This window comes from Lepidochelys kempii, chromosome 1 (assembly GCF_965140285.1).
Source record: "Lepidochelys kempii isolate rLepKem1 chromosome 1, rLepKem1.hap1, whole genome shotgun sequence".
Classification (NCBI taxonomy): Eukaryota; Metazoa; Chordata; order Testudines; family Cheloniidae; genus Lepidochelys; species Lepidochelys kempii.
The window spans coordinates 261,644,791-261,926,937 of record NC_136380.1 but is presented as its reverse complement, the minus strand read 5'-3'; the positions used below and the strand labels follow the sequence as shown (position 1 = coordinate 261,926,937).

General features: G+C 47.4%; 8 protein-coding genes across 21 annotated transcripts; 3 read left to right on the top strand and 5 right to left on the bottom strand.

Annotated features, from left to right (window-relative positions):
* Positions 1-10,466: 10,466 nt before the first annotated feature.
* Positions 10,467-50,233, bottom strand: SREBF2 (sterol regulatory element binding transcription factor 2). Of its 2 annotated transcripts, none has more exons than XM_073327219.1 (19): positions 50,002-50,233; positions 42,097-42,480; positions 40,789-40,970; positions 35,457-35,603; positions 34,293-34,514; positions 32,817-32,931; positions 32,437-32,618; positions 31,347-31,539; positions 30,034-30,215; positions 26,525-26,798; positions 24,816-24,985; positions 23,130-23,298; positions 22,389-22,515; positions 20,352-20,461; positions 19,177-19,309; positions 17,944-18,112; positions 15,923-16,108; positions 14,530-14,641; positions 10,467-13,658 (listed from the first exon to the last, which is right to left on the bottom strand). In XM_073327219.1, exons 1-19 carry the CDS (start codon positions 50,081-50,083, stop codon positions 13,438-13,440), a joined length of 3,360 nt encoding a protein of 1,119 aa, XP_073183320.1. In that variant the 5' UTR covers positions 50,084-50,233; the 3' UTR covers positions 10,467-13,437. The 2 variants fall into 2 exon arrangements, with proteins under 2 accessions (XP_073183320.1, XP_073183321.1); XM_073327220.1 differs by having other exon boundaries at positions 35,463-35,603; positions 50,002-50,231.
* Positions 50,234-57,318: 7,085 nt separating this feature from the next.
* CCDC134 (coiled-coil domain containing 134) lies at positions 57,319-76,768 on the bottom strand. Of its 3 annotated transcripts, none has more exons than XM_073327217.2 (7): positions 76,663-76,768; positions 65,666-65,778; positions 63,421-63,542; positions 62,887-62,971; positions 61,080-61,261; positions 60,766-60,837; positions 57,319-59,720 (listed from the first exon to the last, which is right to left on the bottom strand). In XM_073327217.2, exons 2-7 carry the CDS (start codon positions 65,766-65,768, stop codon positions 59,595-59,597), a joined length of 690 nt encoding a protein of 229 aa, XP_073183318.1. In that variant the 5' UTR covers positions 65,769-65,778; positions 76,663-76,768; the 3' UTR covers positions 57,319-59,594. The 3 variants fall into 3 exon arrangements, with proteins under 3 accessions (XP_073183318.1, XP_078707219.1, XP_073183319.1); XM_078851093.1 differs by having other exon boundaries at positions 57,319-59,438; positions 76,663-76,743; XM_073327218.2 differs by lacking the exon at positions 76,663-76,768 and adding an exon at positions 76,341-76,542.
* A 3,218-nt stretch (positions 76,769-79,986) lies between these two features.
* Positions 79,987-146,284, bottom strand: MEI1 (meiotic double-stranded break formation protein 1). Of its 3 annotated transcripts, XM_073327215.2 has the most exons (30): positions 146,124-146,284; positions 145,486-145,609; positions 139,527-139,577; positions 136,461-136,534; positions 135,701-135,806; positions 130,760-130,963; positions 128,518-128,648; positions 127,865-127,979; positions 124,151-124,267; positions 123,205-123,304; positions 120,042-120,176; positions 119,580-119,694; positions 117,720-117,811; positions 116,384-116,525; positions 114,846-114,957; positions 114,120-114,180; positions 112,001-112,098; positions 111,012-111,186; positions 110,767-110,914; positions 109,978-110,262; positions 106,125-106,290; positions 104,154-104,258; positions 101,177-101,287; positions 100,376-100,557; positions 93,909-93,990; positions 92,669-92,859; positions 92,137-92,218; positions 83,161-83,267; positions 82,281-82,412; positions 79,987-81,851 (listed from the first exon to the last, which is right to left on the bottom strand). In XM_073327215.2, exons 1-30 carry the CDS (start codon positions 146,259-146,261, stop codon positions 81,504-81,506), a joined length of 4,029 nt encoding a protein of 1,342 aa, XP_073183316.2. In that variant the 5' UTR covers positions 146,262-146,284; the 3' UTR covers positions 79,987-81,503. The 3 variants fall into 3 exon arrangements, with proteins under 3 accessions (XP_073183316.2, XP_078707218.1, XP_073183317.2); XM_078851092.1 differs by lacking the exons at positions 114,846-114,957; positions 116,384-116,525; positions 119,580-119,694 and having other exon boundaries at positions 79,987-80,213; positions 81,742-81,851; XM_073327216.2 differs by lacking the exons at positions 79,987-81,851; positions 82,281-82,412; positions 114,846-114,957; positions 116,384-116,525; positions 119,580-119,694 and having other exon boundaries at positions 82,795-83,267.
* Positions 146,285-151,547: 5,263 nt separating this feature from the next.
* On the top strand, positions 151,548-156,507 carry SNU13 (small nuclear ribonucleoprotein 13). Its single transcript, XM_073327214.1, has 3 exons — positions 151,548-151,687; positions 154,142-154,262; positions 155,492-156,507. The coding sequence occupies exons 1-3, from the start codon at positions 151,685-151,687 to the stop codon at positions 155,752-155,754; spliced, it is 387 nt and encodes a 128-aa protein (XP_073183315.1). The 5' UTR covers positions 151,548-151,684; the 3' UTR covers positions 155,755-156,507.
* A 7,831-nt stretch (positions 156,508-164,338) lies between these two features.
* XRCC6 (X-ray repair cross complementing 6) lies at positions 164,339-184,683 on the bottom strand. 5 transcript variants are annotated; one of them, XM_073327209.2, is made up of 13 exons: positions 184,615-184,683; positions 182,622-182,715; positions 181,400-181,515; positions 180,561-180,699; positions 178,334-178,588; positions 176,229-176,412; positions 174,143-174,329; positions 172,436-172,604; positions 169,999-170,160; positions 168,602-168,731; positions 167,125-167,225; positions 166,255-166,368; positions 164,339-164,868 (listed from the first exon to the last, which is right to left on the bottom strand). In XM_073327209.2, exons 2-13 carry the CDS (start codon positions 182,698-182,700, stop codon positions 164,669-164,671), a joined length of 1,836 nt encoding a protein of 611 aa, XP_073183310.2. In that variant the 5' UTR covers positions 182,701-182,715; positions 184,615-184,683; the 3' UTR covers positions 164,339-164,668. The 5 variants fall into 5 exon arrangements, with proteins under 5 accessions (XP_073183310.2, XP_073183314.2, XP_073183311.2 ...); XM_073327213.2 differs by lacking the exon at positions 184,615-184,683 and adding an exon at positions 184,313-184,454; XM_073327210.2 differs by lacking the exon at positions 184,615-184,683 and adding an exon at positions 184,039-184,288.
* Positions 184,684-185,007: 324 nt separating this feature from the next.
* On the top strand, positions 185,008-200,640 carry DESI1 (desumoylating isopeptidase 1). Its single transcript, XM_073327207.2, has 6 exons — positions 185,008-185,381; positions 192,305-192,326; positions 193,335-193,404; positions 194,861-194,970; positions 195,843-195,965; positions 197,473-200,640. The coding sequence occupies exons 1-6, from the start codon at positions 185,291-185,293 to the stop codon at positions 197,564-197,566; spliced, it is 510 nt and encodes a 169-aa protein (XP_073183308.1). The 5' UTR covers positions 185,008-185,290; the 3' UTR covers positions 197,567-200,640.
* Positions 200,641-210,034: 9,394 nt separating this feature from the next.
* Positions 210,035-229,281, top strand: PMM1 (phosphomannomutase 1). 4 transcript variants are annotated; one of them, XM_073327202.2, is made up of 11 exons: positions 210,081-210,170; positions 212,414-212,536; positions 213,665-213,867; positions 214,153-214,270; positions 215,706-215,782; positions 216,082-216,173; positions 216,971-217,070; positions 218,846-218,921; positions 221,955-222,070; positions 222,922-223,001; positions 224,073-229,281. In XM_073327202.2, exons 3-11 carry the CDS (start codon positions 213,811-213,813, stop codon positions 224,176-224,178), a joined length of 822 nt encoding a protein of 273 aa, XP_073183303.1. In that variant the 5' UTR covers positions 210,081-210,170; positions 212,414-212,536; positions 213,665-213,810; the 3' UTR covers positions 224,179-229,281. The 4 variants fall into 4 exon arrangements, with proteins under 4 accessions (XP_073183305.1, XP_073183303.1, XP_073183304.1 ...); XM_073327201.2 differs by having other exon boundaries at positions 210,088-210,170; positions 210,862-212,536; XM_073327203.2 differs by lacking the exon at positions 212,414-212,536.
* A 235-nt stretch (positions 229,282-229,516) lies between these two features.
* CSDC2 (cold shock domain containing C2) lies at positions 229,517-258,568 on the bottom strand. Of its 2 annotated transcripts, none has more exons than XM_073327205.2 (4): positions 258,403-258,568; positions 236,565-236,830; positions 234,781-234,903; positions 229,517-233,871 (listed from the first exon to the last, which is right to left on the bottom strand). In XM_073327205.2, the coding sequence occupies exons 2-4, from the start codon at positions 236,738-236,740 to the stop codon at positions 233,709-233,711; spliced, it is 462 nt and encodes a 153-aa protein (XP_073183306.1). In that variant the 5' UTR covers positions 236,741-236,830; positions 258,403-258,568; the 3' UTR covers positions 229,517-233,708. The 2 variants fall into 2 exon arrangements, with proteins under 2 accessions (XP_073183306.1, XP_073183307.1); XM_073327206.2 differs by lacking the exon at positions 258,403-258,568 and adding an exon at positions 250,304-250,515.
* Between the last annotated feature and the right edge of the window lie 23,579 nt (positions 258,569-282,147).

Genomic DNA, 282,147 nt, shown 5'->3' with positions numbered 1-282,147 from the left:
CTTTCATGGTAGGAGCATTGGAAGTCTTTAGTGGACCTGGGTAGGAAGCTTTTCCCATTCCATCAAAAGCTGGGATATTTTTTGGGGGGAGGGAACTTTTCCACACTGAACCAGGACTAAAAAGTCAAGAGCTCAACCATTTTCCTGAACCAAAAAATAAAAATTGGTTTGGGTCAAAGTGTTTCGGTTTGATCTAATCACTTTTGTTTAGTGGTACTATAATTAGCTTAAATAGATACACAAAGAGGGGCGTGCATAGGGGGTGTGCCCACGCCCACCCTAATGTCGCCAAAAAAAAAAGTGGCTTTGCGCTTTAATTTAATCGCAGGATACACTCTTTTAGTTTTAAAGTATGGATTGTTGGCTTATGCAATAAGCGCTGAATTGCGTAATATGGATGTTGTGGAAATGTATAGAAAGCCCGCGTTCGCTCGCAGCATGCGTCCCCACTACTGCGGCGCCACATTACCGTTGGTCCTCCCCTCCCCCGCCGACTACTATTCTAGAAAATTCTTTGACCTATATAAGTGGCCGGGTCAGGCATGCCCAGTGCAGGGTCTACAGTGTTTGTAATCTTTGTCACGTGTCCTCCACTCAAATAGCATAAGAAGCCCGTGGCTTTATGTTTTAATTCAATCATATGATACCCCCTTTTAATTTTAAAATATGGATCGGTTCGTTGTTGATATAAGAAAAGGAGCAGACAAACTGAATTATAATGAATGTGCTGATGGTAGTGCAAATACCTCGGACTCCTCGGTTAAGAACTTACATGAAGATAATGCCACCACCAGTTCCAATGTGTGCAATAAACTGAGTAATGACCAACAGAAACAGACTTTGTCTCTTAGTTCAGGTCAGTGTAGTTCCTATTCAAAGCCATCAAATATTCCATCTGATGACTTGGTCTGTGATATTCCAAAAAATAGATTAGAACGCCAGTCTCGATTATCTAGAGGTCCTTATCAGCCTAGATTGAGTATGTTTCCTAGAAGTAAAATAGGGAACAAACAAAAGTTTTCAGTCCGATTGGCATGAAGAGTATAGGTGCTTAGAATATAGCCCATCAAAGGACGCAGTATTTTGCTTTTACGGCCGTTTCGTCTCCTTTAATGATGCAGCAAACAAAGGTCACACTGATCCAACATTTACTGATAAGGGATTCAGAAACTGGAAGAGGGCTAACAAATGTTTTAAAAACCACCAACTGTCAAAATCTCATGTGTCAAGCTGTTCTTCATGGTCAAGTTTTAATGAAGGGAAACCTATTGATGTATTGGTGGATGAGGGCAAGCAGGCTTATCTGTCTAAACAAGAAGAACAGTGCCATATCCGAAGTGTAATGGAACGACTGATTGACATTGCTCTGTGTTTGGCGAAAGGTGGGAAAGCATTCAGGGGTTACCATGAAAAAGCTGACCGTTTTGAGAAAGGCTTATTTCTAAATCTTGTCAATATGCTCCAAAAATATGATCCTGTAACGGCAAAGCACGTGCAACAATCTCCTCAAAACGCTACCTACCTGACAGGTTTCAGAGCAGCAGCCGTGTTAGTCTGTATTCGCAAAAAGAAAAGGAGGATTTGTGGCACCTTAGAGACTAACACATTTATTTGAGCGAAACTTTCGTAAGCTACAGCTCACGTCATCGGAAGCAAAGCTCATGCTCAAATAAATGTGTTAGTCTCTAAGGTGCCACAAGTCCTCCTGTTCTTTTTACCTATCTGAGTAATCGCATCCAAAATGATTTAATTGTGGCCTTGCACAACATTGTGCAACAAAAGATTGTGTCTTCACTAAATGGAAAAATGGTCTCAATTGCCAACGACACTACTGACTGTGGACACCATGAACAGATGTCCGTGGTGGTGCGGTATTTTGACAATGAAAAGCATATTCCAGCTGAACATTTTGTGTCTGTTCAGAGACTATTAACAGTTGATGTTCAGTCTATTTTTGACCTGTTAAATGACGTCCTTGGCATTCTTAAAATTGACTGGTCATCAGTGATGTCTGTCTGTCTTTTGATGGCGCATCTACTCAGGGGCGACAGGTTTGTAGAAATTTTGGTGGTGCCCAGAACACTCAGAAACTCCCCACACACACCTGCCTAAGGTTTGGGAGGGAGTTTGGGTCGGGGAGGGGGTCTGGGATTCAAGCGATTGGGGTGCACAAGGGGGTGGGGATGCAGGCTCTGGGCGGGAGTTTGGGTGCAGGGGATGTGAGGGGTCGGGCTCTGGGCTGGAGTTTGGCTGTAGGCTCTGGGCTGGGGCAGGGGTGCAGGCTCTGGAAGGGAATTTGAGTGCAGAAGGGGTGAGAGGTTGGACTCTGGGAGGGAGTTTGGGTGGGGGAGGGGGTCTGGAGTGCAGGCTCGGGGAACAAGTTTGGGTGCTGGGTGCAGGCTGTGGGCAGGGGGTGCAGGAGGCAATGGGTGTGTAGGCTCTGGGATGGAGTTTGGGGACAAAAGTAGGTGCAGGGGAGGGGTGGGAGTGCAAGAGGGAGTTAGGGGGTGGGGGTGTGGGCTTCAGGCTCTGGGAGGGAGTTTGGGGGCGAGAGGGGGTGCAGGAGGAAATTTGGAGGCTGAAGGGTGTGTTTGCAGAGAGGGTATGGGTGCAGGTTCTGGAAGTGGATGGTGGGGGTTCGATGCTTACCTGGGGCATGCACTCCGGCAGCGGCTCCTAGGCGAGGCAGGTTGTGGGGGGTCCTCCTCACGCTGCTGTCTCCAGGCACCGCCCCTGCAGCTTCCCATTGGCCACAGGGGCGTTTGGGGCGGGGGCAACGTGCAGCAGAACAACCCCCTCACACGGGCTGCAAGGACCTGCTGGCAGCCACATGGAACGAGCGTGCAGGAAGCCGCTCAGCCCCGCTGCGCTGCCGGGTGGTGGCAGGAGCCCCTGGGCTGTTTTAAATCACCCAGGGGCGGCAGGTGGGGCCAGGGGAAGTGGGAAACTTTGCTGGAGCCGGGCCCCTGGGACAGGAATATTCCTGGTGCCCGGGCCCCACAGGCCCATAGAACTCGCCGCCCCTACATCTACTATGTCCGGATGTCCTGCGGGAGTTCAAATGAACTGTAAAGAAAGAAACAGTGAAATACTCTATGTACACTGCTATGTGCATTGTTTGAACCTCGTCCTAGAAGCTGCATGCACTGCAAGTAAACAAAACAGAACTGTCTGAATAACACCAAAAAAAATCAGACTCTTTATGCCTTCATGGAGGGGAGTCCTGTGCGACATGCAGTAATGGAGAAGATTTCACAAGAAGTCGGATCCCAGTTGAAGACTTTGAAGTCCCTGTCAAACACAAGATGGGCATGCAGAGGAGAAGCTGTGGCTGCTGTAAAACAAAACTACTCCATCATTTTACAAGCTTTACAAGAGATTATCGAAACTCGCCTTGCTGACACTAAAATAAAAGCCAAGGGTCTTATCCATGAACTAAATTCATTCGAGTTCATCTTTGCACTTCACATGATGCACCCTATTCTCCAGATGGTGGTAAAAGTGAGTAAGGCTCTTCAAGCTCCAGATCTCAACTCATTTACTGCAATGACGGGGGTGAAAAACTTGCGTAACTCTTTGGCTGCGATGAGAAGTGGCCCAGAATATTTTCCAATCTATTTTCAATGACAGTGTGAAAATGTGTGTAGAGAATGATATATCGATTCCTCCAGTTAAGAAGAGAAAAATGTCCACTAGTATTGATGATGCATTTGAGTCCCAGCATCACTTTGATACAAAAGAGGAGCAGGAGAGAATAACTTCATTTTACCCACTCCTAGACTCAGTGATTACCGGCATTGACCAGCGATTTGAACAGGAGACTTGTAAAATTGTGACTGCAATGAGAAAACTGCAGAGCTTAGACATTGGCAGGGACAATAGGAGAATCATTGCCAACAAATTTATGTATCCGATGAAGTGAGCTGTAGCTCACGAAAGCTTATGCTCAAATAAATTGGTTAGTCTCTAAGGTGCCACTAGACTTCCTTTTCTTTTTGCGGATACAGACTAACACGGCTGCTACTCTGAAACCTGCTCCTAAAGGTAGCACTACGAACACCACCAGAGTGGCTTGATTGGCTAAAGGAATCGGATCAGTCTTCCATGTTCCAGGCCTTTTACAAATCTATTCAATGCTTTGCAGTCTTACCTGCTACAAGCTGTTCATGTGAAAGAGTCTTTTCGAAACTAGCACATGTAAAAAACAAAACTAAGAAGTACAATGTCCCAACAGCGCCTCGACTCACTCATGATTTTGTACATTGAACAAGAGTTGGCTTCATCAGTTAATTACAATGATGTGATTGAGGAATTTAAGTCCATAACACCCTGGTGAGCGACGTCTTATTCTCTAGGACAGGAAGATGAAGAAACCTTAATCTGTTTTGGTCAATTTGGGTTCACTCATTATCTGGTTAAAGACAAAGATCATGAAAATTGACTGTATCTTTGTATACGCCTGGTTATCACTACAGCAAAAATTTGCCATTTTGTGTCTCATTTTTTAAGTTTGTATTTTTTTAAGTAAAGTTTAGTTGTTAATTTAAAAAAAATTAAGTTCAGTTCCAGTTTCTTTAGTTTGTTTGATGAATAAAACTAATGTCCTTTATGATTGAGTATTCAATGAATGTTCGCCTTTAAAAAAAATAAATAAAATTCCCTGGGTGCACACCCTCAGGAAATGCACACAAAAAGTAGTTTTTAAAATAGAAAACTGGAACTTTTCATTTCAAAAGAGGTCAAAACTAAACAGGCAGTTCCAAAATGTTTTCCAGTGGAGAAATTCATCAAAACCAGCCCGGTCTAAGAAAGTTGCGATTTCAACAAATCAGGGTCACCTGACCAAAAAAAAAAAAATTGTTGAAAAAAATCCCCTGCTAGCTGTAGTCCTTCCTTTGCAGCGTTCACATGCTATTTCTTTCCTAGACCTCTACTGCCCTCTGGTGGATGCATCCAATGAAGTGAGCTGTACCTCCCAAAAGCTTATGCTCAAATAAATTTGCTAGTCTCTAAGGTGCCACAAGTCCTCCTTTTCTTTTTGTAATTAACTTTGATACTTCCCCCTTGCTGCGTTGGTCTTGTAAGGCGAGCGAGGCTCTTTCAGAGTGGCCCCTTTACCAGTACTCTGTGTTAGGGATGGTCTCTGCTGAACTAATGCCTGGTGGATTATATACGACAGCAGAGAGAAGTACTCTGTGTTGACCAATATATCCAGGGAGATTACTAATGGACCCAGGGAGCTAAGTAGCAAATACCATCATCTCAGCTGCCCTGGAAGCTGCACGGCAGGGCACATGAAAAGCTTCTTCTGACGAGAGTGAGAGGCAACCACATGTGAGGAGGGACAGGGCTTTTCCCAGGGCTGTTGCTGCAGCCAAAGGCTTTAGGAAGAAGAGAGCAAGGGGTGTCCTTGCCTGGTGGAGGCCATGGTGCGGTGTAAGCTGGCTGTAACTGCTCTGTAAGAGATCTGTGCAGCACAAAACCCCACTCTATCCCTTGTTAGTATAGTGGTGAGTATCCCTGCCTACCATGCAAGAGACACGGGTTCAATTCCCAACAGGGAGGATGTCACCTTTTGAATGGTTTCAGAGTGGTAGCCGCGTTAGTCTGTAACAGCAAAAACAATGAGGAGTCCTTGCGGCACCTTTGAGGCTAAAAAATTTATTTGGGCATAAGCTTTTGTGGGCTAAAACCCACTTCATCAGATGCATGGAGTGGAAAATACAGTAGGAAGAGATAGCAGTATATGAAAAGATAGGAGTTGCCTTACCCAGTGTAGGGGTCGAGACAAATCAATTAAAGGCTACCTGCACATCTACCAATGTGATATATGCCATCATGTGCCAGCAATGCTCCTCTGCCATGTACATTGGCCAAACCGGACAGCCTCTATGCAAAAGAATAAATGGACACAAATCAGACGTCAAGAATTGTAACATTCAAAAGTGTTCAGAGAACACTTCAACCTCCCTGGACACTCACTAACAGATTTTAAAATGGCAATTCCTCAACAAAAAAACTTCAAAAACAGACTTCAATGAGAAACTGAAGAACTGGAATTAATTTGCAAACTGGACACTGTCAAATTAGGCCTGAATAAAGACTGCAAGTGGATGAGCCACTACAAGAACTAAAAACCTAATTTCCCCATGCTAATTTGCCCCTACTGTTACTCACACCTTCTTAACTGTTTGAAATGAGCCACCCTGATTACAACTACAAAAGTGATATTTCATCCTGTTGATTATAGCCCACTTTAACTGATTTGTCTCCCCCCCACTGGGTAAGGCAACTCCCATCTTTTCATATATCACCCTACTATATTTTCCACTCCATACATCTGATGAAATGGGTTTTAGCCCATGAAAGCTTATGCCCAAATAAATTTGTTAGTCTATAAGGTGCCACAAGTACGCCTTGTTTTTACCTTTTGAATGGGGAGAATGAAATACCTGGCCAGGCCAACACATTCCTCACCACCTAGTTCTATGGCAACTTCTGTTCACACCTTCCAGTGTTGATTGTCACCTTGGGAGAGACAATTAGCCCACAAGGCCACCGCTGCCTCCTTGCCCTAGCAAAGGCCTCTATAGCGAAAGCCTCTACATTGCCTTCTGCCACTAGGCCCAGCTTCAAGACCTGCACATTGGGGCACGCTTCAGAGTCGCAAAGGGAAGTACTCTGGCCAAGGGCATGAGGACAATCGCCCAGCCTAAGGTGGTGGCAGCTGGTCAAGGGGCGAGGAAGAGAGTAAAGCGGACAGGCAGCAGGCTGGCCTCCTGTCTTTTTTCCTTTTGTTACAATTTTAACTGTGACAGTAATGGGGAGACTTGAGAAATAGCTGTGGTCATAGGTGAGGTCGGCAGCCACCCTGAGAGCAGAGAAAGGAGCAGTTCCCCATCAGCTGCTGTGTCACCTGGCGGCTGCCCAAGATCGTGTAGCGGTCAGTAGTCTGCATTGTGGCCACAGCAACCTGCCTTTGAATGCAAGTTGCAACTTTGCTTTTTCGTGGGGGATCTCCTGACGCACTCCCAGTGGCTCAGCCTGATTGCGTCCATTTGCAAAGAGAGCCAGCAGCTGGTGCCTAGTTTCCGCTTGGTAGAGGAACGTCACTGAAGTAAGTCCATCAGAAAAAGAGTAACGGGGATGAGTAACAGGAAGTTTCGCTGGGTGCTAACATCCGGAAGCAGCGTATTCCATCCTGGAAAGGGCTGAGTTTGGAAAGTCCAGCAACTGTATGTTGAAGGGAAGATTGTTTGGGCCTGAGAAGCTGCGGCCCTCAAGAGGGGCTTCTAAAGCCAAAGGGGACTTGGGTAAGTTTGTGAGTGTGAGTATGAGGAGCATCTGAAGTGTGGAACAGGGAGGGTAGAAAGAAAGGGTTGTCAGAGGAGAAGGTGCTGAGCAGCCTGTGGATGAGAGAGAGGTCCCAGGCAGGTGTGGTGAGAGGAGCTGCCTAGCCCCCACTGGCAGCCTACTGAGAGGCTTTTCCCTGCAGTGGCTTGGGGTCTGGGGAGGGGAGGCACAGCAAGGCCGCTGCTGGCCCAGGACTCCTCTGGCCCTCGGGGGGGCGGAGGGGGGGGAACACGACTCAGGCCTCCGGCCAGCGCTGACCTCCTCTGACCGAGGAGGGAAGTTGCTCGCGACTCGTGGCCCCAGCTGCAGGAGAGGGGCAGGGGTCTTGGGGCTGCAGCTACAAGGGTGGGCAGAAGCGGAAGAGCCAGCTGCTAGCCTCCCCTAAGGGAAGTGCCACTTGCTCCCACATGGCCTTCCTTCCTGTAGCATACCATTATTTACTTTTAGCAAGAAACCTGACTTAGATTGATTTGGTCTCTTGAATATATTTCATAGCAAACCAAAGCGAAGTCCGGCAACTAACTATACAATTTATCAGCATCTGTGTAGGTGAGGGAAGGCTTTGCCTGGGGCTTAAGTTACTAGCAAACGCTTTTGGGATGATTACTCATAGCTAAGTGTAAGTAGCAAAATATTTGTCAAAGCAATCCAGATTACTGGTGTTAGGAAAGAGATGAGCAGCCCTGGTCCTGCCTTGCAGCTGTGAGATTTCAGAGAGGAAGTCCTGAGTTACAAAGCAAGGCCTAGGCTGGAGATCATGTCACCAGAGAAGAGCCTGTGGAGAGCAAACGCTAATTGTTTCTGGGCCTGGCTGCAATTCAGAAACACACCTTTAGTGTGGAGCCTGTCCCACCACCCACACACCACCAGGGCAACTGACGTCAGGCCCAACTCAGGTAAACTCCTGACTGAGCAAGAGCTGGTTTCTGAAGGACAGAGGCACATGGACAGGCTGCACCTGAGGTATGTACACATCGAATCAGTCACCAGCTGCTGTAAAGCTGCAGAGCTAGCAAAGGACTCTAAAGATCCAACCCAAGCTTTCATCCAAAACCGAGACGAGCGCCTTCTTTGATGTTTGAACAACAAAGTGTGAGCTACTGTCCTAACGGCCCTCCCTCACTGACCCCCCACCACCTCATTTCCATTTGCACAGATCCTGAGAGGCCCCACCGCTTGGTGAAATAAGGTTCATGAGGGAGAGGAAACACTGTAGTATCTGCATGTACCAGGGTACAACTATACTATGAGGGTTATGCCACTACCTACTCAGGGAAAGGGCAGCAGGTGCACCATGTTAAGATTGATTGACAAGGGAACTCAGTCAAACATCACATAATGGGCAACTCCAGTCAGCTGCTCATAACTGGTCGAATCTCCCAGCCAGACAAGGGTTAGAGAAGCAATTTCCCAGCAGGTTCTGGAACAGCTAGTTCTAAAGCACCCAAGAGCAGAGGTTACTCTTGAGTGAATTGGTTTACACACAATAGCAGACCCATGGAGGAATAGTCACCACAAAGGCCCACACCCTCAAAAACATTCAGGCTCCTAGCTTTCATTGATTTCACTGGAAGTTAGGAAACTAAATTCCTTTGTGAATCTGGGCCTATTTAATTAAGTGCAACACTCTTAGGGAAGGAATTAGACAAACCATAGCACAGATACAGCTTTAGAAGTTTTTGGTTTTTTTTAAATGTGGAAGCTAGTCAAAAACAAAAAAAGGAAATTAAGACGCCTAGGGTCTGAATAGAGGCTAGGTCAGCAACTCTAACCAAGTCACAGAAGTTAGGCATACCCCTAAACAAACAAGGAAGTAGGAAGGCAAGGAGAATAAAACCAGTATGGCTAAATGGCAAGCTTCAAGAGGTTATTTGAGTCAAACAAGCATCTTTCAGAAAATGGAAATCCATCCCAAGTGAAGCCAATAACGAAACAATGGCAGGTAAAATGGGAATCAGGTGGGTTACAAGAGAATTTTGAAGAATAACCAAGGACATTAAAATGAGAAAAAAGTGTGTGACACATGTGTGTCTGAAGCAGGAAGCCTGGGGATCAATCTGCTTGACTCCCAAAACAAAGGGAGAAATGGAGAGTAAAGCATTCCGTTGCATCAGTCCTCATCACTTACAGGAGATGGGGGAGATGTCTATCCAAAACTGCTCTTCACGTGGTTAAGATGAAGCACTGTCAGAACAAGATATCCAAGGAGAAGCTGGAACAATGGCTAGATTCAAGACCACCAATTCATAAGCTCCAGAGGATACACACTGTATTTAAAGGTTTTTAAGACTGAAGTAGCTGAGTGCAAACAAAAATATCCACTTGTTAAGATCAGCTACTATAGCAAATGCTGTGCCTATCTTAAGCACTGAGCTGATCCTAGGAGTTTCAGACCACCAAGACAACTGGTTGAAAGCTATAATTACAAGTAAAATGAAGACAGATTTACGTGATGGGACAAGCCAGTAGGGCTTTCGAAAATGAAAGTCCAGCCCTCATCAACTAGGATTCTTTGAGCATGTGGACAAAATAGTGGATAAAGGAGAAGGCATTGTTCTAATTTGGATTTTTAAAAGCTTTTAGTCAGAAGCCCTTCACAAGGGTTATAAAAGAAACTAAGAGATCAAATAAAGAGCAGAAATAACAGGGGCTAAGCAAAAGTTTCCCCTATGAGCATGTTAATTCATAATTGTCCATTACAGGGTTTTACACCTATCCCTGAAGCATTTGATGATGACCACTGGCAGAGACAGGATCCTGGACTAGACAGACCACTAGTGCAATCTGGTGCACTGTACTGGCAGGTTCCACAAGAAACAGGAACCCCAAACTATCAAGAAATGCTGCTCTTGCTTTCATTCCTGGTGTGGTGAGCAGTAGGAAGTCCTTCCTGGCAAGACTACCAGCCTAGTTTAGCAGACAAGATGTCTAGAGAAGTACTGGGGCTTGTAGATACTTCTATGAAGTGACTCCCCTTTAAGAACTTTGGTGGTTTGGCCATTTCTAGTCCAGCCCCTTTCACTGCTGAGTTTAAAAGCTATTCAGTCTTACCACTGCCCAAAGGCAGTATGGATTGTGGCAGAGGCTATTAATAAATACACCATACACAGGGGCCAGGTGGTACCACCGGTCTTTATTAGGCAACAGTCGCTCTCTAGCACTGGGACAGGGTACATAACTGGGCACCTCTCAAAGAGAGCAGAAATGGTTCCCTAGAGCCATCACCAGCCATATCTTTTACAGTGAAGTGTCCCACTCCTAATATCAGTTGGATAAATAGACAGTTTTTCACATCATCCATAAACTCCCCCCCCCCCAATAAAAAATATTACAGTATACACGGAAAAAGATGAGGGGATACAGACAGCCAGTCCATAAATAACAGCACACAAACAGGCACAGAGAGGAACCTGACACCCGAAGAAGTGCCACAGGTGTAAAGAATGAACATCATACACGGACCATTTGCACAAGGGCGGCCTGCACTGAGCCTTAAGCTATCAGTACTGCCCTCAACATCTTCTCCGGGTCCATCCCAACTACCCTAGCTAATGCTCCAGCACTGTGTTCTGTTCACCTTCAGATGAAGTGACCAGGGGAGGAGGAGGTTCATCACTTCCCATGAGTGCTCAGTCTCTCTGACTGACTCTACTGGACAAACAGGGATGGGTGTGGAACTCCTCCCCTCCCTAGTACACTACTGTTGCCATTGCAGACCGGTCAGTGGAGGTTTGAATGACATGGAGGATGCCATGGGCAGATACATTCCGAAAAGATTAAAAAGCTTGGGGCTTTAGATCAGGAAGCCTTTATGGGAGTTGTTTGTTTGGAAACCAGAGTCTTAGTTTCATCCTGCCTTGGAGGGGTGGGTGGGCATTAGCCTCTCCACAAACAAGCAGTATCTCTGTCCCATCTGACAAGCCAAGAAGCTGTGGTGCTGAGCCATAAAAAACAGCATCTGTTCTTGGGCCAAACTACCAGGGTACGTGTATCACCACGTGATTGTACTCATGTGGGTTTAACGCAGAAGCAGCCAACACAATCTGCATTAGGACATCTCTCGTACACAGAGATATCAGGAGCCAGAAACCAGAGGTAAGAAAACCACTCCTGAGTGTCCCACTTAGCATGGGCTGCTGACGCCAATGTGAAGCAGGAGTTCTAAGTGAAGCCTTTGAATGCATCCACCCACACGCCGGGAAGAAACAAAGGACATTTTCATTTGAGAAAATTATGACTCTTCCATTAAATGCCCCCCAAAAGGGGTGAGAGAGATGCGGAGGCAGGGGGGAGGCATTTCACTGCAGCCTCCAGAATGCCCTGCAGTTCAATAATGGTGAGTATGGAACCACTGTGAACATGTGGTTTGATGGCAGGCAGAATTACGTCAGTAAGATTTACATCTTAGCAAAGCTGTGGTGGACAATATTCCCACGGGTGTTTACTTCTGTGGCATTTGAAAAACCTTCGCCAGGAACATGCTGCAAAACAGAGGCAGAAGGTCCCACGTGTATTGTAAAAGCCTTTTCTTTGCAGTAACTGAAGCTCCAACAGCAGTTGCTGCAGAAAACCGAATAAATCTAGACAAAAATCTAACAAAAATGTGAGTTCTGCTTCTACAGTGAGACACCATTCTGGGTAACAAAGAGCAACAGGCACCTGCTCGGGATAGGATTGTACCCAGTACCAGTGTCGTTCTAGCTATCCACATACACACAGCACACGCCATGGAGAGAAGCAGCAATGCGTTCCTGCCGAGCGCTAGCTTCCATATCGCAGGTGTGAACAGGAATGATTTCACACAGTCTTTGGATAGAGGTAATGTGAGCGGCGGAGCAAAAGGGAAAACTGGGTCACTCCCCAACCCTACCCCACCCTCTCTCAAAGTCACAGGACTGGGCATTAGTACACCGAGGATCCAGCCAGCTCCAGGATCCTCCAAACCATGGCAGACACCAGGTTTATGTAAGCTCCCTCCCCGGGGGCACATCCTGCCATTCAGACTCGGACTGAGGGGTGTGCAGGTGAAGACACACAAAGGGGCCTGGAGCGGGGGGGAACCACCGGATCTAGGATTTTGAGTAATGAAGTATCAAACCTTCTCTTTTTTAAAACCCATTTTAATCTGTGCCAACAAAGAGGGCCCAGCAGGGACCGTTCTCTCCCTTCGCCTCAGCCCAGGTCTCTGCACATCCTAGGTCACTCACCACATGAGCAGCCCAGAAAAAGGCACCCTTGTGCCCTCAATATGGATGCTGCTGATTTACACTAGAACTTCGCCACCAACAGAAGCAGCTCTGTGACCAGAGAGGGGAGAGGCACACGGGGCGGGGAGTGTGGAGAAGAGAAATCTACTGAAACCGTTCCCTACATTTTGTAAAGACACAGACAGCGCTATAAAAAACTGTATAAAAACCACAGGGAGATTCCTGGGTGGGGTGGGCTGGCCCCAAGCACCACCCCTCCTGAAGAGCTCCCCACAAACACCGAGTCTATAGAAAAAGGCTCCCATAAAAACAGCTTAGTGAGTCCCGCCTTGAAGAGAGTGCTAGTACTCTCCCCTCCCCATTTCCAGCCAGCCTGGAGCAGCCAGCCTGCAGGTAGAGAGTTGCCGGAGATGCTGGTTTTGCCTTGTGTGGGGCGGGGAGGAGGGGTGGCTCCCCTACCCACCCCCGGGGGGTCTGGCAGAGGAGGGAGGGGAGAGCAGCCCCCCGAACACAGGCCCACCCAGCACCAGGAAATGGCACTTTTCTGTCCTCAGGGCTTGCTGACACCCCTCCTCCTGAACCGGCATTGCCTCTCTTACCCCAGTGAGGGGCAAGGGAGTGGGGAAGCTGCTAGCAGCCGCTGGCCTGGTTACACAGACTAGAACAGCACCAGCCAGATTCCAGTCCTGCCAGCAGGCCTAAACACAGCCAATGGCTAGGAAAGCTAACCCTGGGCTAGTCCAGAGCCCTCTCTGGCCCAAGTGATTCCACTTGCATGGCCCTAATCTAGAACGGTCTGCTCTAAAGAGGGAGGATAATGGGGGGAGAGTCCAGTCTGACGGCTCACAAGGCTAGCTTTGGCCACACGTCCCCTGGGCTAGGAGGCAGCGATAGCGGTGCCCCCACTCAGTTTGACAATCATTTGCTGGCAGTCGTTGCAGGAGCGCTTGTCCCCCACTTTCTCCAAAGTGCGGGCTGCTTCTGCCAGCAGGACCGCTCGCTGGCCCGGGGACGAGAGGAAGGAGAGGGGAAGGTGGCGGCAGGCCAGGAGAATCGCCGTGGCTCGCTCTCTCTGTCCTGGCAGAATGTCCAGCTCACCTGTGCAGGAGAAGAAAAACCACTGCAACCAAGCCTTGCATAGCTCTAGCCCACCATAAAACACAGCCTTCTCCGGGCTGGCTGAACAGCCGTGGAGGTCAATACACCACGCCCGAGTATGACAGGATGAAACCTTCGGGGAGTTATTTTAAGGCAGCAAGGTGAGGTGGCCCAAGCTGCAGTTTGGCCAGGATTGCAGCGGTAACACCCTAATCCCAGGGAAAACACTGACTGGATCTATAACCAGGGGCCAGGCCCTCTGTTCCAAATTTAACTTGTGCCAGTATTAGTGACCTCGGCTGTTCACTGTAACCTGAGCAGACATTTGCTTATTAAAAGGATTTTTTTTTTAAGCGGATGGCTTTTCTTTAGGAGATCAGCACTTTAAACTTTACCCTGATCTGTGAATTCTCTGCTTCCTAAGGGCAGCTCATTAGGGTAGTTCACTCCCCTTAAATTCAGCTTAATGATGGTTTTTAAAAAACGTTTTAAGGTTTACCCTGTAACCCGAAGTCCCCAGGACTGGTTTCTGTTGCTAGAATATAGGAGTCTCCAGTGAGATGCCATCTTCTGCTGCAGGTCTGTGTAGGGATCCCAGGCTCTGCTGGGATCTATTTTCCTGAACCAGAGCGCCAAAGCCCCACAAAACCCCAGCAGCTCAGCTATGGACTTCAGGAAGATCTAACATATCCTGCACCCTGCCTCCAACTCCTGCATCGTTCAGCAAGGTCACTGCCAACACACACCATGCTGGGCAGCTCAGTTCCAGACACTAAGCCTTGCCAAATAACCCCCTGCTTGCCGAAGAGCCCACAGCACAAACGAATGCTACAGATCCCCCTCCCAACAGGGAGCCTGTGCCCACGCTGACCTTGTTTGCCGCTCTGGGCGGTGCATCGCCTCAAGCTGTGCTCCAGCAGCTGGTGGGTGCGGGTGGGGCTGGCGCCTGCCATCAAACGCACAGTAGCCTCATGCAGGAACACCTGGGGGGAATAGAGCAGAAGGCAACGACGGGCAGCCTCACGCTGGGACGATCCTACATCCATACTGCCACAACATGGGAGACCGCTCCCAGCTCACAAGCAGGGATACTGTTTCCCCTCCCGCCTCGCCTCTGGAGCTCCCTACTGAGTGGTCCCAAAACGGGGGCAAGAACGGAGTGAGAAGCAAAGCTGTTACATTGCCAGGGTACAGGAGGACAAGGAAGCGGCTGGGTGGAAGAGGGTGGCAGGAGCACATCAGCAACACAGGAACCAGGGCAGAAAATGGAAGAGGTGTGGCCCCAGCCCTAGATTTCCTTATCCCAGAAAATAGGTCTGATGCCCCAGGAACAGAGTTGGCCATGAGAACCAGGATAGTGGGGTTAGCTGTTTAACACACGCTGTTTACACACATTTAGAACTTGAGTGGGTAAAGCTCTGCAGGTTAGACCATAAGGAGTAACCCTGCACAGACAGGGACATGGAGTGGAAAGAGAGGGAGGACCCTGGATGAGACACGAGGGTTTGCCCCATACTTCTCAGCCACTGTTTAGGGCACGGTGAACGGAGTCCCACACTGCACAGAGACTTTTCCCCCACCTGACTCCCCAGTGCCCCAGCCTAAGCAGGAAGATCACAGGGATTAGGTATGAAAGAAACCCCAGGCCTTCACCTCCATCCCTTCCACAAGGCACACGCATCTCCTCAGGACATTACAGGACTGTGTTCACAGGATGCTCCCTGGTGCTTTGGCCAATCAGTGAAAAGCATCCAAATGACGGAACCCAAGTCCTCCATTTATCCACAGAGCAGGTGCAGCATGGACAGACAGGGCAAGGTTCCCTGCCCTACCCCCGGCCAACGGGCCTCAATCCTAACCTGCAGTCACCTCTAGGGATAGGAGGGGCAGTCTTTCATTGGCAATCGCAGCAGTCTATATCACAAAGGAGGCCAATTAACTAATACAGACACCCGCCCATTGGGAACAGGACTGATACTGCCAGCTCCCCACCCAGATGTCGGAGGGAGTGGCTCTCACTCACTAAGTGCCTGGGGAGAGACTGAATGCTGTTGGAGATTGTAAGAACTCCATGCACCGTCTCCAGCCCCTGGGCCATTCTGTCCTATTCTGCACTTCAGATTTACAAACTCAAGTGACGAAGCTTCTTTGGGGCGACTATTTGAAAGTGTACTGCTGTGCAGAGCAGGCTGAAAATGAACAGTGCTTGCTCTATGGGACTGAGGGGAAGGCAAATGGGAATCAGAAAAGAGGCAGGACTTTACCTTGCGATAAGCGGGCCTGAAGCCATGGGCCAGTTTGCGCAAGCTGCTGAGGTCTCGCTGGAAACCCGTCAGCTCAGAGGCCGAGGCATGGTAGGTCTCACCCAGGGCCTGGCTGGAGTTCGCCTGCTTCTGCCACAGCATGGTGCGGAGCGAGAGCAGTAAGTCACAAGTCAGCAGCTGGATCATCTGCAAGGAGCCCCCCCCAAGAGAGGACAGAGAAGGTAAGAAACCCAACAGCGGCCCACTGCAGAGTGGCCAGCATTATCCATAGCTGGGAGCAGCAGTGCCCTCTAGCTGCAGGCAGGCAGAGTGACCAGCCCACCTGAGCAGAACCACTTTGCTGTGCCTAGAGTTATTTTGAAGGGGAATTTAGTGCTGCAGGTGCGCCCAATCAATGGCTCTGGGGACCAAAGTCTGCTCCCTTCATCTCAGAACAGGGACGGTGGGGCAGGCCCTGCCAAGAAGGGACCATTTCTAAAGGGTGAGTGCTGCTGACGTGGGGTTATGGCTCTGAGATGTGGTGCCGGCTCAGCAGGAAGTGGCCGGAGAGCTCCAAACACACTGGAGACCAGCCACCAAAAATCCAAAACAACCTTCAGTCAATACCAAGCTGAGCTGGATTCAAACCACCAGCCTCAAGGCAAAAGGCTGCACATTTGACCAGTCACCTGGAGCCATCCTGCCCCAGAGAGCTAGTGACCCCCAAGGCAGGCTTGGGTAACCAGAGACCCTTAAAGCTAAAGGCTGCAGGACAGTATGCCTAAAGCAAGCAAACACTTGGTGCACCCTCCTTCAGCACACCACAGCCTGCTCCGTATTGTTACATTAAACCACAGAAAGGAAAAGTTGATGAGCACATTTGGCTTGAGCCATTAACCAAATGAAAACGAAGTGCCTTCCACAGCCGCACAGTGACAGGCAGACCCACCTGGAGATGGCTATGGCAGAGCCACCAACCCCACCTCAGAGCTCCATGGTGTCACCCAGGGCGACCCCACCCTTAAACACACACTCTAGGTACACACCAAGAGGGAGTTCCAAATGGAATCAGCAGCACCACAGTCTTCCTTGGCGGTCTTCCCATCCAAGTACTGACCAGGCCCCAGCTTACTGAGATCTACCAAGATCCTCACCGGAGGTACAAAGCTACAGGCCACAGAGAGCTGTACCACATGCAGAAAAGGGAGGCCTTGTCCCCACTCAAGCTCCCCGAATCCCACCCGTTGCTGCTCCCAGGCAGGGGGGATGGGGTGTTAGCCTAGCCATCCTTCGGAGAGCCTACCTGGGCTGCAGAAATGGAGAGTGCCTCTGTACTGCACTGCAGAAACATTGCACAAGTACTGCCCGAACATGCAATGCAACTACAATGCACTACAGCTGCCCCCCAGGAAAACAGAGCGGGCCAGAGCTCAGCATCCCACATGTCCTGCAGGGAAGCTCGAGCTTTGTGGTGCTCTGAAAAGTAAAGATACGAGAGATGCACCGATGCAGAGAAATGGCTTAGTACAGTCTTACTCCTGTTGAGGAGAGGAGCTGACAGTTCAAATGATGTCAAGTGCCCCAAGCCAGACCAGAGTGGATGTAAGCAGTCCCTACTTTACACAGTTATCAGTGACCTCCCCCACAGCAGACCAGAGATGGGGGCTGCTATGGGAACAACTTAATACGGAGAAGTGACTAAGGGAACAAGGAAGGGGTGGCAACAGGCAAGATGACACAGCCAAGCACCAAGCTGTGACCACATGCCCCCAGTACAACAGAGAGCCACCTCCACACCAAGCAGGAGGGGAGGGAAGCTGGATGAGGAGTCCATCTCTCCCCTCTTCTTCAGCCATAAGCATGGGGTACTGGGTGGAGGGAAATCTGCCCCCTTCTGCTCTGCTCCAGGCGGGAGAGGAAGTGTGACGCACCTTGAACTCCTCCACAAGGGGAGACCAGAGCAACGTTCCAGCCTTAGTGAACACTACAGGAATCAGAAAGGAAACACAAGCTAGCAGAGGGCACCCTCCCTGGACCCTTACATTGTTGAGGCCAGTGTTAGACACACCACTGCTCATGTTAAGGCTGTTCCACAGGTGGCTGCTGGCCCTCTCGCAGTGACCAAAGGAGCTCTGCTGCCCATCTGCCTTCCCCGACAGAGAGGCCTGCATGGCTTTGCATACATGGAAGATCGCTTTCACCAGGGCGTTCCTGAAAGACAGAGACAGGGCAACACTTTCAAACAGTGCTGTGTCCAGGCCTTTCCAGCAGCTGTTCTAAAGCACCTTCCAGTTCTAATCAAACAAGACTTTGGCCTCCAGGGACCTTTACTGAACTGACCTTAAGTCCTAAGGGAAAGGAGTTCAGTGGTCTCAGTCTTCTCCCCACCCCAATGGGTTCAGATCACAAAAGACACCACATAGTCCGACATCAGAGGGCTGCCAACCCGGAGAAGCGGCAGGCTGGTATAGAAACACATGCAGCACTGGCATGGGGGGCAGCCCTCACAAAGCCTGTGTCTGTACATGTGACAGTAGCTCTAGGACCACTAAGGGCTTGTCTACACTTACAGCAGAGCAGCTGGGCTGCTGTAGCCTTAGCGAAGACACTATTGACACTGACAGGACAGCTTCTCCCATCGGCGTAGGTGATCCACCTCCCTGCGATGCGGTACCTATCTCGACGGGAGAAGCTCTCCATAGCACTGTCTACACCTGAGCAACGTAGTTATACCAACATACATTTGTAGTGTAGACCAAGCCTGAGTTTCCATATATAGGAGCCTACATGCAGCTGGACGAAGGAGCTTTCATCAGTGATGGGCACTGCTGCTGCTTTCAGTGTTATTAGGAAAGGTTTACATGCTTTCCCCTCACACAGGGCATCAGCCTAGGGAACTTCGAGAGAAAGGCCCCAGATGAGGATAACGTTCACCCACAATTTTGTTTAGATAGCAAGTACAGGGGCGTTACATTGCCACGGGACTTTCCCCAACCCACTGCCCGGAGATCTGTAACACAGGCGCTGATCAACATGACAACGCACACTCCTACATGCTGGATGTTTCCACATCATGCCATTACATCAGCAGGTACTGAAGCAATCTCACAGCATGACACTGCAACCACCTTTGGTTGCAAGCACTAATAGGGTTAGCCCACAGGACAAGCGTCAACATGTGCCTGCCCCACAGAACATCTGCTTTCAATCGGGCCATTGATATATTCATTTCTGGAAAGATTTGGTGGTTTGAAGAAGGTAAAAGGCCCACGCACTCTGACATCTCCAGAGATTTGGGCATGCGCTCCACTTCTGTGAAACGTGACCTCACGCCTGCATCGTCCCCTCTGAGCCAACTGATTGCCATGCCGATTGCCGCTGACCACCATCTGCACACCAAATCAGGGCCTGTGGAAACAGTAAGACAACACTGCAGGCAGGGAAAGCACAAAAAGCGGTGCCAAGATCAGACAAGCAAAAGGATAATGCTTAATATTTCCAGTGCCTTCCACCTTGATGAATCCAGAAGAGCTTTAGGAAATGCATGGACAGAAATTCTTTCACCCAGCACTGAAATGCAGCTGTCTCTAGAACGAAATACTGCAACTTCGACGGCACACAGCAATGCTACACATCAGGCTAGGACAAGAAGTGAAGAACACTGTACTCACTCAAAACTGCAAGGGGAATTTTAGGCCTTCAGAACATAGTCAGCCTAGCCAGACTCTCTCCCTTACTCGAATGAAGGGGCCATGGGCTCTTCAGATGATAAGCTGTCAAGATCTCGGTTTTCCTCTCTCATCCAAAGAGCAGCTTCTCCAGCAGCACATAGAATGCTCATGCACTGGTTCCCGCTGACTGAGAGGAGTTTATTGAGTCACCTAACCTTGCCTTGAAGGTCTCCCATCCAAGTACAGACCAGACCCAACTTTGTTAGGGTAAGGGTGTTTGCTTCCACTAGCCTGACCTATTTCCAGCTTCAGTAACTATCGTTAGCCAATCCTATTCCTGGGGGGCAAGAGGCCTTCCCCTTGTGAGATCAGAGAGTCCTGCCCACTGCACTTCTGTCTGTGTGTTGCACCCCCTTGCCCAGTGTCCGCCTGCTCTTTGACAGCTGGAAGCTCTCTAGGGCAGAAGTGCTCCAACCGGTGTTTGGAAAGTGCCTAACACATTTTGGGCATTGCTGCAACATAAACAGCCACCACAATCCACTCCGTCCACCTGAAGTTACCAGTGGTGTTTCTATTCCATGGAGCTTTCTTCACGTCCTGTCCTGAACTGCCGTACGTGGTATGCTGCTGAATAGCTCTGTCCCACCTCAGAAGGGGCTGCACATCAGCAGAGGCTGATTCCCCTGTAGTTAGTAAACCCCCAAGATGAAGCGTGCTTCAGAAACTGGGCTATCATTCAGAGTCCCAGAGATGGAGAGGCTTTGAACCACAACACTCACCCAGGGCCAACTTCAGGACCGAACTGCTATTGAAAGGTGGAGTCCCGCTTCCCATGGAGTCCACAAAGGAGTTGACTAATTTCAGGTACTCCAAAGCACTAGAGAATTCGCTGGAAGCAGAGGCAAGACAAAGACATTCACTAGGCAGCAAGGCATGAGATGCCACATTTACAGCGTGTCACAATATAATCTGTATGAGTCGCATTTATAAGCGCCACCGACCCACTAGGTTAGTGAGTTAGGGGACAGGTACAAGAGTTCAAGCTCTGAGTAGCGCTGCTTTACTACAAGCAACCTTCCCAGGCCTGGAAGAATATGACTGGGTCAAGAGGAAGCCCTGCTGGGTATGTCTACACTGCAACTGGGCGAGTGCCTCCCCACACGGGTAAACAGACTCATGCTACCTCGAGCAGTGTGGACATCGCAGCTCCAGGGGAGATTGAGGCTAGCCACCCGAGCTCAGACCCAAGGGTTGCACGGGCTTGGATTCAGGTGGCTAACCTGAGTGTTCACCGGCTCTGCATCCGCCACACTTCTTTTTAGTGCACTAGCTCAAGTGAAGCTACCTTGTGTCTGTCTACCCATGCTGAGATGCACCCTCCCAGCCGCAGTGTAGATGGATCCTCAGTCCCCAGGGGGCAGCGTTAGCTAGTGCTTCACTGTCAGCATAATCAGGGCTAGGAGTACACTCCGTACCAGCCCCAAGGTCACAACACACATGTGCTACTTGCTCTTTTAGTCCGTTGATAGGTGGGAAAACACAAACTGTAAAACAGGCTATTTATTATGGGAAGGACTAGTTGGAACGAACAGAGGAGAATTAGTGTGTGTAACAAGTGACGTTTATGGGAAAGCGAACATTCGCTCTAACATTTTAATTAGCACTTTAAATTTTACAGATGCTGTCTGGAAGCTGCCACCCTTCTCTCCAGTATCTGACACCTGCTGACATTAGGTGTGACAGTATCACGAGTCCTTTATAGGCTCCTTTCCATGCGTAGCTTCCAAGGCAATCTGAACTACATTTCAGCAAGTCACAAAAGCTATCAAATGTTCTCGACCTTGGCCAAAGACAACAGCACATGTTGTACTTATCCAGTTCCTTTGGGTCTGTCAGAGGATTTTGGGATGCTGTCCATGGAAAATTTATTAGTGTTAAAGATATCCCTGCCAATTAGAGACCTAGGGCTACCTTCTCACAGCAGGCCACGCACAGTGTAGAACACCTTGCAACCTTTCCACCACATTAACAATAGCAGTGGCTTGTCATACATCGATTTCAATGAGCTGGATCAAGTTGTTTGTCACCCACTGGGACTATACCAGTACTTAGATGTACAAACAAAAATGTAACTAAACCTGCACTATAATAAAAACTATACTTTTTCCTAACTGATCGGGGGGTGGGGAGGGGAGAAGTGCAGTGTCCTCTTGGCTCTCACTCCTCTTTTGTGGGGGGCAGATCACTACACAACTTCAGAGATTTATGAGAGACAATTAGGACTGGTCTAGGACAAGGCATGACCATAGTTCAGTCCCAAACTAGACATGGCTTGGAGTATAAAAAGCAGTTCTTTCCTTTCCCTCCATTTCACTCAGATATGGAGACAGAGACCAACAACAAAGACCGCAGCCGAAGCCTGCTCTGCCCCTCACACATCTATATATCTTGGTTTGGTTTACACTGCTGGTAAATGCAAGCTAACATTTTGTATTTAGCTATCAAGATACTGACAAGCAAATGTTAGGCATGGAGCCAGTGTATGTCACCAGGTCTCCCCCACCACCAAGTGCCTGGGCCCAAAATGGTTACACTTGAATTTGAAGGAGAAATCTTAGCTGTGGTGGGGGAAAGCTTGGCAGGTCCTGAGTTCAAACCCCGCTGATGATCACAGTGGCCCCTATCAGTTTGATTGAAAAGATGTAAGTTAGTCATTGGCCTCAGAGCTCCTAGTAAATTATGAATGCAGCCCTTGATGCCTCAGAGTATTGGGTTCCACTCATCTAGACAGTAATAATCTACGCATTGAAACTTACCAGGGCTCCGGCTCCTCCTCCTCCTGTCCCACAGCCCCTTTCCTGGCCTGAGGCTTCACAAGGGAATCCACAGCTCTCTCCAACAGATTCTCACAGAATGCCTGGTGAACCTGGGCTATGGGATCAGCTGGAAAGAAGAGAACAAGAGTCTTGCTCTTCTCTTATTCACAAACCCAAGCATCTCCAGACACAATAAGACCAGCTGGAGGAAGGAAGCAGACTCCAAGACAGAAACAGCAGGAGCCAGCAAGAGGGATGTTCTTGAGGGACTGGTGCAGGGAACTAAAAGATACCAAAAACTTTTGACATATTCAAAGTAACCCTCCATACCTCCGTTGATTTGTTCATTATTAGTGATCTAGCTCTGCACAGCCAGCCCACAGATCCCAATCAGAAATGCCACTTCACCCGTGCAAAAGAATGGGTAGGATACTGTTCTAAAGAGAAAAGACCATGGTTTTACCCCTCTTAGTCACTCAGCCCCACACCTTGAGGGAATGCTGCTCTGTTATGTGATTGGAGGATAGAGGCAGGACTATGTGTAGAAACAGCACACAACAGGAAACGAAGGGATTAAACTTCGTGTGTGTGTGTGGGGGGGGGGGTGATTTTGCAGGAATTAGAGAATCTTCTGGGATCGGGTACTGCAAGCTGTCCCAGATATTGGAGTGTAGAAAAGAATCCCTGTGCAAGAGGTTGGAAGGTCATGCATTCGAGGGTGTCAGACACAGTGGTGCTTACCTGGGTTCCTCGGGGCACAGTATAGACTCTCCTTTGTAGCAGATTTCACAGTCCAGCTCCGTTCCACAAAAAACCTCTGTCCCAGTGGGTGACACAGCCAGCGCAGGGAGTCGGGAATGGCGCTCCGCTCTGAGCTACACAGGCTCTGGGCCTTATTTAAGAAATAACCCTGGGAAGAAAGGAGAATGGTGCCAAGAAGAAGGAGACACACATGCAAACATCATGCATATGACTCAGTGACAGTAAGCAGGGGCAAGGTTCATTACAGGCCAGCTCAAAGTAATTCCAATTAAGTGGAATTGTTGGGCACCACTGTGAGAATCAAGGTCAGACATACCATGGGGAAAATAGAAGGGTCTAAACTCCAACGAACAAGCAATTGAATCAGCTGACTGTATACAGTATTACTGTACTATAAAAGCATACAGTAACATTTTATGAAAGCAGGTCACACTGGTGATTAATATCATTATGCAATGTGTATATTAACACTATGAAGAATTATGGATACTCGCTGATATTATGCTTTGAAGTCCATGACCAAACAGAGAAATAGGTTAAATACCTGTCTCCAGTGTAATTTAAGTAGTGTGGAATCAAAACAATGGAAGCCCCATTGACATACAAATCAGCAGGGGGATGGGAAGTGCGCAGGAAGGAAGCACAGCAGGAAGCCTTACCGGCTTTTGATAACAGAGACCATGAACATTGGGGGGGTGGGGGGTGGGGCCGCAAAAAGGCATTTGAGTTATCCATCCCTTGGGAATCAAAGGTCTTGAAAACACAGAACATTGGATCCTTCAAGCAAAGGGGTTGAAGTCTTTGGGAATTGAGTTTAGGTGAGAAACCTGCTTAGGTAAGGATCGTAACTTGCTGCAGTTAAGTTTTAGTCTTAGAAGCGTATTTTTACTTTTGTTTGCTTGTAACCCTCTCTCTCTTTGTGCTGTATACTCGGTAACACTTAAACATGTGTCCTTTTGGTAAATAAACTTCAATTTACTTTCACTCTAACCCTTTCCAGTGCACTGACTGAAATAAGAGTGTTTGTCAAACCTCAGTTAAACTCATGAGCTGCAGTGTATTGTCTCGCTAAAGGAGCAACGAACTGAACTTCTGAGTGTGTTCAGTAAAGGGAGAGATGCCTCTGGGGAACTCAGGAGTTGGGGTTCACGGTTATCTGCAAGGCAAGGTTTGGACTGGCAGAGTCCTGAAGAGTCTGCTGGCAAGGCAGACAAGCTGGTGCATCAGGGAGCTGTCTCACAGCTTAGCTGTAGCAAAGCTCTCACTTGCTGAGGCTGAGAGGGGAACATAGTAACTCTCAGTTCTGGGAACCCTAGTAGATTGTCACAGGGAGACGGTTTTGGGGAAATTCGGGACTGGGAGAGTGTTGGGGTCACTCTGCAAAAAGTAACCGGGTGGTAGAAGACAGGGTGTGACCTGCATGCTTGTAGGCTGGCTGTTGTTTCAGGGCTGTGAGCCATGGCAGCATAGCATTGAAGGCACCCAGAGCAGCAAGGCAGGTGGTGACAACCCCTCACTGGTCTGGGTTGAACCCAAAGCATCACAACCACCAACACCTAACTATGCCCCCTTTGGCTAAACAGCAACTGACTGGAGATACGCAGGCCTCCTCTGCTCAGAGCTCTGCTGGGAGGCTCTGTGGGGAGAACAGCGGGACTCACTCACCGCCAAGAAGCCCAGCTTGCCTCCGCAGCGGGTTTTCAGGCCGACAGCAGCAGTCAGGTGGATTTCTGCCATCATGCTGGGTGGGATCTTCTCCTCTGCACACTCAGCCAGATTCACAGCGCACAGGGCCATGTGCAAACCTGAGTAGGCCGAGCTGGATGGAAGCTTACCTGTGCCGGCAAGAGAGACGAATTCACCTCTCCTATACAGTCACCATGCAAAACCGATCCGAGTGCAACTAATACAATTACCATGCATCTCAAAGCCTGCACCGTACATGAACTGGACCATCTTGGCGGAAAAAGTCTATAGTGCCATAGGCATCATGACCCAGAGCTCTGTGTATCCTGCACACGTCATCACTGGACTAGCCAGCTTCCTTCGGGGCCCAGAACTGTACAGCTATTTGAACAGCATGATCAAGAAGGGTGGAGAATTGCTCAGGGTGGTCCAAGGTGGCCTAACTAGCATTAAGGGGATAAAATTGGCAAAGGGCAGCTTAGGCTACACATCAGGATGCGTCAGTGGTTTGTTAGACCGTGAACTATTCTACCAAATGAAGTGGTGAAAGCTCCACTCATCACATAACGATCCCCAAAAGCTCATCAGTGCGTACATACATGTAAACAGAGCTTCAGAAGCGAACCACACCTATTGGCTGATGCAAGCCTGAGAGTGTTGGTGGTGGTCTCTGCTAATCTACTCCTCCCCCCCAATCTCTGATTTTAGGTGGTTCTTCCAGTGATTAGCCTGGTACCAGCTTCCACTTCCCCTGCTTAAACGACATGAGTGAATTTGACCCTCACGGTCCCCGCTAGCAGCAGTGAACACTGACAAGACTCAGGTCCATTCTCAATCTGCTGCTGCATGGGAAAGCTCCGAGCAGCAGCAAAATGGCTCCAAGCCGTCTTTCAGCAGACGCCACGGCATCCGTCCCTGCTGTTCATGTCTGGAAGATTATCTCCACAGCCGTAAGGGCTAGAAACAATGTTTATAATTTCAATGAAAGCTTGGATTCTATAGCAGTTAATGGCAGCCACCTGGGAAAGCCTCTTGCTCCCCAGGGACAAGCTGATTTTTCAAGCCCAATGTACATGGATCACTTACCACGGAAACCTGCCAGGTGGACTACATCAGCTGTGTGACAGCATCCAGTAATGCCACCCGGCAGTTCAGTGGAGGAGAGTCAGAGAAACCCAAGGTTTTATTGAAAAAAACATTAATTTTAGGCTGGCATAACCAATCTGGAATATGCCCAGGGCACCTGCTAAGAGCTTACCCTTGCAAAATGTGCCACGGGGCATTCTGGAGCCCATCCATGGTACAATTACAACTGAGTAGGGCTATCGGGTTACTACGTGGTTAACCCCCCACCCAGTTCGACACACTTCCATTTTGTGGTGTAGACAGGCCCTTATAAGAGTGTTCCATCATGCCAACTAAAGCCCTGGAGGTGCCTTACAGATCACAGCACCCCAGAGGTGACACTATTGCCCCAGGAAAGGTGACGCTTACTGAGCTGTTCTTCTGAATGGCATTGTTCCCTTGTGACATTTCAAGTCAGTCTGTGTGTAACTTGTCCTTTGAGCTAGTAGCAGATTTGGGAAGAGCAGGACAAGGAGCCCTTCCAAGGACCCCATGAGAAGGGTAGCTACGAGCACCCTCACTCTGTCAGGGGAAGACAGTCCCACTTCAACCTCTGCCCTTACCTGTGATGTGGAGCTGATGGAGCTTGTGATATGCCAGAGCTGCATCCCGAGCACTGGTCTTGGCCTCATCCTCAAAGCCAGCAGCAGCCTCTCTTGCTCGCTGTCGCCGTGACGTCCTCTTCAGTAGCCAGCGAACCAGCCCCAGCTTCTGCAGACTGTAGCGGATCACGTTCCAGGACAAGCTGCAGGCCAAGTCCAAGCGGGACGCAGGCAGCGCTCGGCCCAGAACTGACAGGCAGATCTGCAGATTTGATGCAGCTGCTGCAAAATCCCCCTGCAAACGCAATGGTGAATGGTTAAACAGAGATCATTTAAGCTGGTGAATGGGGCTGCACTGACAGTCCTTGAGACCAGAGGGCTCTATTTGCCCCCAGAACACGTACAATCTAAGCAGAGGCAGTGCAAGCTTCTTCCATGCACCTCCACACCCATTTTCACCCCCTTCCCCTCCCAAGCCCTGAAGCTCCACCTCCAGGAACCAGGAGAGTTAAGTCTCCATGGCCCATGTAATCTGACAACTCTCAGCTGAGTGCCAGTGAAAACTCATGGCGATCGGGGGAAGTCCCGGACAACTGGAAAAAGGCTAATGTAGTGCCCATCTTTAAAAAAGGGAAGGAGGAGGATCCTGGGAACTACAGGCCAGTCAGCCTCACCTCAGTCCCTGGAAAAATCATGGAGCAGGTCCTCAAGGAATCAATTCTGAAGCACTTAGAGGAGAGGAAAGTGATCAGGAACAGTCAGCGTGGATTCACCAAGGCCAAGTCATGCTGACTAATCTAATTGCCTTCTAAGACGAGATAACTGGCTGTGGATGAGGGGAAAGCGGTGAACGTGTTGTTCCCTGACTTTACCAAAGCTTTTGACACAGTCTCCCACAGTATTCTTGCCAGCAAGTTAAAGTAGTATGGGCTGAATCTGATGATGAAATCTGATGAGGTTCAACAAGGACAAGTTCAGAGTCCTGCACTTAGGACGGAAAAATCCCATGCACCGCTACAGACTAGGGACCGAATGGCTCGGCAGCAGTTCTGCAGAAAAGGACCTAGGGGTTACAGCGGACGAGAAGCTGGATATGAGTCAACAGTGTGCCCTTGTTGCCAAGAAGGGCAGTGGTATTTTTGGCTGTATAAGTAGGGGCATTGCCAGCAGATCGAGGGATGTGAACGTTCCCCTCTATTCGACATTGGTGAGGCCACTTCTGGAGTACAGTGTCCAGTTTTGGGCCCCACACTACAAAAAGGATGTGGAAAAATTGGAAAGAGTCCAGCAGAGGACAACAAAAATTATTAGGGGACTGGAACACATGAGTTATGAGGAGAGGCTGAGGGAACTGGGATTGTTTAGTCTGCAGAAGAGAAGAATGAGGGGGGATTTGATAGCTGCTTTCAACTACCTGAAAGCGGGTTCCAAAGAGGATGGATGTAGATTGTTCTCAGTGGTAGCAGATGACAGAATAAGGAGTAATGGTCTCAAGTTGCAGTGGGGGAGGTTTAGGTTGGATATTAGGAAAACCTTTTTCACTAGGAGGGTGGTGAAGCACTGGAATGGGTTCCCTAGGGAGGTGGTGGAATCTCCTTCCTTAGAGGTTTTTAAGGTCAGGCTTGACAAAGCCCTGGCTGGGATGATTTAGTTGGGGATTGATCCTGCTTTGAGCAGGGGGTTGGACTAGATGACCATCTGAGGTCCCTTCCAACCCTGATATTCTATGATTCAGTGTAGGGACTTGTCTACACCAAATTTTGTCAGCAAAAGTTATGCCACTTTAATTAAAATTGCTGCTGCATGTCCACACTAGCTCCTTATGTCAGCAGAGTGCATCCACACTAGCAGTTCTAGCATCGAAACAGAGCAGTGCACTGTGGGTAGCTATCCCACTGTGCAACTGGCGACAGCATGCTTTGGGAAGGGTTTGCAATGCCTCATGGGGCAGGTACAGCCTCACATGATGCAGGTTTCTCAATCCCATGGTTCAGGGAGATCCTAGTAGATTGTCAGCTGCTTTTCCAGCTGAGGTATTTGGGGGGGGAGGGAGAGGAGAGTGGTGTGTCTGGGGCAGGGGAGAGAGCAGGCTGACCGACCTATCCTGAGGAAGGGGGAGGGGGACACCCTCACCCGCCGCCGCCCCCCCCCCCACATCAGCCCCCAGCTCTACTCTACTCGGCACAGCAGTTTCTCCTGAAGCAGCCCGTTCTGCTTGCCTGCTTATGGTTCTGTGATCCCCGCAGGGAGCGGCATCCTGAGCAGCTCTGGGAGCTCTCTGTGCTGAGGAATGTCAAAGCAGCACAAGCAGGCCACTGTGTTCCTGCTGCACATCAGAAAAGCAGCATTCCACGTTAATGATTTGATCTTTGACAGCTGAGCATGACAGATACTTCCCAGAGCTTTGACAGGGGCGGGGCGCAAGCCTGCAGGGCAGCAGAGATCAAAACAGTGAGCAGCGCGGTCACGGTTGCATTGTGAGATACTGGTGGACGTCGACAAAACAAACAGCAGTGTCTACACTGATGCTTTGTCACTTTAACTTTGCGGCAATAGGCTTTGTGCCTCTCGTCGAGGTGGTTTTATTTTGTCGGCAAAACAGAATAGTTTTGCTGCCAAAAGTAGCTTTGTAGTATGTACCCCTCCCGTTTTGTCGGCAAAAGGCAGCTTTTGCTGACAAAACTTTGTAGTGTAGCCAAGGCCTAGGCTTTTTGAGGACTCCTGTCCATTACGAATTGAACAGACTAAGTACTCAATGTTAGCACCAGCTGGGATCAATCAGCATATCTCCACCAACTTCAATGCTGATTGACAACAGCTGACGATCTGAGCCCACAGATCTGAACCCACAGATCGAATACCTGGACATGCTGAAGGCTGAAAAAGCAACTGTGAGAAACAGAGAAGCTTGGGGGAGAGGCAGGGTTCAGTTGTGGCAAAAGAGGTGGAAGCACTGAGCCCCCACTATCAAAGACAGCACATTGCTTCAGTGCCAGAGAGCAGTACAGAAAGCTCTCCTGGGGGGCTGGAGGGCAGGGGAACTGTGATGGTCATAAAATAGGGGGCCTTTCGCAACGAGGGTGCAACCACAGGAAAGCTGTTCAGTGGCCTGTGGGCAGCAAGTTGGTGGATTCAGTCTAGTTCTTAATGAGACAAGCGCCTACGCTAAAAATCCCCAAGCAGTGCAGCTGACCCTTTGCTGGCCAAGTACGAGCAGGAATGAAGACTGAACTCCCCTCACTCCCCCAGAGGCTGCCCTGCAAGGCAGGAGTGAGGCAGAGATGCAGGGGCTGTAGATCGGAGGCTTACAGCGCTGCTGTCTGTGCTATACACATTTAGTAGTTTGATGTTTCGCGCAGACTGGTGTCCTTTATCTGGCACCAATTCTCTCCATGTTTTCCACTTCAAACTGCACAGGAAGGTTAACCCTAGAAGTGCTGGCATTCTCCCAAGTGCCAGCCATCGGCACCTCCAAAGGGTTTACTGGGGGAAGGGCAGGATTTGCTCTGTATAGTGAGGGGTTGCTTTACCCTTGCCAAATCCAGGTCAGCCTGCTTGCGATGCCGCCAGAACATTACAGACGAGCGGGAGTGCAGCCGCGTCACCGGCTCCCCATGCACAAGGAGCTTTATAAACACACTCAGGACAATTACACCATTCACCAGCCACAACAGCAAAGTGGGCATCATCCAGCCAAACCAGCCGCCAGCACCTGGCAGAAAAAGAGAAATACAGAGAAGTCAGCCTGGATAGCACAAGTTCAGCAGGCAACAGGTGACAAATCTGTCCAGCCCTATCAACATACCACTGTGACTTCGTTTCACATGTCCTGAATCTTGGGAAGATTTGATTTTCTTCAACTGACTGTAGTTATTGATTTCTCTCCATCTGAACACTGACTCAGATGCTTGCAACATTAAAAAAAATCTCATTTCACAAAGTTAATTTAAAAAAAACTAAACTTCCTCTTGAGGGGAGGACTGCGCAAGTGGCTCTAGTGAAGCACTGGGCATCCCAGGATGCTTGATGCCTGAAAGGGACACAGTATGATATTAATTAAATGCACAAAGGTAAGCTAGTGCAACAAGAAGGCTGCATAGTCAGGGAACTGCAGACGTCCCTACAGGGTTCCTGGTCCTTGTTAAAAGTGTAATTTAACACATCTGTGTAGGCTGTTAAACACACCATAAACCAAACAGTCTGGGAAGCACAGCCAAGTTAATATTGTGCCAGGAGCCATGATTTCTGCATTGATTTTCACAAATGACTTGATTTGTAAATTATGAAAAATGACTAGAGATATAGAAAGTTCACCCTTATGGAAATAGAAAAAAGTGACCTAGTTCAAAACTCCACGACATCTGTCCAACCAGGGTAGCTTGTGGTGATGGACTACAGATAGGTACTTTCTGGTAGCTCACTGGACTGTTTGATTTTACCACTCCTAGTTTTTTTCTAGTAAGTACTAATCATGCCAAAGCACTCACTAGTCTATTCAGGTTTCTGACCTCCCACTTTGCCAGGGTTCTAGCTCACTGCTACAATACTTGGTAAACAAAGGAGGCTTGATGCTCTCTGAAAGTCTGTTTTCAAATGACAGGTTTCAGAGTCGCAGCCGTGTTAGTCTGTATCTGCAAAAAGAACAGGAGGACTTGTGGCACCTTAGAGACTAACAAATTTATTTGAGCATAAGCTTTCGTGAGCTACAGCTAACTTCATCGGATGCATTCAGTGGAAAATGCATCCAATGAAGTGAGCTGTAGCTCACGAAAGCTCATGCTCAAATAAATCTATTAGTCTCTAAGGTGCCACAAGTCCTCCTGTTCTGTTTTCAAATGGTTACCTGACTCGAAGGCCAGCACATTCCTTCCAGAGCCATGGTGTATAGGGCTGTCTGATTCGGGCATCCCTCGGCCCTCCAGGAGGGATGTCAGAGGGTTGAAGGAGAGGCAGAGGAATGTGAGGGCACAGAGAAGTATTCGAGAGCGATCCACCATGCCAAGAGCCACAGGGGGAGAGTCGGGTTCGTCTTTAACCTTTACAAAGGGCAGGGATGGAGAGAAAGAGCAAGAAGAGAAATAACTTTAAACACACTGTAAAACAGCAAGTGTGTGTGTGTGTGTGCGTACACATGTGCATGTGGGGGAGAACATGAGTTTCAACATATTTGACTAATGTCACCAAGAACTCTGGGGCAGCCTTTCCTGGCTCAGTAAGAGGGGCCCCCATCATTTCAGTTTCTTTGATTCCTTATTTTAGGCCAGCACTAAGCTTCCATCAAAGTCACATGCAGCCACCTTGCCCTCCTGCAGATCCTGCATAAGACTCATCTTGGTTGTGATGCCTACAAAATCCTTTTATCGGATAATACCTAGGCAGGTGGTGAGTTAATATTGCAACTACTCATGGGCTTATTGCCTGTAGAAGTTAGGCACATAGCTAGTTTGTGTAAATACATGCTGTTACTATTAACCCATCCTCCCTTCCTTCATCTCCTATTTCATCTATGTCATGTGTCTTGTCTTCAAGACTAAAAGCTCTTTGAGGCAGGGTTTTTTACTACATATATATCTGCACAGAGCTTAGCATGATGCAGCCTGGCTTGGTTGGAACCTGTATGTGCCATTGTAATACAAACAAACAAGAGCGAACATATGGCTCTCCCCCTGAAGTAGAGTCCTTTTAGACGAGAGTCATGTCTTGTCCAGAGAGAGTATCTTGCACCCTTTACAACAATCTGCTTTTCCTCCCACACCATCTCTTGCCCTACAGATCCTCTCCATTCCCTGCAGCCTTATCCTTCAGAGCTCTGTCAGCGCTGCTCCTGAATGACAAGCAGCTCGCACTGTTGAGACTCTCAAGGATCTAAAGTCCTGGCCATGACGTACCCTTGGAGAGGCTAGCTGCCTTGCTCTCCTGTTAACTACCATTACCTTTGCATCATCCAGGAGCGGGCTTCCCGGCTCAGAGTCAATGGAATAGGGGGAGAAGCCCTCCTGAGACCCCGAGTCAGAGGCCGGGGGAGACATCAAGAGAACATTTTGGTTGAAGTCATCCATCTTCAGGTCCACATCGTTGTCCACGAGACTGCTCAGGTCAATGCCCTTCAGCAGCTCTGCAAAGATCAGAGATTCCACTTACTACACACCTCTCGACCACGCCTTGTGCCATGCCCACTCTGCTCAGCTGGCCACAGAGATAGGGGCCAACACTGATCTGATTTCACATGCAATCTTTCATCATTGGTGCAAATGGGCAGGAGGAAGCACATGCTCCTGCTTCCTGGCCCGCTCCTGCCTGACTGACAACTTACTGTTTTTCTGGTTAGCCAGCTTCAGAACCATGTTCTCCTGTCTCAGCTTATGGTTGACCTGCTGTAGGTATTTAATGTAATCAATGGCCTTCCTCAGTACTCCAGATTTGTGCATCTGCATGGAAGCAACACGTACAGAAAGCAGTTTATAAGAGCCCTAAGCAGTGCCACCCTCTTCGCCATGTGATATACAGAGAGAGTCGAAAAATGACCATCCAGTAACACCAACACAGTCACTGAAAATGTCAGCGCTGAGGTCAGGAAAGATTACACTTCGAAAGATGCAGAATGGCTTGCTAACTAGAGCAGGAGTTACTGTGTCTGGGAACCATATGGGTGAACTAACATTTATTGGAAACAAACATTAAAAACAGTTTAAGAACCCCAGAGTAACAGAATTCAAGTCCAGCCTTAACCACAAAAGATACAAGTGCATAGCTAGAAAGTAAAGGGGCTCTTTTTAGGAGGAGCATGCTCTTATGGGTTAACGCTAGGACCATTTCTCACTCTTCCATTGGCTCACTAGGAGATCCTGAGCCAGTCCCATAACTTCTACATGCCTCAGACTTCCTAACCCACCTTCATCTGCAGAGTGAAAATATCTTACCCCTTAGGGGACACTGCTAGGTTTAGCTTGTAAAGCACATGGAGCTGCTCAGACACAAACAGCTATGGAAGCACAGTGTATCACCTGGATTTTCAAAACTCAAGTTTCCCATTTCCCCAGGCAATAGCTGATGACCTCACTAACACCAGAAGCAATGTTAAGAATTGCAGCTCCCTGATCTGCAAGAGTGATGTCAGCAAATAGTGCGAATGAAAGGGCACGACCATGAACTCAGGTCTTGAATGGTGGCAAAGCCTTTCACAGTGCACATTTTGCATTTGAACCAATAGTAGTTCTCACAAACCAAAGCAACAAGGAATCAAATTGCCCAGTTCCATGTAAAAAAATTGTTTTATATTGCTACAAATTTCAGTCCAAAGCTCTTTTGAGACAGTTTATAGGATTCATCTACCCATCAGGGAAACGCAGCCACTTCCAGGAAGCTACTTAATAGCACAGTACATTAAGAAAGGAAGCAAAGAATAACCTATTGAAACTACTGGGGAAAGGTGTAACAATGTAGTTAGCCAGGTTGGAATTTGGCCAGAGAGTTATTTAACACAGCTAACTCTTACAAAGGGCCCAGGGGATCCTTAACCTCCAAGACAGGTTAGGTTATGTGTTTTGTTACCTCAGTTTCCAGCAACATCATGGAACACTGAGCCAGTAGTATTCTTATTCATGGGTTTTCCTTGACAGTCTACTATCCCAATAAAATTATTATTATTAAAACCAACTATTACTAATAGCTTGCACCAGCTAAGGTCTCACCAGCGAAGCAGTCAAGCAGGATTCTTCTTATCTAACATCTGGAGGTGAGGGGGCTGCAGACCACACAAGCTTAATGACAGCAGCTTTCATCTCTTTACCTTGGCATCTGTTCCCATGACCAGGTCCTTCAGCTCAATGATCTTGTCATTTATAGATGACCGGTAGCGCTTCTCAATTATGTTATGGGTCGTCCTCCTCTCTCCTTCTTTGGGCGGTTCCAGCTGCTTGACCCCACCAGGCACCTGTTTGATGGGCATCTTTTCCTGTCCCATCATCATGGGCATCGTGGTCAAAATGGTCCCATTGCTGCCAACCAAGGTCTAAAAAGGCAGCGAACAAACAGCATTACTAGGAACAGCCAAGTTACACACGATATATGTGCCACATTAGAAAAACGAGTCTGAAAAATGAAGTGTGGAACCAGGAAATAAAAGGGTTACAAAGACCAAGGAAATACACCCCCCTCCCCAAGTCGAGGATAAGACACATTAGTAGAGCAATGCCATCGGCCGTGCCAATATTTGTATGGAGAGAAAGTACTTCATTCTCCAGGATTGCTGACCTAAGACTTTTCACCAGTGTTGAGTGACTTTCATTTGAAGATGTGAAAAACAAACCCAGGATCCTGCTGGATCCCAGAATCCTTTGTACTAACCAATGGATCTCCAAAGCTACCTTCATACAATGAGAAATAAAGCTCTTTGAGAATCCCTTTGTGGGAGAAGAGAAAAAACACACAATTCCACCAGCTAACAAGTATGGCCCAAGGCTTCTGTTCCATGAAGCATGCCTGACAGTTCCTGCAATCGCTATTACAGTTAAGTGTCACTGAGGATGCTGTTCACAGAGACATCTGTTTTTGAAATTTACCATGCCATTTGCCTCAACAATATCCAGTAGTAGCAAGTTTCAGAGTGTTCATTAAGGTTTCTTTGAGCTATTTTAAGTTTGCTACCTTGTAATTATGAGTGCTCTCCTGTTCCACTGAGCTTTAAAATGGCAGTAGATTATTTGGTCATGTTCCTCTCCAGCTAATGCAGGAAAAAGGTAAACAGGAGTCTACCCTTGGTCTTTGCTCTCTGGTCAGCAGACACTGCCAAAAATGCACAAACTGCATATGTAGCCTTGGTGGAAGAGAGGCTATTCCTCATCTTGGGCATGACCAGGGTAACACTCCAACTCCCTCCCATTGTCACTCATGGAGAGCACTAACAAACACTTAACAAAAGAGAGAGGCAACAACTTAGAGGAAAGGTTCATACCGGTACCTGCAGTGCCGTTGTCTGAATAGGGGTGGTCAGTGTAGTGAGGGCCGGATTATGAACTGCAGCCATAACTGGATTGCCATCTGCCTTCAAAGTTGTCAAGACAAGAGAATCTGTCTTTATGATCTGAGGCTGGACCAGGACCTAGGGGTTACAGAATATGGGAACACAGCAGGTGAGCATCAGGAAATACATCTCCATCTCCAGTAACCACAAACCTGTCACATAACAGACCTATCCGACTGCATGAAGAGTTGGTAGGTAGCAAAAGCCCGGGGTCTGTAAACCCTATTTCCCTCACCCCACATCACCAGGACTTTCTCCAAACGTCAGAAGTCAACACAAACTCCACAATGAGACAACCTGTACGCAAACCTGGAAGATGGGAAAGGGAGGAACAAGATGGCCACTGGTTTTCAAGTCATGTCAATTTCTATGGGGAAATTAACATGCAAAAGTAAAAGGGTGGGGTAAGTCTCCTCTCTGAGTGGTTGCACCTATAACTGGCTCCCCTGAGAACATACCTGATTTTACTGGGGGGAGCACTCAGTACCTAACAGGGCTAGACAGCCTCTGGCAGCCACCTGGCTTGAACACATCAGTTCTGGTGGTATTACAGACCACCAAGTCAGGAGGATGTGGTGGTGGTGGTGAACAAACAAATATCCAAAACACAAGCCTGATAGTAGTGGAGGTCTTTTCCAACAAATGTCTGAGTAGCTAAAGTAATACAGCAACACACAAAATCTCTAGTAAGTTCCTGGAACGTACTAGAGATAACTTTTTATTTCAGAAAGTGGAGGACATAAGAGGGGCAGCCATTTTAGATTTGATTCTCATCAACAGGGAGGGTTTCATTGTGGAGTTAAAGGTGGAAGGTAATTTGGGTGAAAAGTGATCATGAAATGAGAGATTCATGAGTCTAAGGAAAGGAAGGAATGACCGCAGGAGAACAAGGACAATGGACTTGAAAGAAGCAGATTTTAACGAACTCAGAACTGGTAGGTAAGGTCCCATGGGAAGACAATCTAAAGGAGTTCAAGTGATATGGCAGTTTCTCAAGGAGAGAATGTTAAAGTCACAACTGAAAACTATCCCAATGCAAAGAAAAGATAGGAAGAATAGTGAGAGAGCCCAATACAGCCCACCAGGACCTCTTTAATTACCTGAAAAATCAAAAAGGAATCCTGAAAAAAAAAAAGATGGAAACATGGACAAATTGCTAGGGAAGAGTACAACAAAGAAAGTACAGGCACATAGAGACAAAATCAGAACAGTCAAGGCACAGAATGAATTCCACTAGCAAGGAACATAAAAGGCAGTAAGAAGAGGTTCTTCAGACACAGTAGGAGCAAGAGACAGACAAAGGAAAATGTAGGTCCTCTTCTTAGCAGGGAAGGAGAGCTAATAAGTGGGGACATCAAGAAAGCTGAGAAGTTTAATGCTTATTTTGCTCCAGTCTTCACTAAAAAGTTAATGGTGACCAGATACTCAACATAATACTGACAACAAGGGGGAAGGAATGCAAGCCAAAATAGGGAAAGAACAGGTTCAAGAATATTTAGATAAGTTAGATGTATTCAAGTCAGCAGGGCCTGATGAAATTCACTCTAAGGTCCTTAAGGAACTAGTTGAATCAATTTCTGAACAGTTGCCAGTCATATGCTCCAAGAATTCTTGGAGCATGAGTGAGATCCCAGTGGACTGGAGAAGGGCAAACAGTACCTATCTTTAAAAAGAGGAACTAAGAGGTCTTGGGGAATTATAGACCAGTCAGCCTAACTGATACCTGGCAAGCCCCCAGGAACCCCTGCCCCATCCAACCCCCCACTTTGTCCCCTGACCGCCCCCAGACCCCCCAGCCCCTGCCTCCCCCCCGGCTGCCCCATCCAACCCCCTCTCCTTCCTGACTGCCCCCCCCGGGACCCATGCCCCCACTCCCCACCCTCTGACTGCCCCAACCCCTATCCACGCCCCCAGCTCCTGACTATCCCCCGAACTCCCCTGCCCTCTATCCAACCCCCCCCCCCCACCTCCTTACCACGCTACCTGGAGCGCCAGCGGCTGGTGGCGCAGCTGCACCAGGATAGGCAGCCGCGCAGCACAGAGCACCAGATCAGGCCGGACTCTGCAGCTACGCTGCCCCAGGAGCTCGCAGCCCCGCTGCCCAGAGCATTACACCACTGGCACAGTGAGCTGAGGCTGCAAGGGAGGGGGAGGGGTGAGCCTCCAGGGCCAGGAGCTCAGGGGCCAGGTAGGATGGTCCCGCAGGGCAGATGTGGCCCATGGGCTGTAGTTTGCCCACCTCTGATCTAAAGGATAATGGGTTATACGTATACCCAGCATGGAATTTGTGAAGAACCATGCCATTTGTCAAGAACATGCCAAACCAACCTGATTTCCTTCTTTGACAGGGTTACTGGACTAAGAGATAGGGGAAAGCTGTAGATATGGAATAGCTTGATTTTAGTAAGGCATTTGACACAGTCCAACGTTACATTCTCATGAGCAAACTAGGCAAAATTACTCTAATGTGGGTGCACAATTGGTTGCAAGACTGTACTCAGAGAGTAGTTATCAACCATTTGGTGTCAAAATAAAGAGGTGTACCTAGTGTGGTCCCACAGGGGTCAGTCCTGAGTCCAATACAACTCAATATTTTCATTAATGACTTGTTTAATGGTGTAGAAAGTACACTTATAAAAATCTGCAGATGACACCAAGCTAGGAGTGGCTGCAAGCGCTTTTGGCATACAGGATTAGAATTCAAAACAACCTTGACAAATTAGAGAATTGTTTTGAAATCAACAAGATGAAATTCAATAAAGACAAATGCAAATTACTACACTGAGGAAAGAAAAATCAAACGCACAACTTCAGAATAGGGCATAACTAGCTGAGTGATCGTACTTCTGACAAGGATCTGGACGGTATAATGGATGACAAATGGAAGAGGAGTCAACAATGTGGTGCAATTGTGAAAAAGTCTAATAGCATTTGGTAACTGTTCTGCTCTATTTGGCAGTGGTGAGGTCTCAGCTGGAGTACTGCATCCAGCTCTGGGTGCCATACTTTAAGAAAGATGTGGACAAAGTCCAGAGGAGAGCAACAAAAATGATAAAAGTCTTAGAAAACTTGACCTACGAGGAAAGGTTCAAAAACTGGGCATGTTTAGTCTTGAGAAAAGATGACTGAGGAGATCCTGATAACAGCTTTCAAATAGGTTAAGGGCTGTTATAAAGAGGATGGTGGTCAACTGTTCTCCATGTCCTCTGAAAGTAGGACAAGAAGTAATGGGCTTAATCTGCAGCAAGGGAGATTTACATTAGATACCCTTATAGTTAAAAAGTTTTTCTTAGTAATGAAGCTTTGTAATAGGCTTCCAAGGGAGGCTGTGGAATCCCCATCATTGGAGATTTTTAAGAACAGGTTATACAAACACCTGTCTGGGATGGTCTAGGTGTACGTGGTCCTGCAGGGTGCTAGACTCAATGACCTCTCGAGGTCTCTTCTAGGATTCCATTATTCTCACCTATCGCCTGAGGATTACAATCAGGTTTTACCTCTATCAAGGTTCCTTCCCCACTCTGAACTCTAGGGTACAGATGTGGGGACCTGCATGAAAACCTCCTAAGCTTACTTTAACCTAAGCTGGTAAAAACTTCCCCAAGGTACAAACTATTTTACCCTTTGCTCTTGGACTTCCACTGCCACCACCAAACATTTATCTGGGTTTATTTATTAGGAAAGCGTTGTTTGGAAACATCTTTCCCCCAAAAATCTTCCCAACCCTTGCAGCCCACTTCCTGGGGAAGGTTTGGTAAAAATCCTCACCAATTTGCATAGGTGACCACAAACCCAAACCCTTGAATCTTAAGAACAATGAAAAAGCATTCAGTTTCTGAAAAGGATTTTAATAGAAGTAAAAAGTAAAAAAGAATCACCTCTGAAAATCAGGATGGTAAATACCTTACAGGGTAATTAAATTCAAAACATAAAGAATCCCCTTAGGCAAAACCTTAAGTTACAAAAAGACACAGACAGGAATATCCATTCTATTCAGCACAGCTTAATTTCTCAGCCATTTAAAGAAATCAATCTAACGCATATCTAGCTAGATTACTTACTAAATTCTAAGACTCCATTCCTGTTCTGTCCCCAGCAAAAGCATCACACAGACAGACACAGACCCTTTGTTTTTCCTCCCTCCTCCCAGTATTTTGAAAGTATCTTGTCTCCTCATTGGTCATTTTGGTCAGGTGCCAGCGAGGTTATCCTAGCTTCTTAACCCTTTACAGGTGAAAGGATTTTTCCTCTGGCCAGGAGGGATTTTAAAGGTGTTTACCCTTCCCTTTATATTTATGACAACCTCATTTGGCTGAAATAACCAGTTAACCCAAACTTCACTCAAATTGAAGCCAACAGTAAAGGGTGGTTACCCTTCATCCTAAATATTCTTCTTTGCTTTTCCATTTTTGCAGCTGTTTCACCATTCCTGATCCTGGGTGGGACAAGAAGTGGCATGATACAGTTTTGCTTAACCTCAGTAATCTCTTTCATACAGAGTGTATACCCTACGGTGAAGCACTTCACATAATAGCAAAGGGAGAAAACAGATCCCTTTACTTTTGTGGGTATATTTTCAAAAGATTTGATAGGAGATGAAGTAGCAGAGAAATACAGGAAGATGTTCCATATAGCAGAAGTCCACAGTGGAAAAGGCTCTAATAGCTGCATCGGTGAAATTTTAACAAGAATAGAAGAAGCAGATGTGTTATTGGCAGCCTAACCAGAAGTAGGAAGAATTAGAAATCTACCATAAAAGACTGCTAGCATGAGATTTCCAGTCTGGTTTGGCTGACCAAAGCAACTTAGACACACAGGATAACATAACTATGCAGCCAGACTTTTAGATGTTTAGTCAAACAGAACCTTGTGAAGTTTGCCCAGTGCTACATCTAATCGTGCTATGTGACAGGACAGATATTCCAAGTGGTATGTTCACAATACGGAGCTCCTTTGTCTGGGTTAAATAAAGCAAGATGTTTTTTTGTTTTTTTTGAAACAGAAAGATTTGTTAGAATCACTTTCCACACCCAACAACTCAGGATCCCAGAGTAAGCCCAGCACCAATCAAGCAACTAAGCCTCAGCTAGCCCCATGCGCCACACCCCATCCTTGGATCAGTCAAGCAACCAAGCCTGCTCCTGCACTATCCTCCTCGATGGATCCTGGGGATCCCTAAAGTTCTGCAAATTGTGCCCTCCACACTGCATTTGCTGAGGGCACTAGACACTCCCTTCTTTGTGTATTCCATATTTTTACTTACTGGAACTTGCTGGACCTGAGGAGCAGCTACTGTCTGGACTGTGGCAGGGGTTAGCGTTTGGATGGTGCCATTGGCAGCCTGCGTGAACACCCTCTGAGCCTGCACAGTCTGCACCTGCTGCTGGATGGTCACTGGCTGAACTTGGGAGGACGTCACCAGGCTCTGAACTTGAGGCTGAAGCACTGAAAAGGAGAAAAAGATGTGAGGGATAGCACAGCAGAGAGGCTCTCAGTCTGCAGGTTGTGACACCCAAGAAGTCTGTAAATGGCTTAGTGGGTAACTCATAGCACCTCCATTACCTTGTGAACTTTCACACAATTCCCTTAATGGCACTGGACCTAGCACAACAGAACCTGGGATGCACTGGGACCAGTTGGGAGCAGCTGAATGGCAAGAGCATGGGAGGAAGAGGTTGGGCACCCTTTTGTCTGCTGAACGCTTTAGTTATAACAGAGTCTCTGGCCCGGCCTTCCCTACAATGCTGCCATTAGTACTCCACGTGACTTATCCTTGCATAAGCTCTTAGCACCTGAAATGAAAACAGAATCCAATGCCTATGCAATAGAGAACTATGATGACTGACCTTAATGAGAGCTCATTATTATTTTTATTTTAGCCCCCCGGGGCAGGAGCTTTTTGTTCTGTGTTTGTCCAGCACCTAGCTCGGGGGGTCCTGGTCCATGATTAGGGCTCCCAGGCACTAAGGTCAGATGTGTTCCAATTAAACCTTCTGGGAAGTGCCCCTACTCACCAAAAGCATTACTCTGAGTACCTGAACTCTCATACCACACGTCTTAGTCCCTTATTTTATTGCCCTGGATACAGTCACAGAGGGAAGACAGCTCAACCTTCTAGTGGCAAAACATACTGCCATACGGGAGAGAATGAGAGTTCAGGTCCTGGGTTTATCCTTTGCTCCCACAGCTAGGAGCAGTACAAAAGTAAACTATGACATAATTCCTAAAGCAGCATCTACAAAGCCCCCTAAGAAGCCAATGCAAAGGATTGTGGGGCCACGTTTGAGGTGAGCAAGTGGAGCTGCGTCACAAGTAGATCATATGAAAAGAGTTAGAAACCCATACACTAGAGTTTTCCTGTCTTGCCCATTGAATCTGAGTGAAAGTACACTTCATTTAGATTGAAACTCTTCATGCAATACAAGTGATTTCCCAAAGACCAGGTCATAAATTAGAATTACTGGGCAAACAGCATCCTCTAGAGCCATCATGCCTAAGTTTTCTTTGAAAGGTAGCTCTTTTTCATGACTACAAAATAAAAAATACAGTGTTTTGAGCCCCCAGGCACTACCTTGAAAACTCGTGGCTGCATTCTGGTATATTAGCGGTTGCTGAATGAACCTGGTCTGGGGAGCAGAGCTGAAAGTTGGAGTAATCATCACAGTCTGCTGTTGGAGCTGGGGCTGGAGCTGGGGACGAGGCTGAAGGAGGGGTGCAGATCGCTGAGGGGCAGGTGCTGCTGCCTGGGGCACTTTGACTTGCACAGGCTGGAGTTGGGGAGAGGCAGCGGTGGATGGGAAGGACTGCAGCTGTGCCTGGCTGTATGAGCTCTGCAGTGGATGGTCCAAGGTTCCACCAGCGCTACCTTCACCACTGCTCTGGAAGGTGCCACATAACTGCTCTGAAAACAGATCCGGAAACTCCCCGACCTGGTTGCTGACAAACTGCAGCATCTCTGAAAAGAATAAGAAAACATTTTAAGTGCTATCCTCATACTGCTCCATTCCTCCACCATCATTAGGTCAGGTTCAGAAGCTTATGTGAGCGTGGGAGGGAGGGGACAGAGGTTCAGGGTGATCCAGAACTGCAATAGGAGAGGCTACATGACACAAACACACAGTAGTATTTGCAGACAGCAAGGGGTCACATCTAGAACAGTGGTGGGGAGGAGGTTGCTACAGTCAGGAGTGAGACGCAGAAGAGCTGCATAAGAAGAGTCTGCAACAGCACCTACCCATGCGGAGTCTGACTGCAGCCTGTTCCGCAACTCCCACGCCAATAAGAATTAATAAAGCCATCTCCAAAATGAGCGCAGACATTACAAAAACCCACATTTTAACACAGCAGCCTTCTGAGGCAATCAGATGTGATATAGGAACAAAACAATTGCAGAGCGCCACACAACAGTTACTCTCCCACCAAGCTTTTAGGGGAGCGTAAGGGAATAAATAAGCACCTCAGAAGTGGGGAAATTTGAACAAGAATTAGGCTTAAGTTAAAGTTTAAACCTAAGGGAAAGACAAAAACATAGCGGAACCATCATCCTACAGGGCTTTGGTGAGAGGAAGCAATGCCCACATTTAGTTCTTAGATTTTTTTTTTAAAAGGTGTTTATTTTAAAAATAAACATGCCTCATGATCTCCTGCAATACATATCCCTTATAAACAGGCTAGAGTTTTACAGCAATCATTAAATCTAATGCAAGCATTGATCCATTAACAATGGAAACAAAGAAAAAGACATTAGAAATGAAAGCATCACTGCTCCCTAAAAGGATCTAACCTAGAGATCCTTACATTTTATCCTGCAGAGTGCAACAAGTCCATAAGGCTGCCTTGGTGGCTAGGTAGGGGTGTAGGGGAAAAGAGAGCTCTTCATAAGATGTTGGCTCAGTTTGTACAGACACAGCAGAAGAGCTCTTAATACTCTGCATTTATATAGGACTTCACTCCTCCAAAATGCCACATACATATTAACTAATTAATTTTCACAGCCTCCATGGCAGAAAAGTAAATATTATCCAGCACCTTTGCATCCTCTATGCTTTTTACCATATTAATCTGTCTCACTTCTACCCAATGGGCATATCAGTAAATTGATGGGATAAATCCCCAAGAGTGAGGATAAACTATTTTAAAGAAAAAAAACTGTCAAGTCTGGGAGACCCAAACGGATTCCCCCAGCCTAGTTATACATCAAGAATAAGTTGATGTTACTTCGGCTACAAGAGGTCCAATAATTTACTTTTCATCTGCACATCAGCTATCTGAGGGAAACAGCTACCAGATGGGGCAAAAGACTTATCAAACTAACTGTGGTTTTGGCCAAATGAATGAAGGACATACGTTTTTATGTAGCGTACAATGAACCTGTCACAAAATACTATTGAAGGATGTAGGAAAATGTCAAGAAAATTAAACATTTGTAAATAAGGATAACATCTACATTGGTGCTAACATGGATAAAATGACAAAAGATATTTATCCTCATAAGCTGTCAAACTGATGACCAGCTGGGGTCAGGAATAAAATACCCACCATGCTTATCACTGTAGTCTTACACAACAAGGCTTTTCAGTTTCCTCTGAAAAATCCATCAGCGGCTATTATTGGAGGCAGGAAAGAGGTCTAAATTGGACAAGGTTTTGTTCCGGCATGGTAGTTCCTATTTAGGAGCTGATTTTCAACTGTTTTGTATTAAAGAGCATTTATTCACAATTTCTGAAGTTACTGACTTGGAATCTTAGGAGTTTTTTGTTTACAAATATATTGCTTCATCACAAGTCAAATCCCACTTTTATCAGTAACCAAGTGCTGCCTAAAGTGAATTTGACCAAAAAGTCAAAAACAAAAAAACCCCAAAGGATGAATTTCAGGAAATTTGGCTGCATATGGAACAAAAACATTTTCCAAAAACTATATAGCTTTGCTAGTAGTAGTACAATAAGGAGAATAAAATACAAAGAATTGTAAGAAACACACAGCCAGATGACAACGCTCCCTCCTAAAACTTAATTGCCAAAGCAAAGAAGGAGAGAGGAAACCTGCAAAATAACCACGCAAACCGCATAAGCCAGAAAATAAGATTTCAGGAATATGGAAGGCTGCCAACAGCTAGCAATTAAATGATGAACCTCTTATTTTGCAAAGATTATATATGCCCTTAAGTGTTTGAAAGGAGTGAACCACTAAAGAGGAACAAGACAAGTTACTGCAGAACACAGTTCTAGGCAACCCTGTACCAATAAAATGTCAACAAAATGTTGTGACATTGAGTCCACCTATGATTTAATACCACAATCACATCAGTAAAGAAGCTGAGCTCTTTACCAATTAAACAAATGCAAAGAACTAGTCCAACACTTGAATTATGTTTCTCTCTCCTCCTTGGATGGTGACCAGAATTTTGTTTTTTTAATTAAATAAATACAGGTTTATTTTTAAAAATATATCAGTCAATTTCAAATTTAATTTTAAATAATCTATTCAAATCATTTCTATTAAATACAAAAAATTAACATTAAACATCACCTTTGCTGCCAAGTTTTAAAGAAAGTCAAACCACTGAGCTGGTGGAAATCAGTGGCTAGGCACACAGAACTACAATTTGTTGAAGGAAGAAAGGCTCCTGGGCTTCCCTTCCCTCCCTGATAAGCTTCTCCTTTGCTTTGAACTGAACATAAACATGAGTGCAACCAGAACACTGACTGCAGACTGATTAGAATTTGCCTCTTGCCTCAGTGTCCAAGCTGTAAGTAGCATCCCATGCAGCTCCTCAGGGAGAGCATTATTTATTTATACTCGCATGGAGTAACTCAATCTTCAGTTTTCAGAGTAACAGCCATGTTAGTCTGTATTCGCAAAAAGAAAAGGAGTACTTGTGGCACCTTAGAGACTAACCAATTTATTTGAGCATAAGCTTTCGTGAGCTACAGCTCACTTCATCGGATGCATACCGTGGAAACTGCAGCAGACTTTATATATACACAGAGAATATGAAACAATACCTCCTCCCACCCCACTGTCCTGCTGGTAATAGCTTATCTAAAGTGATCATCAGGTGGGCCATTTCCAGCACAAATCCAGGTTTTCTCACCCTCCACCCCCCCCACACAAATTCACTCTCCTGCTGGTGATAGCCCATCCAAAGTGACAACTCTCTACACAATGTGCATGACAATCAAGTTGGGCTATTTCCTGCACAAATCCAGGTTTTCTCACATCCCCCCCACCCCCATACACACACAAACTCACTCTCCTGCTGGTAATAGCTCATCCAAACTGACCACTCTCCAAGTTTAAATCCAAGTTAAACCAGAACATCGGGGGGGGGGGGGGTAGGAAAAAACAAGAGGACACAGGCTACCTTGCATAATGACTTAGCCACTCCCAGTCTCTATTTAAGCCTAAATTAATAGTATCCAATTTGCAAATGAATTCCAATTCAGCAGTTTCTCGCTGGAGTCTGGATTTGAAGTTTTTTTGTTTTAAGATAGCGACCTTTATAGAATCATAGAATCATAGAATATCAGGGTTGGAAGGGACCCCAGAAGGTCATCTAGTCCAACCCCCCGCTCAAAGCAGGACCAATTCCCAGTTAAATCATCCCAGCCAGGGCTTTGTCAAGCCTGACCTTAAAAACCTCTAAGGAAGGAGATTCTACCACCTCCCTAGGTAACGCATTCCAGTGTTTCACCACCCTCTTAGTGAAAAAGTTTTTCCTAATATCCAATCTAAACCTCCCCCACTGCAACTTGAGACCATTACTCCTCGTTCTGTCATCTGCTACCATTGAGAACAGTCTAGAGCCATCCTCTTTGGAACCCCCTTTCAGGTAGTTGAAAGCAGCTATCAAATCCCCCCTCATTCTTCTCTTCTGCAGGCTAAACAATCCCAGCTCCCTCAGCCTCTCCTCATAACTCATGTGTTCCAGTCCCCTAATCATTTTTGTTGCCCTTCGCTGGACTCTCTCCAATTTATCCACATCCTTCTTGAAGTGTGGGGCCCAAAACTGGACACAGTACTCCAGATGAGGCCTCACCAATGTCGAATAGAGGGGAACGATCACGTCCCTCGATCTGCTCGCTATGCCCCTACTTATACATCCCAAAATGCCATTGGCCTTCTTGGCAACAAGGGCACACTGCTGACTCATATCCAGCTTCTCGTCCACTGTCACCCCTAGGTCCTTTTCTGCAGAACTGCTGCCTAGCCATTCGGTCCCTAGTCTGTAGCTGTGCATTGGGTTCTTCCGTCCTAAGTGCAGGACCCTGCACTTATCCTTATTGAACCTCATCAGATTCCTTTTGGCCCAATCTTCCAATTGGTCTAGGTCCTTCTGTATCCTATCCCTCCCCTCCAGCGTATCTACCACTCCTCCCAGTTTAGTATGTTTATGTTTATGTTTAGACAGTTTATGTCTGTGATTGCGTGACCAGAGAGATTGAAGTGTTCTCCGACTGGTTTATGAATGTTATAATTCTTGACATCTGATTTGTGTCCATTTATTCTTTTACGTAGAGACTGTCCAGTTTGACCAATGTACATGGCAGAGGGGCATTGCTGGCACATGACGGCATATATCACATTGGTGGATGTGCAGGTGAACGAGCCTCTGATAGTGTGGCTGATGTTATTAGGCCCTGTGATGGTGTCCCCTGAATAGATATGTGGACACAGTCACTTGTCACTTTGGATGGGCTATCACCAGCAGGAGAGTGAATTTGTGTGGGGGGGTGGAGGGTGAGAAAACCTGGATTTGTGCTGGAAATGGCCCACCTGATGATCACTTTAGATAAGCTATTACCAGCAGGACAGTGGGGTGGGAGGAGGTATTGTTTCATATTCTCTGTGTATATATAAAGTCTGCTGCAGTTTCCACGTATGCATCCGATGAAGTGAGCTGTAGCTCACGAAAGCTTATGCTCAAATAAATTGGTTAGTCTCTAAGGTGCCACAAGTACTCCTCTTCAATCTTCAGTGTACATCATAACCATTAATTACTGTAATTAAGCCTTACCACAATCTTGTAAGATAAGAATATGACCCTCATTTTACAGACTGGGAAGCAGAGAGAAACAACAACTGATTTGCCCAAGGCTACACTGCAAATTAGTTGCAGTTATTACTCAAGGACATCTGACTCAATCCTGTGTTGCACCCATTAGACACCCACTGCCTCAGCCCCATGCACCCAAGGGCACAACTGGTGAGCAAAGCAAGGAAAGGCAGTTAGCCCAATATCAGGCCAAGTTGGCAAATCTCCACTGTCTTTTGCAGGTCAGTTTTCATTTTCAGCCCCTGGGGAATCAACAAGAGCTGTCTGTCAAGCAGTAAGTAAGTAGCTCATTTGTTGAAGCTTTTTGGTTGCCCCAGGTTGCTGGAAAGTAGATTCCCATCCTCTCCAGCACTGCCCCACCATCTGAGTTCTCTAAAAACATGAAGAGTATAAACAGTAAGGAAGAGGTAGAAATGTTTAGAGTGATCCAAAGAGATGTAACAAGGAGCAACAAGATGAAACTGAACAAAGGGAAAACTTTTCTAACAGTAAGGTACATGATCTGTAGAATAACCTCTCATAGCAACTAGTGGAAGCCAAATCACTTGAGTCATTTGAAACTGACTTTGAAAAAGCCCTGGGGAATATGCTGTTGGAAACAGCCAAGCCTTGACTTCAGCAAGGGTGGTGCTGGGAGAAAAGATGTGATTTAATTGGGCTCTTCCATCTCTAATTTCTTTGATTCTAAGAAAGATATTTGTAATCCCTATTACTGCTGGGTAGTACTGGCAAGAAGCTAAAAACAAGAACTAGAAAAAAGGGACAGGACCTACTAGACCTGGGACAGAGCACCTGTCCCAGAACGAAAGGGCACTATTCTAATATGTTCCATATAGGTTCCTATACCACACTCACCACCCGGGTATCTAAACACCACCCACAGTGAGTCAATCCCTTGAAAAACATTTAAAAGAACAGCGGGTACAAGTTAAACAAGATTGTTCATCAAGTGACAGGACTGCTCCCACACATCAAAGTAGAAGCATTTTTAGATACAGAGTTCCACATTGTAAACTCTTAAATAAGTGACTTAAACTGACAGACTGGTATACATGCTGCTCTGAGAGACATTCTACACACCCATAACACAACAAGGTAGTCAGTAGGGATACAGGAAGAAAGCAAGCAGGCACACCTCTATCCCCTAAGGAAGTCCCCTGACACTAACGGAAAGCAGGTTTCTAGGGTGCAGCTACCATGCTAGCTGAGCTGTAGCTCACGAAAGCTAATGTTCAAATAAATTGGTTAGTCTCTAAGGTGCCACAAGTCCTCCTGTTCTTCATGTCGGCACTGTTTCACATGGAGGCACACAGGTTGCTGCAGGCACATCATGGGAAGACCAATGAATAGGACACACACATTGCATGCCTGCCTGGGGGTGGGATGGGGACAGTTTCACCACACATGACTCATATCTATAACAGGCAGACACTCCTAGGCGGGTACATAAATGTTGTCTAGGCAGGCACATGTATCCAGGACTGCAGGGGTGGCCTCACAATGTACATCATATACATATGATAAGAGGACGTGACATATCTAAAGGAGCAAGTTTTACCACACACCCTGCAAGTCTACTGAATGATTTTGCCCCACTAGATACTGTGCAGGTGATCACAGGCTTGCCACATGTACGTCACACCTATGCTACACATCCCAGAGTGGATGGCCACAGAATGGCCACATGTGCGTTAGTGAACCCCACACATTTCATTCCCCTGCCAGCTACTCTGTGGAGAAAGACACAGGCTTAAGCTGCCACACACATCACTCTCCCCATCAGAGAAAGGGCGGGGGGGGGGGGGCACAAGCTGGCCATACACCCACTACATACCTTAGAAACGAGTGGGCAAAACTTGAAATCACACATGCTGAGGCCACCACCAGAAGCAACCACAGCCCAGTTACACATCAGTACCTCTCTCCACACACATGGTAGTGCCCCTTGGTGTACCCCCCAGGGAGGTGGGCAGAGCCCTGGCATATGTCAGTGCCCCCCCATACACCTACCACATAAGAACATAAGAGATAGCATGCTGGGTCAGACCAATGATCCATCTAGCCCAGTAGCCGGTCTTCTGACAGTGGCCGGTACCAGAGCACCAAGAGACACAGAGAACAAGGCAATTATGGAGTGATCAACCCCTGTTATCCAGTCCCAGCTTCTGGCAATCAGAGGTTTAGGGTCCCCCAATGCATGGGGTTACATCCCTGCCTAATAGCCCTTGATGGACCTATCCTTCATGAACTTATCTAGTTCTTCCTTTTAACCCCCTTACACTTTTGGCCTCCACAACATCCCCTGGCAAGGAGTTCCACAGGTGATTTATGCAGCGTGCGCACCACCTCCAGACACCCCCCTCCCGAGAGGGGCGGGCACAGCCCGGGCTCCCTGCCCTGCGGACTCCCCGCTCTCACCGTCGATGTCTCCCAGCGTGAGCTCGTCCCCCAGCTCCGTCAGGGTCTCCATGGCTTCCATACCCAGCTCGCGGGTCTCCATCCCGGCTCCGCGCACGAGCCCGCCCCCGCCCGGGCACCGCCTCAGCCCAGGTTCCCAGCACCCGCCGCTGCCGCCTCCATCTTGGGCCAGCCCCGCCCCCACCTGCGTGCCAGGCGCCGGGGCCGCGCGCTTCCTCGGTTTGTTGTCAATGAGACCAGGTCTCCTCCGGCCAATCAGCGGGCGAGGCGGCTCGTGGTGTGATTGCACGTCAGCGATCAGCAGCTGCGATTAGCATACGGGGCCGAGCCCTGCCTCCTTTCCAGGTGGAATATTCATGAGGGGGCGGGGACAGAACGCTGATTAGTTATTAGTCCGAAGTAGGATTTAAAGAGACAGGACGAATCTGGGACAAGGATGAAGCGGCCTGGAGGGTAGCGGGTGTGGTGAGGGAGGGGGAACAGTGGGTGTGGTGACGGTGGGGGGGCTGGAGGTGTGGTGACAGGGAGGGGGAGGTGGGCAGCGGGTGTGGTGAGGGAAGGGGAACAGTGGGTGTGGTGACAGGGAGGGGGAGGGGGAACAGTGGGTGTGGTGAGGGAGGGGGAACAGTGGGTGTGGTGACGGTGGGGGGACTGGGGGTGTGGTGACAGGGAGGGGGAGGTGGGCAGCGGGTGTGGTGACGAGGGGGGTGGGCAGTGGGTGTGGTGAGGGAGGGGGAACAGTGGGTGTGGTGACGGTGGGGGGCAGCTGGTGTGGTGACGGGGGGGGGGAGGGAGTGGGAGAGGGACGGGGCACAGCGGGTGTGGTGATGGCGAGGGGGGGTGCGGGTGTGGTGAGGGCGAGGGATGGGGAAGGTGAAGGGGTGGGCGAGGGACGGGGGAATGGCAAGGCAGGCGAGAGGCACAGATGTATTGTCAATCTGAAGCATTCAAAAATCTCAAGTCAGGCCCGCAATATAATGCCAACAGGGTAATTTTGGCCCAGTAACATGCCCTCCTGGCAAGAGGTACCACAGTGCAGCACCAGTAAAGACACAATAGCTTGGCTATGGTTTTTCAGCATGGCTGCTCTTGCCCAGGCTAGGCTAATTCGGGTGCCAATCACCCAAGTTAATGCTGCAGTGAAAACTACCCGAAACGAAGAATAATTCCAGTGCAGTCAGAGGTCGTCTTGTTGCCCATTTACTCGATTTTTATTATGAATCTTGTAATATTTGGTGTTTTACTTACTGCCCCAGATCCTGGAGGCAAGTGATTGTGAGAATTTCAGCTTTCATATAAAAAGGGTAAGTTTCTAGCCCTCCTGGTAGCAGAGAAAATATTGCAAATGTGACTTGAGTGCATAGATGCTGACTCCATGGGTACTCGGGCTGGAGAACCTATGGGGAAAAATAGCGGGTGCTCAGCACCCACCGGCGGCCAATCAGCTCCTCCCCTGCCTCCCGAACAGTGGGGTGCAGGAGACGCTGGAGGGGAGGGGATGGAGCGGGGGCAGGAAAAGGTGGGGGAGGCAGGGGTGGGGCCTTGGGGTTAGAGGTGGAGTCGGGCGGGGCCTGGGGCAGAGCAAAGATCTAGCAACCACTGGGGGAAATGAGGAAGCTGGCGCCTGTGCCTGAGTGCTCCTAAAGACTCAGAAACCAGAAGTCAATTTTAATTATTATTTTTTTAATTCTCATGATTTTAAAGCCAATCTCTGTAATTTTTTGAGACCTGACTCATGATCTTGAATGTCTGGGGCTGGCAATAGTACATTGGAGTTTCACTAGAGTAGAAGAAGAAGAAGATTAGGCCCCCTACCCGGTTAAGGTTAAACCAGTGTCATGCAGCTGCCTGTGCCTCACCTGGTCATGATGCATTCCACACGGGCCTCCCATAGGTCCTGAAATACACATATTCTCTATATAGTTAAAAACCTCTTTCCAGGCTCCTTTACCTCACTGCAGCCTTTGTATTATGAATCACTCCATTCTCCTGGCTCTCCTCCCTAGCTCTCCCTTCTGTCACAGCTCCTCTTCTATCTAATTCAGCGCTTTCATGCTGGATCGTCTTCTTCGCTAAGACCCCTTTTTCTATGGAGTCTAACCACATTCAGTTCACTGCCTCTGATCTTTTCTAATCTGCCTTTTCCCTCATGTTCCCAGGAACACACCCACCACTTAGGCTCTCGCTAAGTCCTGTCGCTTCTTCCTCTTAATTATCACCAGAATCCTCCTTTTCCTTTCTGTTCCCACCATTAAAATCATGGTCAGTTCTTGCCCTTATTGTTCTAACCTTCTCCTCTTCAGCGTGTCCAAAATACCACTAGTAATGTCATCTTTGTCTGCTTCTGCTCCATAGTGATGCCTTCTTTTTCTTGTGGCTTCCTGCCTCAACACATCCAATTCAAGCTCATGTTAATATGCAAGGCCTTATGTAATTCCCCACCTACACCTCTGCTCTCACTTTCCCTTAGCAACTCCCCACCCACCATCTAAACTCTTCCCAGTCCTCTCAGTTTACTGTTCCTTTTTCTGTATTCTCTCCTTCTCCCCGCACAGTTCTATATCCTTCTTTCCTACTATATCCCTGTCGTCATCGTCAGGCATCTCTCCTCCCTCTTCCTCATTAATAATCACCACACTCTCCCCATCCTGAATCGTTGCCTGTGCGTTGTGTTGGTCATAGTTTGAGAGTCAGTTCTGTGGGTAGAAAACATTGATCTAGAAGTAAAGTACTGCATAAGCTTATAGCACTATATGAAGAAAATAGTAACAATAATTAATAGTGAAATAGAGCAGGCATTTAATAGCAGCTTTACACAACAATGCAGGACAAGGAGTGAAGACAATAGCATCCAATTGAAATTGTCAGGAGAGTTTTGATCAGCAGAATGCAACTTCCCAAATAAAATTTAGCCAGACCATTGGGGCTACCACCCCTACTTTTATGGAAAGTGCCATGGGGTCTGTTTAGAGTTCTGATGCTCATTAGAACTTAGAGCCTCTCTGTTTGTGTGCCATCTGAAAGACAACCGCAACACTGCTCTTCTAGCACTATTCTGGGGCACTGGTTTAGAATAGACTCTAAAGGATGACCACCATCAATTACAAATAGTACTTCCTGCAACACCGTGGATTTTCCTGAGAAGTCTCCCATCCAACTACTTTCCAAACCAGACTCAACTCTGCTTAGTATAATATAAGATGTGAGGTTTCAGAGTAACAGCCGTGTTAGTCTGTCTTTGCAAAAAGAAAAGGAGTACTTGTGGCACCTTAGAGACTAACCAATTTATCTGAGCATGAGCTTTCGTGAGCTACAGCTCACTTCATCATACTGTCTACTGCAGTTTCCACAGTATGCATCCGATGAAGTGAGCTGTAGCTCACGAAAGCTCATGCTCAAATTAATTGGTTAGTCTCTAAGGTGCCATAAGATGTGAGGTGATCATACCACCAGGTGGCATAGCCACCCCATTCCCTGTATAGGACACAGCTGAAATTTAACCCTGCAAAACCAGCTGTTAGCACAAGACGTGTGAATGGAGACATTTCCAAAATGAATTCCTACCCATGGATTCTCAGCACTGCAGATGGACCATGTTTGACCAGAGCCAGGAGACAGAAATCTTACCAGGCAAACCTCTTCCGTTGCAGAGTGGAGCAACCAATCTGTAACATGAGTAGCTATGCAAAAATGAGACCCTCTAAGACAAAGGGACTGAATGTTTTTCAAAAGGTAATCCTATATTCAGTCATTTGCAACTGCTCCTTCTCATCTGTCTTCCCAACTCCTCTGCATCGTGTCCCAGGAGGCAAAAAGAACATAAGAACAGCCATACTGGGTCAAACCAAAGGTCCATCTAGCCCAGTATCCTGTCTTCCGGCAGTGGCCAATGCCAGGTGCCCCAGAGGGAATGAACAGGTAATCATCAAAAAAGAAAAGGAGTACTTGTGGCACCTTAGAGACTAACCAATTTATTTGAGCATGAGCTTTCGTGAGCTACAGCTCACTTCCATCCCCTGTCGCCCATTCCCAGCTCCTGGCAAAGAGAGGCTAGGGACACCATTCCTGCCCATCCTGCCTTATAGCCATTGATGAACCTATGCTTCATGAATTTATCTAGTTCTTTTCTGAACCCTGTTATAGTCTTGACCTTCACAACATCCTCCAGCAAGGAGTTCCACAGGTTGACTGTGCGTTGTGTGAAAAAAAAATACTTCCTTTTGTTTTAAACCTGCTGCCTATTAATTTCATTTGGTGACCCCCTAGTTCTTGTGTTATAAGAAGGAGTAAATAACACTTACTTATTTACTTTCTCCACACCAATCATAATTTTATAGACCTCTATCATATCCCCCCTTAGTCTTCTCTTTTCCAAGCTGAAAAGTCCCAGTCTTATTAATCGCTCCTCATATGGCAGATGCTTCATACCACTAATAATTTTTGTTGCCCTTTTCTGAACCTCTTCCAATTCCAATATATCTTTTTTGAGATGGGGTGACCACATCTCACGCAGTATTCAAGATGTGGCCATACCATGGATTTATAAAGAGGCAATACGATATTTTCGATCTTATTTTCTATCCCTTAATGATTCCCAACATTCTGTTTGCTTTTTTGACTGTCGCTGCACATTGAGTGGATGTTTCCACAATGACTCCATAATCTTTCTTGAGTGGTGGTAACTAATTTAGACCCCATCATTTGATATGTATAGTTGGGATTATGTTTTCCAATGTGCATTACTTTGCATTTATCAACACTGAATTTCATCTGCCATTTTGTTGCTGAGTCACCCAGTTTTGTGAGATCCTTTTGTAGCTCTTCGCCATCTGCCTGGGACTTAACTCTCTTGGGTACTTTTGTATCATCTACAAATTTTGTCACCTCACTGTTTACCCCTTTTTCCAGATCATTTATGAATATGGTGAATAGGACTGGTCCCAGTACAGACCCCAGGAGGACACCACTATTTACCTCTCTCCATTCTGAAAACTGACCGTTTATTCCTACCCTTTGTTTCCTATCTTTTAACCAGTTACCAACCCATAAGAGATTGGATTCCAATGAGGGAATTTGTGGAGTGGTGCTCGTGGCATCCTCTGAGCAAACGCATGTTGGTGGAAAGTCAGATACAGAGAATTGGAACGGGCTTCCGCCTCCCCAGCGCTTCCAAGTTTTCTATCAACATGCCACCAGCAGAAGAGGATCACAACTGAACAGCCGAGATTCAAGAACGGAGGGCTGTGCCATTGCTGCTGACTGTTGGTCCTGCTCATTGCTTTGTAGCCTGTATACCTTCTTAGTAAGCAAATACTCTGTCAGGCCTTCCTGTCCCCTTCCATCTCCAACTATGACAGTAGTAGAAGCAAGGAACAGAACTAGCTGGCCATATGCTTGGCTGTTGGAAGAGCTGTCATTCAGAGGACTGGCACACATGAAGCTGTCTGTTGTATCAAATCGTGCATCTTTGCCGCAGTACAGATTTTGGAGGGGGCTGCAAGCGGTGGCCCACCTCACAAGGAGAGTCTTCCTCCATCCCCCTTGCACCCAGGCTCTGAAGGATCTGGCCACCTGTATCCCGCTCAGATGCCAGGAGTGGCTTGAGAGGCAAAGGTAAATTAGCCCAAACTGAAATTTGACCAGGGATTTGTATCCCTGCTTTTGCAAGAGTGTCATCAGATCTTCAGTGACCCCACACACTCAGGTCTCCATTTCATTATCCAGTCAAAAGATGGTGCCTCCAGGAGCACAACCAAAGCACCATGCTGGGACATAAGGTCAGTACCAGGCGTGGGAAGGAGAGCACCACTTCCAGCAGCTGCTTTATTTGCCTTGGTCCCCACCATTGGGGACCTGGATTTCAGAGGTGCTGAGCTCCTGTAGATTCCATTGAATCCGTGCCAGTTGTGGGTATTCAACACCTCTGACAAATCAGGCTAGTAGTGATCAGGCATAGTCTTATTTCACCTGTGGGCTCAGAGGCAATCATAACCCAAGTTGCTACAGCAGCTGGGCACCATCATCAGATACCTTTATAGCCTATCCCCACCCTCGCTATTGTCTCTCATTCACTATAAGATGTCAACTTCTGCTTCCATTCTTCCGGCCTTCATTGTCCACGTGTTTCATTTTCAATCACCTCCTTGCTCTCACCTGTACTGTACGTGGAATGAGAGCCCCATAAACATCTGCAAGGTCACCTCACTGTCCACCTCCAGCTCCCTCTTGGAAACTCTTTTGCTGTGATGCCTACAAAAAACTTGCCAACAGGCTGGTGGTGAGCTGAGAACACTTCCTGTCATGCTGATCAATATTGTCTTGTTTCCTGGTATTCCCCTCCCTCTCTCTCTACCCATCATCTCTTGTCTTATACTTAGACTGTAAGCTCTTTGGGGTAGGGACCATCTTTTTTTCTTCTGTTTGTACAACGCCTAGCACAATGGGGTCCTAGTCCCCAACTCAGGCTCCTGGATGCTATTGCAGGACAAAATAATACCTGAATGTTGGTTCCTGGAGCCCCATCCTTTCTTTGGGAGAGGGAGCAAAGGTATACATACGAGGGAGAAGAGAACAAGGAGAGATGCAAGCAACAAATCTCTCCCCCACTGCATGCGGAGCCAGCAAGGAGCAAGGGTAAGTGCAGGCCCTGTGGGTTGCATGTCTTCCCCACGAGGTCTGATGGTGCAGAACAGGAGATGGGATAGCCATAGGGGATAGACCACTAGTCTGATCCAGCACGGCAGCTGCAAGGGGCCAGATTTTAGAATGTATTTAGTGCTTAAAGATGCAGGCAGTAGACACTAATGGGATTTTCAAAAGCACCTAAGCAGGTTAGGCCCCTGACTTCCACTGAAACCAATGGGAGTTAGGTGACTAGCCTGCTTGGGCATTTTGAAAATCCCACTAGGCCCCTAAATACCTTTGAAAATCTGGCCCTAGATGCCAAGGAAGGTTGGTGGAGTATGGGGAAAGAGTACCATTAAAAAGCTCAAAGCTATAGTACTGCGTATGGAGACCCCCCAGGGGTATTTGTGTCAGTCTGAAGGTGGCAGTTGGTGGTTGTGGGACAGGATTTTTGGAATATAGACACACAGTATATTTTAGAGGAAGATTCATCTTTAAAGTGCTACAGTAACTAATTTAGCAGGTAACCAGATAGGATCAAGGGAACTCTTCCAATTGTATCTCAGCACCAATCCAGCCTCTAAAATATATGAGGTTCTCAACAGCCCCAATACCCATTCCCACCCCAGAGACACCCCCAGGCATGCCACGGTTCAAAACAGCTCCCACTGAAACACTAACAAGGTACAATGGTTTGATTTTAAAAATTCTGATTTATTCAAGAAAAAAAAAAAAGGCTTCCTCTTTCAATGCATGTCCAAGGAACAAAACACATGTAACTGGCTCTTCATTTAAACATGAACAACATTTCCCATCTCTGGCCATGTAAAATAGCCTGAAGGCAGCAAGTCAGACTACAGCGTCCCCCGATAGAGTCCCTTATTCCCCACAGAAGGATAATCCCTCAGCAAGAACAAGCTAGGGGTGTGTGATTTGATCAGCGACTGAAAATACATCAAAAACAAATCTTGAGAGAGTAAATTTCAGTTCTCGTATTCAAGACAGCGAGGGGCTGATAGCGCCAGCTGGAGCCAGGCGAATGCTGCACAAGCTTTGCATGCACAGCTCTGCCAACGGCCATCAATCCCGACCTGCAGCATCCCCCACAGTTCCAGTCGTGAGCCCCTGTGCAGTGAGTACCACTTGATACAAAGCCTCCACACATTTGGCTTCCACGCAAACATCCACTGGGGACTTGGATGAGATCTATCAAATTCATTTAACTGGCAACCAGCTCTGGATCTGGACTAGGACGTTAGTTGCACTGAGCCCAAGCCTGGATCACTAACCTTTACCTTACTGATGACAGTTAAAATGAACATCAGTCAGAAACCACGCTTATTTCTAGTACACTTACAAGAACATGTCTGTATGGAATAGCTGCACATGCAAAAGAGAAGGCTTGTTACTCTGAGCCAGTAAGGCAGCAGGTCAGTAATAGTGCACTCGCAATAACTCTGACTGGACAATTAAATCTACAATCGGTTGCTTGGTCCAATGGAAAGAATCCATTTTGGACAGAACACATGATCATCACCTCTCTTTCTTCCTACTGTTTATGTAGTGGAAGATCATCCTGCCACGGTGATCTAGTAGGTGGGTAGCTTTTCATTTTAACACAGCAAAATAAAGGTCATTAAAAAAATCCACAACCCAAAGCACTAAATGTGAATTTAGTGAGACTGAAAGTGCCCAACTGGCACCCACGGAGTCTGAGGTCCCCTCTTTAGCCCCAAAACAACTACAGTAAAGGTAGTCACAGCATGGGCTTCACATCCCCCCAGCAACGTGCCTCTAATCCGGAGCAAGTGAGATTCTCTAGGGGGAAGGTGGGGAAGAGGAGTTCTGCCTCCATAGCTTATTCAATCCTTGGTCTTTTTGTCGAGGCTCCCACTGAGTGACAGTGGCCATGGTGGTTGTCATGTGGGCACCTGTTTGCCAGGAACTGAGCCGAGACCAGAAACCACAAGTTCAGCTCATGCAAGTCACCGGCATAAGGAGTCTTTTTTTTTTTTGGCAGTTCAAGCTGAGTCTTTACTCCAGAACCTTTGCTGGGAGGCCTTACGGTGACGTTAGACTCTCTGGAGCCTGCTCAGTCTGTCCTGGCATGCACAGCAGCCCCCCCTCCCCAAAAAACCCTTTCCTCCTGCAGCCCTGAAAATGTGGGCTGCCTCCCACTACATAAGTGGGGGTTCACCCGGTTGGCTCTCTCCAATCCAGATCAGCCAATGGTCTGTTTAGATGTTTTAAAATTGTGTTTCTTTAATAAAACAGCCATCTAGAAAGGAGAGATCTGATTTGTGGATGGAGGTTCCAACAATGCAGGATTTGGTATAAGTGGCAGGGGAGGGACTAGCTGGCTAACTGAACCATATAAAAGCACCATCCCCTTTGGAGCCGCTAAGTTACACCGCCTACCCCCCATTTCCAGGGGGAAGGGAGCATGTTTAATACATGATACATTGTATTTCTCCAGTAACTGAAGGTTCCCAAGGCCTGTGGGTATCTGCTCTAACCACACACCCTACCATGCTTTCCCTCTGACCAGTATAATTATGCAGCTCGAAACATAGTCCTGCCCAGTATAACTATGCCCTGTATCCTGCATTGTGGTTCCAGGGGGATGGGTACCACTCTAATCCCTCCCTGCCTCCATGCAGTCTCGTTGTTAGTATCAGGAAAGCCCTACAGTGCATGCACCCAATGGATGTTCTCTGCTGGACCCTCCGTATGCCAATAGCTATGGAGAGCTTTCCCACGGGGGGTTGTATCCAGGATCTGCGTCCAGTCCCTTCTCAGGATTCAATCCAGTCCTTGTCCGATACACCACAGAAAAAAGGAAAACAAAAACCATTAAACAAATTAAAGGTGACCCGCCCGGCCTTCTCCCGAGGCTGCTGAGGGAGTAGGACACTCTGCTTCCAGCCGTGGCATCTCCCGCCAGCAGGGGTCTCAGCAACAAGGCAGCACTATAACTCCGACTGCGAGCGCGAGATGCGGGGCCCCTTGCGGATCTCCTTCCGTTTCTCTTCTTTCTTTCTCCGTTTCTCCTCCTCTCGCAGGGCCTTCTGGAACGTGTCTGCACTGGGGAAAAACTGAAAGCGCAAGGAGGAGCTCAGCTCCTCAGGCTGCACAGGTGGAGACAGGAAAAGCAATCCCAGTGCCTCAGCGGTCTCGGGAAGCCTTACAGTATTAATTCATTAAGCCTTTTAATCCGTAAAGAGGGGAGAGTCTCCACTCCCTTCTGCCAGTTGTAGTCTTACTGATGTCAGTGGAGAAAGCAGGTGATCCAAAGCCCATGGACAGACTCCTGATGACTCCCATGGGCTTTAGATCAGACGCTAAGCAAGAGGCAAATCAGGCCCAATTCATTCTGAGAGGCAGGTACGACTGCCCCCATCTTACCAATAGGGACATTCAGGAATAGAGAGATTAAGCAATTTGCCCAATGCACTCCCATAAGATCAGCGTCCCAACTTTCCTAGCCACGCTGACCGCGGAAGGGGCCCCCAACTCTGAGGCTATGGTGGAGCCAAATGTGGACCATCAGAGAGAAGGGAGAGAGGTGGGTTTGTGAGGGCAGCAGGGCCTGTAGGCAGCAGGGTTGGCTCCTTGCCTTACTGCCACGAGATCATTCTCTGCCAAATGCTATGGAGAGTTTTCCACGGAGGGACGGTGTTGAAAGACCAGGACTCAGCAGTCAAACTGGACACAGCACCAGGCTCCGGGAAGAGCTGTGTCCGACAGGACAGACAGGCCCGAACGCAGCCCTTTGAGGGCAAACGGCAGAGTGCATGGACCTGCCTTTCCCATACTGCCGTCCATCTCACGCATTCAGCAGCAAAAGGAATTCACTCTCTGGAGCTGGAGCATTGAGAGCCTGTAGGGAGGAGTCGCTGGCACTGCTCCATGGGTTGGGAGGGAGGAGAAGGGAAGGGCAGGATCAGACTGCTCATCAAATGGTGCCACCATCATGGACAACACAAATGGCTTGGCGTAAGCTTAGAATCCTCCCCCACCCCAGGCATCAACAGCCCCAAACATTTGGCCTTTCCATTCCCAAACCAGCTGCCTTCAGCACGGGATAAAGGTGGAGGAGGAAACGTGCACAGGGACTGACTCGTAGCTTTGCTATCTTACCTCGGAATGGTCGGTTTTAAAGGGATTCCGGTAACCCGGAGACTTCTCACTAATTCCCAGCTCCTGAGCCATCTGTGGATTAAAAGAAAGTCAGTACTAGAGAGCAGCATCTCTCACCCTACTGCTCCATGCCTTGCCCTACCTCTCTTATTCCTCCCTCTCCCCCAACGCCATCTCTCCCCCTCTCGACTCACTTCTCTCCCCATTTCTCTAGTCCAATAACCGCAGTCATCTCCCCCTCCATTTGGCCTGTCCCCTAGCTCCAGGGGGGCTGGCCATGCCGGGAGTCAAGATGATTAAGCGCAGAGCCATACCAGTCCGAGCACTTGGGAGTGAGGTCCCTGATCGAACACGCCCGTCTGGTTGCAGAAGCTGATGCCCCAGCGGACCAGGTTGTTCCAGTTGGAGTTGCGGTCAAAGTAATGGTGGACGATTTTGGGGAAGCGCAGAACCACGTCTCCAAAGAAAGCCGTGTTCTCCACCACGTGGGAATAGGCTAGGGAGCAGAGTCACAGGGACAGTCAGCAGAGGGTCTTGCTTCACTGCCCACTTCCTACTGCATGTAAGCCAGCAGAGATCGCCTTCCAGCCAAGAAACTCTCAGCGTGGCCCCTACTTGCGTGGCCTGGCCAGGGGGAAAGCCCTCCTCTCAAGTTGCCAGAAAGATTCCATGGCAGTCCCAGTTTAAGTGGTGACATGCAGGATGTGCCCTCAAACACAGCAAGCCTGGGTGACTGGAGGTTTCTAATGGTCTACGTCTGCTCCAGTCAGACATCCCAACGAGTGGGCACTCCGGCTGTGTCTGGCTCAGCAGGGTGCTAATAAGCACAGCACAAGACTGCGCACTTTCCTACTGACAGAGACGAGGGATGGAAGAGCCCCAACAGGCAAGATCTTCTCTGCCCTCCTCAGACCTGGCCAATGCAGGATTATTCCTTACGCTACCAACTCCAGGGGCCTCGTCTAGTCTAGTTTTAAATAACTCAAGTGACGTGGCCTCCAGCACTCGTTCCCCTTGGGAGAGTGCTCTCCTGTATAATAGACCTAGGTGTTAGCAAATGGGTTTTTATACTCAGCCCAACTTTTCTCTTGGTTAATTTCTTGCTTTTAAGTCAGAGTTATAAACCCCGTTGGTTCATTTTCTCTCTTGCTTGCTATTTACAGCCTACAGGTACTATAGAAGGTTTGCATAGTCCCCCCCACTCCCTTTGCCATCATTTAGCCAAATTCTTAGACAATTTAGTCATCCCACAGGGCTGAATTCATCCCTCAGATACCAATCTGTGCATCTCTCTCTGGGTGGGAGTTGTCTGATGGTCTTTGTTTCCTGCATAAGTCAACCCTCCAGCCATCACAGATACTGGCCCATAGGCTGGGGACAGGGTAAAATACAACTCTCCCTAGCCTCCATCCTTGGAGTGATTTTCTCTTCTGAAACCATTACTGGCCAGCAACTGCTTAAAGAGAGGGTAATTGACAGAGGTTCTTGTGTTCCTCTACAATGTAAGGGCTCTCAGTGCTCATGCTTCAGGTCATAAACTAATCATTGGCTGGGGTCAGGAAGAAATTTCTTCCTCCACGTTCTGTATAGCATTGCACAAAGAGTTGCATTATGGGAGGTTTTACACCTCCCTCTGAAGCATTCAGCATTGAAGACAGGATACCAGACGAGGTGGTCCAATCAATTGTTTTGGTCTCCAGTGTCCTCCCTTTTCAGCACACTGGACAGAACCCCAAGTGCTTACTTTTCATCAGCCATGCAGAAGAAACACCCAGATTCTGTTCTGCTTCACAGATCACTGGCAGAGTTCCCTGGCTCCATTCCCATCCTAGGGTCTTCTAGATGCTGGCAACAACAATGCAGGAAGCAGGACAAAGAGCCAAGTCGATGAGAAAGGGTTCCGAACGTGGACTGACCAGGGAGGCGGTAATGGTTTCATAGATTTTTAAGGCCAGCAGGGACCATTAGATCATCTAGTCAAACCTCCTGCACAACACAGGCCATCGAATTTCCCTCATTACCCCTGCACTGAGCCCATTTGAAATGGCAAATGAGAGGGAGAGAGAAGTATGAAAGAGCATTGGAAGCGGAAACTGGGATTAAAAAGAGAGGAAGTCCTACCATCCTTTAGCTTCTCATCCTGAGGGAAGGGCCCATCTGGAGGCACATCCGCGGCTATAAGGACCGCCCGGGAGTCCTCCAGCACCTGAACATTCAGAAAATGAACTCAGTGAATCCATCTGCTTCCCAGATCTCATCTTTCTCCTGCCTGCCCCAGGCATCCTGCCAGCTCCAGCCTCGTCTCACACCCCCTCCTCCTTTTTGCTGCTACAGCAGCTCGGTGGTGCAGTCTGCCCCAACTCTCCCACCCTGTTTTAAAACATAGCCCCGCACTCTTATGCCCATAGTGACCTTGGGTCCAGTTCCCAACCCCACTGCTCACTCTTATCAACCCCCTTCTTCTCCTCCCCCCATTGTCATGTTCCCATGGTGGTGCTCTGGGCTGGGACACACCCTCAGGAACATGGGATAAAGGTAAGTTGTACTGTGAGCCTTCCCTGCTCAGCCATTGGTGGGAGGGCTCCCAAAGAGCACCCAGCAGCACCCAAAGCCCTGGAGGAGGGATGGGGGCGGGAGTTAGTGGGTGACGCTCACTTTGAAGAGTCCCTTGAGCATGATGTCGATGATTTTATATTGTTGGTTCACATCATTGAGCTCAATCAGGTTCTTCAGTGCGTTCATCTGGTCCTTGCGCTTCACCTCAAATAGCTTCTTATCTGCAGCTCTGTCAAGGATCATGCCCACTGCCCAGACTTCACTGCTGGACCAGGTCCTGCCTCCTGATGGCACTGCAGCATCCAACATTGGGGCCTCTGAGGTTATGTCTACACTGCATCTGGCTGGGATCGAGCCTCCCAGCCCGGGCGCACACACTTGTGTTGGCAGGGCTCGCGTTATTGTCCTCAAAATAGCTGGGCAGAACCTCCCCGTCCCCCTAGGCTCGAGAGCCTGAGCTGCAACATCACCGTAGCATCTACGCAGCTATGTTTAGTGCACTAGCATGAGCCCTGCCAGCACACATTTGTGGACCTGGGATGGGAGGTTTGCTCCCAAAGGTAGTGTAGATACACCCTTAGAAACCCCTCACCCTGAAGTCTCCACAGACAGGCCACCTCCCTCTTTCCCAGAGCTGGGCTCGGCCCCACGATCTCATTTTACGGGCTTGTAACAGTTTTTCCCCTCCCACAACTCCAAACTCAAACATTTCCAGCTGAGATGCACTGACCCATGCAGTGCTCCAGAAGAGAGACCACCCAGGCCAGTACAACCAATCAGTTATGGGGCCTCCCTGGTGTCTGAGTGCAGGGTGTAAGTGACTGAGCCTATCCGCTCCAGCGGTTCATAGATGGGAAACAGGAGCAGGCTTTTAACAACCCTGCAACACAGACATCTGCCAACAGTCCCCTTGGGGCATTTAATAAATACTAAGCACTTATATCGAGCTTAACATTTACAACCCACACTGGCAGTCTGGGAACAGCCACTCTGAACTCATGTCAATTCCCAACCTCTCCTGTTATACACTGGGAGGCTTTGAGCATCCTGCAATGCCAATCTGATTAACCCTTCACCAGGGGAGGCTGGCACAGATAGGAAGGATTCATGTCAGCTGCGGATGCCCAGTAAGAATGATAAACACAGAAGAGACATAGACCAGGCTGAGTGAAACCATGTACAAAGCAGCCCCTCGCCAATAGCAGGAGTGTCAGGCAATCACGGTGAGATAGCCCCATGCATTCTTAGTGTAACTTGATTAAAGTTTTAAGCTAAAAGTCACTTCAACTAGGCAACTATTTTTACTGGTTCCTTGAGGGTTCACTTAAAGGACAGCACTCCAGATTGTCACACTCCAGTGTGATTCCCCCAAGTTACGAAGAGAGAAGTAAAGTCCAGGTCCTCAGCTGGTGTATGCTGGCATAGCTCCAGGGAAGTCAATGGAGCAGCACCAAGCTACACCAATGCATGATCTGGCTGAAAAGTTCAGTCACTTTCCCAGCTGAAGAAGCCATCGATCACGACTGCGTGGTGCATGCTGATTGGTACCCGGCTGATCTCTACGACCTGGAAGGAATAGAACTTTTTGGCTTTGATCCCAGACATTTGGGAGATTTTGGATTATTTTTGGAGAATGCATATGGACTAAGACAGGACAAACCCTGACGATTCCTGCAAGAATCTCACTGAGGAATTTGGAAGCAGGGAGAGAAAGCGTATTACAGGTCACTCTGCTTTTCTTCCTGGGGGCACAGGACAGGTCACCACACTGTGGCTCAAACCCTTGCCTAGAATACAATCTGTACCTACTCCATGCCAAGCTGAGAATCTGCCTCTATGCTCACCAATGATAAAAGAATGAAGCGAAATGGGTCTTATATAAGCAAACTACGGAGCCTAGATAAATCCTCCCTACAGAAGAGCAAAGATGTGCCAGCTCAGCAGTTCTGATGCTATCACATAATCAGAGAAAACAGAGTCAGAAAGGAGCCAGAAGGTCATGAAGTTCTTCACCTATCGCCTGGCTAACACAGGATTGGTCTTTGCAATTCCTTTTCTCAGTCCAGCTCTATCTGACTCAGTTAATGGCGTTCCCATCATTGCCCCTGGGGACTGCTCCCCAGTGTGTTAGATCTCACTGTGAGGAAACAGTTCCCAATATTCTGTCTGCATTTTCCTTAGTTCACTTTTACGTCATTGTCCGTAATTATAACCCTGAGGCCCACTCAATAACTCCTCTCCCTCTTCAGTGTTTAATCCTTCTAATACCTGTCAACTGCTCTTGCAGTTCTTCCCCGGCCCGCCCTCACTCACAGCCCAAGTGCAGGCCTGGAGAGAAGGATACAGATTTCCAACCCAGAGTCTATGCTCTGTTTCTCTGGGTCTGAAGAGCTGCCCCTGGACAACATCAGCGTGAAGACAAAGGTGCAGACCCGGAACAGATCCATGTTTGAAGTCCTGGATCAGAACAAAACAACAACAAAGACTTCATGAGCTGGATAAGATGTACAAACCGCCCCACACATCCCAGCGCCACATGCCACACAACCCTTTGACATCCAGGGCCAAAGAGCATCCCCAGGACAGACGCCAGGGGTTCTCGTTGAAGAGGCTCCTTTCCAAACAGTCTTCTATCCATTTCCCTGTCGTCTCCCCACTGCACAACAGGTGCATTAATAGGGGGAGGCAGGGCTGCCACTTCCTCTTATATTTCATCCAATAGTCACTGGCAGAAGCAGGATGGTGGCCAAGATCCATCAGGAGCCTAAGACTGCCCAGCACAAGAGACAGGGATATCAGACTAGATGGGACCAGGCTCTGACCCCCTTCAGCAAATCCGATTATTCCCACTGAAGTCTGAACTCAGTTCAACCTACTCTTCAAACTTGCCTTTAGCAACCATATTCTATGCTACTGCCTAAAATCACTCTCTTACAAACTTCTTCCGAACTTCCAGCCCAAACAGTTCTATATTTCACTGCAGGCTCACTCCCGTTCCTGCCTTGGCATTAGCTCCTTGGGGGTATTATCTATGCAGTCCTGTTAGGATCCTCCCCACTTCATCGCCTGAGCAGGGCTGGGGGGTAGGGAGGCACAACCAACAATTATAATTCAAAGCAGGGGGGACTCAGCTCAAAAAGTTTGAAAACTGCTCAGGGTGCAGGGAGAGGGGTAGCTAGGAGCTGTGCGCAGGCGGGGGGTAGCTCAGAGAGCAGTACAGCTCAGAGCTGTGTGCAGGCAGGGGGTAGCTAGGAGCTGTGTGCAGCGAGGGGTAGCTCAGAGAGCAGTACAGCTCAGAGCTGTGTGGAGGCGGGGGGTAGCTAGGAGCTGTGCGCAGCGAGGGAGGGTGCAGGGAGAGGGGTAGCTAGGAGCTGTGTGCAGGCGGGGGGTAGCTAGGAGCTGTGTGCAGGCGGGGGGTAGCTAGGAGCTGTGTGCAGCGAGGGAGGGTGCAGGGAGAGGGGTAGCTGGAGCTGTGTGCAGGCGGGGGGTAGCTAGGAGCTGTGTGCAGGCGGGGGGTAGCTAGGAGCTGTGCGCAGCGAGGGAGGGTGCAGGGAGAGGAGTAGCTGGAGCTGTGTGCAGGCGGGGGGTAGCTAGGAGCTGTGTGCAGGCGGGGGGTAGCTAGGAGCTGTGCGCAGCGAGGGAGGGTGCAGGGAGAGGGGTAGCTGGAGCTGTGTGCAGGCAGGGGGTAGCTCAGAGAGCAGTACAGCTCAGAGCTGTGTGCAGGCGGGGGGTAGCTAGGAGCTGTGTGCAGCGAGGGAGGGTGCAGGGAGAGGGGTAGCTGGAGCTGTGTGCAGGCAGGGGGTAGCTAGGAGCTGTGCGCAGCGAGGGAGGGTGCAGGGAGAGGAGTAGCTAGGAGCTGTGTGCAGGCGGGGGGTAGCTAGGAGCTGTGCGCAGGCGGGGGGTAGCTAGGAGCTGTGCGCAGGCGGGGGGTAGCTAGGAGCTGTGCGCAGCGAGGGAGGGTGCAGGGAGAGGGGTAGCTGGAGCTGTGTGCAGGCAGGGGGTAGCTAGGAGCTGTGTGCAGGCAGGGGGTAGCTAGGAGCTGTGTGCAGCGAGGGAGGGTGCAGGGAGAGGGGTAGCGGGAGCTGTGTGCTGGGGCGGGCACGCTTTGTTGCAGTTGCTGCTCCCCGAGGGCTCTGCTGGCCCTGGAGCCAGGACCCCCACCCAGGCGGGTCTTACCAGCAGCCCAAGAAGTCAAAGGGGGCTGGGAGCCGAGGAGCAGCCACAACTCAGGTGACCAGCAGCAGCAAGAGATGGGGAATGCTGCAGCTTCCCGCTCCGTGGCACCAGCCAAAGCAGCAGCTGCCCCGCACTACCCAACTCAAGCCTCCAACGTGGCCAGGGGACAGAGAGTAGGGGGACTGCAGGAGAGGAGATGTGTGTGTGTAGGGGACAGGGGGACGGACACTGCCGCACTCTGGATAAGTTTGGAGTGGGGGGTGACGCCCCCCAAGACACACACCCCTTGCAACTCTGCCCATGGTCTTCCGGCTTCAGCCCTACAGGGAGTGCCATGGCTCCTGGCTTCAGCCCCGTGGGGGGCGCCGGGACTTGTGGCTTTAGCCCTTCAGGGGGTGCTGGGGCTCAGTTTAAGACCTGCAGCTCCTGGCTTCAGCCCTGTGGGGGATGCTGGGGCTCATGGCTCCGGGCTTCCTCCCCGCGGCTCCCGGGTTTAGCCTCACAGGGGGCAACAGGACTCCAGGCTTCAGCCATGGCCCCTGCAGCCCCTCTGAAAACAACTTGCGGATGAGCAGGGGGCCACAGACCCCTGGTTGAGAACCACTGCACTAGTGTATGTGATAAGTAAAGACAGGCACTGTAGGAGCTGCGTAACAGAACTTGTTCTGCCTGGGGGATCCAGTCCTTGAACAAGAAAAGAGAACGCCACCATATCAGGTATAAGTGGTCCTGCCTGGAGTGCCAGATTTACAGTAATCCCTCAGGTGGTGAATGAGAGAGACATCAAGGAGGGTCAGAGAGGTCCACATATAAGTAAGCAAGAGCCTTCTCTCCAGGCACAGATTTCTTGGCACATATCAGGATAGCTAAGGCATACAAAGAAAAACAGTCCCTGGTTATTCAGGTGCTGGGATTGAGAGCACTCTCAAGAGTGTATTCTGCTTACCCAAGGGAAAAGAACACGGGTAGGAACATTACTTTTTATTGCAATGTAACAAACACTGCAAGTCAATTCTTTCTGAATAGGTAATTTATCCAACTGAGACGGGGGATCTGCACTGGTAGCTGCAAATCCCAGAACATGAATCATTAGGTAAACCTCTCTCCCTTAGGAGTCGGAGTCCCACCACACCAGACTACCAGGTTTAGAGACACTGAGTGCTGCATGAGGGAGAGTTACAGAGCCGACAAACTGAAGGCTGCAATCAAATACAGGCTTTTTGCTATATTTCCGAGACCTCTATGGCCAAGGGCAGCACTTGCAGGAGTTAAAGTATCAATGTGATCACATCAAGTATTATAAAATGTAAGGTGCTTTCTCCACAAATCCTGAGAATGTCCTGGGCCCTCTCCAATTTAGGAGCTGAGCAAAGGCTGCAAGGAGATATGTTCTGGTCTCAGTGAAAAGTAGATGTACTGCTTTAGGCACAATACTGCGCAACACTCAACAAAGAGACTAGTCCTTGTGAAAAATTTACAATGGAGATCATAGAATGTCAGGGTTGGAAGGGACCTCAGGAGGTCATCTAGTCCAACCCCCTGCTCAAAGCAGGACCAATCCCCAATTTTTGCCCCATATCCCTAAATGGCCCCCTCAAGGATTGAACTCACAACCCTGGGTTTAGCAGGCCAACGCTCAAACCACTGAGCTATGGGCTCAAACAGAGCGTTTGCAGAGCCTCCTGCAAATGAGAGCAAGGGCCAAAGCAGAGCTGGGATAAGTAGACGCAACTTCCACCAAGCCAGAGGCAGCTGCTCAGTCTCTGATTCTCCTTAAAGGTTTTGGATTGGAGGAAAAGGAACAGCCTGTGGACTGAAAGATCATCAGCTGTCATTGGGATCCAGACACCCGTTTGTGTGCAACTCTGTATGTGTCCTTAGCCAACATCCTTGTCTGGTCCCATGTGATGCTACAACCATAAGGAGCAGACTGACCACGGCTGAGATGTCAGAGAGATCTGGGGGGAAAAGGTCTGTGGCAGCTGGAGTCAGCTAGTCAGTCCATTAGGAGCTCCCGGCCCAGACAGTACAGGGAACGACCAGGCTGCCAGCAGCTCTCTGGAAAGGGGATGGGAAGAATTCCTGCCTGGAACTACTCTGTTCTGCTGCCCAACGTGGCTCTGCTGCGCCCTCCTCCTCCTGCTGCTGAGAAGTCTTGGGCAGAGCCTGTGGTGACTGTTTCCTCACAAGGGTCTCCAAAACCACAGACTCCTTTTACGTGGGGCAGAGTCCGAAGAGGCACTGGCTGGCTGAAGGGAGGACAGGGAAGGAGAGAGTGTGCAGCAGCCCCCTCTGGGGCAGGGGAGAGCCATCTGTGCTGAACCAACAGCACTGCCGGGGAGAGATGTAAGCAGATGCAGACATAGGTAACAGAGGAGTTGATGGGGACTGGGAGCAACTCATCAGCTGAGGGGAGAAACAACGCGGGGGAGAGAAGCAGGGAGCCAGAGGCCGAATTGCCCAGCCTCATCACACTGGTCCGGTGAAATAGGAGGCTGCTATGACATTCACGGACCCGGGGCTGAACTTGTCTACATGCCCTCAGCCCCAGGTCGGCTAACAAGCCTGCCAACAGCTGCACTGAGACATGGCTACATTTCATAGCAGGGACCAGCCTGCAGAGAAGCTGACGAAAGCTGGAGCTGCTCACTGCCCTTAACAAGAGTGTGAGCAGTGCTGCCATTGCCAGCAGGCCTTCTTGCTCCTGAACACTCCCAATGGACTTCTGACCTTTAACCCTACTACGTAAAGAATTGTTGTTTAAAGAACACCAGTCCCATAAGTTTGATGGCTTAAGTCTTTGCGTTTCCAGCCTAATAAACCCCATTAAATCTGTCTGAGTGACATATGCACACGTGTCTGTTCTATGCTGGGGAATTTACCGCCCCCCCAATTCTAACAGGTTCTAAAATTGGCTCACTAAATCCGTGTTAAAAGTGGCCAGTTTCACAAAGCTGAAAACTTTGTCATGAGCCAAATCAGCTGAAAGGAAGAATTTAAATCAGAAAAATATGAATGATAATTGGGAATTGTTTAAGTATACTTTACTAGATGCCCCAAAAGCCACAACTGAGGAAGAAGGCCGTATTAGTTTAAAAATCGACCTAGTTTAGAGGGGAAGCAAAGGCAGCTATAAAAAATTTAAAAAATAAGAGATCACAAATGGAAGAAAAAGGAAGTTGAATAGTAATTAATATAAATCAAAAGCTAAGAATTGTAGAAAATTGATAAGGGAAGCAAGGAGAACTCTATGTAGAGTTCAGTACAATAAGGAGTTTTTAAAGTATATTAGGAACAAAAAGAATCCTAATAATGCTATTGGTCCATTCCTAGATAGAACTGGTAGAATTATCAATAACACTACAGAAAAGGCAGAAGTCTTCAATAAATATTTCTGTTCTGTATTTGGGGAAAAAAAGCAGATGATATAATCTCACCATGGTGATAACACTCTTTCCTTTCCACTAGTATCTCAGGAGGATGTTAAACAGCAGGTATTAAAGTTAAACTTTTTTATATCAGCAGGTCTGGATAACTTGCATCCAACAGTTTTAAAAGAGCTGGCTGAGGACCTCACTGGACTGTTAATGTTGATTTTTCCAATAAGGCTTGGAATACTGGGGAAGTTTCAGAAGACTGAAAGAAAGCTAATGTGCCAATATTTTAAAAGGGTAAACAGGATGACCCAAGTAAGGTCTTTCTGACATCGATCCAGGCAAGATAGTGGAGCAGCTGATTCAGGACTCAAAGAATTAAAGGAGGGCAATATTATTAATGACAATCAACACAGATTTATGGAAAATATGTCCTGTCAAACAAACTTGATATATTTTTTGATGAGATTACAAGTTTGGTTGATAAAGGTTCAAATAGTGTTGATATAATATACTTAGACTTTTATAAAGTTTTTGACTTGATACCGTGTGGCATTCTAAAGAAAAACTAGAACAATATAAAATTAACATGGCAAACATTCAATGGATTAAAATCTGGATAATTAATGAGTCTCAAAATATAACTGTAAATGGGGAATCATCAATGAGAAGGTGTGTTTCTAGTAGGGTTTTGCAGAGATCAGTTCTTGGCTCTATGCTATTTAACATTTGTATAAGTGACCTGCAAGAAAACATAAAATCATCACTGACAAATTTGCAGATAACACAAAAATCGAGGGAGTGGTGAATAATGAAGAGGACAGGTCACTGATACAGAGCAATCTGGATTGCTTGGTAAACTGGCCACAAGCAAACAATAAGTATTTTTATATGGCTAAATGTAAATGTACACATCTAGAAACAAAGAATGTAGGCTATAGCGACATGATGGGGGACTTTATCCTAGGAAGCAGTGACTCTGAAAAAGTTTTGGGGATCATGGTGGATAATCAACTGGGTATCACCTCCCAGTATGATGCAGTGGCCAAAAGAGGTAATGCGATCCCAGGATGCATAAACGGGAATCTCGATTTGGAGTAGAATACTGTGTACAGTTTTGGTGTTCACAATTCAAGGAGGATGTTGATAAATTGGAGAGGGTTCTGAGAAGAGCTACGAGAATTGTTAAAGGATTAGAAAACATCTTATATAGTGATAGACTCACTCACAGATAGACTCAATCTATTTATCTTAAGAAAGAGAAGGTTAAGGGATGACTTAAGTGCCATCTATAAGTACCTACATGGGGAAAAAATATTTAATAACAGGCTCTTCTGTCTAACAGAGAAAAGTATAACACAATCCAATGGCTGGAAGCTGAAGTGAGACAAATTCAGGCTGTAAATAAGCTGTAAATTTTTAACAGTGAGAGTAATTAACCATTGGAACAATCTACCAAGATGTGACGGGATAGACCAGGCTGGAGGCCTCATGGTCTTGCCACACTCATCCCAGGTCCTCGAAGCAGGCTAGAGTGCCTGCAGGGGAAGCAGCCAATCAGGGCCCAGGAGGGTCCTATAAAAAGGAGCTACAGAGCAGCCACAGACAGAGTAGTTCCTGGCTAGAGTTGGAGGAGTGTGGATGGCTGAGGGAACTACAGCACAATGGACAGCCCAGTGCTAGTAGGGTCCGGGGAAGCAAGGAAGAGCTCCTGGCTGGCTACTGGTCCTGAGCTTAGAAATGCTCTGAGCTAAGGGTAAGGCATGGGTGAAGGCTGCCCACCCCCTCCCCCTCCCCAGACCACTGGGGAAGGGCCTACAATTGGATATCAGTAAACCACCAGAAGGGGACTGAACTCTCAGGAGGCCCAGCTGAAGACTAGGGACAAAACAGACTAAGAAGGCAAAACCATTACTTCCAGGGAGGTAGCCCTGGGGGTATGGCCTACCCAGAGCTGGGATTGGTTTAAAAAATGTGGATACAGCCAACCAGAGGGGGTGCTCATGACAGGTAGGTGCTGACCCCATTACACAAGGGTTGTGATGGAGTCTTCACCACTGGTCATCTTAAATCAAGATTTTATGCTTTTCTAAAAAATCTGCTCTAGAAATTGTTTTGGAGAATTTTTATGGCCTGTCTTATACATGAGGTCAGACTAGATGATCACCATGGTCCCTTCTGGCCTTGGAATCTATGGAGCTGTATTGTAGACCAGGCTCCAGGTGATCTGGACCATTTGTACTGAGCCACTATCTTCAGCAGGCTCTGAAAATGGTTTAGGCCACCTGTAGCATGATTCACCCTGCAGTTCCAAGGGGCTTTAAAATCACATTAGCTGACCTGCGTTTCAAGACGGTTAGAATTCTGTGGACACGTTTCCCACCCAGACCAGGCCACTGGTTTACAGGGCTTGGGGTGGAAATTTTCAGGTGATGCTCCTTTGTGTTTTGTCTAGGGAAAAAAACTCCCCTTGGAAGCTGGAATCCCTGCCTCAGTCTTCACCATCTTAGGGATCAGATGAGAGGGAGAAATTTGAAATACACATTCCCCACCTCCCACTGAAACAATCTTTGCTGAAGCAGAGCTGTTGCCGCAGCCTCAGGCAGAGAGAAGGTTGGGAAGCAAAGGCCTGTGATGTGGCAGATGGGAAGCAGTTGCCACGAATATTCTCTGCCAGCTCTGTCCAGCAGAAAATCCATTTGTCTGAACTGGACGCTTGAATCTCCCAATTTAGATTGTGTTTAAAAAGCCAGTATGAATAGTCTGGCTTTGTGAATGGTTACCATTTTCAATTCAATTGGGGGGGGGGGAGGGCAGTAAACTTTAAATATTCTCCTGCAGTAACTCAAAATCTAGAGCATCTGGCTAGTGCATGAGAAAAGTCTGTAATCTACCTACATCTTCCAGACTTCTTGTCACCTTGGTATCTGAGCTCCTCACAAGCAGTTAGGGATTTATTCTCACAACAACCCCAGGAGGTAGAGATGTATCATTATCTCCATTTGAATTTAAAACACGCACACACACACACACACACACACAGAGAACTGGGCAGAGAAATTAAGTCACTCGCCCCAGAGAGTCTGTGGCAAAGCAGTGCCTGGAATCGTCAGAAGTCTCTGGCTAGCTCTCTGCTTTAACCACAAGCCTCTTTAGCTAAATGGATCCATTTAGGTGCCTCGTCCGAGCTGAACGAAATGTAAAAAACAAACAGCATCAGTGGTGGAAACAACAAGATATTCCCACTTCTTTACATCTGAACAGCATAAGAGAGCAGGGGGTTGGACTAGATGATCTCCTGAGGTCCCTTCCAACCCTGATATTCTATGATTATTAGTAATGCAGGTATGAAATATTTAAATACAATTACCTCAGTGATCCCTTAAAAATGCAGATTAGATAGATTAAATATTCTGGAGCAGATCATCACATGGTGTTAATTGGCATCACTCCTATTGAAGTCACTGGAGCCACAATGATTTACACCAGCTACGGATCCGATCCCAGCATAATTAATTGTGTTCACTTGAGGGAAATCAGCAGCACCTTAAAAGGCTCATGTGTGGTACGGTTGAACCATAGAGCTTCCCTTTAAGCACTGCGGGATCCAGTCTTTATCACACAGGGTGGTAATAGTGTGGAAATTGGATTAGCTCTCATTGCCCCAGCAGCATTCTGAAAAACCCAACCGTCTGATTGTCATCCACACATCAATTACAGAACAGCAAGCACCACACAAGTAGGACATAATTCTGTCACAATGCAGGCTGTGAAAAATCATAGAATATCAGGGTTGGAAGGGACCTCAGGAGGTCATTTAGTCCAACCCCCTGCTCAAAGCAGGGCCAATCCCCAATGTTTGCCCCAGATCCCTAAATGTCCCCCTCAATGATTGAACTCACAACCCTGGGTTTAGCAGGCCAATGCTCAAACCACTGAGCTATCCCTCCCTTTCTCCCTCCCATCTTGAAAGGTATCTCTGTCCTTTTTAGGGACTGCTTTTTATTGACTAGAACAAGAGCATAAGAGCAGAGGGGGAGGAGGGGAATGAGACCATGATGTGAAATAGGAGAGAGTGCCTTTAGGGAATGCGCATACTCCCTGTAATTGTTGTCCAGCACATAGATGATATGAGGATAGGTGCCCTGTGTGGGTGTGAAGGAGAGATTCAACTACAGAAAATTTCAGTGTTTGACAGCAACAGAGCCTTTTATAAAAGTGACATGCTTCCAACACTGGAAAAAGGGGAAAGAAAATTACCTCTCCTAAGCATGTCAGAGGGATTATCTATTGGGATACATCGAAGAGTAACTGCAGGAAAGATCAAAGTGATTTACAGACATGAATTAAAGCATCACAAACAATCCATGTGAATTCCACCTTTCTATGGAGCATTCAGCAGAGATCATCTGTTGGAGTTGGGGGATGGGGGAGGGCGGGGGGGGGAGGAGATCTGGTGGCCTTTGGTCCCTCAAGTCTTTTTCTTTCACTACTCTACTCCTGAGAGATACCCAGAAGCAGACCTTCAGAGGCGGGTGTATGAGGTCAGAAACAAGCTTCCTCCTTTGTAATAATGCAAAGTCAGAGGCATTATGGAGAGTTTAAGCCTTCCTCTGAAACATCTAGATTTGGCCGCTATCAGAGACACAGGATAATAGATCAGCAAGGTCATTGGGCTGATCCAATATCACAATCTTTTCCATAGTTATAAATAGGACACCATTTTTTGTACACAACATATCAGACTAACATCTAGTCAGAAAATTACCCTCTTAGGCAGAAACAAAACTGTACCAGGTACGGGCCAGACTGCTCAATTAAGTATTGTGAGCAAGGAACTGAAGAACAATGGGGATCTAGGCAGTGCTTAATTTGCGCCAGGGCTGAGCTCCAGTGCCTCTAGGCTTGGCAGTTCATAGACCTGGCACCTCTGGGTTTGCCCTGTCAGTTATGAAAGTAAAAAAATTTCTTGAGCCTTGGCACCTAATTGCTTGAGTCAGAAACCTCTTTCATTTCAAAATTAAGCACTAGGTCTATGCCTAGCTCTGCCTACGACTCATGGCCTGCAGGACCTTGGGTGGGAGGAGGGGAAGAGGCAAGGGGGCACTCAATTTACCTGTGCTGCAGTTTACCTAGCTGTAAAATGGGTATAACAACATAGCTGCCACACCGGGTACTGTGAGGCTGGTTTATGAAGCACTCTGAGATACTTCAATGAAAGATGCTCGAAGCGACATAGAGAAGACCATCTAGCCCAGTTATTTGCTTACATTTGAATAGCTTGATCCCAAAATAGTTCCCTGCACACCACACTTCCTCTTGCATTATCTAGTTTAGTGGGGGGGGGGGGGGGGTATTGCCTTGTGGCCAGCCTGAGTTCGGCTAGCACCACTCGCCAGCCATCCACCCCCTCCTCTCCTTTAACCCCCTCCGTGCCTAGCCATGAAGCACAAGCCAGGGATGACCCACCACGGGAACTTGCGGTGGGTGCCCCCTGCAAGGAACAGGTGGCTTGTGAAGCAGGCGATTTCTGTCGGAGAAGCGCGGCGGGGCTGGCGCAGGAGAGCGGGCGACGGCGGAAAGCCACGTTCCCGCCTCCCCGCCCCTGCCCACGAGAGCGCAACGAGCCCCGCCGGGGCTGGTGCCGCTGCGCCCTGCGGGGCCGGCCGCGGGGCCGCGCCGGCCTCTCGCCCCGCCCCGGCCGGTGCTGAGCAGCCGGCCCCGCGCCCGGCACGTGCGGGCAGCGCTCAGCCCCGCGCTCCCCCGGGACCGGGCTCCGCCGCGATCGCACCTGCCGCCGCCGCCGGGGAGGCTCCAGCCTGCGGGGCCGCCGCCGCCGCTCACTGGCACCGGGCTGCCATGCCGCCGCCGCCGCCGCGCTTCTTCTGCAGCCCCCGGGGGCGGGCTGTGCGGAGACCGGTCCAGCATGCACCGCTCGGCGATGTCACTTCCTGAGCCCGCCGCCGCCGCCGGCCCCGGGAGCCGGGTCGGTGCGGGCCCCGCCGGCCCCCGCTGTCTCTGCACCGCTTGGGCCGAGCAGAACGTGAGCCCAGCCGCCGCCTGGGCTTCAGCCTGGGGGCCACGCCGGCCGCGGGATCCGGGCCGCGCTTGGGCGTCGCGCACACCCAGAGACGGGCCAGATCTCCCGCTTTGAAAAGGATCATCCGGATTATAGGGGCTTTGGTTTATACAGGATCGGTGCTTCATGTGTAATGAAAGCGGGGCTGGGGCTCAAGCAAGTTTTTTACTTTCATACCTGACTGGGCAAACCCAGAGGTGCTTGGGCCCTGAGCTGCAAAGCCTAGAGGTGCCAGGGCTGCCCCAGCACAAATTAAGCCCTGTGTAGGACCCGATTACCCTCCCCTCCCGATTTTTCATACTTGTTGTCTGCTCACCCTAGCACACACATACACGGTAATCTCACCAACACAAACGTGCGATAGGATGCCAGCGCAGCAAGGGCTGCATTTCCGGGGCAGAGGAGTATTTGCTGTATATTCAAAGGTTTCAGAGTAACAGCCGTGTTAGTCTGTATTCACAAAAAGAAAAGGAGGACTTGCGGCACCTTAGAGACTAACCAATTGATTTGAGCATGAGCTTTCGTGAGCTGCAGCTCACTTCATCGGATGCATGTAGCTCACGAAAGCTTATGCTCAAATCAATTGGTTAGTCTCTAAGGTGCCACAAGTCCTCCTTTTCTTTTTTTGTATATTCAAACTGTAAAATCTTTTGGATCCTTCAGGCTGAAAGACCCTGGAAATGTAAAGTGATGACTATGAGGGTTTTTTAAAAACAAAATGTCTTTGAACCATACAGAACAGAGAGTGAAAATGGATCAAAAATAAATGATGACAATGAAAAGAAAGCCTTCAAAATAAAATGTGTAGATTTAAAGTGTTAAATACGCACAGGCAAAAGTCTAACTCAGGCCAGGGCTTGCATATGTGCCTTTGCTCATTCCAGTCTTCCCACTGAGGTCAATAAGACTGCTCATATGGATAAAGTTGGGTCACCTCACCTGCATAAACGTTTGCAGGTTTAAGTCCTTAAAGTGTGAATGCCTGCAGCCATAGCACCAAGTGCTGTGATCCATCGGCTAAGCAGGGCCAGTACTTAGATGGGAGACCTCAAAAAAACATCCACCATGGGGCAACTGTCTGTATTTCCCACTGTTGCATTGGTCCTACTGTTAGCAACGTTGGGAGTCCCACTGTGGATAGGCAGCTATAGGCACTTGTAATACCATGTTATTTAGATCTGTTCCCCTCACCAACGGGCTGCTCAGCACCTTCTTCCTCACACAACCCTTTCTTTCTACCCTTCCACTTCCATAATTCACACGCTCTTCAAAGTCACGCCCTCACAAACTCACCCAAGCTCCCTTTGGCTTTAGAAGCCCCTCTTGAGGGCCGTAGCTTCCCAGGCCCGAACAACCTTCCCTTCAACGCACAGTGGCCAGACGTTCCAAACTCATCCCTTTCCAGGATGGAATACGCTGCTTCCGGACACTGGTGCCCAGGAAAACTTCCTGTTACTCATCCCCGTTACTCTTTTTCTGATGGATTTATCTCATTGACGTTCCTCTACCAAGCGGAAACTAGACACCAGCTGCTGGCTCTCTTTACAAATGGATGCAATCAGGCTAAGCCACTGGGTGTGCGTCAGGAGATTCCCCCACCAAAAAGCAAAGGCATGATTCGGATTCGAAGGCAGCTTGCTGCGGCCACAGTGCAGACTACTGACCACTATACGATCACAGCCAGCCGCTGGGTGACACAGCAGCTGAGTGGGAACTGCTCCCTTCTGCGCTCTCGGGGCGGCCGCTGACCTCACCTATGGCCACAACTATTTCTCAAGTCTCCCCATTACTGTCACAGTTAAAATCGTAACAAAAGGAAAAAAAGACAGGAGGCCAGCCTGCTGCCTGTCCGCTTTTCTCTCTTCCTCGCCCCTTGACCAGTTGCCACTACGTTAGGTTGGGCGATTGTCCTCATGCCCTTGGCCAGAGTATTCCCCTTTGCGACTCTGAAGTGTGCCCTGACATGCAGGTCTTGAAGCTGGGCCCAGTGGTGGAAGGCGATGTGGAGGCTTTCACTAGGGCTGTGGTGGCCTTGCAGGCTAATTATCTCTCTGGAGATGAAAATCCACACTGCGGGGGTGTGTGAAGGGAAGTCGCCATTGAAGGAGATGAGGAATGTGCTGGATGGGCAATGCATCTCTTTCTCCCCATTCAAAAGGACTCTCCCCATCGGGGAATCGAACCCCGGTCTCCCACGTGACTGGTGGGGATACTCACCACTATACTAACGAGCAAAGGGGCAGGGCTGTGCACTGCATGGCTCTGTGGGACATGAGCTATGGCCAGTTGACAGCACACCAGGGGCCCTAGCAGGCAACAACACTGCTTGCTCTCTTCTCCTTCCTAAAGGCTTTGGTTGGCTGCAGCAAGAGGCCTGGGAAACGCCCTCTGCCTCCTTACATCCGGTTGCCCAACACCTGCCTGGGACCTTTCCCTCACCGACAGTTGTGATGGTGTTTGAGGATGAGAAGAGGGCATTTGAATGGGAAAGAAAATGGATGGTAAGCCAACAGAGTTTTTTCAGGAAGAAGCAATTAACATAAAAGCTTTGGCTGTGGTCAGCAGTAGTAGCTGGAGGCTTGTGATGATATGAGTTATGATCCATGACACATTCAGATGCTACCACAGCTTTGGAGAAGAAGTGACTCTTTTATAGACAAGTAGGGAATTGATTTCATGGCATCTACAAGTCTGTCAGGTGGAAGCAAGGGGCTCTGAGAGGAGGCTGTGGAGCCAGAGTTAATGTAAAGGGGTTACCTGTGTCTTTTTATGGCCCAAGTCCCCCCTCTCTACTATAAGCAGAGAGGAGCTGCCATGCTCTGGCTGAGGTAAGCAGCGCTCATCCTCCTTGCTGGTTAGTGTGGTGAGAGCTCCCCCTTCTGTTTCAATCTATTTAACTGCTGCTACAGGCTGAGACACTGCCTCCCCCCACACATACCACCTGGGAAGTGCTGTGGTGTGCTCCCCATGAATGCAAGTCTGACCTGAAGGGCAGGTTTCAACCAAGCCATCTCTAACAAATGAATGGAAAAAAGAGGGAATGCAAGATTTTATTCTGTGATTGCTTTTCAACAACAGTAAACATAACTTTTGAAAACCAGCTACCAACCATTTCTGTTATTGTTTCTCTCTAAGCCACTGTCTGGGAAAAAGGGCAGGAATGGTCTTTCTCCGTACATTTCTTATTTCTCTGCTCCATGTGCTCCCTCCTCTTGTTTCAGTCTGCAATGTGCAAGAGAGACACCGCCACTCCTCCCAGGCATCTGATGTTGATGGCATGAATGGAAAACTAAAGGGAAGGACAAGCCAGGAAAACCCAACTTGCTGTGGTAATTTCCTGTTTGGGCAGTGCTCAACAAATGTTGCTGAGAAGCTACTACACCTGTCCTTTCCCTAAACCTGGATTCTGGCTGTGGGGGAGGGAACAGCTTTCCAGACAATGTTAAACTTAAAAACCTGGCTTTCAACTAGAGGATTCTTGCTCTTCCATACAGTGACCCTCACATTCCTATTCAGATGCATCCCAAATACTTTGTAAAAAACAGTGCAAGGACCTTTGGGCCCCCTAGCATCGGAAGACCAGTTGCAACAGTCCAGAGGCAAGGAATAAGGGAGATGGCTCAGGGCGCTACCCCCTCTACCTGCAAAAAAGACAATTGCAGGGACTCTCATGTGGAATGGGATCAATGTGTGCAGGTTGAGAATTTTTATTCTGGAGCAAACCTCAGCACCCAACATGGGATAATGGTGGAACCACTCTAGCAGGAATCCTGAAGGTGGTGCCAGCCTCCCAGTGGGGACTGATCACTAACCAGACAGGGTTTTACTTAGAAGATGGATCCTTAAGGGGCGACTCCCATGTGATTGTCAAATGCAACAGAGATGCTTCACAGACACTGCACTACAGGTGGCTCACAACAGCATTAGCTTCAGCAGCACTTTGGACAGAACAGAGACAGTATCCGGGGCATTAGCTGGCGGAGACAATGCAGCGTGAAGAAGCCAGGCAGGCTAAAGCAGCTAATTTGAGAGAGAAGTAGCCACTTAATTAGGCATATACTCTAGGCTCCCTCATTTATTTCCCAACCCCCAACAAAGGCAATTTTGGGCTAACTGACCCTTCTGGTTGAGAAGAGCTAGTTGCAATTGCTAGCAGTGCCCATCAACTCTGCTTCTAGCTCAGGCTGAGTGGGGGAGATGCTTGACAATGCCACAAGACATGCCTGCCCTTTTAACAAGGGCTAACAATAATACCTAGTCCTTGCATAACGGTGGTTGTTTTCAAAGTGCTTTACAAGCGTCCAGTTAGCTTCATGTCACCCCTGTGAGGAAGGAAAAATGAGTAGCAGCACAGGTTAACAGATAGAAAAACTGAGGCAGACAGAGAAGTTAAATGAATCACTCGTCCTAGGGAGGAGTCAGTGACGGGGCCATGATCAGATATCCCTGGCTCCCAGTCCTGTGCTCACTCCTCAAGCTGTCTCTGTCAGATAGACAAGCATCGTCCCATCAAGACACTGTTCCCAGCACAGGTAGCGAGGAGCTAGGTATCATTAATCCCTTTTCTGCACAATTAGGATTTTTTTCACCACACGATGCCCCTGGCCAGTTCTTAGCATGAGGGTCTTGGCATCTGCAACAAGTGGAGATGTACTGAATACATTCTTACTCTCATTCAATCTGAGCTGGATGATGGCATGGAGCAAGAGATTAAATATCACCCCTCGCCGAACTGCTGTGCCTTGCTTAGCAATGTCATTTACCAAGGATGTGTGTCTTGCAAAAGGATACACCATGTCCTGTGCGCTTAGATGGGTCCTGGTCCTGGCTGGGAGGCTCTCCAGCAAGGTCTGAATGGTCCCTTCTTGGGCTGGCTCCATCTCACAACTCCCACTCTGAAGCTGAATACCAAAGGAAAGGGATGATTTCCAGACCAAAGGGCAACTAACTGGTTTGTTCCTTCACATCTCCATCCCTTACTTCCCCCACTCCCTCATCCATGGCAAAGATAGATGCTCTTCTTATTACAAAGGGTGAGATTCAATAGGCAGAGGGACTCATAGCAACATAAACAATACAATCTGGGCACTGCTTGAAATGTTTTGCTTTCCCGTTCCACAGTTCCTCCCTGACTGTACCAGATACAAACAGCCAAGCTGATCATCTGCAGGATCCTCCCCATCCCATTACCTTCTACCTCACAGAACCCGACGCGTTTCCGAAGTCTCATAGCAAAAACAGAAGAGATTGTTTGCAGGATCCCCTTCTCATAACCTCTTCCCACATTCCCCCATTTCTCTTTTCCTCCTGGGCCTTGCCAGCACTCTTACCTGAAGCAGAAAGAGGCGTAGAGCCTGGGATGTGGCACCAGGAAGCTCTGCTAACTTGGCTTTTGCTGCCTCTTGGAGTATCTGGCTAATTTCACTTTGAGAAATAATACCGCTGCTCTGATATCTCACAAACTTGACAAAGAGGAAAAAGGGACATTTAATAACAGAAGTCATACGGATTCCAGCAGTGACTCATCTACAGCTACACAAGGAAACTGCACTTAACCAAAGGGGAGATTTCAAATCAATTTAGTTAAACCAATGCAAAAGGCTGTGCAACCACTCTACTTATGGTTTAAATCAGGCTTAATTCAGTTTAGCATTAGTTAATTAAGAATCAGTTGAAGCCAAACCAAAATAAGCCATTCCTAAATGGAAATAAGAGTATCCACACAGGAGTTTGCACTGGTTTAACTAAACCTGTTGAAACATCTGTGCAGGCAAGAGCTCAGCTAGGGAAGGGCAGCGTCTTAGATCATTAGCTGCCATCATCTTTCTTTCAACAATATCTTCACATATATTTGACATGTGAGATCAGTGCTTCAACAATGCAGTAAAGCAAAGAAAACCACATATTCCCTGTTCCTCTTTTGTCTCCCCGCCCCCACGTATGATGGGAATGTTACACAGAGGAAGAACAGGTCAAAATGTATAGGTGACTTCCCTTCTGCACTTCAAGAATATTAGTTTGTTGTCCAATTATGGGCCAAGAATACAGGTACAGACTGAAAGCAATGGAAGTGTGTGAGTTGGGAGGTAAACCTATGATGATGTACTGTCCAATAACTATGTACTATGATGTACTGTCCAATAACTTACACACCTGCATTGCACTAATACACAATCGATTCACAGAACTGTCTATTCCTCCCCTGCTCACCAAAGTCATCAGCCTGAGAATTTCTGGACGAAGGAAGGAGTTCTCGCCACCATCCAGTAGTGTGAAGAGCAGGAATCGATTCCAGGGCTGTGAGATGACATGGAGCACTGGAGGAGCAAGAGAAACTCATCACAGGTGGTTTTAAAAACTGCAGTGGCAGGGTGCTCTTAGCTAAGAGCACTCCTTCATACCAAATCCAAATCCTTCTGTTCTTCCGCGAGACACCAAGCCGCTGGAGACAAAAGTGGTATTTGTTTTATATCCCTTCATCAGGGGAGGGTTTATCAGCTAGGAGGCCAAAGGCTTAGCATCTTCAACCACTACTTTCTGGTTTGGGGCCTCACCCCATGACTTGAGCTCATAGCTAATTCAGACACTACAGTGAAGTACTGGGTGTGGGGGCTGCAGTATCAGATGAGCCAATCATCTGAGATAGTAAACCCAGTTGCCTTCTCCCCATTTCTGGCATTTGTACAAGTGATAATTAAACTGATCTCCTGGGGCACTTTTCAGACAGAGTAGCGGGCTATCCCTAGCCCAGAACGACAAGGGATGCACAGAATTAATCTGTCTTGCATAATTTTGTACTTTCTCGCATAAAAAACATTTTGCCTAAGAAGTGCTGCAGTTCTGCCTTTTGCCCACCAGAGGCTGCTGTGGCACCAGAAGAGACAGCTGTGTCCATGCCAGCTGTACTAGCACCACAGCGGCCTCTGGTGGGCACAAGGCAGAACTGCAGCACTTAGGCAAAATGTATTTTATGGGGGGGAAATACAAAATCCTATGCCCAATTCTGCAGAATTCCCCCAGGGGTAGAGTTCATCACAGGACCCTGCCCGCAGAACTAGGTTTGGACAGAGCAAGGCACACAGGGCTGTTGGGGGGGGGTCACAGACTGGGGTTCAGAATGGCTAGTGGGCAGGACAGAATGGAGCATGGGCTCAGGAGTGTGGGGCTGCAGAGACCCATGGGGATGAGGGGTGTGGGGACAGGGGCAGACGTGCCTGACTGAATGGGAGAGGCTTGGCGTCAGCCAGGGTCTGCATGGAGGAGGCTTCCCAACACCCTAACAATTCCCACCCCCCAAAAGAAAAACCTTTCATCCACACTCAACAGCCTCCAGGTTCACTCCTAGGCTCCTTCCCTCTTCCTCAGTTCCTCCATTACCCCTGACTTCCCCAAGCCTTTGCACTGCTTCTGACAGGTGCAGGAAATACAGTTCTGTATTGTAATTTAAATGAATTACACAATGTTCTGTATTAATATGCCCTGTAAGGAACTGATTTGTCAAAAAAAAAAAAAAAAATTACCAGAATCTTTTTTTTTTTTTGGGTCTGCATTGTTGCAGACACACCTGCGGACAGATATTTTGAAATAAATTACCAAAATAATTGTAACTGGCGTGATTATATTGTGTTATTTTGACAAACAAAATATGCAGATTTTTGCAGAATTTTCAAATAGTGTGTGCAGAATTTTTTTTTTTGGTGCAGAATTCCCCCAGGAGTAGACCCTGTCCACACAAAAGTTTATAATGGTTTAATAAAACTAGTTTAGTTAAATTGACTAAAACCCCTGTGGACACTCCCATTTCAGTTTTGCTTAAGCATCTTCCTAATCTATTTAAGCTAAATAAGCCTGGTTCAGACCAAAAGGAGCATCCACATAGCCTTCTGTATCCACATAGCTAACGTTTTAGCTAAATCAGTTTAAAATCATACCTTAAATCAAACTGGTGCAACTGGGTGTGTAAACAAGCTCAGGGCCTCAGAAAAGCTGTACCCCTTTGGTTGTCTTCCCACCATTTGTAGGTCATTCACCTTCTTACGTTGTAAGCTCTTACACAGGTAGGGAGCATATCTTCCTGTGTATTTCTATAGCACCCGGCACAATGGGACCCCAATCCTAACCTGGGGCTCTGGGCACTACAGCCATAAAAACAGATCCATACTGTTTTCCCCTTTCTTAGAATTCCAAACGAGAATACTCCAAACTCCACAGTTTGTGATACTAGACTGTTGTTAAAATGCTGAAATAGCATGTGATCTGTTTAATATTGAATCAGTGGAACCTCCTACTAATCTGCTCTCTCTTTCTGTTCTACTGGGACTTTTATCAGAGACACACTTGGACTACTGAGTAGCATTCATCTGTAACATCACATTTTCATTTACGAGTTTCCTCCCTGCCAACAATGGCCCTTTTGTTTAGTGCTCATTCATTCTTTGGTGTTCTCTCTCTGGGTATGTTTACACAGCCCACAGAAGCAGAACTAAATCACAGAACTAAAAACTAATGGTAGCTTAATTAATTAATTGCATTTATAATGGGAAAGCAGAATTAAGTCCAGACCAGTAATATATATATACTTGGTGCTTTAATAGGGCAAATTTCACAAAGCACTTATGAGCCAAACCAACTGGGAGGAAGAATTTAAAATGAAAAATGTGAATGATAATTGGGAATCATTTAAGAACACCTTACTATAGATCCCCAAAAAGCCACAATCGAGGAAGAAGCCAGTACTGATTAAAAATGAACCTGGTTTAGAGGGGAAGTTGAAAGCAGCTATAAAAAATAATAAAATATATATATATATATATATAACAAATGGAAAAAGGGGGAACTTGATAGCAATGAATATAAGTCAGAAGTTAGGAACTGCAGAAAATTGATAAGGGAAACAAAGGGACACAAGGAGAAATTTGTAGCCACCAGAGAGAAGGTCAATAAGAAGGAGTTTTTTTAACTATATTAGGAACAAAAAGAATCCTGACAGTGGTATTAAGTACATCAGAAGCATGAAGCCTGCTAAATAACCAGTGGGGCCCCTGGACGATTGAGATTCAAAAGGAACACTTAAAGACAATAAAGTCATCGCAGAGAAACTAAATGAATTCTTTGCTTCAGTCTTCATGGCTGAGGAGGCTAGGGAGATTCCCAAACCTGAGCCGTCTTTCGTAGGTGACAAATCTGAGGAACTGTCACAGATTGAAGTGTCACTAGAGGAGGTTTTGGAATTGAGAAACTTAACAGTAACAAGACACCAGGACCAGATGGCATTCACCCAAGAGTTCTGAAAGAACTCAAATGTGAAATTGTGGAACTATTAACTATGGTTTGTAATCTGTCCTTTAAATCAGCTACTGTACCCAATGACTGGAAGACAGCCAATGTAACACCAGTATTTAAAAAGGGCTCTAGAGGTGATCCCGGCAATTACAGACCGGTAAGTCTAACGTCAGTACCGGGCAAATTAGTTGAAACAATAGTAAAGAATAAAATTGTCAGACACATAGAAGAACATAAATTGTTGGGCAAAAGTCAACATGGTTTCTGTAAAGGGAGATCATGTCTTACTTATCTATTAGAGTTCTCCGAAGGGGTCAAACAAACATGTGGACAAGGGGGATCAAGTGGACATTGTGTACTTAGATTTCCAGAAAGCCTTTGACAAGGTCCCTCACCAAAGGCTCTTACGTAAAATAAGTTGTCATGGGATAAGAGGGAAGATCCTTTCATGGCTTGAGAACTGGTTAAAAGACAGGGAACAAAGGGTAGGAATAAATGGTAAATTTTCAGAATGGAGAGGGGTAACTAGTGGTGTTCCCCAAGGGTCAGTCTCAGGACCAATCCTATTCAACTTATTCATAAATTATCTGGAAGAAGGTGTAAACAGTGAGGTGGCAAAGTTTGCAAACGATACTAAACTGCTCAAGATAGTTAAGACCAAAGCAGACTATGAAGAACTTCAAAAAGATCTCACAAAACTAAGTGATTGGGCCACAAAATGGCAAATGAAATTTAATGCGGATAAATGTAAAGTAATGCACACTGGAAAAAATAACCCCAACTATACATACAATATGATGGGGGCTAATTTAGCTACAACTAATCAGGAGAAAGATCTTGGAGTCATCGTGGATAGTTCTCTGAAGATGTCCACGCAGTGTGCAGCGGCAGTCAAAAAAGCAAACGGGATGTTAGGAATCATTAAAAAAGGATAGAGAATTAGACGGAGAGTATCTTATTGCCCTTATATAAATCCATGGTACACCCACATCTTGAATACTGCGTACAGATGTGGTCCCCTCATCTCAAAAAAGATATACTGGCATTGGAAAAGGTTCAGAAAAGGGTAACTAAAAGAATTAGGAGTTTGGAATGGGTCCCATATGAGGGGAGATTAAAGAGGCTAGGACTTTTCAGCTTGGAAAAGAGGAGACTCAGGAGAATATGATAGAGGCATATAAAATCATGAGTGGTGTGGAGAAAGTGAATAAGGAGAACTTATTTACTTGTTCCCATCATATAAGAACTAGGGGCCACCAAATAAAATTAATGGGCAGCAGGTTTAAAACAAATCAAAGGAAGTTCTTCTTCACCCAGCGCAGAGTCAACCTGTGGAACTCCTTGCCTGAGGAGGTTGTGAAGGCTAGGACTATAACAGGGTTTAAAAGAGAACTGGATAAATCCATGGAGGTTAAGTCCATTCATGACTATTAGCCAGGATGGGTAAGGAATGGTGTCCCTAGCCTCTGTTTGTCAGAGGGTGGAGATGGTTGGCAGGAGAGAGATCACTTGATTTACCTGTTAGGTTCACTCCTCTGGGGCACCTGGCATTGGCCACTGTCGGCAGATGGGATACTGGGCTGGTTGGACCTTTGGCTAACCCAGTATGGCCATTCTTATGTTCTTATTGGTCTATTACTAGATAAAACTGGTGGAATTATCAATAATAATGAAGAAAAGGTGAGGTCTTCAATAAATATATCTGTTCTGTATTTGGGGCAAAAAACAGATGAAATAGTCTCATTAGATAATAACAATCCATTCCACTAGTATCTCAGGAGCATGTTAAACAGAAACTACTAAAGTTGGACATTTTTAAAACACCAGCTTCAGATAACCAGCATCCAAAAGTTTTAAAAGAGCTGGCTGAGAAGTTCGCTGGACCATTAATATTGATTTTCAGTAAGTCTTGGAGTATGGGGAAGTTCCAGAAGACTAGAAGGGTAAACAGAATCACCAGGATAATCGTATGCCAGTAAGCCACATTGATCTCAGGCAAGATAATGGAACAGCTGATATGGGACTTGATTAATAAAGGATTAAGGGAGGGTAATGTAATTAATGCAAATCAACCTTTTTCTTTTTCTGATGAGGTTCTAAGTTTGGTTGATAAAGATCATAGCATTGACATATTATTCTTAGACTTCTTAAAGGCATTTGATTTGGTACCACACAGCATTTTGATTAAAAAACTAGAACAATATAAAATGAATATAACAAGCATTAAATAGATTATAAATGGGCTGTGTGATGGTCTACGCCCCTAGTGTAGGGCAGCATGGCCTAGCAGCCACATTCTATAGCGCAGCCCTTAGGTGCAGGGCAGTGTGGCCTAGCAGCCAGAGTCTATGGAGGTGGGGTGCCCACCAAGGGGTGTGACGGCCCCGGTAGGGAGTCCCGGGCCCACCAGACTCCACTGGGCCCCAACCCAGGGCCCTAACAGTGGTGTAGCAACTTGTCACTGACTTAGCAGGGGGGTCCTACCGAAACATGCTGAGATTTCCCGGGTGGGAGGTACCACTCCGTCACCCTTCCTGGGTCACTTCCTGTGGTTAGCTGGGCCTGTCACCTCCGGCAGCTCCTCCAGTCGCCGGGGTTCAGGAGATCCCAAGGAGGCTCTGATTCCCAGCGTAGTCAGGTGCCGTGACTGGCCCTCCGCAGGAGCTTCCCAGACAGGTCCTTCCCCTGCAGCCTCCAGCCCAGAATGAGCTAGGCTTCCTCCCTTTATACTGCTAGAGCATTTGGAGCATGCCTAGTCCTGCCAGGGAGGTGGGACTTCCTCTGTCAATAATATGGGCCTAACCCTGTCTGGGCTAGTGCGGGGTAAGCAGACCCCGTCACAGGCTGACAGGTCTCAAAATGTAACTGTAAATGGGGAATCATCATCAAGTAGATGTGTTTCCAGCAGGGTTCTGTAGGGATGGTTTCTTGGCCCTAGGCTATTTAATATTTTTATCAATGACCTGGAAGAAAATATAAACTCATCACTGATAAAGTTTGCAGATGACATAAAAACTGGGGGAGTGATAAATAATGAAGAGGACAGGTCACTGATTCAGAGTGATCTGGATTGCTTGGTAAACTGGATGCAAGCAAACCATTTTAATATGGCTAAATGTAAATGTATACATCTAGGAACAAAAAATGTAGGCTACATCGACATGATGCGGGTCTCTATTCTGAGAAGCAGTGACTCTGAAAAAGATTTGGGGGTTGTGGTGGTTAATCACCTGAATGTCAGTTCCCAGTACTGTGGCCAAAAGGGCCAATGTGATTCTTGGATGCTTAAACAGGTGAATCTTGAGTTGGAGTAGAGAGTTTTTTCTATTTGGCACTGCTGCAACTGCTGCTGGAATACTATGTCCAGTTCTGGTGCCCACGATTCAAGAAGGATGTTGATAAATTGGAGAAAGTGCAGAGAAAAGACAAGAGAATGATTAAAGGATTAGAAGACATACCTTATGGTGACAGACTCAAGAAGTTCAATCTGTTTAGTTTAACAAAGAGAAGATTAAGGGGTGACGTGATCATAGTCTGCAACTATCTACATGGGGGAACAAATAGTTAATAATGGGCTCTTCAATCTAGCAGAGAAATGTGTAATATGATCCAATGGCTAGAAGCTGAAGCTAGACAAATTCAGACTGGAAATTAGGTGTAAATTTTTAACAGTGAGGGTAATTAACCATTGGAACAATTTAGCAAGGGTCATGGTCAATTCTCCATCATTGATAATTTGTAAATCAAGATTGGTATTTTTCAAAAATATCTGCTCTAAGAACATCCCCAAAATAATTCCGTGGCCTGGGTTACACAGGAGGTCAGATTAGATGATCACAAAGGTCCCTTTTGCCTTTGGAATCTATGAATGGATCTAAGCAAGCCTCCCAGACATGGGTTAGTGCTCTAAAAATAGTTGTGTAGCCTGCTTTGAAGTTGAGCTTGGGCTCTGAAACCTAGGGACGGCAGTGGGCTTCAGATTCTGAGCTCCAGCCTGAAGCCTAGTGTCTATTTTTAGTGCTGTGGTGCAAGCCCCGCAAGTCGAAGTCTTTAGATTCAGGGGAGACCCTAACAGCCCTTAATGCCCACTGACATAGAGTACATGGTCTCTCATCAGACCCAGCCAACTCACTACACCCAACACTGTCGTCATGATATTTATCCAAAAGATATTGTGTAAGGCATCATATGAAAGCTAGTAACATGCTGGTTATTAATATCACTGTAAAATGCATGCATTAATGTTATATGTGAAGTTATGAATTCTCTCTAACATGATTGAGACCAGACAGCCTATCCTAGGGAAAGGTAATAAATAGGTCTGTCCTAGACAAAGGAATGTGGGTTTACCTCAATTTAGATATTAGCAATAAACAAAGCTATCAAGTTAAACCAATGGGGGTTATCTTGATCCTGAACTCAAGAGACAGAGAATTATGATGGCTCCTGCATCCTACAGAAAGACAGGAGACTGAACCACCAAGAGGCCTTCCTGACTTGTAAGACAAACACGGTCCCCTTGGGGCTACAGCGAACAGAGAGGATTTCATATCCTTCACCTTAGGAAACAAAGGAACCAAGCAATTTGATCATTGCAATGGATCCTGCCAGAAAAAGCTGGAAAGACAACTGTGGGGGAAAGAGACTATCTTGAACAAAGACTGTATCTTGCTAGATTAAGTTTTAGTCTTTTAGATGCCTGTTTTCACTTGTATTTGCTTGTAACCATTTCTACCTTTATCCCTTTTACTTGATATCACTTAACCATAACTTTTGTTTAATAAACTTGTTTTACCTTTACTATAAGCCCATTCAGTGCTGTGGTTGAAGAGAAGATGTTTTTACCTCAGTTAAATTAAGATGTAATGTACTGACCATTCAACAGAGAAGCAAACTTAATATCCTCAGTGAATGCACAGATAGGTGCTGTGCACTGCAGAGAAACATCACTTTGAGGAGCTGGGTGGCTGGAGTTCACTGATCGTTATCCGCTAGGCAAGGTTTGGGCTGGGAGAGCCTTGAGGAGTTTGCTGGTCAGGAAGACAGATTGGTGGGGCAGGGAGCTGACATAATCTAACCTCCAGCAAAGCTCACTTTTGTTGAGGCAGAGAGGTAACACAGTGACTCTCAGCTCTGGGTGTCCCCAGCAGTGTGTTACACCAAGGTCTGAGATTTGCTGCCTTGGGCTCCTCCTTGCTGGGTGGATATACCCTTTGTGACTGATTCGAATGGGTCATGGAGCAGGGAACTTTTCTGTTTCAAGACTGAAGACAGAGCCCACTGCCCTGTATCAGAAGGCTGAAACTAAGGGAAACCTTCTATTCCACTGGCTCAGCTGTAAAAAAAACCTTCTGCATGCCAGCAGAGCGCACTGTGACATGGGGTTCTTGAGTTCAAATTCTGTGTTGAACTCTTGGTCTCTGGGAATACCACCATTATCCCATTTCCCTGTGCCCCTAACCTGGGACCAAAGTGCAACTGGCAACCTACAGGTAAAAGGCTCCATATCCACTCTTGGGCCCCTCAGTCACTTAGCTGTTCTGGCCTCAAGGACTGGAACAAATGCCCTGCAGGTGAAAGGTTCTGAATCCCATTCCCAAGCTATCTAGTCTTTTCAATCATAGCAGACATGAGGATGGGGAACATGATTTTTGTTCTTCTGAAAACCAACCATGGGATGGGTCCGTGACCACAGCAAGGGCTTGATTCTGCAGGGGCCTGGGTATTCTGGCCTCAATCCAACAATGCACTGAAGCATGTGATTAACTTTAGGCACACAGGTAGTTCCTTTGACTTCAATGGGACTATAGCCACAGGCTTGACGTCAGACATGTGCTTGTTGGATCAGGGCCAGCATGCTCAGTAGGACTGAGGCCCAAATGAACAAGGACTGGGCAGGTTTACCGATGCCCTGGTTCTTCCTATGCAGGTACTCCATCAAGACCTCCAGGCAGGCAACAACACTCTGAGACAGCAATAGGTCTTTCTGAAAACACAGAGAAAAGAACAAAGGTGATGGTTGTTGAGAGAGGAAAATTCAAGGGACAGGAGGTGCAAAAGGTGTAGCATAGGCAAATTACACTTTTCATCGTCCTCAGGGTATGCAACGTACAATGCACTTACAAAGCCAGCTCTGCTCTCAGTTACACCATAAAGTCATATGAGGCCAGAATTTGCTTCAGAAATTATAAGACAGAGGAACAGTGTCCCAAGGGAAACAGTGAAAGCATGCTGGTCTGGGCAAAGGCCTAGAGGATATACCGTATATAACAGCCCTGCACTGGCTGTGGTGGGAGAATGTGGTCTAATGCTTCCTTACAGATCAAATTTCTATCATTCTGTAAGGGGTGAAGAAGGGGAGAAATTCCCTTGGGCCATGTTATTTGAGGTGTTTTTCCTCAGACTAATCTGTGTTTAGTTATGTCCGTAAATGTACCTGGACCAGAAGGTTCTGCAGACTGACGACAAGCGAGAGCACCTGCCAAGTGGCCAGTGGATACAGGGAGGCATCATCCTCTGACGACGATGGCTCTATCCTGCTTTGAGCTGTGGGCTGGACTATGAGCACCAGCAGGGCGGAAGAGAAGTTCTGTCTGAGGATGGCTCGCAGGAACTGAAGGATACTGACTGCACACACAACTGCTTGTTATTACAGCACAACATTTCCCTCCCCCACCCCAACCCCATGAAACCAAAACCATTCCGCACCAAGGAACCCAACCCTGCACATGAATGCCCAGAGCAAAGCCTGGCAGAGGAGAGAAGGAAAAGTTGGATGGATTTATTTTCAGGACCCACTAAAGAGAGATTGCACTGGCTAGCGTCTGCAGACATGAATGCCGCTAAATTAAGTCCCCACACATCCTGCCCTGCAGCACCACCTCGGTTGTTATTCCAACTCTTGCTCAGTTTCAAGCCCTGTTACCTAACTCTATGGTGGTTTTAAGAAATGAAAAAATATCCACCAGGGATGAACATCACCAAACTCATTTTACCTTTGCCCCAAGTACCCCAAATCTGTAGTGGACAAACATGGGCGGCACGTGAACTGTCGACTGGGAGAGGCTAGCCCCCAGCCCTGCCCCTTCGACCTGAGGCCCCGCCCCTTCTGCAGCCCCATCCCCCGCAAGAGCCCAGAGCCCCTCCCACCACAGCCGTCAGCCCCTGCCCCAAGCTAGTGCCCTCAGGCCTGGAGAGCCAGGAGGGTGGGCAGCGCAGCCCCGGTCCCCCCAGCCCCGGAGTGCCGGGAGGGCGGGCGGCACAGGGGGAGCTGCAAGGCGGGAAGCAGGAGGAGGGGGTCTGGGGGTGGAGCGTGGCTGGGGCCATGACTGGCTGTCTGCGGAGGCACAGCCTCCCCCAGCCTATGATACCCACCGCCCATGTGGACAAAGATAAATGCACCAAAGGTGCCAGGCTCCCACCTGCATGTTCACCTCCAGTATGTCAGAAGTGAGCTGTAGCTCACGAAAGCTTATGCTCTAATAAATTGGTTAGTCTCTAAGGTGCCACAAGTCCTCCTTTTCTTTTTACTCTTATTTCTGTTCTTTTCGCCTTCCAATAGTCTCAACTTCCCTCCCAACATTCTCTCTATCTACTTTAAACAGCCTTGGAACTAAGCAAGTGCCAGTTATTGTTCCCAGGCAACAGAAACATGACCCTAGACAGCCTCTGCATACCTAAGAGCAGCGCAGGCTTCTTCCTTCTGAGGATGACTGCATTCAGGACCTGTTCTACATCCAGAGAGATCGTCTGGTGAACCTAGGAGAATGAAACACCAGGGGAAAGAAGAATGAATAAAAGCCTACCTCTGGTGTTGAGTCAACAGGTTATCAGGTGGAAGACTGTCCCCTTAATTGCTCTTAATTCTCATAGATTCCAAGGCCAGAAGGGACCATTTTGTTCATCTAGCCTGACCTCCTGCATAACGCAGGCCATAGAACTTCCCCAAAATAATTCCTACAGCAGATCTTTTAGAAAAACAGCCAGTCTTGATTTAAAAATCACCAGTGGAGAATCCACCACAACCCTTGATAAGTGGTTCCAATGGTTAATTACACTCATGGTTAAAAATGTATGCCTTATTTCCAGTCTCAATTTGTCTAGCTTCAACTTCCAGCCACTGGATCATAGAAGACCATTCCCTGATAGACTGAAGAGTCCATTATCAAAATATTTGTTCCCCACAAAGATACCTATAGACTGCAATCACTTCTTTCCCTGCTGTCCTCTGCCTTTCTTTTGCCAATGTCCATAAATGACCATTTGGAAATATGTGACTAGGTAAAGATGACAAGATTTCTGGGGTCAGACTGGGTAAGGAATGACTGGGGCCCAAGCTCCACTTGTTATCCTGCACTCTGCCTGCCTTCCCCAAACAGTTAGTTGTTTCTACTAAAATGATCAGCAGTAAAAGAGACACTGACCAAACCTGTTGCTGGCAGATAAACTGAACTCATTAACACCCCTCAGAGGGCAGTTCACACTTTTCTGCAGGCTCAGGGAGACAGCATGGCATCAGCTCTCATTCACAACAATAAAGGCAAAAAGCTCTGGGCCAGATCTGGCTGCTTTGCGTGACTCCAGCAGTACTGCATGAGCAGCAACGGAACAGCGGAAAGCAGCCAGAGAACAACAGTGGCTCTACCCCTCCCCCCCATTTTAAGGAAAGCTTAAATTCTTCAGAAACTGAGGGGACTTCCAGAGAAATACCACTGAAGTGTCTCACTGCTCAGCCTGATCCCCGAGCCATTCCTAAGTGCCCACCACCTATCCTGCATCCATGGGTACTTTAATTACCTCTGACTGATACTGGAGAGCTCTCTGCGGCAGTACCCGTGTAAGCTGTCATGCCTATCAAGTGCTGTGGAATTTAAGAGATAGGCTTACAAGACAGTAAATGCTCACATCCCAGTGATCAATATGGGCTGGGAAAACCAAACCTGGGTCTCCCAAAAGACACAGCACAGCATTGGCCACTAGGATAAAACAAGCCCTGGAACCTTCACAACATCACAGTCTTGAAGAGTGTGTTCCGGAGGAGAAAGTGTAAGTGAAATGACAAACTGTGACTGATTTGTCTCAGGGTCTCTATTCCTCACCTGCTATCTCATGATGTTAGGTTTGTAAGCCCTGAGAAGCTGAGCCTTTTGCAGGTTACAGATATATCCGATGGACAGGTTAGAAACACATCAATCCTTCTATGGAAAAGTCCAGTGCTGCAAGGGATTACAAGGGGCTACACACCCATCAAGGGGCCCAAAACCTGTGCACCCTTTCCTGGCCATGTAGACTTAGTCCCCAATCCTGCACAAGTTTACACACTTGGGTAACTTCACTGACTATGGCCTGGTCTACGCAACGAGTTTATGTCGGATTTAGCAGCGTTAAATCAAATTGACTCTGCACCCGTCCACACAATGAAGCAATTTTTTTTGACATAAAGGGCTCTTAAAACCGATTTCTGTACTCCTCCCCAACGAGGGGATGAGCGCTGAAATAGACACCGCCATTTCGAATTAGGGTTAGTGTGGATGCAATTCGAAGGTATTGGCCTCTGGGAGCTATCCCACAGTGCACCATTGTGACCGCTCTGGACAGCACTCTGAACTCGGATGCACTGGCCAGGTGTACAGGAAAAGCCCCGGGAACTTTTGAATCTCATTTCCTGTTTGGCCAGGCGAGCTCATCAGCACAGGTGACCATGCAGTCCCAGAATTGAAAAAGAGCTCTAGTATGGACTGAACAGGAGGTACTGGATCTGATCGCTGTATGGGGAGAGGAATCCGTGCTATCAGAACTATATTCCAAAAGACAAAACGCCAAAACATTTCAAAAAATCTCTGAGGCCATGAGGGACAGAGGCTACAGCAGGGACGCAACACAGTGCCACGTGAAACTTAAGGAGCTCAGACAAGCGTACCAGAAAACCAAAGAATCAAACGGACACTCCGGGACAGAGCCCCAGACATGCTGCTTCTACGCTGAGCTGCATGCAATTCTAGGGGGATCCACCACCACTACCCCACCCCTGTCCGTGGACTCCAATGATGGGGTACTCTCCGCCAAGGCAGAGGATTTTGCGAATGAGGAATAGGAGGAGGAGGAGGACGAGCTTGAGGAGAGCACACTGTTCTCCCCGACAGCCAGGATCTTTTTATCATCCTGACTGAAATACCCTCCCAACCCAACCAAGCTGGAGAAGAGACCTCTGGTGAGTGTACTTTTTTAAATATAATACGTTATAAAAGCAAGCGTTTTTTAATGATTAAGTAGTCCTGAGGACTTGGGATGCATTCGTGGTCAGTACAGCTACTGGAAAAGTCTGTTAACGTGTCTGGGGATGGAGCGGAAATCCTCCAGGGACATCTCCATGAAGCTCTCCTGGAGGTACTCTAAAAGCCTTTGCAGAAGTTTTCTGGGGAGAGCAGCCTTATTCCGTCCTCCATGGTAGGACACTTTACCACGCCATGCTAGTAGCAAGTAATCTGGTATCACTGCATGACAAAGCCCAGCAGCATATGGTCCCAGTGTTTGCTGGCATTCAAGCAACATCCGTTCTTTATCTCTCTGTGTTATCCTCAGGAGAGTGATATTGTTCATAGTAACCTGGTTGAAATAGGGGAATTTAATTAAGGCAACATTCAGAGGTGGCCATTCCTACTGGGCTGTTTGCCTGTGGCTGAAAAGAAATCCTCCCCGCAGTTAGCCACATGGTGGGGGGGGAGGGGGACACTGGCGCTGAACTGTTCGCGTTTGGCTAGCAGAGATCTTCCCTGATACCAGCCATGGAGTGGGGTGAAGGGTAAAGCGATCATCCCAGAGAATTGGATGCGGGGGCATTAGTTTGGTTTCTGCTGCTGCACGTTAACAGGACAACCGCAGCACTAAATGGCCAACTCAACGTGCTTTGCTTGGTATGGGAGAGGAGGGCACTGCTGTTATGAAGGTTGCAGAAGCCTAAAGACTATGGCTTACCATGGCCGCCTGCAAGCCGAATTCTGTTGCCCGGCATTGCGTGTGTGATCTCTAACACCAAAGCCACAGGCACTCAATATAAGATGCAAAATGCGACCTTGTACCAAAATCACATGTGCTATGTAATGTGAATAGTGTTGCTCACCGTGAAAGAATATAGCCATTGTTCTGTAAAATGTATCTTTTTTAAATACTTCACTCCCTTTTTTTCCTCCAGCAGCTGCAAATGTTTCAAGCCTCCCTCTTCCGTCCCAAAGACTATCTCAGATAAGGCGGCGAAAAAAACACACGCGCGATGAAATGTTCTCTGAGCTCATGCAGTCGTCTGGCACTGACATTGCTCAGCAGAACGTGTGGAGGGACACAATAGCAGAGTACAGGAAAGCGGCCGATGAAAGTGAGGAGAGGTGGCGGCAGGAAGATCAGAGGAAGAATGATGCAATGCTGGGGCTACTGCGGGATCAAACGGACATGCTCCGGCGTCTGGTGGACGTTCATGAACGGCAGCAGGATCAGAGACTGCTGCTGCAGCCTCTGTTTAACTGCCCCCCCTCCTCCCCAAGTTCCATAGCCTCCTCACCCAGATGCCCAAGAATGCTGGGGGGAGGGGGCGCGCTCCGGGCACCCAACCACTCCACCACAGTGGACAGCCCAAGCAACAGAAGGCTGTCATTCAACAAGTTTTGAAGTGGCTTTTTCCTTCCCTCCTACCTTCCTCCCACACCCCACCCAGACTACCTTGTGAGTTATCTCCCTATTTTTATAATCAATTAATAAAGAATATAAGTTTTTTAAACGATAGTGACTTTATTTCCTTTGCAAGCAAGCTGTGATCGAAGAGGGGAGGGCGGGTGGCCTACAGAGAATTTAGAGGCAACCAAGGGGGCGGGTTTTCATCAAGGAGAAACAAACAGAAGTGTCACACAGTACCCTGGCCAGTCATGAAACTGGTTTTCAAAGCTTCTCTGATGCACAGCGCTTCCTGCTGTGCTCTTCTAATTGCTCTGGTGTCTGGCTGCACGTATTCAGCGGCCAGGCAATTTGCCTCAACCTCCCACCCCGCCATAAACGTCTCCCCCTTATTCTCACAGAGATTGTGGAGCACACAGCAAGCAGCAATAACAGTGGGAATACTGGTTTCACTGAGGTCTGAGTGAGTCAGTAAACTGCGCCAGCAACCCTTTAAATGTCCAAATGCACATTCTACCACCATTCTGCACTTGCTCAGCCTATAGTTGAACAACTCCTTACTACTATCCAGGGTGCCTGTGTAAGGCTTCATGAGCCATCGCATTAAGGGGTAAGCTGGGTCCCCAAGGATAACTATAGGCATTTCAACATTCCCAACAGTTATTTTCTGGTCTGGAAGTAAATCCCATCCTGCAGCCATTTAAACAGACCAGAGTTCCTGAACACGCGAGCGTCATGAACCTTTCCCGGCCATCCCACGCTGATGTTGGTGAAACATTCCTTGTGATCCACCAGTGCTTGCAGCACCATTGAAAAGTACCCCTTGCGGTTTATGTACTGGCTTTTCTGGTGGTCTGGTCCCATGATAGGGATATGGGTTCCGTCTATAGCCCCACCACAGTTAGGGAATCCCATTCCAGCAAAGCCATCCACTATGACCTGCACATTTCCCAGAGTCGCTACCTTTGATAGCAGCAGCTCAATGATTGCGTTGGCTACTTGCAACACAGCAACCCCCACAGTAGATTTGCCCACTCCAAATTGATTACCGACTGACCGGTAGTTGTCTGGCGTTGCAAGCTTCCACAGGGCTATTGCCACTCGCTTGTGAACTGTGAGGGCTGCTCTCATCTTGGTATTCTTGCGCTTCAGGGCAGGGGAACGTAAGTCACAAAGTTCCATGAAAGTGCCCTTACTCATGCAAAAGTTTCGGAGCCACTGGGAATCATCCCAAACTTGCAACACTATGCGGTCCCACCACTCTGTGCTTGTTTCCCAGGCACAGAATCAGCGTTCCACAGCATGAGCCTGCCCCAGTAACACCATGATCTCCAAAATGCCGGGGACTACGGTTTTAAAGAAATCTGTGTTCATGTCCTCATCACCGCACTGCCGTCACCTCCTCGCCTGGTTTTTCAGGTGCTGGTTCTGCATAAACGTGCAAGGTGTTTACAATGGTCATAACTGCTCCGGTGAGCTGAACGGGCTCCATGCTTGCTATGCTATGGCGTCTGCTCGGGCAATCCAGGGAAAAGGGTGCGTAATTATTGTCTGCCGTTGCTTTCACGGAGGGAGGAAGGGTTGACTGACGACATTTACCCATAACCACCCGCAAAAAAATGTTGGTCCCATCAGGCATTGGGAGCTCAGCCCAGAATTCCAATGGGCAGCGGGGACTGCGGGAACTGTGGGATAGCTACCCACAGTGCACCGCTTGGAATGTCGACGCTTGCCACGGTACTGTGGACGCACACCGCTGAATTAATGTGCTTAGTGTGGACGCATGCACTCAACTTTATACAATATGTTCCCAGAAATCGACTTCTGTAAAATCGGAGTACTTTCGTAGTGTAGACATGGCCTATGAGTAGCCCAGCTAACTTCAGTAGGACTACTCACGAGTCAATTTCAGCATTTGCGTAAATGTTTTCAGGATCAGAGCCTAAGTTCACCCCATTGAGGCTTTAACTCCATTTTATCACAAAGGAATGGTATGAGGCACCGGCATATATATTTAGAGGGGAAGGTCACCCCCTTGCATTGGTGTTAGAATATACTCCATTCACAGTTACCTGTAATTCCAATAGAGAGCACCAACAAAATGGTTTATAAATTTACAGAATGGTTGTTAGCCTCCTGAAAAGCACCTTTAAAATGTGTCACTCTCTCACAGAGAGTTTAGCTTTTTGAGAGGAAAGGGGAGTTTGGAGATTTTTCTCCAGGATCACCACCCGTCTCCTGAGCCCTCAAATGGTCTACATCATAGCTAGCCACTGGATAGGATTCCTAGCCCCCTGCCAGGCTGGGACAGCAGGAGACCAGAACTAGGAATCCCCTGAACAGAATAGTGCAGTAACTGCAAGGGCCAGCAGAGTCCAGGCCAATGTGAATCATTTCTGCCTGTGAACAGGGATTTTATTTTAGCATGATGATGTCTGTTCCCTCACAGCTCGAGTTCTGGCTTGACAGCAGTTCTAACCTCAGAGTTGAAACGGTGCTGATGAGCTAAGAGGGAAGCAGTCAGCAGCCAAGCAGAGCAGAGAAGCGCCTCTTCTGATGAAGATAAAGTGGGTCCAGAGCGACAGGGCCACATCCAGGTGAGTTCCAAAACCTTCTGGAGCAACTCCAGCAAAGGCACACTAGAGAGCAGCACAGCCACCACTATGCAGGAGAAAAGGGTACAACAGGCTTCAAGAGTCTGCTGGAATGGCATAGAAGGAATCAGCATGTATGTGACACAAGTGATTTAAGCAAGCCACTACAATCAAGAGGCAACCAAAAAAACCCACAGGGCACAGCTCCTCAGACCAGTGGTCAGTTTAGTCTGGCATTCCACCTTGTGCCACACAGGTGTGATCCCTGATACAGCTAATAGAATAAACAGCATTCAAATAATTTAGTACGGTGGCCATCTTAATTTTTCTCTCTATATTATTATTTAATTGGGGGTAGAGCCTGAAAGCCCCAGTCAGGCATCAGGGCCCCACCGTGCTAGCTAGCTATTGTACGAACGAGTAAAACAAAGCTAGTCCCATGCTCCACAGTGGCCAATATCTGAACCCTGAAGCAAAAAATAAAAACCACACCCCAACCCCATAATGCACCTGGCCAACTGCATAATGCTGTAAATAGAAGGAAAAAACGCCTTCTTGACTTCCACATGGAGGTGATCAGTTGTCACTGATTGCCCTTATTACCTTTGTTAGCCCAGCTACAACCCAATGAGACTAAGTCAGTGAAATCATCCAACCCCACATCATTTGACACAATTCCACTTCACCTCTCTGTTGACTACATGTTGTTGTCTGGTGAAGGCTCCAATATAGGAAGTTCAAGGAAGGCTGCAGCAGCTCAACATCTCCTGGTCTGCATTTCCCACAAAGGTCACTGACTAGAAGACAGAACGCTATATATCAGTACACAGCACCCTCAGAAATATCTGATATAAAGACAATTCTGAGCAGCTCACTACAAGAAAGATGCCATTTAACTGGAGAGAATTCAGATAAGAACAACAAAATGATGGATGGGCTGGAGGGATTGAGGAAAATTAACAAAACTAACAGAATACTTTGGCTAAACAAAGAGTACAAATTAATGCAGCACCCCAGGTGTGCATGGTGCATAGCACATACAGACTGACAGGCCCCTGCAACAAAGAGACTATGTTCTATACTAGACAGACTGCAGCAACGGATAACAACAGCAAAACAAAGGGTTGGGGCAGAGAGCATGGGAGGATGAGGGGCCCAACAGTGATGGACTGGGAGATAAACTGATTGTTACATGTGTATATTGTTTGTTCATAACATCAAACATTTGGGGATGATGTCTAGCAAGAAGGCCTGGGAGGAGGTTAAGGACTGAAAGGCTAAGCATAGAACTGCCATATCAGACCAGCACCATGGTCCATCCAGTCCTGTATTCCGTCTCATAGAAAGGCCAGCACCAGATACTTTAGAGGAAAGTGCAAGAAACACCATGATGAATTGCCTGCCCGTTTATTATTTGTGTTGCAGTACAGCCTGGAGGCTCCAACCCCAGTATGCTAGGTTAGTACAAACATAACAAAAAGACAGTGCCCTACTCAGAAAAGCTGACAGTCTAAAAGGAGATACTTCTTCCTAACCCTGACCTCTTTAGTTAGCTCAGTGGTTCCCAAACTGAGGTTCGTGAATGTTACAGGGGGTTCTCGGGAAAAAATCCCTAAGGGCAGACAGAGCTGTCCATATGGACCCCGGGCAGCCCGGGGCCAGCAGCCCGGAGCCTTGAGCACTTCCAAGAGCTAATTAGATCAAAGCAAGCATATCTATCACAGCAAGGAGATTTAAACTTCAAGACTCCTTATACTAAATAGAAAGGGAGGTGGATATTTTTGCTGTTTTTAAAATTAAATAGGCTGCTAGTGTTGTTTTTAAATTATTATGAAGAACAAGTTTGAGCTTTGTTGTAACGTGCATTGTTTGCCTGGACTGCTCAAGACCTGACTGCTTGTGTAGGAGGAACTCTTGAGTTGGCTTCTTAAATACCTTCATACTGTTTCACATCTGATACTCCTTGATGAAACATAGGAGCCAGAGGCACCAGTACAGGGGGGACGACGAGGGTCATGTGTCGCCCCCATGTCAGCACGCCCCCCTGGCGGATCCCTCCCCTTTTTCCCTGGCAGCCCCCCCAGGCCCCCCACTTTTCCAGCAGTGCCCCCCCAGGCCCTGGGGTGCATATGGGCTTCGCCCCAGCACCGTCTTTTTCTACTGGCACCTCTGATAGGAGCCTTGTCTTATAACAGGTTTAATCAAAAGTGATACAAGCTACAAAAGTGAGATCTTGGAGGAGTGTTGCTGTTTTCATCATGTAACAAAAATACTGTAATGATAAATAATAATGAATAGTGTGAAATAAGCATCTCATAAAAACAAATTTTATATTTCCAAGATCACTGCTTTTATAATTTATGCTGAGGTAAGGGAGAAAATCCTTGGAAATATTAATTTTTAGGAGGGGGTTCACGAGACTTGACATTTTAGTGAAAGGGGTTCGCAGGTTGTTGAAGTTTGGGAACCACTGAGTTAGTTGCTACATGAGAATCTGTGGAATAGTCACAAGGAAAGTAATGGAAGCACCAAAGTGTTGATCTTTCAATGGAATAGCGTCCCCGCACCCCACCCCGGGCGGCGCTATTCTATTGAAAGGATAGCACCTGAAGAACACTGTAAAGAATATCCCTGCATTGGCCATGGTGGGAAATAGGAGAGGAGGGAGCAGATGATCTAGTAACCTCTTTTCCATCTCTCATGTCTATGATAACTGAGAAGCTTGCATGACACGTCCATCTGCTGTCCCCATATTCACAGAGAGGTGAAAGGGTATGTTCCAGCAGCCCAAAGCACATCTTTGAGGCCTGCCATGAAAAGGCCCATCTGATTTCATTTTCCTACACGCATTTTCCCCTTCTCTGCCTTCTCTGCAGAGGGAGAACTGGAATAAACTGAGAAAGGAGGAGGGAGATTTTCTGCTCCTGAGGAATGGAGACAGATACAGAAGTACACAGATGGGTTTCAGAAGGGAAAGAGAGATGTGACATAACTACGTAGGCAAAAAGGAGCAACAGAGGTTCAAAATCTTGTCTGAAGGAGTCTGGAGTAATTTTCATCTGCCTAAAGCCCTGGCTATTGCATTTCCCTCCAGCTACATGTGAAAGCTAAGCACAATACCCAGACTCATTCTCTGGTTCCCTTTGGCTGCTGGACGCTAGAAGTATCCTCCACTGCTATGTTGGAAACCCAGTTCAAACCTCATTCCCAGGACTATGAGTAAGGCAGAGACCATCTGCTCAGCCACTGGTGCGGGACGCCTGCAGGCAATGAATTGCACATCAGCAACCCACTCCAGCCACCTAAGGGGCACCAGTGATGGACTCCATTCTCACCCAGTCCAGTCCCACCCAAAGGGAAAAAACTGTGGCCTTGATGTGAGGTCTCAGGCAACAAAGGTGCTTTAAAGGCAGGAAGCAGAGGAAACACTCTCACAGCTTGAGCCTCATTTATTGTACAGATGCTTTGCACCACACTCTGATGGTGGAAAAGGACCTTTAAGTGACTGTAAATGTGATGTAACTTACTGCCACGGCAGTGTAATGGGACCTGAGCTCCAATAAGAACCAGGCCCTTGGACTCAGTACAGAACTGCTGGGTTAGAGCACCCTGGGGAATGCAGAATCACATCCCAACAGGAAAACAATGGATGCAGAGGCTCACCATGGTGAAGCAGCTTGAAGTCTGTGCTGTCCAGCTCTCTCTCAGCCTCATTCCTCAGCTGCACCAGGAAGAGAAGGCTCAGCAACAGAGGCAGGTGCTTGCTAGCTAAGAAAGGATATGAAGAGTTGGTCAATGCATGCCATCCTCCTGCTGTCTGATAGGTACTGCACATTTTGGAGCTGGGGGGAGGAGGAGTTGTAAACTAACTGCCACAATCTCTGCCATCCCAAACCCCTTGTTCACTCTAGATCAGGGCTGAGCTTCCTTCCCTTCAACAGCTGGGTCCCACCAACACTGTTCTAGATTAGCTAGAGAAGAGCAAAAAGGATGGGATATGGGGTAATACTTCCTCTCCCAGGAGGCCAGAGCCCCTTCAGCACAGAACTTGGGTTTCACTTTCTTAGTGAGCCATTTAAGAGACTCTCTCACCTACATTTTTACAAAAGGGTCCAAAACCCTCTGAGAAGCTGGAAAGCATTTCTTTCCATTCTGATGCTTCTTGTCCCAAATGTTTATCCATCTTAGGTAATTATGTGGCACCTCACACTCTAATGTATTGATCCTCACAACACCCCTGGGATGTAAGGGAGCATTAGTATCTTCATTTTGCAGATGGGAAACTGAGGCACGTGGTGACTGAACAACTTACACAGGATCACAAAGGATGGCTGCGGCAGAGCAGGGAATTGAAGCTGTGTCTCCAGAGCTTCAGTCCTCAATCTTAACCACAAAGCCATCTTTCCTCCCCTGCCTCTACCTGAGCTTCTATCTGCTGGGCAGCACACAGGTGAATAGTTACATATGTGTGTGTGTTTGTACATGTGTCTGAGTGATATATGCAGGATGAATTACCATAGGCTTAGAAAAACTTTTCCAAATGCTGCTCAGGGGATTTTCCTTTTGGGAGGGGAGGTTTAACTGTTTTTTAAAATCCACTTGGGGTTCAGAGAACTTGAGCCCAAAGCCCTCTGGTTATTTATACAAGTTTTCCAGATACACTGCCCCTTCCCCTGACCTGTCACAGACCTTGTCAAAGGGGCCACCTCCAGTGGGAGGCAAGAATTCAAGTCTCCGAGGCTCATTCAGTCGTTGGCTTCCCAGATGAGACTATGAATAAATGGGCCACAGCTAGCATAAACCGCAACACAAGCAGTGCCTGTGATGTTAGGAATACAGGAACTGCAATGGTAGATCAGACCTCAGATCTATCTTGCCTAGTACTCTGTCTCTGACAGTGGCCAGCACCAGATGCTTCAGAGGAAGGTGTAAGAACCCTGACAGTAGGCAGAGGTGGGATAATCTGCACCCATGTTGTTACCTATGCACTAGGAACTGTACTGAGCTCCACCAACTCATGCTGCATAGAGAGCTGAACAGAAAAGAGACAGGAATGACTTTCAGTCACTAGCTACCTGAGGGTGTGTCTACATGGGACATATACTGGCAGAACTCTACAGCTATAGTTATACTGATATAACTTTCTGTGGGTACATTCTTTTACCCCAGAATCAGAATGCCTTTTTAAAATTTAATTCAGACCATTTTCAAAGTGACATAAGCAAACCAGAAAAGGCACTTGGATTCTGGAATAAAAGTGTGTCCACATGGGGAGTTATATCAGTGTAACTATAGTGGTACAGTACTGCCGCTAAATGTCCCCATGTAGACAAGCCCTGTCATTAGGGCCTGGTCTACATTTAAATCTCATGCCAGCAAAGCTATGTCAGGTAGGGGTGTGATTTTTTTGACTAGCATAGCTATGCCAGTACAAGCCCTAATGTATATGCTGTGTATTTCGGGAAATTGGTATAATCCATATCTCCACTTGCAGGGTTTCCTATGTAGGCAAGGCCTAGATTAGAACCAGTAACTCAGAAATCAAAGGCTTTTTATCCTAGATTTAGCCCCTTGAGCTATCCAGTCCTTTCATAAACTTTATCATGTGTGTCCCTAATTACACGTGGGATTCACCTCGTAAAGTGGTGGAGCTGCTCTCCACTAGAAGCTGCTGCAGGATCTGTAGAAACTGACTCCGAAGGAGGTCACAAACAACAACATCCTCGTTTCTTTTCAGAAACATACTCAAGGTCATCAAAACCTTGTGAGCCACTTCTGTGGTGCTCAGGCAGACCAGGTCCTGAAAGGGAAGAAGTGCAGACATTACCTTTCGGTCTTCATTAAGCAGAAGTCATTGTTGTTCACTATCATTATGCTACATTGGTTCCTTGGGAGACACCCTAGTGATGTGGATGTTCAAACTAAGTATGGCCATTAAGCAGAGTGTATTGTATAACATAGGTAGGCTCTCCTCTTTGATAGCCAAACACCTTCTGTAAGTGGGCTGTTAGAATTAATATATTGATATGTGGCTATCAAGTGCATAGGCATAGGAAGTAATACAAGCTGAAGGCCAAGAATTTTAAAAACAAGTGCCTGAAGATAGGCACCCAAATCAGTGGACTGAGTTTCAAGAGTGTTGAGCAGCCTGCCACTCTCATGGGGAACTACTGCTTTGAAAAATCAGGCCACTTATGGTAAGTGCCTAAATATGGATTTATGAGCCTAACTTTAGGTACTTTGTTTTAAAGTTCTTGACCTAGAAGCCTAGCACATATAGAAGCAACATAACTGATAAAAGTGATCAACTATGTGATACATAAACCAAATATTCCTAGAATCACTGAAATTAGAAATGGAAAAGACTTGTATAGATCACCTAGTCCATCCCCGCCCCGAGCATAGTCCTTCCTGGAGTCTCATAGCTAAATTTCCACTAGCTCTGGACAAGATTCAGCACAGCACTTAAGCACGTGCTTTACTTTATGCATGTGCTTCAGTGTTTGTTGAACAGGAAAGGACTTAAGTACGTGCTTAAAGTTAAGCTTATGTTTAAGTGCTTTGGTGAATTGGGACCTATGAAGACTGGGGTAGAAAATACTGAGACTATTATAATGCCATCCTATAAATCAGCAATATTCCCTCACCTGGAATAACAGACTGAGCTCTGGCTGCGGCATCTCAAAAAAGTATAACCAAAACAGAAAGGATTCAGAGAGAGGCCACAAAAATACTCTGAAGGATAGAGAGATTTCCATATGAAGAGAGACTGAAAATATGGGGACTGTTCAGAGAGGAGTACTAGGAGACATTATGGAAGTATAAATGTAATGAATGCTTCAGAGAAGGTAAATTGAGCACTCCTATTTACCCTTGTTTGTAATACAAGAACAGGGGGACATTCAGTAAAGCAGAAAGACAACACATTTAAGAGTGATAAAAGGAAATCCTTCATGCAATTATGTATAATTGCCCTGTAGAACTCACTGCAATGAGATATAAAGATTTGAATTCTATTAAGCAAGGATTAGATATCTATATGGATAATGAGAACATCCACAGTTATATTAACAGGATAAAATATTTCCAAGAGATAGAAACCCTTAGGCTTATATGCATGAGCTGACCACTTATTTCCCAGGGTTAGGAAAAAACTTCCCTTATGAGCAAGTTTTTTCATCATCATCCATTATGGGGTTTCTTGCATCTTCCTGTGAGATACAGGGTACTGATCACCACAAGAAATAGACCAGTGGTCTGACCCAAAAAGTCCTTTGTTCTTAACACAATACAACACTGTTCCTACGAGCTACTGCTTATATTTAGTATTGAATTCACTCCAGGGTGGCCTTCATCTGTACAGGTCAGGAATATAATCAAAAATTGGCAGAATGTCTTCACTGTGTACATTTTTTTCTTTTTTTTACTCAGGAGCTAACGGTCCCAAATGAAGCCACGCACCATCTGTCCTATCTAATCCAGAATTTTAATAAGAACAGCTAAGCAAATAAAACATTTTGGGAAGGATATTCATTTTTGTCTTCCTGTGACAAGTCTTCCATTTTACAAGAGTTTTAACTTGCCCTAACAGATGGTGGTTATTTTTCTCATAAATTTGGTTTATAACTGATGGAATATTTATACCAAGACACTGGACTGTTTGATTAGCTCATCTAAATTCAAACTGATCATGCTGTACCCCTGCAGAGAGGTGAATTGCCAATATCTGTGATTTACTGTAGTTTACTTTAAAACCTGAAACAGAGCTAAATTAATTTCTTTCTGTAGGAGTGCATGGCAAAGAGAAAATGGGAACATAATATCATTCACAAATGATGCAATTTGTTTTTCTTTTACCTGTTTATACCTGTAATATTTAACCTGATTTTAGTTTGCTGAATGAAGGGTTTCAAAATTATTGTGAAAGATAATGGGGTAGATAAGTCATCCTGGGGCATCCCTCCTTTTAATTCACATTGATTTGTCAGCTCATCCTTCACTTTCACTGATTCTCTGGAAATGTCAGTTGCCTGAATACTGTTTCGTATTCTGGAATCTAGTCTCAAATGGTGAAGGATTTCTCTAAGAAATGTCCATTCTGTCTGTTGGCCCTTTCAGGAACTGGAGAGAAAAAAATACTTTGCAACCTCTTAGACCAGGCCAGATGTACCAACACCCCAAGCCCTGTGTATGCTGCCTTGTATGTGCCTATTCATAATAAAACCTACCTTGTTTCTTAATTATTTTGGGAGGCTGTTTATCCAAGAGCATGCTATTACTTTATCTAAAAGCTTAGCCGTTTTAGTAATGAAATAGGTCTCTATTCTGATATATAGTATCCTTATCAGGTTTGGGAAGAAATAACAACACAATTGTTATGCTTCCCTTACAGATTCAGGCCATACAGATTTGCCTGAAGAGATGTTAAATACATTTGCTATGTGAAAAGCTAACTTATCTTAGTCTTATCAAAGAACTCTCCTTTACAGCCACCAAGGGCTTGATACTTTCATAATGACATTGTGTCACTGACTTCAGTGGAGCTACACTGATTTACATCAGCTGAGGATCTGGCTCATTATTCCAACTGCTGGGAGAACCTTGCCTCGTTGATCCCAAAGGCTTCAGATTTCAGTTTTTGTAAGAGCAGCACAGGGTGCTATTTACAGTCCTGGGAATCCTGGGAATAGCACAAAGAAACACTTCCCAGTTAATAAATAGACTCCCTCAGTTCCAGTCTTTACATGCCATTTTGGAAGCTCTTTATTTCTCCCTTTCTTTCCTATCCTATTCTATCCTTAGCCTATCACAGTCCCCACATTAACAGAGCAACTTCTTGCAAAGCTACCACAGAAGAGATTACCAGCTGTGTGCAAGGAGCTCACAGTACGTGTGAAATGAATTTTTTTGTACTGTGTATAAACAAGTGCCAGTTAAGCAGCACCTTTCTGATGGGCTTCACTACCTATCTGGGTTGCTGAAGGCCCTCCAGGCAGGTTGGGCGGGTTGCCCAGGTACAGCCAAAGGCCCACAATCCCATTTTCCATGTCAGGTATGCATGTCTGGTTTGTGACCAGAGCTTAATTTGTGCCAGGGCACAGCCCTGACCCCTCTCCTGTCAGTGGCGGGCTGTGACATTTACAGTAAAGCATGTAATTCCACACTTGTACGCAAGGCATGGCCTTGCACGTACGGTGTGTGCAGAGGGCACTCTGTGAGGAGGACACCATGTTGTTCTGCAAAATGGCCTCCTCCACGCAGCATGACCTTGCCTGAATGGTGCCATTTTGTTCTAGGAACAGTATTATCTCTATTGCTTGAGCCCCAGCACCTCTTTCTTTACAAATCAGACACTGTCTGTGACTGCATATGAACATGTGAGACTGCTCGCTTAAGCCCAGATTCAAAAAAGCACTTATCCATGTGCTTAAGTGCTCTCCTGAATTGGGGCCACAGATGGCAAACTGTCCTTATGAAAGTCACATACCAGCAAAATGAGTAAAACACTGGAATTCTCCTTCAGGATGTGAAGCAAAGTGGTAAAGCTGTTTGGATAATCAGGCAAGCTAGAGGAGAGCCCAGAGACAGCATCTTCAGACTCAATCTGACTGTAGTCTTCCCAGGAAAACCAGAGCTGGAGGATCCGGTGACCGAATTTGCCCACAAGCTCAGAGTAATGCAGGAAAAATTTAAGCAGAAGAGGATGATGAATGTAGACCAAGCTCAGATCTGATGTATTCTCCAGGACCCTCCTTATGGCACACAGTGGACTCTGGCAAGAGTGGAGAGATGGAGAGAGAGATATAACCATTAGATGAAGCTGATGTAATGAGATCCCATTGTGAGAAGTGCAATTATGTGCCCTGTTTATGCAGTCTATCAATATCAATTAAATACAGTCTTGTGAAAGCCTTTGAATCACAAAGTCTAAAAAACTCTTGCAAGCTCTGTTCAGTGTTCTAAACCAGCAAAAGCCAAACGGAAGCATTAGAAAGCCTACTGCCGAGGTTGCTGCTGCTCTCAGGAGACTGAAGCTATGGAATTTATAACAGCATTCACGTGCACTCCCAGGACTACCCATCATGCAAACACCTTCCCACATGTATACAACTTTATTCAATACAATCTGTATCCCGAAGTGTTTGTCACAGTTAAATAACCTGAGAGTATACATGGCGTGAGCTCCCCGAGTCTATTCACTGACCATCACACACAGTCACTTTTCTGGGGTGGAGGGGAGAAGGTAAAAAGTGGTGGTGATGAAATCAGCTTTTACCAAGTCTAAGGCTTCGCCTTTGTCTTGACAGACTGCCAGAAGGTAAAGAACGGCTCTGAAGACATAAGGAGGGGGACAGTCTCCCTGGTCCTGCACTGACAGAAGGAAATTTCTTATGGCTGAAAATAATTCTGCCTCTGGAACAAACCTGCAAACAAGGAAGGGAAATAGTAATGATGACAGGCTGAACCCTCTGGTATCTGTGTACAGTACTGCCCCCTCCTCAATCACACCACTCGGCTCACCTGTCTTCCAGGGCATAGGCACAGTACAAGAGGAGCAGCAGGCAATATTGGTGGCTACGAAGAGCTTCATCTAAACAGAAGGGATCTGGGGTTTCTGACAGGAGGGTGAGGCTTTCAGGCACGTTGCAGTTTAACTGGGGCAGACTCCTCTGCAGGAGCTCAGACATCTCTCGCTCTAGAAACAAAACCAGCATAAGAAGGGCAGGAAGGACTCGGGAATACCAGAGCAAAGGCAGAGAGGTCTGGAGCGAGAGGTGCATAGTTACCCGACCCAAAGTCAGGAATATAAAATCAGGGAGGGATCTGGCTGAGAAATACTGAAGTCCTTCGTTTATCCCCAGAGCAGCTATAGCACAAGCAACAGCAAAGCATGATTCTCTGGTGCAGATCTGCTGTACATGCCTCAACCCTACCAAGTGAGACCATATCTAAAGATGAGAAGGGAGTTCTACTTTCACAGCCCATTCAGTCCTTGGCTCTCTGCTGAGGCCATCAACAGAGATACTAATTAGTGCCAACTGTGTGGTTTTTGTGGTGTAGAAATCTGCACCCACCCAGAACTGGAGTCAGAGACCGACACACTCATTTCACTTAGGGCTTGAAATTATCGGTGCAACTAAATTGGAAAAAAGCACTCTTATTCCAGGAGAATGGGGTCCCCACTGAGAGTTATATCAGGATAACTATCACAGTATCTCTAATATCCTGGCACTGACATGGCTGCAACTGCATGCACATCATGGTATAATTATACCAGCAGTATTGTGGCAGTAAATTTTGCGTGCAGCCAAGCCCCAGAGATTGCTGAAAGAGGGATGGATTTTTAAATGGCTCAAGGCTTGGTTTTGAGTATGGAGTATCTATGTTTAGAAAAGCCCCATTCGCCTCCCTGTCAGACAAGCTAAACCAGCTGAAAAACCTTTAAATCAGGGGCAGACTGGGTCCACCCAATCTGAACCAGATTAAATTGTCTCCTTCATCAAACTTACCCTCCTGGGAAGAGTCCTCCATCTTCTCTGCAGCTGAATGAAGGCTGAGGCACATGCTGTAGAGGAAGCTGGAACAGGCTTGATTCAAAGCAGGGTTACTTGAAGGGAGAACAAAAAGATATTATGAGAATGGAGATCTAGCCTGATGCATCCTCTCCAGGCTCAGGATTCCTTGTGTTTATTTGACAGGAGAGCATCAACCTAAGGGCAACAACTAACTGCACACAACATCTCCTCTGTCAAGACATGACACCCAGAGCTTGGGGCTCCAGGAGACACAGGGGAACCTCACACATTTCGGGATGAATAGCAAACTGCAGTGAAGAGCTATCAGAGCAGTGGCATTCCAGGGGTTAACACTGAAGAGTGGCAAAAAAATTACCTAAAAGGGTGAGAATAACACAATCCCAGGCACTTCCCTCCCTGGCTGTGAGGACTTCTCACGAAGACCCCTATAGCACAGGACCATCACAGAGCCCAGTGTTTCATGGGCCGCCTGCCCATCTATTCCCAGTCGCAGACCACCTCCCTGCCCAATCGCAATCACAAAACATCCCCATTTTAACTATCACACCTGCTCACATGGACAAGTGATACTAGGATCATAGCAGAAGTATTTTTAGCTACTCTTGTAATGAGATGTAGCAGCTGGATACAAGGAGAGCCAATACCACGCAACTAGCCTGCTTGCTGCAGACTATTAGCAAGTGCTCCATAAGTAGAACCCTACAAATCTGCGATATCCGCTTTATATCCACAGATATCAGTGGACCATGCTTGCGGATCGGATACGGATACAAATTTTGTATCGGTGCAGGCACAGACGACTTGTGCCTCTGGATACTGGGGGAGAGGGCACATGAGGAGGACACATGACTAAAGGGGAGGACACATGACTGCCCCATGTGCCTCTTCTGTCCAGCGACTGCCTGCACCCAGCCCGGGGCCGCCATGCTCTCCCCGCCCCACTAGAATTACCTGGCAGGGGGAACAGGTAGGGGGCTCTGTCCTTCTTCCACTCTACTTCCCCTCAACGTTCAACCGCTCTCCCTGACAGCTGGACCTCGGCGGGGAGCAGGAGGGAGCCACTTCTCATGCTGGCTGAAGTTGGCCACTCTGGGTTGCCTACTCTGTGCTGCGCAGCAGCTGCCTGAGAGAGAGTCTGGCTGGGGTGGTGGCCTGCCCTGCCCCACCCCTCTGCTCCCCATCCAAGCCGGCTGCTGGGAGCAGGGGCTGAGCGAGCCAGAGTCCCTCCTCCTCCCCAGCAAGTTTCCAGCTCACTCGGCCCCTGTCCCTAGCAGCTGGGCCCAGGCAGGGAGCAGAGGGAGCGGGGAGGACAGTCACCCAAGCCAGGCTCTCTCTCAGACAGCCGCTGCGCTGCCAGAGCAGCGACCTGGAGCAGCTGGTGTGAGAAGTAGTTGATCCCGCCCCTTCCGTTCCACACCTGAGCCTAGTTGCTAGGGACAGGGGCTAAGCGTTCCAGGGGGCAAATGCAGTGAGAGTAGGGAGCCCCTCTCCTTCCCCACTCCCCGGCAGGCCACAGAGAAATATGGGGGGAGGGGGGCACTTGACCCCACACATCCCCCTATGTGTCGCCTATGCAAGCAGGGCTCTATCCATAAGCTTTCAAGCTCTGCTTGAAATGACCCAGCATAATGTATTTTGTTAGCGTTCTTACCCTCCCCATCCCGTCTAATCAGTGAACCAGTATTTCTACAGATGGTATGTTCTGTTCCTGGAATGCCAGAGCTCCAGTGAGATGGAACCTGCTGTAACTTCTCCTCTCCGTGGCATCCAGTGTCATCACTCCATCACAGCAGCACCATTCTACTGAATCTGAACAGCATGTTCCTTACTGGGCATCTTTTAAACCAGTTCTGGAGAAGTTTGTAGTTCACTTTGCCACTACATGATCAGTTTCCCATCCCACCTCCATCAATCTCATTTTTCCTTTCCAATTACTATTTAGGTCTTTCAACTGATGAAGGAAAATGGTGCTGGCCTAACTGAGCAGAGGGTATTTCAGATACATTCACATTTAATTCTGCTGCAAGAATAGGACATTTCCTCTTTTCTCAAATGGAAACTCTTGGTTTGGTTTCAATATAGAGGACAGTACCTTTGTCCAGTGCAGAATTTGGCCTTCAGCTCCAGTGCCAGTCGAATGAAAGAAGAGGATGCTAGAGAGAAGGCAGAGTAGGAGAGAAGATAAACACATCATGAGAGCACAGAACGCAGGCAGGACCCCATGTCACGAACAACCATCCATGGCTTTTCAAAGCAACAGCTGGCAAACAACACAGGTCACCCCAGACAGAATGCATCTGCCAGGCTCATTCTCTTTTAGGTTCCATGGGCAAATTATTTTTCCAGATTTTGGAGAGAAGAGTGGGTCACTGGGTCTACAGGCTCAGAAGAGTTAAGCACTGCCAGATGTACTAGCTCAGGGTGAGAGTGAATTCCTCTTCATCTCTGATCGAGAAGGCAGTAAAGAAAACAGACAATATAGAGGAAATAAAACACTTTGTCTGATCTCCTGACTCCAAAAGTAGCCAATTCTGGAGGCTTCAGAGGAAAAGTACAAAGCTCCCATAACGGACCTAACTGAAGTGCTATGCTATGGGGTAAACTCCTTCCAGCACCCAGCAGATCTTGTTTTTAATCCTGGGTTTTATCCTAGTTAACATAAGTGCAGATACTAGTCTTACTCAAATAAATGGCTCTATGTGAAATCTTGCTAAGCTCTTTTTTTCAATCATATCCAGCAGCAGCAAGTTCCCTGGGTTAATCAGGTTATTCACTGTGTAAAGAAGCACAGTGAATACAATGTCAGAATTCTGCATACCCAGCTTCCTAGAGAATTTCTCTTGCATGCTCGGCACAACAGCAAACAGAGTGCTGAGGGCGGATATGAAAACCTCCATCAGAGCTGGGCTGGAAGTCCTTTCTGAGTGCTTCTGTGGGGAGAGGAAATGGTCAGCAAGCAAATGCCATATCCCTTTGTGCACAGGCACTGACTTTCATTATTCCAGATGGGTGCTCCACTCCTGCTTTGCACCATCCCCACTCCGTCCCTTCTCCAGTGCCCCACCCTTGCTCTACCTCTTCCCCTAAGGCCCCACCCTCACTCCGCCTCTTCCCACCCACACTCCATCCCCTCCTCCGAGCACCTCCTGCCAGTCACTGAACAGCTCATCAGCAGGGCCGGCCGAACAGCTGTGGTTGGTGGGTGCTGAGCACCTGCTATTTTTTTCTATAGGTGCTCCAGCCCCAGAGCACCTATGGAGTCAGCGCCCATGCCTTTGTGATGAGAAACATGCAAGCACACACCGGAGGAATCAGTGATCTTCCAGTGAGTCTCATATGGTTACAAAGCCAGGCAAATGCGACTGAAGTCAAACAGCCCTTGTTCCAACAAGACGGCTGACAGCAAGTATCCTACCTCAGACGGTGGCCTATGCCAGGTGTTTCAGAGACAGATTTAATAACTTCCCCCTCTGAACAATTGTTCCTAACTGTGCAAGACTCTACACCAAGGAGAAAAAATCTTCCTGGTTGCAGTTGTTATGCCCTGAAGCATCAGACTGATATTGTCATTTTTACTCTACACAGAATCACAGTAAATGGTATTCCTGTTCAGATACTGAGGCCTCAATTCTCCAAAGCACTTAAGCATGTGCTTTGATATCAATAGGACTTAAGCATGTGCTTAAGCACTTTGCTGAATAGAGACGGAAATAAGCACTAAAGTGCTTTGCTCATTATTGCCCTAAGTCTGTAGGGGGTGTAGTGATAGATTTGTAAGAAACAAAGTACAAAGCTATGTGCACCTGCTCCTTCTTTTACCTTTATTCTTTGCCTTTTGGAGCTATGTGCTTCAATAATGCCCTGTGGCTCCAAGTTCCACAGGTTAATCAATATACTGCATAAGCCTATATGAAAAGGAACTTGCAAGTTCTGTTGCTTGCCAGGCTAGTGGCAGGCCTTGAGAGAGGAGAAGAGGGACAGTAGTTCATACATACATCACCTCCAGCAGTGGCAAAACCTGTCATTTATTATATAATTTAGGTGGGATGCTATTTCAGAGACTTCATGGTCTGGAGACATTTGCTGTCCTCTCTATGGAGTGCAGGCAGGGCTTTGAGTTCGTACACACTCCCTCTAGACTTCTCTCTTCCGTTTCCCATAAGCCAAATAATTTGAGGATTGCTCAGCGTGAGACAGAATATGCCACAACTACACTTGTATGAGCTTGATGCACTGGTTTATCCCTAATTCTCCTCTTTCCCACACAAATTCTTCTCAACAATCTCCCATAAGCATCTCCACTGCTTGGGTGCCCCTTATGCCTGAGGGACAGTGTGGGTTCTGAACTAACCCTACCAGGACTACGGGGATGCAAAGGCTGTCGCAAATCCTCAGCAGAAACTCAGAGTAGCTGCCCAGAGTATTCTCGCTCTCCAAGCCAGGAGCAGTGAAAGCGTTCTCCTGAGCCAAGGGGTCGCTTTGACATTCCACAGCTAACCTAAAAACATACACATGGACTTCAGAGAATGCACTCTCCTGCTCTCTGCAGAACCTACAGTGTGTTACACCTCTAGAACCTGACGGAGCCCAGAGCACATCACATGCTGTATGTACAGGGATCAGTCAATGAAATGAGCTGTCTCGAGTCAAACCTGACAGCCATTTTAAGCCAGTGACACTACACAATAGTATCACAAGAGGGGAAAGAATTAAATGAAATTCCTGCTGCAGTGAAAGGAGACAATATTGTTTGGTTAAATGTACTTAGCCAGTTTGGAATTTGGCCTGAACACCAAGGCTAACGCCTCAAATCTTATAAAAATGCCGTAGGGTATTTAATGATCATGAGTGGCCATGAACCCAGTTTTGCATCTCATCCACAAAACAGTATTATATAAGCATAGCACCCCCTAACACTGTACCAAGGCATTGTTTCAGCACCTACTAAAACGAGGGGACTGGAAATGGAATACAGTCTTCCACTAGTTCAAGTTTAGCCACCAAATTTGGTTAGTGACCAGAAGTTATTTTCTAATAGCTGTTCAGGGAATGAGCTGGTGGGTGTTAGGCAAGTTTCTAATGGGACTGGTTTGCGTCACAAAACCATCAAAACTGGTACTGGGTCCTCCTTCTTTTGGAATGTCAGTGAAGCCACCAAGGATTAAATAGGCCACAGGAGATTCTTCTCTCACTCTTAGAAGTGAGTCCCTCCACATCTGGGCAGAGTCATCATGAGGGGGACTGTACTTTGCAACTTCCTGTGGTTTACGTGTTATGTGGCTAAACAGACAACTTGAATCTCCAGTTTCAAGAGCACCACATTGACCAATACATTTAATTTAAAAAAATCGTCTCTAGCCTCTGGCCAGCAGGTCCAGCAGCTGGATCGCAGATGCATGGGGAGAACTCCACTGACTGGATACATCCACTCTAGTGGCTTGAAGGGCACAGAGAATGATTCCTCTAAGTAGTTCAGTCTGCTCTAGCATCTGGCTAACAACTGGCAGACTCACCAAAGAGCAGCCCTTCCACAAGTTGTGCTGACAGACCATATACTGTACTTTCACCTCATGCTGAAGAGAGACTGTAAGGAATGTTAGCTGGGCACAGGGTGTGTGTGTGGGAGGGGGAAACTCGCTCACCAATGGACTAGACAGAGTCAGAACCAACAGAAATCCCCTTATCTCCTCACCTACAAGCATTTCTGAAGCCTTCCACAGTGCTGAGCAGGAACTGCCCCTGTCGCAAAACCGCTTTGTTCTGAGTGCTGTGCCCCGGGTGACTCTGAGAGATTGAGGAGAGAAGATCACTCCGTTAAAGGACAGAAGCAGGGACATGTTCTCAAGAGCTTGTGTTTATATGTGAAACAAATTAACGTTCTCCCCCAAAACCATCTAACCAACCAGGGGTGGGATAGGGGAAAAAACCTGTAGCTAAACTCATTTCATCCACAGATGGGTTCCTTTCTGTTCAATATTATTACCCATCTGCACATCCCTCATCAAGATTAGAGATGGAACAGGTCTATTAGATAATACCTTGCCCATTGCACAATGCAATATATTGCCAAGGGTCTGTCTGGTCCAGTTTTAAATGGCTCAGGTAATGAGGCTTCCACCACTGCTCTGGGCAGACTATTCAGCTTTAATTTTCTCTTAATTCAGTTTCATCTCATTACCTCTTGGACAACCCTGAACAATTCCTCTTCCTCCTCAGTGTTTACATCATGCAAGTTGCTTGTAGATTGTTATATCCCTCCTTAGACCCCAATCCTGCAGCTGACTGAATGGGCAGACCCCAGCTCCCACAGAGTCCCATGACTTCAATGTGGCTTCAAGGGACCACAGGAGTCTGCCTGCATCTCCCTAATTGTAGGACCAGGGTGTTAGTCATTTGGTGAGCAAGGACATACATGGCTCTTTTAATCTTTCTTCATAAGTCAAACCCACCAGCTCCTTAATCATCTGAGTTGTTCTTCTCTGAATTCCCTCCAAATGGACAACATTTAAGAACAGTTACAGATTGATGCCTGAGCAGTCTGAGAACTGCATGTCCATGAGCCCCTTTCCCATTTGATGCTGAAACAACTTCCACCTTATAATAAGCATTTTCTGCTTTCCCTGAGTCAAAAGAAGTCAACACCTGGTTTCTTTTCCACAGCCCAGTTCCCCCTCTATTAGAGATTCACTAGTGCTAATGGAGCTCATAGCTCATGAAAAGCAAATAGACTGACATCTAAGGTCTAACCAAGCAGCATGAAACAACTTCATAGTCCCCCATCAGATAAGACAAAAACAACAGATGCTACATTACTCAGACCATGCACAATTCTTTTAGAGAAAATTCAGCACCTACCTGCACAACCCTACGTTTCAGCCAGGTGCTCCTTCCATTACAGACACACCTGTGACATAAACCCATGTGCATATAGATCTAAAACAAGGGTTCTTAACCTTTGTGCTTGTGTTCAGCCACCTGTAATTGCTCCTCCTCCTCAAATACACCTCTGGATCTTTGCCCAATTCCACTTCATGAGAAGAGGACCAGATTTGCAATCCAAATGATTGCTGGTAGCTCTCTTGGTGAGAGGGGGGTCACAGCCCAAGGAATGTGACCCCCTGAGTTTAAGTCAGAGTGAGGAACATCACCAGTTATAAACATGAAAGAGGAAGCACGCTGTGAAGGAGCCTGAAGGTGGGGAGCTTGAACTCTCTTGGAGCTGAGGACACCACATGAAGGGAGTAAACTCAGCCCTGACGGAAGGAATCCTTGCACCACTTCTTAGCAAACCTCCCCACATTTCCATTGATCTGGCAGAAGCAAGAATGGCCTCCAAAGGGACCCATACCCAGCCTGCCTCAACTAGAGAGGAACTGAGACCTTTCCAGAGGAGGAGGAATAAAGAGAAACTGCAGGGATCCCTAAGGGCTACCCACCACCCATGGAAAAAGGGGGAAGTATGAGTTTATGCGGCATCTATATGCCCAGCTATATACAAAGGCCATCATCCGCCACCCCTGTTGAGGAGCAGCAGTGGTCCTCCCTGACTTACTGCAGACCTCCTGTTAATGGGTGGCAGTGAGAGGTCAGCGCACCGCTTCAGCATAGTCTCAATCAGTCTCTGCAACTCTACATACTGCACTGGGGGACAGCTCAAGTGGTCCTTCCTGTGGAGACGGGGAGAAAGAAGGACAGCAGCTGGGAGTTGGAAGAAGCCTCTGAACTTTCCCCATTGGAGACAGAACTCCCTAGAAGATCACATGTCGTGGCAAGATCAGCATGAAGAAAGACTTGATGGACAATAGCACACCTTCACCAACTCGCTCCAGCCAAAACCTGGTGCAGCCACATTATACAGAATCAAAGCCTTCAGCCTGTAACTGGGTTGAAGGCAACTGTGATGGATTTGGACAGACAGGAGTAGATCTGAAGAGGCCAATATGGATAAGACAGATGTGTCACATCCAAAATACATCTCTCCTGAAAGAAGCCTATCAGACCCCTTCCTGCTTACCTCATAATAGCTGCCACCGCTTTCACAGCCTCTGCTGCTACCTCCAGCACCGGACATTTTACTGCCTCCACAAGAACACCAATGGCATCTTTACACATGGCTAGATTTGTGAATAACTTGATTTCCACTGGCTGCCTGAGAAGGGGAAACAAGGAGCAAATGAGTAAAGCTTTGTGACAACCCCTGCTTGAAAAGAGAGTATCGAAAAATAAGACCATCTTGGTGTTTATTCCCCAAAAGACGCTAAGTCTTGCAGCTTCAGGCCATGCTACCAGATGTCACACAGCAAAGTCCTAGCATTGTACTGAGATAGTGACTCTCCATGGGTTTCATGTAGTCTCCAGGCAAAACATTCATGCTGTCTATGAGTCTGTTATGGCTGGATCCCAGCACCACTCATGACAGGCAAATTAGTTCCTGGGCGATGCTCTGGAACTGCTCCCTACGAAGCCAGTCAGGACTTTGGTGAAGTCTCCTTTCTGTGAGCAGACTGTCTTCAGGGCAAGAAGCTCACATGGCTTCCATGTTCCTGGGTCTGACCTTGGAGCATTCAGCATCCTCTGCCCCTCCGTGCGCTTCCCACAGCGAGTCCACCCAGGCGGGGTCCTGGGGAAGCCAGAGGGTCCTGCACCCCAACTTTGCAGTCAGACGTGACTCTTAGCCAGCCAGTAAAACAGAGGTTTATTAGATGACAGGAACATGGTCTAAAACAGAGCTTGTAGGTACAGGGAACAGGACCCCTCAGCTGGGTCCATTTTGGGGGGCAGTGAGCCAGACAACCACATCTGTACTTCACGTCCCCAGCCAGCCCAAACTGACTCACTCTCCAGCAGTCTCCCCCAGCTTCCCCCCCCCCCCGCCACTCCTCCTTCAGTCTTTGTCTCTTTCCGGGGCCAGGAGGTCACCTGATCTTTTTGTTCTCCAACACCTTCAGTTGGCACCTTTGCAGAGGAGAGGGGCCCAGGCCATCAGTTGCCAGGAGACAGGGGGTCAGCCATTCTCTGTGCGGCCCCTCTAGGTATCTGCAACAATCACACACCCTTATCCCACCACCTAGATACTTAAGAACTGCATAGGGGAAACTGAGGCACCCACACAGTATTCAGAGAAAACATCAAGAACATTCCCACTTCGTCACATCAAATAAATGTCAGAAGATTTGGAGAAAAACCTAAGTATGTGATTGGATCAGCAAACACTGGTCTGAAAACTTCAGGACAAACAGCCTCCCTACAAGAGAAAGAACTCACCTCCCTAGGATTTCACACCATGCTCAACACTCTGGTACCTGAATGCCTACCTGAACACAGACATTTCTAAATAAGGAAACAAATACCCTGCTTCCAGAGAGGCTGGAAATGCCATGAAAAGAGCTTCTCTTGCAGTATTGTGGCACTTCTAATGCCGAATGGGGCCAGGAAGCATGGATGATGCCATGAACTTGAAAAGTAATCTTGAAAAGAGCACCACATTGACCAATATATTTAATTTAAAAATATCACCTCTAGCCATCAGGCCAGCAGTCCAGCAGCTGGATCGCAAAGGCATGGGGAGAACTACACTGACTGGATACATCCCCTTTTTAAGCCTCAGAAAAGGTTCTGGTTCTTGAAAAATGAGAGCTTTGGTGACTTGACCTTCTCATTGCAGAACACATTAGAACTTTCAGTGCCACAGCGTTCAGCCCTCAGGGGCCTTTACCAATGGGGAAAGGCCAGGAGTAAGCGTGACTGAGTGCAGTAGCAGTATTTGGTCACTCAGTGAAGAAAGGATTAAATCCAGCTCAGCACCCCACCCCTATCCCATGCACGGGTGCTTCAGGCAAGAACTGAAAGAATAGCTGGAACAGCTGCTTGGGAGACAGGGTAAGGAGAATGCTGTTGGGAAGGATGGTCTCCATGCATCAAACCCCACCTTCTTCTGTTTACTTTCTTATTTTGTTAATTAACTTTACTTTCTTGTTTGAAACACGAATCCTTGAGAAACGCTTCCCTACTGGGGGCAGAAACATCACTGCAGTAGGGTACTTTATGATGTAATCTTGTATTGGAGGAAAGGTCTAAATGGCAGCATCTCTGTTTGGGTCCCAAACTCTGCCTGCTGCTCCTCCTGTGCTGACTCTCCTGCAAGTCACCTGACCCTTTCAAAAAGCAAATAGATTCCTAAGGGAGGGATTCCTGTATTCAGCCACCCCTTTGGCCAGTGACTGTGGTGGTTTGGGGGAGAGGAGGTGTTACTGCAATGCAGCAACCCTCAGTTAGAGAGCAAGCAGAAGGGGAAAAATTAGAGGATCATTGATGGGATCCCTTTCCCCAGCACAAAACAGATCATCTGAAAGAAACACTGTACTTCAAAGCACAGCAAAGAACACCACATACTAAAAATGCCATGAGCTTGGCAAGATGCAGTATTATCCTCTCTTCCATTTGCAACGATTAATGCAGAGATGTGTGCTTTGAGCAAGAACTTTTCTCTTCCCATGTCCTGGTTTCTCTCCTTCTGACGGACCCTGCTCCCGCCACCACCATCCTGTGCCAACAGCATCACATTATTTTTTATTGCTACAGAAATGACTGTAATGTCACGCCGCAGAAATCCAGCTTGGGGAACGGAGTGAAAAAGAAAAAGGATGAGATACTGGGGTGATGGAAAGGCAAAGAAATAAAGGGGGGTGGGGTAAAAACAGACACTACATGAATTCTCCTATTTTGCAGAAAAGAAGAGTGATGGGAAACAAATTTGTATTTCAGCCTAATGTTTCTTTTCTGTGTAAAATTTAACCCAGGTGACAGGTGTCGGACTGAAAGCCCTGGAGGCTGTGTTCTCCATTTAGCCGTAGAGCAGCACAAGCCGTGCAGAGCTGCTCGCATACACTGACCCAATCCCCTGGCTCCCCCCTCCTCTTCCCCACCAACGTGCCTCTGTCCTACCCTGGAAATGTTCTGCCCAAGGCGGAGAGGACTGCTTACTCAGTCCGCTGCTGACACTGCGACGGGAGCTACTGAGGGGCAGTTGTTTTGGTAGGTGGTGCACGAGATGTGGCTGAGTCAGTTTTATCTGAAACTTGCTCTCGGGCCCTTCTTTGGTGAACAGGTGCTCTCCCTTGCCTTCGCAATGTCCTCCAACTCAGTGACGTGTGAGCGAGCGTGAGTGAGTCCCTTACCGTTTCAGTATTTCAGTGAACAGCAAGAGTCCCTGCTTGTGCAGCTCCACATTATTCAGCTGCAGGATCTCTTTCAGGCTCCTCACCACAGACTCGATGCCTGCAGAGGGGCATGCATTCACAAGATGTCATCAGGGAGATTTTAACACACCCGCCAAAAGCCCAAGAAGAGTTATGATGGGGGTGGGAGATGAGTTTTCAAAGGGGGACGGGGGTTGGAGGATCTGCTGACCTTGGCAGGACTTAGGCAATGGCAGCAAAAAGTTCCCCATACACTCTGCTCTCTGCCAACATGCATCAGCTTCCGCTTGTAAAGGCCACCTACATTTGAGCTGGAAGGCATGATTCCCAGCTCACGCAGACATACCTGCACTAGCTCTGCTTGAGCTAGCACCTAAAACCAGTAGCGTAGCTGTGGTGGCCCAGATGGCTGCTTGGGGTTGCTACCCCAAGTACAATGCCACCTAATCCTCTGGGTTCACACTCAGCTGGCTACCCCAAGCCACCACCTCTGCCAGTGCAGACACGGTGCTATTTTTAGGTGCTGACTCAAGCAGAGCTAGGGTGGGTACATCTACACAAGCCAGGAATCATGTTCCCAGCTCAAATATAGACACACCCTAATGGTGAATTCAGCTTCTGTCTTCCTATGTCCTTGGCCTCTTCTAGAGACTGCCACCAAGACATCAGTTAATGTCAACAGTGCTGGTGGCTTCTGCAATGTGAACATGTGCCCATCAGGAACTGGACTCAGGCACCATAAACCTATGTCATGGAAGTCTCCAGACAAGCATCATATGGGAATAATCTTCAGTTACTACCAACTTGGGGCCTGACTGGGACCAGTGACTTTGCAGTAAAAGGCTCTGAAATCCCAACCCCATCTTCAGTGTCCGTGTGATATTACTCTAGCAATTTTGACAGGCTAGGAAAGACTGGGACCTACCATAGACTGTGTGACACTTGGAAAAGAAAAGCCGCTCCTCAGTTAGGAGCAACAGGCAGCAATAAACCGACCAGAGGAGAATTTCACTGGTGCAGGAGAGACGCTCAAACAGGAATTCTGCAAACAAACAAAAAAATCCATCGTAGTAAAACAGCATCTCCGCCATGCATGGCACAACTGCCCCTAGTGTAAGGGAAAGGGGGCCAGGGAGAACGACAGGGGCTTTAACTGGGAGCAACGTCTTCTTTTTTCCACCCTACTGCCATACTAATTTAACAGTAACACTCAGTAATAGTCCCTAGGGAAGAGGAGACAACCACCCACCACCTCTGGATGGTGTCCAGCAGCACTGATGAGTCCTGAAGGAAAAAGGGATTCCAGCTCTGCTCAGCCAAAGTGAGGATTACTGTGGAATAGGACTCTTAAAGGAGGTAGGGAGAATGCAGAGGAAAATGATGGTACATTATCATAGAATCATAGAATAACAGAGTTGGAAGGGACCTCTGGAGGCCATCTAGTCCAACCCCCTGCCCAGAGCAGGACCAATCCCAACTAAATCATCCCAGCCAGGGCTTTGTCAAGCCTGACCTTAAAAACTTCTAAGGAAGGGGATTCCACCACCTCCCTAGATAACGCATTCCAGTGTTTCACCACCCTCCTAGTGAAAATTTTTTTCCTAATATCCAACCTAAACCTCCCCCACTGCAACTTGAGACCATTACTCCTTGTCCTGTCATCTGCTATCACTGAGAATAGTCTAGATCTATCCTCTTTGGATCCACCTTTCAGGTAGTTAAAAGCAGCTATCAAATCCCCCCTCATTCTTCTCTTCCGTAGACTAAACAATCCCAGTTCCCTCAGCCTCTCCTCATAACTCATGTGTTCCAGTCCTCTAATCATTTTTGTTGCCCTTCGCTGGACTCTCTCCAATTTTTCCACATCCTTCTTGTAGTGTGGGGCCCAAAACTGGACACAGTACTCCAGATGAGACCTCACCAATGTCAAATAGAGGGGAACGATCACATCCCTCGATCTGCTGGCAATGCCCCTACTTATACACCCCAAAATGCCATTGGCCTTGTTGGCAACAAGGGCACACTGTCGACTCATATCCAGCTTCTCGTCCACTGTCACCCCTAGGTCCTTCTCTGCAGAACTGCTGCCTAGCCATTCGGTCCCTAATCTGTAGCGGTGCATTGGATTCTTCCGTCCTAAGTGCAGGACTCTGCACTTGTCCTTGTTGAACCTCATCATATTTCTTTTGGCCCAATCCTCCAATTTGTCTAGGTCCCTCTGTATCCTATCCCTACCCTCCAGCGTATCTACCACTCCTCCCAGTTTAGTATCATCCGCAAACTTGCTGAGGGTGCAATCCACACCATCCTCCAGATCATTAATAAAGATATTGAACAAAACCGGCCCCAGGACCGACCCTTGGGGCACTCTGCTAGATACCGGCTGCCAACTAGACATGGAGCCATTGATCACTACCTGTTGAGCCCGACAATCTAGCCAATTTTCTACCCACCTTGTAGTGCATCCATCTAACCCATACTTCTTTAACTTGCTGACAAGAATACTGTGGGAGACAGTGTCAAAAGCTTTGCTAAAGTAGAGGAATAACACGTCCATTGCTTTCCCTTCATCCACAGAACCAGTTATCTCATCATAGAAGGCAATTAGATCAGTCAGGCATGACTTTCCCTTGGTGAATCCATGCTGACTATTCCTGATCACTTTCCTCTCATCTAAGTGCTTCAGAATTGATTTCTTGAGGACATGCTCCATGATTTTTCAGGGGACTGAGGTGAGGCTGACCGGCCTGTAGTTCCCAGGATCATCCTTCTTCCCTTTTTTAAAGATGGGCACTACATTAGCCTTTTTCCAATCTTCTGGGACTTCCCCCGATCGCCATGAGTTTTCAAAGATAATGGCCAATGGCTCTGCAATCACATCCACCAATTCCTTTAGCACTCTCGGATGCAACGCATCCGGCCCCATGGACTTGTGTACGTCCAGTTTTTCTAAATAGTCCCAAACCACTTCTTCCTTCACAGAGGGCTGGCCACCTCCTCCCCATGCTGTGCTGCCCAGTACAGTAGTCTGGAAGCTGACCTTGTTCGTGAAGACAGAGGCAAAGAAAGCATTGAGTACATTAGCTTTTTCCACATCCTCTGTCACTAGGTTGCCTCCCTCATTTAGTAAGGGGCCACACTTTCCTTGGCTTTCTTCTTATTGCCAACATACCTGAAGAAACCCTTCTTGTTACTCTTAACATCACTCGCTAGCTGCAACTCCAGGTGTGATTTAGCCTTCCTGATTCCATTCCTACATGCCCAAGCAATATTTATATACTTATCCCTGGTCATTTGTCCAATCTTCCACTTCTTGTAAGCCTCTTTTTTGTGTTTAAGATCAGCAAGGATTTCACTGTTAAGCCAAGCTGGTCGCCTGCAATATTCACTATTCTTTCTACACATCTACAGGTTTGTCCCTGTAACCTCAATAAGGATGCTTTAAAATACAGCCAGCTCTCCTGGACTCCTTTCCCTCTCATGTTATTCTCCCAGGGGATCCTGCCCATCAGTTCCCTGAGGGAGTCAAAGTCTGCTTTTCTGAAGTCCAGGGTCCGTATTCTGTTGCTTTCCTTTCTTCCTTGTGTCAGGATCCTGAACTCGACCATCTCATGGTCACTGCCTCCCAGGTTCCCATCCACTTTTGCTTCCCCTACTAATTCTTCCTGGTTTGTGAGCAGCAGGTCAAGAAGAGCTCCGCCCCTAGTTGGTTCCTCCAGCACTTGCACCAGGAAATTGTCCTCAAAATAAAGTGACTAAAGAGCAGCAGGGTCCTGAAGGCAGGTGGGCTGCTATCCTTCCAGTACAGAGCTAGCAAGCAGCTGAAATATGGCTATAGACTTTGATCTGATTTAAGGGATATAAAGCCAGCTTTGTCACAGCAGCTGTGACCCCTCCTCTCAAACTCTTACACATCCAAAGAAGGGGATGCACAAAACCAAAGTGATTAATTCCTCTGCGGACGGGAAATTAAAGTTTAACATCTCCCTGGGTTGGCATACTGGGCCAAAGTCTGAGCTGAATAACATCCTGTGCAACGCCACTGAAGTCAAGGGGACAACATAGGGTTAATTCAGGACAGAAGTTAGCTTGTTTGGGTTCTGCAGTTATATTGCCATGGGCTGTGGTCTCATGAGAATGCATAATCTAAGCAGGGTTGGGCCTAGTCAATTCTTAGATGGGAGACTTCAAAGGAAAATTCAAATGCTGCAGGAAGTAATTAGTAATTTGGTAAAGGATGGTCTATGCTCTGAATCACTACTGCACCAATGCCTCCTAGCCGTGCCGTGCATTTGGAAGTGCAGTTTTTACACCAATTATGGTTAATAAGTATCCTCATCGGCACTTTTTGCAAGAGGCGTCTTAGACTTGATGACCTGCCCAAATTCCAACTCAGAACATTACATTCTGCCTACATAAAACTCCCCCTACAATTTCAACTAGGAGCTTATTTTCACTTCGCTTCCCAAAATACTGTTGGTGGCTTTTGTTGATGCAGAATGGCTGTTGTGACTACCCCAGAGGTGGATGCATTACACGGATTGAGGCTGATTACCTATGTGCACAAACTGTACACTGTTAAGGTGCCCCCAGAGGGAAAGACACTGTAGAACTACAAGGTATTATTGTATTTCTTCACCTGGGATGTCTGCATGAATGAAGGCAGGAGCATACTTGATGGGAGAATGCACAAGCACAGCAGTCATACATTGAACACTTGCCACCTGTAGCATCTCATCTCTGGACAGCAACAGCTGTGTGGAAACAAAAATGAAGAAAAAAATCAAAACCACAGACTTGATTATGAAAGAATTCCTAGAGGGGGCTTGAAAAAGACCAATTTAAAACAGGCAAAAAGAAGACTCTTTAAGCAACATATAATTCCCTAGGGTAACTTGCTATGGCAAGATAATACCAAGGCAAGTAACTTAGCAAGATTAAGAAAAACATTAAAGAAGCCTATGACTAAGAATAGCTCTGCAATCGCACTAGCCAGGCGAATGCTTACAAGAGCTATGTCAATCCTCATGCTTCGGGCTAAACATAGCTGAGATCAGGAAGAAATTCCATTCACTACCTGTGCACTATTGAACAACTGGTGCATTATGGGGGATTTCCACCTTCCTAGGCTGCATCTGACATTGATCAGTATGGAGGACATAATATGAGGCTACTTGAACCAGTGCAGCAAATAACTGCTCCTATTGATAACTCGCCTCACAGAAACGGATAATTTGACTGGCCCCTTGTACAAGGCATGTTGACAGATGTGGTAACCCCTTCAGCAATTACCTTTTTGAGCATGAGCGGCAGTGGGTTCTCTTTCTCCAGCAACTCAGCATTCTCGGAATCTGCCCCTCTTCTTGAATTGTTCATAATAACTGATACAAAATGGTCAGAATTCAGCAGCTCCTTTAGCAAACCTACAAAGGGAGAGAAAGAACAAGCAGCAAACTGGGAGTGGGGAGGATTGGGAGCTTCACAACATTCTGCCCTGAAACATATCACTGACTCCTTAACCACTTCTGTATTCTTGACAAAACCCTTCTGCTTACATTCAGGGCCTTCTCTGGGCATGCCCCCATGTATCTCCACCGTCCATCAATGCTTTACACCCCACCCCATCCCCAATTCTCCTCTTTGCCATTTCTGATTCTCTCCATTCCCCATTCCCTCTTCTATCGGTGGATCCTTTAATTGCCATTGCACCAGCTCTCTGCTCAACCTGATCCACTCCTTCTGCCTTTCTGATTCCTCACCTCCAAACTCTTTTTAAAAAGCGCAGCTCAAAACCCACCACTTCTCTGCTGCTTGCAGCCAGGGACCCAACCACCAGTTTCTCCCTCAGGTACTTTACTAGTGCCAACCATTCACACCTCTTGCTATCCATTCTCTCAACCTGCTCTCACACCTTCCCATTTAATAATCCCATTTCTGTAACTGCTGCAAGTTTAAAGATACTGCCACAAGCAGCACATTATAAACATACAGTGTACGTTGTTACATGCACTGATGCAAATCATAAACAAGAGATTTTGTAGGCGACGCTCCAGTGTAAGTTCAGAAGTGATGTAGCATGGCTGTTGGAGTGAACTTTTGAAAAGAGTCCTCCGTTACAAATGGCTGACTGCTGGATGTGAAAAGCAAGCAGACGACTGTTCCCCTTCTACTGTAAAGAGAGAGATTGCTGTGTGGTGGGCATTTGAGCTGTGTGAGTGAAGACGAAACCATCCTGTGTACTGCATGACATTGCTGCTCTATGCAAAGCGATGGTTCTGACCCAGAAGCGTAGAGAAAACATAGGCACCGACTCCGTGGGTACTCCAGGGCTGGAGCACCCATGGAGAAAAAAATGGTGGATGCTAAGCACCCACTGGCAGCCCCCATAACAGCCCCCCTTCTTCCCCCAGTGCCTCCCACCTGCCGGTGGGCCCCACCAATCAGTGCCTCCCCCTTCAATCCTGTGCCTCCCACCCACCGTGATCAGCTGTTTTGTGGCGTGCAGGAGGATCTCGGTGGGAAGCGGGAGGAGTGAGGATGCGGTGTGCTCAGGGGAGGGGTGGAAAGAGGCAGGGCAGGGGTGGGCCAGGCGTGGGAAGAGGTGAGCATATTGGAAAGTCAGCACCTGTGACAGAAAGCCAGTTTCCATTTTAGTTTTTCAGCCTCAACTACGAGACACTTCATATCTCCAAGTTGTATTTCTCAGAATCAATCCAGCTACTTTACAAAACCAATCTATCTGATTGTATGTAGAGGTTAGAATCAGTCACTTTAACCTTAGGGGATTACTTGATTTCCAGGAAGATGACATAGTCAAATTGGGATAGGTCAAGCCATGGTGCAAGCTGGAGGCCTTCAGAGACAGTTACAGCAGGTACCACTGGGGTTCCAGCAACAAGGTGGGACAGGGTGTGTTGCTTCCCTGGTTATACCAGGAGGGTTTGGCAATGGGGCTAGGATGAACAATTGTTGTGCAGTAACAGAAGGGATCAGCAGCTGTGGACAAGTATGCTCACCACCTCCGGAACAGTCCAACCAGCTGAGAGTTTGCAAGTTCAGAGTTCTGAGGAACAATTCAGAATCCAGCACACATTAGGACTCCCAAACTAACAAAGACAACCCCCCACCTTTTCAAAAAAAGAAAAGGAGTACTTGTGGCACCTTAGAGACTAACCAATTTATTTGAGCATGAGCTTTCGTGAGCTACAGCTCACTTCATCGGATGCATGCCGTGGAAACTGCAGCAGACTTTATTTATACACAGAGAATATGAAAAAATACCTCCTCCCACCCCACTGTCCTGCTGGCAATAGCTTATCTAAAGTGATCATCAGGTGGGCCATTTCCAGCACAAATCCAGGTTTTCTCACCCTCCACCCCCCCACACAAATTCACTCTCCTGCTGGTGATAGCCCATCCAAAGTGACAACTCTTTACACAATGTGCATGATAATAAAGTTGGGCCATTTCCTGCACAAATCCAGGTTCTCTCACCCCCTCAACCCCCACCTTTTGTTTCTCTGAGGTGTCTTACCCATGCAGTTAACCTGCAGTTCCTTTGTTTGTGCATTCCCTAGGGTAGCCAGGAAGAGGTCACACAGCCTCTCTGTGAAGTGCACTGACAGCCTTTCTGAACTGATGGGGGAAGAATACAGCTTGCCGTAAAGATAGCAGACAGTAGCCTTTATACCCTCGTTGGGGTACATCAAGCCTGCCAGCAGGTGTTCCATTAAGTTACCTAGAGTGGTGAACGACAATGACCGCTGTTGAGAGAAAACACTGGTAACAGACATTTCTAAGTCATCCGGCAGAGGCACATTCCCTGCAAAAGCTTCCACAAACACTTTACAGACCTGTCCATGCAGGCTAGGAAAAGAGGTCGAGATTAGCTAAGGCATGTTAATTGACCTTTCCCTATTTCCCTAATCAAACCTTATATTTAGAGATGTGGGGCCAACTGCTGTGATTCTCTGAGGACTGAGTGATGCTGTAACAATTGAGGGGCTCACAGTTAAACTACATAACAATACACGCCCCCCGACTCCTCTACTCAGGGGCTGAGCATGCTCACACCGACACTCCTACCTTGGGGAAGGGAGACCTGGGGAAGTGCAACCACATGCATGTCTCCCAAGAGGCAAACAGAGCTCCAAATTCCACTAAGGCTGGTGACATAAATATAAAGGGAAGGGTAAACACCTTTAAAATCCCTCCTGGCCAGAGGAAAAACCCTTTCACCTGTAAAGGGTTAAGAAGCTAGGATAACCTCGCTGGCACCTGACCAAAATGACCAATGAGGAGAGAAGATACTTTCAAAAGCTGGGGGGAGGGAGAAACAAAGCCTCTCTCTCTGTCTGTGTAATGCCTTTGCCGGGGACAGAACAGGAATGGAGTCTTAGAACTTAGTAAGTAATCTAGCTAGATATGCGTTAGATTCTGTTTGTTTAAATGGCTGAGAAAATAAGATGTGCTGAATGGAATGGATATTCCTGTTTTTGTGTCTTTTTGTAACTTAAGGTTTTGCCTAGATGAATTCTCTATGTTTTGAATTTAATTACCCTGTAAGGTATTTACCATCCTGATTTTACAGAGGTGATTCTTTTTACTTTTTCTTCTATTTAAATTCTTCTTTTAAGAACCTGATTGCTTTTTCATTGTTCTTAAGATCCAAGGGTTTGGGTCTGTGGTCACCTATGCAAATTGGTGAGGATTTTTATCAAACCTTCCCCAGGAAAGGGGGTGTAAGATTTGGGAGGATTTGGGGGGGGAAGACGTTTCCAAACGGACTCGTTCCCAGTAATCGGTGTTAGACGTTTGGTGGTGGCAGCGAAAGTCCAAGGGCAAAAGGTAAAATAGTTTGTACCCTGGGGAAGTTTTAACCTAAGCTGGTAAAAGTAAGCTTAGGAGGTTTTCATGCAGGTCCCCACATCTGTACCCTAGAGTTCAGAGTGGGGAAGGAACCCTGACAGCTGGTCTTCAACAGGCTGAACTGGCCAGGAGAGGTAGAGCAGTCTTGTGGCTAAGCACTGGACAGGGACTCAAGAAATCCAATATCTAGTTCTGCCACAGATTCGCTTTGTGACCTTGGGAAAGTGACTGACTGTATCAGAGGGGCAGCTGTGTTAGTCTGTATCCACAAAAACAACGAGGAGTCCGGTGGCACCTTAAAGACTAACAGATTTATTTGGGCATAAGCTTTCATGGGTAAAAAACCTCACTTCTTCAGATGCATGGAGTGAAAATTACAGATACAAGCATATATATACAGGCACATGAAAAGAAGGGAGTTACCTTACAAGTGAAGAACCAGTGCTGACAAGGCAGATGTGCACAGGCTGAAATTGTGAACAAAGAGCATCACTTGCCCCATAACCTCAGCCGTATAAAACGCAACGCCACCTACAGCTTCAGAAACAACTCTGACATTATAATCAAAGGGGCTGACAAAGGAGGTGCTGTAGTCTTAATGAACAGGTCGAACTATGAACAGGAGACTGCCAGGCAACCCTCCAACACCACATTCTACAGGCCACTATCCTCTGATCCCACTTAGGAGTATCAAAAGAAACTACACCATCTGCTCAAGAAACTCCCTGCTACAGCATGGGAACAAATCTACACAGACACACCCCCAGAGCCCCGACCAGGGGTATTCTATCTGCTACCCAAGATCCATAAACCTGGAAACCATGGATGCCCCATCATCTCAGGCATCGGCACTCTTAAGGCAGGATTATCTGGCTATTTGGACTCTCTCCTCAGACTCTACGCTACCAGCACTCCTAGCTATCTTTGAGACACCACCGACTTCCTGAGGAAACTACCATGCATTGGTGATCTTCCTGAAAACACCATCCTGACCACCATGGATGTAGAAGCTCTTTACACCAATATTCCACAGGAGGATGGATTACAAGCTGTCAAGAATGATATCCCTGATGAGGCCACAGCACACCTGGTGGCTGAGCTTTGTGACTTTGTCCTCACCCACAACCATTTCAGATTTGGGGACAACTTATACCTTCAAGTCAGTGGCACTGCTATGGGTACCTGCATGGCTCCACAGTATGCCAACATTTTTATGGCTGACTTAGCACAATGCTTCCTCAGCTCTCGTCCCCTAGCACCCCTCCTCTACTTGCGCTACACTGATGACATCATCATCATATGGACCCCCGGGAAGGAGGCCCTTGAAGAATTCCACCTGGATTTCAACAATTTCCACCCCACCATCAACCTCAGCCTGGACCACTCCACACAAGAGATCCACTTACTGGACACGAAAGTGCAAATAAGTGATGGTCACATAAACACCACCCTATACCAGAAATCTACTGACCACTATACTTACCTACATGCCTCCACCTTCCATCCAGGTCACACCAAACGATCCATTGTCTACAGCCAAGCCCCAAGATACAACCAAATTTGCTCCAATCCCTCAGACAGAGACAAACACCTACAAGATCTTTATCAAGCATTCTTAAAACTACAATACCCACCTGGGGAAATGAGGAAAAAGATTGACAGTGAGACAGGTACCCAGAAATCACCCTACTATAGGACAGGCCCAACAAGGAAAATAACAGAACACCACTAGCCATCACGTACAGCCCATTATCAACGAGGCAGGTATTATATACTGACACATGAAGAGAAGGGAGTTACCTCACAAGTGGAGAACCAGTGTTGACAGGGCCAATTCAATCAGGGTGGATGTAGTCCACTCCCAATAATTGATGAGGAGATGTCAATTCCAGGAGACGCAAAGCTGCTTTTATAATGAGCCAGCCACTCCCAGTCCCTATTCAAGCCCAAATTAATGGTGATAATTTGCAAATGAATTTTAGTTCTGCAGTTTCTCTTTGAAGTCTGTTTTCTGAAGTTTTTTGTTCAAGTATAGCTACTTTTAAATCTGTTATTGAATGTCCAGGGAGACGGAAGTGTTCTCCTACTGGCTTTTGTGTCTTAGCATGCCTGATGTCTGATTTGTGTCCATTTATTCTTTTACATAGGGACTGTCCAGTTTGGCCAATGTACATGGCAGAGGGACATTGCAGGCACATATGACATTAGTAGGTGTGCAGATGAATGAGCCCCTGATGGTGTGGCTGATGTGGTTGGGTCCTCTGATGATGTCGCTAGAGTAGATATGGGGACAGAACAGGCAAAGGGGTTTGTTACAGGGATTGGTTCCTGGGTTAGTGTTTCTGTGGTGTGGTGTGTAGTTGTTGGTGAGTATTTGCTTCAGGTTGGGGGGCTGTCTGTAAACGAGGACTGGCCTGCCTCCCAAAGTCTGTGAGAGTGAGGGATAGGTTGTAGATCGTTGATGACATGCTGGAGAGGTTTTAGCTGGGGGCTGTACGTGATGGCCAGTGGTGTTCTGTTGTTTTCCCTGTTGGACCTGTCCATTAGTAGGTGACTTCTGGGTACCCGTCATGTTCTGTCAATCTGTTTCCTCACTTCCCCAGGTGGTACTGTAGTTTTAAGAATTGATAAAGATTCTTGTAGGTGTTTTTTTCTGTCTGAGGGATAGGAGCAAATGCGGGTTGTATCTTAGGGCTTGGCTGTAGACAATGGATTGTGTGATGTGTCCTGGATGGAAGGTGGAGGCATGTAGGTAAGTATAGTGGTCAGTAGATTTCTGGTATAGGGTGGTGTTTATGTGACCATCACTTATTTGCACTTTCGTGTCCAGTAAGTGAATCTCTTGTGTGGAGTGGTCCAGGCTGAGGTTGATGGTGGGGTGGAAATTGTTGAAATCCAGGTGGAATTCTTCAAGGGCCTCCTTCCTGGGGGTCCATATCATGAAGATGTCATCAGTGTAGTGCAAGTAGAGGAGGGGTGCTAGGGGACGAGAGCTGAGGAAGCGTTGTTTTAAGTTAGCCATAAAAATGTTGGCATGCGGGTATCCATAGCAGTGTCGCTGACTTAAAGATATATGTTGTCCCCAAATCTGAAATGGTTGCGGGTGAGGGCAAAGTCACAAAGCTCAGCCACCAGGTGTGCTGTGGCATCATCAGGGAGACTGTTCTTGACAGCTTGTTATCCATCCTCATGTGGAATATTGGTATAAAGAGCTTCTACATCCATGGTGGCCAGGATGGCGTTTTCAGGAAGATCACTGGAAGTGGCTGGCTCACTACAAAAGCCATTTTCCCTCTTGGCATTGACACCTCCTCATCAATTACTGAGAGTGGACCACATCCACCCTGACTGAATTTGCCTTGTCAACACTGGTTCTTCACTTGTAAGGTAACTCCCTTCTCTTCATGTGCCAGTATATATATGCCCGTATCTGTAATTTTCACTCCATGCATCTGAAGAAGTGGGTTTTTTTACCCACAAAAGCGGATGCCCAAATAAATCTGTTAGTCTTTAAGCTGCCACCGGACTCCTCTTTGTTTTAGTGTCTGTCTCACTCTTTCAGTTAGTGCCACTAGATGCTACCATGATATAATGAAGCATGACTCACCGTGTTCAATCACCAATATATCAGCTAACCCCGGGATGGCATCTGCCAGTTTGCCCAGGAGATTTAACGTAGGCAGGCTCCCTCTCATGGTGGCTGCCTTAGATAACTGGGGAGGGAAGAAAACGAACCACCTATAAGGATGTGGCCCAAAATGGGAAACACACACAAAATGGTGAACTCCCCTCATGGTGCAATGAACCCCTTGGAATGGGACCTTCTAAACCAGTGGAACCCCCTTAACTGTTCAGGATAAATCAGCGGAAGATATGTGTTTGTCCAGCCAATTGTCCCTAACACATCCACCAAATCTCCCAGCTGTAATCTCCTCCTGGTTTTTGCCCTGCTGCTGCACCCCCAAAGCTGATGTGAGGTGGATGGGGGAGCTGGCGAACTCTCTCCCAACCTCTGCTGTCTCCCAAGTGTCTGTGCTCTGGGGAAGCCTGACATTTTGTGATGAACCTGGCAATGAAGAGAGCACAAGCGAAGGGAGCAGGCCTGCCAAGCAGCTTCAGGTCTAAAAAGCTGCCCATATTATTGCCGCAGTAATGGAGGGAAAAGAGAAACCACAAAGGATGCTATGTTGCCACGGTGGAGGGGATATGATGGCAAAAATTCCAGGGCAGATGTCAACATTGCCAAAGTCACGAAGGCAGCGGCAGCATTTAGGACATTCCACAAGAGCCCATTCACAATACTGTGTAACTTTCCATATTTTCAAATTTGGGGGACCAAAGGGAGCAAGGAAATAATCTTTACTGACCTCTTTCTGGCTTTCATCCAACACACAGTGTACATACTGTTCCAACTTCAGATCCGCCACAAGTCGCACCAGAACTGAGCAGAAGAAACAGGATCAGTAACAATAACACATACCAGAGTTTACTCATAATACATCTTCCACACAGCTTTACCAGGCAAATGAGCAGGTGGAGTATGTGTTTAATGCATATATGAGTGCTTATAAAGCAGGGTAACATCTGCATTCCCTTTGCTGTTATGTGATATCCCTCCTGCCCCAGCTTGATCTTTCTGCAGTGAAGTCATAATAAACCCTGCATTAGTGACTGCCGTCTGTTTACAAGGAAATTAACTTCAAGTCACCAATTCAGCATTTCGATATCAAGTTAAGGAAGAGATATCAGGCTGGAAAAGAATTAGCCCCTTATTTCAAGCACAAATACACACCTAAGTAGTGCACAGGGCAAGTTTCCCACACTTCCTTTCCAAGATTAGATAAGAACACAGTTGATGACCAGATATAATTTGAGGGGCCCTCATCTAGTACCAGACTCTTCAATAGTACCTGTGGTCTTGTTACAGACCAGACTGTAATAACCTAGTGGACAGGGGGCTGAATTAGGACTCTGGAGACCTGTGTTTGAGTCCCAGCTCTGCTGCTGCGTGAGTGCTACTAAACCACTTTTCTCCCTCAGTTTCCCCAAATATAGGATGACGATACTGATCTCTTCTGTAAAGTGCTTTGAGGTCTACTGATGATAACAGCTAGGTGTTATTTACACCAATTGTGATTATTCTGCGTATCAAGTCCTATATCTTCAGCTGGGTGTCCCAATTGTATCTTTCCACCTCCTCAGCACCAATTAAGACCTCTTATTTTTGGCTCACAGTAACTGCAAGGAAGCCTTATTCCATCTGCCCTAGTGACGAGGAGGAGGTGGAATAATGGAAATCAACAAGAAACTAGGTTCACTAGATACCATTTGCACATCATTTTTGGCTTTACTAACAAAACAACTGGTGAGTTGCATGAAGCAAGACAACTGCTTTCCCAGTTAAAAAAAAAAACTGTATAACCTCCTGTGCCCATTGGTCACCTCTTGCTTGACATGAAGAACCAAAACAATTTCTGACATGTTTAGATCACAGGCTTTACATGGGTATAAGGAACATTCAGTCTGACTTAAGAATAAAAGTTTTCCAGCAGAAAACCAAACAGACAAGAAAGCTATTATGAGGGTAATACACAGAGGATGGAGTCAGGGTGCAGTAACTCCTCACTTAAAAGTCGTCCCGGTTAATGTTGTTTCGTTGTTACATTGCTGATCAATTAGAGAACATGCTCGTTTAAAGTTGTGCAAGACTCCCTTATAACTCTGTTTGGCAGCTGCCTGCTTTGTTCACTGCTTGCAGAAGGAACAGCCCGTTGGAGCTTGCTGGTGGGGGCTTGGAAATAGGGGGGACCAGAAGCCCCCCAATCAGCTCCCCTAAGTTCCCTGTGCAGCAGCCGCCCAGCAGGCTGTCAATTGCCGGGCAGTTCAGCTGTCCCTGCCCCCACTGCCGTGTGCTGCTCCTGCCCTCTGCCTTGGAGCTGCTCCTGGAAGCCTCCTGCTTGCTGTGCGGGTGGGAGGGAGAGGGGTGCTAATGTCAGGGTGTCCTCCTCCCCCCCACTCCTTTACCCCATCTCCACAGAGCGGGGAGACACACGACAGGGCTCAGGACAGAGGGAGCTTGCTGGCAGCAGCAGCTGTCTCAACTTGCTGATCTACTTTAAAGGCAGTGTACTGTATTTAGAGTGGGGTCAGCGTACTTAAAGGGGCAATGCGCGTCTCTCTCTCACACACAGTATGTGTCTCTGTCTCTCTCTGACATGCTATCTCCCCTCCCTCCATTCCTGCTACCTTGTAGAATGTGAGGCTACATTAACAAAAATGTGTTAACCTTTGAGGGCTAAGCCAAGTGCTAGCTCATCATTTAGCAGTAATGCATTCCCTGGGAAATATGCCACCCTCTTCTACTCTCTGACTTCACCACCTCAACCAAGCTTCTCAATCGTCATTGCTGTGTACAGTATTAAATTGTTTGTTTAAAACTTATACTGTGTATATGTGTGTGTGTATATATATAAAATATAGTCTTTTGTCTGGCGAAAAAAATTTCCCTGGAACCTAACCCCCCCATTTACATTAATTCTTTTGGGGAAATTGGATTCACTTACCATCGTTTCGCTTAAAGTAGCATTTTTCAGGAACATAACTACAATGTTAAGCGACAAGTTACTGTATATTGTTTGACATTATATGAAGGGTTGTTGTGGGTTTTTCTTGCTTCCATTGTGTGGTTTGTTCTGGGCATTATATGCTTTTATGGAACATACTTTTTTCCGTTTATATTGTTAGAGTATTCAGTGACATGTTAACAGTGAAGTGTGGTTAACCCTTTGAATAAGTTACCAGGGAACTTGGTGGATTCTCCATCTCTTCATGGTTTCAAATCAAGACTCTGGGCCTTTCTGGAAGATGCGCTTTAGCCAAACACAAATTACTGGCTCAATACAGATGTAACAGGGTAAAATTTTAAGGCCTTCGTTATGCAGAAGACTAGATGATCTAACGGTCCCTTCTGGCCTTAAAATCTATGAAAACCTTCAGGTATGAGGCACCAATAAGTTAAATGGTTTTACGGTTTGGGAGTGTGCACATCTCAGAGGATAAGTAATGTGACACAGACACTTTACCTCTGTGTCACCACGTCAAGTCCAGCCCACATTCCTACTGACTGAAAATTGTTACCCTCCCTGAAGAGAGCTGGTTACTTCTCAGTTCAGCTCTTCAAGATTTTTGTGAGAAAGACACCAGTGGCAGCAGAAATGCCAAAGATTAGATGAGCTGTGGGTGTGCTTCCCCCAAAAACAACTCTTAGGAGACTATTCCCCTCTCACTGTGCATGCAAAGCACCCCGGCAACGAGAGGGAACAGCTGCTCTCTTCAATTTGTGAAGTTGCTGAGACTCTCAATATCAGCATCAGACCAGATACAGTAGATTCCTCTTCCCAACCTGCCAGTGAGACCCAGAACCTCCTTCTCACCTTCAGTGGGTAGATCCAGTGCACTGCTGTCTTCTGCTGTATGCAACATCCCTGAAAGATCAATTCACATATAAACCACAATTACGTAATATCTCGTCCATATGAGATCATCAGTGTTGGGGCTTGTAATCTCTGATTTTGAAAGGACCGTTCAGGACTCTCGCATTTTACCCATTTATTAGCCCTGCTTCACATGTGACCAACCTATCTTTCTGGTCAAGAATGAGAGGACATTGCTCTATGGGAGCAGGATACAAGGTGCTCCCTGTATCCAGTTCACAAGAGGCTGAAACATACAGCCTAACTTGTAATATTTTAACTTGCTTGCTGTGTTTTTATTTTTAGGGGGTATAGTGAGAGTTTTTTTTATTTTTGCTAAAATAATTGTTTCCACCCACCTAGGTACATACCCAACCCCCATCACCAGAGCATCTGAGTGTCTGCGGCTGGTATTATTAAATCCAACTCACACAAAAGTCTGTTTCTAGAAACATACAGCACACCACCCAGAATCCCAGAAGTTACAGACTGTCTGTCAGATCAGCCTCTTATGTTCTACTAACTCCTGCCTTGAACAGTTTTGTTCCTGTTCCCTTACAGCAGTGAACACTGCCAAACAGATTATCTAGCCTAAAATTAAACACCATGAGTATTAGAAATTCACTTTCCCATGGAGACTATTCCAGAGGTAAACTGAATCTATTGTTACAGAAATCAGAGTAGCAGCTGTGTTCGTCTGTATTCGCAAAAAAAAAAAAAGGAGTACTTGTGGCACCTTAGAGACTAACCAATTTATTTGAGTATAAACTTTCGAGCTTTGAGCTGTAGCTCATGAAAGCTTACGCTCAAATAAATTGGTTAGTCTCTAAGGTGCCACAAGTACTCCTTTTTTTTGTTACAGAACTGTTCATCATAATCTTTTATTTTCACAACCAGAAAATAAGATTTGGCCATCATCCCACCTCCTGCTGCACCAGATGAGCCTTCTAATCCAGTATCCCACCTCCTTCCACATTAGATTAGAGCACTGGTCCACCACAATCCCTTCTTCTGCCATACCGGGCCTGTTCCACCAACAGTATTTCTAGTTCTAGTTTTGTCCTTTTGCTTCTGATGCTTCAAAAGGACAAAAACCCTCCACATAAAACAGCTGACCAACTGAACAATACTGAGACACTGGATCTGGAGAAAGCAGTTTTATTTCCTGCCTCATCCCACCCCCTCTACATCATAGGATCAATTACCTTTATTACTGAATATTGTAGAGTTATCTTCCTTTCACTTTCCACATTAAATTCAGGCTATTCATGCCCACCATCATGGTCCTTCACAATACCCGAGCCTGCATCTCTTCCCTCCTTCACTTTTAACCTCCCTTTCTTCTGCCTATGTTCCTCCCAAAACGCCCTCCTTTTTTATCCTTTTCCAATGTAGTATTGATTTAGATTAAATAAAGGGGCGAAAGGTGTTAACATAACCCAGTCACTGTCCAACATTAAACAGTATTAAACCAGGTCTGGAGTTTGATATACAGAGACTTCAGCCTGCTTAGTACCATGGCAAACATACCACTACATTTTTTTAAAACTTTTAAATTAAAGATAAAGCAAAGAAAGGAAAACAGTTAAAGGATTTGAAAGGTAAAGTATTAAACAAGGTTTTTATTTTAAACAACTTTTTGGGGGGGTGGGGAATTAGCTGGAGCGAGCTTTTAGAAGGAAAAAAACCGTTGTTTGACAGTTTTTAAATGGTAATAACTATCCTTTTAGTGACAAGAGAAGAAATTGGTTGAGAGAGGCTTGAGCTGTTGGTGTTACTGTTGTTGTTAACATTTGATTTTGTTTTATTTTAGGTGGTGTTTGGGATTTAGTTGAAACCAATAGAGGTGGAAATGTCATTTGGGTCTTTTTTTTGGCCTGGTTTGGTCAGGACATTTTTTAGAATATGGATGATGAAAGCCTGGGGTCCCTGTAGATCATCGGAATGGCAGCCATGATGGTGACGCTTCATTCAGTAGCCAATTTTTCTTCCAAAGTTTTTTAATTTAAGGACCACATAAGGAGTGTGTGACATTCTGTACCTCGTGGAAACACCCTACACCCCCATGTTCATCCTTATAATATGATTGTGTGGTATCTAATGCAAAGTTTGTCATGTTGGGTGTCTTTGGAAGGCTCATGATGCACTGAGCATTGTTATTGTGATGTTATAGTAATTATTGGCAAAGAGTCCTGTAGCACCTTATAGACTAACAGACGTATTGGAGCATAAGCTTTCGTGGGTGAATACCCACTTTGTCGGATGCATCTGATGAACTGGGTATTCACACACAAAAGCTTATGCTCCAATACGTCTGTTAGTCTATAAGGTGCCACAGGACTCTTTGCCACTTTTACAGATCCAGACTAACACGGCTACCCCTCTGATACTTGACAAAGTAATTATTGTTATAGTAATGTTATAGGTTGTAATTTCATGTATATAATTATGAGGCTGAAAATGTGTCCTCATGGCTTAAAAAAAAAGCCCAGACAAAAACTCTCCAAAAGCAGAGGGGCAGTTCACACCTCATCAGGGCATGTATGGGACAAACCCAGCCCAGCCTCACAGGAACAAAGGACACTGGCCTAGACAACAACAGAGGATCTGTTGGACTCTAGAGTGAGTCATCCCCCTTCCTTTGGTCGGTTTGGGACTGTGATGAGGTAATGCTCACCTGACTCTGAAGGAGGGAGGGGGGGCAAAGCCAAGGGGGAAGAAAGAACATGATAAAACGGAGAGATGTTTGCTATGCTCTTCCTCTCTCTTCAACCTATATCTATAGACACCACACCAAGCAACTGAAGCACTGATCAAAGAGGAGAACCTGGCTGAAGAGCAACCAGCCAGCCTGGGGTAAGAAGCATCTAAGTTTGTAAGGGCATTGAAAGTGTTAAGATCAGCTTAGAATGCATTTTACTTTTATTTCATTTGACCAAATCTGATTTGTTGTGCTTTGACTTATAATCACTTAAAATGTGGCTTTGTAGTTAATAAATCTATCTGTTTATTCTACCTGAAGCAGCGTGTTTGGTTTGAAGCATGTCAGAGACTCCCTTTGGGATAACAAGCCTGGTACATATCAATTTCTTTGTTAAATTGTTGAACTCCTATAAGCTTGCAGCGTCTAGCAGGCATAACTGGACACTTCAAGACAGCGGTTCCTAGAGTTGTGTCTGGGACCAGAGATATTGGCTAGTGTCATTCGGTTGCAGAATCCAAGGAGCAGCTTACATATCAGAAGTTGTGTGTGAATAGCCCAGGAGTTGGGGTTCTCACAACACAGCAGGGTAAAGCTGGTTCCCAGAGTAAAGGATTGGAGTGATCTAGCAAATCAGCAGCCCGGATAACACCAGGAGAACGTCACTTTATTTTGTCTACCAATTGGGCCTAGAATTTGATACATCAATTTTGTTTTTCTGGTGTGATAAATGAAGTGGGGGGGAGGAGTAGCTCCCTTTGATGGACACCCAGCCAGCCAGTTAGCTGTAAAATCCCTCTTGGTAGCTGTTTTCTACTTGCTTTACCTGTAAAGGGTTAAAAAGTCCCCCAGGTAAAGAAAAAAAAAAAGCAGCCACCTGACCAAAAGAGCCAATGGGAAGCTGGAACTTTTTAAAATTGGGAAAGAAACTTTCCCTTTGTCTCCAGAGAACAAGACACGGAGCAGCAATGCTATAAGCAGGAATTCATCTTCCACACCTAGAAGAAATCACTGGACAGGGCATGTTTAAATAGACACTATTAGTTTTATTTCTTTATTTTGGCTTGTGGATCTAACCCTAGATGCTTTTGTTTTGCTTGTAACCTTTAAGCTGAACCTCAAGAGAGCTATCTTGATGCTTATTTTTTGTAACTGTTTCTTTTAAGATCTAGCAAAAAGCCTAAGTTCCAAATGTATTTCCTTTCTTTTTGTTTTTAATAAATTTTACCTTTTTTAAGAACAGGATGGGATTTTTGGTGTCCTAAGAGGTTTGTGAGTGATGTTTGATTAGCTGGTAGCAACAGCTAATTTCCTTTGTTTTCTTTCTCAGCTGTTCCCCGGGGGGGATGGGGTGAAAGGGTTTGAGGGTATCGCACAGGGAGGAATTCCCAAGTGCTCCTTCCTGGGTCCAAGGGTTTTTTTTTGCATTTGGGTGGTGGCAGCGTTTACCACGCCAAGGTCAGAGAAAAGCTGTAACCTTGGGAGTTTAATACAAGCCTGGAGTGGCAAGTATTAATTTTTAAAATCCTTACGGGCCCCCACCTTCTGCACTCAAAGTGACAGAGTGGGGATTCAGCCTTGACAACTGGTTTTACACTTTAAAAAACAAACAAACACCATCCTTGAGTTACGTCCGTAGCCTTTTTGTTTAGACTAATTCAGTTTTTCTGTCTCCCTTTCATATCTTTTCCCATTAACATTTATTCTTGATAAGTTACTTTGACATTTTAGGAACTTTCACATACTTTTTACAGTTGAGTTCTTAATTATGTACATTTGTAGGGCCAATTATTACACCACCACACTGGTCGTTTTGCCTTCCCCATGCTGCTGCCCTTGCCCTTGGACCTCCCTCCCACAGCTAGTGTACCAAAAAAACCAAAATCAGCTCATTCCAATCCCACTTTAATACTTATTATTATTGATTATATGTATTACAGTGACACCCAAAGGCCCCAGTTAGGACCCTATTGGGCCAGGCACTGTACACACATACAGTAAAAGACAGTTCCTACCCCAAAAACCTCTCTACAGGAAGCCTTCCAAAATATAGAGAAGAGGTATTTTTTATGCTATTGCCTGTCTTTAAAGCACGCATTGGCCTCCTAAGTTATTGGATCCATGTGTGTTTAGCATTATAACTATAGTATCTAGGTCTGAATTGTCTGTAAACTCCTCAGGGCCTCTCTGCTCCCTTCACGTTTGTACTGGGCCAAATGCACAGACTGTGCTCGGTATAACCTCTGTGAATAAAATTATTAAAATCTACAAAGCTGTGTTCCTAACAATGAACAGCATCATATATACAAACAAAATAGGAAAACACCACTGAAATTATTCAATGTGCCAGAATAGAAGAACAAGAGGGAGGGATCTTGAGATGTATTTTCCCTTAAAGAGCAAGAAAAATCTCAAGCGTAAAGGAGATCTGGGGAGTAACAAGGCAGAAACAGAGAATCCAATATTTGTTCACTGAAACAACCAGCTTTTGGGACCTCTATGCACCCCACCACCTTCCCCTTCCCTTACTATTCCTTCGCTCAATGGGCCAACATTCCATAGCAACTCTTCCTGCAAGGGCTGTGATGCAAACAAAAACTGATCGTGCATATGCTCTGGCCAGCAAAGATCATTCTTGGAAAGACACCTCTCCTAATCCCTGCTCTACTGTGATGCTGGTTGGAAAGGAGCAGGTGAATGGCCCTAAAGCTTCAATGAGAATTTCTACAAATTCCAAGATGTGGGTTGAAAAGGTATCATGTAGATTAGTGTTTTGGATATTGTACTATTAAACCACACAATGTGTTCCTTCCACCCAAACACCTTTGGTTTTCTACCACTTCATCCCAAAGCTGCAGTCCCACCTATTCTATACCTCTGACAGTGCTGTGGAAGAACAGCAGTGCATTCTGGGAAGAGACATAACCCCCAAAAAGCTCTCTGTTTGTAGCAAGAGACAAAAAAAGAAGAGGAGCATGATCCACACAGACATGCTGGTTCTGCCTCCAGCTGAATGAGAAAAAACTCACATGTTCTGTATGAACTGGCACAAGCATAGTGTTTCTCCGGGAGTGTAGTATTCATGACACAGAGCTTTGAAAGTCAAGATGGGGCAGATAGAAACAGGGAACACTGAGGCAGAGGGATCCCAGAAAAGTAAAGATCAGCACTGCCTTCCCCCATTAGCGGTATTAGTTAACATAAAGGGGGTGCTCTTACCAAAGAGGGTTCCTATGAAATGAACACACACCCTTTCGTCCTGTGCTAGCAGCTGGAGGACTGGCACAGCATGCCAGGCCAGGACATCCCGGAAGCAAGACAGCACGTGTTTCTTGCGCACCAGCTGAAGGTTAAAGATGGAATGAAAAGTATCACTGGAGAGCTCCCTCATGACATGCAAAGGGGCTGAAAAAGACACGGGGACGAAAGCCCAGCGTGCCTAGGTGCCCGAGAGACCCATGCTGGAGCCCAGAAACGCAGCAGGGCACTAGCCCTATTCCCACATCAGAGACCAGGGCTCAAGTCACAGAGGCCATCCCATATGAAAGTGACCTGGGAGGAATGGGCCGGCAGGGGGCGGGAAGGAGCCGGGCCAGGCAAGGCCCTGGGCGAGACCGGACCGGCTCGGGGCCGGACCGGCGGGAACCGAGCCAAGCCTGGCTGGGCAGAGGGCGGGATTGGCGGGGGGCGGGGCGCCGAGGCGGACTGGGCAGGGGCGGGGCGGGACCGGCTCGGGGAGACGTGTGGGGACGCGCTGGGGGCGGGTGTGGAACCCGAGCCCCCTCCGCCCTCAGCGGCCGGCCCCGACAGGCGGGGCGGGGCGCGCTGGCGCGGGGGGGCCTGGCCGGGCTCCGTACCGAGGCGCCGCTGTCCCCCAGCGTCTCGATGACGCAGGCCAGGCAAAGCGCCGGGGGCAGCTGCAGGAGCCAGCGCGGGTCGTGGCGCGCGTGGAGCCGCTCGCAGACCAGCAGCCCCGCCCCCGCGGCCGCTTCCATCGCGCGCCGCCTGGGCCTCGCCGCGAGCAGGCGTCACGTGGTTGGGGGGGGGAAGCGGAGCACTGACAGGGAAAGTCCTGCGCATGCGTAACTGGAGGGGCGGGGTTTCGTTTTGACGCATGGGGAGAAGCCCCGTGCGTACCCAGCACGTGCATCCTGGAGGTGAGGGCGGGGCCCAGGCGAGGGAGGCTATTGATTCCTCTCGGGCTCCCTCTGTCGTTAAAGGGCCACACACCTCACCCTCCGCACCTTTCTTTCCATCCCCGGCCTGAGCCCGCCCCCTAGGGGAGCCACTGACCATGCAACGCGCCTGATGCCTGCCTAGCGATGTGTGTATATTGATCTTTTAGCCAACACTCTCTCTCTTTTCTTTTTAAATAGATTTTAGTTTCGTTAACAAGAAAAAAAATGGCACCATGGGCAGCTGGGAGGGCCAAGAGGGGAGGAGAAGGGATCTGCTGGGAGAAGAAGAGAGTTCGTGGAGCAGCGCTGCATGGGGGAGTGGGGGGGGTAGCCTTAGAGCAGAAACCCCGCTCTCGGGGCGGGGGGGGGGGGTGAGAGGTGAGGAAGGGAAAGCTGACATAGGTCCCGGGGGGGGGCGGGGGGGTAACATGGGGAAATGAGAACCCTGGGCAGAGAACCAGGTGGAAGGACCAGAAACAGTGAGGGAGAGATTGGCGAGGGAGGGACAGAGAAGATGAGAGAGCAGGGAAATGTGTGGGGAAAGACACAGGGGACTCCAAATGAGGAAGGGGAAATAATGTGCAGAAAGGAAAGAGAAAATTGAGGGATGACAAAATAAGCGAGGCCGAAGGAGAAAACCCAGAACCTTACATTTTATTAATTGCAACCTATGTTTTGGGTGGTTTCAGAGTAACAGCCGTGTTAGTCTGTCTTCACAAAAAGAAAAGGAGTACTTGTGGCACCTTAGAGACTGACCAATTTATTTGAGCATGAGCTTTCGTGTGGGGTGACATAAAAGCCAAGCCAGCCTTTTCCTTCTTGTACTTGGAATGTGGAGGAGTGATCAGTCCTTGACCGAGGATACTGCTGCACGTAAGCCCTATAGTTGATGGTTATTTGGTGACCTATGTGAAATAATTTTTGGCTCAGTCCAGTTCCTACTGGGATCAGCAACACAAAAGCCACAATTACAGCTGGTACTAATGTTCTTCCCAATACCAGCCCCTTATCAGCCTCAGAGAAGTCAAAGACTAAATTAGCTATAGGGACTAAATCTCTTTTCTTACTCTAGAGATGGGCCCTTCAAGTCAGAATTCATCAGCTGTGTGTGTTTGAGATGCCTGAACTGCTGCAGCAGTGCAGTATCTGCATTGTAGAACACCTAAGAGATGGTAGTTTCCGGAACTATAATTACAGCAGCTTCTCCCAGCATAGATTCACTTAGAATGTAGAACGGTTAGCGCTTCCACCCAGCAGCATGCACCTTTACTTTACCCTTACAGCAGCATTCAGTGGGCACAGAGATGCCTTTAATCCATCCAGAACTGCAGAACAGATCCGGTGTTCATAGTCCCATGTTTCGCATCAGTAAGGATGTCTTGGAAATTCATAATCCAACACTAAGTGTGTATGTGTTTTGTTTGGAGTAGGGAAGGGAACAAGGATGAATGACATTATCAGGCACAATATTTGCTTATGTCTTTCCAAGTCCAGAAAATTATCATGATGGTTTTATTGCATTTGGAACTAGGAAGATTTTAAAAATGAGTTAAACATTTGCATCCCTTTCTGAATAGGAAAGATGGAACAAAGACTAAAAAAGAATGAAATATGGAAAGACAAAAGAGAACAAAGATGGAGCTACAGCAAAAGGAATATAATTGTATGCTCCTGAATATCCTGGAAATATAATGTGATCTCTATGTCTCAATTTTTTACATGTGGAAATCCAGGGTAATATAGATGAAAGTCAGTAAGTAACGATCAAGATAGGCAATCAACGGATACAGAATTTAGGGCCTGGTTTTCCGAAGTGCAACAGCTCTTAGAGCCTTCAACTAGAATTGTGAATTATCAGCTGTTCTGAAAAGCAAGTCCTTAGAGTCTAGAGCAACAGAAATTAAAATTCTAATGACATATACTTTTCAGTCACATCTTGTTCATTCTCCATACCCTGCCTAGTAGGGAATTGTATCCTTCAGTATATTGTCAACAAAGGGTCCACCTCTTTCTTTGGGAGAGGATTCAGTCATCTGAAAGATTGCACTGTTAGAAAAATATGTTGATGCCCAGTTAAAATCTCACCCTGTTACTCCAAACTGTACCCCAGGGGTCGGCAACCTTTCAGAAGTGGTTTGCCAAGTCTTCATTTATTCACTCTAATTTAAGGTTTCACGGGTCAGTAATACATTTTAACGTTTTTAGAAGGTCTCTTTCTATAAGTCTATAATATATTATTAAACTATTGTTGTATGTAAAGTAAATAAGGTTTTTAAAATGTTTAAGAAGCTTCATTTAAAATTAAATTAAAATGCAGAGCCCCCCAGACCAGTGGCCAGGACCCGGTCGGCATGACTGCCACTGAAAATCAGCTTGCGTGCCCCCTCCTGTACCCTGAATAATTTCAGAGTAACAGCCATGTTAGTCTGTATTCACAAAAAGAAAAGGAGTACTTGTGGCACCTTAGAGACTAACCAATTTATTTGAGCATGAGCTTTTGTGAGCTACAGCTCACTTCATCGGATGCATACTGTGGACAGTACAGAAGATCTTTTTATACACACAAACCATGAAAAAATGGGTGTTTACTACTACAAAAGGTTTTCTCTCCCCCCACCCCACTCTCCTGCTGGTAATAGCTTATCTAAAGTGATCACTCTCCTTAAAATGTGTATGATAATCAAGGTGGGCCATTTCCAGCACAAATCCAGGGTTTAACAAGAACATCTGGGGGGGTAGGAAAAAACAAGGGGAAATAGGTTACCTTGCATAATGACTTAGCCACTCCCAGTCTCTATTCAAGCCTAAGTTAATAGTATCCAATTTACAAATGAATTCCAATTCAACAATCTCTCGCTGGAGTCTGGTTCTGAAGTTTTTCTGTTGTAATATTGCAACTTTCATGTCTGTAATCACGTGACCAGAGAGATTGAAGTGTTCTCCGACTGGTTTCTGAATGTTATAATTCTTGACGTCTGATTTGTGTCCATTTATTCTTTTACGTAGAGACTGTCCAGTTTGACCAATGTACATGGCAGAAGGGCATTGCTGGCACATGATGGCATATATCACATTGGTGGATGTGCAGGTGAACGAGCCTCTGATAGTGTGGCTGATGTTATTAGGCCCTGTGATGGTGTCTCCTGAATAGATATGTGGGCACAGTTGGCAACGGGCTTTGTTGAAAGGATAGGTTCCTGGGTTAGTGGTTCTGTTGTGTGGTGTGTGGTTGCTGGTGAGTATTTGCTTCAGGTTGGGGGGCTGTCTGTAAGCAAGGACTGGCCTGTCTCCCAAGATTTGTGAGAGTGTTGGGTCATCCTTCAGGATAGATTGTAGATCCTTAATAATGCGTTGGAGGGGTTTTAGTTGGGGGCTGAAGGTGACAGCTAGTGGCGTTCTGTTATTTTCTTTGTTAGGCCTGTCCTGTAGTAGGTGACTTCTGAGAACTCTTCTCGCTCTATCAATCTGTTTCTTCACTTCAGCAGGTGGGTATTGTAGTTGTAAGAATGCTTGATAGAGATCTTGTAGGTGTTTGTCTCTGTCTGAGGGGTTGGAGCAAATGTGGTTGTATCGCAGAGCTTGGCTGTAGACAATGGATCGTGTGGTGTGGTCAGGGTGAAAGCTGGAGGCATGTAGGTAGGAATAGCGGTCAGTAGGTTTCCGGTATAGGGTGGTGTTTATGTGACCATCGTTTATTAGCACTGTAGTGTCCAGGAAGTGGATCTCTTGTGTGGACTGGACCAGGCTGAGGTTGATGGTGGGATGGAAATTGTTGAAATCATGGTGGAATTCCTCAAGGGCTTCTTTTCCATGGGTCCAGATGATGAAGATGTCATCAATATAGCGCAAGTAGAGTAGGGGCATTAGGGGACAAGAGCAGAGGAAGCGTTGTTCTAAGTCAGCCATAAAAATGTTGGCATACTGTGGGGCCATGCGGGTACCCATAGCAGTGCCGCTGATTTGAAGGTATACATTGTCCATAAATGTAAAATAGTTATGGGTAAGGACAAAGTCACAAAGTTCAGCCACCAGGTTAGCCGTGACATTATCGGGGATAGTGTTCTTGACGGCTTGTAGTCCATCTTTGTGTATAACATTCATAAACCAGTAGGAGAACGCTTCAATCTCTCTGGTCATGCGATTACAGACATGAAAGTTGCTATATTACAACAAAAAAAACTTCAAATCCAGACTCCAGCGAGAAACTGTTGAATCGGAATTCATTTGCAAATTGGATACAATTAACTTAGGCTTGAATAGAGACTGGGAGTGGCTAAGTCATTATGCAGGGTAACCTATTTCCCCTTGTTTTTTCCTAACCTCCCCCCCCCAGATGTTCTTGTTAAACCCTGGATTTGTGCTGGAAATGGCCCAACTTGATTATCATACACATTGTAAGGAGAGTGATCACTTTAGATAAGCTATTACCAGCAGGAGAGTGGGGTGGGGGGAGAGAAAACCTTTTGTAGTGGTAAACACCCATTTTTTCATGGTTTGTGTGTATAAAAAGATCTTTTGTACTTTCCACAGTATGCATCCGATGAAGTGAGTTGTAGCTCACGAAAGCTTATGCTCAAATAAATTGGTTAGTCTCTAAGCTGCCACAAGTCCTCCTTTTCTTTTCCTGAATAATTTATGTGCCTTGTATAGTGTGAGTAGGTTTATCTTTCTATTCAGAATGCATTTGAAATCAGAATTCAGCTCCGCCTCTAAGCTTCAGCATAACAATCTCTACCTGGTTTCAGAGGAACAGCCGTGTTAGTCTGTATTCGCAAAAAGAAAAGGAGTACTTGTGGCACCTTAGAGACTAACCAATTTATTTGAGCATGAGCTTTCGTGAGCTACAGCTCACTTCATCAGATCCCAGACTGAGCAGGATACTGAATATTGTTTCCGCCAAAAATCCCTTTCAGCTGCAAGCAAAGCTGGTCTCTGGTTCCTGAATTGTTGCTTCTGTCTTGGGACCCGATCACGCGCAGGGGACGCAATGCACAACACAACCCACCTACATCCAGGAGCTTAGACCCGGCCGGTTTTTAGAAAGAGCAGCGCTGGCCCTTTAAGGTGAGAGTCTCCCCTGGCTCCCCGCCCCGGCCGGGCTCAGCTAAACCTCATTTCCGGGCGCGACGCACTTAGAGCAGTTTAGCTTTTTTTCCTCCGTGAAGCTTTCGGGCCGAGAGGATCGCTCCGCTCCGCTCCGCTCCGCACAGGGAAGGGCTCGGTTCGCCTACAGCGCAGCCATGGTGAGCGGCGCCCAGGCCGGGGTGGCCCACGTGGGCTGGTGGCAGAGCACGCGGGGGCGGGCGGAACGCTGGGGCACTCCGCGTTCTGCGAGCAGCGTGCGCGGGGCGGGAGATCGGCGGCCGGGGGCCCTGCCTGGGCCGGGGCACGTGGAGCGCGGGCGCCGCCATGTGGGCGGGGGAAGAGGCCGCTGGGGCGGGGGGGCGTATGTCTCAGCGCCCCTCCACGGTTCCCGCTGCCGCGCACAGGGCAGCTGGCCGGTCCCAGCAACTGCGGCCATGTCCTGTGGCTTTTGTGTGGGCGACTGCTGGCCTTCCTCTGAGCGCTGTGTCCCGGTTCCCCCTGATCCCCTTTGCCGCCTACCTGCGCCTCCGCTGGGTGGGGTGGGAGCTTGCGAAGACCAGCAGGATGCTATGCTGCCTCCCCACCTCTCGGGGTGTGTGGGGGGGGGGGGAGCACATGAAGGTTATGCTTCCCCCTCCCCTGCCTTGTATGAGACTAGTACGGGATGGGACCGCTTATTTCACAGCATGAGTCTACGTTTATTGACTGTAAATTGACCATAATAAGAGGGGGTTATTTAAAGGGGTAACTTACAGCGAAAGTTCGTGTAGCAATAGCCATATTTAGTTCTTATAGTGCTTTTTATCTGTAGATTTCAAACCACTTTACAGAGGAGAAACAGAGAGAAAGAGAGGTGACAGACTTGCCAAAGCTCACCCAGCCCTCCCTTGGCACCTGACCCTGGTCTCCCAAGTTGCACTCCCTGTTCTGGTTTCAGAGTAGCAGCCGTGTTAGTCTGTATTCGCAAAAAGAAAAGGAGTACTTGTGGCACCTTAGAGACTAACCAATTTATTTGAGCGTGAGCTTTCGTGAGCTACAGCTCACTTCATCGGATGCATTCAGTGGAAAGTGTAGAAGATCTTTTTATATACACACAAAGCATGAAAAAATACCTCCTCCCACCCCACTCTCCTGCTGGTAATAGCTTATCTAAAGTGATCACTCTCCTTACAATGTGTATGATAATCAAGGTGGGCCATTTCCAGCACAAATCCAGGGTTTAACAAGAATGTCTTTGAGGGGGTTAGGAAAAAAACAAGGGGAAATAGGTTACCTTGCATAATGACTTAGCCACTCCCAGTCTCTATTCAAGCCTAAATTAATTGTATCCAATTTGCAAATGAATTCCGATTCAACAGTTTCTCGCTGGAGTCTGGATTTGAAGTTTTTTTTGTTGTAATATAGCAACTTTCATGTCTGTGATTGCGTGACCAGAGAGATTGAAGTGTTCTCCGACTGGTTTATGAATGTTATAATTCTTGACATCTGATTTGCATCCATTTATTCTTTTACGTAGAGACTGTCCAGTTATGCTTATGCTCAAATAAATTGGTTAGTCGCTAAGGTGCCACAAGTCCTCCTTTTCTTACTCCGTGTTCTAGCCACTAGATCACACACACTCCTTTAGGAGGTATCCTGTTGTGCCTTTCTTAGGCACAAGAACATCTCAAACTGGAGAAGCAGAGCTGTCTCTGTCTAGACAAACCTGTCATCTCCTTTCAGTTCCATAATCCCCTATCTGAATATTTACTGTTTATCTGGCTACCTATGTAGTAGAGCTGACCCTGAGCAGAAGCATGTCTGTTACAGAAGGGCCTCAAAAATCCTGTCACTTGTTTGTGCAGATCTAGAACAGTTTAATTGTTAACATAAGGTTTTAGAAAAGCCTTAGTTAAAACAGAAAAGAATTCTAACTCTTCCCCTATTGATGCTGTTTGTTTGTTTTTCACTTATCATGGGCACAAACTAGCATGGTTGATTTTAATTCCTGCTTTTAATTCCTGTTTGTTATGCGCTAGCACAGAATTGTTCCAGCACTTGCGGGGGGGCAGAAGGGAGAAGTGTTAAGTAGAAAATTTCCTTTTGAATTGTTCTCAGAACGTTCCCTGCTTAATATTTAAAACATGCCTTTGCAAAATAAACCTGGTGCCTGACTCTCTTGACAGGATTATTCTTTTAAGTTCAGATCTAAAAATGTGCAATTGCTCTCCCTATGTTGGCAGATAAACATTTTATATTAACATCACACATGAAATTACAAAGGGCTCACTGTTGAACTACGTCTGGGCTGGAATTAGTATGGTATATGTGAAACAACAGCATGTAGAGGGTAACTTTGGTTTAGGACTGAGAACAAACCTGTGTGTGTATGTAACTTTGGGATGCCATGCAATCTTTAGTGTCCATGCAGAGCAGATGAGACCTCAGTGTTTCCTGTCTCATCTGCAGATACAGTTTGTGTAGGTCTTTCAGAAGAATCAGGGACTGAGTTGATCCTGGCAGGATGTGAACCTGTGGTTCTAGAGAGTTTGGATGTGTTTGACTCAGTACCTGCCTGTAAATGTTCCAAGTGAAGCTTTCCTCTGCTTCTTGTAATTCTTGCCTTTTTCTAGACTGAGGCAGACGTGAACCCCAAAGCTTACCCACTGGCTGATGCACAACTCACCAAAACCCTGCTGGACCTTGTACAACAGTCCTGCAACTACAAACAGCTACGCAAGGGTGCCAATGAAGGTGAGGTCTGTTTGTTATAAAACATGCTGTGTTGGCTGAAAGTAAAGAAAGTGTTTCATAGATTGAGGCCAGAAGGGATCACTGTGATCATCTAAGTCTGACCTCTGAGGCAAGAGAACTTCCCCCAGATAATTCCTAGAGTATCTAGTTTACCATACTCGATGTTACAGATGATGGTTGGCTTCCCCTGTCTACAACTGTGGGTTTAGGATGTTTGGTAATTCACCCTTCCAAATCCACATTGTTTTATACAGTTTCTGGCTTGTGAAAATGTTTGGGTCTGCCCCCCCCCCCCCCAGAATATTCTAACAGGAACAAAACTGTGCAGCTCTCACCTGCCTCTCTGTTAACTGCATAAAATAGGGTTGTTGGTATAACAGTTCCTGTGTGTGTTTTGGGTAGGGGTATCAGGGGAGAGTGTTATGGAAGATGGCTGGTTGGTGGTAAGACTAATTTGTCAGGATTACATCCTTAATATTTGTCTGTAGTGCCCATTGATGTGCTGCATAAGAACGGATAGTGTTTAGGGCAGTGGTCCCAAACTGGGGTGTGTGGAGGAATGTCCAGGGGAGTAGTGGGGCCCAGTCCAGCCCCCATGGGGGGAGAGGGCATCCAGCCCTAGCTCCCCTCCCGGATGTTGGCCGCAGCCCTGCTCCTTGCCACAGCTCGACCACCTGCCCCCAGCCCAGCTGTGACTGTACTCCTAGCCCAGGGGGCTGCAGACATATTCCATTACTGGTAAGGCAATGCGTCAGGAGAAAAGTTTGGACACTATTGGCTTTGGGGAAGGATCCAGACAAATAGGACTCCTATGTCCTAATTATAAAACGTAGAATGAAAACAGTTGTTGGATCAGTTTTATCTATACAATCGCTTACATCACCTTCCTTCACTCCCTCCCTGTCACACAATAGGTTTGATTCCTAGAATATGTTCCTTACAGCCTTGTCCAATCTGCATGTTTGTTTTTTTATGACACCAAATCTACCACTTTCCTCGGGAGATTTTTCACAAGCTCTTTGGGGCGGGACTGTCTCTGTTCTGGTTGTACAACACCCAGCTCAGTGGGGTCCTGGCCCTTGACTAGGGCTCCTAATAGCATTACCATGGCATCTACCAATAATAGATTTACTGTTACTAAATAGATTTCTGTGTTTCGTAACATTCTCTTGTGTTAATATGCTCCACCGCAAGACCTCCACCTAATCCTCTTCCTTTTCTCTCTACAGCTACAAAAACACTGAACAGAGGAATAGCAGAATTCATTGTGATGGCTGCAGATGCTGAGCCCCTGGAGATCATCCTGCACCTCCCTCTCTTGTGCGAGGACAAGAACGTGCCCTATGTCTTTGTGCGCTCCAAGCAGGCCCTGGGCCGGGCATGTGGTGTCTCCCGGCCTGTCATTGCCTGCTCAATTACCATCAAGGAAGGGTCACAACTGAAGCCTCAGATTCAATCGGTCCAGCAAGCCATAGAGAGACTGTTGGTCTAAATCTGCCTAAAACCCAATAGCTGAAATCTAAAATTAAAAAAACAGTTGGGGAGGGAATTAATGATAGTTAGACAATACAATAGTTTGATACCAAACTCTTGTTTCAAAATGCCAGTTGTTTGTTTTCCAGTGGCTTGTTCCTATTATATATTTCCACTCTCCACTGTGGGTCAGTCTAGATTTTTCTCCTCCCTCTCTCCCTCGCTGGCTTTTCAGAAGACATTCTTGCTATATTAGTTCTCAAAACCCTGTTGCTCAACAGAGTGAGAGTAGCTCCTCCTGTGTGATATGCAAAATAACGTATTGCCCCACTAGGGCATGATTAACCTATACTCTTTCTCCCCCAGTAAAGGATTAGCTTCCTTCATTTTGCCACACATTCTTCTGTGATAAGTTTGACTTGTAACAGACATGAATCATTTAATGTGTGTTGTAGATGGTATGGTCCAATGAGGAAAATTAAGGTGGATCTGCAGTGTAATGGTGTATGTTCAGCAATTGCTGCTTTAAGGGAGAGGCAAATTGCTGCTTTAAGGGAGAGAGGGAAAATAAAGACAGTGGGAGATATGTAATGTAGGATACAGGCCAAGATCAGGTCAGCAGACATGGTGAAACTGGACAAGCGGCCGCTATGAGAGGTGTAGAGGGAGGAGAAATCCTACTACAATGCTATGGGTGATAGTTCTAACCTTGCTTGTTCGTGTTTTTTTTTTTTTAACCAGTATTTTTTTTAAATAAATCCATTTACTCCCAGGTTTGTCAACTCATGTACATGACTTCTCTCAGCCTGTCTTGGATAGGAATGTGCTGCTAACTGCCTCTTACTAGTTAAAATGAATTGGAGACCACCCCAGGGCTAATGCTGTGCATTATAATACAGCATATTAGAGCTGCTCCCTATAATTTTCTTTAGTAGTGATGTCTGCCTGGAGCATTGCTGTGATCTACAAAAAGCTAGTTCTCAAGGGTGTTCTCCCTCCTCCTCCTTCCCCCCCACCCCCCCAAAAAAAAAAACCACCAAAAAACCGAACAACAACTAAACCAACCACACACACACAGGAAGAAAATAAGCTTGCTACTCCTGGTAGGAAGTAGCTTATCAAGGCCCACATGTTGTGCAAGGGAAATAAGGATAGCAAGGAGCAGTGTAAGTATTCACATACTCTTCCCAAAGGTGTATTGTTACTGTCAGCAAAGGCCTAACTTTAGAACTGAACATGAAAACAGAAAGTCTATTATTCTTTTCACTTTAAAGGTGAAATGAGGCATGGCCTTTCCTCATTGGAATGCTGTTTTTAGGTCTAAGCTAGTGTGGCCAATTTGCCTACCACCCACACCAGCACTTGCTTTTTTTAAAAAAATTGTTAATCTTCTGTTTTGTCCAAGAGTTAAAATAGGTGCCACCCCTACGACACCATATTAACTGCAATCCTGGAGCTGGCATTACCACTGGTAGGGGAGTGGGGGAGCGTGCCATAAGTGGACATGAATAAATTTTCCATTGGCTGGGTTCTGCTAATCTAGATGCACTCTGGTTGTGTTAACTGTTAGGTGTAGCTGTACTGAATGGTAAGATCAGTTGGAGCAGGTAGGAAGGGCTCTTGCTGTGAACAGAGATGCACGTGTATTTTGAGGGATAAGTATATGCTGTTTCAGCAGTGAGTTCTGGAGACTGTCAGAGGTATACCAGGCTGTCTTCTAGTCTATATAGATTTTTATACCATACTCATCATATCTCTTGGCACCTTCTAATAGTATATTAAGTAACATGACTACACTGTCATGTTCTCCTACCCTCTTCCCCACAAGGGGAAGCATAGGCAATGGAGTGTCTTTGGAAAGGTGTTTGTTGCCTTGTTTATAGTGAAGAAAGCAAGATCAAAGAAATGCCTTACACTTGGAAAAGAAAGTGGTGGCTTGTAACGGTTGCTGGGCAGTGTTGGTTCCACCGTCTCCAACAGCCTCTAGAACGAGTTCTGTCTACACCAGAGATTAGCTTTACTCGTACTGTTCGACAGTTCCACTGTGCAAGTGGAGCAAAGCTGTCAATCACACTTTGTCCTGAAACTTTAGATAGTCTCCTGGGTCTGGGCCCTTGAGTACTTTGAAGATAAAGACTAAGACCTTGATTCGATATTCTGTAGAGAGCAGAGGACAGGTGTGGTGTGCTCACAGTTGCATGTATTGCTGAGAGGTGCTGCAGGTATCATACCTAGGTATATCTCCTTGCTGTAGTCCAACTGAGAGGTGACAAAGGCATGAATACATAAGTTCAGGTCTTTGATGGTAGAAAGCATTAGTCATGGCCATTATGATGGGAGAGCCCAGTGTCAGCAAGGAATCCAAGAGTAGTACTATAGAGTAGACTATGCTGACCAGGTTTGTTTTTGGCAGTGTAGGAACATTATCTCCTGCCATCAAGCATTCTCCCATCAACATTGCTGCATTTACACTGTTAGGCTGGCATAGTAATGTAGGTCAGGGGTGTGGATTTTCACAACCTGACCACCTTAGCTATGTTGACCAGGCCTCAGAGAGCAAATGTCCTCTTGGATGATAACATCTCTGTAGATGTGGCAGTATTGATACCTACAGTTAATCAGGGAAGTGTTACTACACTACTGGAAAAAAAACCCTTCTGTGACTGTAGGAAGTGTCTACGCTATAGTACACAGCTGTGATGCCATTCAGAGCAGTACATTATGGGCAGCTATCCCACAGAGCAGTGGTTCCCCAACCTTTTTTGTGGGAATAGTATATTGCTATTACCAGAAGACGGTGGTGGGCACCAGATACCCGGCAGCTGAAATGCCGCCACCGAAAAGCAGCAGCGGGAAGAAGCGTCGCTGCCAAGAAACGGCAACTCCTCTTGGCATTTTGGCGGGTGTCCTGTGGGCACACAAATGCACCAGTGGGCACCACAGAGCGTCTCTTCCCATTCTGGCACTGAGGCTCGTGGGGTGGGGGCGCAGGGCATCCTGGGTCCTGTCCCCATGCCCTATGAGGCATTATTTCGCATCCCAGCAATCCCTATTCTTCTGTCCACATTCGGTGCTATCTCAACTGTTTTTGTACTGCGTGCTCTGTCTTCCCTTTCGGTCTGTGGGAATGGATCCTGAACTGCTGAGGAATATGTGGATGAGTCTCGCCAGCACGTCGCAAATTGCAGTCGAGTTACTCCTTAGGCTACAAAGTGACAGTAAGGAGTCTGCTGATGTTGACATGCATAATGCATATGACACAAGATCGCTTGTGGCATTCACGAGCATGGAACGCTGCTTTTGGACTTGGGAAACAAGCACTGAGTGGTGGGATCACATCGTCATGCAAGTCTGGGATGACGAGCAGTGGCTGCAGAACTTTCGGATGAGAAAAGCCACTTTTATGGGACTGTGCTGAGCTCGCCCCCATCCCATAGCGCAAGGACACGAGATTGAGAGCTGCCCTGCTGGTGGAGAAGCACGTGGTGATTGCAATCTGGAAGCTGGCTACTCCAAACAGCTATCAATTGGTCGCTAACCAGTTTGGCATGGGCAAATCTACAATTGGAATTGTGTTGATGCAAGTGTGCAGGGCCCTTAATTGCATCCTGCTCAGAAGAACCGTGACTCTGGGCAATGTGCGTGACATTGTAGATGGCTTTGCACAAATGGGTTTCCTTAAACTGCGATGGGGTAATGACATGCATATTCCAATTCTGGCACCAGACCACCGAGCCTCTGGGTACATAAATCGGAAGGGGTGTATTTCGATGGTTCTCCAGGTGCTTGTGGATCACTGTGGGCATTTCATGGACATTTAACGCAGACTGATCTGGAAAGGTGCATGACGCACGCATCTTTTGGAACACATGCCTGTTTAGGAAGCTGCAAGCTGAGACTTTCTTCCTGGACCAGAAGATCACCATAAAGGAAGCTGAAATGGCCATTGTGATCCTTGGAGACCCCACCTCCCTTTAATGCCATTGCTCATGAAACCCTCCACAGTGAGCCTTGACAGCAGCAAAGAGTGATTCAACAACAGGCTGAGTCGGTGCAGAATGACTGTGTGTGCTTTTGGCCATTTAAAGGCCTGCTAGCACTGTCTGTACGGGAAACCGGACCTGGCTGATGACAACATCCCTATGGTTATAGCCACGTGCTATACCCTCCATAACATTTGTGAAGGGAAGAGTGAAAGCTTCACTTAGGCATGGATCACTGAGGTTCAATGCCTGGAGGCTGAATTTGAACAGCCAGAGACCAGGACTATTAGAGGGGCCTACTGTGGGGACATAAGGATTAGGGATGCCTTGAGAAGTAATTTAGTGCTGAAAGCCACCAGTAATGTTTGGTGCCCTGCATGAGAGTGAAGTGCAGTTGTTCCACTGCTAGTAGGCATCTGACTATGATGCACTGACTAGCAGTGCCTAATACTTTTCTGGGCTATGCTCTCTTTTACTTAATGCAATAAAGAACGTTTCCAAAACCAAAAAATCGATGTATTGAAAAGAAACAACTGCTGGAGAGAAACACATAGCATGACCCATCCGTGCTGTGGAGGAGGAGGGAACAGGACGGTAAGATTTGCATGTCCTGTTTTCATATTCAGCCTTTCTCCCTGGAGTACTGTGCAATGAGTGCTGCACTTCAGGCTGGCTAAAATGCATGTGATGGGGGTTGAGTGAAGGGGTCATAGTTTGCAGGGCTGGGTAGTGAAGGTGTTGGAGGCACCTGCTGGCGATAAACTGGCTGTGACATGGGGGTGCAAGGGAAAGAGGTGTGAATCTGCTCCCTATGCAGTGCTATGAGTGCCTGCATCGAGTCTGCTTAGGTGTCAGTAAGGGACTGCTGCATGACTTCCTGCAGAAGGTTCTCCTTGCTTCTTCACGGCCACTTCCTGAGTTTGTGCAGCCTTTTGGCCATTGATAACAAGGATGGCTGGGATCTCAAGGTTGCATCTATAAAGCCAAAATTCAACATTTAACAGAGGCAGCATTGTTAACACTAGCCAGAGCAATGATTCTGATGAACTTAAAGACAAGCCCCGTACACACAATAGTACAAACTGCCTGTCCCAAGATGAGCGCACACAACCCACAAGAGCCCCAAAATGGTGAGTAACCAGAGGGGCAGGGGGGGACTGATTGTTCTGAGGCCATACTGTCCTCTGGGGTCCTATGCCTTGGGGAGAGCCAAAAGTTGCAGGGGGCCCCTATACTCAACACTTGTCCCCAAAGTTTCCACAGGATGGGTTCATCCTGGAAGATATCTTGCTGCTGAGGGTGACCTGGGAAGCAAGGGAGGGTCTTCTGCAACAATGCAGCTTCCACTCTGGCCCTTATGCCTGTGTGCAGCAATAGTCCCCCCTGCCCCCTCATTGCAAAGTGGTGCGGACATGTTAGCCTGACTGGGACAAGGAGCACAGTAGCTCTGCCAAGGAACCTGTGCAGGCGGATTGCTTAGCTTCTGCATGAGACCTTTGATGAGATCACTGAGGCCGATTATCACGATGTGAGAGAGAGCACATCAACGCCCTATTCCGCATCAAGGCATGCATGCAGCCCTAACCCTTCTTTCTGCAACCCTCCTCATCCCAACAACTCCCTTCTCAAAATAAAAGCCGCTTACTAGGCACCTCTGCTGTTTGTTCTTCCCCAAGCACCCTCTGCTGTGACTGGCTACCTTCCTCCTTGCTTGAAAACAGCTCCTGCCTCCATGCATCTAGGGATTTCGGGCCATCCCCTGTCTCTGGGGCCCCCCCTCCTCCTCAGCACCCTCGCTCTCGCTTTCCTCTTCCTGCCTTGTTGCACTCTGGGCTGCCACAGCCTCTCGAGTGTCCATGGTGCTGTTTGGAGTGGAGGTGGGGTCACCCCCAAGTATCTCATTCAGCTCTTTGTAGAACCAGCAGGTCATGGGGGCAGCACTGGAGCAGCGGTTTGTGGTAGGCGTTCTGCAGCTCCTTCACTTTAACCCTGCACTGGATCCTGGTCATGGCTCTTGATATCTGCCCGTAGGTATCGTGATTCCTAAGGCTGGAGCATAGTTGGGAATGGACAGCTTCTCACCCGAAACACTGATGAGATCCAGCACCTCGCCATTGCTCCATACTGGGGATCACTTGGCGCATGGAGGCATGGTCACAGGGAAAGATGCACTGAGAGCACTCCACGCCTTGCTGGGCAAACAGGAAGGGGACTTTCAAAATTCCCAGAGAATTTAAAGGGCAATCTGACAGTTGGTCACCTGAGGGCAGGGTGGTAGACTTCAAAGTGATGACCAGAGTGGCTAGAACAGGTATTGTGGGACATTTCTTGGAGGCCGATCAGAGCACATTAATAGACCAGGGCATCCACACTGGCACTGTGGCACTCCAGCTCGGGTGCAGAAAGCTCTATACTTCTCGTGAAGCTGGATTACCAGGGGCACTCCAGCCATGGAGTCTGGGCACTCTCCCTTGCCTGGCCAGTGAGGACACCTCAGGAGTTAGGGCACCCAGGGCTGATTTAATGTTCTCCAACTTGCAAGTGTAGACAAGGCCACCGTCTCTGAAAACTGCCAAGAGTAGGGCCCAAATTTACACTGGGCATAGTCAGATTCACTGACCACAGCATGTCACCTTGAGTCACCCAGTTACTGTGGCAAGAGATGGCATACAAGCCCTACAGCTGTTAGCAAAGCCCTACTCTAGCTGCATGCACATTTCATTTGCTTTGGCTCAAGCTGATGATGCACCACCCTGGAATTGTAAGCTTGCCATAGGTAAGATTGATCTCAGCCGTTTGGGATTTGCCTGAGCCCCAGCTGTACACAAGAACACATTAAAAGCCATTTGTAAATGGCTGATTTTTAGGGATACTGGATCTGAGGCTCAAATGATCCCAAATTTGGACTACTAACCCTATCCCACACTACTACAAGGCAATTGTGTTACCAGGGGGATTTTAGAGCCCTTTGAATAGTTCTCTTTTAAACAGTAAACCTCTCAACCTTAACTACAGTAGAACTGTCATTTCCTTATAAGGGAGTTTATCTCAACTATGATAGCTGAACATATTCAAAACCACAACTATGTAAAGGACCTAGACAATTCACAACATGCCAAGACAATTGTCTCCTTTAACACACTGCACAAGAGCACCAGGAATAAAGGATTCTTGAGTGAAGGGAGAGTTTGCTAGTTAACAATGCAAGCAGAGGCAATTAAACTAACCCAATTTTCACTGCCTATTTGCTAAATTCTTACACAAGAAAAGGGTCTGTTAAAAAACAGGACTGAGGAAAGGCTAAAAGTGAAATAGCCCATGAAGTCCACTTGAGTGCTATGAAGATGTTACTTACCTAATCAGCACCTACAAACTAGAACAGGGGTGGCCAACCTGTGGCTCCAGAGCCACATGCGGCTCCTCAGAAGTTAACATGCGGCTCCTTGTATAAACACCAACTCCGGGGCTGGAGTTACAGGCGCCAACTTTCCAATGTGCCGGGGAATACTCACTGCTCAACCCCTGGCTCTGCCACAGGCCCTGCATGGGCCACTAGGAACTGGGGGGGAGGAAGGGGCAATGCCTGCAGGGAAGAGTCACGCTGAGCCACTTGTGCGCCTCCCCCTAGGAAGCGGACCGGCTGCTGGCCGTTTCCAGGGCACAGCGCGGTCTGCGAGGCACGCCGGCTGCGTCACTGAGCCACCGGAGGTAAGTCCGTGCCTGTGCCCCAACCCTGAGCCCACCCCCCCAACCTGGAGCTCTTCCTACACCCCAAAGCCCCCAGCCCTGAGCCTCCCAAACCCAGAGTCCCTCCTGTACCCCAAACCCCTCATCCCCAGCCCAGAGCCTTGATACCCTCCTGCACACCAAGCCCCATCCCTGAGCCCCCCACCAAATCCAGAGCTCCTCCTGTACCCCAAACCCCTCAGCCCCAGCCCAGAGCCCTGACCCCCTCCTGCACCCCAACCCCAGCCCAGAGCCCCCTCCCACACCCTGAACCCCTCATTCCCAGCCCCACCCTGCAACCCTCACTCCCACACCCCAAACCTCTGCCCCAGCCCTGAGCCCCTCCCACACCCCTCATCCCCAGCTCCGTTGGGTCAGGGGCACCAACAATTTTCTTCAACTGGGTCCCCAGAAAAAAAGTTTGAAAACCACTAGCCTAATGGGATGATGTTATCCCTCTTCTCTCCTCAAAGAGAATACACGACCTGATATTTAGTGTTTAAGAAGAAACTAGTTATCCTTAACCTTTTTTTCCTTTGGCAATTTAGCTTTCAAAAGGGAAAAGATTTTTTTTTTTTTTTAACAACTGCTATTACTCAGCACTAAATAGCTTTCTGCCTATGCCATTATCAGCATATGCTGACAACTTTGATTATGCTTAAGGCAGAATAGAATCCAGCTCGTCTTGCATAATGATTTTGGTTCTGATAAGTTTAATGTGTTAATCAGTACAGTAAGATGCCACTTTTATAGTTCTTGGAAGTCTGATAGCAATATAGCACTATTTCATCCGCCACCATACATTATTCCACTTCCTTATTTAAAATGAGCAAGTTTCGTTGTACATGACAACATCTCTTTTATGCCATTCCTGCTGTTCCAAAGAAGTAAGGGTTCCAAAACTAACTTGCATTTATTCAGACATCAACAAGGCACAACAGTGTTCATTTGAATTGTAGGACCAGAGTTGGGATGGGGTTTATTTTGCCCTCTGCTACCACCAGCAGAAGACAGATTTGCTAAGAGGATCTATTGTCACCAAAAGGAAGAAATAAGTTTCCTCCCGACTGGAGTCTGCAGTGTTGGATGTAGAGAAGGGATCCTTTCCCCACCCCCTCTTCCACCAGCATCAAAACAGAACTCAGACCCAACACCCAGGTGAGTAGACTGAAGTTTTAAGCGGAAGGGAGATAACCCTTTGTCATCAAAGTCCTCAGCTCCTGGTTAGAACTTGCTGAAATACTCAGTCAGTACATCTAGAAGTTCTTGCTTCTTCCCACCGCCTTTCAGCCCATAAACCCTGCATGCTTCCTTCAGAACAGGCACAGTGAATTTGCCCAGAGTGCCCTTCTGTACATGGCTCCTAAGCTCATCCTTGGAGACTTCCATCTTGGGCTTCTTCTCTGTTTGGCCAGCACCTTCTCCTATTAGAAAAATAAATTTGGACCACGACATTAAAAGAACTGTAAGTATAGGGAAAACACTGCTACACTTAATATGCCAGTCTAGTAACCGATAAGTAAGAAGTGGATTAATAGCTATGTATGGATACATGGCAAATTTCTAGATTCTGCATTTCATCTCAGAAGCAGCTGTATTTAATTGGTGAGTGATCATAGGAGATCAAATAACCAATGTCAGTTAGGTTTATTGATATGGTGCAGGAAAAAAGATTCCATAAAATACCAGTCTCTGAAGAGCAGTCCCATGGAGCGATATTATATTCACCTTACACACTTCTTATATTCAAGTTACACATTTCAGCTGGTATTATTTATATGATTTTACAAGTTACACATTTCTTTATATGTCACTAAAATCCAACCTATCAGTTTGTTTCAGGTCCCTATCTTGCTTTTCTGTTCTTCCCTTACCTTTGTTTTGGATACTAGCATTCCAAGTACTGATCTGTGAAGGTACTTCCCTAGTTTGTACTAAGACATAGAACAAATTTCCTATCTGATTGTGCCAAATGGTTACTTCAGCAAATTCAAGGAGATATAGGATACTTAGCATAAGTGAACAGGATTAGGGCATCAGCCAGTTTAGGCTACATCACTGTTACAATATTTGTGCTTAATATTACTGGTGCTTAATGCATATTAATATATACATATTTATATGCTGGCTAGAACAGTTTGTGGCTTAATGGGAAAGATTCCATAACCAAATGACACTATGGAGGATTTTCACAGGGACAGCACAGCAGAATGTAAAGTCCCAACATGGAATTTGGCTAGGACACCCTTGTTAACACCCCACTTTTATGAGAAGTCCCATGGAATCTTAATTACAACTGCGGTGTACAGCTAATTCAAGACAAGTTCATAGCGGAACACTGCATCGTTACTTTGAGGGAAGAAATCTCCTACTACAGCCTTACAAAAAAAATTTAGCAGCCCAGGGTATGGGTAAATAAAAAAAATAATAATAATTTTGCTGGCCTGTCCCCCCCCCTGCAAAAAAATCACCTCAAGCCAAATGAGCAAAAACATTTAAAGGTTGCTCTATTTATTGACCCACATTACTTCCTGCTGCAAGCTGGGTTTTCCTTAAGAGATCTCCCATTCAAGAAACGATCCAATCTGACCAAACGCTATTTCAGCTTGAGAGTTCTAATCAGGCCACAATCCAAGGTGGATCATCATCATTTTGTCATGAAGCCAACCGACAGTCTATCAGTGAGAGTGGTTTCATAATAGGTTTCTTTAAATCATGAGATAAACTGAGAAATGCAGACCTCTCAGCAACAGCTGATACGGACAGAATGCTGCATGTCACAATAGTGCAGGCTCCTCACCGCCACTCACCCTGTTTCCGCTTCACAGCCTTCCCCTCAGGATTGTAGTCCGGAGGGTAAACCAGCTGCTTAAACTGCTCCACCAGATCACCCAGTCTGTGGTTCATCGCCTCAACCTTGGGCTCTGGCAGAAGAGAAATTCATACTCACAAAAACATAACCAAGCACAGGGAAACCTGTATGACTTGAAAATGTCACCACCATATTCCAGTGTACAGCGAGAGAGGATTGTCTTCAGAATAACTATCATTCCAAAAGGCTTTGCAAACATGAGAAATTAAATGCAAAAAAGTATGTTAATGCAATGGTAGTTACAAATTTTGAATGCACAAGAGCCAGGAAGGCTCTCGATGATACCATTAGCTTATATTGCCCATGTGTAATGTCTTATTACTAATTAGACTTGTACGTATACCTAAATAGGAAGGACAGACATGCTTATGCACAGACCAAACAGAAGAAAAAATATAACAGCATGCTAGAGAAATAGGTATGCTGCAGCTTTTAATTCATCTCACTGTTATGTTGGGCTATCCCTATCTGTTTTTTATAGTCACCTGTTGTCTCTCATGTTAGACTACAAGCACTTTGGCACAAAAATAATTTTTGCCATGTGTACTGAAAAGGGACATTTTATCAAGTACTTATTAGGGAGGAAAGGGTGTGTGTGAGGAAGAGAACAGAACCAGAATTACAACTTTAAAGAGACTGAAGTGTTACTACCACCACACGCTCTGAATTAAGTCCTAGCATTGCACAACACTAACTGGTTTAAAAGCACAAGAAGTCCATTTGTGTTTTCTAGAAACACACCACCACCTAGAGTGAAAATCAAGAGGCCTCTACCCCCACCCTCTTTGCATCCACTCATCATTCTCACGTGTCAGATCCTCAGCTTGTTCAGGCTCTATCAAGTCCAGTGCCAAGGCCTCCAAGTTCCTAAAATGCTGCTGCAGAACTGGATTCTCAAAGCTGTCATTCCTGCCAACAAAACCCAGAAATATTCAACACACACGTCAGGAGTAAGCTGAGCCCATAAATAGGGCTACTGAGCCCCCAGTTCAGCCCACCCTCCCCTGCACAGTTAAGCATCTCCATCACCAGTGGTGCTTCATGGAACACTGGTTTTCTCTCAGGTTTATTGCCTGCAGAAGTAGTGATCATGTCACTAGCTTACTAAGCTCCCAGCTTATTAATAAGCAGGATGTGTATATGTGAAAAAAATGAAGATGGCATCAGCCCACACTTCAAAACCAGCTTTGCCCCTTTCCACACAGCCACTATCTGAATACACATGCCCTTTAATGTGAGCACTATGAAGTTGATCCTCCTCAAGATGGAGAGGCATAACTCCCTTTAACAAGTATTCTGTGGTACTTTTCATTTTAAACATCCTAAAATACTTGACTTACAGATAGATCAGACATGGGTTCTCTCATTGCCACTGAAACATACTGCCTCTGGAATATGGTGTAATGGCCCTGCTCTGTGGGACATGTGTTAAAGGAGTCCCAGAATGTACTGGTACAACTGTTGTAAGGCATGCTGTGTGTGGGTGGTGTCAAAATGGCTCTGTCGGTAAGTGTTGCTACACATGTTATATTAAGAAACTAAAAACTATGTCTTAGCCATAGCCCACTGCATGTGAATGTATGCAGTAAACTGTTACAAGGACAAACAATGTAACAAACTAGTTCAGGCAATCAATCTCCCTGCAACAGTCTCCTAGCTTAGTGCAAACAGACCTACACCTATATATATGGAGACCTATACCACAGCTAATTTTCCATTATTAGCTCAATTTTGGCCCCTAGAAGTAGGAGCTTTGGGGTAATTTCCAAATGTGAGACATTGGAGTTAGGACTAATTAATCTTATCTAGACTTACACTGTACCCATCATTATGGTATCTGAACCAGTACAGCTATACATGTATCGGAGGTTTGACCACAGTGGGGCAGACATCACAGTGGATTGCACCAGATCAACCAGACGTGGCCTAAAGCTCTGCTCTCAAGGTTTGCGGCCAACTATTATAATCAATACCTGGAAGCTGCCTGGCTTAGCGGTTGTATGTGGACAACATATTGTAAAAGCATTGCACGACCAAAGCATTTTAAACAATGGTTTTATACAATGTTTAGAGTGGACATGTCCTTGGATCACCAGACAGCCTAACAGATTCATTCAGAGTCAAGAAAAAGCACCCAAGTTGCATTACAAATTGCACAGTTTCAGCCACCTAGTGCTTTGAAATCTATGATTCTGTGTGCATACCACAGCTGCCGCGGAACACTGTACAACACAGCAGGTGATAGCTTTGCGTTTTCAAGCCCCATGTCTCTGGCCTCCATTCACCTGTACTTGAACCGGAGCTTCTGGATTATTTCCTTCATTTTGTCCACCTGTTCTTGATTAGCTGGGACCTTTTCTGTGAAGTCAATTTTCCGTTTGTCATCTGCATAAGGCAGGAAAATGAGGTGGAAACCTAGACCAGAGAGAGACCAGAGAGCAGTTATCTGAAAGCCTGACCTCAGAACAGCATGTCAAGGGCAAGCCCAAAATGCTCAGAAGTTGGGTTGGCACGAAAATCTATCTATCTATCTATCTATCTATGCTAGCCAGACACTTACTGTATACAATCTGTCAATTATGCACAATTAACTAGCATCTCTTCCCTTTTCAGACATTTCTTAGGCAGTCTCTTTTCTGAAGAGCCAACAATATCTTCAGGTGTATTCAAACAGCACATATCACAGCGAAGCCCCAATCCTGACTGGAGCCTCTGAGCACTACCATAATATAAGTCAGTATCAATAATAATTAATGCTGCTGACTTTTGAGAGAAACGATCTAAGTATGTGAGCAGGAACTAGGGATTATTGAGCTGTAATTCCATCGGACACTGATTCTCAGTGGAATTGGGCAAGTCACCTGTCTTTTCAGTATCACCCCATCTTTTAATCAGGAGAACACTCATCCATCTCACAGTGGTGTTGTGACAATGGAATTAATGCTTATGAAGAGATTTGGATGGAATCACACACTACATGCAAGGAGCATTATTTTTCTAGACAAACCTCTCAATCCAAGGCTCTCCAATTATAAAAGTGAGGAAAAGCAGAAGGAAAATAATTTACCACTGCTCTTTCATAACACCCCACTCAACTGGTACACGGTGATGATCAAATGAAAATCATCACTACACAAAACCTTCAGAAGAGCCCAGGGACAGAACAAAATTCAAGGAGGCATAAGAGCTCTAGGTAACCAATAGAGAAAGAGGTTTTTCCATTCTGATGTTGGCTACCTGAAGCAGTTAGCAAAGATGTGGGAGGGGAGGGAAACTGTTGCAGCCACAATGGACTTGAATGTTATTTTATGCAGGGCAAGAACTGACACAAATGGAGGCTTTTAAAATGTTTAGCAGGGCACACTACACAGGCACAGGTAAACAAGGCCAATACCAGCCCTGCATCAGAAATCCATAGTAGCAGGCATTCATTTTAAATTGCCTCAATCGAAAAACTATGGCAAACCTGTGCAAAGTAAATATTTCAGGTGAGCAACTGTGGCTAGAGACCAATAAGCACCTTGTTCTGTGTCAGATTCCTGACATGCCTCTTTCTGCACGTCATTTTCTCCCCAATCTTTATACTAGGCAGCACGCAGTATCTGGCAGGGATAGTGCATGTTCTCTAGCTGGCAGCTTTTTTCATGCTGCAAGATGGAAAAAATGCAGTCTCCTCACATACCTGGAGGGGCTGTCTGCACTTTCTGTTCATCCAGCTCCTCTTCCTGTGGAACCAGGGCCACAAAACGGGGGGGAGTGTTCCGGCGGGGGGTGTACCGGCACAATGCCATCACCTCCTTGTCCAGGCACTTGGTCAGTAAGGCATTAAACAGAGTTGTACTCCCTGTGCAACAAAAGCCATATATCTGTCAGACTAAGAACTCCTGCGCCCTCCTGGAACACAGACACTTGACCCAAAGCGTTATAGAACTTCGCATCTGCCACTTTTTGAATATACCTGCAATACTCCAGATGGAGGCCAGAACAGAAGGCAGAAAAATAATGTTAACAGGGCAAAACTCTGAGATGACAACATTGTCTCAATTGAACAGAAGAGCAAGAGAATGCTGGTGAAATTGCTGGACTCGCCAACATTTGCAACAGGAGATGGGGGAGAGAATGGAAGGAGACATCTGGAAAAGCCCCCCTTCAATTTGGATATATACAGTGACACCCTCTTGGAGGCCTAGCACTGGTGAACCCAAGCCCTCACTGCAGAGGCAGGGTACTAAGAATCTAGGTTGTAAAAACTGCATCCTCTTTCCAGACCAAACATGAGCTTTTATTTTCACCAGACACCTAACTCAGACTATGTAGTCAAGAGTCATGCAGGTGCTGTTCTGCTGGACCTAAATGGACTGTAAGGTAGTAAAGGAGTCAGCTAAATATCCACCTCAACAGTGCAACACTCTAGGGAGTAATGCCTTATTCCCCATACCAGGAGCATCATCTCAGACGTTGAGGGAGAAGGGCACCCTGTCCTAACAGAGCCCTTTTTAGTTCATGGCCTACTGTCTGTGTGAGAGAAGTATTAATTATTTAATCTTAAGCACTCTTAACTTACAAATTACAGTATTACTTCCCCACCCCAAATACACACATAACATGGTGACAGAAGAGAAAAAAGGCCCCAGTTCCACCCCTTATAGTTACATCTGCTTATAAAACAATCCAGAACCCCCAAATGCTGCTAACGTATACATCCCTCCTTGGATGCCTTTGTCCTGCTTAGCTGATATAACGGTCACCTTTGAATCTAGGTTTCCTACCCATGACCCTAGAGCTCTCTATTCTGGTCCCTGTCTTCCAATATACTTCAGGTTTCAAATACAGACATTGCTGTGAATGACAAAAGCAAACCTTTTGGGGTCACATTTGAGCAGCTGCTTGTAGATTGGAAACAGAAGACAGAACAGGTTCAGAAGCATAGTGTGGAAGGAAGAGAACATTAGCTGTGACTTGGAGCAGAGAGTGGCAGTTAAACCCACATTATTGCTCTTAAGATTTTGTACAGTAACTCCTCATTTAATGTTGCCCTGGTTAACGTTGTTTCGTTGCTGATCAATTAGAGAACATGCTTGTTTAAAGTTGCGCAAGGCTCCCTTATAACGTTGTTTGGCAGCTGCCTGCTTTGTCCACTGTTTGCAGAAAGAGCAGCCCGTTGGAGCTAGCTGGTGGGGGCTTGGCACCAGGGTGGACCGGCAGCCCCCCAATCAGCTCCCCTAAGTTCCCTGTGCGGCAGCCGGCCAGCAGGCTGTCAATTGCCGGGCAGTTCAGCTGTCCCTCCTCCCACTGCAGTGTGCTGCTCCTGCCCTCTACCTTGGAGCTGCTCCCGGGAGTCTCCTGCTTGCTGTGCGGGGGGGAGGGAGACACGAGATCGGTGATAATGTCAGGGTGCCCCCTCCCCCCACTCCTGTATCTCATCTCCACTGGCAGCAGCTGCTGTCTCAACTTGCAGATCTACTTAAAAAGGCAATGTACTTAGAGTGCGGTCAGCATACTTAAAGGGGCAATGCGCGCATCTCTCTCTCGCACACAGTGTCTCTCTCTGTCTCTTCCTCTCTCTCTCTCTCACACACACAGTGTGTGTCTGTGTCTCTCTTTGCCATGCTGTCTCCTCCCTCCATTCGTGCTGTCTTGTAGAGTGTGAGGCTACATTACCAACGTGTTAACCTCTGAGCGCTCAGCCAATTGCTAGTTCATCATTTAGCATCAAGGCATGCCCTGGGAACTATCCCACCCTCTTCGACCCTCTGACTCCACCACCTCAACCAAGCTTCACCATCATCATGCTGTGTACAGGATTAAACTGTTTGTTTAAAACGTATTGTGTGTGTGTGTGTGTGTGTGTAATCTTTTGTCTGGCAAAAAAAAATTTCCCTGGAACTTAACCCCCCCCTTATTTACATTAATTCTTATGGGGAAATTGGATTCGCTTAAAGTAGCATTTTTCAGGAACATAACGACTACATTAAGCAAGGAGTTACTGTACTGGGCAAGGGAGCAAACTAAACTCTGTATGTCCCGTGTCCCTCTTAAATGATAGCTCTGTTCCACTCTTCTGTCAATTAGTTTGCTGTTGCACTGCCAGGTGGTCAATCTCTCCCAGTTTTGTTTACCATTAATGAAAGACTCTTCAGGATAGAGGAACTGGGAGGGCTTGATGTAATGGTGCTGTTTCAGCATCACCAGTGGTTTAAAGCCAATCAGGACCAAACCTGGGGAATCAAATCTCTTCACTTCTTCTGCCTCCTCTTTCTCCAACACAATCTGACGGTTCCCATAGGTCTAACAAATAGAAAAAAAAAAAAAAGACAATTATGAGAATGGACAGGTCACTCACTCAGCAGAGAGGGCATAAGGGACAATGGAATCAATTCTGCTATGATGAAACATATCGGGGAGTGGCAAAAAGAGGACTATGGGGAAGATGAGTAGATTACCCACTGAAGATATTTTCCAGCTCAAAGGAAAGATCTGTGAGATGTTTCTCCTCATGCCAGCATGGAACTACCAACTCACTGCTGGTTAAAGCAAAATCCAAATCGGTTTCACACACAGGATTGAACAAATCCAATACATTCAACGTTGACAAAGCCAGCAGTTTAAAAGGACTGATAGCCAGTCTATGTGAAGAGCAGACCTGCTACTGCCCATAATGGAGCATCTCTCATGTGCCTTTCGATTTCTCTAATCCCAGGTTTTTATCAGCCATTCAGACAATAGTTTAATTTTTATCTATTCATCACCAGTCTCTCTCAGACACACTTTGGATCCCTTTGCACTAGTTTCCATGGTACTCCATGGCATTCAGTGTAGGACTTGGCAGGATGGTTTATGGAGGAAGTTTGGGCGTGAATGACTAAGAAAATCTGCTTCAGCAAATTCCCAGTAATGGGAGTGTGCTCACAACCCTCTCTTCTAAGCAGACATTTGCTATCAACCTGGTGATTGAAAGTACTGCTATGTTTCACAGAGCTGATCAGAACAGTGTTTAATCTCCGTACTTTCATCCAGTCTACAAAAGGTCAGACAGGAGAGAGATGTTTGGATTTCAGCCTTGTGCTTCTTCCAGACACCTTCTGCTTTGAGCAATCAGTGTCGAATGACAATAAAACCCAGCATCTTCAGCTAAAAGGATGGACACAAAATAATTGTATAGGCCTATAACTCCTTCCATCCCAGAGCCTCGAAGTATTTTGCAAACTGTGTATATAGGAATCACTTATCCTGCCCTGAAATACAGCTACACCTGAGCATGGCAATCATTCTGTACCAGCAATACTACATGGCAACAGGGGGAGTGAAGAATAAAGAGGGAATTTTAGGGATGCAGAGTGCAATTACCCAGGTTGGAAGTTAACTTAGATATTGGGATTCATACCCCCTGACCTTATGGTAATTAATGATTCCATGATATTCGTCATAAGTGGTCAAAACCTCTGTGATTAGATCATCAAGAAACAGCACCAGCAACAGAACAAGGGCTGCTAGTGTCATGTTTTCAGGATGATACAGTTCTGACTCCAGAAGAAGGGTACACCCTATAAAGCCCCAGCCTCACTTCCACTAGTAGCTGTTTTCTCCCTTGAAAGCCTCACCCAAGCAATGACCCACTCAAATTCTGCTTAACCTATGAATGTGACAAAGACCAAAGATCCCTAAGAGGACAGAGATGCAAACAGTATGAACAACTGGTACTGTGCCTTTCTGCAGATCATCTTAAAAGTCCAACACAAAAATAAGCAGCAGGTTTATTTAGATGTTTAATGTCCATGCAGGTCCCGCAGCAACAGGAAAAACAAAGTGTGTACGGAGTGTGTTACCTGAGCCTTCTTGGTATCACTAGGTAGAAGCAAGCTGCCTGTCTCTCGGTTAAATGTCCGTGTCTTTATTTTCACAGGCTCATTGGTTTCCCGATAAAGTTTCACTGGAGATGGTTTGAAAGCTTTCTGGACCAGGTTGTAAACACCTACAGTGAGGGACAAGTCTTTACCCAGATGGAGGTTTAACCTGTGTGGAAATAACAGACAGACTTCAAATTTCTAAAGGGACACTTTTCATAAAGTGGGTCTCTCACATGACAGTCTACTCCCTCAAGCTCGCCTTTATTCACTTCCCAACACCACCTGCATCTCTGAAATGAAAATATTACTTACCTTGCAATTCTGCTTCTCTGAAGATATTGTGCAGGATTCTCAGTCCTGGGTCATAGCTCTTTAATACAAACCACTTAGCTGAACTCACAGCTTTTCTGTGCTTTTTATCCTTGAGGGCAGCTACAGTGAGGTAGAGCACAAGGCACACCCACTACTGACAACTCTGCACCGCGCCCAGGCTGAATGTAAATGCTGCCCTTTAAACTCTTAGCCAGCTCCTTTGAGTGAGCAGGAGGCAAAGCTCCCAGAAAAAGCCAATGCAATAGCAAAAACATACCTCTGGGAGAAAAAGAAACAAGGCTTGAGAGAGAAGGAAACCTACCAACTTATGAGTAGAAAATCAAGAGAGTGAGGCAAGGCATTTCCCTTCCTCTAAAGATAACGTCAGTATAGGATTCTCACTCCACAAGAGTTAAAGAGCAACTGGCAACCTGAAAATCTGGGATGACATCCTGAGAAGGGACTCTCTCCTGTCCCTGAACTCAAGCAATAATGCTCTATAAATGCATGGAAAGATGACCATTTGTTTGCTTTGCAGACATCTGTGACTGAACCTTGAGGCTGGTTATGGCTGGAACCTTCCCTCAAAAATCAAAACCTTCCCTCTGAGTGAGAGCCTTGACAGAGACTTCTAGTTTCAACCCAGCCAGGTCATGAAATGCAGACATCCATTTAGACATGGTCTTTTCAAGTACAACACTGCTGATCAAACAAACAAACAAACAAAAAACAAAACCAAACACACACACACACACACACACAAGAAGCTGGGTAAAATTTCTAAGGGTTTCAATCTGCTCCATACAGAACTTCCAGGGATGTTTTGACATCTAGCATAGGGTGAAAGGCCTCCCCAGACAGGCACACGGCCTGGGGAAACATGTTGGCAGAAGGACAGGTAGAAGTCTACCACCACCTTGAAGAGGAAGCTCAGATGAATCTGCAGCATTAACTTATCCTTATAAAACATGGCATAAGAGGAATCAATCACTAGGCCCTTGAACTCACTCTGAGCTGAAATCATTGCCACCACGAAAATGAACTTCCTGTAAAAAACAAACTCACACAAACTGGATGGTTCAGAAGGAATTTTCAGCAGCTTTGTCAAGAGCACATTAATATCCCATAACACTTTTTAAATGTGAATTTTCAGATTCCCCATAAGAACCAAAAAACAAGGGCTTGCAAAGACACTGGCCCACATATGACTAATGCAGGTGCGACAAGCTGAAACAGCTACCAAACATGCTGGAATGCAGTAAGCTAAACTCAGACAAGTGAAGGCAGTCAAGAAGTTTTTGTGCAAAAGCTGACTTAAGCCTGACTTTACCACAAACACAAACATTTTCTGGTTTGAGTTGTAGATTTTTTTCCAGTAGATGATTTCTGAGATGCCTGGAGGACATGAACCCCATACTCAGACTACCATGTCAAGAAAAGGGCTCCGGGGTCAGGATAGAGCAAGGATCATTTCAGGCCAACCTCTCAGAATAGGAGGAGGCATGTGATAGCCAGAAGGGGCCTAGTTCACATTCTATTTTCCACTACTGCAATCCTCACGGGTCTAAGAGCTAGAAGAGTTCCATTAGTCTCATGCAAGAGAGTTAAGGCCCAGGAGTGAAAATACTGCTCAAATGGTGTCTTTATAGAACAATCCTTCCACATGAAGAAGGCTGGACATAGAATCGGCAGCCTCTGGAAGGGGTTATTTCAAAATGGTGACGTGTTCAAAATGTTGACATGTGGTACACACCTGGCCAAAGCCCGCTTCTTTGTCTCCTTTGCTCGCACTTTCTTCATGAGATCTTCCAGCTTGCCTGAGGTTTCAGTATGGACCCCTAGGTCTTCGTCCTCTGCTGTGTTAACGATGTCCCTGTAGAACAAGGAGATATCGAACCCCCCAAGCTTCTTCAGGTGCATCAAGTCAAGGATGATACCTGGGGGCAAGGTACAAATGTGGGGAGGATCATACAAATTGATTTCTACTTATTTTGGCATGTTCATACAATACTCAGATATTCCTTTATATGGAAAAGGAAGTCAAAATGGACAGTCGTCCAAGAACAAAGAGGTGTCCTTTTGTTTAGTATTTTTCTTTTTTGTAAGTGTTGGTTCTTGAAAGAAAGTAATTAAAGAGAATTGGCCTGGTAGTTCTTTGCATCTAGTCAAGCAATGCAGCAGAGGGACCATGCTCAGCCCCTACCTGGGAGGAAATGACCCACTGTGGCCAATGCTCAAAGCAGCACTGACAGGCTCCAGAAGAATTAGCATCCACCCCACTCTTGTCCATAGGGAGAGAAAAGGAAGAGAAGATGGAAGATTATAGAGAATCCCCCACAAAAACTCTCTTTTGCCAGGTATAAGGGACAATGTCTTAAAAATGCTTGACTACCCTTAAGCTCTAGCACACCAACTGAATTCTGAAGGAATTGGCTCTAAGCCACTTGCTATGACTACTAAAACATCCTCCTTCCTGGCCTCCAAACATAATGCTTTCCTTCAATTCATATAAAATACAGCTGTGACCGAAGGCAATTTCTGCAATATCCTTGAAAAACCTTAGTGAACTAAGTTAAAGTATCTCTGGAGTCCATCGTATTAAATACGAAGGTGATGTGTTATTATTGGCTTAGATTGTATGTAACCTTTCTGGAGAGGGAAGGGAAGAGATATGATGTGAACCCTGGAAAGTGCTGTGAATGTCAAAAGACTATATTCAACAATGTGCCAGACAAGAATGGACTTGGGAGACTAAATGTCAAGTGATTTGCCAGGGGAAATCTCTAGAGGGGAGGTGAATGCAAATTCCTATTTCCAGTTATGCAAAAACCCAGCTTTTTCAAGCTATGGCTTGAGGAGGGGACCACTGTCTACTGATTACCTCTTCCCAGAATCTCAAGATCAAAGGCCCAAGCATTATAAAGGAAAGACTGCACTATTCATGGGTGTGTTAGCTCTGAGCTAAGTCTGCTATGAACCTGTAACCACAGAAAAACCCCTTTGCAGAGTTTGAAAGACTGATTCTTATCAGAGTTCTAGCTGGAGTTGGGGGGGTGATCTCTTGTAAACTTATTAGAATGCATGTAAATTATTTTATTATTTTTCATATAAATTTTCTCTGTAATGCTTTCACCTTAAGAATAAATATGTTTACTTAGAAAAAGCTGTGTGCTAACTTGTGACTGCTGGCAACTACAGCTGTTCATTGCCTCTGGTGAGAAAGCAAAGCACAGACACTGGCCTGTTTAGGCACTCTAGCTTGCTGGGGATATTTCAGTATAAGCAGGGAACTGTGCAGGCTGAAAAAACCCCAGTCAGAAGGGAGAGAGATGTGGGTCTTCACCAAAGAGAGGTGATGGCTGAGGACCCGGGAGCCTAGAATGTACGCTGTTGTTGAACCACGGACAGGGAAACAGATGTAGTTGCCCTGCAGTGTGACAACAGACACTAAAGTAATCCTCTTTGCCTGTCACTCTGATCATGTCACTCCATTCCTGGAAGAGGGGGAAAACAAGGAAGTATGAGGGGGGTTTAATTTCTATGGCCCATTCAATCCCTGACTACAAGCCAAGACAAACAAAAGGTGCTTAATTAGTGCCTATTAACCACAAAAAAATGGACTGAGCACCTCTAATTTAGAAAGGGTTTTTATGTTTTGATTCAAATATTTTGAAGAATTGTCTCCAGAAATGTAGTAGCCCAAAATCCTGTTTACTTCTAGCAATTCCCCAAGTCCGATCACATCATTCACTTTCCTCCAAGATTGTACAAAGCAGTTACTTGGCGTCTGCTGCAGGGAAGCAACACTTTTACTCTTCATTAAGGCTCAATTTCTAAATTAAAAGTGAAAATGCTCACCTGTGTCTCGAAGGTCAGCAGCTTTGGTCCTGGCCAGCTTAGCTTTAGTGCTGTCATGCCCATGAGGGTTGTCTTCATTGGTGAACAGCATGATTCTCTTGTGGCTCATCTTGAGCCGGACATCACTGAAAAGATTACAGCAGGCCCAAAGTGCCTCACCCAGTGAGTAGTCAGCATTATGGCCAAACGACTCACGAAAGAGTGCTTTTCCCTGATCTCCCTTGTACTTATCCAACTCTAGCACTCGTTTGGCACCTAAATGGAAGGACAGCAAGGGCATTACTGGTTCTAATTCGCACATAAAAGCCAAAACCTGTTGACCATTTTTCCAGCTAGAGAAAACACATAGCTCCCTACAGCTGATATTTGACTAACATTTCACAGCATGGCCCTTCCAGCAGTTGGGTAGGAAAAGTGTTCAGTGTCTTAGGGTATGTCTACATAGCAACTGAAAGGCATGCTTCCCAACATGAGTAGACATATACACGTTAGCACTACTCAAGTTAGTGCCTAAAAATAGCAGCGTGGCCACAGCAGCACAGGCGGTGGCTTGAGATAGCCACCCATGTACGTACGCAGAGAATCGGGCAGGATTGTAAATGGGCAGCTAGCCATGTAGCTAGCCCAAGCTGCTACAGACATACTGCTATTTTTGGGCATTAACTTAAGCACAGCTGGCACATATATGTCTATATGTGCTGGGAATTACACCTCAGACCTACTGTGTGTACACATCCTTAGGTGTATGGACCCATCGATAACTATCCTCTTTTTTCAAACTATTGACTTGCTCAAGTTGACCAATGGCTCCCCTTCCGCTTCTCTCTCTCTCTTCAAAACCTTGCAAGTGATAGTGGAAGAACCTTTTACTCTGCAACCACTGCTATCTGATCAGCTTTTTCGTATCTTGCTCCCTCACTGGATTCTCCATCTCTTAAGATCTCACCTGAAAAGGGATCCTATTCATTATTTAATTTCCTGCCCCATCTGTTGTTATTTAACTAACTGCATATAGTTTTAGAATTAGTGTTCTGACAGAAGATGCTATACAAGAAGAATCAGATTACATAAACCCTTCCCCCTCCAGGGTACATCCTCCAGCAGGAAGGAGTCTTTCCCCAACTCTTTTCCCCATTAATGGCCTGCACCTTTGGGCCAAGAGAACAATAGCCCCCTCTGTCTCTGGAGGTGTGATATATTAGAGGTTGATAGGCAGAACTTCCACCATGATGCACTTTGCTTATAAGAGGTGCTGCAAAGTAGTAGTTTGAGAATCAGACTTCATTCACACTCCTACCCTGCCAGTACAGTAGCTAAAACAGAGCTGCCCTTCTTTCTCCATACAACATCCCACTCTCCTAAAAGTACTTCAGCACGAGGGCTAAGAAGTCTCAATGAGCAAGAACAGTCCAAGTCCTCTGGAGAAACATCTGCTTGTTCTCCCACTCCTATTTACTGAATATTCCCACTAGAGACAAAGCAATAGCTTTTAGATAAAATGCTGCTTTGCCATGACAGATATGGGCGCTTAGTTCCATTAAGTCACTCTGGCTGGAAGCACTCACCTTCTATTTCCTGCCCCTCCCTCAAACAAGAAAATTACATCATCATCTTATCTCTCTCTCTACAGAGCCTCCCACATCTCACTCTGCTTCCTACACTGTGTCACATTAACCTTACTCCTGCTGTTGGTTCTCAACCAGAGTTACTGTGCTGCTAACATTATTATTATTACGGAAGTCTGAGACAGAATACCACTAGCAGGTCATCCTGTCCATCTCCTATTGCAATCAAAAGGTATGGCAGCACATACATGGTACATTCAACAGTACAGCAGGTGCCTGACAAGCTTTCAAGAGCCGGGATGGGATTCTCTTGAAAGCCTGTCAGGCACCTGCTGTACTGCTAAATGTATCATGTATGTGTTAGAAGTCCTCTTTAATGAAAGAGGGCAGTGGCCATAAAATGGGGCCTTGTGTTAAAGTACAGAAAAATATGGAACCCCACACAAAGGAAATAAAACACGGATAGTGTGTATTCTTTATCTGATTCAACAAGGAAACTCTAAGCAGGGAAATTGTTACACCTATCAAAAATCCCAGCACAGAAAAAGAAATTAAAATGCTACAGTAACAGGTCTCTCTCCCCAAAGGGGACAAATGGTGATAAAAACATTTTACAAACTTGCCCATTTCCTCTTAAGCCTTATATTCCTATTCTCTCTTACCTGGATTGTCCAGCTCCTGAAGAACATACACATGTTTGAAATCCACAGAATTCTTGTGTTTCTCAGTGCCATAAAACACAACACTCAAGAGGTCCCGGTTACTACTAATGATCTTGCTGGTGTATACATTCCGGATGCACTGGAAACAGAAACAGCAGAATTAGGGAAAACAGAAGGAGAAAGTTAGCTGAAAAAATGGTGCTAGAGTTCTATCCTTGGCAATCAGCCCTTCAAAATGGCAATTGCAAGGGCTACCACAATGTTTTGAGCCACATTTCATAACAAGTTAGGTACAAGATGTTTATGATTACATTTGAACATTAAGTACTTTTCATTATAACACATTTTCTACAGAAGAGGACAAGAGAAAGACTTCCTAGAGATACTACTCTAATACAAATTTATTCCTCATTTTGTAATCACAATCATCACCAAAATTTCTGGGTTTGACTACAGATTAGGGATGTAAATATAGTTTAAAAAGTTAACTGTTTAAACTAACTATTTTTTAATAATTTAAATGATTAACCAAATAAAGGGCTGCCCCAGCCAGGGCTAAGACTAATGCTCACCGGTTAACATTTTACATCCCTACTACAGATCAGACCTCTCCAGCCCACCACTGCTGTTGCTGCAGAATGATTTCTGATTTTCACACCAGACATATGGTGCTCTGATAGCATGGTGATGAGAAATACATAAACAGGTAAGGCAGTCAACTAGCTACATTAGCTATATTACAGTGGATAAGAAATCTGTATATAGGCAACCCATAAAGCACATTGAGATCTTTCAGTCTACAAGACAGGTCATTATTAATCTCTAACACATGATCTTACCTGAATTGTCATATCAAAAGGAGTCCACTCATCATCATCATCATAATATTCAAACATGGCCTTGGAAGCATCAACTAAAAAAATCAGGCTGTCTCGACCTGAATATTTATATTCCCCTGAAGAAAAAAAAAAAGAAGTATAGTCTTATAATTGGCTGTATCTTTTTCCCCCACTTAAAGTACCCACCCATGTTATTTGTGCTTCAAAAAAATATAAGCTGTCATAAATATAAAGGGAAGGGTAAACACCTTTAAAATCCCTCTTGGCCAGAGGAAAAATCCTCTCACCTGTAAAGGGTTGAGAAGCTAGGATAACCTCGCTGGCACCTGACCAAAATGATCAATGAGGAGACAAGATACTTTCAAAAGCTGGGAGGAGGGAGAAAAACAAGGGGTCTGTGTCTGTCTGTGTGATGCTTTTGCCGGGGACAGAACAGGAATGGAGTCTTAGAACTTAGTAAGTAATCTAGCTAGAAATGTGTTAGATTATGATTTCTTTAAATGGCTGAGAAATTGGGTTGTGCTAAATAGAATGAATATTCCTGTGTGTGTGTCTTTTTGTAACTTAAGGTTTTGCCTAGAGGGATTCTCTGTGTTTTGAATCTAATTACCCTGTAAGGTATTTACCATCCTGATTTTACAGAGGTGATTCTTTTTACTATTTCTTCTATTAAAATGTTTCTTTTCAAGAACTGAATGGTTTTTTCATTGTTCTAAGATCCAAGGGTTTGGGTCTGTGCTCACCTATGCAAATTGGTGAGGATTTTTACCAAACCTTCCCCAGAAAGTGAGGTGCAAGGGTTGGGAGGATTTTGGGGGGGGGGAAGACTTTTCCAAACAACGTTTTCCCAAAAAACCCAGATAAATGTTTGGTGGTGGCAGTGGAAGTCCAAGGGTAAAATAGTTTGTACCTTGGGGAAGTTTTAACCTAAGCTGGTAAAAGTAAGCTTAGGAGGTTTTCATGCAGGTCCCCCTTCTCTACCCTAGAGTTCAGAGTAGGGAAGGAACCTTGACAGAAGCACCTGTGAGGAGTGGTTTGAGTAGCCAAAATTCATCCACAGAAGATTCTTTTATTTTTGCTCTTTCAAGCCCCTGTATCATGAATAATCTATGGAGATCCTCAGAAATATGTCTGAAGCAGAGGACCCCATGCTAAGGGGAAGAAAGCAGGCACTCAAGATCACATTCACAGAACGCTTTTTGGTTAAAGGTCAAATTCTTACCACCAGTTTCAGCTTCTTCAGGATATTCTTCCTCTTCCTCATCCTCATCCTTTTTGTAGTAAGACATCCACTCTGACATGGCTGCCACTGTTTGCTAAAAAGAACAGAAAAGGCAGGTGTTTGTACTGACCTTCAGTCTGAAGACCATCCAAATAACTGGTCACATGGTTTGGGCGCTCATTTTCAGTTGCTAAGGTCTGGTCCACACTTAAAAATTAGATTGACCTAGCTATACTGCTGGGAAAAATGTAATACCCTAAGCACGTTAGTCAGGGCATTACCCCTGAAGTAGATACAGTTAAGGCTTGATCTACACTACAGAGTTAGGCAGCTTACGTCCACCTAACTAAGGGTATGTCTACACTTACAGAGTTTTTGTGCTTTAAGTTTCACCTGTGCTAGGGAACTGGTGAAAGTAAAGAGCTGGTTTGTTTACTCACTCAATTCCTCAGGCTTCAGAGAGTGTTTATACTACCAGCACTTCCATTGTCCATGAGAGCAGCGCTGTAGAGCAGCTATCCCACAGTGCAGCTCTCTCTATAGGTCTTGTGGGAAGGGGAGGCGGGGGGGGGGGTGAGTGGGAAGGGGAGGCGGGGGGGGGGGGTGAGTGGAAGGCATTTTGGGTCCCTGCTCAGTGCCCCCTGCTGCACTGCTTCATGTCCCAACAGCCCCATTACTTCCTTGTTTCTTTCATGGCTTTTTTTTAAAAAACCCTGCTGTCTGGCTGCTTTCCCCACCATATCTACAAGCAAAGGGAAAGGGAGTTTCAAACTCCCTGGGGCTTACAGGGGGAGGGGTGGACATTCGTTTACTTGGAGTCAGAGCAGCAGAGATGCTGGCCAGAGCGCTCATTTTTGGAACTGTGGGATATCCTCCGGAGGCCAAAAGGTGTTTAAGCTGGTAGAATGTGTCTTCACTTTCACAACAGCGCAAAAAGAACAGCGGTAAGAGCTATACACCTCTCGTGAAGGTGGTTTTCTTTCTGCAGTGAAACTTCTGAGTCTCACTGCAAAAAGTCATTAACAAGTATAGGTTTCAGAGTGGTAGCCATGTTAGTCTGTATCAGCAGAAAGAACGAGGACTACTTGTGGCACCTTAGAGACCTGTGGCAACCCCCATTTTTTCATGTTCTGTGTACATCTATCTGTATCTATCTTCCTACTGTATTTTCCACTACATGCATCTGATGAAGTGGGCTTTAGCCCATGAAAGTTTATGATCAAACAAATTTGTTAGTCTCTAAGGTGCCACAAGTACTCCTCCTTCTTTCTATTAACGAGCGTAGACGCTCCTGCGGTGTTAGCACAAAGAAGGGGCTTTTGGCGCTTTAAATGGTAAGCGCAGACATAGCCTAAGTGTCTACACTACAACGTTGCTCCCCTCAATGTAAGTCACCCATTTACACTGAGTCACCGACCTCATAACTCCACCTCCCTGAGAGGCACAGCGCTGTCGATCGTTAGGGTGACGCAGTGTCCGCGTAGACATGCCTGTCAGGCCCGCGTAGGGCTCACAACGCCCCACCCGGTGAAGTCAGTACAGGGGCACCGCCGACACAGCCCGGCGTAGCCCGGACACGAACCCCCACAGGCATGACTGCGGCGGCTCCACCTTGACCTAACTTCGGTCGACTTAACGGTGTCGCGTGGGAAGCGCCTACGCTACAGCCGCGCGGCCACCGCCTCACCCACCAGAGACGCGGGGCTGAGCCGGGAGCGGCCTGCGGGGGGGCTGAGCCCCACGCCCCCTCCGCCAGCAGGGGAAGGCGCGCGAAGTAGCGCGGGCGGGATAACGGCCTGGAACTGCAGCGGCAGCAGCCCGGACAGGACACGCGCCCCGGGGACGTGGGGCGAGAGGCGACGGGAACAGCCGCTCCCGCTGCCAGCCGTAGCTCAGCGCCGCCCTGGCAATGGGAGGCCGGGACCCGGGGAGAGAAAGGGGGAAATCATGGGCGTGGGGGGCTCGGTAGAGAATAAACGCCTCCCGCCATTACCTGAGCCCGTAGCAGCTCATCGAAACCGGAAACCCGCCCCCGGAAACAATCCCACCCAATCCTGCGAAAGTGGGTGTGGCCCGAGGGAAACCACGCCCCCGCGCGATTTTGCCGGCGAGGAGGCCACGCCCCTTACATTCGACCTCCTCTCCAGAGCCGGCACCTCAGCTCCAGGTTACAGCCCCGCCCACTCACCGCCCAGAAAGAGCTCAATTCACAGGGCATCACCGCGTTCCAGCCAATAACTGGGGCCCATCCGTAACCCCGCCCACAAAATGGAGACCCGCGCAGTTACCTCATGTACCCCCTCCGGATGAAATAACCCCTCCCCCCCGCAGAAGCCACGCATCCTAACGGCATAGCCCCACCCCGCCCTGCCTCTAGCCCCGCCTCAGCAGCGGCGCCGGGTTCCATAAGCGGCGCAGGGACAAGCCGCCCGGCCGGTCTATGGCTGTGGCACATGCGCAGAGGGAGCATTCCCCATTCCGCCCCCTCTGTCACGTCACAGTTGGTGCCGGTACCGCCGCCGCCGTAGACCCAGGAGTAGCGGGGCTGGCCCGGGCTCTCCCTCCCCCCTCTTCCCTCTGCTCGGCCGGCACCCGCCCGCCGTCCCCCGGGCAAGGAGTCTCCTAGTCCTTCTCAGGGCCCTTCTCCCCCCCCACGGACCCCGTCCCCCATGGAGCTGCCGCCCACCCTGCACCCGGTGAAGCTCTATGTCTACGACCTGTCCAAGGGCATGGCCCGGCGCCTCAGCCCCCTCATGCTGGGTAAGGGGGCTGGCCCGGGGGCAGGGTCGGTGGGGTCGGGACGGGGGGCCTGCGAGGCCGTGGGATGGGGCCGGGCCGTTGCGAGGAGGATTGTCCTGGGTCCTGCCCCCGGTGGCCCTTTGGTGTCCCCCCCCACCCCAGTTTGCCGCTCTGGAGGCCAGTCGCTCCTGGGAGTCGGACGCTGGGACGGCTTCCCAAGCTGCAAAGTAACGTGTGTCCCGCCAGAGCGCTGGCACCTGCAGAGCCCCCCAGCACACACAGACACACAGACCGACACACACAGACACACACACACACACACTGACACTGCTCCCCGAGGGGACAAAGGCTCGCTCGCAGAAATTGCGCCGTGGTGGAGTGGAGCTGTGGCCCTTTATCTAAAAGAAAAGAGATTTTCAGGGCAGCAAGGATACGTTTTCCCGTTTGACACGATAGGGTAGGGTTCACAGATCAGTGCAACCCTGCTGATGAAATCACATTAGGGTGGGACTCACCCAGTTTTGAAATGTGCTAGAATATATACGTGTTTCAAGCAGTTTATACATATCTGTGGTAGCAGTCCTGAATCCTAATGTGGGCAGTGTTCCAGTGTCAAGTGCTACACTGTATGACACTGGTGCATCTAAAGAGATCATCTTGGTAAGAGAATTGATAGTGATATGCATAAACTATGGTAACCCAATTGGTATGATACATGGCCTAGTCTACACCACAGACAGTCCAGGGTGTATGGCCTTATCATGAGTCAGAGTACAGCATTAACAATTAGTTAGGGCCTGCACCTCCTTTACTCATGAAGTTCACCCATTGAGATCCTGGAAGTGTATGAATTTATTACCACTTTACAGATTTTTCACAAGAGATATTATAATCTTTCTGCCCAGGATCTCAATGGGTGAACTTTATGAGTAAAGGAGGTGCAGGCCCTAACTAATTGTTAATGCTGTACTCTGACTCATGATAAGGCCATACACCCTGGACTGTCTGTGGTGTAGACTAGGCCATGTATCATACCAATTGGGTTACAATAGTTTATGCATATCACTATCAATTCTCTTACCAAGAACTTGTCCTTAGTCATCAAACTATTGGTCAGTTGACATTGAGGAATTGTCTCTCTCCTGTATGGTTTCTGAAGTGTGAAGTGGCCTTGTCGGAAGAGGAGGACCTGTAAATGTCTCTTACAGAGTCTACCCCATGTCAGGCTAACAATGTATATCAGCCTTCCTAGCCACTTCAGTATCTGAATAGATGGCCCTATGGACTGTGTGAACTGCTGGCAGTAACTTCATCTGCCTGTCCTGAGAGAAAGATGTTGTCCTTTCCAACATCTTTTAAAAGTGAAAATGAAAGCCTGAATTATACTCCACATGAAGGTCCATATATGCTAACAGTGAGTTTGAGAAGAAAACATTCCTGTTGAGACCCTAAGTGATCAATTCTGTGTATGACAGATAGACAGAAACAGCAGCTTTGAGAGGAGTGCATTTCACTATCCCACCCCATGCTGGATAATTTCAAAATAATTATAGATACTTATTTCTCCCTTCAGACTCTTTTCCATTGTACTGGCAAGGATGTAACTTTCTCTTGTAATGGTTTTAGTGACTACGTTTTATCTTGGGCTGGAGGGGAAAGCCTGGTTTACACACACATTTGCAATTATTTAACTAAATGTGAGAAAGTTTAGCTAAATCAACCTTAGCCATGCTTCTTCTGGAATAAGTGTCCACCCACAGGCTTGTACTGAAAACTAAACTGATGTTCATTCACATCTTTTGTTATTACAATGCAAATTCATATGCAGACCAAGCCAAAGCATTCTAGCTCTGGTATGACATAAGATGCCAGTCTTAGTATTTTGCTGCTTTATAAGTTCCTGCATGAAACACTTAGCACTTATTCTTTATTTACTTTTTTTCTGAATGGTAATAAGTATGCTATGATTTTTATTATACCAATAATTGCAAAATAATGTGTTTGAAAAGCAGTACACAGGTCTAAGTTTGTAGGAGTCTGCAGAAAGAAAGAGAAAATTACAAATTGGATCAGAGTCCACAGTTGTGTGGGAAATACTGATTGCTAGTGATAGTTAATAACCAGCTGAGATTGGGCAAGTTGTCATGAGTTCTGGGAATAATGCCCACTAGGCTTGTTTAGTCACAGTGACAAGGAAACTTCAGAATATTTGGGATCATATGAATTTGGTGATTGGATTGTCCCAAAGATAGATCTTGGATTTTATTCTTTGAGTGATAGTAAATCTCTAGTGTGGGCTCCCCATTGCCAAAACTGACCTTAGTGGTTTTCCACAGATCCCCTCAAAGTAGGCAGATGGGAAAAGTACCTTCTTTCTCGAAATACATCCAATCCCCTTTTTAAGTGGCCACAAAAGCGGTTTGTCACTACTCCATAGATGGACTTTATATGAGGATATCATGCAGCCAATAGCTTTTATTCCTTTGGAGCCCAGAGCAGTTCAGCTGTGAGACTCTTAAGCTTCATGGAATACAAAAATTAGACAGGGAAATAACGTATTAGATGATTTAGTTCTAAACCCTCGTCATCCCTAGCCAGTCCAGGATTACTCCTAATAGTATCTTCTTCTTTGTTAGAGCTAAACTGGATAAAGCAATGTGACTCTTTCTTTGGTGGGATAATTCCTCATAATGCCACCTTCTTAAAATACAAATGCATTTAAAATAAAGATTGGAAAGGAAGGTGACAAATATAGAACCAAAAGGTTCTTAAGGTGTTTTAGAGGAGGGGAAGAATGGAATGAGATGTGTATCAAAGGGAAGCAGATTCCACATCATAGGACCCACCACAGCAAAGGCATTATTGCCTGGCAATTTCAGATAGGCTAGAGGAATCCTGAAGTAGTAATGGGTATTGTGTTAATATGTGTCAGTACAAAGCTCAAGGATTAGTCCTCTCATCCCTCAAATACTTGTAGAAAGTTCTGTAAGGTAACTTTATAATGATCATCACCACAGTAGCTGAATGCTGAACTTGGACAATTCTAGATTTCCATAGCATTGTTGAAACAGATATTATAGTGACTTAATTATGTCCTTTGGCCACATATAGTTTTCCTTCCATCCCCCTAATCCATTTTCTGGTGTTACTCTTCCCTGAATTTCCTTCCAGTGTACCAGACATCTTTCTGATATTGAGGTATGCACTGTTGAACACTGTAGTCTCTACTGCATTTAGGGACTGTCAGCTTCCTTGTCTGTGACGTCATATGTGCAAGCCAAAACTATAATGCCATTTATCTGACTTGCTCTACCCTTTGGGATGTGCTTTGACTAATTTAGCATGTCCAACTAAACTGGCTTTAAAACAGTAAAATAGTATTCACCAATGGGAAAGCAGTGAAAGTTCCATTCTTAGAATGTTTGGTTTTATTCTTCCAGGAGGGGGTGGGGGCAAATGAGAACTGGAAGCTGAGCTGTTCTAACACCCTGATTGTGGACAAGCTACCCTAATATTAAGAGAGATCCATGGTGAGGATTAATGTACTGCCACTTCAGTGCTGGCACAAGTTTTTCAGGGTGATATGCAAATGAAATGTTCAGGGCCTTTTCTAACTTGCTCCCCTCATGTACCTGAGCCAATGGCACTGACTCATGGGTCAGATGTGTGTAAGTGGGATCCCTGTGTGAGTGGAACCCTAGACTGCAGTGTAAGGCAAAAGCTGCCACTGTGAGAATCAGTCAATCAATTAAGAATACATTAGTTAGAACAGTTCTTGATGGAATATTCAGCCAGCACTACCATCCTTCCCACTCCACTAGCCCGTAAAGACTCTGAGAGCAGGGGATAATTGTTACTTGAGTTATCTCCTGCCTTTTTCCTTCTATGCGCGATCCAGCTCCTCATGATTTAAATAAGAGGACAGGATGGTTCCAGAGCAAGACTGAATCAGCTTTGTCCCAAAGCATTTGCTAAAGAGGATTGCTTGAAAATTAAACCGTCTACGCTTTCCCCCATACACCCTATCTCCGCACACTCCAAGCCACCTTTGGGAATGAGGGACTGAGACTCAGATGCAGACTCCTCTTCACTCCCTCCGTTGGCATTGTGCTGCAGTTTCACTAAGTAGGGCAATATTCTTTCAGAAATGAGGTGGCATCCTAAGTGACTATAACACGCTAAATTTGATAGCACCTTATTTCCCTGCTACCCAGCTGACGGAATAGGTGTTGCTCTCACTTTTGTGCCAGTATAGGCACCAGTTTTGCATCCCAGTCAGGGTATTTGGTATCCTGAGTAGTAGCTGTCTCCTTATATAATCCGTGCATCACTAGTACACTGTTCTTGGATTTGATTAATCCAAATCCATCTACAAACTCCACTTTTATTTGGGGTTAAAAACCTGCACATGCCATACGCTCCATCCCCTAACCCTCAAGATTAATAAATTAACTGTACCAACAAGATAGATGATTCACAGCCATCTAATCTTCCCAGTACGTGGCCTTCTGGATAAACCCAGGCATGGGAGTAATCTGGTTTGATTGGATTCTAAAATTATACAGGCTCAGTTTCTAGTCTAAAAGTGACCTTGTATCCTAACTATGAACCTGTGTCCTTTAGTCACAGAACAAGTAAATAAAGTCTAGTAATTCTTCAAATTCCCACAATTAATTTGAGGGCAGTGGAATTGTTTCCCATGAGCTTTAACCTATTTTCTTGCCCCCATAAATAGTGTTTAGGTTGGCAAGATAGCTATTTGAAACAGAAACCTTTTTAAAAAATAAAGTATCCAAAAAAACCCTTATGTAGGCTCCCAAATCACTTAGGTGCTGATTCAGCACAGTATATAAATATGTGATTAATGGGACTACTTGCATGCTTAAAGATATGCATATGCTTAACTATCTTGATGAATCAAGGCTTAAAGGCTATCAAATAGCTTACTCCTAAATTTTAGTAAATTTTGTAAAAAGCAACTTAAAATGTCTTGATCTTAATTTTGTTATTCCCCTGTAGCATTGGGAATCCAAACACAACTTCTCTTTACTAATAAATTATAATCAGTAAGTGGAACTATCCAGTAGAGCTTCACTGTCTATGACGAATGAAGTACAAAATCTAACTACAGAAATAGTGAAGAGACCTTGATTTTAAAAACATTTCCAATTTAGGAATCTTAATCATTGGCACAAGTAAAGGAATGCTTTAAAACACAGTTTATCTTGACATCTTCTCTGTTTAATAGAATATGTTTTTAGAGAGAATTACCATAGAAAATCACATTTTAGAAAACTAGTTCCTTCCTCTTTCCAACCTGCTGCCAGAATTCTGTCTCTATAAACTAGCTGCTGAAGTTTATTTTATCTGTACTGCTTAGACAGAGTCATCACCTATTGCCAGAGAAAACACTGAGTTCTGAACTATGTTCTTGACATGATGAGTGAAGGAGGAAGCTATTTTCACATTTAGTTTCCAGATGTAAATTATTGTAACTTTTTAATCTACTCCAATCCTGTTTTAAAAATGCCCTATAGGTTATCTTTGAAAGGGAGACACTATTGGGTTCTCTTTCAAATAAATTATTATTTATATTCTAATAGTGCATATAGGGATCCAGTTATGTTAGGTGATGTACAAATACATAAGAATAGACACTGTATGTATAATTCTCCATTGTCCATTCTCCAATTCCTCTTCCACTGATCAAGTCACTTTCCATGTATTGGTTTTTAGTCACTTTCTAATTAGTTTAGTGTCATGAGGCAGATTTCCATGTTTCTAAATGAGCTGAAACCAAAGTGGCTTTTTTTGTTTCATCTTCTGAATTCAGTGATCTTCGCAACAAGTCTTTAACTGTTGCTGCTGGCCGAAGTCACAAAACTGGATAAGGTGGTAAATTTAAAAACAACAACTCAGATTTGGTAGGTTATAATTTTAAAACCTATTTAAATTTCAGCCCCATACTTTATTTTTAAGAAGAGATACTGAGAATGAGCTACAGAGCCTTCACTTGTAGGTCACCAGTTCCAATCTAGCCCTTTATCAGTAGTGACTGAAAAGGAAATTCATTATTATATGATGGCTCTATAATGGACTATGTGAAATTAGTATGAAACTAGTACACTTGGTACTGACTGAGCATCTTTGTTGGTGAGCTTAGAGGCCAAGGACTTACTGAGCCACTGAAATGGTGTTCTCGTCTTCTCCCTAGAAGTGGGCCCATTCAAGGTTAGGAGGATGTATGTTGGCAGAAAAGTCTGGCACTGCCAATTCCTCATGCAAGTAAACAGAGAAATTAAGTCACCAGTGCAGACAGTGTGGCACCATTCACTAGCGCTACAGTTCATTACTAAATGAAAAAAAGCTATTTTTCCTGATCCTTTAGAACAATGGCTCTCAACCTCTCCAGACTACTGTACCCCTTTCAGGAGTCTCATTTGTCTTGCAGAGTTTCACCTCACTTGAACTACTTGTTTACAAAACCAGACATAAAAGTGTCACAGCACACTATTACTGAAAAATTGTTTACTTTCCCATTTTTACCATATAATTATAAAATAAATCAATTGGAATATAAATCTTGTACTCACATTTCTATGTATAGTATATCGAGCAGTATAAACAGGTCGTTGTCTGTTTAAAATTTTTAAATTTTACTTTTACTGATCTTGCTAGTGCTTGTTATGTAGCCTGTTATAAAACATGGCAAATATCTAGATGAGTTGATGTACCCCCTGGAAGACCTGTGCGTATCCCCAGGGGTACACGTAGCCCGTGTTGAGAACCACTGCTTTAGAAAGATGCAACTTTGGCATTAAGGTTGCAGCTTGGGTTTAAGGCAGGATGTGGTAATAGGTGAAGATGCATAGGTGAGTGACAGCAAGTAGACTGAACTGTGTAAAGGAAGTTGCCGATGACTCTCTCCTTCTCTCTACATACAGGAAAACAGCTGGATGGGATCTGGTAAGTGACTAGATTTAACTTGCATAATGTGTATTAGACATTAGATAGCATTTCCAATATAGCATGTTCTTAGAGTTACTAGAAGAAAGATTGATTGCATTGAATTAGGCACTGTGCAAATCTCCTTTCAGTTCTTGTCAATAGATCTTCATACCAACAATAATTATTATTACATATTTTATTGCAGTAGCACCCCAAATGTACTAGTCATTTTTCAAACATAGGATACTGTCTGTGTCCAAAACAACTTAGCTTCTGATTGCAGACATGACTTAACATGAGAGCACCAACAGCAGGTGAAAATAGGAGGATTGCTGACAAAGGTTACAAAAATAACACCACATGGTTACTTAGTAGCTATATGCATATTTTGTTAGGAAATATGTTCTCCAATAGATAAAGCACCATCATGCCCAACTTGCCAAAGTCTCCATCCAGGATTACGGACCCCTTGACCAATGTCTTCCATCCTCCCTCACCAATCAACCACCCTGTCATCCCTCATCCAACTATCCCACTCACTGTCCAACTCTTTTCCAGTCCCCATATCCAGCCACCCTCTGTCCATATGGTGACCCTGGGTAATTCATGCCCCAAACTTTCCCAAATTTCTAACTGCCTGTGAGAGAAGTTTTGTCCTTCACTACATATGGCTGGAGAAGGGAAGCTATTGGGTTTCTTCTCCCACCTTTTCTGGTGTCTTGGATACCCATGGTGGTCCTGACTGAGCCATTCGCTCCCACCTGCAGTATAGCATGAGGCTTGATAACCAATGTGACCATTTTTCTTCTGGGTAGTGTACCAGCAGACATTATTCCTACTCATAGAAGGGTCTCAATCTTTTCTTGCCTCTTACTAAGTTATTTGCCTCAGTAATATCTTAGGCAACATGTACTACAGTTCTAGCCTTTCATCCACTCATATGAGTGGTTTATAAGCTGTCTTAAACATTTCCTCCTCTTCTTTCATATGGCTTCCTTTTCATGTCTCCTTGCTCTCCCTCAACAGGCACACCTCCATAATTGTCCATAAGGATGAGTTCTTCTATGGCAGTGGTGGGATTTCCAGCTGTGCACCTGTGAGTTCAGCCTTCTTGGGACTTTTTCCTAGCTCTACTCTTTTCTCTTCCCATATGGTTTCTTGATGATGATTAATTTCTCTTATCAGGAGTGCCCTGTGTTTGCCCTTTAGGAAAAGTGTACAAGTGTATTTAGTCTTAAGAGATTGCATGATGCAGCCAGGTGAGGTGCTAAGGGTCATGATGGCTGGTCAACTGGGGAAAAGGGAACCTGCACAATGGGTTTGGTCCCAACCACAAGTTAGAACATCAGCGAGGGTTCAAAACAAACTATGGGGTTTCCTGTGCTCAGCATTCTGAGAAGGAAGAAGCTTCCTGTAGCTCAGCCACCCCTTGGCTGCCTTGGTTGGCTGTAAATCAGAGGTGGGCAAACTACAGGCCACATCCAGCCCACAGGACAGTCCTGCCCGGCCCTTGAGCTCCCAGCCGGGAAGGCTCACCCCTGGCCCCTCCCCTGCTGTCTCCCCTCCCCCACCGCCTCAGCTTGCTGTGCTGCCAGCGCTCTGAGCGATGGGGCTGCAAGCTCCCGCTGGGAAGCACGGCTGTGAGAGCCGCCGGTCTGCTCTGGTGTTCTAGACTGTGCGGCGACGTGGCTGGCTCTAGCCGGGCGGCACGGCTGCCAGTCCTGGTGCTTTGAGCGGCATGGTAAGGGGGCAGGGAGCAGAGGGGTTGGATAAGGGGCAGCGGGTCCCAGGGGGCAGTCAAGGGACAGGGAGCAGGAGGCGGTTGGATAGGCATGGGAGTCCAGGGGGCCTGTCAGGGGGTGGGGGTATGGATAGGGGTCAGGGCAGACAAGGAGCACGGGGGGCTGGATAGGGGGTGGGGTCACGGTGGGGCGGTTAGGGGCGGGGGGTTCCCAGGAGTGGGTAGTCAGGGGACAAGGAGCGGGGGGGAGGGTTGGATGGGTCGGTGGTTCTAAGGGGGTGGGAAGGGGCGGGGGCCAGGCTGTTTGGGGAGGCACAGCCTTCCCTACCCAACTCTCCATACAGTTTCAGAACCCCGATGGGGCCCTCACGCCAAAAAATTTGCCCACCCCTGCTCTAAATGGAGGATTTTTATACTTAGACCTTGGTGATTCATGGTATTTAAAATGCACACACACTGACTACCTTGATATCCTCTCCAGTTCTTGGGGTGGTCTTAGCCCAAAGTTCACCCTCCGAAAGCACCTTAAAACACAGGTCTGCCACACAGTTCTGGAACAGCATGGAGAACACAGCAGCAAGTTGCAGAATAAGCCACATGAAGTGTCTTGTACCTCTTGTTCTCTAACTGGGGAGAGCTGGGGACAGAATAGTTTGCTCTGAATCTGATACTGTAAGCCCCTTTCCCTGCTCCTGGGCAAACCATGTTAGTTTGTTTATGTCAGCAGCATTCTGGACTGCAGGAATCCCCACCCCTTGGAGTGCTCCATCAGAATCCATTCAGCATCTTCTTTTGCTTGTGCATTTCACAGGGAGGGACATTGCTTGGGCCCCCAGACTCAGTTGTAGACCTGGGGAGCACGGAAGTTACAGAAGAAATTTTCCTGGAATACTTGTCCTCGCTGGGAGAATCCATGTTCCGGTGAGTTATGGCTTTTATTTGATTTTTTAACATATTTGCCAAAAAAAGAAAATTGGGGTGGGGGTCCCAGGGCCTGTCTCACTAACACAAAGTTTCATCTGCCTAGTATGCTGTTTAGTATCATCCAGATAATAAGTAATAATGGGGCTAGAGCTGGCACAGGATCAACTGCAAGCTACGTAACACTTGGGCAGACCCAGGCCTTGATCAAGGGCGGAAAAGCATTCTGTCAGGATGCCTGCAACACTGGATCTTGAGCTTTGGATTTGACAGCAAACAGGGTTTTGCCTGGTCTGTATTGGATGAGAGACCTTCATGGAAGACCGAAGTGATGGAGGAAATGGTGTTCGTTCAACAGGGGCACTTTACCATGAGAGCCAGTACTGAAACACTGTGCTAGAGCTTCTTGCAAATACAGACTAACACGGCTGTTACTCTGAAACCTGTGCTAAAGCTGCCCTCTTTCAGATGATATGTAAAACCAAGCTTCTGACTTCCTGTGTTCATTAGAAAGCCCCGGGCACTTCTTACCAAAGTAATTAACAATAATACTTAGTGTCCTTGTGAAATTCCAACCTCAGCAATTACTTGGATCTACTTTTTCTTCTGTAATTTCAAGTGAACAAGTTGGTCCTCGTTTCTCCTTCAAAAGGCTGTTGAGTAGTGTCAGTAGTACAGAATGGTTGCCATGTTCCACCCCCAACTCAGCTGAGTTTTGGAGAGAGAATGGACTTGTGTGGTATCTAAATCGTGTTAGGGCCCATTAGGATGAAGGGTGCTGATGTAATTGATTATTGCTTTGAGTTCCTTTTCTTGTGGTATTTATTGCTGACTCTCACTTTTCTGTGTTTGAACTCCTCTCCTGGGCACAGAGGAGAGTCTTATAACCTCTTTGAACATAACTGCAACACCTTTAGTAACGAAGTGGCGCAGTTCCTGACAGGAAGAAAGATACCTTCCTACATCACTGACCTTCCGTCCGAAGTCCTTTCCACGTGAGTACAATCTTCTCTGCTTCTATCTGTAGGATGTTGCTTCATGCTGATGCCTGGATGTTTGCTGCCACATCTGATAAGCCCTAGGTGGGGACTGGTACCTGTTGTACCTCGTGAGATCAGGGAGAGGATGCCGCTTCATTTATTTGGGCCTTTATGTGCAATGACAGTCTCCACACCATGACTGGCCCTGTCATGATGTGGGAAGGGTGAAAGATTCTTTTCTTCTACCATCAATGAACGTAAACTAAATGCTTCCCTATAGCTTTTTTTAATCACGTGACCAGATGTATATAAGAGGTTAGAGAGCCGTATAAAAGCCAGTGGCTAAGGATACTAATACCTCTTTGAAATTAAAATAAGCAATGTCTACATCTCAGGGCAGGATGTGGGCATCGCTAAAGAGTCACCTTTCCTGCCCTGGAGGGCCATCATTGTGTTGAGGCTTGCCATGTTGCCTTATGGGGGTAAAGCTTTAAAGTTGCTTTTAAGATACTTAAAAGCAGGGACTGGATGGGAGGAGAGGATGCAGAAGGGAGGAAATAAGTGAAAGTTCTAGAACATCCCTTCTCATCACAACTGAGATTTGTAGATCTCACTTCCTCAGATTCTAGCTCAGCCTCCTTCGGTATGCACTTTCAGTTGAGTCAATAAGGAGAGCTGCACCATCCAGTTCTCCTCTTATCACAAACAGCACTGTACCTGACTATGACACACAAGGTCAGTTGGTAGAAAAGTTTCTCCTATACCAGGCTGTAAGCTCAAGCTAAGCAAAGTCAGATGCAGTGTATACTTGAATAGGAGACCTTCAAGGAAAACTCAGATGCTGCAGGATTCAGTAGGGATTATTCAGTGAATACTGATCCAGCGTTGCACAGAAGTGCCAGAGGTTGTTCTGCTGTCAGAGATGCCACCTTTCAGAAGAGATATTAAACTAAGGTTTGGACACTTGTGACCATTAGCGATCTCATAGCCCTTTTCCCAGGGTTACTGATGATAGTCACTATGTTTCTGGCCACGTTTGAATTTAGCTCAAATTTGACATTCTGCCTCCCTAACTTTCTCTTAGGAGTTTCAGTTGGATAGCTACTACTCCACTATTTAATGATGTTTGACACTTAATGGAAAACTGCTTTGCAAAATCATATTCTGATCACTTCAGGTAACTAGATAAATTACTAAAAGTTAGTATCAGACAGGGTACTGCTATCTTGACACTACTTTGTTAGGATTCAAGGAACTGGCTCATGAAAACCAATGTTTGAACAAACATTTAAAGTTGCTGCTGTAGCAAGTTTTATTTAACCGGTTAAATTAAACCATATAAAGCAACTCACTGAAGAGCAGGACTTTACTAAGTTGCCTTTATAAAGGCCACCTCATTCTATTTCAGAGGTGGCTGTATTTCAAGGGTGCATGAGAAATCCTTGTATATATGTAGCATGATCACTTTGAGATCTATAAATATCCCTTTTTCTTTTCTTTTTTAATTTCATTGCCACCTCAGACCCTTTGGACAAGCTTTGAGGCCTCTCCTGGACTCCATCCAGATACAGCCACCTGGTGGGAATACCTTCCGCAGACATAATGGACAGAGCTAACACGAGTGGATGGATGTGCCCAGCCTCACCAGGCTTTTCCTTTTTAAACACACAAATCTACCAGATTTCTATTTTATAATTTCACATCAGCATTGTCTTCAAGGAAATGACAAGATGTTTTTTCAGATTTCCCAGGGAGATGACTTATTGGGTTGCATGTAGGACAATGCTACCAAAAAGATTGCCATAATTTCCAATAGCATTATTCTAACTTGTTAAGGCTGTCTTGTCTGTGTACACTGACACTTTCTAAATAGCCCCCATGCTGGAGATGTGGAATTCATTCTATGGAGACTAGAGAGCCCATTACTCAATTTGGGGTACCCAAGGGGAGGCACTGGGTTAAGAGTCCTAGCAATCCCTTGCCAGACTTGCATCTTTTTTCTTTTTCACTGCCCATATTACGGGATATTTGCTGCAGTCTGTAACAGAAGGATACAGTGAGTTTTGTAATACTGCAGTGGGTCCCCCAATATTAAAACCTTCTCACTATTCCATTAATGTTGTGTTGTTTGCTCAAGTGGAGAAGTTAACCTAACCTAGTCAGAACATTCACAGTGGGATACTTACAGGGGAAAGGTGTCCTAGCTCAATAAAACCTGCTAGCCTCTCAGTGTTACAGACTTCAGTGACATTAGGGATGAGTTGGATGTTGGCTGCAGCAGAGTGTCACTACCAGCCTCATAATGCTAGATCCAAGAATTAAGGGATGGAGGATAGGACATCTCCAAAAGATCAGTATCCCTTTCAGTCAGGAAAATAAGGGTCAAGTAAAAGCAAAATTAAGTAAAACTTTTCCTTCTCCCTGTAGCAAGCAAGCTCATAGGCCCCTGTGCAGAACCCTTGGAAACTTACTCCCTTTGTATGGGGCCTGTTCTTGCTCTGCTGAGCCAGTGTTGCATGCACAGTGAGGAAAGAATAGCATGGCAGCTGCACATTAATCTAAGGTTTGCAAACAGTCTGCTGCATCTGTCTGCAGTCACAACATAAGCACTAAGGTCCCAGCCTTCTTCAACACCATAATCCTTTCCATGGAAGTTGAGTGTGATGTCACAGATGAGTCTGATTAAATGTGTGAAGAAAACAGCGGGTCAGCATTGTAGGAGCTCCTATCTGGTTTCCATGTAAATTTCCCCAAATTAAAGAAGAAGAGGGACGAGCAAGAGAAAAGCAGAACAGCCTCTAAATAGAATTTCTCCACCTTTCCATGGGGCATCAGGGACACTTCAAGGGATACATGTGCCTATCATTGGAAGTGGGTAAGGCTGAACAACAGGCAAAGGGTTGGGTCAGAACTGCATCCTCCCCTGATTTAAGATTACTGAGTCCTCTCCATTTAACTCTCTTGTGGGTAGGAGATTAGGGAAAGGAAAGAAGGGGTACTTTGTGCTATCTTTCCTTCAAGTATAGATATCCTCCCCCCACTGATTCTCCAACAACTGTATTTAGGAGAGACAATGCAAGAAAGATAGTCACGGGACACTGGAAACTTTCCCTATGGTCACTAGTGTTGCTGATACTCTCTAATGGGGAGTACTTGGCCCAGATCCTGCCAACAGGAACACCTTGTGTGTACAGAACCCTTTGCCCAGTGTCTTGTTGTGCAAAGAACTGCTCCAAGCTTAGTCCAGACCTGCCTCAACTTCTAATCACACAGGTGCACAGGACACTTCCTAGGATCCTAAAGCTGTTGTGTCCTTGCTCTCTTAGGCTTCTACCCTTGATAATAGTTCCAAAAGGATATCCTTTGGAGAGCAATTTCTGTTGCACTTATTCAGTAACAACAATAAGTGGTGCACACTGTTTGGGAGGAAGAGGAGGATTTTAGTTTGCTGTTGCCCTGCATGTTGTGTAGTCCTTTACACAAGTACATAGTGGGTATAAAATGTGTTATCAAGTCAGACTGATAAAGTGTATATAACTACGCAAGGTGCAGGGCAATGGTCAATGCAACCCAGAATGTGTTTCATTGTGTCATCTTCTCCCTGTAACATAACAGTTCTTTTCCTCAGCCCTTCATTGTGATGAATCTGGACTCCATGTGGGATAGAATATGACCAGTGGGAGCAGATGCCCTTTAGAAACAGCTCCTGGTTTGCATAAACATTGCCAGAACCCAGAAAATGCATAGTCTGCAGAAACTGTTCTAAAGTGAGTGGTTTTCAGGGCCCTTCTTTCCCTGCTCCTCCAGAAGCACCAACAAACAGGTCTTTGCATTCCTCTGCTTTCCTATCCTCTACATGTCTTCCTGTCCTTCCTCATCTCCTGTTGTATAAATGGAGACCAGCATACACCCTAGCAATGTATCCCACTAATTAGGCCTGAGCCTGGATCTTACTTGACTGCCCAGCAAACTTCTGGACCTTTTACATCTTTTCTGGGAGGGAAGAGAGAAGGGGAACAGATTCACCTTGTGTATTTTGGAATCTGCTATCCCTCCACCCATTAATCCCAGTACATCTAGTGCTGCTACTTTTTTTAAAAAGTTACTGGACAAAATTTTACTGAGCAGCGGCTTCTGTTAGCAGTCACCGTGGCACAGTCCCACTGTAGGGGGGAACCCAGAAAGGGGCCTGAGTTCAACACTAACACTGGGATCCTTGATAAACGAATTACATAAAAGGGGGCCCCCTCTGCCCCAACCAATTAACATGGTTGTGTAGTGAGCCCACCCGATGCTCTGTAGGCTTATTAGTAGCCCACTCCCTCAGATGGGTTATGTATAAATTGCAGATACATATACCCAGCATTCCACCCACCCACACTTATTTATAGGTATATAAGATGAAATGAGAAATAAATATGTAAATGTATGTAAGTAAAGCACTTCCAGTGAGTTGACTAACAAAGGGGCAGGGAAACTGAACCTTTTCTCTTGGAAGAGAGCAGAACCCCTTTGCCCCAACTCTTGTTTTCTGTCTTGTATTTCTGGGGTTCTCCTCAGTGCTGCTGAACAATGCCTGGACAGAGGGGATGCATTTTTACATTAAAATAATGTCATCTGTAGGCAGAAAGTGGTGTTTGGTTTATTCTGTTTTTTTTCCCTATTGCAATAAACAGAACTATAGTATGTTGTTCTGTGTTACTTCGTGTGTCGACACAGCTCCTGAACACAAGCAAGTGACTAGAGCCCCATCAGGGCCTATCTGTCAATACCAAGATGTGGGCTGGGAAACTGCCCCAGCAGCTCATGCCATTTGGTGATATTGAAGGGAGTACTAGCTGCCTCACTCTGGTAGAGCTGGTCACAAGCAGCATCAAGTCTGGGGACAGTGGTTCCATGCACACCCTGCTCCTGCATCAGGTCTACTTTCCTTGATGCTTGACAGAGCTCTGAAGAGCCTGTCAGTGCTGCGGAACAATGGCTGGATGGAGGGGGGGTGCTATTCGGCCCTCACTTGAGTAAGATGCCTTCATAACATTGAATGGATGGGGAAGAATAGAACCTCCTAATCTTTGCTGCTAGAGGAGGTAAACTGAGTTAAAAGACAGAGGAAGAGGGGCTGGGCAGTGAGGGAGCCTAGGCTGGAACCTCCCTGAACCCACTCTAGTTATCTTCCATTCAAAATGTTGAGATATCAGCCAAGTATTTTGGTTTTTTTAAATAACAGGGAGGCCCAATGCCTGGCTTTCCTTGCAGAAGCAGAGGAGAGATTGCATAGAATACCCACCTCATCCTAACACATTCATTGCTTTATAGGAATCCCTGTGCTCCCATCAACACGGCTCTGGGGAAAAAGGAAAAATTCCTTCTCAATTTTAGTTAGTGATCAGTTCAGCCCTCCGAATGCAGGCAAGTTATCATGCTTCAGCTTCTCTCCACATAAATTCAGAGCACATTAATGACAGAGTAATTATGTCCACCTCTCCCACTTAATGCTAAGAAGCTGGGTTCTGCTGATATTTTAAAGGGCAAAGAATTTCAAACAGTGGTCAGAGTCAGGATTGCAGTTGCATCGGTGGCTACGTAGTTACCAAACGTAGATTCATGCCTGGGAAAGCTGGTCTTAGACGTTAGCTATCAGCAGTGGCCTCAGGCAGAGCGGACACCTATTCCAAAGGGGGAATTCCAGCAGATAGTCCCGGCTGATTATTACAGTGCACTGATTTTTATGCCAGCAGCAGCTGCTGTAGAGGGAATGTATCAAGGGATCTCTAGCATATAGTCAGAACAGGTGGTTTGGTTAGGGCTTCAAAGTGTTCAGTAACTATGGAATGACAGACAGTTTGCCCAGGGCAAGTGCAGTCTTACAGCAAGCCCAGATGAATGATTAAACATATTGCTGCTGCCCAAAGGGCAAATTCCTGTTGTCCAAGGGAAGAGGGATGTGAGCATTCCTCCTAGCCAGCTGGTACTAAACAGTACACAGGGTGGTCAGAGAGTGGTTTGGACTCTCCATACACTCTTGCAAAGAGACAGGTTTCAGAGTAGCAGCCGTGTTAGTCTGTATTCGCAAAAAGAAAAGGAGGACTTGTGGCACTTTAGAGACTAACCAATTTATTTGAGCATAAGCTTTCGTGAGCTACAGCCATGAAAAAATGGGTGTTTATCACTTCAAAAGGGGGAGAGAGCGTTTTGAAGTGATAAACACCCATTCTTTTCCATGGTCTGTGTGTATAAAAACATCCTCACTGCATTTTCCACTTTTATGCAGCTGATGAAGTGAGCTGTAGCTCACAAAGGCTTATGCTCAAATAAATTGGTTAGTCTCTAAGGTGCCACAAGTACTCCTTTTCTTCTTGCAGAGAGGTGTCCAAAATAGTATGAGGGAGACAGATTTGGAAGAGCATAGGCCAAATTCATCCCGGGTGTGACTCCCATCAATTTTGAGGCATGAAGTTGGTCTGACATCTGTATATAGGAGTGAAAGATGCAAAATGCCAACTCACTTGCAGTTGCTACAACAAGCTACCTCTAGATGGCACTGCTATTTTGTCTCATGGTTATGTAACTCGCATTCCCTACAAACACTTTGGGTCTCATGGTGCTGCTGCTGCTGTTGCAAAGCCAGACTGGGAAATGCCAAGTGGGAAGCAGTGCCTGAAGGTTGTGACCATCCAATGGCCGTCTGGTGGCCTGTGTGATTGAAGGTAGTTCATTTCCAGTCCACTTCCTAGAGGGACAGATCACCGCAAGCCGTCTTCTTGGTCCCAGAGATGCCAAGGAATGAAGCCTGCACATAGAGCCTGAGTTCACTCTGAGGCAGCCTCTTCGTATTAAGCCCAGGGTCAAGACGCATTTGTGGCCCTGCACTGCTGCTGCACTAGCTTGTGAGTAAAGCGAGGTCTCTAGTCTCCCAAGCCACATCCCTTTCATCTATGCGAGATTCACTTTGTAAGAGTGATCTTTATTGGGGACCAGTTTCTCATGCTTGTAACATGCTACAAAGAGAAAGCACAGCTTCCTGGATTATGGGCAAGCCTCACAAGTCTAGAATGTTCAGCCATGCACCTGCTGGCCTGGAAGCTGATCCAAAGCATCTGCAAGAACCCAGACTGGAAGGCTCTGGAGAACAACAGTAGCTGAGCACTTCTTCCTGAAAGCAACGAGCACAAGGAGAACTGAAATGACAACTGCAAAGACTTGGAGAGCACATATCGCCAGCTACTCTAAACCACAAGAAGGCTGTGGTTTCACACAGAGTGTGAGGAACCTTTGTTCTTTCATCCACAATTGTTTCCCTTCCCTCCCCTGTCCATGGCTCTGCCATCGCATTCAGCTTCTCTGTAGGTTTCTAGTTGTGAGGAGACCAATCAAAAATAAATGAAAGCCAACTCAGTCTGAGCAGAACTCAAAATATTTTCTGATGTTTCTGAGTGTTGGGACCAAAAGGGTAAAGATCTGAAGGCTAAATGGAACTGGGGAGCAGAGCACAACTTGCAGAATCTGTAGCAGTGATGCCAAAGCACAGGGAAGAGAGTCCGACTTGGCTTTCAGATGGGCAGGTTGAGATGACAGGGCTGACTGTCAGGAACTGCGTCTTTTAAAACCAAGAAAGTCTGGTAACTAATCAGACAACATTAGAGTTAGTGAAAGAAGGGGGAGACTGCTTGGACTATGATGAGAGGGGACAACTGAGGTATTCTGTGGCTACGCTGAAATAAAACAATATCTATCAAGTCATGGCTTTGCCTGGCTACACGAGGGGTTTGCTCTGATGTAGTTACACTGGCAGCTGGCCACTGGTGGCTATACCCAGGGGACAGCCTTAGCTACACCTCTTCCATTGAAACTAATTGCAGGTGTGGGGCTAAATGCTCTGTACAGCTTTGAGAGTCTCAGCCAAAGAGACGTCAACAGTCTGACAAATCCCTTTGTTTCTCAGTTGCTCAACTGTCACTCGCTTGGGATGTCATTTTCCTAGCTCTCCAGTCACCTCAGGATAGGTGCCCATTGCAATCACACGGTGTGACTGCCTCATGATGCAGCCAAACCTGAGGTAGCTTTAATCTAACTAGCGTGAGTACCAATAGCAGTGATGTCACAGCAGCATGGGCTAGCCACCAGAGTAATTAGCCAGAATCCTGGATGGGTTTGTACAGCCTGCATTGAAGCCCATGGTGCTGTCATTGCTGCTGGGACTCACCCTGGCTAGATCCAAGCTAGCTTGGGTATGCCTACATGTGCAGCAATCACACCTCCCATTGCAGAGTTGACATACTCTCTTCCATCCTAGATATGCCCTGAACGTCTATGGTAAAGCATAAGCAGGTCTGCATTATGGAACATAAAAAAGGGGGCCCAGGGAAGAAGCAGAACTCTAATTATTGTTTTCCTCTTTGCAGATGACCTTTAATTACAGAGAGACAAACCTTAAATCCGAACAGATAAAGTTGGCAAATAACCTGGTTTCAGGATTCTAAATATGAGTACTTCCATCTAAATTCGTCCATGGCTGTTAGGAGAAGGCCACATCAGTGCAAAGCTAGTTTTTTCTAGAACGTGCCAGACATGCACTCATCTTCACTACCAGAACACACCCACCATTTGGGTTTTTTTAATATAATAAGATAACTCAGTTGTTATCCTGCTGTAAAATCCCAGTGGAGACAAAGGGCAGGCAGTTTTCACCATGATGTAACTAGGGAAGGTCAACACTATACCCCTCCACCCATCTTGAGCTTGCCTACCTACACTGCAGGGAGAACTACAGAGCCTTGTCTCCACAAGGATTTTACAGTAAGATAGCTCATGTGCATTAGTTATCTACCCACTGGGTGAAGCAAAGCAGGAACAAGGCATTCTTTTTCTGGAATAACAGTGTTTACACAGAAAGTTAACCAGTAATAACTCCATGTGTAAACAAGCCCATAGTTAGGGCATGTTCTTTGACCTACATAAACATTCAGCCACCTAACTGCATGCCAGCCACACTAAACACAGCTTTCTAATGTACCTGGGGATCACATACTATAGCTAAACCCATATTTCCAGCCTGGTAGAACACGATGGTCATAAGCAGACTACGGCACAAGTAGAACGGAGAGAACCCTGTAGATCAGACATAAATTAACTGTGAGAGCACCAAAGTCTGGGGAAATACAGTAGATGACCCAATCCCCTGCAACTCCACGCCCCAGCGTTTGGAACGGAGGAGTCCTGCTCACATCTGTTACCTAGTATGCAGTTCAGCTTTACCAGTCAGAGCAAATGGACAGCAGAGTAGAATAGACACCTCGAAGGGAGGGATTAAAAAATCAGAGATTAAAGCACACAAAGACATTAATGGGGATGATATAGGAAGGGGCTCTTGGAAATGCAAAGGGGGGTGGAAATCAGATGGAGAGTGTCACATTCTATACTAAAAAGAAAAGGAGTACTTGTGTCAACTTAGAGATTAACAAATTTATTAGAGCATAAGCTTTCGTGAGCTACAGCTCATTTTATCATGTAGCTCACAAAAGCTTATGCTCTAATAAATTTGTTAGTCTCTAAGGTGCCACAAGTACTCCTTTTCTTTTTGCCAATACAGACTAACATGGCTGCTACTCTGAAACCTGACATTCTATACTGAAGCCTGGAGGCTGTCCTAACCATATACCCTCCCAGCTCATTCCGGTCCCACCTGGATTATTCCAGTATCCCCAAAGTGACAGCAAATAGCCCAGACCAAGCTCACCTTTCAGAATCTGACCTCCTCATCTCCTGCTCCTCAGGAGAGAACAGTAGCTGTGGCCCAGGGTAAACTGAGGGAGAACAAAGCCCATGCACACACATCTTGCACAAGCCAAGGCCTTCTGTATGAAGATGGTGGGTGTGTCTCTGTTTCCCTTGCTCTGTTTCCTTGGATATAGAGCAGCCCAGGGACCCCGAGTCCCTCATTAGTCAGTTGTACAGGATAGTTAACAAAGTGCATTCGAAAGCACCTGAGATTCATTGTCTCCTGGTTGCTAATTACCAAGGTTCTGTCTTCTTTAGTAAAGGGGCAAGGTCAGACTTTCAGTGTTACTGGGATTCTCCCACAAAGAGTAAAGCTTGTTTGTCCGGGAATCAGCCCTTTCTCCTGGGCTGGTCCGAGACTGTGGAATAAACTCCCTCAGGAACTAAGGGCCATCACAAGCCTCTGTATCTTCTGCTCCAAGTGACCAGTCTGTTTCTTTGACCTGCCTTCTCTAACATAAACACACAGCAGCAGGTATATAGAGATCAAAACGAAACCTACCAAAAACATGACACTCCACTATACACGCTTCTCCTGCTGGGAAGAGGATAAGAGAACAAACAACACGACAGATGTGTAGTCACATTTCTTAACGCACCACTGGCAGGCACTCAGATACGAGCACAGTATAAGAACCTCGACAGAAAGTTCCACGTATGTTCATGCCACTTATTTGTATTGTGATAGCGCCTAGGACTCAGAGTCCTGAAGCATGACCCCCTGTGCTAGGTGCTGAACAGACACAGAAAAACAAGATGGGCCCGCCCCCAAAAGAGATTTCCAGACCCTCCCACATTTAGCCACTTGCAATAATTGCCTCTTCAAAAAGGTGCTCCAGAATCCTCTGCACCAGAGATGCTTCATAGGAGATGCTATGGGAATTGGCACAACAGCTTATGAATGATCTCTGGCAGGTGGGGAGGAGTGGTAGAAACTCACGGAGCAAATCTCCACTGAAGTGTACCACTGCACCCTAGTAATAGTCACCTTGGTAACATTAGGGATACGGCTGCCTGCTGTGTGACAAGGTTATATCTTTTGTATGATCAGGCCAGGTGATAACCCAGGAAATAGAGACAAGTCTTTTACCAGCACTTCTGTGGGTCACAGTGTTAACACACAGTATCAGAAGAAAACAAAATCTTTGACAAAAATGGAGGAAGTGATGTCATCTGAATCCCTCAATCTGGCACAGAACTGGAAGAAATGGTTGCAGATTTTACTGAAAGCAAGAAATATTGAAGAGAAACCAGACAGGTGAAATGTGGTGGGTCCAGAGATGTTGAAGCCCAACAGCACATTCCAACGAGAGCAGGAGAGCAAATATTCCGAAATGTCAAGAACACTGCGATCTATGTAAGAATGCAATTTGGGAAAGATATATTCTTTACAAGAAGCTGGGGGTGAGGTGAGACTATTGACCATTATGTACAGGCCTGCATAATAATGTTAAATCACATGAACTCCAGATGGACCAAATTATTTGTGGTATAACTGATAACCAGGTCAAAGCAATATAACTGGAAGATAGACTTGACTTTGCAAAGAAGAGTTGACACTGAAAACTGTGTTTCCCAAGTGAAAGCGTTTGTTAACATGTTAGCTAATTTGCCGAGTCTAGGCATGGCTTGAGCCAGCTACTCAAGAGTGGGGCAGAGCAGTCTTCTTGGGCATCCACTGCTTCTGTTACAGTGGTTGAGGTAGAAGAAAGACCCAGTCCAGTAACGATGAGCAGACACACCACCTGCAGTTCCCTTGGCAATGTCAGTTCACATGCTGTTCCCTAACCCCATGCACCTCATTAGCAGCAAAGGCCAACACAGACACACAACAACCATGCTTTGTGAACGCCACTGGCTCCCTATTTGTTTCAGAGCATAGTGCAAAGTCCTATTCCTAATCTACAAGGCACTGAACATACTTGGATATAGTTAGTGCAGAGAATGCCTTATCCTGCGCAATCCCTCAAATCAGCTACATTCCACATGGCTATTATTGATGAGAAAAGATGACCTTGTGGTTTAGGCACTACATAAACACTCAGGAGCTCGAGGTTCAATTTCCAGATTTGCCACAGATTTCCTGTGTGATCTTAGGCAAGTCACTTAATCCATCTATGCCTCAGTTTCCCAACTGTTCAATGGGGATAGTGCTCCCCTACCTCACGGTGGTGTTCTGAGGAACGCTCATTAATTATTGTGAGGTTCTCAGATCCTATTGTGACAGCCCTGTGTAAGTACCTGTATAGATGCATAACCCAGACACTGGGAACAGAGCATTGTTAGTGGCAGAGCCCCAGCTGCAGATCTCTGTCAGAGACCAGACTGAAGCCAAACCAGGTGTTGTGCTGATCAAACCATGCCTTTTCCATAAAGCCTTCCTCAGAAATGATACTATCCAATCAAACACACAGTCATGCTCCTCTGTTCCAGAGGAACTGGGAGAGACAAAACACCTTTTGTTCAGGGTTTTGGTGTGGCACAGAGATACCATGATGATAGGTGTTACATCAAACTCCAGAAGTGGTGAGATTGGCTAGCTTTTTAAGACTGAACCTTGATTTACTTTCCTCACTGATGGAGCTGTTTAGCTGTAAAGCCCAAGGCTGATTACCTCAGGCTCATCACAGCATCCACAGCAGCTGCTGTCTTGTGCAGCTTACAAATGCAGTTAATTTAACTGTAATTGGAATAAGGGATTGGTCATTCCTACCTCATTATTTTCCAGCCTCCATGATCATCACGAGATTAGATTCCTCTTTCCAACAACCCCCCAGTCCCAAGGTGTCATAAAGGGAAGGGTAATCACTTTTCTGTATACAGTACTATAAAATCCCTCCTGGCCAGAGGCAACATCTTGTTACCTGTACAGGGTTAAGAAGCTCAGCTAACCTGGCTGGCACCTGACCCAAAGGACCAATAAGGGAACAAGATACTTTCAAATCTTTTGGGGGAGGGGGAAGGCTTTTGTTTGCTCTCTCTTGGGACTGGGAGAGGCCAGTCAGAAATCCATCTTCTCCAACCCATCCTAATCCAAGTCTCCAATATTGCAACCAGTAGGTAAACCAGGCAAGGCAGATTTTTATCTTTTGTTTAGTTTATCTTTTGTTTGTGTGTTTTTTCCCCTGTGTTAAGAGGGAGGTTTATTCCTGTTTTCTGTAACTTTAAGGTTTTGCCCAGAGTGGGATTCTCTGTGTTTTGAATCTGAATACCCTGTAAAGTATTTTTCATCCTGATTTTACAGAGATGATTTTGACCTTTTTAAAAATAAATAAATAAATAAAATCCTTCTTTTAAGAACCTGACTGATTTTTCCATTGTTCCAAGATCCAGGGGTTTGGGTCTTTGATGATTTTGTAACAAATTGGTTAGGATATTATTCTCAAGCCTCCCAAGAATGGGGGTGTGTAGGGCTTGGGGAGATATTTTGGGGGAAGACGTCTCCAAGTAGTCTCTTTCCCTGTTCTTTGTTTAAAAGGCTTGGTGGTAGCAGCATACTGTTCAAGGACAAGGCAAAGTTTGTACCATGGGGAAGTTTTTAACCTAAGCTGGTAAGAATAGGCTTTAGGGGGTCTTTCATGTGGGTCCCCAGATCTGTACCCTAGAGTGGGGAAGGAACCCTGACACAAGGGTATGTGACAACTGTAGCCACTGGCTACGGGTGACCTGAAACATAACTACATCTTGTCCAGTCTCTGCTACTATCCCCTGGGGTACTTTGCAGAAAGGGTCAAAAATGACACTGATGTCTAGTCTAACAGTCCCTCTCAGGGTAAAATCTGCTGCTCTGTGAAATCAATTCCTGAAAAAGACTTTGAATAACCGTGGGGGCGGGGGAAAGAAAATCGGGAACCTTCCTTTTCATCCACTGCCCGAAAGCTCGTGCAGTGTTGCTGGGGGCTGTTCAACAGCCACTGCGCTCCACCCCAGAGACGGCTGCACTTTAGTGGTGGGCGAGCCAAATTCTGCCCTTATTTTCTCCTGCCATCCCACCCAAGCGGGGCGCTCGGCTGCGTCGCGATCGAGGCTTAAAACACGTCCCACGGTCTCCGAGATGCTGGGGGAGCTTTCGGCGCGGGAGGCGCCCGCCACTGGCAGCCTTATCGTCCCTCCTCGCCGGGCCGGGCGCGGTCAACTCGTCCCGCGCCCCTGGTGGCCGTCGTCGGGCTGCCGCAGCGGGCTCCGCCGAAGGGCTGCAGGGAGCCGGGCGGGCCGGGGTGTAAGGGCCGCTTGGCTTGTGCTCCCACCCCCCGCTCGGATCCCGCCCATGCGCCGCGATTGGCCCGGACGGGGCGACGCCTCCCGCCCGCCCGCTCTCCCTGCGCGCCGTCTGCAGCGTGGGGCTCGGCCGGCGCCGCAGCGATGGCTGGCGCCGAGCCGCCGAGCCGGGAGCGCGTCCTCTGCCTCTTCGACGTGGATGGGACGCTCACGCCGGCTCGCCAGGTACCCGCCCGTGGGCCCCTCCTTCCCGCGCCCCTTGCCCGTCCTTGAGCAGCGCGGGCAGGGCAACGAGAGGAGCCGGCCGGGGAGGTGTCCGCCCCGGCCCCGGCCCTCTGCGGGTGCGGAGCGCGCAGCGGGCTCGGGAGCGGAGTGCCTGCCCGGTGCCCCGCGCAGAGGCGCCATATGGCCCAGCTGGGAGCCTGTCGGGTCTAGCGCAGTGGGGAGCCCGGACTCCCAGCCCCTGCGGCCCTCCACTGAGGAAGCTGCCTCCTGCGGCGTCTCTTCCGGGGCTGTTTCTCCCTCCTGAGCGACAGGTCCCCTAAGCCCCGCCTGGCAGTGGGGGGCGAGATGGAGTCAGAGCTCCCCAGCCAGTGCTGCCCCCAGCACGCCTGCTGCCCTGTGTTGGAACCCAAGCGTGCAAGCTCGGGGCCTTGTTCTAGCAGGTCTGGAGCCCTGCGCTGCCTTTCTGTGAAATACCCTGTGGGTGGAAGAAGGAGACTGTGCAAGGCCACGTAACCATTGAGCACCAGGGATTCTCTTTGCCTTGGCTCTTTGGATTTAACTGTAGTTTTTCTGTGTTGTAGAGTGATTTAACATGGAGAACATTTATTGCTTCTAAAAGTGAGGGGCAGATGGTCCTAGGAAGGGGCTGACCCCCTATGGGCAAGGGCTGAACAAGCTTCCTCTCATGCAGCTCTACGAATGCACCGCTCTGACCTGCAGCAGCCTCTACTATTTCACTCCTGATCCCATAGCTCTGCTAATGCCCTCCCGCTGCTGTTCCTGTTCTAGACTGACAGGCATAGCTCTGCCCGTGCTCTCACTCCTGCCCTGCTATAACCTTTGCTATTCCTGCATCTTCCCACACTGTTCTTCCAATGCACTATGATCCGAACATGCCGCACTCCCTGCTACTCCCATCCCAGGCCTCCCCCAAACAGAGGTTTTTCAAAGGTGCCAATTCAGTATGCTTATATTGTGCTGCAAACTGGTGTGTCTCAGCCTTACCTTAAACCAAAAAGCTCCTTTCATAGGCAACCACCCCAAGGTGTCAGCCCAGCTGGCTGGACGCACACACCACAGGTTATATTTGATTAAAGGAGATCTGGCCACCTTTCTAGTGACCTGCACACTTGCCCCTCCCACAGCCCACGTAGTGGCACCTTTTTGGTTTTATCTGGGACAAGATCTTTACATCACCTAGAGACAAGAAGGGGCTAGATGACAGGGTCTAACAGCCTCTTAGGGACCTGGTATGTCTACACTGCAGTTAAACTTCTTGGGCTGGTTCATGCCAACTGCCTCAGACTCACAGGGCTCCAGCTAAGGGGCTGTTTAAGTTGCTGTGTAGACATTCAGACTGCCCGAGCTCTGGGACCCTACCGCTTTCTCTAGCACAAACATCTACGCTGCAATTAAACAGACCCTTCGCCCAAACCCCTTGAGCCCAAGTCAGTTTGCACCGGCCAGCTACAGTTTGCGGCATAGACATATATTTTGGGGTGAAATCGCCTCCCTGCATCCTAGTTATTTTGGCTTTTGGGGAAATAGAAAAAATCTCTGATTAATATGTCAAAGTTCCTTTAAATTGCTGCCTGCCGTATATTTGTGATGCAATAACCAGTTTACAGCATCTGCTTGGTATTAGAAGCAGGGAAAGGGGAGAGGCCTGCTTTCTCCTCACAGCCTGCAAAAGATGCTGGAGCTTTGCAAGGAATGAGAGCAGGTCTGGTGGGCCTAGCTGGCAAAGCCTAGAAGCATCTGGCTCTTCCAGTGTAATCCCACCTGTATTCCACATTCCTTTGTTCTTAGCCACTCCAGGATGAAGTTCTGCCCCTGGCCCCGCATCCATGTATAAACTGTTCTGAGCCCCACTGTAGTGAAGGCCTCTTGCCCACACACAGACTAACCCCACAAGCCTCTTCTTTTACGGCGACCTTGTCCACTATGGGACTAAGTTTGCCCATCTGTATGTTATGGCCTTGTCTACACTAGAGGGACTTACCAGGCCAAGATCTGTGTGGCCCCCTTGCATGCTTGTAAAACCTGTTCGGCCCACAACACGCAAGTGCTCTCAATGGCTTACCTGTGAGCCAAATGCATTTGGATTAGACTAGTGTGTACATGCACATGGTGCGTGAGCCCAGCATAATGGGGCCTGTGATGAGAGCCTCTAACTGTTTACCCAATAGAAATGACTTGCTTTAAATGGAACACAATATTGGATTTACCCTGAATCATTTCAGCCTGCATTGGACAGCACCAGAACAGACCACACAGTCCTCTTCCTACTGGCCCACAGGCCACTGGTGACCTTTTGAGATCTCCCAGAATCCACTGCTGCTGGCAGCTGAGCTGGGAACTGTGGGGTAGGTACGCAGATGACACTGCAGGGGAAGTAGCTTAGAACAGCACCAGTGTAGATGCAGTGCCAAATGGACATGTTGAAGTGTTTGAGTCTAGACCAGCATCATCCCACCAGCTCAGTTCTCTAGTGGAGACATGACCTATAGGTACAAACCAGTAACACTTCCCTGCCTTGCAGATGGATTGTGAGGCTAGAATCATGTTTGTCAGGCTCTCTGGGATCCTCATGTGAAGATGCTGTATGGGAGGGCTAAGTATCCATGTGATTAACTACACCAACCTTTAAAGCTTGTTATTCTGTAGGGGGTGATACAGAAGAACACATGTCCCCAGGCCAAAGGAAGGGGGAAGAGGGGAGGCGCTGTTGCTGGGTGCAGTCAGCCCTCCAGCCTTAGCAAACTACCTTTATCTAGAGAAGATAAACAGCAGGGTGGTGGCAGAGTCTGCTCCTGGCAGACACATGTTGCCCAACCCTGCGACAGTGGGATGCCTCTCCTCTCCTGCCTCAGCATGGCTTGCGACTATTCTGGCCAGACCTGCAGGGGGAAGTTAAAGGCTTGGTGGGACCTGTGCTGCTTCAGCTGGCATTCTGTTAATGGGATTAGGCAGTAATGGGGCAGCCCTTCAGTGGGAGGGGAAGGGAGCAAGAGCAGGCCCCTGACTGCCGCCTTTGTTATGGCCCCTGCTGTCACTGCTTCATCTCCAGCTCTGTTACAGTGAATTCTGTGATGCAGTTTGGTTTGTCCCTATGGGGAGCCAGCCCTTAGGACACTTCTCTGCCTGGTTCCCAAATGTTTTGGGTAGGATCTCTCCCACTTGTGAGGGATTATTGATGTATAGGCACTTCCCACCCCCTTAGTTAAATACAGAAAAGGGCATATATTACCACTTTGTGTGTCAGGGCAAGGGGAAAGACATGGAGCAACAGGATATGCGGGAATGGGGTGCCAATTTACTATTAATCCCTTACAAATGGGGGGCACATACACGCACTCCTTTCCTTGTTTGTCTCTTCCCCCTCCATCAGTCCTTTGCTGTTTCTTTCCTCCATATCATTTTTCCACCCCTCCCAGTGTATTTTTTCCTCCATGCCCTGGTGGTACCCCCTTCCTGTTCCCATTCCCCCCCAGATGACTGTGTGCTGCTGGGCTTGGGAAGATGACAGCGCCCATTCGTATCACCGTGGGACTAGGCCTCACATGCTGCCAAGGCTGAGCTGAATGCCGCAGAAGCAGAGAAGAGAAGTGTGGGTTCATGGGATGCTGCCTGCAGCTCCATGTGTGAGCAGCTCCCACAGCCCACTCACAGAGGCTGCTGTGAGAGCAGAGAGAAGGCAGGTGGCTTTCAAAGAACCCCTTGCCACTTCGTTCAGAGCCATGGAAGGCCATCTGCTGGGGGAGGGAATGATGGCCAGATCTGGGGTTATGCAGCTATTCACAATTCCAATGCACCTGGTTCCCTGGACTAAAGTGGTGCTCACCAGGCAGGGAAATACTGTTAAAGACTAGTCACTACTGGCTGGGAACGGCCTTCGTTGGAGGCCCTGCTGTAAGTGGGCCAGAGCTTGTCCATTACTCTGGCTGTATTCTGACCTGCCCTCTCGCTCCTGCCCCTCTAGAAAATTGATCCTGAAGTGGACAAGTTCCTTCAGGAGCTGCGTGAGAGAGTCCAGATCGGCGTGGTGGGAGGCTCTGACTACTCCAAGATAGCTGAGCAGCTGGGGGAAGGGGATGAAGGTGAGACGCTCCCCCTACCCCAGATCAGGAGAGTGTGGGAAGGGGTGGGGGAAACAGAGGGTGGAGAGAGAGAGAGAGGCTACTCTCCTTTGCAGGGAGGGAGGTAGTTTGGCTTGTGTGCTGTTGGTAATTACATGCAGCTGTAGACACCTGAACACTGAGTTTGATTCCACCCACAGAGAGGATAAAATGGTACCCACAGAGAGCGCTTGCACTGCTACCCATTGCCACTTGTGCTACTGAGCTCAGAGAGTCGCCCCCAGGCAACCACTCTTGCGAGAAGCGTAGCACTTGTACCTAAGGGCCCGCTCCTGCTCCCATTGAAGTCACTGGAACCAACAGAAATTTTGCCGTTGAGAGCAGGAGCAGCTCAGCCGACAACCAGAACTGTGGCTATCCACATCAGCAGAGCTGACCTCTGTAACGGAGCAGAGGTGCACATGTAACCCACCGTGTTTGTGTCTCTCTCCTGGGCCAGCACATGAGTAGTCTTCGGCTCCAGCAGCTGCAGCATGTGCTTTTAGCTGTCATGGGCCTGCAAAGAGCATGGGAGGATAGAAGGAGGCCCATTTAGAGTTTACCTTCTCTTCCCTACCTCCAGGAGCAATATAGTCCTACCATCTCCAGGTCTGATCAGCTGTAACCTCCATTAGTTCCATAGCCCATTCATTGACAGTCTGAGTAAATGGAAAGGGAATGGGCACAAACTCTCTCCCATGCTTGGACATGCTCTGTTTTGGAGGTCTGAAGGTCCTGAACAGCAGTGGGAGATTGGGCAGAGTGTTTGGATGAGAAGGAGCGACTGGGGAATTGACAGCTGTCCTCTCTTCTCACTTTCCTTTTTCCCCTTTTCTAATATCAGCATAAAATCTACAGCGGAGTTCTGAAATCCTCTTCCTAGCTCCTTAGCAAAGAGAGGCTGCCTGGTGACACAACTCATGGCTCAAGGGAGCATGAAGTTAATTGCAGAGTCAGCAACAATCTATTTATTGCTGGAGGAGAAGCTAGGGTTAGATAACCAAGTGCATTGCTGAGGGGAGGGTGCGGGTGGGGATGGGAAAGGGTGGAGGCAGGATGGTCTAGGAGAATGAGCACATGGCTGGGAGTCTGGCATTCCTGAGCGCTAATCTCAACTCTGCCACTAACTCCCTGCAGGGCCTTGAGCAGGTCGCTTCTGCTGTCTGTGCCTTTGTTCCCCATGTGTAAAATGGACATAACATCCAGGGAGTTGTGAGGCTCAAGGTCTGTTTGCTCAGCCTACGGCCATGGAGTAAAGGCTCAAAGAGCTCTGAATCCAGCCAACATCCATCGCTCCGCACTGCTCCATCGCCGAGTGACGGACGAGGTTTTGCTAATGTTTTTTCTCTCGCCTTCATCTCCCTTCCCCCCCCCCCCCACCCTGCTGTCCCCTGCCCCATACACCCATTCCCCACAGTCATCGACAAGTTTGATTACGTCTTTGCAGAGAATGGCACCGTGCAGTACAAGAATGGGCAGCTGGTCGCCAAACAGGTAGGCCTAGCTTACTTGCTATGTCTCCCACCAAGCCACAGGAGCTCTTTCCCTGTCTTCTCCACCAAGTCTGTCTCCAGTTCCATCAGCACCAGATGAAACCAGCCATATGCCACCATCCAGAGCTCTGCCAGCTCCACTCCCCACCAAAGCCTCCCTACTCCTTCTGTCCAGTCATCACCATAGTGGGCATCCTGGATGAATTTTGTAGAATAGCTCAGCCCACGTGCTTTGTGGCAAGTTGATGGTAGTCTTGGCTTCATGTGACCTCTAACCTTTTCTTCCCCCTGCTCCCAAAGGCTATCCAGAATCACCTGGGGGAGGAGCTTTTGCAGGAGCTGATCAACTTCTGTCTCAACTACATGGCACTCCTGAAGCTGCCCAAGAAACGGTAATAATCCTCCTGTACCCAGCTGCTGTTCGTGTACCATTCAGATCCAGGCAATTGGACATCACACTCCCATTTAGAATTGCAGATCCACTGGCTTTGTTCTTGGCCTCATTATCTGTATTTTGATAGCACCTAGAGGCCCTAACCAAGAGCAGAGTCCTGCTGTGCTGGGTGTTGCAAATGCACAATTTAAGAGACAGTCCCTGTTCTAAAGAGTTGATGATCTAAGTAGACAAACCAGGGGATGGAAGAGTGGAAGTATTGTTATCCCCTCCTTACAGATAGGAAACTGGGGCACAAAGATTATGACTTGCCCAGTATCACACAGTCTGTGGCAGAGCTAAGGATTGAACCCACGTCACTTGAGTCCTAGTGTCTTAACCACAAGATCAGCTTTGCTCTCGCATTATCTTAGCTTCCAAAACACTGCTCCCTCCCCCTGAGCTCTGGCTTAGATTGAGTTGACATGTTTCCTTCTCTCTAAAGACACCCTGTCATTCTGGGACAACTCCCCTCAACTCTGTATCAGCAAAGCTTGGCTGTGATTAATATCCCAGTGATGTGCTGCAGCAGTAAAAGTGGAGAGTTATTTATTTCTGGGCTTAGAGCGTGAGCACTTGATACCTGAAGCATGAGGATAATCCTGTTGTCATTTTTAGCCTGCTTAGTGTCCCTGCAAACATTCCTTACATCACATGTTTTACAGGCACTCCTATTTTAATGGTTCCTTCTCTCTTCCCTTCCCAATTCTTAAAAAAAACCAAAACAAACCACCATGGACATCTACACATGCACAGCGGGACCTTCATAGAGTTCCGCAACGGAATGCTGAACATCTCTCCCATTGGCCGAAGCTGCACCCTGGAGGAGCGAATAGAATTCTCCGAGCTGGACAAGGTAACTGGCCAAGATTCACCCTCCCCTCCTCCATGACTGGGCATTAAGTTGTGGGGCGTTGACTATTTCTGGCCATGTAATACCACAGCACTCGGGTCTCATCTTATATCCATGCCGACGACTCTGTTGCCTGTGGGCTTGCCTGCATAAGCTCTGGAGGCTGAGGCTGTGATAAGGATGGGAAACCAAAGGAAATATATAGATGAAAGAACTGACCTAATCTGCTGCCACTGATCAAGTAGGAGTGCAGGCTCCCTATGTGGAGAAGCTGTCCTAAGAAGAGCCTCTCATTTTCAATGGTGTTTCTTCAGTGTCATGATTAGAGATGATCTTAGACCAGAACCTCAAAGCCAGCAGCCCTGAACTTAGGTAGTGAACTTACAGCTCAGGGCCCATCTCCAGTCACAGCGAAGCAGCATTGTCAACTGACATCATGTCCCATTCCCCAGCCCAAACGGAGCAGGTGTCTCCTCAATGGGCCTTCCAGACCAGGACCAGTCTCCTAAACGGATCTACAGAGCTCTCAGATCCTTGCAAATGCTGGCTGAACCAACCTATCTATGATGGCTTCTTTCTCCCCTCCCCAAGGGCAGAAGGGGTCAGACTACGTCAAGACATGAAGGCAGATAAGTGGGGAACCTATGGACTTTGGGTCCTGAACTGGGCCTCTGAACCTCCAAGGGAGAGCAGTGTTGATGGTGAAATGCATTAGCTGCCAGGGTGGGGTGGAGTGCAGGAAGGGGCTTTGGTTTGGGGTTGCTCAACAGCTGACCTGGGGTCCTCTAGGCTAGGGATGGGTAAACTTTTTGGCCTGAGGGCCACATCTGGGTATGGAAACTGTATGGTGGGCCATGAATGCTCATGAAATTGGGGGTTGGGGTATGGAAGGGGGTGAGCGCTCCAGCTGGGGGTGTGGGTTCTTGGGTGGGGTTGGGAAAGAGGGGTTGGGGATGGAGGAGGGTGCTCTGGGCTGGGACCGAGGGGTTCAGAGGATGGGAGGGGGATCAGGGCCTGAGCAGGGGGTTGGAGCTCAGGGGTGCAGGCTCGAGGTGATGCTTACCTCAAGCAGCTCCCAGAAGCAGCAGTGTGTCCCCCCTCCAGCTCCTACACGGAGGCGCTGCCCCATCCGCTCCTATTGGCTGCAGTTCCTAGCCAATGGGAGCTGTGGGGGTGGCGCTTGGGGCAGGGATAGCATGCAGAGCCTCCTGGCTGACCCTATACATAGGAGCCGGAGAGGGGACATGCTGCTGCTTCTGGGAGCCACGCGGAGCAGGGCAAGCCCTCGATCCCGCTCCCCGGCTGGAGCGGGACAAGCACTGGATCCTGCTCCCCACCGGGAGTTTGAGGGCTGGATGTGGCCCCTGGGCTGTAGTTTGCCCACCCCGGCTCTAGGCTGACATGGCCAAGGCTAATGTGGGCTGGCTACAGCAGTGTGGGGAGGGGAATCATATACAGGGAGAAATGAAAGTAGCATGAATACAGAGGCCATTTCGAATCCTCACAGCCCATGCTGAATGCCTTCCTCGTCCTCCCCAACAGTTGTCCTGGGTGCTCAGTACAGGAGACAGAGGAAGGAGGTTGTACTTGCTGCTAGGGTAACAAGGAAATTCTGGCCTGGAAACTGGGATCAGAGCAGAGAAACTATCCTGGTGATGCACAGAGAGAGGCTTGCAAGGCCTGTAGGTAAATCTAGACAATCAATGGAATGAGGCCTATCAAGGATACAGTCATTCAAAACCTCCTATCCCGCCATCCTCCTGTTTGTTCATCTGCAGAAAGAGAGGATCCGTGAGAAGTTTGTAGCAGCCCTGCAGAGGGAGTTTGCTGGCAAGGGCCTACGGTTCTCTCGAGGTGAGCAGAGTGCTGCTGTGGGGTTTCCCTGTGTGATGAATTTCCTGTTGAGATCTTGGAAGGGAATGATGCCAGGGTATTTCCTGCTTAAAAGTAGTAGAGCGTCTGCTTGAGTGAACGTCAGAGGTGTATTCCCAGTGGAGATCCCTGGGAGGGGTATTGCCCATGTTCATCCCTGAGGAGGGATCTCAAGCCCTGTTTCCTATTTAATGCATGATTATGGTCCGAAAACCGTAGATCTGCTTCCCTGGTATCACTCGGATGTGCTGGCTTTAGTGACACACTAAGTTTTAACTGTATTTTACTTCTGTTAGCTGTACTGAGCCAACACAGTTCTGGACAGAGCTTGAATCTGTTCTGTCTCAGACAGCAGCAACAGGATTGCTAACTGCGTTCCAACTACAGAGCCAAATTCTACCTTCAGTCCCACCTACGTAACTGCACTGAATCCACTGGTGCAGGAGAGTGGAAGAACCCAGCCTGAGTCTGAGCTCCCAGGTTGTGTTTGCAGGGGTGACTGTTAAGAAAACGGCCTTTACTCCATTTGCAAGGAAAAGCTGCATCTTGAGTCACTGAGAGGCAATAAATGTGGAGCCCAGTACACCATTTTATGCAGTCACTCACTTTAATGGCCAGACTTTCAGGAGTGCTCAGCCCACAGCCACCCTCACGGAGCACAGCAGGAGGGGAGCACTCTTGGGTCTTTCCACTGAAGTGGAAGGTCATCAGGCTGGGTGAGTGACAGGGCTGAATTCTTTAAAGCTATTCACCAGGGAAGGTAGGTATGGCTGAAAAAGGGAAGGCACTCATCAAAAAGAAAGCACATTACTAGGAGTGTAGCAGGGATGAGTGATGGGGGAGCGTGGTGGAGGTGGCACATCATTTGCCACCCTATGTGTAATTCAGAGTCCCCGAGACTCTGCGCTCGGAGGAGCCTGCATCTCTAGGCAGTATCCCCCTTCGCTGCCCCAGTAAGAATATCTCGTGATCCCTGCCAGCATTTACACAAACCATTTGTCATAGCAGAGAAGGACAAAGGCATTGCAGTCCTGTTCTTCTCCTCAAATGCACATGGAACAAGAACAGAACAATGGTCCTTTCTCCTATGACTTTGGTAAGCTGCCAGCAGTAGGCTAGGATTGTAAGTAAGCACACAAAGATAATGGGAGCTGCGGGGGCTCAGCTCCTCTAAAAATAAGGCATAAAGTGTTTAGAGTACCCCAAAGTGGAGACACACAAAATTAAGGACTCCTTCTGAAAGGGAAAGGAGTACTTGTGGCACCTTAGAGACTAACCAATTTATTTGAGCATGAGCTTTCGTGAGCTACAGCTCACTTCATCAGATGTTTACCGTGGAAACTGCAGCAGACTTTATATACACACAGAAATCATGAAACAATACCTCCTCCCACCCCACTGTCCTGCTGGTAATAGCTTATCTAAAGTGATCAACAGGTGGGCCATTTCCAGCACAAATCCAGGTTTTCTCACCCTCCACCCCCCCACACAAATTCACTCTCCTGCTGGTGCTAGCCCATCCAAAGTGACAACTCTTTACATAATCAAGTCGGGCTATTTCCTGCATAGATCAAGGTTTTCTCACATCCCCCCCACCCCCTGAAAGGGGTGTGCACAGAGCTGAAAAGTGGCAGAGCTGGCAGAAGGCCTCAAGAGTTCCTGGAGCCCAGTCCCCTGCTCACACCACTGAGCAACAACGAGACAGAACTTACTGTCCTTGAGTGCCATCTGTCGTTCCCTCTGCATTTGATCTTCTAGCCCTGCCAGTACCAGGAGCCCCTCTCACTGCCCAGCTCTGCTTAGAGACAGAGCACGCTGACAATATTTTCCATATCTGAATGCATATGGATGTATTAAAGGGAAGGATTACATGTAGGGCTCCAGCCTAGAACTTAGAGACCTGGGTTCAATTCCTAGTCTGCCCCAGGCTTTCTGTGGGACCTTCAAGCAAGTCACTTAGTGTCTCTGTGCCACAGCTCCCCCCCCATGTAAAAGGGGAGGCTAGCACTTTTCTCAACACCCCTGTGAGGTAAGGGAGTTACTGTGCAGATGGGGCCATGGAAGTACTGTGGCAGGGGTCTGTCCCAAAGCACACCTCCTCATGGCACAGAATGGCCCTGCAGGCACCCAGCCCTCAGTTCCCTCCTAGTTCTCCCAGGAACATGGTCGTAGCCCAGAATACTTGCAGTAATGTTCCCCTTCTTGGGGTTCAGTTAAGGCTTTAGGAAATAGTTGGTCTCCTTTGGCCCTTTCAGGCCCAAGCCCTTCCCTCTTGGGGTTTCCTGTTTCACCCTCCCTCTAGGCCTTCAGGTTTGCAGTTCCCCCTCCAGTTAGCTCATTACTAGGGAGCGCTGTCATTCCCACTTCAGCTTCTGGCCACTCTGTGGAGTTTTTTCCCCAGGTGTCTTGCCCTGGTGTCTCAGTGCCATTCCTCTGGTCAAGGGATTCCACAGCTCCTCCATGGGTTGTGCACAGAGTCAAGTTCCCCTGCCTGCTAGGATCCAGGCCTACTCCACAGAGTCTCTCTCCTTCCACTCTGCTCAGCCAACAGCTGGGTTTTATCCTGGATCAGGAAGTAGCTCCATGACTAACACCTGGCCCCCATTCTCCAGCTTCTCTGCTGCCTCCTTAAGCAGCTGTTCTTTAAAGGGGCCATGTCATGAAACAGGGTTGGCTAGCCCCAGATCCCACTACACCTGATAGGGGACAGACCGCTCTGGTACAGTACCCATGGCAGATTCCTCTGGAGCACCACCAGCCTCACTGTTTCCTGCTTGTGCCCTTGGCTGGAATCACAAGGGCCTTGCTGACGCCACCACAGCCCATTGTCATAGAAACAGCAGCTGCTGTCATCCTGATAATGCATTAGAGACTCGATCACCATGGCTGGGCTGGTGCCTGCCTCCACATCATGGACAGACATTTCCCTTTGCCCCAGGGTAGCGAGGTCTGGAATTCACCCCGCACCCTTCCAACACCAGCCTGCTGACCTAACAACCTCCCTCCTGCTGGCAGGTGGTATGATCAGCTTTGATGTCTTCCCTGAGGGCTGGGACAAGCGATACTGCCTCGACATCCTCGAGGACGAGAGGTTCGACACCATCCACTTCTTCGGGAATGAGACGACCCCAGTGAGTATATGGGGGGGGCATTTCTCTCCTAGGCTGGCAGCCTCTTGGAGGAGAGGGCAGGAGTCCTTCCCCAGCCATATGGGACTTCACCTAACTCCCTTTGGAATTGCCCTCTAGTGGGGGGGGGGTCTCTCTAGTGCGAATGAGGGCCTGCAACTGTACCATAGCAGGCTGCAGTCCCAGCAGAACTCACGTCCCCAGGGGAAACTGAGTGCTGTAAGAAGTGGTGTTGGGGATTCACCGGGTGGCTCTCTTCCTTCTGAGTCGTTACTGACCTAGTGGCCCAGCACAAGTCTGGGAAGGGTTATGCTGCTGATGGTGCCATGTAACCAATGAGCTGTAAACCAAAACCTCGCCCGCTTCCACAGAGGCTTTTCAGTTTAAACAGGAACGGCTCTGCCTACTCTCTGGAATCGGTTACAAGATGATCCTTACCTACTGCAATAAGCTGACTTGGGCATCTCCACTGACGTAGGGGGAGTGGTGTTAGCCAAGCTCCGGCTTGGGTGACTACATTGTGCTGTTCTAAAATTCTCCCATCATTTCAGATGGGTGTGGTATTCTTCACTTCCTATCCTAAACTGCTCCACAGTGTTGTAGCTGCAGAACAGTGGTGTAAGCAGGGACCTTTCCCACATACTCCATTCGCACAGTTAACACACTGTAGCCTGTTACAAGCTGCTACGTTCTCCTCCAGCTGCAGAGGTGGCTGCGTTTCAGTGGCAGATGAATGACCCTTCTACAGAGTCTCCAGTGCATTGGAGATTGTGCAAGACAAAGCAAGTGATAGCTAGAGAGGGAGTTATGGTTGTGATTACTACCCTCCTCCCTATTTTCTTTTCCCCCTACAGGGAGGGAATGATTATGAGATTTATGATGACCCCCGGACAGTAGGACACAGCGTCCAGTCTCCCCAGGACACAGTCCGAAGGTGCTGTGAGATCTTTTTTCCAGAGAGAGCTAATGAATCGTGACTTTGATACCCCTTCTCCAGCACCCCGCCTCCCGAGATCCCACATCATGAAAACCACCTTCATTCGAGGCCTCTGTGCAGGGCCCTTTTAAGAAAGCTTTCTAGAGCTGGTTGTGAGGGAAGGATTTAAACTGAGGTGGAGGAGGCTATAGGGAGGGGGGTTATTAACCTTCCACTACCCCCAGTTACAGGTGGGCTGTGTGGGACCAGGCTCCTTTCTGCTGCCATCAGACTCTCTTCCTTTTCCAGGTGAACGTTCAGTTCTTGGTGGGAGACGGTTCCCTGCTCTGTTCATCTGAGGCATTTGTAGGGGCCAATCACTACAATCTCACTCTCTAAACATATTTGCACAACGGATGCACTCCTCATCAGTTAGCACCTTTTAAATAGGAAGCAGGGTCTGGGACCCCCATAAGTCAGGTGGTTCTCAGACCTCTTCACACAGCAGACCAGTCCTTAAAGGCAACCTGCAAAGGGTTTTAAAAAATGATCAGGGCTGTAACCCCATGCTCTGGGTGTCCCTAGTCTTTGATTGCCAGAAGCTGGGAGTGGGCGACAGGGGATGGATCACTCAATGATTACCTGTTCTGATCATTCCCTCTGAAGCATAGGGCACTGTTCACCGTCAGAAGACCTGATCATGGCTAGATGGACCATTGGTCTGATCCATTATGGCTGGTCTTATGAGCTTGTACCCTTTTTATATATATAAACAAAAAATATAGAAAAAGGGTGCACTGGATTTCTGTTTTTGTTTACACTAGAAACATCAGGAATGTTGTGCCTGATCTCTTATCTTGTTGGAGGACTTGTGGGAGGTCTGTGGGGGTTTATTCTGCCCTTAGCACCTCAGTTGAAGAGGTTGGGAAGTGGAAACTTTAACAAAGACATTCTTTTAACCATTAGGCATTGGAGTTGGATGGGTATTAAGTTTATATTTAAAAAAAAAAAAAAAAAAAACAACAAACACCACCTCTGGCAGTTTCAGCAATCTAAGTGTTATCCCCTTTTCTATCCCAATTGCTCAAGTCTTCCTGGCTGGAGAAGCTATGAAGTGATGACATCACCAGACACCCTTGGGACTGCCAGCCTAGACAAGAGCTCGATTTCTAGTTCAAAAAACCTCACCCTTTAAAAAGCCAACCCAACCCTTTCAAGCGTTCTTTATCCAGCTGGAAACAAAACACGGAACAGCTCTAATTTGCCCCATTCCCTTTTCCAGTCACCTTTAAGGAGGCAAAAAGAACAGGAGTACTTGTGGCACCTTAGAGACTAACAAATTTATTAGAGCATAAGCTTTCATGGCCACAGCCTACTTCATTGGATGCATAGAATGGAACATATAGTAAGAAGATATAGATATATATACATACAGAGAAGGTGGAAGTTGCCGTACAAACTGTAAGAGGTTAATTAATTAAGATGAGCTATTAGCAGCGAGAGAAAAAAACCTTTTGTAGTGATAATCAAGATGGCCTATTTAGACAGTTGACAAGAAGGTGAGAGGATACTTAACATGGCTGCTTTCCCCATTCAGGAGCTTATCTGTGCAGTGAGTGCAGGGTTACACAGCTTCCCCACCCCATGGTGCTCTGCCAGTGATGAGCTGCCAAAATCTTAACAACCGGTTCCCTCCTCATCCCACGAGGAGGTCATGGCCCTCCCCCGCCCCCCAGGACTCCTGCCCCATCCAACACCTGCATTCCTTGATGCCGCCCCCCCCCCCCCCCAGGACCCCGTCCCATCCTCCCCTGTCCCCTGACTGCCCCTGGAACCGGGCAGGAGGGTCTTGTGGGCCACCATAGTGGGTGCCCACCCCGCCTCGTCTCGCCCCTAAGAGCCAGAGGGACCTGCCGGGGGGTAAGGTGGGGCTTCCCGGCAGTGCTTACCTGGGACGGCTCCTGGGAAGCATCCGGCAGGTCCCTCTGGCTCCTAGGGGCGGGGAAGCGTAGCTAGGTGGGGAGCAGGGGGAGCGGCTGCTCCCCCCACTGATCACATCAAAAGTGGCGCCTTAGGCGCTGACTCCATGGGTGCTCCAGCCCTGGAGCACCCACAGGGAAAATTTAGTGGGTGCAGAGCACCCACCAGCAGCTCCCCACCCGGCCTCACCTCACCTCCACTCCGCCTCCTCCCCTGCACACGTCGCCCCGCTCTGATTCTCCGCCCCCTCCCCCAGCTTCCTGCGAATCAGCTGTTCGCGCGGAAAGCCTGGGAGGGCTGAGAAGCAAGCGGCGGCTTTGTGCTCAGGCCCAGGGAGGTGGAGGTGAGCTGGGGCAGGGTGGGGTTACCTGCTGCAGTGCGGGTGGCCCTCCTCGTGCCCCCCCCACCCCAGCTCACCTCTGCCTCCCTGGGCCTGAGCACGAAGGCACCCCTTGCTTCTCAGCCCCCTGGCTTTCTGCGCGAACAGCTGATTAGTGGGAAGCCAGGGGGGCAGAGAAGCACAGCAAGGTGGCACGTAACTCAGGGGTGGAGGCAGAGTGGAGATGAGCTGGGGACGGGGACGGGGAGCTGCCGGTGGGTGCTTTGCACCCACCAAATTTTCCCTGTGGGTGCTCCAGCCCTGGAGCACCCACAGCGCCACTTTTGGCCGGTTGTTAAATTTAGAAGCCCTTTTAGAACCACTTGTCCCTTGCAGGACAACCAGTTCTAAAAGGGCTTCTAAATTTAACAACTGGTTCTAGCAAACCAGCTCCAGCTCATCACGGTGCTCTGCCCTGCACCCACTTGGGACTTGCCTGGGGTCACCTTTCCCAGCGGCCCACTACTGCAAGGTGGGCAACGCTGGCTTCCCTACTCAGCTGGGAACGCAAAGGGCCTTTCCTCAGCAGTGCTAAGCTTCACATGGAGTTGTGTGCGCTTGGCCTTGCTGGGCTCCCACTAATGCACAGTTCAGCACCTACCACCTGAATATTGCTCCTCGTGGTAGCGGATGCAGCTCCATGAATCTGTTTCAGAACCACTGTAGTAGGTGATGCCGTGCCAACCGTGGGCTACCATTAGGCCCCCTCTCTGTTAGAACCCAAACCATATTAGGGACCAGGTCAGCATGTGGTGGGCTTCCCCCCATGCCAGTCCACAGCAGAGGGGAGTCCAGTACACCTCGCAGCCACAGCACCAGGCTCTTCAGCTCTGGCTGTAGAGGCTCATGGATTTAGCTGTGGAGGCCCCTTCTCCAAACTGCACTGTTGGCCAATGCCGGGGCTGTCACAGCCCTGCTTTTAAGGCTGTGTAAGTGGAGAGGCCGGGCTGGCTTTAAGCAGTTAGCCTGGCTGGGGTAGAGCAGAGCCCACCCTGCTACCATCCTTGGCAAAAGCAAAGATTGAGCCAGGTTGCCTCCTGTTCTAGCCTTTCCTTGCCCACAGGCCCCCATCTGGCCTGGCAGCGACAGCAGTAGGGAGGCAGCACCATGGGGGGAAGGGGATGGGCTTGTACCAACATTTTCAAAAGCCACCTCTGACTTTGGGGGCCTAACCCCAACCCCCCAGGCCCTGCTGTGCCAAGGGGCTGAGCACATGGTGTGCACCTGCTCAGTGCCTCGGAGAAGCAGGCCCCAGGTGGCTTAGCTTGGCTGCCTCCCATTAGCACAGGCCCTGCTGTACTAGACTGATGTGGGCAAGGGCCCAAATGCAGGTGTGGAGGGAAGGGGCAGGACTGGGCTCCTTGGGAGGGGTTAGAGTGGGTGAGGGCCTGTGCCCTGCCTGAGCAGCAGCTTTCAGGAGCGGAAAAGCCTCAGTTTGACCACACCCCATGGTTACATTCCTAGGAAGCGCTTGTGTGCACCGCTTGTTCCTAGAGCCCTCCCTCATGTAGTCACTCTTCCTGCCCCCTGGAAATACTCACCAGGTGCTAGTTGTCAGACCCCTCCCAGGGGGCTAGAGTGGGGTCTGCATGCCCCAGGGCACATAGCAGGTGAGAGGGCCACTCTGCCAGCGCTAGGAGGAGCTGGGAAGGGGAATCCACCCATCTGAGTCCTGACACCATGCCCTGGTGTGGCTTCTATCCGCACACAAGCATGAGGAGCACCCATCCCAGGTGTGTCACCTCTGCCCTAGCAGGGAGTGCACGGGGGGCGATGGTGTTACGTGAGAGGGAAGATGGGAATAATTGTTGGTCTAGAACAGGGGTCGGCAACCTATACGTGCCAAAGACAGCACGCGAGCCGATTTTTAATGGCACGCTGCTGCCGGGACCCCGGCAGGCAGCAGCATGCTATTAAAAATCCTGCCCGCCCCAGCCCACTCTTCTCCGCACTCCAACCCCCCGCAGGAGCAGGGTGAAGAAGCTTGGTCCTGCCAGCTGCTGCAGGGCAGGCAAGCTCCCCCCTCCCAAACCTCTTCCCCCAGTGTGCTGGGTTCCTGTCCCTCCTCCTCTCCCTCCCTGCTGCCGATCAGCTGATGAGGGAGGGGGGAGAAACAGAGCTGCAGTGTGCTCCTTGCTCAGGGGAGGAGGCAGAGAAGAGGTGGAGATGGGGCCTTGGGGAAGGGGGCTGGATTCAGGGCATATCCCCTCCAGCCCCCTTCCGTGAGCCACTCTGGGCAGGGGGCTGGGATCACCCCCATGACCCTAGCCCGCACCCCCAAGCCCTCTGCCCTGAACCCTGCTGCCCCGCACGACCCTAGCCCTCTGCCCTGACTCCTGCACCCCCCACACATACCCAGCCCCCCCACCCCATGCTCTGACTCTTACACCCCCCACATTCTCTCCCCCACCCTGAGCACCAAACGGGAGCTCCTGCACACACACACCCCACATTCCTACCTGCACCCCTCACACCAAATGGGAGCGGCCCAGGTGAGCACTCCACACTCAAACCTCCTGCCCAAACCCTGAGCCCCCTCCCTCATTCTAGCTCCTAGCCAGACCCTACACCCCAAACCCCAGCCTGCTCTTTCACCCCCAGCCCTGTGCTCAGTGCACTCCCACCCTCAGCTCAGTGCAGAGAGAGAGAGAGAGGAAGAGAATGGGCTAGAACCAGGGAGAAGGTAGGTACCCACTCTATGTGGGCAGGGCTGGGATCCCAGACTGGCAGCGGGCTGAGCGGGTCCGGCAGCCGGGACCTTGGCTGGCAGGAGCCGGCAGACGGAACCCCAGACCGACAGTGGGCTGAGTGGCAGCGGGCTGAGCCACTCAGCCCACTGCTGGTCTGGGGGTCTGGCTGCCGGCCCCTTGCCAGCCAGCGTCCCGGCTGCCAGACCCGCTCAGCCCGCTGCCAGCCTAGGTGAATAGAACCCCAGACTGGCAGCGGGCTGAGCGGGCCAGCGGCATAAGATCAGCATTTTAATTTAATTTTACATGAAGCTTCTTAAACATTTTGAAAACCTTGTTTACATACGACAATATTTTAGTTATATAATATATACTTAGAGAGAGAGAGACCTTCTAAAAAACATTAAAATGTATTACTGGCACACGAAACCTTAAATTAAAGTGAATAAATGAAGACTCAGCACACCACTTCTGAAAGGTTGCTGAGCCCGGTCTAGAATTTAGCATCTGTTTTTTTCCATGTCTGTTTCCTAACCCTGTATTTGTAACCCTGCTGGGCAGATCTCACTGTGACAGGTGGAGAGGGCATGAAGTGGGAGCCCTGTCCTGTCCCTCACCCCCCCCCCCACACACACACACACAAACACAAACACACTCCTCCTCACAACAACAGGAGACAGAGCATTCAGTAGCCCATGAAGGGCTACAAAACAGGGAATATGCCTCCTTTGCGTTATACCTCTGACTAGCCACGAGGTGGCTGGACCTATTAGCACTCCCCTCTGCCTTCCCCCCTGCCCTGGGATGTAGGAGGACTCTCCTTGTACTAAAAAAAAAAAGAGGACTTGTGGCACCTTAGAGACTAACCAATTTATTTGAGCATAAGCTTTCGTGAGCATCCGATGAAGTGAGCTGTAGCTCACATAAGCTTATGCTCAAATAAATTGGTTAGTCTCTAAGGTGCCACAAGTGCTCCTTTTCTTTCTGTGGATACAGACTAACACGGCTGCTACTCTGAAACCTCTCTTTGTACTGTCCACAGCTTGTACTGTCGTGATATCTACCACGATTAAGCAGGAATGTGTGTATCAGAGTTATTGCTGTGTGTGTGTGTGAACATCGATTGATGTGTCAGTGACCAAGGAGACAGGTGGCTCTGGTCACATCTGCAGTAGAGCCAGGCAGCTCCTGTACAATTGATCCCAAGTGTTTAAAATAAATTTATTTAACAAACATTAAAATATTAAATGTGGCTAAGGAGCGCTCTGTGCTTTGTACCGCAGTACTCTTGCAACCCACTGGGGCCAATCACAGCAACAGCTAGCAGGGTCTAGTAACAGAAGGGGAGCCAGATACTTCTCTCCTACTGCAGCTGTGAGACTAATCAGCCTTAGTGGAGGATCCTGGGGACAGTCCTGCAGTGAGGGCCCTGCCCATGTCAGGTAGATGAAAGAGCCACCACACAAGAGAGACGAGAGAGGCAGGACTCCTGGGAAAGTCACTTTCAATGGTTTATTGCCAGTGTTACAGAAGTTGACACAAGGTCAGACAGGCGGGAACCACACCAGAGTTGTAAAAAACACAAAAAACACTTCTAAGATTTTAGTTTACTTCCAAAAGAACCAAAGAGTTGGTCATGGCCAAGCCAGCTGCCCGTTCTAGGAGAGATGAGAGAGGGAGCTCTGGCACTTGTTGCTCCACCAGGAGGAGACATGGGTGGCTGCTGCTGTTTGAAGCTTGATAACCAAAGAACAGCAGTGAGGATGTGGTGGAGCTACCTCAGCATTCAGGACAGAGCCTCCAGTGAGGAGGAGGAGGAGGAGGGAATAACCTGGTCCCCTGATCAGTTTGCCCTCAAGGGCGGAGGCAGGTGTTGCATGAGATGAGCAGACTACAGCATTCCTTCCTCTGCCTCCGTCTCACCCACGCGGGCAGGAGCTCACAGCCCAATGGGTTCCAGGAGTTAATAAGCCCTGTTATGAATCACTCTGTGATAGGCCAGATCCCACTCCCCACAGCGCCAATACAAGGGTTGCCGTTGACTTCAGTGGCAGTAGGATGGGGCTGTAAAGAACCCCCCGTCCTTGAACGGTTCAGCTTCAAAGGGCAGGCTAGGAAGGCTGTTGTGACTCACAAGGAGTTTCCCCTTTGCTCCCGGGAGCGTAACGCTGCACCCACGGAATAGTAGTGGCACAGCCTGAACCCATTTGGGTAGGGGAAATGAAAGGAGGGCTGCTGAACCAGCCGGACTTGATGGGCCACTGATCTCCCCAGGTACCTCAGCTCTGCGTGGATATTGGGCCAGGCTCCAAAGCATACCAGGGTCAGGCATTTTAGGCTTCAGCAAAGTCCTGGCAGGATGGGGTCCCCTCTCAGAGAGTTACGGCAGAACCCACGCTCCCATGGTACCAGAAGCAAGAGCGGGGAAATTCACTGCCCTCTAACCACCATACAAAGCCACTTGGCAGCGTTGCCCCCTCTTCTAACACAGGTGCTGCTCGTGCACAGGTGCTTTCGCTCTCTGGACCCGGCAGCCCATCCACCCCCCCTCCCCCTCCCCCTCCCCCAAGGGCACCCTGCCACTTAGCAAAACTGATTTCACCCCTCATGCCACTGTTGTTGCTATGTCTGGGCAATGTCCACGCCGCTCCAGCTTCTTCACCCCTGAGATGCTGGCATTTTCCAGAGGACCAGCCCAAATAAGGCCTCAGGAGGACATGTTCAGTTACAGAGTCTCCGAAGGGTTGATTCAGGTTGAGGAGCAGATAGTATCAGTGCACACAGAGTTGCAGCCCTGGCTAAACCCCTGGTCAAGACACCTGTGCTTACACTGGAATGTGCCTCAGCCTGCCAATAATATGCAAGCTCATAGCAGCCACGCCCTACCCGCAGAGCCCCTCCCCTCTCCTAACAAGCTGCATTGGGAGATTTGCCTCCTCAGGATACTTACAGGAAGACCAGAAATTAAGGTTATGTTGTAGCAGTGACCCTGTGTGCCCCAGGGGGAGGTGCCCAGAGAGACCCACGTACTATAACTGGAGGAAGCAGTGACTGAGGAGGCGCACCTAGGCAACTGAATACGCAAAGGGAAATTACTGCATAGCCCACTAGACTACCCCTGAGACCATACGGCCACCTATGCCCTTCCTCCATCTCCCTCGCTTCCCACCCCACGGCCAGCAACACAAACATACGCAAAGGGAATTTATGTTAACAAGAGGGGAGGGGAGCTGTAGCTAAAAACTCAGGTCAGCTCCATCCAAAGAAAAGTGCTTCTTCACCTGCAACACCTCTAAACACTCCCGGAAGTGCAGAGGGGTCTTCAACCGCAGGTCTCTGGCCATGCAGCAGCATAGAGCAATAGCTACCAGCCCAGACCGCTGCTCTGCTATCCATCCATTATCAGTGCAAAAATCACCAGCCGGGGGGGTGGGGTGGGGGTGTGTGTGTGAGAGAGAGAGAAAGAGAGAGAGAGAGAGAGAACCTAATAGGTCTTTTTCATCTGCAGCATCTATGCTGCTATATGTGATCAGGATATTAAGAGTTCTTTCTTCAGCCATCAAGCCCAAGTCACCCCCTGACACAATCCTCCCCATCCTGTCTAGAGAGCGTGACCTGTACATACAGCACACCATGGTACCATAGCAACCACAGCAATTATGCCATGTAAATCCACGGGGTCACAGAGACAGAGAGAGTTGCTACAACAACTAGGATACTCAAGGACAGGAACAAACCATGGGCTTTTGTGTGTGTGTGTGTGAGATGTGGGAGCAGGAACCAGAATGTACCACTTGTTGTGGCTAGAGGAAACTTGAGAAGAGTGCCTCCTAAAAAAGAAAAATCTTACATTTTGCATTTGCAAAGATTTATTCAATTAAATTGCTTAAATAAGTTAATCAACTTAATCTAAAGCAGGAAACTATTTATCCAGCTATGTAGCTAGTGAGGACCACTCTTTTGAGGATTAAAGACAGCGTCTAGCCTACAATTCAGTGAGTCTGCATGACTGGACAGGACATCAGTAACTAGAGTCTAGATTTATTCCCATTGCCTTCTTGGTTTGTTATGCTCTTTCCTGATCTCTCTCCACACACACCCACACAACAATAAACACCACACAAACGTCTATACAGGGCTGTTTGACCTGTGATCATCTGAAGGAGGAAGATTTCTAAAGGAGTATGAGTAAGACTGTAAATACCAACTAGCACTTCTAGTGGACCTACGAAGCGCAGGCCTCAAAATGGGTAGGACTGAGGGAGAACAGACTTTATCGTCCCAATGGGGAAATGGAGGCAGAGAGATTAAGGTTCAGAAAAGCATATATTGAGACACGTAGGCTCTGATTTGCAGACATGCTGCACACCCACAACTCCAGATGAAGTGATTGGGGACTGTGGATACTCAGCACCTCTGAATGTCAGATCCAATATGATTCATATTGGGCCACTGAAAACTAAAGCACCACGAAATAAGAATCAGAGATCGCTTCTGAGTCTGCTGCCTAAGTGACTTGTCCAAAGCCCCACAGTGAGTTTATGCAAAATAGAGCCAAAGTCTCCTCGCACTCTGGACAGGAAGAGGTTTTCAAAGCTAACCTCATTGTTTTTAGGACATCTCCCTCCACACTAATGAGATTTGGCAAATCTCAATCATATGTGTGGGGACCTGAGGGAAGGGTTGTGGGGAGAGAGACTTAATTCATATTTTAAGGCTCCCCCTTCCCCCCGCATAGTGGTACATTCCATTGTCTTACAAAAAAAATAAAAAAACAACAGCCTATTGGTATATTCTTACTCCCCAGGCTCAGGTTGCCAGTATTCGGGGGAATTACAGGCGAAGAGGGTGCAAATGAGGCTCACTAGAGCAGTGGCCAGATCCAGAGCCTATGGAGTACAGCTGTTCACTCTGCAGCTGCTCAGAGCCAGCAGGCAGGTGTATAAAATGACGTGGGGGAGATACACTCCATTTTGCCTCTTCTCTCCCCTCACTGGCTGGAGGGGGAATAGATTCTATCTCTTGCCAGGTGAGAGAGTCCCAGGAAAGACTCTAGAACCCTGAACTGGAGCTTTCAATCTACATGCTTCTTTAAGACTCTGTGGGGCTGCCCTGCCCCTCAAATGATGAGTGCCTCCTTGCCCACTCTCTACAGGGATATTGCCACCCACCCCTCATTCCCCCTGGCTCTCCTTAGCGTCAGCTTTGAAGAAGTTGGCGGGGGGTCAAAACTCTGGCTGTCCTGGCCCCCTGCATGGGGGATTTAGAGCTTCCTGAAGGAGTTGGGATCAGGGAAGAGTGGTGAGTTTGGATAGCATGGGCAGCAGGATAAACTGGACATCAACTCCTGCTGGGTTCACACCTCTCCTCTCCCAACACAAAGCAGGCGCTTCTGCACATGTCCCTGGGGAAAGACCACATGAGCTCATGACATGTAGGAAAGTGGGAATCTGCCCCAAAGCAGCTCTGCCTCTCTCTCCACCCTCAAGAAGACACAGTTACAAACAAGGATGTAATCTTATAAAAGACACAGAATGGATACGGCTACATGTCACTTTGCAAACAAGAAATGTGATCCCACCCCTCTCCCCCGCAAGCCAGCTGCCCCAGACTTTGTCCCTGTCCCCACCCCCACCCCACCTCCAGACTGAGCTAGCTCATGTAGACTCCACCCGAAGCCTAGGATCCAATTATTTGCCCGGACCATGTCTCGTGCTTTGTGTGCGGGGCCAGGTTGGTGAGCACCACCTCCACAGCCTGGAACTTCTGGTTCTTGGGTGGAATGGGGCAAATTTTGTATGTGACCTCGTCTCCTTCCATGGGGACGTACTCCCCCTCGATGCTGGAAGAGAGGAAGATATGGTAGATAGTTAGGGGCTGAAATGAGACCGAAGCCAAAAAAATAATCAGGCAGTAGTGATGTCCTTGGTCACAGGCTGCTCTTGGGGGAGTGGGGACAAATGCTTCATTCCTGAAGACCTGACATCAGCTGTGCCCTTTCTATAGGGGTGGAAAGAGCTGCAGTGATAGCCCCTCCTCTCCCTGACTACAGGATGATGCCATGAGGGACTCTGGCACCATGATGAGTCCCATTATCTGGGGTCCTTCAATGGGGCAAAAGCAAGTTCACGCCTCTGGCATTCAGGCCTCTGACTCTGTGGGCCCCTTTGGAAATCCCAGCCTTAATAAATGTTTTGCTGCGGTGGGACACAAGATCCAGACTTCGGGAAGAGGTTTTACCCCCAGGACAGGTACTGCCCAACCAGCAGCCGCATGTGCACTTCGCTGACACACACTGTGCCTCCAACCTAGAGAGCCCAGTTTTGGAAAGGAGCGGGCTTCAAAGTGGAGTCGGCCCATCCCTCCCCCCTGCAGATTTTAGCCAGTCCTAGGCCTCCATAACCAATCTCATCAGCTAGCCCTCGTGCCCCAGTTAACACCAGGCATCATGGCTATTTGTATGATGTGAACACATCTCCACAACAAACTGACCTGAGATCCTGCTGGCTCCCAGAGCCCAAAGTCACTTCTCACAGGCCCCAAACAGCCATCAAGTGGCAACAATTTCTGGTCATTCCCATCTATTGTTACCAGTGACCTCCACGTTAAAGGATCCTGTCCCATTCGCAGTGGGACAGCGGCAGGGAGGGAGAGGAGGGGGGGCAGGAACCCCTTCATTCATCCAGTCCTCCTAGACCTAGCGATGCCCTCACGGTGAAAGCTTCTATATCCCACTCCCTGCAGGACTCACTCAGACACGTGTACAAATATGTCCTCTGTGCCGTTCTCTGGAGTGATGAAGCCGTGGCCCTGGGAGCGCGAGAACTGCTTACAGACGCCCTTGAAGACAGGGCCAGCAGAGGCACGAGCTGTCCTAGGGAAGGAGAGAGGAGTGGGGAAGAGGTGAAGTAGCCTCACAGTTAGCACCACAAGAGACACCATTAGGCAGTGCCACTTAAAGGAGCCAGACCAATCAGTCTCACCACATCTTTAGCCCAGGAGAGGGTTGTGTCGCCACTTTTCTAAACAAAATGGTGTCCCTTACCATGAAGATCATGGTCTTGTGTTCTTGTGACTGGTGCTCTTAATACCAGAGTTAGACCTGCACACTTGGGATAAAGAAGGGAGAGTTTGTTTGAAAGTGTCAGTTGTTTACAGGGTCTTCTGGTTGCCACGGATGCCACTCAGTTTAGCAGGACGGACACCGTTAATCATGATCTCTCGGAAGATCAAGGTTGCAATTACAACCAGGAGGCAGATTTTTAGGAGCCTCTCCTCTGCCAGAAGTGGCTCTCCACAACGGACAATCCCAAACCCAGGCAGGAATCAAAGACATTGTATTGCTTCTATTGTTATCCCCACTGTCTGGCAAAGGCCTGTCAGACCCAGGTATTGGTGGCGCTGCAGCGGAGAGGTAGGCGGTGGAAGAGGAGAAGGTTGGGTCAGAAATCAGTCAGTTATTTACAGAATTAACAGACCGTAGCCAGGCAATAGCCTCCTTTCAAGGGGGGCAGGTAGATCAGTCACTATACGACTGAAAGGGCTGGGCCCCCTATGCCACACAGAGCACTTCTCTCAACCTCTGCGGCACATGGCGGGGGGGGGGGGGGGCTCAGCCATGCACTCACCATGTCAAGTGGCCACTGGCTAGGGAGGCAGCAGCCCAGGGTGCCACATGTTAAAGTGGCACCTCTGGAATAGCACTCTGAGTGCCGATCACCCACCAACGTGCCAGTCCCAGACAGCTCTTCACCAGCCCTGGGGCATCTGCCTATCTGCTCCCCCATGGCTGCTAAGGGGCAGCTCCCATTTTTACTCAGTAGAGGGGGAGGAGTGTATGAGGGAGGGGTCCTTGGCAGCCTAGAATCCTTCGTGTCCGTTACCTCAGGACCTCCTTTGAAGCATCACTAACTAGTGCAGAGGGTTCTAGGAGGGAGGGGGGGCTGAAGTTAAAAGCACCTGCCGTGCGCTTTTGAGTGGGTACCAATCCCTCTGTTTAGGGGAGGGGACGACAGTAGGGAACCAGCTGGGTGGGTGGAAGTAAGGGAGCTACTTGTGGAGGCATCAGATCCCCTCCTTGCCTAGGGCGCCCAGGGACACGGGTCTGAGTTTGCTCACCATGAGCATTGTTGGCGTGTAACAGTATGTGCATGCGCACACATACCCCTGTGCAGAGACCACAGGGCGAGTGCCAGCTCAGTTACACATAAGCTGTTCCCCCGTCTGCAGCACACACTCAAAAACACACTCTGCATGGCCCTGCCTCCCCTGGCTTCCTACTCCTTATGTGTATGCGTCATCCAGGTCAGCACAGCTCCGGGAATACCTGCTTGTCTCTGAACTACTGTGGTTGAACCAGCAAAGGGAGACCGCCCCAGTGGGTGTCTGGGTGTGATCACATACACACAGCAGCTACAATCTCTCCCATTGCTCCCCCACATTGGAGCAGTCCACAGGATTTTTATACTCTGCCCTATTGCCCCTTGTGCAGCGACCGCCCTGTCCGACCCTCAGCAGCATAAGCCAGATACTTACGCAGAGTATGTTCTGGTTCTTTTGGTGGGGAGGGGGCTGGGCAGGTCCCGGAGGAGAAGATTGCCCCGCTCCCAGATCCGACTTCCCTCCCGGTGAAAGGGGAAGGTGGGCCAGACAGGCGACTTCGGGGAGTGGAGGGTTGGGACTGTCGGAGGGGTGGTTGGGTCTGACGACATGGCGTGGCTGGCGGGATGAGCCGTCGTTTGGAGGGGAGAGTGGCAACAGGAAGGAGAGAGCGAGCTCACAATTTTGGCTCTTACTTCAACCTATGGTACAAAGCAGAGAAAGAGACGGTGTAACATACAGGGAACAGACTGTGTGATCTGCAGCCCATTGCCCCCCTCTCTCTCATAGGATGAGCAGGGCCAGGCCTGGCTGGTGCTTGAGTTGGAGATCAGCAAGGAAAAGCTGGGTGCTGTAGAGGTGGCGTTGGCAACATGGTAGGCAGTGGCGTTCCCTGTGAGTCCGTACAGACCCCCCAAGCCCCAGCGTGCTGTAACAGCATGGAGGTGCCACCAGTGCTTCAAGTGGGCAGGGTGGGAATGGGTCGCAGACCCTGGGGACAAGGGAGGTTGTTGTTGTTTTTAAAATCAAGCTGGGTCACAGTGGGGCATGCTTTAAGCACAGCTTTTTACAACAGCTCCTGTGTTGTATCGCTCCTGCAGCCCCCAGACTGGGCTCCACACCCCCACAGACACAGGCACAACACACTCACCACACCCACCCACCCCAGGATCGCCCCTCCCCACTGGAACCCACACTGTTCTCACAAGAGGGGAGGGCAAAGGAGGAAGTGGAAACTACCCAGCGGCTCTGGGTGGCCCCAATTCCTCCTCTGCTCCTGGGAGCAATAGGATGGCTCCGCCCCCATCCCTCCCTGCGGCATCCAGCCTGGGAAGGGGTAGAGGGAATCCTGTTCCCCCTCACTGGTCTGGGAAAGGGAGGTAAAGAATAGCTCAGTGATTTGAGCATTGGCCTGCTAAACCCAAGGTTGTGAGTTCAATCCTTGAGGGGGCCGTTTGGGGCAAAAATTGGGGATTGGTCCCCCTTTGAGCAGGGGGTTGGACTAGATGACCTCCTGAGGTCCCTTTGGATTCTGTGAATTACTACTCCTAGCCTGAAACCCCAGGAGCTGCAGGAGGAGCAGAGGTGAGGGTGGGGCCAGAATCAGTTGCTGGGCAAGCGAATGGGCACATAGGGGGGTGATAAGACCCCCCACATACGTTTGTCAGATCACTTAAGCATTGGGTACAGTTTGTGATCCGAGGTGGAAAAAAAAATCAAGGTCTTCCCCCCCTTGTGGTTAGAAAATATCTGTCTGTGGCTGCTGGTGCAGGGCCCCATGTTGTTGGAGAGATGGGCCCCACCCAAAAAGCTACTAGGCTGGATGGAGCTGCAAGAACTCCCGCTGGCTGCCCATTTGACTCAATTTTATTGACTTTGCTGTCGTCTTGAGGGACCTGTCTCCAATTCCTTTACTGCTGAGAGTCAGAGCTGCGGCAGGGATCAAAACCTTGTCACTTCTGCTTGAAGGAACCTTCAGATATTCGCTATATATGTGCTGGGGAGGAATTCACTAGGCAAGTTGTAGGGAAAATTTAGGAGGATTTAGCTCCACTACCCCCATTGCAATTAATGTGAGCTGTGCAACTAAGTCCCCTAGTAGGCTTTGAAAATCTCATCATATAGAACAGAGCTACAGGTAACTCCCACTGGTTAGACCTATGGGGTGGGACTTTTCAGATGTGATTTAGGCCAGGGCTATGCTTGAAACTTTTGCGAGTACAGTAAATTCAGTCAGGGGTGGGATTTTTGTGTGACATTTCTATACCAGCAAAAGGCCTAGTGTAGCAGTGTTTGTACCAGCATAAAAGTTGGTAGTAAATATTAACTTTATGATTTATAGTGTTAAACTCTCATAATTGTTATATGCTAACCAAAGTCCCTTTTATGTTGTGAATCAATATATTTAGTGCCTTATATCTACTGAAATGGAAAAGTACTTTGTCCTTCAATCGAACCTAATGGGTGAAGGAAACACTGAATTCAGTAATGGAATGTGTATAATCTTTTACCCTGACTTTACTAATATAGCCAGACACCCAGGGAAGGGACCCCTCAGAACTAATGAAAGGTACCTACAGAAGTATGTTATAATAAATAAGACTGGGTAATTGGTAAGGAGTGCTTGCCATCTAATTATGTTCTCTGAGCAATAAGAGGTACTTGTGATTGCAAACGTTTTCTGTAAGGGGTGAAATAATGACCCACTGAAAGGTGTCTTTAAACTCATTAAGAACTGCCAGTTGCCACAGCTGTCAGTAATAATGACCAGATCAGAAAGCCCTTTAGTTTAACTCAGCCATGGAACCTGGGACAGCCATGACAGAAACGCCATAAGTAATTAGTTCAGATAAGGTATCAAAAGCAGAACAGGGTGAAACTAATCATGGGAAAGTATTTTTCCCTCCAAAAAGGGAAAAATTCTTTGTCTCACACCCTATAAAGAGACAGAGGTTTGGGGAGTTAGACTGGGAATGAACGCTGCCAGCATTCCAGCAGGTACAGAGGAAGGGCCCAACTACCCTCTCTTCACTATCTACAGGGGATGGGAAGACGTTTTCTTTCTGTATCCTGTGCAGTGCTGTATGAATCTCTGATTAAATAATTCCATTGGAGCCAGTTATTCTGACATTTTCTACTGTTATTACATTCCAGCACACCACAAAGTGCTTTTATCAGTGTAGCTTATTTTGCTTTGGGAACCAGTATAAGCTCTACTGGCAAAAACACTCCTTTGCCAATTTAAGCTGCATCCACCCCAGGGGGGTTTGCCAGCATAGCTATACCAACACACCTTTTCTGGTGTAGACCTAGCCTAAGGAGCAAAACTCCCGTTGGTTTTCAGTGGGTGTTGAGCATCCAAATCTCTTTGGCACTTTTGAAAATCTCTCCCATTTTTTTCTAAATCCCAAGATTTTGGATTCAAGAGGTGAGTATGGGCACAATGCTTCCCCGTCTCTGCTGGGATCTACGTGCTAACGGAATACAAATAAGAGTTTTTATACTAGCATTCAGAAATGTATCTGCTGTTGGAGGAAACAAACCTTTATCCTCCCTCCCAACCCATTGCCGTAAGCTTTGTGAACATCAAGGCACGTAGAACGGGCCAAACTCAAAATTAGCCAAAGGAAAGTAAACCCCATGGAAGCTGTTCGATTGAATAGAATCCTCTCCATTTTTGTTCTGTCATCCCAGATTCACGCTGTGCCTCACAAACTGGCATTGACTTCAACTACATTGTTGTCACCACCTCTTTCTTTTAACAGACTTCTCCATTTCCGTTGCCTTCCCACTTAATCTCCTACTGCTAAGCTAATCGTCTCAAGTTATTTTTCCCCACACCAGAAAGAAAGAGCTAGAACAGAATCTAGTGATGGTTCTGTAAGATGAGGTACCCGTGCACCATCCTTCCTCTTCTATCAGGGGCTTACCCAGTCATTTTCCATATGCTGGAAAGCCCCGGAAGGGCCCCTCAAGGATACTCAGGCAATAGAAAGTCACAATGTAGTTGTGGAACCCCCCATCACTGGAGGTGTTTAAGAACAGGCTGGACAGACACCTGTCGGGGTTATCTAGGATCCTTGGTCCTGCCTCAGTGCAAGGCGCTGGGCTAGATGAACTTTCAAGGTCCCTTTCAGCCCTACATTTCTGTGATTCTATGTTTTTCCAAGGGAAACATGCTGCAGAGTGACTATTCACCAGACTCCCTGCTCTGCCTGGCCATGCCCAGGCACAGAACATCTTAACTGAGCCAGAGAGATTCCAACTTTTAAATAAACCTGCATCAGTTTATTGCTTTAGAAAAGTTGTGCTTTTCCTGGGACTTGGCAATACAACATTGACCTGCCCTCTCTGCCACTGATCTACTGCGTGACCCCAGGAAAGTCACTTCACCTCCCTGTCTGTGCCTCCATTTCCCCTCCTACCCTTTGCCTCAGCCATTTACAAAGTAAGTTCTTCAGAACAAGGACTCTGTGTTGCTGTACAGCGTCTAGCACAACTGGGCCCCCCATCTCAGTCAGGGCAGTAGATAATAACATAATGCTAATGCTAACACTAACAATTCATTTTGATTTGAACCACAGAGCAGAAGTGGATATTGAGAGTTGACTCCACACCCTGATTCCCTTTTTTGGGAGCACAGTGTTTGTTTCCCCGGATGTTACTCAATCCACCTTGCACAGACGGAAGTAGTTTCTCTCTCTAGTTTCCCACTGTAAAGGTTTCAATGCAGATTTTAAACTCCTCTATGCCTGCTGATGTCAGGTGGCTCTTCAGAAAGACGCATGATCTGGACAAACTGGAGAAATGGTCTGAAGTAAATAGGATGAAATTCAAAAAGGACAAATGCAAAGTACTCCACTAGGAAGGAACAATCAGTTGCACATATACAAAATAGGAAATGACTGCCTAGGAAACAGTACTGTGGAAAGGGATCTGGAGGTCATAGTGGATTGCAAGCTAAATATGAGTCAACAAGCAAACATCATTCCTGGATGTATGAGCAGGAGTATTGTAAGCAAGACACAAGAAGTAATTCTTCCACTCTACTCCATGCTGATTAGGCCTCAACTGGAGTATTGCGTCCAGTTCTTGGTGCCACATTTCAGGAAGGATGTGGACAAGTTGGAGAAAGTCCAGAGAAGAGCAACAAAAATGATTAAAGGTCTACAAAACATGACCTATGAGGGAAGATTGAAAAAATTGGTTTGCTTAGTTTGGAGAAACAGAAGAGTGAAAGGGGACATGATAACAGTTTTCAAGTTCACAAAAGGTTGTTACAAGGAGGAGGGAGAAAAATTGTTGTTCTTAACCTCTGAAGATAGGACGAGAAGCAATGGGCTTAAATTGCAGCAAGGGTGGTTTAGGTTGGACATTAGGAAAAACTTCCTAACTGTCAGAGTGGTTAAGCACTGGAATAAATTGCCTAGGGAGGTTGTGAAATCTCCATCATTGGGGATTTTTAAGAGTAGATTGAACAAACAGCATCAGGGATGGTCTAGATCAGGGGTCGGCAACCTATGGCACGCATGCCAAAGACGGCACACTGCTGCCTGCCGGGTTCCAGCCGCTGGCACTGCTCAGCCCACTGCCGAACTCAGGCCGGGACCCCAGGAGGCAGCAGCGTGCCTTTAAAAATCTTGCCCGCCCAGCCCACTCTTCTCCGCTGCCCCCCGCCCCCCCGCGGGGGCAGGGTGAAGAAGCCTGGTCCTGCCAGCTGCTGCTGCAGGGCAGGCAAGCTCCCCCCTCCCCCGCCTCTTCTCCCAGCATGCTGGGTTCCTGCCCCACCTCCTCTCCCTCCCTGCTGCCAATCAGCTGATGGCCTTTGTGCAGGAGGGGGAGAAGTGGAGCCGCAGCGTGCTCGGGGCTCCAGGGAGGAGACGGAGAAGAGGTGGGGACAAGGCCTTGGGGAAGGGGGCTGGAGTCAGGGCATATCCCCTCCAGCCCCCTGCTCGTGAGCTGCTCTGGGCAGGGGGCTGGGAGCACCCCCACGACCCTAGTCCACCCCCACAGCTCTCTGCCCTGACCCCTGCACCGCCCGCAGGACCCCAGCCCTCTACCCTGACTCCTGCACCCTCCTCACACACCCCCAGCCTCCTGCCCTGACTCCTGCATCCCCCATACATACACAGCCCCCCAACCCCATGCCCTGACTGTTGCACCCACCACAGTCTCACCCCCACCCTGAGCACCAAACGGGAGCTCCTGCACACACACACACCCCACATTCCTACCTGCACCCCTCACACCAAATGGGAGCTGCCCAGGTGAGCACTCCACACTCAAACGTCCAGCCCCAACCCTGAGCCCCCTCCCTCATTCTAGCTCCTGGCCAGACCCTACACCCCAACCCCCAGCCTGCTCCTTCACCCCCAGCCCTGTGCTCAGTGCACTCCCACCCTCAGCTCAATGCAGAGAGAGAGAGAGGAAGAGAATGGCTAGAACCAGGGAGAAGGTAGGTATGTACCCACTCTACGTGGGCAGGGCCAGGACCCCAGACCAGCAGCGGGCTGAGTGGGGCCAGCAGCCGGGACCTTGGCTGGCAGGAGCCTGCAAAAGGAACCCCAGACCAGCAGCGGGCTGAGTGACAGCAGGCTGAGCTGCTCAGCCCACTGCTGGTCTGGGGTCCCGGCCGCCGGCCCGCTCAGCCCACTTCCGGTCTGGGGTTCTGGCTTGCCAGCCGGGGTCCCAGCTGCAGGCCCTGCTCAGCCTGCTGCCGGCCTAGGTGAATGGAACCCCAGGCTGGCAGCAGGCTGAGCAGGCCAGCGGCGTAAGATCAGCATTTTAATTTAAGTTTAAATGAGGCTTCTTAAACATTTGGAAACCTTGTTTACTTTACATACGACAATAGTTTAGTTATATACTATATAGACTTATCGAGAGAGACCTTCGAAAAAACTTTGAAATGTATTACTGGCACGTGAAACCTTAAATTAAAGTGAATAAATTAAGACTCGGCACTCCACTTCTGAAAGGTTGCTGACCCCTGGTCTAGATAATACTTAGTCCTGCCTTGAGTGCAGGGGATTAGACTAGATGACCTCTTGAGGTCCCTTCCAGTTCTGTGATTCTATATATGCAGGAATGCCAACCCCACACATTCAAAAGATCAGGAATCGTGAGATTGGCATAATATGAGAGGTTTAAAAATTGGGGGGGGGGGTGGCCTTGTGTTTTTAAACCTTTAGGGTTCATGTTCTCAAGCTTCTGTCTGCTGCCACAAAGGCTAGAAAGTCTCATGTAAAGCAGAGCTTTAAGACAGACAGCAAATTCGGAGAGACAAGCAATTAAATTGCAAGAGTAGGCAACACTCAGATGCCGGACTTTACACTAAGAATGAGAAATCCGATACTGTTGTGGGCGATCTGGCCACAGCTGAAATCAGAATCAGAGCCATTATCAGGATCCCAGAGAGCTAGTTGTTTAGTCATTTTGAAATCACCATGTGAGTGTGATCTCAACTGTTTTGGCACTCGGTCCAATTGCACAGTAGTGCTCGCTCTGATGGCGCAAGAGGCATTTAGAGGGGTTATTTTTGTACATTTCTATCCTGTTGGGCAATTCGGTTGCCTCTGTTTGATGTGTCTATGTGATGTCATCAGGAGGCAGCTGTGGTGGATGCATCACTTCGGGGGTTGTTTTGTTTTTAAGCTGCATTCACTGTATCATGTGGGGAGTGCTCGGCACTTCCCAAGTGGAGGGGCGCCCTGGGCAAATCCCAATGGCAATTTCAGTTGGAGCTGGGGTTCATTTCACACCTCAGACCGTTCTATGGCACTGCATTTAAACTGCTGCCATGGTCCCGCTCAAAGACCTTTGCTCTGCAGTAGCGAATGAGTGACTCCTAGGTCTCTGGTGCGGTAGACCCCTTCAGAGGTAGCAGCACTGTGGATATGCCAGAGAAGAATGTATTAGCTTTATCTGATCACATGCCTGAAATCATCCCAAACAGAACTTAACTGGCACCAGCTAGGATAAAAGTGACCATGCCGTGGGGGTAAGCGGATTTCCAGGACATGCTCCACATGAGTAGCTGTCCAGCATAGAATCATAGAACTAGAAGGGACCTCGAGAGGTCATCTAGTCCAGTCCCCTGCTAATTATCTAGAGCATTTCTGACAGGTGTTTGTCCAACCTGCTCTTAAAAATCTCCAATGATGGAGATTCCACAACCTCCCTGGGCAATTTATTTCAGTGCTTAACCACTCTGACAGTTAGGAAGTTTTCCCCTAATGTCCAACCTAAACCTCCTTTGCTGCAATTTAAGCCCATTGCTTCTTGTTCTGGTTGACCTCTAAGGATAGGACAATTTTTCTTCCTCTTCCTTGTAAGAGCCTTTTACATACTTGAAAACTGTTATGGCCCCTCTCAATCTTCTGTTTTCCAGACTAAACAAATCCAATTTTTTCTATCTTCCCTCATAGGTCATGCTTTCTAGACCTTCAATCGTTTTTGTTGCTGTTCTCTGGACTGTCTCCAATTTGTCCACATCCTTCCTGAAATGTGGTGCCCAGAACAATACTCCAGTTGAGGCCTAATTAGAGTGGAGTGGAGCAGAAGAATTACTTCTCGTGTCTTGCTTACAACACAGCACTCCTGCTAATACATCCCAGAATTATGTTTGCTTTTTTTGCAACTGTGTTACACTGTTGACTCATATTTAGCTGTGATCCACTATGACCCCCAGATCCCTTTCCACAGTACTTCTTCCTAGGCAGTCATTTCCCATTTTGTATGTGTGCAACTGATTGTTCCTTTCTAAATGGAGTACTTTGCATTTGTCCTTATTGAATTTCATCCTATTTACTTCAGACCATTCCTCCAGTTTGTCCAGATCATTTTGAATGTTAATCCTATCCTCCAAAGCACTTGCACCATGCTGTGGGCATGGGAAGCAGGGCAGTTGTACAAAGGCTGTGAACATGATGCTGTCAGATTCCAGAAGGAAAAGTCACTTTTGTCCAGGGGAGGGGTGAGAGAAAGATACCACCTGGCTTAGGGGGGCTCATGAGTAGGTGCGGTTTGTGTGTGTTGGGGAACGAGGCTTTGAAAGGCTAGCCTAGCTCCACCCCCCCAATTTGCAATTAAACCACCAGCACCTTCAGCTGGGCTCATTTAACACCCTAGGAAACCCAGAGGTTTGAAATTCGGTTCCAAACTCGTGCATAGCCTCCAGAGGAAGGAACAGAGTCCTTGGTGCACGGATAAAGGGGGTCCCCTCCCCTCCACTCTGAAAAGAGAAGGTGCAGAGGGCTTTGGGGAAGTTTTCTAGATTAGTTCCAGTTTCAGGAAGAAAGAAGCCGAGTGGAGCAGACTCCCCCGCTCCTCCCACAGGTTTTGTTTTCTCTGCAAGTTGCTGAGCCAGAACGCTGCCAGCATTCATCCTGGCTCTGCCCCAGCAGACCTTGTATCCATGCCTTAACCACTTCCCATCTGAACAACGGCCATTGCCACTTGTGATCCCCCCCAAACCTTTTACTCAGCTTCTGTGGGTCCTGAATACTGAGGCCGTGCTGCTCTCATTCGAGGAAGCGGGCCTGGCCTATGCCCAGCATACCAGCAGAGGGATTCTAACGTGGGCACTGCTGTACTGGCAAAGCTGTGCTATAGTCACCCTGACACAAGAGGCTTTTGCCGGCACAGCTATGGCAGGCAGGGGTCACAACTCATCATCACTCCCGCCCCCTTTGGTGGCTTCCTCGCCACGTTCCTAACTACCCCAGACCATTCTATGGCCCTTCCCCGGCATCCCAGCCATCCCACCACCCCTTCCAAATTCTTTATCCCCTTCACCGACTTCCTGTTGTGATGAACCGGGTGGTGCCAATGCCTAGCGCTGCCCTCTGCTAGGTGGAACCAGAATTGATTGGTGGAGCAGTATTAATGCCCTTGCTCTGGTGAGCCCTCCTGTGGAATAGCGCATACAGTTCTGGTCACCCACGTTCAGGAAAGATGAATTCAAGCTGGAACAGGTGCAGGGAAGAGTTACTAGGATGACCAGGGGAATGGAGACTGGAAGAGCTTGGCTTGCTGTGTCTAGCAAGAAGGCTGAGAGAGAATATGCTTGATCACTATAAATACATTGCCAGGGAAGGGGAAGGTAAATACCAGGGAGGGTGAAGAGCTTTTTAAGCTAATGGACAATGATGGCACAAGAACAAATGGGTATAAACCTGCCATGAACAAAATTCAGACTCGAGATTAGACGAAGGCTTCTACCACCCGAGGGGCGAGGTTCTGGAACAGCCTCTGAATAGGAGTTGTGGGGGCAAACCACTCAACTAGCTTTAGGAGAGTGCTGGACAAATTTCTGAGTGCGGTTGTAAAATGGGGCTGATTGTAATGGCAGGGGAGAGGGCTCAGCTGCCCCAGGGGCTCACGTCCAGTTGATGTCTTATGTTCCTAAAGCTCATGCATCATGGTGTCAGCAGGTCACCTGTCGGGCTCAGGAAGGGATCCCCCCCCACACACACACACACACCATACAATGTATTCTGTGAGGGTTTTATTTTAATCGCCTTCCTCTGAAGCATCAGGGATGGTCACCACTGGAGCTGAGACGTTGGATGGGTGGAGCCAGCCCAGGGCTCTGAGGTGGTACCAAGCATTCTCTCTCAGGTGCGTGGCTGGCTGGTTCTGGCTCATATGCTCAGGGCCTAACTGGGTTGGGAAGGAATTTTGGCAGGGTTGGGAAGGAATTTTGGCAGGGACCCAGGGTCTTGGGGGTGGGGGTTTCACCTTCCTCTGTAGAGGTGGGTGCAGGTCATTTGCCAGGATTATCTGTATATACCTCACAATCATGTCCCTGACATTGTGCACCTCCGTCTCTCCTAATCTCTGCTTCTGGCACATAAGAGTCTACTCTCAGATTTTAAGGCCAGAAGGGACCATCATGATCATCTAGGCTGACCTCCTGCACATTTCAGGCCACAGAACCTCACCCACCACTCCTGTAATAGACTGACCCTTATCTATGGCTGAGTTACTGAAGTCCTCAAATCATGATTTAAAGACTTCAGGTTACGGAGACTCTACTTGCAAGTTTAAACTAGAGTAAATGGTGACTTGTACCCCATGCTGCAGAGGAAGGTGGAAAAAAACCAGGGTCTCTGCCAGTCTCCTGTGGGGTCAGTAATACTTTGGTTTAATTTCAGTGGTAGACGTAGTGTGAGGGTGCTGGTGGCCTGTGATACACAGCAAAGCATCTAGTCTGACCTTGAGGGTCCCTTCTGGCCTTAAGCTCCGAGTATGATGATGTGTCATAGGCCTTATACTGCTAACTATCTGTGGAGAGTCCTTTAGCTCAGACATAGGGGGCTGTGCTTTTGGAGCAGGATGATCAGCCTTCTTCCCCCATCATCCCCAGGACGGTCTGAATAGTCATGGTGTGCAGCAGAGAGACAAGAAAGTTCCAAATGGCCACAAATTTGTGATGCTATCCCTTCTCCCGAGAGTGACCAGATGTCCCAATTTTATAGGGACAGTCCCGATTTTGGGGTCTTTTTCTTATATAGGCTCCTATTACCCCCTACCCCGTCCCAATTTTTCATACTTGCTGTCTGGTCACCTACTTCTCCCAGCCCCATCCAGCTTTCCTGCCTCCTACCATTCTCCTCTCATTGGAACCAGTCTGGCTCACATCACAGCATTCGCGGGTGGAGGGGGAAAAGACTTTTTGACTGTTTGTAGAATGTCATCTAGTTCCACTGAAATGAAACATCAGGATTAGGTAACTTCTTGCAGTGTCACTCCAAAGATTGCACCAGAGCCCTCTGGCTCCTACAGTCGGCAGAGGGGACTATTTCTACTTCCTTCTCCCCTAGGGGAAGCAGCAGTTGCTACAAAATGGTGCCGTACATCCTCCTCTGGCCTGCTCCATTCTAAGAGCTACAGCACACATTCAGAGACCCAAGAGCACACCAGTTCTGAAACCTGATCAGATGTGGATTTAGCCCGACAGCCAGATTAAGACAGCAGCACTACAGAGGTGCATCTAGGGTCCCTGTTTCTGGAGTCATGTGATTAAAAAAAGCTGCCCTGTTGATGTAATAAGAGTTTCTAGCCCTTATGGTTTGTTATGCTTGGGTCACATTTAGCAATCTAGAGACATCTGCTGGAGTCTGCCACCATCCTGAAACAGTGGCTCTGAGAAGTGTGAACTGCCCCGAGCTTCTCAGCCAGCTCTGGAAGAACCCTGCTAACATACCCCAATAAGGGATTATGGTTATGACAGGAAAGAGTGTAAGGGGCCCTGCCCTTTCACCCAAGCAGGTAGATCCTGGCTGCTGAGTTAAGTACCAGGGGGACCCCAGCCTGCCACCCCAGCTTCTCCAGAGGGCAAAGACAGAATTCCTGCTGTCCTCTCAAGGTGGGGAAGAAGAGGCCCCATATTGTTGCCCCTGTCTCTCTGGGAAGGGAGTGGGGCCCGCCCCTGCCTTCACCAATCCAAGTGGGGGTGAGGCCACAGGGGCAGAGCTATGAGAGGCCCCATGGCGTGGGGCTATCAGGGCACAATATCTTACTCCAGCCCTCTTTGGACCCAAAACAGAACCCTCTCGCTGAGCTCCCTTTTCTTTTAGTCAAAAAAGCTTTGATCAACCGTCTGACCAGCCCTGCTTGGGGTAAAACAGCAGCACACTGGCAGACCTAGAGGGGAGCCTCAGTAAGGAACACAGATTAGCCAAAGTGCATTGAGAGTGCTGGGTGGAGGAAGAGCACGGCCTCAGGGCTAGAATAGCAGAAAGGGACATAGTCACCTGCACTACAGAGTTTTCTGCTTTGGAGTCTCTTATGCTAATTTTCTTGCATCACTTCATTCCTATTCTGGTGCCTAGACACCACAGATCTGCACCTTCCAGATGTCTAGACGGAGCTATATTGGCAGATGCAAGGACAGTGTCAGGTCTGCAATAGCAGGGGATGCTGCAGCTCACAATTGAAATGCATTGGCAGAGCTGCGCAAGGAAGGTTGCACAGCGCCTGCTTGAGACACAGTGGCTCTTTATAATGAGGACCCTTGTCTGCTAGGAAATTAGCTGACACCCCCTCCAACCCACCACAAGTCATTACACATGGACCATAGAACAGCCAGCAGCTTTGAGTCACTGCCAGTTCGGGGGTCACTTGAGCCAGCAGCCGAGAAGCAACAGGCTGGGTGTCGTATTAGTCCCCTCAGCCATCCAGAGCAACGTACGACCTTCTCTTTGGGCAGCAGAGGCAGAAAAAGGCTATGTCACAGGGAGGACGTGTGCAGCAGCGAGTGGCACAATCCCAACAGAGCACCTTCCCTGCCTGCCCTAAGCCCCGCAGGAAGCAAGGCAGTGCAGTAATCAAGGCTGAAATCGTGTTGTGCACATACAGACAAGTCCTAGCCCCCCCGACAACGCCCTCCACCCTCTGCTAGTCAGGCACACTTCCAGTATGGAGGGACCAGGAGGGACCAGAACTAACTGGAGGCAGGTGCAGGGCCTGGTATCCTGCACTCTCTCTCTCTCTCTCTCACACACACACACACACACACAGAGTCCCTCAGTGCAAGAAGCAGCCCCATGGGGGATGTCAGACTAAATGAAGGAGCTTTGAATGCCCCAAGATCTCCCACACTGGGAGATCACTCAGATCAGTCTGAAATAAACTGACTGCTCCCACCCCACCCTTCTTCTGGCATCCAAACTCTAACAGTGTCCGAGGGCTCCCTCTGCCCCCGCACTCAGATCCTGCCCTCAGACTCAGGAAGAGGTGCGGAGGAGAGATCAGAAGAGCAAGCTGGATTTCCTGGGGCGTACAGTGATCTCCAAGAAGTGGCATGTCTCTCATTGCTGGATAATGGCACTTCATTACTTTGTGCCACAAACCAGCTTAGGCAGCTTGTTTCAATGCAGCCAGCCTGCCTCAGAACTGTCCCTGAGCTCTCATTTGGACTATCAGTGCCCTCCAGTGACCCACTCCCATTGAGGGCTTGTCCTCTCCCTGCCAAGAGTCTCACAAAGGGCACCACCAGATTGTCTATCGGACCCTTATACTTGGAGACTCCATCGCTAAGGGAGTCTGCAAACAAGCCTCACTGGATGATCCTCTTTGTTCCTAGACTTTAAGCCAACACCTGCCTTTCTCTCCCCCCTCCCACCCGGCTGCCCCTGGTTTTCAGATCAGCCCCCGCAGCAGCAATTTCTCACCTCCTCTGCTTCTGCCAGGCTCTTGCTGGATCCAAGTCTTGATCCCCCAGGCTGGTTTGTGCCCCAGGAACAGCGTTGCCTCCCTCCTGTCTGATCCTGTGGCCTAAGACGGCCCCTCCACCCTTCCTATGTATGTTCACCTCCCCTCCCACACACAACACTGAGCCCAGCTCTGGCAGAGGGACAGCTTCCTATCTCTGTGAAACACCACCCAGCATGCTACAAAACAGCACAGAAGGCTGAAGGAGGGGTATCCGTCAACCCCCGGACGCACCGCTGCGTGACACAGCCAGGGATTGCTGCCACCTGACACGCAGAGAGGCAGGGACTGGGGACCCAAGAGACAAGACTCCAAAATGGACTGGACCACAGCAGAAGCCTGCTTACCTCTGCCCCAGTCTTTTACAAAGAATGAGAAGCCAGGGCTCTGGTCACTGGCAGTCATTACAGATCTCAGGGCACTTCTCAAAATTAGGGTTGTTTACAATAAGATCCTGGCCCGACTCCAAATCAGATAATATTCTGTTGGCCTAACCCCACCTCCTGTGGGTTCTAATTGTCACTTCCCCTCCTAAGACATTGTTGGATTGTCACTGGCAGTCACACTCCTCAAGCCACACAACCCCTGCCACGATATAATGACAAAACTTAACATTTATATAAAAACAATCCCTGTGTATTCCGCCTGCTCGGCATTTGGGATTATTGTAGCATCATTTCCCTTTAATTTCAAATGCCAATATCTGAGCAAATGTAGCAAAAGGATTATCTTCCCCATCGCCCAAGTCTCTTCCTCTCCCTTGAAGTCCTACCTTCTCTGCCTTCCCCCAGTCAACCCTGCAGGGCAGTCACGCAACACAATGCCTGTAACATCACAACCACTTCTGTGGCTGACCAAGAGGAACATCACAAGCAAGTTCTGGCAGAAGGAGAAGCCAAGTGTTGGGGAGGAAAAAGCTCATTCCAAGAGGCACAAATATCTGCATTAGCTGGGAAGGAAACACCGGAAGTTGCTGGCAGAGCCAACGCTGTTTTTGATTAGCATCTCCCACCTGTTCCTTGTGACACCTCATCATGTGACACTTCAATCTCTGTGTTGTCACTTCTTTGGGATTCTTCAGTTGTTTCATGAGGCTGTGGGGCAGACCCATGACAACTAGGACTCTCCCATGCAAGCTTCTTGTCCCTGGACTGGGTGGATGGGCTGAAGGGACATTTTGTGAGAACATGGAAGAGCCACTGGAGGCAGAGATTGAGGCCGTCACAGAAAGAGCCCCACAGCAGCTGATGGGACGTAAAGTAGCGCTCAGCATTCCCATGGCATTTTACAGCTGCTACTCCTGGAGAAATTCTGCACCAAGATATTAAAAATTCTGTGCACAGTATTTTAAAATTTGGCAAAATTCTGCATATTTTATTTGTCAAAACAACAATATAAATCATGCCAGTTTCAATTATTTTGGTAATTTATTTCAAAATACCTGTCAGCAAGTACATCTGTAACAATACAGACAACACAAGAGATTCAGGAAATGTTTTTTGACAAGTAGATTCCCTACTAGGCCTATTCATACAGAACTCTGGGTAATAATTTATTTAAAGTTCATTTTTGTTGGTCTTTCGGAAGAGGTCTTCTAAAGAGAAGGATGTGTGGTTCTGGCTCATGGATCCTGTAATGGACCCAGCCAAGACTTTGCTGGACATCAAGTCTTCTCCAATACAGAACCATATTTCCCACATACCTCAGAAGCGGTGTAAAGGCTTGGAAGTCAGGGATAACGGAGGAGCTGTGGGAGAGGCAAGTAATTGCTGGGAAGGAGCCTGGGTGTGAACTTACAGGGTTGTTGGATGTAGGTGGGAGAAGTAAGGAACAGGTTTTGGGGGGGACGGGGAGGGCTTGTTAGGGAGCCTCCACTGAGCAGATGCTGGCTGACCCCTAGCCTCTCTCGTTCAGTCAGGCATATCTGCATCTGGGCAGCAGGTGGCCCGCCTGGTCGGGGAGGCTAGCCCCCGCCCAAGGCCCTGCTCCTCCCACCTGAGGCCCTGCCGGAGCCCAGAGGCCCCACCCCCACGGCTGCCAGCCCCTGAGTGCCAGGCAGCATGTGACCCCCCCCAGCCCCAGAGTGCCCCAGCTCCATGTGTCCCTGCACCCCTACTCCCATTCAGTCCCCACCCCAGTCTGTTGCACCCCACACACACACACTCCTTGGTGCTTGAACATAGGTGCTGAAGCACCCCCTGGCTTGAAGAGGTTTCCATCATATACAGGGTTTACAGTTTGATTCACTGCCTCCCCCCCACACACACACACAGAGTACAAATTGTTCCAGCACCACTGCCCCCACTCGCCCTTCTGACCCCAGTCTGTGACTCCCCAGCAGACCCCGCGCCTCCTGACCTGGCCCCATGAGCAGAGCACTGTGAGGAAGGCAATCTCTTCTTTCCCCTGTCCACAGCTGGGACTGGCCCAGAGTGAGTGCTCTCTGTTCTGGTGCCACAGCAGCCCCTGGTGGGTGAAAGGCAGAACTACTGCACTGCTCCAGCAGAATGCGGGGGGAAAAATTCTGCATGGCACATGAATTCTGCGTGTGCGCAGTATTCCCCCCGGCGTAATCTGCAAACAGAGATGACACATCGCTCTTGATGATGGGCGGGAGCACAATTTCAAGATTTGGAGGGTGGGGTATGTGACTGCCCCACCCATTGCCTCTGGGCTAAGGAACAGCAGCAGAGTCAAGAGCATTAGGGCAGCAGTGAGCAAGCTCCTCAGGGAGCATCTCATTGGAGCCTGCCTCCACAGGCAGGGGCCGGGCTCCTTCAGGGGAATAGGCAAAAATGCATCAGGGTGCAGCTCAGAGCTGTGCTGCCTGCCCTACCTGGGGAGTGCCCAGCCATGCAGAAGCAGTCCAGCAGGGAGGGATGCCAGGCAGCCAGCCAGCGCCCTGGCTCCCACAGCCTGCGCAGCTCCCACCAACTTCCAATCCACCAGCTCCTGGCAGGAGATGGTTTTCAAATGGTGGGGTGCACCCATCTCCCCCAAGAGCTAAATGGAAGGCAGAAATCTGGGGGAGCACCTGGGTTCACACGCCCCCCATGTCACCTCTGTCTGCAAAGCATTCTACATACAGCTAATCTCTCAAGATCAAGCTGCTGCACAATAAGAAGCCCATAAATCTCCTGGCAGATCAATATTTTTCTAACGGGGGGGCCATAGGATTCTTCCACCTCCACCCTCCCTAGTTAGGGGTTCATAATCTGGGCAACAGCAACCTTTTCAGGCACTATCTCTTAATTAGCACCTTAGTGGTGACTCAAGTTTTACCCCTCCACCTATGCCTGCAAGTTATTGGACAATTCGATTAGGTGAGTATGTGCTTGGAGAGCACATCTCAGACTCAAGTTTATTCTCCCACTAGGGTTGCCAACTCTGACTGAAACTATTCTGGGAGATTTTCCTCCCTCCCCCCCCCAACGGAATGTCATTTTCTTAAAATATCCTATTAAAATCTCGCTGATTGGTTTCAATACTTACTGGGAGATCAATGTTGATTCCAGGAGACTCCAGGCCAGTCCTGGAGGGTTGGCATCCTTATCTCTCACAGGTCAGCAGGAGGTGGGAGGGCAATGGAGAAGGGACAGAGCCATGTGTAAGTGGGGTGTTTTTGGCAGATATTGCTTTCCATGCTGGGGGACCATGGCATCCGTGGGTCCTTACATCTCCATTGCCCTGGAGAAACCACCCTCCTTTAGCTTGGCCCTGGTGTCTTGCCAGTCAAATAGCAACACTGATGGGGCCCAAAGGGCATCACCTAGTCCAGCCTTCCCACCACTAGAGATTGTGTCTCAGGGTCTCCTCTTGAGGAGCGTGTGCATTTGGCAAGGCTGAGGAGAGAATGCCAGGTGGGATTACGTTCCATCTCATCTGCAATTACAGATGGTATTCACCACATATCCCCAAATCCACAGGGCAGCATCCAGCTTCACACAGCAGTGCCATGAAGCTAATGCCCACTGGACCATTCAAGTGCCCAAGTTTATGTCAGGCACTACTGATGCCAGGACACCTCATGACAGCAGTCTCATTGATGCCCACAAGACAAATACAAGCAGGGAAGGGACCCTCCTTTCCAAATCCACCTCTGCTGCAAGGAAGCAATCCACATGCCCTGAAACAGAGAGACAGGAGGGCCCCTCCCCAATTCCAGAGACCCGTTAAGGGTCCCAAGACATGGGATAGTCTGCTCAAAAGTAAGCCAGGGTGGAAACCTTAGCACAATGGGTCACTATGGGATAGTCATACTGACCACAACCTAATCTGAAACCCACCACAACCAAAGGAATGGAGGAAATTAAAGTCATGGAAAAGATGTACTAGAGCAGTGGTTTTCAACCAGGGGTCCAGGGCCCCCTGGGGGGAGGCCATGAGCAGGTTTCAGGGGGTCCACCAAGCAGGGCCAGTGTTAGACTCCCTAGGGCAGAAAGCCAAAGCCCCACCACATGGGGCCGAAGTTCAGGGCCATCAGCCCCACCACCCGAGTCTGAAGCCAAACTTAGCTGTTTGGGGGCCCCTGTGGCATGGGGCCCCAGGCAATTGCCCTGCTTGCTACCCCCTAATGCTGGCTCTGGCTTTTATATGGAGAAAACCAGTAGTGGTGGCACAGGTGGGCCGTGGAGTTTTTATAGCATGTTGGGGTGGGGGGGCTCAGAAAGAAAAAGGTTTAGAACCCCTGCACTAGAGGATGAGAAGAGTCCTTGCTCTTCCCATCTTGCCCGAGGGAGATGCAGAGGGGCTTGGGAGCACAGAGAAAGCCTATTTCATGCCCCTCCCCAGCAGGATTCCCCTTTGGATCCCAGCAGCCACATTCTTACGGGTAAGATCCATATTAGGCAAGGTGGAGGAGGGTTGTTGAGAAAAGCACCTTGTATTGCTCCTCTTCCACACCCCCAACAGCCATGCTCACCTCTGCCGTGGGACTAAGAGTGCTTCCTTCACAAGGGTTTCAACCTCTGCCGGCCTTGGCAACAGAGATCCGAGTGACAGACCTGCCCAGGGGAAGGGAATCCAGGTCACTCCCGTGGCAAGTGCTGCATGCACCAACGCAGCTCCGCAAGATGGAAGTCAAGAGGTTTTCCAGTACAGCTCCCTGCCCATTGCTGACAGACTCATTCGCCCCAGGCATCTCCCTTTGGAGGGGAACAGAAGCTCCGTGGCTTTGCTTGGACAGTAGGAGAAGGTGAAAGCCATCTGAGTCCAGGACCCGAGCGTATAGGCCTCCTACTCTGAGCTCATTTGGGGGACCAGGCTCAGCAGCCTGTGTTCTAATTAAAAACCAAACCCTTATACTTCATTAAAAGCGCTGCAGTAGTCTTGAACCCTGCAGTTTTACTCTCTCCTGCAGCAGCATAAGGGACAGCTACCTTAGCTTCTTCAAGAAAGAAGAAAGGAACATTTCCAAGCATCACTGACATAGAAAAAAAGAAGACTTGTTCTACCAAAGAATATGCAAAAACCTAGTTCAATTATTCAAGAGAGGCTGTAGACACATCAGCTTTCATCCAGAGTTCCCTGCACCCCATTCATCCCAATGATCAGAAGCGCCCACAATTTATCAAACAAAAATCTCTCTTTTAAATACAGACACATTCATCTGGGAGCTGGCTGTGACCTCCTTTAACTAAACACCCTTTGGGTGCCTCCAAATATGGGAAGGATGCTTTTGAAGAGATAATACCCCCCTTTCTCCCTCCCACCCTCCCCTCAGTATAGGAGCAAAGAAAATCCCTCAGCTATCATTCAGCCAAGCTAGGGTATATATAGCTAGTTCAGTTACTCTGCCCCTGTGAATCAATGCCTCCAGCCCTTTAATCATCTCTGTTGCTCTTCTTTGTATTTCTTCCAACTTGTCAAGAGCTTTCAGGTAAGGAGGTGCCCAGAAGATAACAATATTTCAGGGGTGATTGCACCAAAGACAACTAAAATGGGACTATTTTACATTCTTGCTCTCTAATTGGACGCCTCTGCACATCCAACCCCAAATTGCATCAGCTTTTTTGGTGGGTAGTTATATCCCATCACAAATTCATGTCTAATGTGCTGTCCACTCTCACCCTGGTCTGTTTGAGCATTCCTGCTCCCCAAGCTTCTCCTATTCCTGCTTCCCTAGCTTCTCCTATTCCATAAACTAGCTGCTTTCAGATTATTTTTCCTCTGGAATCTCATTTAGTTATTTCCTGCCCATCTCTCTCACTTATCTAGGTCGCTAGTGTTTGCAACTCCTCCCAGTTTAGAACCATCGCGAGTTTCCTTGTGCTATTTGCCACCTCTTCCAGATCATTAATAAAGATGATACATTTTAAGAAGGGGCTGATACCTGCAACATTTCACTGAAAATCCCCCCTCCCCAACTACTGCATCAAAGGGAGCATGCTGCCAGACTGGAGACCACCATGTGTATTTCCTTCAGGCTAGAAAGCATTCTTGGCACACCCTGGCCTCAGGCAATGAGAGAGCGGTAGTCTGGGCACAAAGAAAAGGAGTACTTGTGGCACCTTAGAGTACTTAGGTGCCACAAGTACTCCTTTTCTTTTTGCGAATACAGACTAACACGGCTGTTACTCTGAAGTCTGGGCACAGAAAAGTTAAAGCAGCATTCTGGCCTGGAGCCATTCATGAAGCTGGTCTAACACCCCCAAAACCCAAATTGTCTAGACAGACAGATCTCTCTCCATATAGGTCTACACCCACATACAATTAGTTTGTCCTCAGAGTTCAGTAACAAAATTACATTTTTATTTCCCCCCCTTATATACACACCCACTTAAGGTCACCGGTCTGAGAACTGGACTGGACTGCTCCCCTGGGTGATTATTCTAATGGATATTCATCTGGGAAATGTGGTGATTAAATACATAGTTTATTATAAACAGGTCTGCTGCATTGGTTTACAGACTACCCTTATTCTTTCTTCCTTCCTTCCTTTCTCCCTCCTCTTCAGATCAGAGCTCTGGTGTCTGGCAGGTTTTTATAAATGCTGTCTCTACCCAATGCTAATGAAAGCCTCTTATCCCTGCCTGGGTTGGTTACAGTGTCCTGCAACCAAGAGTTAAATCACATCACAAGCAATGCACTTTCACTTACATGTCCTAGATGTTAAATGCTCCTTTAGGGAGATGAATCACAATAAGATAAATAAATAAACCATTTACTGGATTACATATTTAAAGCTCCCCTCCCTTGAGCTGATCACACTTACCCCTCCGAGGAGCAGCCACGTCTACAACAGACCAGCTCGATTAATGGTAAAATATAAATGTCACCTTTATAGCTAGATTATAAGAGCCTTCTTAGTCAGTGCTAGGCTACTGGATTTGGGGGCTGGTGGTGGGAGAGAGAACAAACAAGCTACCAGTGCCAAAGAGGTGGGGGTTGGAAAGAGAAGCCATCATGGAGTCTATATTTAAATAAATAAATAAATAAATAAATAAATATATGCATAATAATAAAAAAAGATACCCAGCTTGTTTTTTAATGGGAAGAGTGGCTGTTTTAATACCTCAAGCTAATGTTTCCATACACCCTCTTCCTTCCTCCTTTGGAGACTGGAATTGCTGTTTGCAGGAAACAATTTCGGTCAGTCAGTCAAAAAAAAAAAAGCTACCCTCTTTCAAAGATCATTAAGGAGAGGTTTTAACCAATCGCATTCCCCCCCCCGCCCCGAAAATGACAGAGTAGATACGAGACGTAGCCCAGCTGATCCCAGCCTTCGATGGCAAAACTACAGCTATTCACCCACAGCACACAAAAAATAGATCACACACACAATACTCCGGCTGATGCCAAAGGGTTTTGGTTTTAAGGGAGGGGAGGGGAAGAGGAGAGAGAGAGAAATAGGAGGGGAAAGTTAATTCACATTTAATTTGACACCTTCTCCTCAATCTCCCAGGATGAGTCACTCTACACCTCTGGCTCTCACGGCAGTATTCCAGAGGGTACCAAATGGGGCATTTCCCCTCCCCTCCTAGCCAATTACAGCCCCTCCTGCAGCTTGTAATTTACAAAAAGCTTCCGTGCCTAGAGCGGATGAAGGCTCCGCTATTACCTTGCGGGCAGCAGCGGTCCTGTCGCACTCAGCCTCGCTCCGGGGTTTTTCTTCTCCCCCCCTCTCCTCTTGTCGGGCTGCTGGCGGCTCCTGGTGAATTGAAAATATTTGGCGTGTGTGAGGTTGCACCCTGAGCCTCGCACATTATACACTCCTGACGTCAGGATGCTGAGGGAGGCGGGGAGGATGGAGGGGACAAGTGGGAGGGATGATGATGATAACGGCTGCTCTGGATTTAAAGAGACATGTATTTTTTGCGCCGGGGGGGGGGGGAATAGGGGGGTTTGTAGGAGCACATCTCTCAAGAGTTCAGGCATGACTCGGGCTGGGGGTGTGCGAGAGAGATGACATGACCTAAGAGGGGTAGCCCTGAAAACTGCCGGGAAAGAGGCTGATTATGAGGAACAGAGAATGACCCAAGAATAGCAGAGGGTGGAAGCTGGGGTTCAAGAAGGGGACAGTCATTTATTTCATTGGCCCTGGCAGGTGGAGCTAGACTTGCTCTAAGCTGCTTCCAGTCATTCCCAGTCATAATCAGCTCTTAAAAATCATTGGAGATTTGTAAGAGCAGGTTGGAAAAACACCTGTCAGAGATGGTCTAGAATTATAATACTTAGTCCTGCCATGAGTGCAGGGCACTGGACTAGATAACCTCTCAACGTCCCTTCCGGTTCTATGATTCCTATTGAATAGGTCCCCAAAGAGTAGTGAAAGGGAACTTCTCTTCCCCAAGGACTTTAGTCCCATCAGTCCTATCATGCCTCCTCCTCGGTACCTGCCCCGGGAGAGACTGTGAAATGCTATAAGCTCTCCTGCTCTCAGGTTCTGGTTCAATGCAATGTTGTTTATGGTGCATTATAGAGAGGTCCACAAAGTTTCTATTTAATAGCATTGACTCATTATGTTTAAACCACTATTAATTTATTGTATTGGGTCAAACTTCATTACAGTTTAGTCCATGCTTAGCAAATCTCTCTGTTTATTCAAAGTATAGATTAGGACTGGCCATACTAAGCCCATTGAAATAAATTTCACTATATTGACTATTTCTGCCTGTTATGACTTTTCTACTTGATAAACAGTGACAGATGGTCTCACAATATTTCAGCCCCATAGTCATCATTAATCAATTCTAGATATCATATAGTAAATTTCAGTTCCTGAATCATTCCTATCCCTGGTTCTAAAACATGACATAAAAGCAGAAATAATACAGACATAAAGAAAATGACCTTCTGAATTTAGTGTGAATTTTTCAACAGTTGTGGGTAAGGCTAAGATCTTGTTATGGTTATTTTTAGTAAAAGTCACAGACAGGTCATGAGCAATAAAAAAAAAAATCATGGAAGCCATGACCTGTCTGTGACTTTTGCTGCTGCAACTCCATGGTCGTCCCCCCCCCACTGTGGTGGCTGTGACCTGTGGGTTTCCCCCTCTGCCCAAGGCAGCTGGGAGCTGCAGGGTGATCATATTTCCCAAAAAGAAAATGGGACACGCCTAGCCACAAGCCCAAGGTCCGTCTCCCCCTCCTGCCCCTGTGCTGGAACTCTGAGGAAAGCCCCCTGAGGAGGCTGTCGACCTTCAGCCTTCACTGAAACCCTGCCGGGGGGGGGGGGGGGGGCCCTGCTGGCTGCCAGCTCCAGTCCTGCTGTCCCTGTGGCTGAAGCAGAAAATGTCTCGAGGTCTCTGGAAGTCAGGGATTTCATGACTTCTGCAACCTCCATGACATAAATGTAGCCTTAATCATGGGTGCTGTGATTCCCTCCTGACACAGCACATGAGTGAAGTGTGGACCTGGATGAAGAACAGCTGACTGAACCAGGCAAGACAGAGATAATGCTGTTCAAAATTGAGTAAGCAGTTTGAGGAACTAACTGAAAGGAAGACTTCCTTTTTCCCTGATGGTGTCTGCTGGCTGCTGTGGTCAGGCATACACCGTCTCAGGGGCCTGCTTGCCCCAGGATGCCTGGGAAGATGTACAGGTTTCAGAGTAACAGCCGTGTTAGTCTGTATTCGCAAAAAGAAAAGGAGTACTTGTGGCACCTTAGAGACTAACCAATTTATTTGAGCATGAGCTTTCGTGAGCTACAGCTCACTTCATCAGATGTATGCCGTGGAAACTGCAGCAGACTTTATATATACACAGAGAATATGAAAAAATACCTCCTCCCACCCCATTGTGCAGCTGGTAATAGCTTATCTAAAGTGATCATCAGGTGGGCCATTTCCAGCACAAATCCAGGTTTTCTCACCTTCCACCCCCCCACACAAATTCACTCTCCTGCTGGTGATAGCCCATCCAAAGTGACAACTCTTTATAATAAAGTTGGGCCATTTCCTGCACAAATCCAGGTTCTCTCACCCCCTCACCCCCCTCCCAAAAACCACACACACAAACTCAGTATCCTGCTGGTAATAGCTCATCCAAAGTGACCATTCTCCCTACAATGTGCATAATTAAGGTGGGCCATTTCCAGCACAAATCCAGGTTTTCTCACATCCCCCCCACCCCCATACACACACAAACTCACTCTCCTGCTGGTAATAGCTCATCCAAACTGACCACTCTCCAAGTTTAAATCCAAGTTAAACCAGAACATCTGGGGGGGGGTAGGAAAAAACAAGAGGAAATAGGATACCTTGCATAATGACTTAGCCACTCCCAGTCTCTATTTAAGCCTAAATTAATAGTATCCAATTTGCAAATGAATTCCAATTCAGCAGTTTCTCGCTGGAGTCTGGATTTGAAGTTTTTTTGTTTTAAGATAGCGACCTTCATGTCTGTGATTGCGTGACCAGAGAGATTGAAGTGTTCTCCGACTGGTTTATGAATGTTATAATTCTTGACATCTGATTTGTGTCCATTTATTCTTTTATGTAGAGACTGTCCAGTTTGACCAATGTACATGGCAGAGGGGCATTGCTGGCACATGATGGCATATATCACATTGGTGGATGTGCAGGTATACGAGCCTCTGATAGTGTGGCTGATGTTATTAGGGAAGATGTAGTAACCAGAAATCTCTCTGTTCGCTTTCAGCTGGCCAGCTACCAATACTCATTGCTAAACACCTTGCCACAGCGATCTGAGACTCTGTCGCTGCCGGGCTGGACTATTGCAACTCGCTTCACCTGGGGCTGACTACCCCCACAGGTACCCAGAAACTGCATGGTCCAGCATGCCTTCTAAGCAGAGCTACACACCAACAGTTCATCACACCGGAGGCGTGGCACTCTGTGTTGGCTGCCATTTGCATTTCAGGTGCATTTCAAGGTCCCCATCTTCAAAGGCCTGGCTGGGTGAGGCCCCAGTTGCTTTAGGGGCCATATCTTTCTGCCCTTTGCCAATCCTGCTATGTCCAAGAGAGCCACTTCAGTGTGCAGAGCCTAGATTTCTACTTGTGAAAGCTCAGCTTAAGGCACCCTCAGTGACGGGCCCACAATTATGGAATAAACGCCTACAGGAAATCTGAGTGAGCCCAAATCACATTGTCCTCAAGTCTATATGGCTGGGTAGGAGGTGTCTGTGTCCGCTGCTGCTCCTGCAGCTTTGGCAGGAGCTGAGGAAGCAAAGCAGCACTGAAGAAAGGAGAGCTGTGGATTCTCACCTGCCTCCTCATTCAGCTGCTGCTGCAGGGCTGAACCAGCCGACACTGGGACCGTGGTCCAAAATGTTTTTAAGCTACTATCTATATACTATTAAATGGCTTTAAAATAAACCCTATTTAGACTAAAGAGAGGCAGCCCATCCCTTTGGGCATTTTTTTTAAACTATAGATTTGTGACTTTTGTCTTTTTCCCCTGTGCTCAGACGATGGCTTTCCATACAACTGACCGTACCAAACCACTAGCCCTGCTCAGCGTGCTGCGAGACACACTTGGCTGAATTTATCCCTATGCGGGTGCTGAACCCAGTGCAGGGACAAAGAAGACAGACAAGGCACCTATGTCAGGGTATTCCCTGGGGTCAGACTCCTATCTCAGATTACAGAAGCCGGAGTAGCTGTCCTAGCTTGTGACCCAGCTGCAATGGCAAAGGGCCGTCGTGAACAACCAGGGCATAGGAATGCATTGGACACACCCGCTCTCATCCTTTCCGCACTGGGTGCTCTCGTGGGATTGGAGAGTAAAGCTGTTCCTGCTGGGGACTCACCCTATGTCCAGAGGGCAGACCCAGCTGCCTCACAGCCCCTATCAATCAGCAGAGGGAAGAATTCAGCCCACCAGTTTTAAACTACAGATTTTCAACTAGAGTTTTCCCAAATAACCATGGTGTAAAATACCCAGCACAAAATGAATCGGCCACTAGCAGCACCCAGTCTCCAAGAGAAATTGACTTCCCTAGAGAAAGGAGGAGAGAGATCTACCTTCTAGAGGTGATGAAGTAGCTTTACATTTGTGAGGCGCTCAGCTACTACAGTGAGGAGTACCATAAAAATGCTGTGACATAAATAAAGTACATAATGTGTCTGTAGCTTTTAAAATATTTGTACTTACTTGTTATGGTGCCATAAGTGTACATGTTTCAGAGTAGCAGCCGTGTTAGTCTGTATTCGCAAAAAGAACAGGAGGACTTGTGGCACCTTAGAGACTAACCAATTTATTTGAGCATAAGCTTATGCTCATGCTCAAATAAATTGGCTAGTCTCTAAGGTGCCACTAGTACTCCTTATAAGTGTACATGGAGCTATACAATGAATGTTCTGTGTTGATCAATTAACAGTTTCCTTGGTAGCTCCAAAGAGCTTGCAGTCTAATAGCATAAGCTAAACAGTATGGTACAAGACAGGACAAACTGGGATATGGGTATCAGAACCTGAATGCTTCATGGAATAACTGGGGGCTTAGAGGTTTTTGAAGGAAGAGTTCTTGAGAGCGTGACACATGGTGACTTGAAGGTGGTTCAAGGCATATAGAGCAGTGGTAAAGGCATAAAGTCCAGAGTGCGTAAAGAAGACAAAAGGAGATGAGAGGAGGGAAGTTTTAACTGAAATTAGGGTGTGGGTGTTGGAGGGAGATAAGGACAGAGATGGAAGCAAGAGCAGAGTGATGGAGGGCTTTGGATGTTAGAAGATACTTGAACCTTTTGTGGGGAATCAAACCCAATGCCGAAAAGTCTATCTATGGGATTGCCAAATTCAAGTGTTCAAAAATCATGAGTCAGATCCCCAGAAACCATAAGGCTGGTTTTAAAATCATGAGATTTTTTACAATAATAAATGTTGGATTCTTTTGATTTTCCTGCTGGTTTATGAGCCATTAGGTAACACTCACTTGATGGTTTAAAGCTTTTCTCCCCAACCACAAGGTCTAGAAATGTACCTTTAAAAAAAGGAAATGAAAGCTGAGATTCTCATGGATCTCTTGATTCCAGAAACCACTGCTTTAAGCAACACACCAAATATTGCAGCACTCGCAATACAATAGCAAAGGTTGGCAACATTGCAGATGTATGTATGTATGTATGCATGCATATGTGCGTACACACACACAGGTCTACAGCTGTGCAGGGCATCAAGACCAGTGGGATCTAGGATGCATACCCTATCACCACACATTGAGCTGAGTATCTGATTTCCAGAGCTTTACAAAAAGTCAAGAATTCAGAAAATCAGCCTCACATATAACATTAAATCACTAGGTCAAGTGAGTGAGAGAAAGACAATACAGAAACAAGTGCACTCCGGTATATGTATCGTTACCCCTTTTGACCCAAGAGGTTACCAATATTTGGGGCCTTGTGGATTGTTTCCACCAGGAGGAGAAATTGATGATGAACTCTACTATTTCTTTGATGCAGTCCTGTGTATTTATGAGGAATGTACAAAACAGTCTTGGATTCCCTGAATACAACAGGAAGCAAACAAGAGGCAGTTTTCTTTCTGTGTAGTCCAAGCCTCTTTTTCCAGCCAGCATGCTCCCCAAAAAGTTCTCTTAGCTTAAGAGCATAAGAACGGCCATACAGGGTCCATCTTACCCTGTCTTCTGACAGTGGCCAACGCCAGGTGCCCCAGAGGGAATGAACAGAATAGATACTCATCAAGTGATCCATTCCCTGTCACTCATTCCCAGCTCCTGGCAAAGAGAGGCTAGGGACACCATCCCTACCCATCCTGGCTAATGGCCATTTTGATGGACCTATCCTCCAGGAATTTACCTAGTTCTTTTTTTGAATGCTGTTATGTTCTTGGCCTTCACAACATTCTCTGGCAAAGAGTTCTACAGGTTGACTGTGTGTTATGTGAAGCTTCCTTTCAGGGGCCTGCTACAAGCAGCAGAAAAGATGGTCCAGTGGTTTAGGGCAATGGTGTGGGCACTTTAGGTTCAGTTCCTTGCTCTGCCATGGCCTTCTTGTATGTTTTTAGGAAAGTCAGTTAGCCTCTCTGTGCCCAACTGTGCAATGGGGATAATAATGCTTCCCTACTGTGTGGATGTGTTGTGAGGATAAACACATTACAGATTGTAAAGTGCTGTGAGACCTACTGATGAAAAACACTGTATAATAAATAGGGATTATTATTATTAAGTGTTTCTGCTACCTTGTCTGTCTGCTTCTGTGGTGTTTCTGGCTGCACCTCCCCAGCTCCACCAAAACAATACCCAGCCCCTTTGCATTCAGCCCTGTGACAATCCCCAGAGTATAAGCTGGACTGATTGATAGCTCTGTCCCCTCAATTCTCCAACATGGAGTGCCTTTTACACTACTTTTCTGTGAGAGCAACTAGTCCCAATCTGCTCACATACAGCCTCCAGCATGTAAATTACTTTCAGCTGAGTTATATGAGTGCTCTTTGCCAGCCACTCCTGAATTATACTATAGAGAGACACCAGCAAATTCCCAGTGCCAGACTTGTCCCCAGAAATGTGTGTTTATATTGTCAGCTCTCTCCTTCTGGACAACACAAACTCATATAAAGTCTGTCATTTTATTTTTGAAAATGATATGCACAAACCCTGTTATCTCAAAAGGAGTTTCTCAGACACTTCAATCTAAACACATACCAGTTTAGATAAAACAATAAAACAAGTTTATTAACTACAGAAAGAGAGATTTTTAAGTGATTACAAGTAATGAGTCATAAAAGTCAGAAATGGTTACAAAGAAATAAAAGGTAACATGCAAACTAATACGTAACTTAACAAGCTAAGTGAATTTAAAGCAAAAAGGTTTCTCTCATCACATGCTTACAGCAGTCTGGCTGGATTTTTCAGCCAGGACCCTTCCCCCAGTTCAATGATGCTTCTTTTCTCTTTCAAACATTGTTGATGCTGTGAGTAGAGATGAGAGGACAGAGGCGATTTGGGTCCTCTGTTCTCCCTGCTTATAGCATTTCTCTTCTTTGAGAATCATCTCCAACTGGGGTTCAGGCGAGAGCAAGTCTGTTTGCAAAGATGTGAATTTCTCACTCATACCCTACTCCTGGGGGAATTCTGCTCCACTGCGCACGTGCAGAATTCTTGTCTGGTGCAGAATTTATTTTCTGCACAGAAAATACATTCTGCCCGAGCAGTGCTGCAGTTCTGCCTTTTGCCCACCAGAGGCTACTGTGGCAGCAGAATAGACAGCAGCAGCTGACAGGCAGTAACAGCCAGCAGCTGGCTGCATTCATAACAGCACCCTTGACTGCGGAGTCAGGTTAGGAAGCACAGGATATGGGGGGACAGACTGGAATACATGGGGCTGCTGGGGCCACAGACTGTGGTTCAGAAGGGCTGGGGGAGACAGGAGCTAGTGGGGTGACAAGCATTGCACCAGGGGCTGAATGGGAGGGGGCTGCAGGGCCACATGGGGACGGGGGGAGGGAGGTGCAGGGACACATGGGAACAGGGGCAGATGTGCCTGACTGAATGGGAGAGGCTAGGGGTCAGCTCCCCAACAGTTCCCCTCCCCCATAAAAAAACTGCTCCATACTTCTCCCACCCAAACCAACAACCCTCCAGGTTCACGCCCATGCTCTTTTCCCTCTTCCTCAGCTCCTCCCTTTCCAGATTCCCCCAGTCCTTTGCACTGCTTCTGAGGGGTGCAGGAAATATGTTTCTTTATTGTAGTTTAAATGAATTATTACCCAAAGTTATGTATTAATTTGCCTAGTGAGGAATCTATTTGTAAAAAAAAAATAAAAATCCTGAATTATGTTTGTCTGTATTATTACAGACATTACTTGCTGACAGGTATTTTGAAATAAATTACCAACATAATTGAATCTGGCATGACTATATTGTGTTATTTTGACAAGTAAAATGTGCAGAGTTTTGCAGAATTTTAAAACCGCAACTCCTAGCCACCGGCCCCGGAGCTCCAAGCCACCGCTGGTGGTGGGGGGGACTGAACAACTGCCATGAGCTGCAGCGGCGTTGGATGCTGGACCCTCCACTTCCCATTTTATCACAGTTATTTTTAGCAAAAGTCATGGATAGGTCCCGGGCATCCGTGAATTTCTGTTTATTGCCCATGACCTGTCCGAGACTTTTACTAAAAATATCCATGACAAAATTTTAGGCTTAGTTATAAATGGTGCTGCACTGATGGCTGGGAGCACTGAGTGCCTCTGTGTGCCTACAGAAGAGATAAAGCATAGAAAATAGCAATGCAAGCATCTGCCACGCATCATACCCCTCCGGCACAACCTCTTATTGGAGGGGCCAACCATAATGGATGAGAACAGAGATCAATCTCTCTGCACCATTCCATTCTTGGCAGAGGGTGCCGACTTGTCAATTAGTACCAGCTGTGGTGGTGTTTTTTGTGATATGGCCACTGTTGAATTGAGACCCACAAACGCATTTCCTACAGGACACTCAGCAGACTTTGTACACTGACCATTTTTGGTTATTACCAACATGGGCCTGATTAGATCAAATGGGATCTAGAGCTGAAAGGCTTGACAGACTCTAATATGACATGATTTGCCGCTAACTCACTTTCCTTCCCCATCCCTAATTCACCTTCCTCTCTCCTTTGCTGCCCCGACTTAACTGTCTTGTGTCTTATTCAAAACTCTCCAGACTGATCATCTCTCTCTGCCATCCCAATACCTCTATTTCCTCTTGTGAGGTAGAAATGTTTTATTCCATACCGCTGGGAGAAGGACGTGGGCAAGAGCCTGGAGAGATGGAGAAAAGGGCCACACCCTTGCACAAAATAGTGATGGAGCAAATCTAACAGACAAGTGTAACAAAACAACTGTGCCTCAGTTACAGGTCCTAACAATGGTGCATTGAGAGACCTATGTAAGGCAAAGCCTGGAATAGCAAGGGGTGCTGCAGATCTCAATCAAGGTGCACTAGCAAAGCTCTGTGGGGCCAGGATTGGGATAGTTGGTGTTGTAGGGCAGCAGGAAGATACACTTGTAGTCTGTGTGGGGCTGGGACTGGAATAGCAAGGGGAGCTGCATATAAAGCTTGAGGCACATTAACAGAGCTGTGTGGAGAGCTCAGGACTGGGATAGCAGCAGTTAAGGACTCCGGTACTCACCTGGCAGGTGGAAACTGGAATAGTACATGCCCCCACTAAGCACGCTTCTAGCCTTCATCATCCCCCATTAAAAAAAACAAAAATATTCAGACCACAAATATTTATGAAGAAAAAAATTCCAGTGAAACAGGATAATTACTAAGTGAGAGAGCATAATATTGATCTGAAAACCCCAACTACAGAAAAATAACATGCTAATAAAGCCTAGAGACACTAGTCCCAATCCTACTCCCACGTGTGTTCCCCAAGACAGTACAGTATCTAATAATTCAGAAACACTCCCGCTGCATACTGCTGGGTAGAACTTAGTGTTTGCATCAAAGCGATTGCACTGACTGTGGTTTTGACTGGCAGCTGCTGAGATGCTTGGTTTTCCTTAAAGCTCTTTTAAAACACCTCAAGCCTTCTCTTTTCATCTTGCTTTGGCAAGTTTCAGGCACTAGCAGAGCCCCTTGTTTTCCACAATTCTTCAACTACTCATTTTGCTGCACAATTACACTGTTGAATAACTGTGCAGGAGAAACTACGATTATCACTGGGAAGGTCATCATTTACTGGATGTGATTATCCAATTTGTATGCATGTATCATTTCTGTATCTGGAGTTAGGAATATTGACTATGTAACAATTATAACTGTGGTTATATTTGAAGATGCCCACCAGACAGTGAGCAATCAGCCTTAATAGGCTGCTAGGAAAAAGACAATAAGTCTTCAAAGATGTGAATTATCACCCGAAATTGGGCCAGCTAGTAAGCTTAGGGAGGACTAATGACCCGTCAGAGTTTGGCAGAAAATAGCATGTTTATTATACTGATAGCTAAGCTCAAAAGAAGGGGGGGGGGTCACACTCACACTCTCACGCTCCCAGGACAGGCACAGCACTGGAGATGTCAGGATTCTTCAAGGTAAGTGTCCCACAGCACAGCGATGGATGGTGCGATGAAGGTAAGTCTTCCCGAGGCACGATGGAATGCAACGCGGCGAACCACTGGCCAGGCAGTCTGGGCGAAGGGCCTTCATGGGAGGTACAAGCTTGTGAGTGCACTCCTGAGCACATGGCCCCTTCCCCTTTTAAGGACCTGCTCCTCATGGCCTGTGACTAGAGATGACTTGGCCATGTCTTGTTGGTCACACTGCACCTCGGACAGTGTCCGTGCAGTGTCATGCATTGGGTGTGTGAGCGCTGCCTAATCAGAGTGCCAGACACCTTGTCTACCTGGGACCTCTTCTGATCTTCCAGCTGTTCAACCAGCCCATTCATCCCACAAGCATTCCAGGAGGGAGGGGGAGGGGGAAAGCCACTTCACAGGTATTCGAAGAGGGAGAGGAGACAAAAAGGGGTGGGGGGGAAAGGTGTAACAGACCTTTTGAACATACAGGTTATACAGAGCATACAGATCACTGCTTCTCCTACAACATGGATCCCTCATCTTTTGGGAGTTCCTTCCTGTGGACATTGAAAATAAACCTGGTTTCACGGTTGTTTTGACACTACAAAGTCAGGTGATAATGTCACCTGGTAAAAAGTACCACCTTCGACACTGTTGGTACTTTTACACTGGAAACAAAGACTTCCCACCTTATGTAAATTCTATATAAGGCTGGGGAGTAAGGCAAACAGGACTCTTCTCCATTGCCTTCCTGCCCAAGAAGAAAGACAGCTGAAAGTACCCGAGGCGACAAAGGAACTGGGCTGAGAGGAAGGCACGGGATGAGTCTAGACTGAGGCTGCGTCTACACTGCCACTTTCAGCGCTAAAACTTTTGTTGTTCAGGGGTGTGAAAAAACACCCCCTTGAGTGACAAATGTTTTAGCACTGAAAAGTGCCAGGATACACAGCGCTTTATCGCTGGGAGCACTACCACTGCTCGTTCAGGGTGGGGTTTTTTTTAATCACAGGGAGAGCTCTCCCCCAGCGATAAAGCGTGTCTACACTGCCCACGTCACAGCACTGCCATGGCCATGCTGTAATGTGGGTAGTGTAGACATACCCTAAGACAAGATTCTAGTCTGTAAAGAGAAATAACTGGAACTCGATGCTACAGAAACTCTGCAACTTGTCTAAAACAACATTTAGAGTGAGAAATTACATTTTGTAACCTGTTTCTTGAGTGTATTAAGCCTAGTTTGCGTGTTTTGTTTTATTTGCTCATTAATCTGCTTTGTTCTGTTTGCTAACCCTTATAATCACTTACACTCTACCTTTTATAGTGAATAAACTTGTTTTTGTTTATTATAAAACCCAGGTTGTGCAATTTATAACTGGGGTGGGGGGCAAGAAGTTGTGCATATCTTCCTCCACATTGAGGGAGGGGGTGAATTTATGAGCTTACGTTGTATAGAGATTTCTCTGTTAGGATATAGATATTCAGGCCTATCTGTAAAGGCCTGTACTTTAAGAATTTAGGTGTATTCTTATCACTTGGCTAGTTAGAGGTATAAAAGAAAGAATCAAAATCACTGTCTGCCAATGTAAGGTCCTTCTCTTACTGTGACAGTCTGGGGCCCTGTTCTTAGGCTAAGGCCTTTGGCTAAGCGACAGAGGCAGCCATAAGCTGGGAAGCGACCGGTCACATCCTCACATTCCAAAGTAGTCACATGGAAAGAAGGTGCTATTGGGCTGTTAGGAATACAATCCTGTCCTGATAGTGCCTATCAGCTCCAGAGAAAGGGAAGTGCCTAGAAAATGTAAAAGAAAACTTAGTTTGATAGCATCCTGTCTGGCAAGAACTCACTTATCAATACTGGGATGTGAAATCCTCACTTCTGTATTGTCTTGCCATTATAGTTCCCACTTTGCTATTCATAGATTCATAGATTCATAGATATTAAGGTCAGAAGGGACCATTATGATCATCTAGTCCGACCTCCTGCACAATGCAGGCCACAGAATCTCACCCACCCACTCCTGCGAAAAACCTCTCACCTATGTCTGAGCTACTGAAGTCCTCAAATCATGTTTAAAGACTTCAAGGAGCAGAGAATCCTCCAGCAAGTGACCCGTGCCCCATGCTACAGAGGAAGGCGAAAAACCTCCAGGGCCTCTTCCAGTCTGCTCTGGAGGAAAATTCCTTGCTGACCCCAAATATAGTGATCAGCTAAACCCTGAGCATATGGACAAGATTCACCAGCTAGATACCTAGAGAAGAATTTTCTGTAGTAACTCAGATCCCGCCCCATCACATACTGGTTCTGACCAGGTTCAAGAGACACCGTAGGGAAAGAATGGGGTTTTGGAAACAAGGGGCAGCCTGAACTGACTCAGGGTCCCTCATTTGATCCTTGAACTCAGATGAGACTATAACCAGGAGGTCAAAACACTGTTGAAAGAGTCTGAAGGACTGGAAACCTACCAGTGTCTCCACGTGGTAGGCTTAGCATGAGTGTAGAATATACTGGTTTGTATGTTTTTTCATGTAATGCTTTTGTCCTAAATAAATGTACTATACTCTTAAAGCTGGGTGGTCACTCTCATAGCCCCTGGGAGATAGCAGAATAATCTCTGTCTGGTTCTGTGATTGTTCCTGTCTGCTGTATAATTAATTTTGCTGGGTGTAAACTAATTAAGGTGGTGGGATATAATTGGTTACATAATCATGTTACAATATGTTAGGATTGGTTAGTTAAATTTTAGTAGAATGATTGGTTAAGGTATAGCTAAGAATATTACTATATAAATTAGGGGCAAACAGGAAGTAAGTTGGGATTCGGAAATAAGGAAAAGGAACTTGTATTTAAGCTTGCTGGAAGTTCACCCCAATAAACATCGAATTGTTTGCACCTTCGGACTTCGGGTATTGTTGCTCTCTGTTCATGTGAGAAGGACCAGGGAAGTGGGAGAGTGAAGGAATAAGCTCTCTAACATTCTCTACAGCACAAGACAATATTATCTCGGGTGTACTTTCCAGAGGGAAGCGGCACTTGACTGCTGGGCAATTTCCTAGCTGAATCTCCCCATAGAGAGCTGCTTGCAGACTCTGTGCGATTCTACAGCTGGTACGCCCTACCTGTGTGTGTACTGCCAGAGGCAAGAGATCCTGATTCAGCAAAACAGGGAAAGGAGGACCAGGCTAGTGGAGCAGGTGGGCTCAGTGAAATCCCAGTACATCAGGGGCATCCTGGAAGGGTGTCCAACCTGTCACACTCTCCTGCTTTGATGACAAAATAAAACTACCTCAACAAGGGGCATAGATCTTTTAGCAGCAAAGTTATATCGACAGTGTCAGTGCAGACACTGCACTTGATTATGTCACTGTAAATGGCCTCCAGGAGGTATACCACAATGCCTCTCCTGACTGCTCTGGTCAGCAGTTTGAACTCCATTGCCCTGCACCCAGGAAGGCTTCTACCCCTCCCCCTTTAAAGGACTGGGAATTTTTGAAATTCCACTTCCTGTTTGCTTGGCATGGAGAGCTCACATCGCATCTTCCCAGCTGGCCACGAAGGATCCATGCAGCAAACACTCTCCTGCTTGGAGCACACCAGAGTTATTGGATCTGCTGGCACTGTGGGGAGAGGAGGCTGTGCAGTCTCAACTCTGGTCCAGCTGTAGGAACTTTGATACCTACGGTTGGATTTTTTGGGCATGTTGGACAAGAGCTATGAATGGGACACACATCAGTGCCATGCAGAGATAAAGGAGCTGAGGCAGATGTACCAGAAGGCAAAGGAGTCAAACCGTCACTCTGGTGCTGTGCCAAAGACCTGCTGCTTCTATAAGTAGCTGGATGCCGTCCTCAGCAGTGACCCAACCTCCACCGCCAAAGCCCTTTGGATACTTCAGCGGGGCTGGAGACAGTGGACAAGAGACTCAATCTCAAGGACAAAGTTGTAGACAACGGGGTTGAGTTGGAGGACAATGTGGAGCACATGGCAGGGTCATCTAGTGGCGTGGCAAGTCAGGACCTCGTTTCCACTCCAGAGGGGTCTAGCCAGTCCCAGCAGTCCATTTCTGGCGTGCATGATACAGGAGAGGAGAGCTCTGGTAAGTGATCTTTTTGAGTTGATGCTGCTCAGTTATAAGAGGCAGAGCTGTCCTTTGCTTTGTATATTCTAGAAGTGGGTGAAAGGATAGAAATGTACAAGACTAGCTGTGTTTGTGTGCACTTAACATTCCCCTGTGCAGCTAAGCAATGTAGTGGAACAGTGTGTTAATGGACACCAAGATTTCAAGGGAATCCTTCAGAGAGATCTCAAGGAAACTTTCCTGGAGGTACTCACCAATCCTCTGCCAAAGTTTCCTTGGCAGAGCTGCTTTGTTCCTTCCCCCATTGTAGGAAACTTTCCTACTCCAATCGGCAATCACTTATGCAGAGACCAAAGTTGCACACAGGCGTGCAGCATAAGAACCCGGTCTGAAGTCTCATGTACACAGGAGATGTACCTTTGCATCCTTGCTTATCCTTAGGAGTGAGATATCATCTTCAATGACCGCCTGTGGAAAATGGTGGCAGAATTTACAATATTGCCCCTACTGGCCTGCAGTAATCCCCTTAAAAAGACACCAAGATCCTTTGCCTCATCTTGAGCTCTCTCCCCCATTCTCCCCAACCCCAGGCTGAACTCACCATGTTTAGGGAATTCACCGAGCTGTGTGCTTGCCAAGGAACAGTGAGAAACTGATTTATATTTTTTAAAAGATGCATTTTACTATAATGATTTAATGTTGTGCATGCACTAACAATCATGCTTCTGTTTATTGTTTCTTGTTCTTCTGCAGATGTGGCTGTCAGGGGAACACCCTACACACCAGCAGAACGCCTCCGCCAGATAAGGAAGCAACCAAGGAGGAGCAAGGCAGACATGTTTTGAGAGATGCTCCAATCCTCAGAGGCTGAAAAACAAGAATGTGGGGTGTGGAGAGAGACTTTACAAGAAAATTATAAAATAGACAGGCAGAACAGAAGGAGAACCAGGAGCGAATTTTAATAGGCCAGAAGCGAATGACAAAAGTGATGGAGGAGCAAACGGAGATGTTAAAGTCCCTAATCACGCTGCAGGCTGAATTAATGTGTGCTCGGCCCCCTCTTGCAGTCGATACAGAACTGCTTTCCATGCCCTCTCCAAATTCCTCCCACACATTCCTTGTAACTTCCCGGCCCATCTCAGTACCCCGTTCACTCCACCCCTTTGGACAGCTTCCAAAAGGATAGCTGGACTTACACACAGCTATAAGAGCCTACACTGCCCTTCATTGTTCTCTCCCTTCCCACTAAGCCTTTTGTGTGTGTTGTTAACTGGTAGTTAACTGGTACTGATGAGGTTCAATAAGGATAAGTGCAGGGTCCTGCACTTAGGACGGAAGAACCCAATGCACAGCTACAGACTAGGGACGGAACGGCTAGGCAGCAGTTCTGCAGAAAAGGACCTAGGGGTGACAGTGGATGAGAAGCTGGATATGAGTCAGCAGTGTGCCCTTGTTGCCAAGAAGGCCAATGGCATTTTGGGATGTATAAGTAGGGGCATAGCGATTAGATCGAGGGATGTGATCGTCCCCCTCTATTTGACATTGGTGAGGCCTCATCTGGAGTACTGTGTCCAGTTTTGGGCCCCACACTACAAGAAGGATGTGGATAAATTGGAAAGAGTCCAGCGAAGGGCAACAAAAATGATTAGGGGTCTGGAACACATGACTTATGAGGAGAGGCTGAGGGAACTGGGATTGTTTAGTCTGCGGAAGAGAAGAATGAGGGGGGATTTGATAGCTGCTTTCAACTACCTGAGAGGTGGTTCCAGAGAGGATGGTTCTAGACTACTCTCAGTGGTGGAAGAGGACAGGACAAGGAGTAATGGTCTCAAGTTGCAGTGCGGGAGGTTTAGGTTGGATATTAGGAAAAACTTTTTCACTAGGAGGGTGGTGAAACACTGGAATGCGTTGCCTAGGGAGGTGGTGGAATCTCCTTCTTTAGAAGTTTTTAAGGTCAGGCTTGACAAAGTCCTGGCTGGGATGATTTAATTGGGGATGGGTCCTGCTTTTGAGCAGGGGGTTGGACTAGATGACCTCCTGAGGTCCCTTCCAACCCTGATATTCTATGATTCTATGATTTAATAAAAACATACTCTCTGAAAGATAACCGATCTTTATTTGTCTCCTACACACAGTGGTTGCTGCTGGAATTAATACACTGTGGCAATCTGATCATTTCTGTGTACAAATCACAGTCAGGAATCATCAAAATTTTCATGCAAGGCAGCAAGTTAATAAAGCATGGTAGAGTGGTGTATAGAAAGACACATTACTGGAGCTCATTGTCAAAATGGTGCCTCAAAGAGTCCCTGATTCTAATAGCCCCCCCCCACACTGTGGCCCTCTAATAGCGCTGGTATCTGGCTGCTCAAAATCAGCCACCAGGCATTCCACCCCCACGCTCCATCCTAGGGGAAACTTTTCACCCTTAGCCTCACAAATATTATGGCGCGCACAGCAGGCTGCTATGACCATGGGAATATTTTCCTCAGTTTTGTCTAACCTGCCCTAAAGGCAGCGCCAGAGTGCTTTTAATCTGCCAAAGGCACATTCTACAGTCATTCTGCACCTGCTCAGCCTATTGTTGAAGCACTCCTTTTGGCTGTCCAGGTTTCCTGGGTAAGACTTCATATGCCATGGGAGTATGGTGTATGCTGGGTCTCCCAGGATCACTATGGACATTTCAAAACCCCCCATTGGAATCTTCTGGTCTGGAAAGAAAGTTCCCGCTTGCAGCTTTCTGTACAGGCCAATGTTTCTGAAGATGCATGTGTCATGCACCTTCCTGGACAACCTCACATTGATGTCAGTGAAATGCCCACGGTGAGTTTCCTGGACGAAACTCAGGATAGGCTTCTAGGGGCACAAAGCTCTACAGATATAGAGCAGGTTGCACAGAGGAGCCAAGAGACCAGTGAAGAAGCTTGGCAACATGTGACCTCCAGAAGAGGTAAGCGGAATGTCCGGGTTCCAGTAACACAGACACAGGTAACTAACCGCTTTCATGTTCTCTCCACAGGTATCGTTGCGGAGAGTGGACCAGATGATATGTCTGGGGCGAGAAAGCAGAAGGAGACTCCGCTGGTTGGAAGGCATGAGATGCGCTGTCCTGAGGTTGGGGGTTCCACGACCACCACCCCCAAGAGGAGAAGGCGGGTGGTGGTGGTCGGGGACTCTCTCCTCCGGGGGACTGAGTCATCTATCTGCCGCCCTGACCGGGAAAACCGAGAAGTCTGCTGCTTGCCAGGGGCTAAGATTCGTGATGTGACGGAGAGACTGCCGAGACTCATCAAGCCCTCGGATCGCTACCCCTTCCTGCTTCTCCACGTGGGCACCAATGATACTGCCAAGAATGACCTTGAGCGGATCACTGCGGACTATGTGGCTCTAGGAAGAAGAATAAAGGAGTTGGAGGCGCAAGTGGTGTTCTCGTCCTTCCTCCCCGTGGAAGGAAAAGGCCTAGGTAGGGAGCGTCGAATCGTGGAAGTCAACGAATGGCTACGCAGATGGTGTCGGAGAGAAGGCTTTGGTTTCTTTGACCATGGGATGGTGTTCCATGAAGGAGGAGTGCTGGGTAGAGACGGGCTCCATCTTACGAAGAGAGGGAAGAGCATCTTTGCCAGCAGGCTGGCTAACCTAGTGAGGAGGGCTTTAAACTAGGTTCACCGGGGGAAGGAGACCAAAGCCCTGAGGTAAGTGGGAAAGCGGGATACCGGGAGGAAGCACAGGCAGGAATGTCTGTGAGGGGAGGGCTCCTGCCTCATACTGGCAATGAGGGGCGATCAACAGGTTATCTCAAGTGCTTATATACAAATGCACAAAGCCTTGGAAACAAGCAGGGAGAACTGGAGGTCCTGGTGATGTCAAGGAACTATGACGTGATCGGAATAACAGAGACTTGGTGGGATAACTCATATGACTGGAGTACTGTCATCGATGGTTATAAACTGTTCAGGAAGGACAGGCAGGGCAGAAAAGGTGGGGGAGTAGCACTGTATGTAAGGGAGCAGTATGACTGCTCAGAGCTCCGGTACGAAACTGCAGAAAAACCTGAGTGTCTCTGGATTAAGTTTGGAAGTGTGTGCAACAAGAGTGATGTAGTGGTGGGAGTCTGCTATAGACCACCGGACCAGGGGGATGAGGTGGATGAGGCTTTCTTCCGGCAGCTCACGGAAGCTACTAGATCGCATGCCCTGATTCTCATGGGTGACTTTAATTTTCCTGATATCTGCTGGGAGAGCAATACAGCGGTGCATAGACAATCCAGGAAGTTTTTGGAAAGCGTAGGGGACAATTTCCTGGGGCAAGTGCTAGAGGAGCCAACTAGGGGGGGTGCTTTTCTTGACCTGCTGCTCACAAACCGGGTAGAATTAGTGGGGGAAGCAAAAGTGGATGGGAATCTGGGAGGCAGTGACCATGAGTTGGTTGAGTTCAGGATCCTGACGCAGGGAACAAAGGTAAGCAGCAGGATACGGACCCTGGACTTCAGGAAAGCAGACTTCGACTCCCTCAGGGAACGGATGGCCAGGATCCCCTGGGGGACTAACTTGAAGGGGAAAGGAGTCCAGGAGAGCTGGCTGTATTTCAAGGAATCCCTGTTGAGGTTACAGGGACAAACCATCCCGATGAGTCGAAAGAATAGTAAATATGGCAGGCGACCAACTTGGCTTAATGGTGAAATCCTAGCGGATCTTAAACATAAAAAAGAAGCTTACAAGAAGTGGAAGGTTGGACATATGACCAGGGAAGAGTATAAAAATATTGCTCGGGCATGTAGGAATGTTATCAGGAGGGCCAAATCGCACCTGGAGCTGCAGCTAGCCAGAGATGTCAAGAGTAACAAGAAGGGTTTCTTCAGGTATGTTGGCAACAAGAAGAAAGCCAAGGAATGTGTGGGCCCCTTACTGAATGAGGGAGGCAACCTAGTGACAGAGGATGTGGAAAAAGCTAATGTACTCAATGCTTTTTTTGCCTCTGTTTTCACTAACAAGGTCAGCTCCCAGACTGCTGCGCTGGGCATCACAAAATGCGGAAGAGATGGCCAGCCCTCTGTGGAGATAGAGGCGGTTAGGGACTATTTAGAAAAGCTGGACGTGCACAAGTCCATGGGGCCGGACGAGTTGCATCCGAGAGTGCTGAAGGAATTGGCGGCTGTGATTGCAGAGCCACTGGCCATTATCTTTGAAAACTCGTGGCGAACCGGGGAAGTCCCGGATGACTGGAAAAAGGCTAATGTAGTGCCAATCTTTAAAAAAGGGAAGAAGGAAGATCCTGGGAACTACAGGCCAGTCAGCCTCACCTCAGTCCCTGGAAAAATCATGGAGCAGGTCCTCAAAGAATCAATCCTGAAGCACTTGCATGAGAGGAAAGTGATCAGGAACAGCCAGCATGGATTCACCAAGGGAAGGTCATGCCTGACTAATCTAATCGCCTTTTATGATGAGATTACTGGTTCTGTGGATGAAGGGAAAGCAGTGGATGTATTGTTTCTTGACTTTAGCAAAGCTTTTGACACGGTCTCCCATAGTATTCTTGTCAGCAAGTTAAGGAAGTATGGGCTGGATGAATGCACTATAAGGTGGGTAGAAAGCTGGCTAAATTGTCGGGCTCAACGGGTAGTGATCAATGGCTCCATGTCTAGTTGGCAGCCGGTATCAAGTGGAGTGCCCCAAGGGTCGGTCCTGGGGCCGGTTTTATTCAATATCTTCATAAATGATCTGGAAGATGGTGTGGATTGCACTCTCAGCAAATTTGCGGATGATACTAAACTGGGAGGAGTGGTAGATACGCTGGAGGGGAGGGATAGGATACAGAAGGACCTAGACCAATTGGAAGATTGGGCCAAAAGGAATCTGATGAGGTTCAATAAGGATAAGTGCAGGGTCCTGCACTTAGGACGGAAGAACCCAATGCACAGCTACAGACTAGGGACCGAATGGCTAGGCAGCAGTTCTGCAGAAAAGGACCTAGGGGTGACAGTGGACGAGAAGCTGGATATGAGTCAGCAGTGTGCCCTTGTTGCCAAGAAGGCCAATGGCATTTTGGGATGTATAAGTAGGGGCATAGCGAGCAGATCGAGGGACGTGATCGTTCCCCTCTATTCGACATTGGTGAGGCCTCATCTGGAGTACTGTGTCCAGTTTTGGGCCCCACACTTCAAGAAGGATGTGGATAAATTGGAGAGAGTCCAGCGAAGGGCAACAAAAATGATTAGGGGACTGGAACACATGAGTTATGAGGAGAGGCTGAGGGAGCTGGGATTGTTTAGCCTGCAGAAGAGAAGAATGAGGGGGGATTTGATAGCTGCTTTCAACTACCTGAAAGGGGGTTCCAAAGAGGATGGCTCTAGACTGTTCTCAATGGTAGCAGATGACAGAACGAGGAGTAATGGTCTCAAGTTGCAGTGGGGGAGGTTTAGATTGGATATTAGGAAAAACTTTTTCACTAAGAGGGTGGTGAAACACTGGAATGCGTTACCTAGGGAGGTGGTAGAATCTCCTTCCTTAGAGGTTTTTAAGGTCAGGCTTGACAAAGCCCTGGCTGGGATGATTTAACTGGGAATTGGTCCTGCTTTGAGCAGGGGGTTGGACTAGATGACCTTCTGGGGTCCCTTCCAACCCTGATATTCTATGATTCTATGATCCACAAGCACCTTCAATAACATAGAGAGGTACCCCTTTTTATTGATGTACTCCATCCCAAGTTGGTCCAGGGCCAAAATTGGGATATGTGTGCTATCTATTGCTCCACCGCAGTTAGGGATTCCCATTGCTGCAAAACCATCCACTATTTCACACACATTGCCAAAAGTCACAGTCCTCAGTAGCAGGATGCGATTAACAACTCTGCACACTTGTGTTAACGCAGCCCCAATGGTCGACTTCGCGACTCCAAACTGATTTGTGACTGATCAGTAGCTCTCTGGAGTTGCCAGCTTCCACACAGCAATTACCAGCGAGAAGGCAGCTCTCATTTTGATGTCCTTGCACCACAGTGCTGGGGTGAACCACACACAGTTCCAGGAAGGTGACTTTCTGTATCTGAAAATTCTGCAGCCACCACTTGTCATCCCAGACTTGCATAACAATGCGATCTCACTTCTCAGTGCTTGTTTCCCAAGCCAAAAAGCAATGGTCCACCATGTGTAGCTGCTCTGTGAATGCCAAAAGTGATCTGGTGTTTCTTTTCACACAGTATGTCAGGCACCCCTGATTCCTGTTCAGATTGGGTGCTCATAATATATTGCATGGCCAGCCATGACATGTTCATAACAGTGACCACAACAGTAGAGAGCAGTGCAGGATCCATCTTTTCAGACAGAGATGGTGGGCACACAGTAAACAGGGGTCGTTGAAAAATGCCGTGAAATGCAGTTAGAAGCCCATGGAATGATGGGGTAGAAAAAAATGCATCATGGGATGTTGAGCCTGCTCCCATAATGCCCTGCAATCCATGCCACCTTCCCACAACTCCTAGCTGCAGGAGGTGGCAAGTAGCACAGTGGGATAGCTACCTCCAGTGCACTGCTCTGTCAATGCTAAAGAACCAGCTGTGGATGCGCTCTTCCAACAGAAGGAGCGTTGCCTGAACATGCAGAAGTGATGTAATTATACCGGTTTTTGATTGTCAGCATAACTTGCATTTGACAATACTCTGTAGTGTAGACAAGGTCCAATTATCACAGCTCCAAGCTATGCCACTTTATACTGGCTAAGAATCTGGTCCGAAGTTTCTAGCTGTTGTAGCTGTGAGGAAGACATTCCAGATGTAAATCTTTTACCACCTGATTATGCAAACAGCCCGATATAACTGCTCCAGGAGAGGTGGGAACTATTGTCTCTATAGTAGGGTTAACATCAAAGCCTAAAAATGACACTTGAAATGATAACATTGCTAACAATTTCCCAGTTGATCATTTTAGCAGAAACATTCAGCTAATGTAGATATTCATCATACTTGGATGAAATGGCAGATATTGGGTCGGGGGAAATGGAAAGGCTAGTGGTTGTCAAGAGTTCCTGGGGAAGGAGAACTAGGAGTTGAAGCCCCTCCATAGTTTCCGGTCACCTATGTCCCAACCTACAAAGGGAAGGAAAAAATAAGATGCAGCCTCTCTTCAGTGTGAAAAGCTTCCAACAGCTGCCTGCATGTTAAAAACATAAACTGAGTCTCACACCTTCTTGGATACCAAATATCCATCACTGCACTGCCAAACGTCCCGCTCTCTGCTGAAAACTACACTGCAAATAGGCCTGATCAGTAGCAAACACTGTGGCATGTTGAAAAGTTATGGCAGCATAAATAAAATAAACTGAATTTACCAGCAAAATAAATCATACAAAGGGACACTGCACTGGTTGTATGATTGTATTGGATTACGTGTGAAAACAAAGCTTCCATTTTACCTGAATCTGCCATAGAATTCAGTACCAGAGTAGCACAGACAGAAAGGGACCAAGGGCAATTTGAGCAAGCTGCTAAGGGACAATGGGGAAAGCTCTTTCATGCACTGCACACGGCATAGTAACAGCACAGGATCCAAGTTTCTAAAATTAAATTGGCTTTTTATTAAAACAACTATTTACAGAGATGCTGAAACTGCAGCTAGCATTCCAGCCACAGGCACCCAGACTGACTTCCGGATACCTCCGCCTGCAACCTCTGCTCCTCCCTCCAACTTCCATGCAAGGTTGCTACAAAAGCTGATATTTATTGACATCATTACAAAATATTTATATTAACAACTATGTGTTTGATTATGTCCCTTTCCCCCACCCTTTGTATATTGTTCATCTTCTTAGACAATAAACTGTCTGGGGCAGGAACTGCATCTGCATAGCACAATGGGACCCCAATCCCAGTTAGGGCTTATAGATGCTCCTGTAATAAAAAACATAATAATAAACAACAGAGATAGGATACTGGGCTAGATGGGCCAATGGTCTGCCTGGCATGGCATAAAGGTCGGACAAAATGACCATCACCGGCCATTCAATGGTCGGGTGTGGGCAGCAGCTGGAGTAGCTGAAGAGCTGGACCAATGACCATCTGACCTGCTAAACCAGGAAGCAGGATGCAGAGATTAGAGGGGCCTGTAGTTTGCTCCCCTGCGCTCTAGCGATTGCACAATGTGTCCCCCAGGAGGGCACCGAGGTCCCCTCCTCATGACTGGGTCAGTCCGGGCCCTGGCTTGGCTCCCCAGGGGGCTGTCCCGCCACATCCTGCCAGGCCTAGGTGACGCGTAGGGAGGCCTGTAGGGTCAAGTCCCCCCCCCCCCCGCCATTTCTGCTTGGCCCCCCGGG

Bases quoted from the DNA above. Each gene is read 5' to 3' on its own strand.
- SREBF2 (XM_073327219.1), bottom strand. From the start codon at position 50,083: ATGGAGACCCGCGAGCTGGGTATGGAAGCCATGGAGACCCTGACGGAG. The intron at 22,516-23,129 runs GTAAGCACCACT...TCTTCTTTCCAG, and splicing joins CTGTGCCCCGAGGAACCCAG to CTGATCCCATAGCCCAGGTT. The intron at 19,310-20,351 runs GTGAGTGTTGTG...CTGTTTCCACAG, and splicing joins GGTCCTGAAGTTGGCCCTGG to GCCCTGATTTGGTGTGCAGA.
- CCDC134 (XM_073327217.2), bottom strand. From the start codon at position 65,768: ATGGATCTGTTCCGGGTCTGCACCTTTGTCTTCACGCTGATGTTGTCC. The intron at 63,543-65,665 runs GTATCCTTCTCT...ACAGAGCTGCAG, and splicing joins AGACTCTGGGTTGGAAATCT to ATAAGAAGCTATTTGAGGTG. The intron at 61,262-62,886 runs GTAGGACTTCCT...TCTGCTCCCTAG, and splicing joins GGATGAGAAGCTAAAGGATG to CCTATTCCCACGTGGTGGAG.
- MEI1 (XM_073327215.2), bottom strand. From the start codon at position 146,261: ATGGAAGCGGCCGCGGGGGCGGGGCTGCTGGTCTGCGAGCGGCTCCAC. The intron at 92,219-92,668 runs GTACATTTACGG...CTGTGTTTTCAG, and splicing joins TGCAGAACCTTCTGGTCCAG to AAAGACCTATTGCTGTCTCA. The intron at 82,413-83,160 runs GTGAGCAGGGGA...CTCTTTGTCAAG, and splicing joins TTCTCAGGCTGATGACTTTG to TTTGTGAGATATCAGAGCAG.
- SNU13 (XM_073327214.1), top strand. The intron at 154,263-155,491 runs GTGAGGTCTGTT...TTCTCTCTACAG, and splicing joins ACGCAAGGGTGCCAATGAAG to CTACAAAAACACTGAACAGA.
- XRCC6 (XM_073327209.2), bottom strand. From the start codon at position 182,700: ATGTCAGAGTGGATGTCTTACTACAAAAAGGATGAGGATGAGGAAGAG. The intron at 181,516-182,621 runs GTAAGAATTTGA...TTTTTTCTTCAG, and splicing joins TGAAGAAGCTGAAACTGGTG to GGGAATATAAATATTCAGGT. The intron at 166,369-167,124 runs GTGAGAATGATG...CTCTTCTGCCAG, and splicing joins ACAAGCTGAGGATCTGACAC to AGCCCAAGGTTGAGGCGATG.
- DESI1 (XM_073327207.2), top strand. From the start codon at position 185,291: ATGGAGCTGCCGCCCACCCTGCACCCGGTGAAGCTCTATGTCTACGAC. The intron at 193,405-194,860 runs GTGAGTTCAGCC...TGCATTTCACAG, and splicing joins GGATTTCCAGCTGTGCACCT to GGAGGGACATTGCTTGGGCC. The intron at 194,971-195,842 runs GTGAGTTATGGC...TCCTGGGCACAG, and splicing joins CTGGGAGAATCCATGTTCCG to AGGAGAGTCTTATAACCTCT.
- PMM1 (XM_073327203.2), top strand. From the start codon at position 213,811: ATGTGTGAGCAGCTCCCACAGCCCACTCACAGAGGCTGCTGTGAGAGC. The intron at 215,783-216,081 runs GTAGGCCTAGCT...CTGCTCCCAAAG, and splicing joins GGCAGCTGGTCGCCAAACAG to GCTATCCAGAATCACCTGGG. The intron at 223,002-224,072 runs GTGCTGTGAGAT...CAATTGCTCAAG, and splicing joins CCCCAGGACACAGTCCGAAG to TCTTCCTGGCTGGAGAAGCT.
- CSDC2 (XM_073327205.2), bottom strand. From the start codon at position 236,740: ATGTCGTCAGACCCAACCACCCCTCCGACAGTCCCAACCCTCCACTCC. The intron at 234,904-236,564 runs GTAAGTATCTGG...CTCCTTCCCTAG, and splicing joins AGAACCAGAACATACTCTGC to GACAGCTCGTGCCTCTGCTG. The intron at 233,872-234,780 runs GTGAGTCCTGCA...CCTCTCTTCCAG, and splicing joins ATATTTGTACACGTGTCTGA to CATCGAGGGGGAGTACGTCC.